At 42.2% G+C, this 252,298-nt stretch overlaps 4 protein-coding genes and 1 long non-coding RNA gene across 12 annotated transcripts; 4 read left to right on the plus strand and 1 right to left on the minus strand.

The window, feature by feature from the left end:
* Positions 1-7,327: 7,327 nt before the first annotated feature.
* Positions 7,328-10,340, plus strand: CKS2 (CDC28 protein kinase regulatory subunit 2). Its single transcript, XM_042822976.1, has 3 exons — positions 7,328-7,442; positions 8,712-8,839; positions 10,080-10,340. The coding sequence occupies exons 1-3, from the start codon at positions 7,384-7,386 to the stop codon at positions 10,130-10,132; spliced, it is 240 nt and encodes a 79-aa protein (XP_042678910.1). The 5' UTR covers positions 7,328-7,383; the 3' UTR covers positions 10,133-10,340.
* A 545-nt stretch (positions 10,341-10,885) lies between these two features.
* SECISBP2 (SECIS binding protein 2) lies at positions 10,886-39,770 on the plus strand. Of its 3 annotated transcripts, none has more exons than XM_042823116.1 (17): positions 10,900-10,961; positions 12,260-12,294; positions 14,454-14,646; positions 16,184-16,313; positions 16,762-16,979; positions 18,023-18,110; positions 20,539-20,684; positions 21,255-21,410; positions 24,887-24,988; positions 29,006-29,138; positions 31,686-31,855; positions 33,359-33,497; positions 33,930-34,059; positions 35,711-35,931; positions 36,022-36,176; positions 37,210-37,411; positions 38,084-39,770. In XM_042823116.1, the coding sequence occupies exons 1-17, from the start codon at positions 10,926-10,928 to the stop codon at positions 38,191-38,193; spliced, it is 2,364 nt and encodes a 787-aa protein (XP_042679050.1). In that variant the 5' UTR covers positions 10,900-10,925; the 3' UTR covers positions 38,194-39,770. The 3 variants fall into 3 exon arrangements, with proteins under 3 accessions (XP_042679053.1, XP_042679050.1, XP_042679051.1); XM_042823117.1 differs by having other exon boundaries at positions 33,359-33,431; XM_042823119.1 differs by lacking the exons at positions 12,260-12,294; positions 14,454-14,646 and having other exon boundaries at positions 10,886-10,961.
* Positions 39,771-49,938: 10,168 nt separating this feature from the next.
* On the minus strand, positions 49,939-137,989 carry SEMA4D (semaphorin 4D). 6 transcript variants are annotated; one of them, XM_042823110.1, is made up of 16 exons: positions 84,038-84,168; positions 82,908-82,971; positions 74,530-74,922; positions 72,483-72,628; positions 71,544-71,606; positions 67,027-67,125; positions 65,889-65,982; positions 65,053-65,166; positions 63,639-63,790; positions 61,720-61,895; positions 61,450-61,606; positions 60,514-60,736; positions 59,067-59,182; positions 55,561-55,733; positions 55,279-55,322; positions 49,939-54,194 (listed from the first exon to the last, which is right to left on the minus strand). In XM_042823110.1, the coding sequence occupies exons 3-16, from the start codon at positions 74,621-74,623 to the stop codon at positions 53,278-53,280; spliced, it is 2,568 nt and encodes an 855-aa protein (XP_042679044.1). In that variant the 5' UTR covers positions 74,624-74,922; positions 82,908-82,971; positions 84,038-84,168; the 3' UTR covers positions 49,939-53,277. The 6 variants fall into 6 exon arrangements, with proteins under 6 accessions (XP_042679044.1, XP_042679045.1, XP_042679048.1 ...); XM_042823111.1 differs by lacking the exons at positions 82,908-82,971; positions 84,038-84,168 and adding an exon at positions 137,949-137,989; XM_042823114.1 differs by lacking the exons at positions 82,908-82,971; positions 84,038-84,168 and adding an exon at positions 137,809-137,854.
* A 25,073-nt stretch (positions 137,990-163,062) lies between these two features.
* LOC122162641 lies at positions 163,063-175,911 on the plus strand. Its single transcript, XR_006169612.1, has 3 exons — positions 163,063-163,147; positions 170,327-170,484; positions 175,485-175,911. It is a non-coding gene; the product is annotated as an uncharacterized LOC122162641 (long non-coding RNA).
* A 4,421-nt stretch (positions 175,912-180,332) lies between these two features.
* GADD45G (growth arrest and DNA damage inducible gamma) lies at positions 180,333-181,868 on the plus strand. The gene is made up of 4 exons (XM_042822960.1): positions 180,333-180,513; positions 180,605-180,706; positions 180,788-181,001; positions 181,201-181,868. The coding sequence occupies exons 1-4, from the start codon at positions 180,461-180,463 to the stop codon at positions 181,309-181,311; spliced, it is 480 nt and encodes a 159-aa protein (XP_042678894.1). The 5' UTR covers positions 180,333-180,460; the 3' UTR covers positions 181,312-181,868.
* Positions 181,869-252,298: the final 70,430 nt, after the last annotated feature.

A 252,298-nucleotide genomic window follows, 5' to 3' on the forward strand; every position in this document is an offset into this window, starting at 1 on the left:
AGGGAAGGGAAGGGAAGGGAAGGGAAGGGAAGGGAAGGGAAGGGAAGGGAAGGGAGATGTGTCCAAAAACAGTGCAAAGACCACAATCTGAGGAGGAATGTTAATTTACTAACTCTGATCTCAGAATGCGAGATAAAACAATTGGAGTTGAGGCCAATAAATAAACACAATGAGAGTGTCCAAAACCAAGGTCTTACTCTGTACTGCAGTAGGACCACACATTCGCCACCATAAACAGAGATTTGTAATCTGCCAGGAGCTTCACCTTTCTTCCTCCCTATGCCAAGTCCTCTGGGGAATGCCACTCCTCTCCCCTCTAAGAACCAAATATGCAAAAAAGGCAGTCCACCGAACCAGAACATTAACTCTTTAACTCCTGTTGCTTTACATGATTTTGCGATGTGGAATACAGACAACAAAAGTCACAAAACCACAAGAAGGCATGAGGCCAAGCTCTTTTTAGCAGTGTGTGACAACAGGACAAGGGGAAATAGCCATAAACTGGAGCATAGGAAGTTCTGCACAAATCTACATAAGAATTTCTACACAGTAAGGGTGACAGAGCATTGGAACAGGTTGTCCAGGGGAGTCATGGAGTCTCCTTCTCTGGAGATACACAAGACCTGCCTGGGTGGCCTACCTGTGCAATCTGGTCTAGAAAGTCTGCTTAGGCAGGGGGATTGGATTAGATGATCTATCAAGGTGCCTTCTAGCACCTACAATTCAGTGATTCTGTGATTAGTTTTAAACATTTGAGCAATATTTACCTAAGGGGAGAAAAAAAATCTATCGGGCTCAAATTCAAAATCCTAGTCTATAATGCACCTGCATGTGAATCCTAGAAATTACAGACATCTGGAACAAAGAATCCATTGTTCACAGGCTCCTGTGATATAAGAACAAGGATCGGGCAAATATAATACAAACAAATTGAGGTGCCTGTGCTCACAAAGAAGCTTGTTCAGCCATGGAACTCCTTGCTACAAGATGCGATGGATGCAGGAAATTTACATAGGCCTGAACATGACTGTAAAACTGATGAAACAAAAAATGTTTCGGGGCTGTCATATCCTGGATCAGCAATCACTAAAATCTAAGAGTAATCTGGGAAGATATGATCATATACTACTCCAACCCTTACACTCTTCCCTAGGTATCCAATACAGAAAGCTGTAGAGACATGTTTGGATAAAATGGCTTTTTCTCAGATATAGCACTGACATTTTTAAATTTAAATAAAGCCGTTACTCTAATCATTCAATCACTGTCCCAAAAATAAGCAGTAACCAAAAAAAAAGTCTGAGCGATTCCACTGCAATTTTTTTCCCAGAGGTCTGCTTCAAGATACTGTCACGTTGCACAGCCTACACGAAAAAATCTTAGCAGGGCTCTGCCTCATCATCAACAGTATATTCTGGTACTTGATTCTCCAGACGTTATATGGTACCGTCCTAAATTTGCCGAATGAACATTAGTTGCTATGGAAATAATTATATCCTAATTTTAGCATTACTGATTTTGGTTAGTACAGGAATACTTGAGTGTGGCTCTTCAGATCGGAACTGTACTCCTATGATAAGGTTTAGGACACTCTTTACAGGAAAATTTATAGGGAGAAAATGTAAGAGAATTAAATCTCCATTTAATGACATAGATCTATGCTAGTCCAAAAAGATTAGCCTGACCTCTGTGCATGGGAAGATCATGGAGCATATTCTCCTAAAAGCTATGTTAAGGCACATACAAGACGAAGAGGTGATACAAGGCAGCCAGCTTCACCAAGGGCAGATCTTGCCTGACCAATCTGGTGGCCTTCTAGAATAGAGTGATGGACTGATGGACAAGGGAGAGGCAATAGATCTAATGTCATCTACCTTGACAACTGCAAAGGCTTTGAATGGACCCTTGCCACATCCTTCTCTCTAAACTGAAGAGGTATGGATTTCAAAGATGGACTGTTCAATGAATTAATAACCGGTTGATTGCTTGCAGCCACAGGTTGTGATGAATGGTTCTTTGTCTGGGTGGAGGCTGGTCACAACTTCCTCAGGGGTTGGTCGTGGGACTAGTGCTCTTCAACATCTTTATCAGTTACACAGACAATAGAATTGAGTGCACCCTCAGCAAGTTTGAAGATGACACCAAACTGAGCGCTGCAGTCAATACACTGGAGGGAAGGGAAGTCATACAGAGGGACAGGCTGGAGAAGTGGTCCCATGTAAACCTAATGAGATTCAGTAAGGTCAAGAGCAGGGTGCTGCACTTGGGCCTGGGCAACCCCAGGTATTCATACAAACTGCAGGAAGATCTCCTTGAGAGCAGCCATGTGAAGAAGGACTTGGGGGTCCTGGTGCACAACAAGCTGGACAGGAGTCACCAGTGTGCGCTTGCAGCCCAAAAGGCCAGCTGTGTTCTGGGCTGCATTAAAAGAGGAGTGGCCAGAAGGGAGAGGGAGGTGACTGTCCCCCTTTACTCTGCTCTTGTGAGGCCCTACCTGGAGTACTGCGTCCAGGCCTGGGGGCCCAAACACAGTAAAGATGTGGAATTCTTGGAATCCCCCTAACCCTAACCCTAACCCTGGTTGAGGTTCCAGACGAGGGCCACTAAGATGATCAGAAGGCTGGAGCACCTCTGCTATGAAGAAAAGTTGAGGGAATTGGGCTTGTTTAGCTTGGAGAAGCTCCAGGGAGACCTCACTGCGGCCTTTCAGTACTTGAAGGAAACATATAAACAGGAGGGGGGACGTGTTTACATGGGTTGATAGTGATAGAACAAGGGGGAATGGTTTTAAACTTAGACAGGAGAGATTCAGGTTAGATATTAGGAGGAAGTTTTTCATTTAGAGGATGGTGATGCACTGGAACAGGTTACCCAGAGAGATTGGGGTTGTAGATGACCAATCTCTGGAGGCATTCAAGGCCAGGCTGGACATGGCTCTGGGCAGTCTTGTCTACTGACTGGCAACCCTGCCCATTGCAGGGGGATTCAAACTAGGTGATGGTCCTTTTCAACCCAGGCTATTCTATGATTCTATGATCAGAACCTGAGAGATTGTGTATCTCTTATTCTCACCCTGCAGGTTGGACTTCTTTATGACTTGGAATTAATTCATTCAAGAATGTCTGCAAAAGACAGTTCTTGAATCAGTGCAGGTAATGGAAAGAGTATCTGTAATTTGCTCTGTTTCTAAATTCAGTTTAACCTTTCTCTGATGGCAATGCACTGTAATTCATGTAGATTATTTCCAAAACTTGTGCTAGCTTATTTAAAGATAAAGCTTATTTATCTATAAATAAGCTAGCACAACCACCAAAACACTGCATCCTTATTTAGGCTCTCCCAGAAATAGTTCACAATGCTATGTGAAATGAAGAACAAAAGATTAATAATTGGTTTTCTTCAATTAATTGAAGAGAAATTAATTAGCATACAAATAACTCAATGCTACTGAAAAGATATTTCAAATTGATTTTGGCAATAAATCTGATTTTAAGTATCTAAAATCCAATAAATTAATTCTGAAAATCAAGTCTGCAAAGACAAATATTGTTTATTTTAGACATGCAAACAATCTTATTTAGGTCTATAGGGCCAGTGTTTTGATGATTTCTAAAGCTGTGAAATACTAGGCAAATACGATGTGAAGCTACACGTACATCACAGTCAATGAAGAACAGAACCAAAGGAGACTGAATTGTGCAGATTCATGGTTTGTGAATGGCATGTGCACCAAAGGCTGGCGGATATTTACAACAGAGGTATGCACATGTTTTTTCTTCCCATGTAGATTCTTCGGTGTCCAGTACGGTTTGAGTTTACTATAATGCCTTTCTTCATCAGAATATTTCTGCTCTGTTACCACGAAATCTGTAATAATTTATTTATGACTACTTCTGTTATGTTTGAATGAAATTAACCAATAGGTTTGATCACGAATCAAATTCAACAGAAAGCATAATAGCTTGATCCTTGTTTTCAAATGGAACAGATTAAAAGTATAAACACACTGTTAATGGTTCATTATTATATATAATGAATGTGATATGCATGTGAATTATTCACAAATTATTAACTGCACATATGAGTATGACTCATGAAGAAGGGAAAAGGATTCCTTGGCTGTGTTCTTGTTCTACTTAGGAGAACACATTCAAGACAGTGTCTTGGAAGAACATGTTTAAAAACAGAACTGTAGTAAAAATTTATTAAACTCAATTTTTCAGATGTCTCATAGAACTCAACAGAACATGCTGCAGAAAGTTATAATAAGAAATTGTTCTGAAGACCACAGATGGGAAACTTTACAGCTTCTCCTTCAGCTATTAGTCACAGAATTTTTTTTATCCACAGTAACTTAGTTCCTGAATTCTGTATGTGCAATCGTAAGAACAACATTGTGACTGTTCGAATTTCTCATAGCCCATGCATTAAGCTTATTATATTTTTATGAAGTGCTTTTACAAATGATATCCCTAATTTAAGTTTTTCATTTTAGAAAGATGTCAACAGTGGAACTAAGCAAGTTAATTGTACAGCTGTGGTACACCAATCTATCCAGTCAAGCAAGGGAAAAGAAACAATGAAAGAAGGAGCTGAAATGGCATTCCAATACTAACAGAATATCTCCTAGACTTAGACTGCAACGAACAGCATGTTCATTATGTTATTTCTGCTGGTTGATTAAGAAATACAGTTCTTCAGTCCTGAGGAACAAGTGTATTCAAAATATTTTGAGGGATCTAAAGCAAAACTGAATGCTAACCTTCCCAAGAATTCGTTTAATCCTCTTTAAAATCATTGTTTGGTATAATTGTGTTTCGAATGAAAGAAAATGCTGCTTTAAAGAAACTCCAGGCTTTTACATCTGAGTACTCAGAGGAGGCTTATACGTAGGCTACCATTAAGGTCAATTTTCTCTCCAATTCAGTATACATGAGAAAAGTACACAGAGAAAACTTATTCAATGCAGCAGAATCCCTTTGTTGAAGTGTTTTTCCATTTCCATCATTAAATAATGCCATTCCTAACTAAGTATTCTGGGTACACTTGACTTCACTGTGAAAAAATAATCATTGTGCTGCCTGGAAACTAAGTTAAAAAACACATATATTTTATTCAATTTAGCCAAAACTTTAGGAAACTTACAGGCGATTTATTTAATTATTATACTTAATTATTCATTGGATTTTATATTTATGTTGAGTATCTTTGCTAACAAATGTATTTGACAACTAACAGCACCCATATAAATGTACTTGTTCCATTTTGCCTGTAAATGATCTGTGTAAATGTGCTCTCAGATTCAGTTCAGTTAAAGGAAAAATATTACTGTCAGATTATAACAAACATCAGCATGTACCATCCAAATCCTTGCTTAGGGTAATGTTGCCTGTTAGATAAACAAACTCAATTTAATGTTTATTCAGACTGTTTTAAACTTTAGATTCAAGGCTTCAGACTGCTTCCACTTTAAGGGTGCTCTGCTGCTGAAAAATAGCAGTCCCTATTGAAGCCATTGTCTCAGCATGACAGCCTTGCATAGCTTCAAATTTCAAATAGCAAAAAGCTTTTAGAACAGTTTCAGCAGAAGCATTACATGACCAGATTCAAAACATGCATTTCTGATAGACTGTGAAAGCAGAAAATTAATCTAGGTTTCTCTTGAGAAGCAATAGAGAGAACAGAAAAGATATTTCAAAGAAAAAAGCAGCCTTTTGGGACAACACAAAGCCTGTCTAATCTTCGAGGTCAACTGAACCCAGGAAATAACTCGAGTGGGAAAACACAGTATTCACTTTTTACATACTGAAAAAAACAACTCATCTCTCATTACCTTTCAGATTCTGGGAACTTGCTGCTAATATTTTACTATGAAAATATTTACTGTGTTAGTTTTCTGCGTAAGAAGGCTTGCAGATTGGTACATGAATGCATCTGCACCTGATGTTTGTTACTGCACTCTGGGCCTGAGCTGTGAGCACTGTCCTCAGGCCAAAGCAGAAGCAGCAAAGTGAAGAACATAAGGGTATCTCAGGAATTCCCAGTGCTGCAATAAAAACTCCCTGGAAATCAATTATTTTCCTGTACAAGTAACGTGCTGTACCACGTACAGGAACAATGACCTGGTAAGGCCAGTGAGCAGAGCATTTCACAATCAAAAACTGAGTACAAAGTTATGAACCCTAGGGGTCTGTATTGTGACAATTCCTCTTTAACATCTTTATCAATTATATTGATGATGGGATTGAGTGCAGCTGTGAAGTGCAGTCTGCTCTTGCAGCCCAGAAAGCCAGCTGCATCCTGGGCTGCATCAAAAAAAGGGTGGTCAGCAGGGTGAGGGAAGTAATTCTCCCTGTCTACATTGCCCTCATGAGGCCCAGGCACCCAGTACAAGAATGATGAACAGCTGTTGAAGGAAGTCCAGAGGAGGCTATGAAGTTGATAAGAGGACTGGTGCACCTTTGCTGTGAAGACAGGCTGAAGGAACTGGGCTTGTTTGGCCTGCAGAAGAGAAGGCTCTGGGAGAGGCCTCATTACAGCTTTCCAATATTTAATGGGAGATTTATAAAGAGAAGGGAGATCAACTTTTTACACGGGTTTATAGTCAAAGGAGACGAGGAAATGGTTTTAGGATACAAGGGAAAATTTAGATTACATGTCAGGGGTACATTTTTCAAAAGAGAGAGTGATGAGGTACTACCACAGGCTGCCCAGAGAAGCTGTGGATGCTCCGTCCCTGAGGGTGTTCAAGACCAAGCTGGATGGGGCTCTGGAAGCCTGATCTAGAGCGTGATCTAGTGGATGGTAACACTGCCTGTAGCAGGGGCTTGAACTAGGTTGTCCTTGAGGTCCCTTCCAACCCGCTGCTTGATTCCATGACGCAGGACACAGCACCTGCCAGATCCCGAATGCGCTACACATTTAACTTAAACTTGGAGGCGGTAGGAGGAGCCTCCACCCGTTGCCCGTCATAAGGAAGCCGCCCCCACACGCTAGGAAGTTTACCGGACGGCAGTCAACAAGACTGGCACGGGACTAGCAACCAACAACCGCCACAACCTCCCTACCCAACCCGCTCCAGAACGTACTGGAACCAGCCAACCACTTCACCGGCCAATCACTGCGCTGCTCCGGCGGCGCGCCCAGGCCCCGCCTTCCTCCTCTCCCGGCTGTCCGCACTTTTACTCTGCGTCTTCCAATGATTGGTGGGTCGGCGAGAGGGCGGGATATGAAAAGTGCCTGATGGTCGTCATTGGCGATGCCAGCAGACCAATAGGCAATAGAGCCGATAGATTCAAACGGAGCGGGCTCGAGCCTGGCAGTTACTCTTTAGGGGGTTCGTGAGTACATCATATCGCGCCTAGAGTTCTACTGCTTTTCGCCATGGCTCACAAGGATATCTACTACTCCGAAAAGTACTTTGACGAGCAATACGAGTACCGGTACGAAACAGCTTCGGAGCAGGGGCTCAGGGAAGAGGGAGGGAGTTCTGCTGGCTGCCCCGAGGCTGTTGCCCGGCGCTCCTGTTTTCTTCGAGAATAAAGCTCTGTCTGTGGTCTCTATGGAGGTAGATGGGCTGAAGGCTGGAGGTAGCGCCTCGCTCTCTCGCCCTAGGATTCCTTTCAGCTTTCGCCCGGACGGGGAACGCTGCTCTCGGCCTGTCTCTTTCCCGCGCAGGCAGGGTAGGCTCTCGCTGCCGCTCACCAGCTGAGTCCTCAGCGGAAACATTTCTTATGTCCGTTTCGAAGTGCAGTGCTGATAGATGCACTTTATGAAGTCCTTCAGACAGTACTCTACCTGCTGGTTTTCAAGGGTCTGCAATAGTACTAGTTGGTTCTGCGGTTCATTTACCAGTACTGTTTACAGTTTTCTAGATGTTCTTTTAAGCACTACTGCAAACTGCAAGAACTGTTTTTGCTACGTGGAGCCTGAGTAGCTGTCTCCTGCTAACTCTTAATAGTTATTTGGCCTCAGAAACGAGATGGAACACCTTTTTTATGGTAAAGGAACTTGCAAATGTGGAAAGAGGGTCTTAGGTTTCTTACCTCAGGTTCCTAAGTGGTATTAGTGTTTTAGTAGTGTTTTAGTATAAGTGGTATTAGTCTTTAAAAACTAGCACCATAATCTCTATAGAGAATATATTCACTACAAAATACAAACAAGAGTGACTTTCTCAATGCATTAGAAATGTGTGGGGTCACTGTTTAGTTTTTTTTAAAATTGTTTTTATCACAGACAATTGCTAGTAACACATCCTTAAGTACGAGTACCGTAATTAGAGCACGCAGGGGATTTAACCTCTTTTAGGATGTTTGCTGTCTCAATATACAATTGCACATTTAAAATTGAGTTTTGGAATTGATGTTCCATAATTGCTGGTATCCAAGAGCACCCTAGGATTCTTTCTGGAATGGCCAGGGTTGGAAGGGCCCTCAAGGATCATGAGTCTCCAACCCCCCTGCCATATACAGGGCCACCAACCTCCCCTTTTAATACTAGACCAGGCTGCTTGGGGCACCATCCGATCTGGCCTTGAACACCTCTAGGGCCTTCCACAACCTCTCTGGACAGCCTGTTCCAGTACCTCACCACTCTCATAGTAAAGAAGTTTCTAGGGAATGCTGGTAATCATAAATGGACTTGCTTAATATCTTTTAGCAGAGACCTGTGCAAGATATCTAGGGTATAATATGTTAATTACTAATCTACAGGCATGTAATGCTGCCAAGAGAACTCTTAAAACGAATGCCAAAAACTCATCTTCTGTCTGAAGAGGAATGGAGAAGCCTTGGAGTTCAGCAAAGTCTTGGATGGGTTCATTATATGATCCACAAACCAGGTAAATACAGATGAATAAGACTGATGGAAAAAAAGAGTCTAAAATATATTAAAAAAAAAAAAAAAAATTACTTAAAATATCCAAGACTGGTACTCAACTGAAGTATGAAGATGAGTAGTTGCTCCTGCTGTTGAATTTGCTTCTAATTGTTTTCATTGTTTTTGATTTCTTTTGTCAGCTCCTTGTTATTTAGGTTAGGTAGCAACATAAGCAACACCGGAGATTTTTTTTTTTTTTGTGTAAATTTCACCTCTGAGTCTTGGAACTGATTGGAAAATGCTAGTTTGGTTCTAGGTTCATGCTTTCTCTGTATACCAACAAATCAAAGTTGTAGAGTACTTCAGAAGGGACCTTAAAGAGCATCTTGTTCAAACTTGTTTGTACTCTGCCTCTGCAATAGGTTTTTTGTGACATCATATAAGTACGATGTTAGAATATCAGTGGCTGAGGAAAACTTTATATAGCAGCATATTTCTATGTAATGTACCTGGTACACCTGCTTAGTAGAAAAACCCAGCAGATACTCATGTAGACCATGTCCTGCACTAATGTTCTGAAAAATCCATGATATAGTTTTAGGTCTAGTAGTTGTCTACTAAATACAGCCTCTCAATTAAAAGATTACAAAGACCTTAAACCTCTCTAATCATTGTGTACTAAAATAGCCATACCTGGTACTTGTTAATTAGGCTGAATTAAAGCCAACCTCGTGAAATTCCAAATTTCCAAAAAAATGATGAAGAGACTAGTCTACCCTTTCAAAACTTCTCTTAACCTGGATACCTTTGATATTTTTGAATGGGATTTTTTTGGAAGGGTTTGCAGTTGAGTCAGGTCAGTACTAACTGAAGCTAGCTATATTAACTAAAATGGCTTTTGTTGATGTTTGATAGTATATACCTCACAAGGACAGCATCAGCAGTTTCTTATACTGTTATACTCATATACTGAGTAATTAAAATAATGCAATGAAGAGAGAGTGTTAATTCCCATATTTGCTGTACTTCCTTTATAAGTTTATTATACTGTCAACCTTTGGTATAAATTTTAAGTTACATGTTTGTGACCTCTAAGGTTACTGTAGAATTGGTCTGTAAATCCTACACTTGAGGACAATTGTGGGCTTGATTTATCCATTTCTTATTCAGTGGTATTGTTCAGGCCTCACTGAATTTGATGAAATGCTTCTCATCAAGGCTTAGAGAACAGACTGACACTTTGTTCAATTTTATTCCCACAGAGCCACACATTCTTCTCTTTAGAAGACCTCTTCCAAAAGATAATCAGAAATGAACTACTGTCTAAAAATATTCTCAATCTTCTGGAACTTTGTGTATGCATGTATATATGTTGGTAGTATTCAGTGAATACTTTTATGTACAAAACATACAACTGTACCTGTGCATGAGCTGTATTATTCACAGCAACAAAGCTCAGTCAAATACAATTTCTATTAGGCTGCTATTCTTTCAAAGAAAAGTGGAATTTAATTTTTAATGTCTCTTAGTCTGAAATGAGTTCTCTTTAATAAAGTTTACTATTGTATGCTTTGAGTCATTTTTTTTAATCTTGCATGTTTTTTTAATCCTGCATCACTTTTGCACTCGGCTTTTCTGCTAAAATGTTGCATGCTCAAAGGCAGTTCACCGCTAGGCATAAAGAAATAAACCCTGCTTGTTGTGCTCTATGAAATCTAAACCCCTATAGAGATCTAATTCACCAGACAAAGCAAATTACCTTATGGAGAAACTTTAACTAGGTGAATTACAGAACCGTAGAGGTATGGCAGGGGCTTCTGGAGGACCCACCCCCTGCTAAGGCAGGCTCCCTACAGTACGTTATGCATTAAAGTGCCCGGACGGTCTTGAATATTTCCACAGGAGACTCCACAACCTTTCCGGGGAGCTTGTTCCCGTGGTGATTCATCCGCAAAGTAATTCTTTCTCACGTTCAGGCGGAACCTCCTACTTCCCTGTTCGTGCCCGTTCGACCCCGTGCGCGCCGTTGGACGGACGTCATCGCGGCGCGCCGTAGGCCCGGGCGCGGCGTCGCGGGGCGAGCGGAGTGGCGGGACGAAGCTCTCGCCATGTTCGCGGAGAGGCGCCCTGGCCGAGGCAGCGAGGTGAGTGCGGCGCCAGCCCCGCGTGTCCCCGGCTTGTTGCGTGGAGTGGTCGCCCCGGTCCATGGCCCCGCACCCACCCGCTTGCGGGGATCTCACGCTCGGCGCGTCAGCAGGGATGACTGAGGGCCCGATGAGGCCTGGAGCCGGGAGGGGGACGAGGCGCGGCTCGCAGGTCGCCCGCCGCTCTGTGTTGGCCGCTGCGTGGTGGAAGTTCCCGGCGGGGCTGGGCCGGGCCGGGCCGAGCGCATAGGCGGTGCGCCTCGGGGGCCTGGAGACGCACTGTTGCCCGGCTGCTGTGTCCCTGCCGGAGGTACTCGCAGGGGACCGGGTGAGCCCCGCCTGCGGCCGCGGCTTGTGCCCGCGGTGTGCTGCGCTGCCGTCTGGGGGCCAACCCCAAATAACCGATCCCAGTTTCCTTCCCTGCGTACTTTCTGTATAGTTACACACCTGTGTGTTTGTTACATGCTTACTGTGTGGAATACACATTCCATTTCCCACTGCTGAAGTGGCAGCTCAGCGTGTAGTTGGGACTGTCAGTAGGTTCAGGAGTGGAGGAGTTTGCAGCTCTTCTTTAGTCTGTCACAGTTCCTTATGTGTTTGTGATGAAGTCAGTGCAGCAACCAGAAGGAGCAGCGAGCCTAGTATATATGCCTAAACGTTGGAACTACTGTTCAAGTGTTTTCAAGATTACTGTGTTATTTAGTTACTGAAATTGGCCTTGGCAAGTGAAAAGGACCTCAGTGTTCATACAGCATGCTGTTTAACCCAGAAATACACAAGTGGCTAATGACCTGTTGCATTTATTGCAATGAATAAAAGCCATGTGATGCTGTAATGGCAGCGAGTACACTGACCTTTATCTCAGTGCTGCTACATATGCATATGCAGTTTAAATTCAGTGGTACTTCAGAACAAATGGAAAATCTGCCATAGTGGATTTACACCGTTTAAAAAATGAGAATGCTTTATAATTAAGCATTTTTCCACACAGACTAATTTCAAATACAAGTGTACACAAAGCCTTTATTATTAATATGTACTTGCAGAGTCAGATGTTATGGCAGTGTTAGTCACACACTGTGAGTTTTAGATCACGTTGTTTGAATCTAGACTGAGAGTCTGTGTACTAGTGCTTACTGCATATTCTGTTACTCTGTGTAAATGACTTTTACAAGTATTACATGTTAGATGTGGATATTAAAGGAAATGGTTTTCCAGAGAAGCCATGTTTTGCTTAGGGTTCCTTGGTTTTGCTTCTTTCTTTTTGGTGAACTTTCCTTCTCGTGTTCTGCTGGAAGAGAGCAAACTTTTCTATGAAGGTTGTGCTCACAGGGTAAGTATATTTTTCACTTAGAATATTAATCTCAAAATGCATGTAGCCAAAAAACCTTTTGTTTCTCAGGGCATCGAGTTGTCAGCAGAGGTCAAACCATTTGTTCCAAAATATGCAGAGGTAACTGTGGCATGGTCAGAACCCTCAGCAGCATGTGTCTTTCCTAGGTACTTAACTACAGGCTACACATTTGCTCAGGAACCATCTTTGGATAAGTATGTATATTTTCTGAATCTTATTTCTTGGAGGATTTTAACATTCCAGTTTTGGACATTGATTACTCTCAGAAAGTCAAAGCTCTGATGTGTTAATATTCTGACCAAATACATTCTTGCCCTTGTCCTCAAGATTTAGATTTCTATATTTCTATTCTTCAGGTGTATATCAGTATCTCACCTCTTGTTTCCAAAGGCCCATATTGGACTATTAAAGCTCATGCATGGACTATTAAAGACAGCTTGATTGTAATGATTATTCTGGCCATTTTGTGCTTTCAAAAGAGCTGAATCTTGTTCTTGAGTGAAAGAATGGTTGTGTTATGACAAAGCTGAAACAAACAGAATCAAGTAAGAAGGAAGAGGGACAACAATCCTCCAGGAGTGTTTTTGCTACCATGAATGTATGAGATTACTCCTCAATCTCCTTTTCACAACCTCCATGTCCCAGGAAAGTAAGACTTAGAACATAAGAGGCTTCTTGAAGTATTTTTCTAATGAGGCCTGAAAAACAGGCTTTCATAATAGATTTATAATTGGATTGTTAAGCCCAAAGCAGCCTAGAAGAAAGCCCACATACTGGGATAGGAAATAATTGAATACTGTAATAATTTTTTTATGTGATTTAGCTCTCCAGTTGCTTCTCAGGTTAGTAGAACTCTGAACATTGAATTGACTTTGGAATTACTGCAAAATTACTGTTATGTCCTTAAAAAGTTCATTTAGAGCCCTAGAGAACGTATTCATTCTAGGCTTTCTTAGTATGTCAGCCATTTTATTTACAGGGATTACTTCAACCCATTTTTATGTGTAATATGTGTTCAGCAATGAGATGAGTATGGTCTCACATAAAGTATTTTTTAGCATTAGAAAGATCAGGGACAGAAGTAGTATTCTCATGAGCGTTTTGCCCTGTTGGCGCTGAGCTGTAGTTTCTATTGTGACTCAGATGTATTACTTTTTTTTGTAAACTGATTATAACAGTTGTTTTGACTACAATCTATCAGAATTGCAGAAGCATCTTGTTCTGGTGGGACATTTTTCACTTTTTTATTACAGACCTGAGGTTGAGATGTTGTCCATTTTGTGCTGAACAACTTTGGATGCAGCTTTCTTTTTCCCTCACTTTTCTTTACTATTTTTATGTCAACGCATAGGTTTTTACTTTTCTTTTCCTTGAATTCTTTCTCCATCCCATTGTGAGGAAGTGAATGAATAGCTGTGTGGTGCTGAGCTGTCTACCAGGTCTCCCTTATCAAATCTGGATCTCAGTGTACAGTTTCTGCAGAAAGTATGGAGTGAAATTGGAAGGAAACTTTGAAGTTCACAATTGAAGGAAAGGCATGCCACAGACATGTCACAGAAAACATGTTGTGCTTTCATCAGTATTAGGGTTAACTGCAGTCCATTTACTGGCTGTAACAATTTTGTATTGTATTTCACACATGCTTTATGTCCCCGTAAGATGCTCCTACTTTGTTGTTATGACATCTTAAGATGGGTTTCACTGTTCAGTGTCTGTGTTTTTATTAGTCAAATGCATAATGCATCTTATGTAGTTCTACTGTGCTTTTGGTTTGTTTCACAAGAAAAAGCCTAACAAAAATACATGTGAAGAAAGTTAGCAACCTTAAACAGAAATGAGGGCTATAACTCTCCAGTAGACTAGGTTTGCAACTTGAAGCACGTAACATCTGTATTTTTAAGTATTTGCTACAAACTGCATATTTTATCCGAAACAAAATACATTATTTTTTAAAGAACATATGGCAGTGAGTGAATAGTTGGTTGAAATAACATGAAATACTTTTCATTTGGAACATAGCTTTCTTGTTAAACAAATTCTTCAGCTAAGGAATGACATATTTATGTAGGCAATAACTATATGCTGAAGATTTGCCTGGGGATGACCTCTCAATCTCTTTCTCAATGTCCATCACATAGTGTTGTGGGAGATCCTGCATTAAATGAATACTCCAGCAGCTCTTGCTCACGTGATGTTGTCTCAAATACAAATCCAGTAGCTGCCTCACAGTGTCATTCAAATGGGTCAACATACTGTAATGATTCCAGAATAGTCAGTGAATCTGCAGAACAAAAGTATCCAATCAGACAAGAAAGTAAGAGTCTTTTAAAGGTGAGCGAACACACTTTTAAAAAAATTAAATTCTTACTTTAAAGTAGTCTGAATGCTTTGTTCATTTTTGAAGTGACTAATCACTCTTTGTGTAGGAATAATGAGCAGTGCTTAAAGAGGATGATGGTATTAATGGGGTATTAATGAGGCCAACTTCAGATTTCAAAAAAGTTAATCACATTCTACAGTTAGTACAGTTTTCCAAAAAATGTTTTTGGAACATAAGAGGAATGTGTTGTTTTTCCTCATAAAGCAACACTTGGGTGAAAAAAAACAAAACCATATTATGTTTGTGAACCATGCTTTCCTTCATTTGCTGCTGGAGTTTGGTGCTTTTTTTAGAGCGCAGTAGCAGCAGCCTCCACAAGCATAAATTATAGAGAATTGACGGCTGTGATCAGTTGTATGGCCATTAAGTGATCGGACCGCATTTATTGTTCAAACATTTCCAAAGCCTGCTGCAGAAAACAATCCAAATAAGAGCAGGAACATATTGGAGTGGAGAGGGAATAAAGGCTCACATTAGAAGTACCCTCAGTCAAAAGTGAAACCGATGTTCAACAAAAATCTTCAGTGGTTTTTAGAGGGGAGGCAGTTCTGTGGTCTAAGTAAACCCAGGCTGAGCTGAGTACTGTTTGATGGTCTTTTTGGCACTCAAAATTTACCTTTTGGGATCTTTAAGAGAGAACTAGAACTTTGTGGCTTTGCAATAATTTGGTCACATCTCCTGGGGCTTTAATAATACAGCTTTCCAGGCCATGGAGTATCCTCCCACTCCAGAAAATAGTGTTGCTCCTGGATGTACTTAGAATTTAATTCCAAATCCTCTGAACAGATTTAAGCCATGTGTCTAGTTTGATGCAGCATAATTTGCATGGATGCCTGTTGCTTGCCTGCCTCTCTGATTCTTCAGCCCAATTCTGCCAAAGAGTGTCAAGAATCATGAGGCTTCAGGACTTCTGTATAGTATAGGTGAATATTTGCTTTATTGGGAACACGTACATATAGCTTTTCTAATTACACTCTGTTTGCTGTGTATGTTTGCTGTGTTATTACAACAGTCTTGTTTTGATTGTAACTTAGCTTAGTAAAAAACTTGGAATGCTTTTAGAATTTTAGCTCTTTTCTAGAAGAAACTCAGTTGCAGAAAATAAGAACTGGACAATTTAAGTCCAGCTGGTTATAAACTATTGATAATGCTGTCAATAATAGGATCTTAAATGTGTAGTTGCATAGAAATGTGGAATAATCCCTCTTGAGTGTATGTAATATGTGACACAGGTAGCACATTTAACAAGGAAAATAAAACACAGTAACAGACCTCTAACTGACTTTTGTTTTTTTTATGGTTTTTATGTTTTTTTTATGGGTTTTTGGTTCTGGTTTTGTTGGTTATATGTGGTTGTGGTATAGAATTCATTATGTATCTTCAGACTCCAGATATGTAGTTAGTTGACTGTAGTGCATGGAATGCTTGAAGATTTTTACAAAGTTAAAATAAAATTAACTAAATATATGTATTAACAAATACTTGCAGCAGAGGAAAGCAAAAGACGATGAAAAGAAATCAGACAAGAAAAAGCAAGATGGACAGGATTCTTCTGTCAGAATTGTGAAACGGGCTGCATTACAGACCTCTGCAGACAGCAAAGATTGCATGAAGCCAGGTACTATTGCTATTATAATGTGTATAACTAATGTGCTATTTGGTTTGAAATACATAGCATATCCATAAAATAGTCTGTACTGTAACTTCCAGTTTGTGATTGTGTTGCTACATCTAGAATAGTTAAAAAACAGAGTATTTTTTACTGTGTGACTTTTTGACAATGGATGATAGCAGTAAATTGTTTGGTGGTTGCATAAGCAAAATTGAAACAAAAATATTCCTCAGAAAGTATCTGAATTTACATTTGGTTGTCAATTTGGTATTGTCTAAACACATTGGTTATAATCATTAGATTTTTTTGTTCTGTTTTTTTTCTTTCATGTCAGGTATTTATAGCAATAATTCTTGTGACAATTGCTGTGACTGTGTCACTGGTGTGCTTTAAGACTTGTACAGAAATGACTGCAAGCAAGTTTTATTTTTTGGACTGTATTTGTTTTATTCAGACAGGTTCAATAAAACTGCAAGCAAGAAGTCAACTCAAGCTCCAAAAATAGAGTCTTTTCCTGCATTTGAAAATACTATTTTAGATTTCCACAAGTTGCAGAGTTTGGGAAGCAGTGAGATGTTGAATGTGCATCATAAAAATGGACAAGCATGTTCAGCGGAAAGTAACATTATGTGCCTTAGTCAACCACAGATGTCTCCTTTGTTGAAGACAGAGGTTAGCCATGCTTTCATGTTGTAGAACTCATAAAAATTCTTTTCTTTTCAAAGCTCAAGAAACTATTTTTGCATTCAGCATGTTAATACCTGCTTAAGTAGCTTGCAAGCAGGAAGTTTCATAGCTACAGGTTTTATGCTTTTTCTTGTAGAGGGAGGCATTAATGCTTGTGCTCCCTTCTTTTTCTCATTATTACTTCATTCTCTGTGCTGCTTGGGAAAGCCAAGCTCTGTCACATTCAGTTTGGTACTGCTATGATCTAAACTTCTGGCTTGTATATACAGAGCACATGTGTTCCCTGAGGTTTCTTGACAGCTTGTTTTTTCTCTCACTTTTAAATAATAAGCATGCAGCTATTTAGAGAAAAGTTTTAATTTGTTTAAAAACATATACATGTATGTAATTGTTACTTTGTGCTAAAAGAGGAAAAATTAGAAAGTGAATTCTAGAAGGAGGAAAAATATTGTTAATATGTAAAGATTGCTTAACATTCTTGTAGATTTTCATATTCCTAATTTTGCAGTTGTTGTTAAATGCAGTACTGACAGATTTAGGTGTTTGTCACATACGCTGAATCAGAGTTTTCAACAGTGGTTAGAGGTAAATGATTTTGAAGGATACAAATAGCATAAGACTTCTGGTACCTTTAAGTGAAAAACTGCTTGTAGTGGCAAAAATGAATGTTGCTATGTCTTTTTTCCATTGCTAGCTTGAACTTAATGGGTGGATGTAGTTTTCAGTGTTAAAACCTTTTCTTGTTCATTCTTAGAGTTGTTGTTTGGATGCTTTTGTAAAATGTAAGTAAGCATCTTGCTTGGACAACAGCAGAGAGGCATTTGCTTATATTTTAAAATATAATAGGGACCAAATGATGTTTCCACTAAGAATAATAATAATAAAAAAAAAGTGGGCTACAAAATTCTCTATGCCTTTTTGTCCATGTGGGTTGAAAATTTTGTTATTTCTTCTTTTTAATGTTTAGCTTTCTTGAGGCAAGTGCTTTTTATTCATACCTCTGTGATACCTGACCCTCAATTTTACAGGAAGCCAATTCTGTGGAAAGCAAAGCCTCATCAAAAACTTTAAAAGAAACAGTAGCAAGCTTAATTCCCTCTTCATTTGATGGTAGAGGTAAGTACTGCTAACATAAATTGTTTCCTCATATTTGAACTGCTTGTATCTCATCAATTTGGAATAATAAAGTATTGTCAAGAGCTGCTGAACTCTCAAATATATATGAAATCGAAGAGCAAACTCACTACGAAGTAAGAAAAATAAGTTTGTATCTTTTCTTCCAAATGAGATTATATTCTTGCATATAGATTTTGGTACTAGATCAAAACTGCAGTTGTCCTCTTTCTTTTGTCTCGTTGATGCTGAAGGACTAATGTTTCTGTGGATGCCTCCTATGCTGTTTATTAGGAGAGGAAATAATACAAATTGATTCCTGGAAGTCTGTTGAGGTGTTTTTTCAACAATAAATCTGAGCAAATATGATCAGTCTTGATAAGCAATTTAAAAAAAAAATAGCTCTCAGTCTAGAGTCTAGTATGTACTTCTTTGTTCTTCCAAAATTGTGTAAGAATTTTGCATTCTTATTCCAGTAACTGTGAAGTTATCTGATAACGTTTTTTCCTCAAGTAGAGTCTTCAGTTTGTACCCGACTGTAGAGCAGACTAAGGTTTTGACAGAGCCTTTATTTGAGAAATAGGCGCTATAGGAAAAGATATCAAAGAGGAATTAACTCACCCCTCCCAGTAACAGCTGGAAAAAGGGGTGAGCTGAGGAATGCAGCCTTCCTCGTTCATACTCTTGCACCACCCGAGAAAGGCGGGAAAGGAAGGGGAACCTGTGCAGACTCAGACTGCACAAGCACTCCCGGAAGTGCTGCCGAGAAAGAAAGGGTGGTGAGCTCCCCCCTGCTCCAGACACTCACGTGCTTATGTATTGGTTCAGGCTGCGGCCCTGGAATCCCGTGACACCCATGTAGCTTCTTTCGATGGGTTAACCTCAGTTGTCAACCAGGCTGCTTTTACCTTCCTTAAGAGGACAGGGGGAAAAAATAAGGTGAAAATACTTGCGAATCAAAGTAAAGACAGAGAGATTATTTACTGCTTACCATCGTGGTAATTAAATAGCTGTCATTTTAGAATTAGTATATACTTTTTTATTCTGTGGCATATCTTATTTCTTTACCGTTGTGGGCAAAACAGACCCAATTCAGAGAAGATTTATTTATTGCTAATTAAAGTAGGATGGTCCAAAACACAAAACTAAAAGCATCTTCCTCAACCTCACCTTCTTCACACGCTTGGCCTCTCCCAAATTTTCTACCTTCTCCCCTCCTTGAGCAGCACAGTGAGATGTGGAATGGGAGCTGTGGTCTATTGATATCAATTTCAATTTGCCACATCTCCCTTGTTCCACTTTGTACTGGTTTAGTATGAAGTCTCGAGGAAGATGGTCCTTCAGGAGTTGCACCAGTGTGGGTCCTTGCCAGGCTGCAGTTCTTAAATAACTGCTCAAGCATGGGTTCTCTCTATAGGGTAGAGTCCTTCATGGACAGACTGATGTGGTATGTCCCACATGAGCTGCAGCTCCTGCCATTAGTAAGCTGAAGTGTGGGTTCCCCACAGGCTGTAACTTCCTTTAGGGCATGGCCACCCCATGTCCTGTGGGGTCTTCCATAGGCAGCAGAGGAATTTTACTACAGGCTGCAGGGAATGTCTACTCCAGCACTTGGAGCACCTCCACCTCTCCTTTTTCTCTGACCTGGTGTCTGCAGGGCTGTTTCTTTCACAGTTTTCTCACCCAGTCTATCACAGTTGCTGCGCAGCATTTTTATTTTTTTTTACCCTTTCTTAAAAACATTACCCTAGCTGGAACTAGCTGTGGAGCAGCCCCTGACTTCTCACAGAGACCATGTGTACAAACCCCCTACTACCAAAACCTTGCCACATAAACCCAATAAACTTCTTTGATCTCTCATTGGCAAGTTTTTTGTTTTTTGTTGAAGCTGTGTATTTTTTATGTGTTAGGAGTATTTACAGAATGGAATGAGTAATTCTTCCAGAATGCTGATTCCACCAAGTGCTGGTGGATGAAAGTGCTGTGCATTGAGGCACATGAGGAGACTTTTTAGCTTGTTTTTATGTATCTACAAGCTGGAAGGTTTTTAGAATGTAGATGATGTTGATATAACCTTGTATTCAAAAGCTATGTAAGTTACAGTAAAGGAATTTAGTATATAAATGCAATACAAGTTCATAATTCTAAAGAAAAATAGGTTAGAGAATAAGCATGGAATTATGTAGGTTATGTGACAGTATAATTTCAAATTATAGCGTGTGTATTAAATATATGCATATAACACTGGCCAGTAGGTGAAATAGAATATAATGTGTAATTAAGCAACTTAATTTAGTTTTTCCTCAGAAAAAAGTATAGCTTTGCTCTGCATTTGCGAATCCTTGATAAATCCTGTGTTGATCCTATGTCTTCTGAATATTTGAGAAATATTTTCTGACATCTTTGGATATCACTTGTTTTTCCACATCAGTATTTCCTGGAACATCTACAGATGGCTCTGCTCAGCCGCGTGTGTCCTGGGCCATGGTACTTTCACAGTCCCCAAAGAAAACTTTTTCATCACCAGCATCTGAATGTCTCCCCAGATACAAAGGGAGGCAGGACAGTCAAGCAAAGGTAATTGACAACTCTGCTCTTGAAACTAATTTCTGGTACTGCTCAGTGCTGTTTCTTGACGTGAAACAATGCTACTCTTTCTTAGACTCTGTACTACTTCTAATGTAACTTTTAATAAGTAATACAAAGTTACCCTGTCATTATTATAATTTTTCTTCTGTTGTGGCAAAAGAAAAAAGAACAACAATGTATCAAAAAGTCAATGTAATTCCTGCAACACGAACTTCCAAAATAGCTGATTTGAATACACTTAATTTAGGCAGGAGTTTGTTGAAATTTTCAATTTCTAAATCAGGCACAAAGCATGGAAATCTTGTCCTTCCTGGATGAATATTGCCTAGTGAAATCTCGTATTATATTCTGACAGTTGTCAGTTCACATGAAGAGATCTTGCAGTACCTCTGAATTTCTAAGAAATCTTGGATTTTCCTAGTTGCTTAATATCCTAGCGTGGATTGATGCATGCTGACTAGGTGCATTGTGTAAGTGTGATCACTTGCATTTTTGTTGGTAGGTGATAATAAAAGAAAGCAATTTCTAACGGTCATACCTCATGATTTTTGTCAACAGGCAGAAATAAAAAATTATGGTAGTGAAACTGAGCTTGAAGAAGGGTCAGAAAAGAAGAAGAAAAAGAAGAAAAAGAAAAAGAAGAACAAGTCACCTGCTGATGTAGGCAAGCCTTATAATGAATCTACTACAGTGCAGGAACCGCCGAGGATTGAGGTACAGCAGTGGGGTTTTTTTAGTGTGATGAGTATGTATTGGAAGACCATAAGTTTCTGTAAATTTAATATCACATGTTATTAGTAGAGGAAATTGGGTCAGGCCCATTTCAGTTAAGATTCCTGTTAGAAGTTAGAGGTAGGAAACAGTTCTGCCTTTTAATTTATTAAGGCTTGAATGAGTATATGAATTCCTGCAGGCGAGACTGTTAAATCTGTGTATTAACAAGTTCCAAAAAAGATTTACCAAGTGAAAAATACTCTGTAGTAATGGTTTTGTAAAGCAAAGTGCACAAAGAATGGGAAGTATACTGGATACCATAGGGTGCCAAAATTTTAAAGAATGTGGTACTGGTAATACAGTGGAAGGAAGGGATATCATTCACAGGGTCCTCAACAGACTTGAAAGGTGGGCTCAGGTGAATCTAACGAGGTTCAACAGAGCAAAGTGCAAGGTTTTGCTCTTGGGCCAAAGGAATCCAAGGCATTTATACAGGCTAGAAAGAGCAATCCTTGTGAGTAGCCTTGCAGAGAAGGACCTGGGGGTCATGATGGATGAAAAATTTAACATGAGCCAGCAGTGTGCTCTTGCAGCTCAAAAAGCAAATGGTATCCTGGGCTCTATGAGAAGAGGGGTGGACAGCAGGAACAGGGAGGTGATTGTGCCGTCTGCTCTGCTCTTGTGAGGCCCCATCTGGAATACTGTGTCCAGGACTGGAGCCCCACGTACAAGAAAGACAGAGTACCTAAAGTGGGCCTATAAACAGGAAGGGAATCAGCTCTTTGAAAGGGTAGATAACAGCAGGACAAGGGGAAGTGGTTTTAAGTTCAGGGAGGGAAGATCTAGGTTGGATATCAGGGGGAAATTCTTTACAGAGAGTGGAGAGGTGCTGGAACAGGCTGCCCAGGAAGGTTCTGGGTGTCCCATATCTAGAAGTATTCAAGGCCAGGTTGGATGGGGCCCTGGGCAGCCTGGTCTAGTATTAAATGTGGAGCTTGGTGGCTCTGCCCATGGCAGGGGGGTTGGAGATTCGTGATCCTTGGGATCCCTTCCAACACAGGCCATTCTGTGATTTTGTGATCTCAGTCTGGAAACAATTCTTATGAAATGTAGATGTCACTGTTTATATTCCTGATTATTTATTCAAATCTTTTTCATATTCATGTAGCTGTAATATACACATTAGTGTTTTGATGCTTTTGTGAATCAGTTTCAAAAATGCTTTAGGCTCTCCCACCTTACAGAATTGTTGTGTGATCTGTGGTTTAACTATGTTTCATTGTAACAGCAATATTGAGTAAGAGTATGAGAATGTGTTGATTTTTGTGTTTGATTTAGTGCACATTATATTCAGTCTGTGAAAGAATAGCAAAAAGAAGCCATTCCTGGCTGACTTCTGTTGTGTACATTTTAACTTGGAGTGTGTAATTCATTGTCCTGAAATGGGAATTCATTATTGAATTGTGGATAGAATCAAGATCTACAGGTTCTGTTCTGCAAGATATCAGGTCTGTGAGTGGCTTAGTATCTAAAGAGAAAGAATGGCAAGAATTGTAGAAGTTAGTAGAAATGTCATGTCTTATTGAAGACATAAATGAAAAAAATAAACATAGAATCATAGAACAGCATGTACGTTACGTTGAAATCTGTGATTTGGATGCAGCGTATGGGAGGGGAGTTGGGAACAGCTTTCAGAGCCTCCTGGTTTGATGGAAAAGCTCATCAATATGAAAAATGTGTGAGATGCTTATGATGCTCTTGAAACAGAAGAACATGAAAAGTCATAGATAACTTCTGTGGACTTTGAGATTTTAAGAATTGGGATTTTGTATTTGCAGCTGCTCACTGGATCAGTGTATTGGATTGCTAACTAGATTTATAGAAGTCACTAATTTTAAGAACCTGCTAATGAGTGAAAAGTAATGCATTTGCAGAAAAGAAATCCTGTACACAATGATTGGTTCTGAGCTAGGTATTGCTGAGGGAAGAAATGAGAAGCTCTTACTGATAAGCAGCTCTGCTCAGAGGCACTGGTCCAATATGCAAACAGTGTTAGGAATCATCAGAAAAAATATGAAATATAATTGAAAACATTACGACAATATACAAATCCAGGGCAGATCTGATCTAAATATAGTGTGGTTTCTACTTTCTTATGTGCCAGCTCTCCTTAAAAAAAAAACACATATTGAACTAAGAGAGATACAGGAAAGGCTCCAAAAATGATCAAAGGTAGAAATAGTTCCTGTGGGAGGCAAAAATGAATAAAGTAAGATTTCTCTGTCTGTAAAATAGATGTTTCAGAAGGAATTGGATGATAAAAAGGAAATTCTTGTGTTCTCATTATTTTGTTTGATGTCCTCTTGTTCCTATAGGTGCCAAGTTAAGAACAAATAGAAGGAGGTATTAAACCACACTGAGTGCTAGAATTTAACTATTCCCTTTACTACAGGATGTTGCAAATGACTGAAGTGTATGTGAATTCAAGAAGTGATTTGGACAAACTGAAATAACTATTTGCTCTAATGAGGGCTATTTAAATCCAAAGATACTACTTCTGATTGCAGAAATCCCTAAGATGGAAGAATATATTTGTGAAACCCCTTTCTTACAGTCTTCTTTTGACCTACTTACAAGCTTCTTTCAAAAATATTTTGTTTAGTTAGAAGTATCTGCTCAGACTGAACATGCTTGTTCATAGGTGTCCTAGCTCAGGCTGTTTAAATTGAATCTTCCAGGCTTCAGAAGAAAAGGTGGTATGCTTATTAGTATTGTAACTACTAGAAGCCTAACAAGGCCTCTTAGATAGAGAGGAGAATCAAATGGATGAAAACCAGGCTGGTGGATCAGAGTCATTCTGATTGAATTAGCAAGCTCTCCTGGACTTAAGGTGGTCAGCATAGAGAGAGCTCCAGCCTGTTAGTGTCTTAATTAATCTAGAATGTGGATAACATATTCTCTGCTAAGTAAAATACACTTGTAACTCAGCCAACATAACCCCTTCACTGATTTATCTGTTTATTCCCCTACTGGTAGTCAAGATTTATTACCCTTTTACCTGTTGTTTTGATTTTCAACACTAACATGTTTAAGGTAGAGTTGCAGAGCTGGAGACTGTACTGGAAAAAGAGGAGAGTTGTTTGCAAGGCAGTTAAATGATCTGAAAAACACTGCTTTAGGAGACATTTACTTCTGATTATTTGTATCAGCTGATAGCAATAACAAGCTACCATTAGAAGCCTTTCTTTCTAGGTTCGTCCTTTTAGCCTTGAATTAGTTACTACTGTTTAGGTGACTTAACTACTGTAGAATTGATTATAGTTTGTGGTCCAGCACTCAGCTTTTGAATTTTGTACATAGAAGCAAACTGTGATGAGTGATAAGCAGAAAGAAAATCATTTGAATGTTGGAAAAATCAGTTTTAGTAATATGAACATAATAGTTGTTACAAATGTAATGTCCTGTTTCTTGTTTAGGATGCTGAGGAGTTTCCTGATCTGGCAGCTGCTTCTGATCAGAGAAACAGATTAGGATCTCAGAAAACATCATTTACTTCTGCTGGCAGAAAGCAATCTGAAGTAAGTAATCTTATGAACGTAACCTGAATGTTAAGAAAATAAGCAAGAAAAGACCACTTGTAGTCTGAACCAAAGAGTTCAGACTCTTTGGTGTGTGAACTGCTGTAATAGAATCATGTAATGGCTTGGGTTTTAAGGGACCTTTAAGACCACTTAATTCCAAGCCCTCTTCCAAGCCACCCACTGGATCAGGTTGCCCAGGATGCCACCACGCTGGCCTTGAAAACCTCCAGGGATAAGGCATCCATAGCTTCATTGGGCAGATTGCTCCAGCAACTCACCACCATGTGAGTGTTATTCCTAACACCTAATCCCAATCTACTCTCTTAGTTTAATACTGTTCCCTATGTTTGATCACTATATACCCTTGTAAAATGTCTCTGTCTTAATTGTAAGTTTCCATTAAATTCTGGAAAGCCATAGTGAGGTCTCCCCAGAGCCTTCTCTTCTCCAGTCTGAACACATGCAGGTCCCTCAGCCTGTCTTCACAGTAGAGATGCCTCAGTCCTTTGAGCAACTTTGTACCCACTCCAAGAGCTCCACATCTTTCTTATGGTGGGATCCCAGACCTGGATGCAGTACTTCAGGTGACCTCAGGAGAGCAGAGCAGAGGGAGACAGTCACCTCCCTTTTCCTGCTGGCTACCCCTCTTTTGATGCAGCCCAGGATATAGTTGACCCTCCTGGGTGAAACTGCACACTGCTGGTTTGCACCAAACTTTTCCTCAACCAGTACTCCCAGGTCCTTCTCCAAAAGCTTCTCTCAAGGAGTTTTTGCAGCCTGTATTGATACCTGGAATTGCCCTGCCCCAAGTGCAACATCTTGGATCTCGTTAGGTTCACGAGGGCCCACTTCTCAAGCTTGTGCTGGTCCTTCTTTATGCCATCTTGTATGAACTGTACCATTCAGCTTGGTGTTGTCAGCAAACTTCCTGAGGGTGCACTCAGTTCCACTATCTGTGTCACTGATAAAGATGTAGAATAGCATAGAGGCCCCTGGGGGACACGACTCATGACTGGTCTCTAGCTCTGTGTACACAGCTGTACATAGAGCTGTTGAGCACAACCCTCTGGTTGAGAACATCCAAGCAATTCCTTACTCACGGAATCCATTCTTCAGATCCAGCTGTCTCATATCGAAGGCCTTGCAGTTGTCCCGATTATCATAGAATCATAGAATGGCTTGGGTTGAAAAGGGACCACAATGATCGTCTAGTTTCAATCCCCTGCTATCAGCAAGGTCACCAACCACCAGACCAGGCTGCCCAGAGCCACGTCCAGCCTGGCCTTGAATGCCTCCAGGGAGAGGGCATCCACAACCTCCTTGGGCAACCTGTTCCAGTGCCTCACCACCCTCTGTGAGAAAAACTTCCTCCTAATATCTAACCTAAACCGCACCATCTCAGTTTAAAACCATTCCTCCTTGTCCTATCGCTATCCACCCTTGTAAACAGTCTTTCCCCCTCCTGTTTGTACACTCCCTTCAAGTATTGGAAGGCCATAATGGGGTGTCCCCACAGCCGTAGGTGATATCAGTTGCTTTTCTTTTGTCCACTGATGCCGTCACTCAATCATTGAAAGCCACCAGATTGATCAGTAATGATCTTTCTGAGTAATCACCCTGTCATGGAGTTGTCTCTCGATCTGTCTGTGTCCATGACAGGGAGACAGCAGGCCCACTGGCCCAAAAAATGGAAGTGGGGGGGAAAGCAACAAAGAGGGAAAGGAGTAAATAAAAGAAAACCAGTGGCAACGATCTGAGGAAGAAAGCTAATTTGCTAACTCTAAGGGGAAATACATGTTGATTGGGATTGAAGCTAATAAACCAAACAAATGAATGTCCTTATGTAATGCTGAAGGTGAGACAGCTAGGGAGCACGCACAGCAGAGATGAGCAGTAAAAAGAAAAAGGGCAATCTTGTGACTTGCAAACAGTTTTATCTTTCCCTCTAAATGGAAAATGGAAATGGAACAGTGAAAGTCTTCTGGGAGTTATAGTTGACCTTCTCTTCTGAGAACCAGGTTCCCAGAAATACCGACTATCCACAGAACTGGAGCATTAACTCTTTAACTCCCAGTGCTCTACCTGATGTTATGATGTGGAATACCGATAACAAAAATCATAAAACATGACACACCTCCTTTTCTCACCTATGCCTTAACATTATTTCCAGGGATTACCTGACTTTTAATTGGGACATAGGTGTTCATGCTGTAATTGTAAGACAAGTTAAAGTGAGGTGAGGTAAATTCTGTTAATACAGGTTATTGTCCTACAGGTAATGTTGTAGTTTATTTTTGCATTTATAAAAGGACAGAGAAATTATAGTAAGGCTCTTATTCTGTAGCTTTTCCATTTGTGCATACAATTAAATTTCATGGGCATATTTGCTGTCGAACTCTAGAAAAGTTAAGAACCCAGGTCTGGCTTTGATTTAAAGTCCAGGCTGATTTTTTTTTTTCATTAATGAAATGAACTAAGGATTCATTTTGAAATTCATTGCATTTGAGAATGAATCTCAAACATAAATTACAGGGATGCTCATAATAAATAATGAAGGGAAATGTCAGGTTTCTGTTTCTTTGGAACTAGTTTTGCTGCTGGAAATTTTTGTCCTTAGTTTTATTTCACTGTGAGTACTAACAGTATTTAATAAAAAAAAAAAAAAAACAGAACACAGTTGTTTGATTTCTTGGAGGCAGTAAATTTCACTGAGAGTCAAAGCAAAACACAGTATGATTGCTGAAACCACATTTGCTGTGAAGGAAATGCTTTGCAGACTTGTGGCTTACATGAAAGAAACCTTCAAGGTTTTGTAAGCTTCAGTGGGATATCGCCTCTCAAAGCATACACAGACTGTAGAGATATTACCATAAAGTCGCTTATATTCCTCTGTAACAAATATTTGAAAAGAAGAATGCCTTTCTTTTTATAATTCCAAATCAGAAAATGAGGAAATAACGAGTCTATTGTAATATTGTGGCAGCAGATAATGAGGTAAATGACAGCATCCTCTTGTTTCAAAACATTCAATAGTAATTATTGCTAACTCCCTATTTGTGTTGCAGTTTTTAGTGAGAAATGCTAGCTTTTCACTTGTGCTTGTAAGCTTCGCTGTCCGGAGCTTTTCTTTTCCGTTTTACTTGGTCATGACGTAAATCTGATCCTCACTGATTGTCTTACATTGAGAACTTCTGGCAGAAGTGGTTCAGCCAGATTAAGACATAGAGATCTGCTTAGCTGGAGCAAAGAGATAAACACGAAAGTGAGGTCAGTCAGTGGGTTGTGACGTAGCTCTGATGCAGGTAAAGTTGTGGTCTCAGAAAGAGGAGATTGTAGTATTTAGTTGTATTATAACAGAGGATATGATTAAACTTCCAGAGTATGTACAGTGTCAGTGAGTTATTTCCTTAACATGTTCTGGAGTTACAATTTATTCTTTCCTAGTCTTTACTGAACTACATATTTGTAATCTTTTTGCATTTTGAATCATTACATGTAGTGCAGATATGGGACACCACTTTAAGCTTCTCTTCAAAGCAGACAGAGAGACTACTGCTTATGAGGAAATACTACTTAGGGAAAAGTTGGTGACTTTTCCTTTATCAACCAAAAGACGTTGAAGATAATGATGTATGTATATTGCAATCACATGCTCTATAGGAATCACACTTTTTTCACAGTACTTTCATAAAAACTTTAAATTCTGACTAACCTTTTTTCTTTTTCAGAGATAGGTGGTAGTTTGGCCAAAGTGGGATACTGACACAAGGCACCCGCTTTAATAAAGACTCAATTTTATATGCTTTATTCTAGTAGCTATTGAAAAGCAAAAATACATTATTTGAACTGTTTTTGACTTTTTCTCATTCACATTAAAGGTAATGTGTATCTGAAGATCAAAATAATTCAGTAAATTCAAGGTAAAAATGAGAAGAATTGTGAGTGAGGGAGCTAAGAATATATTTCTGCATTCTGAAATGAAAAGCATTCCTAATCTGTATTGTCTTTGTTCAGGAAACATCCAAGAGCAGTGGTAAGAAGAGTCAAATTCCTGTGCAGTTGGATTTAGGTGGCATGTTGGCAGTCTTGGAGCAGAAACAGCAAACAGAGAAGTCCAAACAATATTCTAAACCTGTGGTGTTTTCAGGTATTGGTTATAATTAAATTTACTTTCTTTGTCTTTCATCTTCAGTTACAAGTATTCAAACTTCTAAATGCCTCCTGATTCTGATATGCAGTGATTTGTGAAGCAGGAGCACAGTTCAAACACGCCAGAGTCACATTATGCTTTCTGCAGATCTTTGTTTTAAAAATAAAATAAAATCTGAATTGTTTGGAGGAAGACTTGGGGAAAGAAAAATCTTTAGAGCAATGAGTTGTGAAAGAATACCTGGTGTAACCATTAGAAGTTTTAAAAATTGAGTTTTGAGGAAAATAGTGATGTTTTTAAAGGTTTTTGCTTTGTCTTAGAATCTAAGTGTGTTGCTGTTGTGATACAAGAAAGTTCTTTGTGATAACAAATGCCATCTTAAATTCCATTGATGCTAGAAGGTCTCAGCTGTAACAAAAGCAAAAAAAATACTCCTTTGCAAATACAGGTGGGAATCAGTCAGCCCAAGTCAAGGGATGAGTTCTGTTGTTCCTGATAATTGTGAAGTAATTGCCATTTAAAAAGTGCTACATTTTGGCATTTTGGTAATAGAATTCATCAAACTTTGTTGATGTGTATACAGGAAACAAATAGTTCTGTGTATTTTCTGTTGAAGGTGTAAATTTGGTCTTGATTGTGTTAGTGCCTCATGTTTTTCAAAAAGAAATATGATGTTTGCTAGAGTTAATGATGATAAAATTTCTCACCTTATTTTGGCACTATGGAAGAAGAGCTAATCAGAGGAGCGTTAATCTCATAATGTTTAATATGATTTCTGTGAGTTTTTTAAAAAAGCTAAAAGTACCAAGCCTCATTGAGACTTCGCTGAAAGATTTGTAAGAGTTTTTTTATTCTGCTCTTGATTTTTTTCCTATCATTTGAGCCAGCCAATGCTGCAGAGATGCTAGCAACCAGTTTTGATTGTATATATTTATATAATGCAGGGACTGTAAAGTAGGTAATAAGGCATAAGTTTATGGATCACAAGACTTACTTTCTAATGTTCCAAATATCTGAATCTGCTGCACAAGATAAATTAATGTGTCATGTTGATATCTTGGAAGTATAAGGCAGATGTTACCTCACCTTTGTATTTTGTTTTATTATTACTCAGTGCTGTTAAATCAGCATACACCAGAATGGAACTTTATTTTATAATATGACATTGTGCTGAGCTCTGTAGCCAGACAAGAAGCACAGAGAGCAAGAAAGGCAAGGAATACAGCTGTGGAGGAAGTTTAGTATTTCATTCTGCTTGCTACTTCATTTAGAGAGTAGTATATAGATGGAAAAACATAGTAAAGTAGTAGCCATTTGAATTTAAAAGTTCAATTTTGGAAATGCACCTGTTATTCAAAATGGCAAACTGTTGAAGCCATCATGTTCAGTGATAATAAATGAAGAAATGAAGTACACAGTGAATGAAGTATTTGGTGCCTGCAGGATTTATACTTATATAATGCTACAAATCCAGCTTTAATTCTTGTCTTTGCCTGTGCTAGCACACAGCACTGCATTCTTGGCAGTGTTCTCAATTTGCCTTTGTTACACGGGACCCCAAAAAGAAAAGTTGCAATGTACAGTTTTATGAAATAAGCTGCTTATGTTAGTTATAGTATATGTGACATTGGAGGTTTAGTGTGTAAGTGCTTTGAATGGCTTAAGGCAAATTGCCAGAAACTTTGTGTAGTTTTTAGTGGAATGACGTTTTCTCAGGTACAGAGATGTCAAACAGATTCCACTGTTATTTATGTCATTCTGTTCGTTTACTTGGTAATGTAACCTAGTTTATATTACAGATCCTGGAAGTTTGACAGAGTGCTGTCACCATCATACAGCAATTTTTAGTGATGTAAGCTGCAAGTGGAGTCTTGTTGTTAGGTTGCGTTTTGACAGGTTCAGGTTCAGTCACTTAATCAGTCATTTAAAGCTCCTCTGCCCTGAGCCCTCAGAATAATGCAGGTATAGTAGGCATCCAAGGCCATCCTTGTTGAGCAAAAGAGACTTAGCAGTATTTTTACTTTGTTTATTACTTACTTGCAAATGAACTTCAACCAACATTAATTAGGAATGGTTGAATAGTTGGAGTGACTGCACCAGATTACTTACAGCAATTAAATCTAAAAACTTTAATCCTAGAACTCAGTATTCATATTAACACAATACAAAACGTGAGCATGGAGAAAGAAATGCCATTACAGTGAAACCTGGAGATTCCTGAAGGTTTATTGAGTTGGAATGGTTTAGTACTGAAGGTAGCATGGAGTGCAGTGATTTGCCAAATTCTGCTTTTGAGATACAGTTTGTGATTCCAATTGCATAATGGTAGTAGAGGAAATGTCATTAACTTTCTGGAAGTAAAGAAGAATCTTTATTGAAGAGTACTGTTTCATGACACAGGGTTGCCTGTACGCATTTTTAATAGCAACACAACACAAATGTAGTATATACAGTGACTGCAACAGGGCTAGTATATTCTTGCATTGGATTTTGGCTTAGCTATTTTGTTACAGGTGTCTGACACAGACTTCTTTTTTATCTCAGTTGCTGGTGCCATACCATTGCTTTCTAAAGAATCTGCTACAGCCACAAAAAATCATCGGTTAAACCAAGAAAAGATGCCTCATAACCCCTTGGATTCCAGCGCTCCTTTGGTGAAGAAAGGAAAGCAGAGAGAAGTCCCTAAAGCAAAGAGACCAACGCCTCTTAAAAAGGTGCTGATATTTTTACATTAAATAGTTACAGGCTAATAGTTACAGGCTAATGTGAATTTAGTATTACTCAGAGTTAGTTAAATCTTGTAGTACAGAGATCTACATCTCAGCTTCCACTTGCCTAAATTCAGTTCTAGCTTTCCTTGGTTTAAGAAGAAAAAGGGAAGGAGAAGTCTTGCCAAATGATGTATACAAATTCACATCAAAATGACTCAATAGCTGAAGAACTGCCTGTACAAAAGTGCGTGCAAATGATTGTTGCAGAAGGATATCCAAATAAACTTTGTTTGGTTTGGACAGGATATGCTTATTTGCAGGACTGAGGAGAATGGAACAAGCAGTTATTAATTAATGTGTCTGTACTCTTCCAAGCTGGGACTTCTGCTGACTCCAAAAGCTAGCGTTAGATCAGCCAGGGGGTTTTTCTTTTTCGCTTTGCCCATTCATATTTTTCATTGTCACACCTTCTATACTAAGTATTTTGATACTACTGATTTCATATCTAGCATTTTCCTTTCCTCATGTAGCACTCCATCACTAGTTTTTGCTTTGATCAGTAGTTATTCTGTTCTGCTTAGTTGAGTTTGATACTGTATAAAATGATAACAAACTCTTGGGGGATGACAGTAATTACTTTATGTCTTTGGCTGCTCTGTCTTCATTTATTTTCCAAACTAGGTCTGAGAAGACAGAGATCTACTCTGTCTCTGTAATGTTTGTGTTTCTCTGTAATGGTAGGAAACTTATTTTTATTCTTCATTCTTCCTTTCAAACACAAAAGGGTAAATTTATTTGGGCAATTAGCCTCCATTACAAACTTTGAGCATATGAGCTGAGCTAGTAGCCATGTGTACATTAAGTGCTTCTTAGCCAGCTAGAAAGGTAGAAAATGAGTTTTAAAAAGCATTTAGTTCTTTTACCTGCAGCAGCATATTTGAATCAAGCAGGTCTTACCTTCCTTCTTCTGTGTACCGTGCAGATGGTTATCTATTTATTGTTTTTAACTTCATCCTGCAAGTTCAGAAACAGCAGTGCAATACAGACTGACTTCGACTTTCTGACAGGAGAGCAAGTTGGCAAGGGTAGATTCGTAGTTAAGTGAACTACACTGCATGTGATACAACGTGGGCAGGGCAAAGGGAGGCAGAGAGCGTTTGTTGCTGAGCTGTATAGCTACAAATTGACAGTCTACAGAAGAAAGGTAGAGAGGAGGGCATTTCACTTGCTTAACTTTCTCTTTGCCAGCTAGACAGATCGTTAGAAATGCTTTTCTCCACCCAAACACTAGTAGTCCAGGAAAAAGAATTCTTTGCATATAGATTTAATATTTTTCCTACTCTATAATGGTGCTTTGAGGAACTACAGCATTTTTATGTAAATTAAAAAAATACATGTAAACTTTAAATGGTAGTACCAGTTTTATTTTTGAGTGGTCTGTACGTAAGTACCCGATAAGAGAAACTGCTTTGTGATACTGATTTTTAATTTATTTTTGTTTTTTAGATTATTTTGAAAGAACGAGAACTGCGAAAACAGCAACACCTGTTAGAACAGACAGCAGTACCAAAGGATGGAGGTAATTCCTGTGTGTCTGCAGAAAATGCTACTGAAGATGAAGCACTTCCACAGGATAGTCAAGCAGGTATTTTTCAGGACAGTCCTTTAATACAGTACATAGGTTGAGATCTGTGAGTGAGTACACTTGATACTTTAAAAAATAGTACTAAGTACTGCCAAACAAAAACTGTATTTTTGGAATTTTCAGTGTTCAGTATGGGTTTATCTAGAGTAAAGTATGCCTAAATTGTACTCTCTGTAACTGAGTAAGAGGTATTCAGATTATTGCTTCACACTTAAATGCTTAATGGATTTATATGGCATCATGAGACTGTCTTTCTGGCAATCAGTTTTAAAAAGAGGTACGAGAGAAAAAGAAAGCTAAACGACTTGTTTTCCTGTTACTACAGACTGCTGTGGTACTGAAACAACTTCAGGAGATAGAAAATTTACAAATCAGTCTCTTCACAGCACTTTTGTTTGTCTTTTTATTGAAATATCTTTATTTGCATGATAGTTGTTCCTGTAATGCAAGTTGTAGAAGGGCTTCTGGGGAGCACAGAGATCAAGGAATCTACAGAAAGCTCTATGACTTCAAAGCAGTCAACATCTAATCTTCCAAAAATCCATAGTAGAAGATTTAGAGAGTAAGTATGGATTGTACTGATGTTTGTTTTTTCTGCAATTCCACAAATATAGCATTTTTTAACAACGTATATTAAATGTGTTCTGTGCAGCACTATTTGGATTAATGATTCCACTTTTTTTTTTTCAGTTTTTCTGTAAGCTGGCACACAAATGAAGAAATGATATCCAGAGAAACATGTCTGTACATTGTTGTAATATTCACTTTAGAATACATGATCCTTGCAGGGAAAAAAAAAAGATGAGAAATTTTTGAGAGGCTAAGGAATGAAAAGGAGCTGCTGTTTAGTATGAGTGTTGCATTAATAAGAGTACCAGTTTAATACTCAACAACTTATTTCCAGTGTATAGTTTGGTTTTCTGCTACCAGCCAAATGGCAAACATGTGAAGTATGTGACTAGTGAGATGACGTTTTCATGCTGTGCAAGGCAAGAAGACTTGCTATTTATTTTGTGCAGACACTTCAGTTTTGTTTAAATAGATACGTGTATGCTTCCTTAGTAAAAAAGAAATAGTCCTCATTATGTGTGAAAAGGTCAGAAATCCAGTGTAGTAATTATGACTGGTTTTAACAATTGTGAACAAAGAGTTTAACTTCTGATTTTCCCTTAAGGGTACCATTGTCCCATTGTCCTTCTTTATAATTGTTGTTATTGTAAATATTAATCTTGATACCACTGTCATTTTATCTCTTGCCATGTATTAATTTAAGTTATTTGCTTGAAAAATTACTTAATTGATGTTTATGCGACAGTGTTTTACTGACTGCCCTGTTCGAATTTGCACAGGGGGCTGGTCTGTCCGCTAGGAAGTGTAGAACATTCAGCTAAAAATACTTGGTATCTTTAGATTAGATTTTCTGAGTTTTTCAGTATTCTAGTTGACTTTGAGATTTAGTGAAAAAACTGGGAACAGTAAATAAAAAAAAAAAACTCTTTGAAGTTAAGTAAAAGTTTGTATGTCTTCGAGAGCCAGGATAGATCCTGCGTTTTCTTCTTGTAATGGTATGTGAATTTACCACTTGGCATCTTCTTCTGGGTGTATAATTGAGATATCTCTAGTTTCTTTCCTTGATATCCTTCCTCAGTGAATGATTGTGTAAAAGATGGAGAAAAATTAATATGGAACCCTCATGTTTCCCAGGGAATACCAGAAGGATGGAGTACATCTGTTATCATCTTCTCCTTATGAAAACTAGAAGGTTGTGGTTTGATAGCTGTGATATGTGAAACAGGATGAAAGGCAAACAATGTGAATCTGGGAAGAGAAATGTATTTCAGATTTCCACCTTCATCATGAGTAGCAATATATTTAAAGAAGACTTTAAATATACTGTTTGTTGTACTGTCTGATTTAGATGTCAGAAAAAATGCTTCAATGGAAAAAAATACAAAAACATACTCATACAAATATATATATGGGTTTAGTGTGTTCATTTATATATACTGCATTATGTTTTAGTGTAGTTTGTTAATTGTGGAATTTAACAGTTTTCTAAATTTTTTCTGTAAGTTCTTAGTTACTGAAAAAAAATCCAAAGTAATTTTTTTTTGCTTTTATGTCACAAGTATGTGTGGACTGGGGGTAGAAAAAAGGCAAAGACGTATTTGTAATTTCAGAGTTGTTAATGTTTAATTTGTTCCTTCTTCCAGTTATTGCAGCCAAGTACTTAGTAAAGAAGTTGACAGTTGTGTGACAGATCTCTTGAAAGAATTGGTTCGGTTCCAAGATCGTTTGTATCAGAAAGACCCAGTAAAGGCGAAGATAAAACGCAGGCTTGTTATGGGCCTTAGAGAAGTTTTGAAACATCTGAGGCTGAAAAAACTGAAGTGTGTCATCATCTCTCCTAACTGCGAGAAGATTCAGTCAAAGGGTAAATAAGATACAAAAAAAACCAAAAAAAAACAAAAAAAAACAAAAAAACTTGTGTTTTTTTTTTTGTTAATTTTGTTGTCTGCTCCAGGTGGATTGGATGAGACTCTTCACAACATTATCGACTGTGCCTGTGAGCAGAATATACCATTTGTTTTTGCTCTTAATCGCAAGGCCCTGGGTCGCTGTGTGAACAAAGCAGTGCCTGTGAGTGTAGTGGGAATTTTTAGCTATGATGGAGCTCAGGTGAGTTAAAAAATAAACTTCAGGCTTTTGTTTTGCTTTACTTAGTTTTTAGCTTTAGGGGAAAAAAATAATTCTAATTTTGAGGTTTTATTTTGCTTTTGCACACTATACTCTTAATCCCAAATTAGAGATTTCTATGTGAAGTTAATTATGAATGTATGACCACTCAGCACTTTTTTTTTTAAAAAAAGTGATTTTGCTGTCTCTTCCTAACATCATTTCCACTTAGATCTCTTATCAAAATGCCTATTTCCAAAGATGTTATGTTTCTGTTAATGCTTGTTTTGTTTTTCATACTTCGATAACAAGTAATCTGGTGCCGAGCTGCAGCATTTAATCAAACAGTGGATGCTCTTAAACAATCTTCTTGCAGGTGGGGGAAAAGCTAAGGTCAAAAGTGAAGTCAACAGTATGGAGCCAGGTTCTTTTTGTGGTGCGCAGTGACAGAACCAAGGGGCAGTGGGCACAAACTAGAACACAGGAAGTTTCATATGAACATGAAGAAGAACTTCTCTACTGTAAGGGTGACAGAGCGCTGGAACAGGCTGTCCAGAGTTGTTACACAGCCTCCTTCTCTGGAGATATCAAGACCTACAGAGAAGGTTTCCTGCGCAGCCTACTATCGAGAACCTGCTTTAACAGTGGGTTGAACTAGATGATCTCCAGAGGTCTTTTCCAGCTCCTACAGTTCTGTGATTCTTTGAATATGGAGGGCAGTTTTAAACATCGCCTTGTTCTGATTAGCTGAATACATGTGTGAATGAATCACCAAGATAGATTTGCCATGAAAATGGATGTAATGTGGACAGCAGCTTTTTTAAGCTTGTGTGGACAAGCTTCGCTCGTTGTTTTTGAAAAAAATTCCATTCATGATTTTGCAGTAAAATATCCATACTATTTTACTAAAAAGACAGTTTATGTTTGAACTTTCTATATAAATATCCATATGTTTTGAATAAGGGATGTCCATTACAGATTTCCATAAAGATTTTAAAATTTTGTGTGATAAAAGTTTATACTAATATTTCCTTAGGATCATTTTCATAGAATGGTACAACTGACAACAGAGGCCAGGAAGGCCTACAAAGATATGGTAGCAGCTTTAGAGGAAGAAGCTGAAGGAAGACAAACAGAAACTGAACTCAGCATCATAACCACTGAATTTGAAAAAAGTTGCTTGTCAGAAACTGGTAAAACTTCTCCCAAGGACAATGATGAGGATATACCAAATTACAGTGAGTATTTATTGACTTATTTTTAATTCAAGTTTTCAGTCTGCTTTACCGTTTTCACTGAAACTAATGGCACCTGGCATGTTAACGGTTAGTAATGAGGAACTGTGCTTTTCTGTGGTCTTTTTTTTTCCCCCAGTTCTGTGAACCTGAGGTCTGGCTGAGAAAGACAAAATTGCTTTGATGTTAGGTGAAATGCACTGTTTTGTCCAAGGAGGCTTTTACAGAATGGCTTTTACCTTTACTATGTACATTTATTAGAAAATTGTGTGTTTCTTTCCTAAACTGCATGCTTTGTAGTTACAGTAGACTCAAATTCTGTAAAGGTTTTCCTTTTCTGCTAATGCATTCAGCTGATGATATTTATCACAAAACTCTAGGCAACCCTAAAATTTGACTGCTTTAGCCCTCTTCGTAGTTAAGTGTTACCTGAGCAGATGGCTGAACCAAGGACCTAAGGGCATTCTTTCACGCCTGAAGTCTTCTTTCATGGGGTCATCTGATGCTGAGTAGCGTATATGCCAATGTGCCAAATTATCTTCACATTTGCTTTGAGGATAAGGAATTTGAAAGTCAGTGGCTTTTCATTTGAAGTTTTTTCTACAGAGTTTTGCACTAACTTGGAATTTTTTCATTTTCTTTTTGTTTGTTTTGTTTTGTTTTAACGTCCTCAAGTTAAAATCTGGAAGAAAAACCTTGAAGAAGAATATAACCCCTATGCACTGGAACTGGAAAAGAGTGCAACTGCTGACATGGCGGTTTTGAATTCAGAAGAGCATCACTAAATGCAGATCATATTCTGCTAGGCTTTCAAGTTTTATTTTGTAATAGATCTACAAATATTTTATCTGAAATTAAATATCCAGGTGGGAGAGTGGCAAAAAAAAGAAAAGTTTAAGTCAGATAAGTAAGCTGTTCTGAATCTCCTTACAGAAAATGCACACTGGAGTATATAAGACACTGGCTCATTCTTCTAAGTTCTGTGTACTTGGCTGATTACTATAGTAGATGATAACAGCAAATAAGTTGTTTAAACCAAGAACAACCTGAACAAGTTTGGCATATTAGTAATGGTCTTATGAACTTAAATTTGTTAACAGTGCAATATACCAAAAGAAGTTTGGGGGAGAGATTCCATATGCTGGATGTTTGGAGCTTTGGGGATTTGTTTTCTATTTCTAGTTCTTGTTTAAAGAACTCAAGCTCTTTTTAAAAAAAAAAATTGTTGTTGTTTTTGTTCTGTTTTTCATAATCCTGCTCAGGTGAGCAGTTTGGCATAAGTGTCACTTTATACCCTTCAGCAGGAGGTGAATTCTGGGCAGGCAGCTAGTTGGAAACTAGTTCAGGAAAGCTGTAGTGTTGAAGATTACCAGTTAGTTCTTTCCCTGTGATAATTTTTTTTTTGCTCTCTGATACTACTGCAATCCGTTCACTACAGATCCTGCTTTTGAGCCGGAGGACATAAGATGGACCAGCTTGCTTTCCTGTCTGTGGCTTTCCATGCTGACATATTCCTCATTCCTTTGTTTCAGGGTTATGCCAGTATACATATATGCAAGAGTTTTTAAGTCAATATCAGTTTGTATCTAAGGTAGGGAAAATTTTTATCCAGTACATTAAGTAAATTTTGAAAACAAACTGTGCTCATAATGCTGTGGTTGAGCTCTTTCATGGGAATGTAAATATGAACACCTCTGTTTACAGCTTACAGATGTAAGAGGACAAGCCTAAGAAAGTCATTGGAGGAGGCACATAACTGATCCACTGTTCTGAAAAAGAGATACAGATACTGTGTGCTGCAGCCAGCCTCTCTGTCATGCATTTATAAATAGTGGAACACATACTTTGGAAAGTAGCTGCCTCACTGCTGTCAGATACAGAAGTCTTTAAACTATTCTTCGGTGACGTTGCACCTGCTTAAAAATAATTAAGATAAAAGAAAGAAAAATGATTTCAGATACTTCTGCTTAATGGATGCAGAAGGCCAAATCTCAGCACTGTAATAAAACTGAAATAAGTGGGTCCGCACATTTTCAAGCTGCAGTTGTCCACTAGAAATAAGTGAACACAAATGCAGTCTTGAAATTCACTCCCTTTGTAAGTGTTTGAAGCTACCATAGTTAACTCAATGTGGAAAAATAACTTGGGTGTTTTGTGAGTCATCTTTATTTTGAGCATTAGTCAAAAATTCTTCATTTGGTACAGAAGCTTTATAACCAAAAGGCATATGTTTGAACAAATGAACTTGCTTATACCAGAAAAGATTGTTCTTCAGAATACTAGGAACTGTGTTCAAGGGTAAATGCTTGAATGGAGAATGGAAGAGTGGAAGTGCCTTTGAAATAAAGTTATTCAAATCTTATTTATCAATCTCTAATTTACCTTCCAAGAGCCTCAAGAGCAAAATAATTAGTTTGCTTAATCAACTCAGAACAGAAGGCATAGATCATGTTACGTTGTTTGAGCTGCACAAGTCATCCTAGGACCACTAGTCATTCTTTGAAGTTCAGCTAAAATAAGCGCCAGAAAAATAGATGGCTCCAGCATGGGGAAGATGGCCTCTCATAGCACTGGCTACACACTGTGCTGGTTCTCTGATGAGCAAGGATATCATGTTCTACCTCAAACTTCAGCAGATTTCTCCTGAACATTAGTTGTAATGCCAGCACTAACATTTGCAAATACCTCTTTGAAAGCTGTGATATTAAGAGTGCCAGGCACTGATAAGTTACATATGTTCCTCGTTCCAGTTTGTTTATTCCTTTGTACATGAGAGGCTGCTTTTCTTGTTGCAACTTCCCTGAAGGATAAAAAGAACAAGTTGTCAACATATCGTTAAAATAAAGTGGGGTTAAAAGGTTACTTATACTGACTGTTACACATGCAGCAAGTACATGCGGTACCCAGCTATCAATTAATGCTTGCTGTAACAGTTGGAGAAAAACACTAAATCTAAGTAGGTGCTTGGGATTCTGTTTTGTTTTTGTTTTTAAATAAGGGTGGCTTTGATTAAACAATATCATTTACAAGCTCCAGTACTGTATTGCAGACCAAAATCAACACATTAATGTGAAAACATCTGCTCTATTTGGCAAGCAGACTCTTTGGGGTAGGATGAGGACTACTTACTTAGAATTTGATTAGTGCACTGTGGGAGCAAGCTGACATAAGTGTACATGACGGATGAGGCAGATCATACTGTTGAGAGGGTCAGACTGACAGCGCGTACAGGAGCTCTGATCACTTTGTTACATAAACCCATTCAGTTGCCAGTGGGTCACTGGCTATTGATAGCTGCAAGACTAGTCTGTCCTATAGAAAGGTCCATAGGAGAGATCAGTTTCAAAAATTCTTACCCATGTCTTCCTCCATTTTTGCATCATCTTGTCATGTTCACTGATAGCAGTTCTCCAAGTATCAAATTCTTCGGTCCATCCATTCTTACCAACACTATCTGAAAATTGTAAATTGGATGATTATGTAACTAAATAGTGATCAAATGAGCTGACATTAACTCAGCCACAGTGCTTTTACTGGTGATTGGGCTCAAAGGAAGGCAAGGCACCATTTTATCTTCTGTTCAGCTCTACCTTCTCTTAGGTTACATGGAAGTAAGTTCTGTTCAAATGATCTGGTCTCTTCCCCTCTGCAGCAAACTTTACAACCTCTAGTGCGAGCAGACTGTCACTCCAGAGGTTCTGGTTATCTGTCAGTCCAAGTTTAGGAAAAAAAAAATAAAAATAAAAATTAAAAAAAAAAAAAAAAAAAAAAAATCACCTACTCGCAGGCTTAAGCCATTTAGAAGCAGAGGAATGTTGCAGGTACATCATGCCAAGGATGAAGAAAAGAATATAATACAGCCAACTATCTAGTTTGTGATTTCTTCATTTTACAGTAGTGTTATGTAGTGAGTTGTTCTTTATTCCATACTTCAGAGCATAAGATGGACTGTTTTACCACATCTTGATGAATTTTTAGTCCAGTCTTGCCTACAAACATTTTTTCCTTGTAGTCCCCACCACTCTAGTGGTAGCAGCAGACACAGATGTAGTATCTGTCAAGATGGTCATGGTATAATGCTTTCAAAGCTTCCCTGCTTTGTACTGATAGCAGTTTCACTGAGATGCTCCTCATTCTGCTTTCCTTTTCAGCTGAAAAGGGCTATGCTAAGCTGTTCTTGACTTGATTCACATTTAGCACTAATCAGGTAAATATATATATTTTTTCTTTTCCATATTAAAAAAATAATCTTATGTACCTTTGTTGCTCCTGATGCTTTTTTTTTTTTTGTTTTTTTTTTTTTTTTTGAGATTAAGACTTTCTGCAGGTATGGGTAAGTTGCAAAACTTAGTTGTAAAAGGTACTCAAGTTGTCCTTATCAGTTCTGCTTGCGTGAAGATCTTACCCAAGTGCTCAGCTGAGCTGTCTGACCTCTGGCCCATAAGTGGCAAAACAAAAAAGTTGGAACTGCATCCACCTGACTACAGGCAACTCACAGATCACCCAATATTTAAATATCCCATATAGCAAGCGTATAGTATGAAATAAACAATTACCTCTGACCAGTTTTTGGATAGCTCAAGAAGGTATTAGTCACAATCCAGTAATAAGGAAGGAATAGCTTACCCCATTCTGAAGATAGGGCTCACAGGAAAACTGTCAGTAGAGGCAAACTGCGAGTAGAGATACTTCTCACTCAGCTTCAAGCCCTTAAATGAGGTTGGGGAGGAGGGTGGGCCCAGGGTTGCACAAGTGAATTGCTTGCACTTGTGCTTCCAGGAGTTGCCATGCCTTTTTATCAGGTGCTCAGCTGGTTCAGGCCCATGTACTGGGCATTTCTTTTTCTCACTTCCTTAGAAGCAAAGGTTTTTGTCACCCTGCATAGTTCTTGCAGAGTGGTATTTTGTATTCTCAGTACTCACATCCAATCCGTGTCCATTCGTTTAACAGTTTTTGTTTCATTACTAAGGCATATTTGCTGATTTGCAGGTTAGTTCCATGGGAGGGTGAGAAAGAAGCAATTTTCTGTGTCTGCAAAACCTTTGTTGGCAGAGCCAACAAAAAGAGCGTACAGTCAGAACCAGCCTACCTGTATCTTTCACTTTGATGAGCACTTCTGATGTTGTGTTCCCAATCTTTGAGATGAATGAACATTTATATTTTGTATTTCCTGATACTGAATCTTTCACCCAACTGAGGACATGCACTCTGCCATCAAACAGCCTGTGAGCCTGTTCAGTGATGCATGCCTTCATTTCCTGTCCATTCTTCTTCCAGACAAAATGGGAGTCATCTGGACCTGTAGAAATGTCAGTCAGCTTACTTGGGGAGAAAAATACAAGCTGAGTCTTTGAGGAAAAAAGCGAAAGCTTAGGACCTCAAGACTAGGCTCAAAGACATAAAAAGCTTGGTTTCAATGTTTCTTAAGTTTCTTCAGCTGAAATTCTAGACACCAAAAAGCTGGGATAAAAAAAAAAAAAAAAAAGTATCGTTGATAATTTAGGTTTAACCTGTAGTTGTAAATAAGTTCATATGCAAAAACAAGTTTTCTGTGCCTGTATTCTTACAGGGCCCACAACCGTGATAGACCAGACAATGGAATCAGTCTGTTGAAGAAGCAGGCCATGCTAACTAGTGCTGATGAAGCTCATGCCTGGTGAAAGGCTGAAGCATTCTGAGATACCTTCCAACATTTGAAATAGAGGCTAGGAGGGGAAAAAGTTCAAGAATTCAGTATGTCAAAGATGCCAGAAATAGTGAAAGGCAAAACTGAAAAAAGTGTGGGACCATTTGTCACAGCAGGCAATTAGACAAGACAGAATAGCTTGGATCAAGAACAAAGAGCAATCTAATCTTTTAGTTGTTGCTACTATTAATCTTAACATGTGAGGATAGAATTTGAATAAATCAGAATTATTGATAGTAGCACAGAACAGCTGTTAGTGGGAAGTTAGCAAGATTGGATGAAGCATAATATCTGTGTCCTTTCACTAAAGGGAAAGGCATCTGGGTCAAGGTAAGAACTTTGCAGCAATTCTTAAAGCACAGAATCATAGAATGATAGAATGGCCTGGGTTGAAAAGGACCTCAAGTATCATATAGTTTCAGCCCCCCCCGGCCATCAGCAGGGTCACCTACCACCAGACCAGGCTGCCCAGAGCCGCATCCAGCCTGGCCTTGAATGCCTCCAGGGATGGGGCATCCACAACCTCCTTGGGCAACCTGTTCCAGTGTGTCACCACCTTCTGTGTGAAAAACTTCCTTCTAATATCTAACCTAAACTTCCCTGTCTCAGTTTAAAACCACTTCCTCTTGTCCTATCATGATGAACCCATGTATAAACAGATGTTCCCCCTCCTGTTCCCTTCAAGTACTGAAAGGCCACAGTGAGGTCTCCCTGAGCCTTCTCGTCTCCAAGCTATACAAGCCCAGTTCCCTCAACTTATCTTCATAGAAGTGCTCCAGGCCTCTGATCTTAGTGGCCCTCCTCTGGACCTGTTCCAAGAATTCCATGCCTTGTGCTGGGGCCCCAGGCTTTGACGCAGTGCTCCAGATGGGGCCTCACAAGAGCAGAGTAAAGGGGGAGAGTCACTTCCCTCTCCCTGCTGGCCCCTCTTTTTTTAGTGCAGCCCAGAACACAGTTGGCCTTCTGGGCTGCAGATGCACACTGCTGGCTCATGTCCAGCTACTAATCCACCAGGAATTGAGAAACACGTCTTTCTCCCTTAGGGCTTGGGATACAGAACGGACTTAGAACTTACACTGAGAGAAGGTGTAAAAAGAAAGCTGGATAAAAGGAAAATAAAGGATTCTTTGAAATGGGTCTTGAGGGAACAGAACCTGCTACAGCAGTCAGATTTTGCTGGGTTTTTTTATTCCAAACTGATATGGAACTTTCTTCAGAAAAAAAAAAAGTGATTCTAGGCCTGCTAACTAGTTAGATTTCACATTCCCTGGTGTTGATTTTTTGTCTGCTTGCATGGCAGCCTTTACATCTATCTGTGTGCCTTCTCAGCATATGTTAGATTCAGATTTAAATCATTTGCTAATATCCAACAAATATGGAGAAAGAAATTTTTATTAAGTACAAGGATGAATAGCAGAGAATGTGATCTAACTGCAGTGTGGTGGATTTCATCCTGGAAGGAAGGAGGGGTGGAAAGAAGGCAGCACATTCTCCAAAGGAATGACGACAGCTCTGTCAGAGTTGGGGGCAGGAAATGAGCATAGAATGTTCTTTAAACAAAGTAAATCATGTTTTATAGATGGCTGTCCTAACCCTGTGATTAACTGAAGGTGGATTACATGTAACTAAAAGTATGGGAGACAGTAACAATGGACAAATTATTTCAGTACATTAATGAAGTTGGCGTTGGGACAAATGGGAAGAGCGGTGGGTAAAAGCAGTGAAATAATAAAAAAACAGGCTTTGGATTTATTCCTTGAAGAGTTGAGAGAACACTCGATGAGAACTGCAGACAGTTGCCATGGGTAAGTCTGTCCTTGGATGAGGGCTAGAGAAGAAACCTGTGGAAGTGTCAGAGGTCAGGCTGACTGGGAGGCACTAGGACTGACTCAAGCACAGTGCAGATCAGAAGGAGCTCACTGAAGCTTATCGGTTGTTGCTCAGTCATTGCAAACCACAAGCCAGGTGCTCAAGTACAGCCATGTGCTCATCTGTTTAATAGCAGTACTTCAAACCCCTATGACATGACAATAGAGCAGTTTGTTACCTACAACCATGAGCTTAAAAAACACTTCTTTAGGGCCAGGCAAGGAAATGGCAGGGCATACTCTAAAAGCACTTCAAGTGCTCCATGTCACTGCTGACACCAAAGGACCTACACTGTTTTCAGGTGCTAAAGGCAACACATATTCTGGAAACAGAACTGAATGCCCACTCAGAGACACATTTCTCCAAAAAAGTAAACAGTTTCCCAATACAAGGAGGGTTGTAGGCTGTGTTGGTTTAGGTCCCCCCCATGGGCTGCAGTGGTGTGGTTGCAGGCAGAGTTTGCTTTTGCTGCATTCAGCCTTGGTTCCTGGGGGCCATGCAGTATTTTCCCTACTTTGATTTCCATTTCAGAACTGAACAACAGAAAAACACAAAGAGTTACGCCTGCAAAAACATGAAGTCACATTTCTCAGATTCAGGTTTGCTACAACTCTGGATTAAGATAAATTCATGCTCAAAGATGCAGTAGTTACACATTTATCTTTTGAAGATAAATGACTGTGAGCATACATTCGCTATGATAAAACCAATGACATATAATCTTTAAAACAGGAGCTAAAAAAATGTATCTACTTACATTGCCATCCACCTTAAGAATGCTTGAAAGATTTAAGAAAATGCTCATGTTAAAACACAATATTCAAGCAGAGAATTAAACACCAAACCAGTTTGGATATGTAGACAGGTACATTTAGGCAACAATGAATGATACTTCACGTAGTTAATTTTGAAAACATTGCTTCATCATAGAAATTGCATTCATTACTCTTAACCTAATCCAGTCTTAACTTTTAGAAGGGAGACAGCTAACACTGTACAGCAGAACAAATATGCCCTTTCTCTGCCCAGCCCTCCATAATGCCCAGTGGTGGTGTGATCGTTTGCTCATTTCCCAGGTGGGTATCATCCTCTGTTGGTGCAGTGCCTCTGCCCCTTGAGGTTTGCAGGAGCATCCCATCAGCCATGTGTTAATCTTCTTCAGTTGCGTGCAGCATTAAACTGTGTACCAACCCCCCAACTTTATTCACTGAAGTGGGGTTTATGTTCCATTTTAGCTTAAAATCAAGCAGTATACCAGGAGGTGAGGAATGGAGTAATACAGCTGTAGATGCAGAGCAGCATGCCAGGGACCCCACTTGGTTGTCCCCAATATCACATCTGCTATATAGGCATCAAAACCTAACAGGCATACAGCTTTCCTTTTAGATACCAATGTAAGAGTGGGTGATTATGGATTACGAGTGGAGCTGATCACATAAATTGGGGAGTGGGAGGGAGCTGGGGCCAGGCCAGTCCTGCTGGCAGAGCTGAGCCCTGCAGAGCTGCCCTGTGGGTCTGGGACACAATGGGGCTGCTCAGAGCGGGTGGCCCAACAGCTGCTGCCAGCGAGGAGTACTCACACCTCTGTAACAGATGGAGAAACCTTTCCAGCTGGAGAGATCTGAGCCCAGTGCAGCAGAGCAGGTGCTGTCAGTGTGGCCCAAGGCTCCAGCAGTTGGTAACAGGTGCCTTCAGGGACTGCTTGGCGGGGCAGTAGGAGCTTGTCATGCACAGCTGTCATACAAGCATAGCATCACTACAGTGGCCATCTACAAACATGAGATGTCTTCCTCCAATGCTAGCTTGTTGATTCCTCAGAACTTTTCCAAACATCACTTGAACTTAAAAAAAAAAAAAAAAAAAAAAAAAAAAAGTGGAATCTGGATTTAGCATTCACTATCGAGCTGATCACCTGAACTTTCAGCATACCACAAGAAGCTCTTATTCAGAGCAAGGATTAAGTTTTACAAGACACTCAAGAGATGAAAGCACAGGAAAGGTAATTGTGTCCTGAAGCCCCAAACAGTTGCAGCCCGACAATGCATGAGCATTTCTGTTAGTGCTGCGAGCTGCGCAACACCCAGAGTGGTTAGTGGTGGAGCTGCAGGGGGAGGGTCACTGAGCTGTGATGGGGATCTCTGTAGCGTTCTGAAACCAGTGTGTTTGTTGGGCCTTCTGTCTTTGTACTTCAGTTAGCTGGGTAAGAAATTATGATCAATACATTACCATTCTAGAAAACAGTTAAAATAATATGACAACAATTGCCAACAAAGAATTTAACCTCAAACAGCTAACAGTTTGTTCTGAAACACAGCTCATGGTTTGTTAGCTGGCAATGGTGCAACAGTGCTGCTGATAGCCAGATCTGAGGCCAACACCAGTGTGTGCACAGCACAGGCACAGCTGCACTACTCAGGTGGAACATGACTGCCCTCCTATGGGCAGAACAGAGCTGCAGTATGGCTGTCCCTGCTCCCCAGCACTCCCAGCTGTGCTCTAAGTGGAACCAGAGCATGGCTGTGTGGTTGGAACCCACGTAACTGCATCTGGAGAGTAATTAAGTGAGATGAACTGGGGTCTGGCAACAAAGAATTGTTGCACCCTCAGCCTGAGTGTGCCTGTTTTCCCTGCCCACTCTGTCCACCATCTTAAAGCCATGACGTTATCTTGTAAAATAAAATGGAAAAAAATCAGAGAACAAAAATACCTCTGACAGTAGAATGCCTTTTCAGTCTCCTTTCTAGAGTATACAAACTACAACCTCTGCTCAGCGATCAGTGGACAGACCCAGTAGTGACAGAGAAAGGGGTGAGATGGGCACCCATTGCTGACAAGGGTTAAAACAAAGCAACAGCTGCAAATCAGCTCCCACCTCATCAGCCATTACACTTTCTGTTACATACAGCATTAGATATACAACAGAAGCTGTCACAGATTCTGCAGTACACTTTTTATCTGTGCTGCTGAAGTCTCACACGCATTACATGCAGGAGAGAGGTGTGCACAAAGGCCTGCACCAGTGCCATCTCCCACAGGTTCTCCTGTCCTGGGCTCTCACCCGTGTCAGCAGGGGCAGCCACTGTCCTCGGCCCTAAGAGATCTTCTAACGGAGAGCAGTTTATTCAGACAGCGCAGAAGCTTCTCACAGTGCAATTTCAGGTATTTGAGGAGTATCAACCTGCTGAATTTTCTGAGTGCTTTGCCAACATATGGTGCAGATGGTACAATCTGGCAGTGAATGCACCAGGGCACTCACAGAGCTGTTTCACTAGGACACACACAGGTGTCTCACAGTATATGACAGGCTACAACCTGAATGTGGTTTGAGATGTTTTAATCTTAAAGCATATCACAACAGCAAAAATTAGTGGCAGGCCACAACTATCCATTCTTACTAGAATGACTTCCTCATGAGGAAAAATATTTCAATTTCTCTTACATTCTAAGCATTTTGCCTAAAGTCAATAAGAAGAGATTCTCCAACTGCACCTTGTTGCTTATTGTGTTTCTTAGATTGGCCACAGGTTTCACACATAAAAGAAAACAGAAAACATTCTATGCAACATAAAATCTGCTGTTGATGCCAGAATTTAAAAACGTGGCATCCACATCATGGAACCTACTGCCACTAATTTCAGTTGGCTTGCAGATATCACTGAGGAGCCACTGGAGGGCTGAAATTCTTCCTGTTTTGAAACTAGAACTGCCAACAGCCAGGGAGGGAAGCGTGGCCTTAGAGGGCCTGTAGGAAGGGTGGGAGGGCGTGCCAAAGAATGCAGTAACAGGGCAAGGAGAACAGCTACACCTGAAAGAGGGTAGATAAATTACATGTTAGGGGGAAACTTTTCATTCAGAGTGGGGCCCTGGCACAGGCTGCCCGGAGAAGCTGTGCGTGCCCCATTCCTGAAGGTGCCCAGGTCAGATAGTGTCCTGAGCAGGCTGTGGCAGGGGGCTGGAACTGGGCAGGCTCTGGGTCCCTTTCAACCCCAACGCTGCAGGTATTCCTGTATGGGCACTGCAATCCACTGCAACAAGATTATATACTTTCAGGGTCTTTGACTTTTAGGTAGTATATGGTTGATTCTCTAATCTTAAGTTATTATAAAAGTTGTAATATTTTTAAGGCATTAACAGAACACTTAGAAGAGCAATCTTGACTTTTAAAGTTATCTCCTAGGTGCAGTTTAAATAACAAAGAATGTGATATGCTGCAGATCTGTCTGAAGGAAAGGTTTTAGTCTACTAAAATGGCTTCAGGTAATGAATATTCAGTCAGAGCAGGAATCACCGGAATAAACAGCATCATCCCACACCCGCACTTAACTCCATCAGACTCTGGCAACCACACATGCTTTATGCTGACACTGACCCTCAGTCAGACTGCCAGCAGCAGCACACCAGAGAAGCTGGTCTGTGAGACACAGAGCACTCAGCAAGGTGTTGGCACAGCAACCCATATGAAGGCAAAGACAAACCCAGCACTGATCAAAGTTAGGGCCACTGCTCCAGTGAAGCCTCACCACAAAATCTCAGAGTCCATTAGAGTGGAGCAGTGTAGGACAGCTTGTTTGCTTTAGGGGGCTGGCCTTCAGCCAGTGCCAGGCACTCGGCACAGCTTGGCACATGGCCACGTCTGGGCCCATTCTGCATATGTGCTGCAGGAGCACTCCTTGAGGTTGAGCTAGGTCTGTAGGTCTGTAGCAGTCTTCTCATTGCCCTCACTCCAGCTCTTCCCCTGCACAGCTTCCTGTGTAATTCCAAGTGTTGCTGGAGAGAAAAAACTTTCTATGAAGCTCTTGTGACACTGACTTGTGAGTGATGCACTTTCCCCCCATGAGGTGGGAAGCTCTCCTGCACCGCCTGTACACAGCACTGCTACAGTGCACAGCCGCAGTCTGTAGGTGTGCATCAGGCACCCACCTCAGTGTCACTGCAGAACGGTTCTTTAAAGAAGGACGCCAAGTTTGCAGAACTGTTATTTTCACATATGAGGGTTAGTTTTAATGAGACCAAAAAGCTACAGAACAGATAAGAAAAGCTTCTAACAGCTAAGGGGAGGAGTCAGGTTTCTGGACAGCATAGAGTGGACAGGATCTATCTTATCTATCTGCAAAAACAACAAAAACACAATGTTGCACACTGGTCATTTGCAAATGCACTCAAACTGTTGCTCAGCACACTCAGGATATGGTAGGATATGGGTTGTCTGTAACAAGTCCAAGGATATTCTGCATTGGACGATGGTGGTGCCTGTGTTAATGAAGCTTGAAACAGAACCAAACTAGGAACTACCCACACTCCACCACACCTGAATTCAGTGCAGCTGAGCACATCATCAGCTCACTGCTCCTCCCGTGCCCCAGACACTGCAGTGTTTGCCTGGTTACCAAATTGCTTGAATCTTTTGCAGTATTTACACCATTATTCTGTGATTTTTTTTCCATGGTGGACAGTAAAAGGTATCAGTGTCACCAGCAGCAGTGAAAAAATTATTCCTACCCACCTAGACCCCACAGCTAGTTTCTAGCCATGAAAATACAAATCATGTCTTTGGTAAGACCTGCTTTAATGAAGATAGCTGCATTTTGACCTGATTCCATGTAACATTTAACAATCACAGACATACCAGTAAAAAACAATCCTACTTCAAAATTAATCTCTAATTTTTAAAGGACAGAAATTACATTTTAAGACCTGTCTAGATGCATTAATTCTCACTTAACCAGGCAAATGCTGTCCAAACAAAAACTGAATGACAAATGTATAATTTCTACAGAAAAAAAATAGCTTTGACTTGCTCCCATCGATCACAGACAATATATTCCTCAGAGAATGGAATTACCATTACAGTACATACTTTATCATCTGAAATAAGTAATAAGGGATAACCGACCAGGTCCAAAATAAGAGCAAAATCCAAATCCAATGGTATTTTTTTTAATTGCATACATCTAACAATGAAGATATTTACCTACTACACATCCATATGCATGCAAGTGCATCATTCAGCATCCAAATGAGCCTATTGAAGTCAACTGACTTTGCATATTTAAACAGGCTGCTAAATGACAGAATTTTGCAGGAGAGTGTCTGCAGTGCCCAATTTGCAGCAAAAGCATGTTCACAATACATTCACAAATAGTCTTTTTCTTTCTTTTTTAAGCATCAGAAAAGAACATACACTGTACATGGCCACATATCCAAACCTTTAGTGAGGAAAATGCTAGTTCACGCAGGGGTCCTCCAACTTACCTGTGGCTTGGCAGAAGAGGTGGAACGATCCCCGAGCACTAACATGCTGTGCCTGGTCATTTAGGAAAGGCTGCAACAACATGACCTTTAGAGGGTTTGTGCTAGACCAAACATCAGGCTCGATACTGGTGGGTGAAGGAGGTGGACCACATCCCACACAAGACAAAAAGGAAGTACCAGTAGGAGGGAAAGGTATAGGAGATGAGGCTGTGTGACAGAAGAGGACAGAAAAGAAAGAAAAAAAAAATGGTACTAAGGAATAAAGTTACAAGAAATACATCACACATTGAAGAAATAATGCAAAATGACAAATGAATTTTAGAAGGGTTATAAAAGGAAATATCCCCAGAGGCCTACGACAAAACACTTTTCTCCTTCACTCACGTCTTTGTCCATCCGTCCTATCCCCCAGAGGATTACAACCCAAGTAAATAAAGCCGAGAAGAGAACCCGCTCCAAACTGGTGAGAGTTTTCTTTTTTTTCCCCTTAAAGGAAGCCACAAGGAACATCAGCATTTGCAGTATGTAAAGGATTGCCATTATGTCAACTTTCATAAAAGTCAAAGTGTAATACAATTCATTTTAATATTTATTCTGTTATATGTACATAATTAAAAATAGAAAAATAAAACCGAACTGAATCTTATAAAATATAAACTGTTCACACTAAGATGGTTGAAATTAGTTTGCATGAAAGTTCAACATAGAGAAGCAGCCTAGGTACACTGCTATTTACTGTTAAGATGCACTCCTAGAATATTTACAGAAAGATGCAGTGAGAGGGACAACTCTCTGTGGAACTGTACCACACTAAATGCTTTTAGAGACAAACAGTGCAGCTGTGAAGCAGGCTTAAAACAAATGCACATTTTCACTTTTGCAGACACGATTCAAATGAACAGTTCAAATTATTGATTGTTTGAGGAGCTCCAGTTTCAGTCTCCAGTTGCATAAGAGATTAGAAGGTGTCATCCAGAAAGGGTGACGCTGCAAAGATGTGTCACAGGAAAAGAAGTTACTTCTGAATCATAAAAAAGAAAAAAAAACATCCCCAAAGTTTTCTTATCAGGCTGTATCCTAACAGTCCATTCCAGTGAGTTGCAAGATGAGTTACTGCAGAGAATTTTCAATTCCTTTTTTGCTTTCACAGTGCAAAAAACCTCTCTCAGTGTCACCGCGAAGTGACAGCTGCTTGCCTGTACTGTTTCATTAAAAAAAAATAATCAAAAGAAAGTGGAAAAATCCAATGGTGTACAGAAAAAAAACAACAGGTGACTACGTCCAGCTTGGTTAAGGAAAATAAAATGTTTCTAAATCTATCATTTGTTCTTTTCCCTTCTTACTCCAGTCCACAAGTTTTATACCAATACTGTTATCTAAACTTCTAGAAAGCAGCGAGAAAAAAAGCCTTTAAACAAGATTATCCCTGAGAATCTTACACAAATCAAGCCAACTATATATCCCCATATTCTTTAAAAGCTAAGATACTTAAAAGTTAATTAACTTTAACCAACTAAAGAAATCTAGCGTGCCAAAACACAAAGCGTCAAATGAAAAATAATCACTAGAAGCAAAGAAAAAATGTCCCAATTTGGACAATAGTCTATAATTTACCAATCTGATAAACTAAACTTAATTTCCAATTTGGAATGCAAATTAAACTAGAACTTTTTTTAATGGCAGCTAAAAGATTTGCAGACTGAAGTACTTTTTAAAGCCAACTAAATTAGTTACTCTTATCCTAAGGAAGAAAATGGCCAAAAAGGAGTGGGCAGCTGTTCACCAGCATTAAGTACCCCATGTGTGGGTAAGAACCAGGAATAAACAAATGGGGATCTGAAACTGGCCATTTAAAGAAACCTGATAGAACAATACAAGATGGTATGGTCTGCAGACAAGAACACTGCTTCTGTATCTGGTGTGATGTGAATGTGAAGTGGCTTGCTGTGTAGCTGAAGCACATAAAGCTCGCCTATGGCTCAGTGGTCACAACCATGTTCTCGGCGCTCAAAAACAGCTGTAGTACCATAGTTAATTTCCAACACAGAACCAACGCTGTCCTTCAGTCTCCCTCCACGTCTGAGTCAGCATACTTGAGCTCACACTTCACATCAAAAGGTTTGTCCTTGGCCTCCCTGGGCATCTGTGCATCCCTGTCCTGCAGCTGTCCATTCCCACAGTCCGGCTCCGTCTCATAGCCGGTGTCATGCGCTGGCTTTGGCTGCTCCCCACTCTGGTGGCTGACGCTGCCTTGCTCCACCAGGGTTTCTTTCACGCTCTGTTCACAATCAGAAAAATCTGACTTTGTTTTTTTCTTGCCAAGCAACATGACTGAGCGAAATTTCAAGCACTGCCCTGGCAAATACCCTTTGTAACAATTGTAGGAAAGCAGGCACAAGAAGAGAATAAAAAAGAAGAGGAACAGGAACATCAACAGGAAGTTATCGTTTGACTTCAGAAACATTGTCTTTTCAGGGACTGTGTCAGGAAGTGAATTGAAAAGCTCTATGTTGGAGGTTGCACTTGTTAGGACAGGGCCAATGGGTTTTGTTATTATCCTCGCAGTTGTTACCGGTACAATCTGAGTGGTTGAGGTTTGAGCAGTAGAGCCCTCAGTTGATACAGCTGACACTTTTGGTACATCGCTATTACCTTCTATTGGTGCAGCTGCCACAACTGGGCTTGCTGTAGTATGCTGGACTTTCTTCAGTTCCAAAACATGCTTAGCCAACACCTGAGAGAATTTCTTATTCTTCACTTTTTCTTCTGACAGACACTGGTAAACACCACTGTCTCCTTCTGATAAATTGAAGATGAGCAGTGCCTTTTCCAGTAGACGGTATTTGGGACTCTCCACCCTCAGTACGTCATCCCTGAATTTCCAAACTACCTGTGCCAGATTGGACTTCTGAGAACACTTGAGCTCTGCTGTGCTCCCATGCTTGAATGTATGCTGTAGCGAATTCTCTCTTACTTTATCTGGAACACCAAAATAAACGTGCAAAGCATCAGCAATGATTCCTGTTTGATCTACTCTGTACAGTTTCATGAGACTGTACTAGTCATAACAGAAACGCAAAGACTGCAGTCTTAAGATTATCTCAAGACCAAGATAACATCATGCAGGTCTCTGTGAAATACTAAACTACAGGTGTGTACAGGACACCAAAACAGATTACAAGATCAGACACCTCAAAAAGCTCCAAAACAGCTTCCACTTCCAGAAAAGCAGGGGAGACTTAGTTGATCCAAATTGAGTGTGCCTCTAAGTCATCATTTGAAAAAAGATGCTCAACTTTGTATAACTTTCAAACCAAGTAGTATATTTTAAGTAACAACAAAATGTTGAAGAAATAATTTAATTTTAAGAAATTTAAGTATCAGTACTCCAACTCTCTTCTGAAAACATCAGTAACTATTGCATACCCACAATACAATATGATAAATGAGATATAGCTAACAGGTCAAACTCTCATGGTTGCTCTAGATAAGAAATGAAAGCAGAATAAATAATGTACTCTTTTCTGCAGTACAAATGTTCTCTAACACTAGTCTTCTTTAAGATTTCCATAATCTGATGGCAGCAACATACACGAGAAAGAAAGGACCTGCAGTTACTTGTCTTAAAATACACCAGAGGGTACTTCAGCTGCTCTCTATGATGTACTGAGCCTCCCTCCCCTCTCATAATAAAAGCAGCTTCTTCCAGCATCATTTCATCTGATCCAGCAAAAACAATTAAGCATTTAACCAAGACTCACAGTAGAATGTCAAATGTTATTTTATTAGAGACAGAGACCTCTGTACTAGAAGTTGTTATGGTAAATAGTACTTTCATTCATGAGGTGCTGTTGAGGTACCCCCATTCATTTCAGAACTTTGTGCACTGCACACTGAAATGTACACGAATACAAACATTTTAAGACAAGATGAAGGCTGTATGGATGCTCAAATACGAAAAAAAAAACAAGAGAACTTCATACACATTATAATATAAATGAAAATCTAGATACAAGTCTTCCTATTCCACCTGGATAAGTATTCTTCACAGAATGTAACTCACCAGAACAAGAAGATGCATCTCCACCTATGTTCTGAATCCAATTCCTGTGAAAGATAGTGCAATTATGACAGCTTCAAATGTGATTCCCATGTCAGTCCATCCTCTAATGTAAGATAAATTTTATCTCATCTAAATAGCACAAGCTGAAATTTTTTATGTAGGCAATTAAAGGATAGGAAGAAGCATGTGTTTGAAAACAATAAGTTAAAAAAAAAAATCTTGTTAAGATAAGGTAAGACAGACACAAAACCAATTGCAACTATAGTCAAAGGCTGCCATTACCTTTCAGTTTCACTTTCTTGAAAAATATCAACGCAAGAACCCTCAAGAGGTTTCCAAGCACAGTAAGGATCCCTTGCTAAAACGCAGTCAAAACAAGTGGTGTACATCTCACAGAATGCCACAGGAGATTGAACCACACCAGAATTTGAACCAGCGTAGAGGTATCTTCTGCTCTAAAAACAAAACCAAACCAAACAAACAAAAAAACCTCACATAAACAAGCCTACACAGTCAATCACATTTGTGAAGCAACTGAAAAATTATTAAAAGAGGTGCATACATACTTGTATGCTTGTAAAAAACATTTCTTAAACATTTAGCGACACTTGAAGTGAAAATAAGTAAAAAGAACAGAAAATTACAATCAATACACTTTATAAGAAAGGAAAGTAACTGCCTAACTGTGGCTCTTATATATCAGTTTTTTTCCATAAATATGAATTTACTGATAGACTTCATGGAAGGAAAGACAAGCACGTGCTAATGACAAAACTGCAGTGGTTACATCCATGCCTGAAATGGGAAGGTTTTCTATACTGCTCCTACATCTGTTAATCCAGGGCAACTCTTTGCCTACTAGTCAGGTCTCTGCAGCCCCAGTGTCAGCCTTGAATCTTGTAGTTGCTTACTGGCAGTTACTTCCTTGAATCCTCTGCAAGAAAGAACTGTGAATAGCATTCAAAGGAATGAATGTTGGCATAATGCTTAGCAAAAGGGGGATGTAAAGAGAACAACTGCCTTACCAACTGTTCCTGGGGATCTGCAAATAACTCTCACACTATGTACAACAGGAAAACATTCACACTTGTTCTGATCATCCTTGTCATAAAAGACTGAAAGAAATGAGTGAAATAGGCAAGTATCCAAGTTCAGGGAAACTGATGACTAAAGGTACACTGTGAATTTACTCACCACTGTACAAAGCCTTGGGAAATAGGTTTGCCCTGCAAAGAAACGCCATAAGCAATCTACTATCTAGTATCTCTAAGACAGTGCATACAAAGCCAGATAGCACGCTCCACCTTGGCAATGGATTTACTTCCTCCTGAGTTGAATACCAAACGTATCAGCACTCTACCACAGTTGTCATGGCAAAGAAGTCAGATTTAAGCAACAACTGGCTTTTTCTGAATTGAAGCTGCACAGATTTTCAGTATGTAGAAACAGCACTTGGGGGATGCCTTCTCAACTCTGGCAGGATGAACGCTGTCACAGAGCAATAACAAATCAGAGCAAAAACCATCCTAGTAAAGCAAGATTCGTCCTAAACATCATACTCACGGTAAAGATTTATTCTTCACATCAAGAACAACTTCAAGATACATGTACAAACAGAAACAGTAGGGCTGTATTTAGATTTGGAGGCTTATTGTTATGTTTTTATTTAACTATATGAAGAGGTATTAGTAAGTTCATGAGAACTTAAAAGAGGGTAGTCTCTTTTCTTTAATGCAATGAACACAAGAACATGCATTTTTGAGTAAATGAATGCTTCACTGTGGCTAACAGGATTCTCTAGAGGAAGATCAAGCACAAAGTACTTTAGATCCCTCATGTGTGAATTTCAAAGGAAAACCTAACAAGAGACAAAACTGAATCAAAAAAGAAATGTACGTTACTGGAAGATGGGAATTCCAAAAAGAACTAAACTTCAGAGACATACATTCAAATGCAGTCTTTCATACTAAAATCCAGCTTAACACTAGTCTATGCTGGAGTGTCCACATAAATAAATTTGCAACATCAAAACATGGAGGGCTTTCTAGGAAAAGCTTCCCCTGGTTCACTGCTGTCTGTCTGTCTGTCTTTCTAGTGTTCTGTTGGCTAACACCCAAGCCAACAGGGCAACACTGCATGAGGGTATCAGTGCCTTGATATGGTTCCCAGCTGGTACATTCAGGGAGTTCGTAAAACAAGTGGAGAGCTGAACAGATCGTTGCAAAAATCCAGACATCTTTCAGCCAGACAGGAGCTAGAGGATCAGCTCTGTTACTGACAGCAACCCTCCGAGCAAGGTGAAGGTATAAGAGAGTTCGAGGCCCACTGTCAAGAACAGGAAGTACTGCTCTCCTATTGTTAATCTGTTACTATGGTATGCCACTACACGTATCAAATTACAACTGTAAGAACAACTTGCTCTAGGTGACCCTGCTAGAGCAGGGGTTGGACAAGATGGACCTACAGATGCCTTTCAACCTTAACTATTCTTTAATTCTACACCCTGGCCAGTGTGATGAACAACACAGAAAAACAATAGATTCCACTGAAATCTATGGAAAAGGAAACTTTTAATCACATGACTTTGACTTGTCTGTCAACAGCACACTCTATTTTCACAATACTTCTTTCTTTTACACGGACTACTACATATGCAAGATGAGCTGAAAAGAATTCTGGGATAATGGTCTTTCTTCATGGAATTGATCATGTTGGAATAGCTGCTCTTAAGATATCTTGGCAATACTCCTAAATCCCTAACATCAGAGCATTTACTGATTGCTGGGTACTTACTGAATGTCACTGATAATGTAAGATTATCAGACACTTTTTTTCTTTCACAGAATTGTAGGGGTTGGAAGGGACCTCCAGAGATCATCGAGTCCAAACCCCATGTCAAAGCAGGTTCCCTACAGCAGGTTCTTTCCTTAAGAAAGAATTTCACCAGTTGAAGGGTTTTTCGCCAGAAATTTCACCAGTTGAAGGGTTTGATGCTACAAGCTATTATGGTAATACTTTTGTAGACATTCATGGATCTGCATGTCAGAGTAAACAGGGCCAGAAGACTAGTGTACGAAATACACAAAATGATTGTTCTCCAACTGTTGAAAAATCACTCCACAATTAAACCCAGTGAATGTTCAGTAATGCAAAACATCACTGTGTTTGGAGTCTGTAGCAAAGCTTATGTCGTCCAGCTGTGGCTGAAGCCCTATCTGGCTGGCATGACCTCACCAGTAATCCCTTTCAGAGCATTACAATAGCAGCAGCACCAACATGCTTAGTCTCCTAATAAATCTTCCAGACAAAACTAGCCTGATAACTTGGGAAAAGCAAAAATCAATTAAGTACAGAATCTTCAATTTGTTAGAAAAGGCTCTCTCCACTAATGTCTGTTTCAGAAAAATATTTTCACTTCTGTATTTATTTCCTGGGAATTTTTCCTGGCCTCAAGGGGTCAGGATTGTTGCACCACTCCTAACCTAAAAATCTGTACCTCTAAATACATTACAGCTTTTAGCTCCTGCACAACCGCAGTAATACTGCACACCTGCATTCCCATTCCACAACCACACATACTTTCCCCAGATCTAGACAACCTCAAAAGCTTGAGATCTATCAGCAGCAACAGAAATTATCAGGGAAAATACTGATACTACTACAGAAACTACAGCTGCAGATTTCCACAGTCTGCATTGCTTCATTATGATTATTTTACAAGATGGTAGATAAGTTTTTTATAGAACAAAAAAAAAAAAGATGAATACTGTGATGTTTGTAGCACCTACTTTTTTGGATGAAAGTATGAGTGTTTGAACTGGCTCAAAGTTTGGGAAAAGCTGTGTTTCTTCAATAATATGCATTCCATTTTCATAGCTGATAGCTTTGTGCAGGGCCCCTTGATCTGCAATAACATAGCAATGTATTTAAGTGAGATTCTTAAAATAAAAAGGCAGGCAAAAATGAACACTTGTTACAATTTGAATCATTTATCCAGCTGAGACTTCACATCAGCCTGTGCCAATGGTAAACATAATACCTGCCACTGCAAGGAGTTCTGGAAAAGGCCTTCTGAAATAAAGAATGGCTTTCAGGGATTATCTCATGTATGTTTAAGCAAAACACTACAGTTTCGCAGTTTGCAGAACAGCTTAGGTTGGAGGGTGACTTAAAGATAATCCAGTTCCAACCCTCTGCCATGGACAGGCTGGGAACCCACTAGATCATGCTGCTCCTGCACAGGGTGCCATCACACCTGACCTCAAATGCTTCCAGAGATGGGGTGTCAACAACTCCTCTGGGCAGCCTGTGCCAGTGCCTCACTGCCCTCTGAGTAAAATATTTCTGTGTAACATCTAACCTAAAATCTACCCTCTTGAGCTCAAAGCCTCACCCCGTCATCCTATCACTTTTAGATCTTGTGAAAAGTTGGTCCCCCTCCTGTTTGTAAGCTCCCTTTTAGAAGTGGACTATGAACTCTTTATAGAGCCTTCTCTTCTCCAAGCTAACCAAGCTCAACTTCCTCAACTTTTCTTCATAGGAGAGATGCTCCAGCCCTTTAAACATCCTCATGACCCTTCTCTGAACCTGCTGATATACTTCCACATTTTCCCTGTACTGGGGCTCCCATACTTGGGGTACTCTGGATAGGACATCAGGAGGGCACAGTAGAGGGAGACAATCATCCCCAACCTGCTGGCCACCCCTCTATTGATACAGCCCAGGATACTGTTGGCCTTCCAGGCTGCAAGAACACACTGCATGAGACTCCCAAGTCCTTCTCTGCAGGGATGCTTTCAATGAGTTCTCCCAGTCTGCGTACATCTGGGATTGCCTCGACCCAAGTGCAGTATTTTGCATTTTGCTTTGTTAAACCTCATTAGATTCTCATCTGTCCACTTTCCAAGCCTATTCAGGTCCCTGTGGATGGCATCCCTCCACTTCTATTGTGTCAACTGCATCAACCAGCTTGGTGTCATCAGCGAACTTGCTGAAGGATACACCGAATCCTACTGTCAATGTTGATAAAATAGTTTTTTTTCAATTCTCGTCCTTCAGCAGCTCCTCAAAGCAAGCAAGGTTATCCGTGTACTTACCGTGGTTCCCCATTTTTTCTATGAAAATACCACATACTGTAAAAATATTATAAATATGTAAATATTTTGAGTTTCTGTTAGAGCACACTACTGCCTTAAGAATAAGTACATTATTAAAAACAACGTAAGCAGAACTTACCTGTACTGATGAACATAACATCATACATTGTACCATTGAGTGCTCTGACTCTGTCTACTACAATCTGGGTGTATTTCACATCTCGCTTTACAAGGCGTGGTCTGTCTCCCACTGGAGTCACTGAATCATCCATTAGCGGATGGTCTTTAACAAACTGCAGCGTTTTGTCTGGTAAATTCAGTGAAGTCATGTAGTTCAGAGCTCTGGCTTCACTGTTTATACACTGTTATTTAAAAATACAAGAAAGAAATAACAGAGAGAAAAGCAAATTATGTCAAAGCAGCAGATAAATGCATTTTCTTCTGCATTATACTCATCCTGGAAGGTACTCAAGCTCCACAGCACCTTGGTTTCAGCAACATGCTGATCTAAGCAAATGGTTCATACTACATTTTTATTTGGACCCAAAATATATTACAAGAAAATACTCCATGGATTCCCATGTTTCTTAACTACCTTTAACTGTAATCCTACTCATCAGCTGCAGTAAGACAATTGCAAGAAACGTGAGTGTGGAAGAGACCCAGGAGCATTTTACAAGGATTTTAACTTGCATAGCAACACCTGCTGGACCTAGTAAGACAATGCAACAACTTTTCCAATTTTGTTCACTTGAACTAAAAAAATCTCTGAGCTCCCTAAGGCATACCATTATCTTTTTCACCACTAGAAATTTAGTAATGAAATAATGAAAAGATAAAAACTGCAATTAACTGTATGGTATGTTTAAAAAAACACTGATTCCCAGATTCAAACTTTGAAATAAAATCACCTGAAGTGTCTTTCAGGAAATCTTTACAATATAAAGCATCTATATCACTGCAATCTAATACTTCGCTTTAGTAGGACTGCTTTTATTGTATTTTTTCTGTTTGTTTGTTTGCTTTTCTAGTTTCTTTAGTCCTGTGAGTCATATTCAAATTTACAGAAACTTACTGCACCAGGTCGAGGGTTAGGAATCTCCCCATTGTACCGTACCCACTTGGTATGGGACTGTTCTACTGTAGCACTCTGCATATACTTTCCTTTTGAGAAAACTTCTTCTACAGTAGACAAATTGTAGGCACACACAGCTGACAGTCCCACATTATTCCTAAAAATACAGGAATAATTAAAAAAAAATAATCACAGGAATAATTACTTGATTTAGCAACTAGCTGAGATCAAAAGTACTCATCCAGGGAAACACTGTAATAGCACACTTACAGCTGTGGGGTAAAGACTCCATATATCACTGGTTCCTTCAAGGTTGGAGACTTCAGAATAAAAACATCATTGATAATATTGAAAATTAAATTCTTATCAGGAATGGTACATATCAATCTGGCCTTGAGAAAAGAAGTCCATTTTTTCTGCAAAGTCCTTAATCCTCCTTGGTCCCTCTTTTGGCATTGGAAAAAAAAGAAAAGTGTCTATGAAGATAATTAGGCAGCAGTTTTGCATTTAAGAATCACAGCTACAAAGCTACCAAACTATTTTTTTCTCAATTTTCTAGCTGTTTTCAAACTTTTGTAACTACTACACTTCTTTAGCATTTCATCTACAGCAGCATCAAAAACTGTTAATGTGCTCATATACAGAAAAGTAAGGAAGCCACAGAAATTTTTTATTTATTTAGTTATCGGAGTAAACAAAAATAATGCAGAATGGTTTCTGTCAGCATCTGGAAATCAGATAAGACATTGTTCTTCTAAAAGAACTTAGAATACTAAGTTCTTGTAAAAGAATTTCAAATACTTCAGCATTTGAAAAACAGAGCTGAGAATGTACCTTTATAAGACACAAATGCTTATTAGAACAATTAAAATAAACACGGAGGTATTATACACATCCTTTAACATAAATCAGTAACACCACATTTATTCTCCGACATCCAAACAGAAATGATTTATACTGTAATCTTGCAAGATGTATTTAATATGTCTGACATTAACAATTCCACTAGGAAAAAAATGCACAAATGGCCTAATACTGTGGGCAGTTACCACCTTCATGAAGAATCTGTAGTACTGAAAGATATTTTTACTAGACTAGAAATGTCTCAAAATATTTAGTTTGTGAGTTGCAGCTCTGTTATTTCTTTACAAAAGCAGGCATATTTGGACATTACTAATAATTTTTTTTTTCATTATCCAGTGCTTTTATGCAAAGAATTGAAGAAAAAAATGAACATTTAAGTATATCTAATAAAACTGAAGTAAAATTCCCTTTAGAACTGCAATTTGCCATTTATTCCTTTTACTAACAAGCAGCAGCAATATATCTCTCATGTTCTGTGATACTCCTGTTCTGAAGAGTGTACAAGTTGTTGGTGGGCAGAGGGCCATAATATTAAGTCCCATGTAAATCTGCCTCCAGCTGCTTGTTCAGTGGAAATTTCAAGGCCACTGACTCGTTACTGATATTTCGACTTCCACATTTAAATATAGAAGAGTAAAGTCAAAATAAAACATTTCAACTTAATCAAAACGAAATGGCTAGGTAAGTTTCCTGTTGGAGAAAAAGTACTGAGGAAATTGATAACATTCCAATGGAAAGGGTATTTTGTACTGGCACCAACACTACTTGATTAAACCAAAATAATAAAGGTTTAATTGCACTAATTGTGGCAGAATGGTGACTGTCTTGTTTGTGGCTCTGGCAGCTCCACAGAAGTCGCATCTGCTATTACTAGCTATGACTACAGAACAAAATGATTTTGCTTGCATGGAGCTGCCTGAGAACAACTTGAATCTTTGAGAAACTTCCTATCTGCTCAACAGCAACTCAGGCTTTTTTTCCTTTTTTTTTTTTTTTTTTCCCTCGGGGACTGTAATTAAGCTTTCAGTTTAAAATATAAAACAGAAACCAGAGTCCTTTTTTTGGTCATTACTGTTGTTCTCCCACACCCCCCAGGGGAGGACAGAACCGTCGTATGTACTGAAATTTCACCATTAATTAAATTAAGTCAAATATTAGTTTCCAAAGCAACAATGAGACTTTGCCAGTTATAAGAAACTGGTTAGAAGTGCTGTTTCAATGAGATGAAGTTAAACAATTTCCATTTAATTTACAATAAATGCCATTTTTTTCACTAAACCCAAAATCTACTGTAATTAGTAAAAGGCAATTGAACCATGTCTCACCTTGCATACTCTAGCTATTCTTGGAATCATAAGTTTTCCAACAAACTCATATTCCACAGACACCTCAGTGAAAAAAAAGTATATCTTGTCATCTTCTCCATCTGTGCTGTTTTGATCTGCTCTTACAACATCAGCAAAAACAAAATTTGGCTCTACAAATATGAAGAGAAGAATTTTACATTATAAACAACTCTTTTAACTTCATTCTCTTGAAGACTCTCTACAAATTTTCTTCTCCCAGACCTTACACTGTATTTAAATGTTCTTCAGTTACTGATCTGCCTACACTGTTGTTAAGCCCGTGATTAGCATTTCTAAAAAAGTACAATAGTGGAGGAAAAAAATCAGCTATTTAACATACCATACCTTAAAGATCTCTAATACCTCTTAGTCTGTTGTATCTCATTAGTCCTCTTGTTCACCTATATGCAAACATGGTTTTCTGATGATACCTGTCCTCCATTGCCCATCTCTCCACCCTGATGCAAACTTAATACAAAGCATATGGTATATTTCTGTTCATTCACATTCAAGGATAGAATTAGCTACAACTTACAAGCAATAATTTGCCAGGGTTGGTCAGCGACCAGCACCTGCAAATCTAGCAGCTGGCTGGACACATATGAAGACACAGTCCCACAGAAAAATTGTAATCAATCCAAAAATACTATCCACGCTCCCAAGCCCTATTGGTTTTCAACATGCATACTCTCATTGTTGTCATCCAGCCATGAAATTAGATATAAGATTTAGGTCAACTCCATCGTGTAAAACAACTTTATTTCAACTACTTGTACACAATATCAGCCACTTAGTATTTCTGCTGTTAACTGAAATACCAAAAACAACAATAATAACACGATGCACTACAAACTCAACATTCTCTCCTTTTTGGACACTGTGTTGTTTTTGCTGTTGTTGTTGTTGTTTTGATTTTTTTTGGTAATATGCTGACTTCATGATTTTAGTCTTTTTTGGGCCCAAAGTCACAAAATTCTGAGAGTGTGCAAAACTTGGCCAATTCTGAAAGTCAAGAACTGAGATTATCAGGAACCAAGAACATACTGGCTTTAAAATTTATATGTTGAGGACAAGGAATATTTTTCTTACTGCACCACATGTATGTTGTATCATAGCAAGGATGAACAAATGGATATAAAATAAAACACAGCGCTTGTCATTCAAAGTCTGTGCATCTCTAAGCTGTTTTCATTGTTAGTGATGATAAAAGTTCTGAAATTTTAAAGAGAAAAAAATTCTGCTAAGAGCACACACCAATATAACAAAAGTCACTCTCTTTGAGACAGTGAACAACAGCTCCTTACCTCAGAAAGGAAGCTCAAACTCTTTGTCTGAATTTGTGACACCGAAGAAGGAAAAAAAATTTGATCTGTGTGCTCTCACACCCACTTACCATTAAGCCAAGGTATTGCATATTCTGTTCTCAGAGGACTCTGATGAGAGTTCCTTGAAATAATAGGTTCACTTCCCAAGAAATTGTAAGAAGTCCCAGAATAAAGCTCCTCATCTTTAAAACAAAAACAAATATTTTAAACTTTCTTATGCACTGTATACCAAAAAACACGCATAAATATTTCAAGAGACTATGTTAGCTTAAACTTCTCACAAGAAAAGATAAACAAGAATTTCCTCTCAGTTGCCCCAGATGTGTCTTCTATGTCTGTATTTCTACTGACCATTCTCAGAGCTAACACTTTTACACTTCATTTATTATTTCTCTAACACAAGTACCTGGCAAAAGTCAGCACTGTTGGTACTGTAACATGGTACTTTAACACGTATCAAAATGTATCTAAGAAATGCCACAGAAGTTTTGGAACTAATTGTTTTTCTCTCTTTATGTGCCACCATGATTCAAATAAAATAAACAACATAGTGATTGAGCTCTTTTTCATTTCCTGTTTCACGTTACTCTGAACTTCCTTTCTATGATCTTGTGACACCACGATACAGCTATCAACTCTGGTTTTACCCATCAACATTTAGTCATCTAACCATGTGGTAATGCAGTTGCAATACATACCTCACTTCCCTGTTCCGTTTCACCATGCGTCTTAAGGAAAGCTAAAAATTCTACTTGTTATTTAAATGGCTGTAATTGGCCCTATAGAGGCAGTCAAAGCACAGTAAATATCTAGAAACTATCTTAATAGTGAAAAATCAGAGAACAGTAGTGAAGAAGACTGAATATTTATACATCATAACAAAGTATGCAAAGACTGAACTTACCAACCATAACAGATGTGTAACTTTGAGCAGGATCAAATGGGCATCTGCCTTTACCATCTTCATTCTTACCTTCAAGCTCAAACAAAATTAAATTCTGCAAAAAATTAAATTGAAAACCACAAGCCAACCATTTGTACTCTTTCTTTCAACCAACTGAATCATGTAAAGGTAAGTAAAAACCAACCAATAATAGACCAGTAACTTTCAGTGAAATGCCTGTTTTCCCAAGATTGTAAAAAGTTTTCAGAAAATATGATCAAGTATAACAAAGAGAAAGAGGCAACTGAGGGAAGTAGTATTAAAGAATAATAAGAAATAAATAAATAAAAATAACAAGACGTTAAATCCAAGCATAGAATGAGAAAGACAGGAAAGAGAGATCTGCCAAAAAAACACAAAATATGAAAGGTGGAGAAATTAGGTGATGAAAGCCAAGAACTTGCAATAATTGAATTAGCTTGCACAAAAATAGTCAGTTTTACAAATTAAGAAGGTTTTCTGACGTGAGCTTAGCAATTTTTGTGACTGTTAAATTTGTCCAGGGCTAATGGCAGACAAACTTACAGGCAGGGGAGACAAAAAAGAACAAAGTTGAACATAATTACAATGTCTCTGAATTTCAGAATCATTAAGAGACACAGTGAAAAGAACAGAAGAGTAAGCAATGAAAAAAGGGACGTTTGATTTTATGCTAAGACTTCATTCTAAAGCATTCAGAATTATGAAGCTATGGCATTGCCAGAAGCAGAGACAAGACAAGTAGAGACAAGACAAGTAGAGACAGGGATACTAGAAATTTCAGGAAGATTCAGTACAGGATGGAAGTCACAAAGAATGTCATTTCAGTTTCAGAAAGCACTTTTATGCTAATGTAAAATACACAAAGAACTACAAAAAGCAGTGAAAGAGTAAATCTAACTAAGCTGAATCGATAAGTCAGTATTCAGTGAAAAGGTGAAAAGTACGGTTTATTTCTGTACACTAATAATCACTGTGAGAGAGTATCATGAATATTTCATAAGCTATGACAAGCACAGAAATTGCAACACTATTTGGGAAAAGAAAGATTAGCTCATTGTTTAGATGAGCTGCTTTTTTGTTGAAGTTTTTCTGGGTCACAAAATCTACATATTCTTACCAGGTAATCGCAAGTTGGCTGAAATGCATTAGTACCACATACGTAAAGAAAAGTGTCGTTTAGCTGTTGCAGGACACGCACATAGTTACGGCACTCAGTCTGTAATAAAGGATGAGAAAAGGATAGGTCTGATAAACCACAGCTCCACATTACAACATAAAATAAATGAAGTTGTGCTGGCAATTCTTCTGTTGCTGCTGTTCATGAAACTCCATGACAATAAGGAGTTTGAACAAAACTTTGAAAAAAGGATGCCATAAGGTAAGCATGTTCAACCTGTGGGCTGCATGCAGCCCAGCACAGCTTGCTCTGCAGACTGCACCCTGCTGCCACACCTTCATGGCATCAGCTCTGCCCCACCAACTGGTCCAGCACAGGACACTTGCAGGGCACAGTGTAGCACTGAGAAATAATATACACCATGCTTAACTTGCAAAGAAATTGTGACAGTTTTTGAATATTACAATTTGAAAAGACATTATATCACAGAATCACAGAATCATCAAGGTTGAAAAAGACCTTCAAGGTCATCCAGTCCAACCATCCGCCTGTCACCAACAGTTCTCACTAAACCATATCCCTCAGCACAGAATCCAAACGTTCCTGGAACACCTCCAGGGTCAGTGACTCCACCACCTTCCTGGGCAGCCCATTCCAGTGCCTGACCACTCTTTCAGAAAAGCAGTATTTCCTAATGTCCAGCCTAAATCTCCCCTGGCGCGGTTTGAAGCCATTCCCTCCAGTCCTATCACCAGTTACACAAGAGAAGAGGCCGACCCCCAGCTCACTACAACCTCCCTTCAGGAAGTTATAGAGAGCAATGAGGTGTCCCCTGAGCCTCTTCTTCTCCAGCCTTAACAATCCCAGCTCCTTCAGCCGCTCCTCATAAGCCCTGCACTCCAGACCCCTCACCAGCTTTGTTGCCCTTCTCTGAACCCACTCCAGGGCCTCAATGTCTTTCTTGCAGTGAGGGGTCCAAAAGTGGACACAGTACTCGAGGTGCGGCCTCACCAGAGCTGAGTACAGGGGACAATCACTGCCCTGTTCCTGCTGGAATGCTGTTTCTGATGCAAGCCAGGATGCCATTGGCCTTCTTGGCCACCTGGGCACACTGCTGGCTCATGTTCAGCCGAGCATCAATCAATACTCCCAGGTCCATTTCCTCTACACTGTCTTCCAGTCACTCTGACCCAAGCCTGCAGCATTGCCTGGGGTTGTTGTGGCCAAAGTGCAAGACCCGGCATTTGGCCTTGTTGCACCTCATCCCATTGGCTTCAGCCCAGCTCTCCAGCCTGTCCAGATCCCTCTGCAGGGCCTCACTATCCCCAGGCAGATCCACACTTCCAGCCAACTTGGTGTCATCTGCAAACCTACTGAGGGTGCATTCAATGCCCGCATCCAGGTCGTCAATAAAGATATTGAAGAGGATAGGAACATGCAGAATACAGAAACAGTGCCAAATTCGATGCATATCAAAGAAGGCATCACCAAGACAAAACAGTGGAACTGAAAGAAAGTCTGTCACCTCAACCAAGTATTTTTTTAGAAAGTTAAAACTAAAACCAACTCTGCTATAAAAGCTACATAAGCAGTAGCAGAATCTGACTGCAAAAAAAATCAAAACCATTTCCTGATGGTGACTTTGTTAAGCAATGCATGGAAAGCATGGCAGATATAATGTGTCCTCATAAGAAAATGGATTTTAGAAAAATCAGTTTGCCTCACCAGACTGTAGCCAGGTGAACTGAAGAAACAGGAAAATATACTGGAAGAAATTTAGAGTAAAGTCGCCATTTCAAACTTTATGTTTTGGCAACAGATGTAAGTACTGATGCTTCAGATATTGCTCACCTTACCATATATATCAATATATATATATATAAATAACAAATATTAATGTCACTGAAAAAATGGCTTCTTTGGTGATATTAAAAGACACAGCTAAATCTCTTGACTTGTTTGAAGCAGTACAAAATATTAAAGCAAATTACTTAACTGAACGTATCTGATGTAGTTACTGATGGTATTCCAGGAATAGTTGGTGAAAAAAGAGGGACTTATAAAATTAATGGAAGACAATGCAATTACCACTGACAACACACATTTGATGAAACATGAGTGCATTGCACATCAAGAAAATTTATGTGAATAACTTTAAAAATTGATAATATCTTGCAAATCATCATCAAAGATGTGAATTTCGTGACATCCATGGGACTGAAACACCACTGATTCCAGGAGATCCTTAAAAGTTTGGATGCTGATTATGGACACCTTAATTTACTTTTGTGAAGGAAGGTGGCTAAGTCAGGGTAAGATGCTAAAAATACCTCCTGATTTGCAAAATAAAATCAAGTCCCTTATGGAATCAAAATTAAATTTGTGCCATAATACTAAGATGAAAAATGGCTCACAGGTATAGCATTTCTGGTAGATTTGTTCACTCATTTAACTGAGTTAAACATGTGTGTTCAAGGTGGAAAATCGAGTTATCTGTGCTATGTTTCAGACAGTAACAGTGTTTGAAATGAAACTTAAATTATGGCAAGCTCTAGTTACGGCAAATAATTTCATGCATTTTGATATACTGGCCACGCAGTCCTGTGATCAGTGAAAAATAGGCAGCCATGCCTTTTTTGTTTTAATTTCATCATATATGTTATATGCAGCCCACGACAATTCCCGTTTGCTCTCTGAGGCCCAGACAAGCCAAAAGATTGGATACCCATGCTGTAAGGATTCAAAACAACAAAACAAACACAGTAAACATGCACTCAGTGGAGGAAAAAGTAGTGTCATCAACACTGCTTAATCCTCTCTGCTACAAAGACTGATACCAACATTGTACTACAGTTCCATAAACTATTTAAACAAGCATAACCATTGTCCTTACTCTTCACTCTTATGAGACAAACCAGGTATTTCTCTGACTGTGTGGTGGATCAGGTATGGAAGAAAACTGGAGACAAACAGAACAAAACCAGTTTTCTGCCAGATTAGTTCCTTGAACAGGTATGTAAGTGGGTTTTTTTTGCTAGCACTGCATAGCGTAGTGATGATAGGTGGGGGAGAAGGCTGCCCATTTTAGTATAAGGAATAGCAGTGATTGTTTAATACTTTTAACACTTGAAACAACTGCACTTCGCAAAACATTATGGCTATAGCATAATCAGAGCTATTAGTAAATCCTGAGTACAATGGAGAAAAAGCATTGCTGGCAATAAGTCTAATACAGTAAAACTTGCTAATCTAGGGGCAGAAAAAAAATAGGAAGAACAGTCTGGAGGTCTGAGAGAGTTAAGAGCAAAGTGCCTACATACAGATTCTAACATCCTTTCCAGTCACCATCAATAATCTCTGAAAAGGATTGGTACATACCTAGACATGTCTGCAAAAGCATATGCAAGTGCATGAAAGATGAGTCACATCACATACATCCATCATGACTGCATGTGATTATTTCTAGCAACCTCAGTCAAACCTGGAGAATAAAGTAATCAGAATGCATCAAGAAGGGCCAAAGAGGAAGAGAAACCGGCCCTCAACTGCCCATCAGACCTCATATTAGGCAGGTGAATTGCCTTGATGACTCTCAGTTCAAGCAAATGCAGAGTTGGGTAAAGGCAGGGTAACCCACTTCACCCTAGATGAGTCCCTAGATGCACTTGGGATTTTATAATCAGTGTGCAACAAAGAAATTGGAGATGTGAGATGTAGAACACACTAATTGGGTAGTAGTACTAATTTTTGCACTTGCAGCCTTCTGAACCCTACACTTCAAAAACTATGGGGAAAGTCTGACCATCAATCTTGCCAAGTAAACCCCAGTCTGACATATTACTAAGCCAGTGTCACAACACAAGGAGAAAGGCACAACCACCTAAGGCAGATCATCACAAATAAACTACCTCTACAGAAAGGCAGTGTGAACAAGCTAGCATGTGCCAGCAGTCCTGGAGGGGTCTGTGGCTGCCAGAAATGCTGAGGGAGTCCGGAGACTGAGCTGTCTGCACTGCCAAGCACATAAGAGATTGGGAAGCTGTCTGAGCAGTCAGACCAGCAAGGAGTACACCTGCTCAGCATCATAAAGATGTATGCAGTTGGTGAAAAATGTGCTACTGGAAAAACACTGGCCCAGAAAATAAACCTTACGTCCTAGAGCAAAGCAGATAAAATTATCAGTCATTCTGGAAAACCAAATGCTAGTGAAGAATCACTGTATTAATAAAACATAACAGCTAGTATCTATTAGCTCAGTGAAAACAATATTGGTTTATTAATATAATGGAAAAAATGATAATACTAGGCACGCGAGAATGTGCTCAGTTTCAACAAGATTCAAATGGAGGAAATAATGAACTAAGAATTATAAACAAATGAACTGCAGTTTCCAAAGCTCAAGCTTATTAAATAATTTAGGTGAAGATTTTAATTTCAAATACTTAGAACCTTTCTTCTTTATCATCACTTCTCCTTAAAGAAAATGTCTTTCTCCAGATTCAATAGAAAAAACATACCTGTTCTGATTTGCCCTTGACTGCACATTTGGTCCTTTTATCTTCAGTGACTTTCCACTGCAACTAAGCGAAAAACAAGCAAAAAAAGTTGTATTCAGAACATTTTAAGGTAAATGCAGTATTTTCACACCTTGCATAATGCACAAAACAAGCAATTTTAATATCAGTGGCTGCAGTATTTATAAATCATTTTGTAAGTAGCTTTCAAAGGTTTAAAGCCATTATTTTCAGTAGAGGTGACACTTTCAAATGAGTGGGTCACCAGAGAGTGCAGAATCACTGCTAGCATCTTTTGCGTTCATTATGATCCTTCTCCTCCAATTATTCTCTATTAATATATTCATTAGAGAAATGCAAGTGTAATTGCTTTAGTTATTTCTTATTTAATATGCACTAGGAAAAAAACACTTAACAAAACTTACTGGACCAAGTTATACTTTATGTTAAAGAATAACTTTGACTGTTACATCCACTCAAAGCAGTAATGGAAAACCAAGCTTTATATACATGTAAAATTTCCTATCACCATCCCTAAGCATTTTGTTCAGATTAAAAATCAAAGATTATCTTTCAAAATATTCTGGTTGGGATTCCATGCTCTAAGCACCAGTCTGTGCTGTGGATGAGTAAGTAAAGAGCTTGAGAAGAACTTGGGGAAACATGATCACATTAGCAGACTTCTGCATGGGTCAATCCAGTCAGAGAAGAGTCAGTACATGCAAAGTACTTCTGTAGGTAAACTAATTCCAAATGAGCTGGATCATATCTTTTTATACCATCACATAAACGTGCAGACACAACTCAAAACATTGAACAGAAGCAGAAACTTAAGAGGCAAGATCCTCATCTCAAGCACGGTGCTATTGATAACAGGAAATGAAGTGAAACTTGGAAGTACGATTTTTATATGCATGATAATGTATTTAAATGCATACTCACCTCATGCTGTTTTTCAGCAATATTCATTGCATTTAATGCAAAGATGACTTCTCTGGCTCCTACGTATAGAACACCTCTGTCCTCACCTAACAGCAAGGTTGAATAGTTTGACACTCCAGGTTCATGAAAATGTGTTAGTTGGACCTCTGTTGAAATGCAAGGAAAATAGCAGACATGGAGAAACATGATCACTTAGAGTCAAGTTCATGGGTCATTATTCTAAACTATTCTAACAGCCTTTAAGTAACTTTGAAAGCAATAAAGCTTACTTTGGAGAACACAGTAACAGTTGATATATATCCTTGGAAGCTTGGTTCAGCATGATTTATGCTACCGTTGAAATCAATGGTCCCTACTTTCTAGTTCAATTTCAAATGCCTACGAATTTCCTCCTGCAATGATCCCTGTAACTCATGTCTTCCTTCATTTTCTGCAGTCATTAATTCTTCGTTTTCCTAACATCCATTTCACACCTCTCCTGCCAGTTCTTTCCTCACCTTCTCCTTTCCACATACCTACCTACTGTGGAAAATTAAATAATTCACCACGTGAATTTACCCTCCCCACACAAATCTAACCAACAATCCTGCACCAATAAAGAAGACATTTCAAGACATTACCCCAGCAGAAAGAAGATACAGTCTAAAAAGAAACTAAGTACACAGTGTAAACAAGCTGATTTTCAAATGGAAAATGGAATGGAGACTGGAAGTAATTGCACACAAGATAAACGAATGAGGGAGAATCAAAATAAAAAGGAAGAAAACAAAAGAAAGAGGGAGACAAGAGGGAAAGAGGCATGCAAACTGGAACAGAATGGCGTGGAGAAAGATGACAGAATTATTAATAAACAAGAAAAAAATATTCTGCATATGGAACTGTTATGGAAAAATTACTAAAATTTGGATGATAGACTTTGTAAAAGAGACTACTAGAAGTCTAATTTAGTTTCATTTTTAAGAGACAGACAGAAAACATACAACTACTCCCAGTTCTAACACAAAAAATTGCACCTTTTCATCTGTAGAACTTGGGAAACACTTATTTTAAATTAGATTCACAAGCATGCATTTTAAAATGTTTCACTTTGCAGGAAAATATTTTCTAAATGGATGAGTTGGTTCACACAATTCTAGATGTTAATTCCTCCAATGAACTAAAATTCCACTTCTATTCAAAGCTTCTCATACTTCAATGCAATAATAAATATAATAATAATAAAGTATATCCTACAGCCATCTCATAAATCAGCTATCTACGTTCTTAACCTCCATGCGTCTTTCCCTGTGGTGTGACTCTTCAGCATCTAACATTTTTACTTAAGGCTGCTTCCTCACAGTACCCACATATTTGTTTGGTTACAGCATTCCAGGGTTGCTAATCATAAGCAATAGTAAAAGCACAAGTTAAAAAATCTTTTAAATGCCAAAATATCCTGATACTTGAAAGTGCAGGAAAAAGAGAAAAGTTCAACAACAGCAAGCAACTACTTTACAGCCTGTACTCTACAGCTCTCTTCAGACCCAGGCTGAACAATTACATCATAAGCCTACAGGAATATCTGATCCTTCATCGCTTCATCTGCCACCTCCTGCTAACTGTATTGGGAGGTTACAACTACTTGCCGCAACTTCCAAGTACAGCAAAAGAAGGTTCTGAGAAAAAGGCTACAAAGGTTCTACTCATCACAGAACACTGCCAGAAGAGGACCAAATGTTTAATTCTGTTCAGGCCTAAAGTCAAAATAACTTACTGAAAACAAAATAGCTGCTGAGTTTTCTTCTTGGAGCAAGATTCAGCTGCAAGATCCTCCAACTGAGAAATTTGAATCTGAAAATCCTCTTTTAAAAAGTGACATTTTCATAACTGTTTGGAGGATATGCAATCAGTCAACTCAGAGCCCAAGTGACTTTTGAATTTTCTGGTCCAAAGCACTACAGACAGGCTGAGCAGGACTACAAACTGACCAAACTTCCTGTAGGCAGGCTGGAAGAACATACACATGTTGCAATGCCCCACATTACACTAATGAAGTTTCTCTTCTTACCTCTGTGTTCCCAAGTGATTCTTGGTACAGGACCAAATGCCACTGCCAATTCCAGCAAAACAACCCAAGCTGAATAAAAAGCAAGCAGAGTCATCTTCAGTTCCCTTGCTCCTTGAGATTCCCTGGATAGCTGCAGCAGGTAGCGTTTCTTTAGCAAAAGAAATGCAAATTCCACGTAGTATCAGAAACCAGGTATTTCAGATTTTGAGAGCAGTGTAAAAGGATTGTTCCAGCCTGTCTTGTAAGTATTTACTTTCAGCAGATCACTTCTTCAAGGGGACACACACTTTCCAGGATGCTAAATACAGACTACCCACACTCTCCACAGGCTGCAGAGCTGCTGAGAAGCGCTACCGAACGCATTCTTCAGTTTCATTGAAGAAATAAATGATGCTGTGGAGAGAGGAGGGGAGCAAGAAGTAGAACAGAAAACAAACAGGATTGCCAAAAATAGCATAATGCATGCACTTATCTTGCAGTACTTCTACAACTGCCTACACTGCTTAATTTGGATTAAGAGTGCATCTATTGGTGAAAATAAAACACCCCACACATTACACGACAAAAAGGTAGTCAACGTAAGCAGTCGCTTCAATCTAGAGTCTGTGGTATGAATATTTTGAGCTGTCACTTATGTTTGATGCTCAAAATTTGACTTCAATGTACATATTTTCTTATTTTAAATAGTGAGTAAAAGAAAAATCACCTTCTATGATAAATACACAAATAAAGACAAAAAGAAACCAGTAGGACTAATTTCAGAAAGCAAACAACATAAGAAGTGCAGCTTAATGCTAAATGCTATTTATATAAACCTGCCTCATCTCCCATTATTGGGATCTTATGAGCAGAAATGACATTTTTAGCAGTGTCTTTTTATGCACTCAGGAATGGAGTAGAAAGGAATTTAGCTAACAAAAAGCTAAAAAAATAACAAACAACAAACAACAACAAAAAAAAAACAAAAAGCATACAAAAATAAAGGAAGAAAATGCTTAAATATTCGAAGTGTTCAGTAGTCATAGGGAAGTCAGTCTGTCTCCAAGCAGTTGTTCTCAGGCCCAGAAGAGCTCTGTCCTCAGTTATCATTCAATTTCCAAAGACATCTTCACACAAGCCTTCAATTCTCCACTTTTCTGTGATCACTCCTTGGTAAAGGGTCTTGCAAGTATTTACCTTCAGTAGACTGGTGAGAGGGGGATGCATTTATCACCCACTAAATTAATGTGTTTTGGTAACTGTTTGGAGTTCTCCACGGGGCTGTACATTTTAGGGGTAGGAGTGCACAAAATGCAAGCTGCACTTTGCAGCAGGGTACTGAGCATTTCAAAACCCTAAGTGCCGTTTAAACAGGGCAGTACCCGAAGATGCCAGACATAAAAGCTATGAAAAGCTGCAGTGAGAATATCTCTAGGGAGAGAGGGTGGTATCTAGTGCCAACGTCCCTCCACAAGATAAACAAGCATAGGCTAAGAACCTCTGGAAACTGCAGAAAGGATTCACTGTGAACTAGAAATAACATGATGGAGTAGAAGACATCAGAAGCTTTTACATCTGTTTTACTGAATGATTACAGATAAAGTTAAAAAATAACTTTGTTCTTCCTACAAATCTTTTGCCTAACCAGAAAAAAAATTAAAAATACAACTTGCTCAAGCAAAGCATTGTATTTTATTATCATCATTATTTAATTCTCAGTTTGGGTCAGATTTAACTATGGTAATGGAAAATACAAAAAAATCGTTTCTCGAGTCACTGTAATTTCAATTAACCTTACTAGGCTTTTTTGTATTGTACCTTTCCTGTTTACATACAGTCAAGCAACTTTGTGCTTTGCTATCCAAAACATTAAGAGCACCCATGCATCAGAATTACAGAAATACCATGCACATTGTGATGCAGACAGTCTTACAGGTAAGTATTTAAAGAAGAAACAGTAATTAAATGATTACTTTCAAGGCAGCCTACTAATCTTATTTTAATGGAAAGGTCAGGGGAAAAACAGCAGTTAGAAGAAACAATTCCACAGCATTATTTCAATACTATACTTTCTTTTCAAGCCACAATGAAAAGTCTCAAAGCAATAATCATTTCCCTTAAACATTTTTTCCCCCCCAAACAGTTGGAACAAAATAGTTCAGCACCAATCCCAATAACAAATGTCAAGTAATGTTTCCAGAGCAGTCTTCTGAATTCCTGTAAATTTTTGGGGCTTAGGAAATCTTCATTATAAACAATCCTGAGTCTTCCCAAAGCCACGGTTATACTTCTAGCCTAGGTCACCTACCTACAGAAAAGCAAAATGGCAATAAAACACATAATATTACCTTCTGAAGAAGACAAAATACCTGGCTGAGTTAGTGCTTACCCTGCTGTGAGCCAGGGAATTCCTCAAAGCAGAAATATGTCCTTTCATGTATAAGTTTGCAAGACACAGCCTTTTCATATTATTAAGTTTGACTGAGAGGAAATTATTTGTTGACCTTAGGTAAAGTTTTGCATATTAAAAAAGGGGTGTGACAGACCACAGTGAACGCTTAGTGCCAAATCACGCAAGATGTTCCTACTCTTGTTAGTTTAAATAATGACTAAAATGCACTCAGGACCCCGTCCTTTAATTTAGCTTTCAATTTAATTACTCCTCCTCTTATCCTTCTTCCCTGCGCTGAAAATTAAAATAACTCCTTAATTCACATCTACTAGGAAGTCACTCACGATCTATTAGAAACTGTTTTTATGTAACATAGGGGTAGAAGGAGCAAAAAAAAGACCATACAATGGCCTGATTTCCAAAGTAGCACACCTCCATCGTGTTCACTTTCTCTCATTAGACTTGAGTGTTTTGTATTTTTGGAAAGTTTGCCTCATAATGCTTTAGGCTTTGTAACAAAATATGAGCTGCAAATCTTGAAAACAAGAACAGTTACAAATGCAAAATTTATAATGCAAAAATAAACTTGAAAAGCTTACTTAAATAATTAAACTAATTAAAGTGACTGCAAGTCTACTTTTCAGTTTTCAGTAAAATTGCTGAAAATTTTCTGAGATAAATTTAAATGACTTAATTTCACTTAAACATTGTGCTTGTTTTTAAATCAACTTCTGATTAAGTGGAGTAAAATAATATGTACACCATGTGCATGAGTTTTCCATATTTGTACTGGTGACTGAAAACAAGGCAACTGCAGTAAAAGTAAAATTAACAGAGCTCCTCTCAGTTTGGCAGAGCACAACTACAAACAGAGAGCCGTGAACCTTCCTGTTAACACACATAATTAGTGCAAAGGCAGAGAAAAGGAAAGAGATAAGCTCCTGCTCTCCCAAAGGATAGAAAAATTTAAGAGTAAGGACCTGCTAGCAGGGAACAAACAATGTGAAATACTAACATAAATTAGGAAACCAGAGAGTTGCTATTTTGACTGTTTCTGAGTCAGAAAAACATCTGCCTCACCTCAGTGGGCATCAAATGAATACTTGATAGATTTATTGGAAATAAAGTGTTCTGGTCCACCTTCTGGAAAAAAAAACAAACAAACAAACAAAAAACACATCACAGAACAGGTTCTGCAATGGGAGAATTTGAGAAACCATTATCAGGACGAAGACTGCTGTCTTTTCCATCCTCCACAGAGAACACAAAAGCAAAGTACACCACAGAGTTGTATGTGGAAAATATTGTCATCTGTTACAGATGCTAATTTCAGTAACTCTTATCACTATTGCATTAGTTGATTAACAAAGTAATAAAATGCAATACCAAACAATAAGAAGTCAGTGCATTCTCCCTGAACAACACTGCAAAGCCTCACTCAAATATGCAACCAGTACCTGGGATACCTGCACAACTCACGTGAATTTTGGAATTTCCAAGACAGGAAATGCACAATTTGGTAACCCTGATTTTGAATTTTTTTTTTCTTTTTCTTTTAATAAGTACTTAGTTACATTGTGCAATGCCTAAATTCTGCTCAGTATTACTCAAAGTGCTAGATGGACCTTTAATTTTCTTGACAATGCCACAGACTGTATGGCAATGGGCAGAGACACTTAACAACACCAGCAGGACAGTTGGGAGCTCATGATAGTTAGCCACACCATACCTACCCTGCCTGCAAAATGGGCACAGGCACCCTGGTCTCATCCTGGCAGTCTACTCACAGCTGTGCACACACACCAAGTGCCCAACAGCATTTTACCCTAACTTTGTACAGCCCTGCACTCTCACTCAGGCCATCTTTTCTTGCCATGCCACATTCTGTGCTTGAGCTCCCACCATCGCCTCCCAAGCGGGGTTTTCAGACCCTAATAAAGGATGAAAACAGCAATGTTGTAAGTTTGCATCTAGTTATAGTAACATAGGTGATGCAAGCCTTTGGTGAGACTGCAAGACAAATGACCACCTAACTCTAGCAAGGAGGAAGACCTTCTCACATTTACAGTTCTCTACCTCTCATCAAATTACTTCAACATCTCCTGCTGCCCAGGCAAGGCAAAGGAGGAGTGGGCTTCCCCTTAAGCAACTGGCTGGCAACCAGGCATCCTCACCCAACCAGAGCAAAACACGCACAACTGTCCTTGACAACTTATCCCACTATTGTTAAGATAGATAAATACAGAAATTTAATTATGCATTAGTAAAAGCTATATGTTACTATGAGAAGACATATATGAAATTCAATACAGGGAGACAAGCAAATTTACAAGCAATCTGCTTCTTCTGGCAAAAACCAGGGGTTAAACAAATCATCTGTCATGAGGGCATAAATTCTAAGTTCTCCCAAAATAATTTTCTTCAAAGGCTTCAAAAAGCCTTAACAGAATACAGATCTCCTTCAATATTTACTGATGCCCACTTGATAACAATTTTTCAGGCTCCATACAAGAAAAAACAAACCACAGAACTATCACTGTGAGAATTCACTAAAACCTGATTTTTTTTTCAATTTGCTTAGCTATTTATTCCAAAAATAGAATGAAAAGTGAGCACTCTTGCATATTAAGCGATCAAAGAGACAGAAACATACAATAAGAGACAGAAACATACAATTTACTTTTGTCAACTGAGTTTTATTTACATAGTTCATTTATTTTAGACTGGTAAGGACAGGCTAGAAATATCCTTTGCTTTAGTTCTCATCCTTTCACAACCTCAAGCACAGTGCCATTTTTAAACTGCGTAACAGAAAACTTCATTTCTACACTTTTCTTTTTTTTCTTTATTGTACAATATCTATAAACACACTTTTTGCTGAGGTGACTAAAAATCTCAAATAATCCAGAGTCCCTTTATGAGTAATATAAATGTAGAGAAACTTAATTATTTACTTTTCAAACTCTATTTTTAAAAATACCTTATAGATACTAGGTTCTAACACTTAAGATAAAGCTTTTAAGATAATTTGAAGCAGTCTGTACCTGCACCACAAAGCCTGTTGGACATGCTAGCTCTAAAAAAGAAAAAGAAATCCAAGGAAATTGAAATTTCCAGTTTTATATCCTGACTAAAATGTTAAGACTTTCCGAGAGCTTAGTCACAGGGCTACAGTCCTCCTGGCATTCATAGTGAGACAACTCCCATGACTAAAGTGATGCCATGAAGGGATAAAGACTCTCTAGGAAGGACGGGTTGGTAAAGGAAGGTGCTTTTTATATGACAGCACAGCTGCAGAGCATGAAGCTCTGCCTAGGGATGAATTAGGAACTGATTGTAAGCTTATGGGTGAGCACAGGTAAAGGTCACACAGTGTCTGACCAGAAAGAACAAGCGGGTGAGGCCTTCTACAGACAGATGGGAACAACCTCACTATTGGAGGCACCGGTCCTCAAGGAGGACTTCAACCTCCTAGTATTTACTGAAGGGAACATAGCAAGATACAGGCAATTCAAGAAGTTCACCACCAATAAGAGGCTTGTTGGAAATGTCAGGATCAAAGGTAGCCTTGGCTGCAATGATTATGACATAGTGGAGTTCAGGATCCTGAGAGCAGGGAGGAGACAAGCTGTTGATGTATAGGCAACAGACCTGCTAAAGAGTCTGTCTGTTTTTGTAGCTCCCCGTTAGATACTGAAAGGCCGCTATCAGGTCACCTTGGAATCTTCTCTTCTCCTGGCTGAACAGCCCCAGCCCTCTCAACCTGCCATCATATGAGAGGTCTTCTATTCTGTGGATGTACTCCAACAGGTCTGCGTCTCTTCTGTACTGAGGACTTCACAGTGCTCCACATGAGACTCACCAGTGTGAAGCAGAGGGGCAGGATCACCTTCCTTGACCTGCTGTCCAATAATTCTTTTGATGCAGTCCATGATACAGTGGACTTAAGCTTTCTTGGGGGGGAAGGAGAGGGGAAGGACCTCCTGGACTTCCCTTTTCTGGTTGAAAGCCCTTCTTGTTCTTTTTGGCATCTTTGCCAAGTTCAGTTCAAACTGGGCCTTGGCTTTTTTGACCCCATCCCTACAGAGCATAGCAACTTCCTTATACTCTTCCCATAGTACCTGCCCATTTCCACTGCCCGTGCATTTTCTTCTTGTTCTTCAGTTTGACCAGCATGTCCTGGTTCAGCCATGCCAGTCTCTTCCCTTCCCTTTCTGACTTGCTACACACCTGAGGATGGAGATCTCTTATGCCCTAAGGAAAGCCTGCTTAAGCATTTGCCAGCTCTGCTTCACACCTTAGTTTCCTAGGCTGTTTAGCTGACTAACTCCCTGAAGAACTAGAGTTTAGCTTTCCTAAAGTTCAGCTTCTTAATTTTCTCTTCGCCTGTCTCATATCCCTCCAAAGCATGACCTCAACCATAGCACAGTCAAGAGAAGTGATCCTTCCCCACTCCTGTACAACGCCAGGGCAAGAAGCAATGGGTACAAACTGAAACACAAGAGGTTCCCTCTGAATATCAGAAAACACATTTTTACTGTGCAGTGGCACAGGTTGCCCAGAGGCTGTAGAGTCTCCTCCTTGGAGATCTTCAAAAGCTACCTGGACATGGTCCTGAAAAACTACTTTTGGTGGTCCTGCTTGAGCATGGACATTAGACCAAGTTGGACTCAGAAATCTCTTTCAATTCAATAATTCTGTGAAGTCTAGTAGAATATTCTCCTTATTCTGCATGATAAATACACAGTTAAGATGTATTCAGGAAACTAATTGTTGAGTTTAAAGCAGGGAATATTTACAACCTTTAGTGGAATACCTGGGTCCTTTTTTTTAAAACCTACATTCCTGATCTTTTCTTAACTACTATGCCAAGCAAAACAAAACAGGAAAAAACAAAAAGAAAGACACAAGAAGACAAAAGGCAAGGATTACTAGAAGACAAACTAAAATGTTGGGAAAAAAAAAAAAAAGAAACCAAAGACTACAAAAGACAAATAAGAGATAATAAGTCTTATTTTCCAGATAACTCTAACTATACTGTCATTAGATCCCAACTCCAAAGATAACATTGAAGAGTAAATGGGTTTGCTTCTTCTTACTTTATCTTCTTTTAAGAACAAGAAAACTCACTCTGGCCTTGGACAACTCAAACTCTGAGACAGCAGAGGCTGAGGGCATTGTTAGAGGCTATGTAAAAGAAAACTAAACAGAAATTATTAGTGTAAAACAGCATGGACAATCAACAAGACCCATCTACAGCTGCAATGCCAGCAACTTTTGCTAACCTGGAGCTATCCCAAATCCAGAATTCAAAATGTGCCCAAGGAAAATACGTGTATAAAACACTTTTCTGCTTCATTGAGTTCTGCTAGACATCGAACCTACGTTGTGACAGTGTCAATGCTACAGCAGAAACTGTTCAACCGCCTAAGAAATAAGGCTGCTGAAACTTCAAGTTCATCTTCCCATACCATATTCTCACACTATCAGATATTGGTGAGCTTCCTCATAATTTCTTCTTAGACTTATGGGTCTGAGTCAATCAATCAAAACTATTTAAAGATGTTAATGGCAACCAATGGTACTATCAAAGGCACCTGAATGTCTTTACCAGCTATTCTTGCTGTTCTTTTTTTTAATAAAAACTATACAGGATGTCCAGCAGTGCTTTCAAAGATTCAGTTGTCTCTGAAAGCAAGGCCACTATCCTTCTGACACATAATCTGCAATCCTGAACAGGACCTTTCGATAACTAACACACAAGTTAGGATATATTTTGTTCTTAAGTGAAAAATGTCCCTTTTCCAGTGAATTTCTTGAAAAAACATTTCAATCTCAAATGGAACAGAATCATCAATCAAGCTTATTATAAAATAATTCATGTTTGCTACACAAAAGAAGAAACTAGCCTTCCTGCTTATGAGTACCTCATGAGTTTAAGATACGTAACAGTCACTAAGAATCATATTGCAATAGCAGGGAGGGGATAACCCGCCTATTACCATACCTGGTACTTCTTGGAAACTCCTGCTCAACCCTGGAACTATGAAGTCATCCTAAACCCTTCTCTTCTGCAAGAGGTAATATACAGAATTTGACATTAATACCACATAAACCCAAAGTGCCATTTTTGCTATGAGAATTATAATAAAACCTCCCCCAGAATTTTGCTTTCATTTCCCAGATTCTCTGTAAGAGACTGTTTCTGACAGAGACCAGAACTGATATATCTGTATCCAATGAGCCAAGATACTGATACTGCACTTAATACAAAAAACAATAAAACAACTACTACGCTGGCTTGACAAAAAGCACATGCACCAGCCCTTTTCCAATTCAGCTTGTTCTCAAGTCTCTCCCAAGTCTACCTGGACAAAATTGTTCAGCATTTGTTTGTGGTAGCAATTACTGATTCCAGTAAGCACCTGGGACCAGTCTCTTACACTGTGACTGAATGCATAAATAATGTTCTAAAAATTCAGACTCCAGCAGTTAGAAAAACAATTAGCTTTATCAAATCCACATACAGCAATTTCAATACTCTCCTGCATTACCAAACTACTCTTAACACAAGCTCAGAGCAAGACTATCTGGATACTTTTAATAAAAAGTAGTGTATTCACACTTGTAGGGTTAGTGTCCTTAAGTACTATTCACCACAGTTCCCATTTTGAATTTGAACACTAAAAATGTTCTTGTCTATTTAATTGGAAAGGGAGCACAATTGGAAACAATTGCTGCTGTACATCTGAAAGCTCAATTCTGGATCCAGAGGATTGTATTTCAAGGCAGACAATACAAAATGCTCAAAAAGAAATAGACCAGACACAAAATTACAAGAAACTGAGATAAATATTACAGGTCTAAAAGGAATGGTGGAACCTATACAATGTATCCTCAAAACTACAATGTCTGCCCTGTTCGTCAACAGAGCAACAGCATGTACTTGAGAGTACATTTTGTGATGTCCAGTATGTTAGCAAATATCAAATAGCTACATCAAACCACCTACTTTTGCTAGAGAAAAATGTCTTCTTTCAGCAATTCAAAATCTTTTTGGTTACAGAAAGGGAAAGCTCTGATTCTTTCACTACAATATTTTTTGGACAAGACACCCCATGGAAATCTGTTCCCTACCTTTGCCATTACCCAGTAGATATTTTTCAATTTTCTAGAAGCAAATAAGCGACTTTTCTGTTGTTGTAAATGCAACCGCTTACCTTTCATTCTGCTTGAGAAAAAAGAACAGCAACAGTGAATCATTCTGGAAACTATGAAGGCCTTCATAAGCTAGCTTACATCTAATCATCACTCTGGCTGTACATGAATGAAGCTGAAATTTGTAATAATGGCCACTTGCCACAGAGATTATGGTTAACTTTGATTTTCAGATGCCAGAGTGCTTCCTAACATTTTATTGCTTCGAGTGCAAACAAACATACTCATTTCAGCTGTAGCTACATTAAAGGGGAAAGAAAATTTTCTTTTGCTCTCCTTAGAGATAACGTCTAATATTATGTGGCTTTTGCAAACGCTAATTATAATGTAGGACTCACATTTAAGTAAATAGTTATAAGTAGACATCAAATTGTTCCAATAAACCTTTGCACCAAATCAGATGATCAGTAGACTTCAGCAGTTCTTATAATGGTTCATCAGTGAACAACCAGCTCCAGGTTTCTAAGCTGAGAGCAGCGACCACGGAGGAGCTGAAAGCCATACAGAGGATGTGGAAAGACCCCAGGCCAGGAAGCTCCCAGATCTCCATGGACGTGGGAGAGGTGGTAAGAAGCTGCAAGGACGTGAAGGCTGCCATGTCTCAGCTCCAAAACTCAGACCTTCATGAACTCTTTATTCCTTCTCAGGGCTTTCCCTCTTGAGACAGAAGGAAGATAGAAGGAAATGCCTGCAACTATTTATCTAGTGGGGGTCTGGGATTTTTTTATTGTTGTTGTTTTTTAAATACAGAAGCACGCAGATTCAGGGTCTAGTGTGAGGGCAGCTAAATGCAATGTCTGCAGTACAAGTCGATTTGATCCCTCAGGTATCTGCTGGCTGCCAGTTTGGACACCTGTTGTCATGCAACAAAATAAGTAACTAGTCACAGACTGTCAAAAACCATGTCATAATTACACATTTTAATTCAACCAGTACTTGAATATAAAATTAATATTCATGTAAATAATTTAAGTTTTAAGGCACTCTGCAGGTCTTACCACTTATGACTCCAAGCTGAGCGGTGCGGTAGACATTGGAAGAAAGGGAAGCCATCCAGAGGGACCTGGACAGACTGGAGAAGTGGGCCCATAAAAACCTAATGAGTTTCAGTAAGGTCAAGTGCAGGGTGCTACACTTAGGTTGGGGCAATCCCAGGTGTTTACACAAACTGGAGGAAGATCTCCTTGAGAGCCTCACAGAGAAGGATTTGGGAGTCCTGATAGACAGAGGCTGGACATGAGCCAGCAGCGTGCACCTGCAGACCAGAAGGCCAACTGTGTTCTGGGCTGCACTAAAAAAAGAGTGGCCAGCAGGGAGAGGGAGGTGATTGTCACTTCTACTCGGCTCTTGTGAGGCCCCATCTGGAGTACTGCATCCAGGCCTGGAGCCACCAGAACAGGAAGAATGTGGAGCTCTTGAAGCAAGCCCAGAGGAGGGCCAATAAGATGATCAGAGGGCTGGAGCGCCTCTCCTATGAGTGGAGGTTGAGGGAACTAGGCTTGTTTAGCTTGGAGAACACTCCGAGAAGACCTCATTGTGGCCTTCCAGTACTTGAAGGGAACATATAAACAGGAAGGGGAATGGCTGTTTATGAAAGTGGATTGCGTTTGGACAACGGGGAATGGTTTTAAACTCAGATGTGGGAGGTTTTGGTTAGATATTAGGAGCAAGTTTTTCACCCAGAGGGTGGTGACACACTGGAACAGGTTGCCCAAGGAGGCTGTGGATGCCCCATCCCTGGAGGCATTCAAGGCCAGGTTGGATGTGGCTCTGGGCAGCCTGGTCTGGTGGTAGGTGACCCTGCTGATAGCAGGGGGGTTGAAACTCGATGATCATTGTGGTGCTTTTCAACCCAGGTCATTCTGTGATTCTACGATTTGACCCAGATCTCTTGTATGATCCATTAGAACAGGTACTGGAAGAGCTCCCTAGCAACCTCAAACACTGTCACGTTTTAAGAGTGACAATCATATTCTAGTGTAAATTTGAGGAAAAGATTTGATTGCTTTAGTAACCATTACTTAAGTTTGGGAGAAAGATACACGGACAACAAAAAAAAAAAAAAATACACCATGAAATTTTTTTCAAATTCATGTTTTGACAACTGTAACTAAATTCTCCAAGATTAAAGAAAACACCTACTGGATTATAAATGAAAGACAGCCTGGAATATATTAAATAGAATAACATGAAAGTCACTTTAAGCAAAATTCACATAAAAGAGCTTCAATCTTTCATATATCTATGCATGTATACATATACATATGTACACACATTCACACGTACATGTTTATTTCTTTGAGGATCTGTTAAACTCCAAAACACACTAACCTGTCATAACGTACTTCTGACTGTCACAGAAACCTGCCGACAAAAAAATAACCTGTACTATTTCCTTCTGTGTACCAGCTACCATCCAAATCAGAAGCATTTATTTAATCCTTTATTTGGCCTTACTCTTTAATGTTGTATGCAGGTAGCTGAGAAAAAGAAGAAAGGAAACAGAAGAAAACTAGCTCATGAGCAAACTGTAAGCACACAGAAAACTCACTGGAAGACCATGGAGGCAAATGTCAACTTCGGGAATGTTTGCATTATTACAACATCATTTACTCATCTTACCAAAATTGTTTTTAGATCAAGACCTTGAAGATTGTGAGTTAGCATTTGGTTTTCATATCTCAAGTCAGCCAGAACCTACTTGTGCTCTAGGAGTCTAAGAAAACTATTTTTAATGGTTGTACAGAAACCACAGGTTAAGCAGACAAGTAGCTACGAATAATTACATCCACACACACTGTTCACATACAGCATGCTAAAAATGTTCTTGTGGCTACTTTGTGTGACTTTAGAGTTTTAAAATAAAATAATTACATGAAAAGATAAGTCAGATAATAAAATTTAAAAACTGTACCTATTGTTTCAGTAATTGGGTATTTGACACATCAAAGCTCCTCTTATGTCTCAATCATTTTAATTTAGCTGAAGCTAGACTGTAACAATCAACTTTCAGTTCTCCTCACCATCCTAACCTTGAGTCTCACAAGCACGGTCAACTTCCCCGGAGTTACAATCTTAAGCAAATATAACTCAGGACTATTTTAGTAAAATTTTAATCAAGAGCATACTGGTGGTTCTTAATCAGATTCCAGGGCACCAGAATTACAACTCTGTAATACAGAAAGTCACAGAGCACTAGAGAAAGGAAAAGAGGAAGCACAATTGCATATAGATAATAGCAGATTATGAGCATTTAGACCGAACTGTAGGCCCTCGCTTTATGGTGATGTAAAATTTATGTGTAGTCACAAGAAGGTAGATTTGTTTACCAGAACAGCATTAGAATATTTTAAATGGTCAATAAACTATGTATTCTTTGCAGAGGAAAGATCACTGGAAGCGTATCAATCATGCTTGCAAAAAGATCAGAGTTTAAAAAACAAAATAAAAAACAAAAAACAAAGAAGCTACAACCTCTGTTTCATGGATGCCTTATGTGGAAGTGCTTCAGTATTAGAGAAGTGCATGTCACTAGATTCTATCCACTATAATAAAAAAGCTAAAATCAACATGCTTTAATTCAACACATAATTTTAATAGCTTAGATCATATATTCTGTCTCCTTTCAAATTAACCACTCTAACCACTCTCTAGCTCTAACGACTGCTTATAAGCTATAGTCTAAATATATTCAAGAGCATTACCTGAATACTGAGACCACAAAACACACAAGTGCTACTTTCACAACATTTTTCACTGAGCAGTTTTCAACACTCCACATTTTTTCTCTCCCTTCCCTTGAGAAATGCATGGATTCTTAAAAAAAAAAAAAAAAAAAAAAAAAAAAAAAAAAAAAAAGGCAATAAGAAGATAAGTCCTAAAGGCATAAAGAACAGAAGCTTTTAAAACAATTCAACAAGTTTTGTGAATTACTTGAGATAGCTGCCAAAGCCTGAATTTTTCTGGTTTTCAGAGTCAAACACCAAAGCCATCTTGTCAGGAGAGAGCAAGTTTTCAAGCATTCAAGTGTCATCCGTCCACCTGCCCATTCACAATACCACCTGATAATGAACAGTCCGAGCCTAGTACACACTGCCAAGCATACACTGCTCATGGAAAGCAGCAGCGACAAGGCAAATTGCAAAAGACAACTCTTAAACCACAGATCTTCCAAATTACTATTTTCTGTTTCTCCGTTTTGTTGTTGTTTTCTCTGAAATAAACTGGCAGCAGATGGAGAAGTAGGAGAAGAAGGAAAAAGTTTCAAATCAGTGCACAAGATAAAAACATCTCTTTAACATCCAGAGCAAAATATTGTTCAGCTTCCTCAAGAGAAGCCTTGGTAAGTTACCTATAGTTCCTGAGTAAAGGTGTCAATGCTTAAAAAACAGCAACATTCATTCCAGGGAGCCAGAAGCCACTTCCTAGGTTGTGCAAGCTAAAGCGTGGCTTCCCCAAGGGCACTGAGCAAGACTGCTGAAGCAGGGAATGTGATCCAAGTTATTCTCAAAACAAAAGAGAAATAACAAAAACAAAGCTTAATTTTTTTTGGCTGTATGAAATTCAGAATTTTAACCTTGCAGTAGGGTTCAGCTATTAAAAAACCTATTAAAATCCACAGGTGGAATTTACCCCCTTTTTGTAAAAACAAACTAAAACCATTCATGTTCAAACAAAACCCTAAGAGATATCAAAAAAGGATTTCCTCAAGCTTTACAAGTTACGTAAGAACATCTCCAAGTTAGGAAAAATAGATAAAATCTGTTGTGCTTCTGAACATCCGTATCTTACTGATCATGCAGTACTACTCCCTTATCACACATGCCTTTAGAAATATCTTCTCACATGTCCAACTGCATAATCATTTACATAACAAGACTGGTTAGAGTGATACCTGTGTAAAAAACATGCTCTCTTAAGAGCAAGACAACCACAATGAACTGCAGGAGACTGAGACATTCTCAAACCCTTCTGAATTGTACTCCCAGTTTCATTTGAGACAAAGAGCTGTGACACCCAGCTGACAAACATGCCTGCAGTAACAACCTGAGCTCTCACTTGCAAATGCAGAAGGCAGTGTCCCTCCCATGTCTCACTTGCCATTCCACTCAGCTGCCCTGCTGCCCACTACACACACTAGCTTTACGTCTGACATGACTCATGCTGGCTGAACTGGAAAAACTGTGCCATTTTTCCTTCATCAGCAAAGCCCACTTTTGAAGTGCTAAAAATTTTCTTGACTGAAAGAAATATGCTCTTTATTTGCACAGAGCTGCTTGAAATGTCACCAACTGCTGTCATATTCCTTCCCAGGCACCCAGATGAAGCCAATGCTGAAGAATTTGTTGAGCAGCAATTCAGCTAGCAGTGGCTAGCAGTGAGCAGCAATGAAATGGGAAAAAGCAGCCCTGACTTTGTGAAAGCTGGTACAGATGCAGCGACTTCTCTTACTGCAGCTACTCCATGAGGTTACAGAGCATCAATCACATCTGCTCCTACACTTAGAATTCTTGTGTTCGCACTACAAACACCAAGGTAATTCTGAGCATTTGAGCATTTGAGATACTCAATTCTGTAAATTGAGTATCACTCTGTACCACTATTACGTCTTCCTGCACATTCAAAAACATGAGTGCAGGTCTTTTATTATAAATGCCTCAGATCTTACATCAAATTATGTGCAAGTATGTCAGTAACAGGATTAATAGAGGCTTTGCTTGCAGAACATTCTCATGAGCATTACTGGGATTTTAACTCCTGCCAAGCCTAAAATTAAGCTTTTTCTTATGCTAAGTGAAATACAGCAGAGAGACTCATTATTATACTCGAAGATTAACATGTATGAATCTTGTTTTCATCATCATTAAGGACGTTATGAAAATACATGATGTGACAGTCACACACTCTGCAGGTTCTGCCTCTAAGTTTGTTGAAGCAACAATTACTGCATATTTCCAGACAACAAAGCTTGATGTTTCAAATATTACAGAAAAGCAGAACTATAAAATTACATGAAAGCACCAATTGGGAAAAAGATAAAATTTATGTGCTTCTTTATAGAGTTAGGGCTCAATATAAAACATAAAGCAAGAGCTCAGCTAAGCTGACCTCAAAATGCAACAGCAGCTATCCACAGACCAGCACCACAAACCTCTCAGCTCTCACAATTCAAATGTCACAGTGAAACATTAGGATACACTCATTCATATGCAAAAAACAATCATAGAGAGATTCTTCAGAAAACATGACAGCAATGAGCATTTTTAATTGTGAGATGGATTCTGCAGAGGTGGCCAAGCTGCGAACTGTTCCTCTTTATTCCTTCATAATAAAGTTCCATATGCAGTAATTTAACACCGATGTGCAGCTCAGCATTGCCAAATCACTCACTAACTTCCTCTCCTCAGCAGGAGTAGAAAACACAATATTAACAAAAAGCTTGCAGGTTGAGATAAGGACAGGGAAATAGCACACCAGTCATGCCACAGGCAAAAGAGACATGGCATAAAAGAATTAAATATAATTTACAGCCTATTGAAAACAGATGAGAGCAGTGAGAACTAAAAGCAACCTAAAAGCACTTACCCCTTCACCCACCTCCTTTTATCTCCTCCATCTGAGCATGGCAGGGAAATGGAGAATAGATGCTGCGGCCAGCCCACAACACTTCGCCTCTGCTGCTCTTTCATGGTCACTCTCTGCCCTTGCTATGCTATGGGTTCCTCTGTGGCTGCAGAGAGATCTACTTTGCACAGTGGCCACAAACTGCAGGGGAACAACCTGCTCCTCCACGGCCCTCTCCTGGGCTGCATGGAGTTCTGTGTCTGGAGCTCATCCTGCCCTCCTCCTGCTCTGACCTGGGTGCCTGTAGGGCCATTTCTCTCCCACTTCTCATTCCTCTTTCCCAGTTGTGGTTGTGCAGCAGTTTTCCCTCTCTTACATCTGCTCTCCCAGAGAACACCCAGTGCCTGTCATGGCTCAGTTCTGGCAGAGGTGGGTCCCTTTGGAGCAGTTGGAGTTGGCTCTGCTCTGACACTGACGGTTTTGCACAAAGAGGCCCCCCCAGCTTCACAAACCTTGCCATATTAACCCACTACAGTATCATACCATCAAAAGATATAGAAAGAATAAAGAGAAGATACTGAAGACAGTTTGGTCCACTTCCTGGCTGCATCTCAAGACAGCCAACGAACTCAAGAATGTACTGCCATCACCTTCATTTCAATTGTCACTCTGCACCTCAGCATATCCTTCCCTTCTGAATTGCATCTCATAAAACAAAAAACAAACCTTATTTCCCCTATATCCTGCAAAATATATGGTTTGTTTCTGTAAAAACTGTTATTCCATTTTAACTCAAATCAATTAAACGTAAGTTCAAAGTTCTCTGTGGATATATTCATTTTCTGCACACCAAGTGTTATGTAGGTGATCTCCTGAAGTAGTTCAATCAGATTTTTTTGTTTGTTTTAAAGTAATGGTTTAAGGTAATGGATTTCACATAGCAAACAAAATAACGACTCTTACTAAGCATTTAGTTTCCTTCTGGTTCTCCCTGAACACTTCCCCCAATTTATATTAATTGGGATGACTAGATAGAAAGTACTTTAAAAATGTGTATCGTCAAATCAAAACACTGTCTAATATTAAACTGTTAAACTCAGCTAATGTTACGAGCTAATTTCATGTATTTACAGGGAACTTTTTTTTATTTATAGGAGAACTTTTCACAGACACTCTTCTTTCCAGCAAAGCACTTAGTTAGACTCAAAAGAAATTTTTTCAGAAATTCAAAAACACTAAGTTTCCAAGAGAACATACACGTTTACACTTAGAATAGTCAACTACCAATCAGCCTGCTTTTCTTAAGTAGCTTTTGCAGATCTCTTAGAAGTCTTCCATAGTACCTAAGGGTAAACAGACTACAAGCTGAATATCATCAGCATTGCAGCTTAACAATATTTTACTAGCTGCTTTGCTACTGCTATTCTGCAGTGAAAGACCAAATTACATTTTTCATTATTATTGTTGCTATGAAAACCAGCCTCCTGTTGGGAGTGTTTGTCATTGGTCCTCACTTATTAAGATAGATTTTAAATAGCAAGCCTATTAAAGGCTGCAGACATATTTATGATATGTAAAAACACTTAGCATCTTTAACGTAAGATTCATTTTCAGTTTCCCCGCAATGATCTGAGAAGTCCATGGCAACATCAGCAGACACTGCGTGTCTCAATACAAAACACAATCAGCTCCTTACTGACCCCAAAATTACTGAGCTTTTATATTCAAACAACTTCTCTATCCTTCATATTTGAGACAGTAATCAAGCACTTTATTGTTAGCTCCTTTGAACAAGGAAACTTAAAAATACCTGAGCGAGTTAAGTTTCATAAATCTAATCTGCTTTGAAAGATTGGTAGGACATTCCAGTGTTAAGTGACAGCCAACAGTTATACAGTCTTACAACAACCGGCTCGTACCTCAAGACGCTGTCACACTATGGGTCATTTTGGATTATGTGAAGTGACAACACTTTTTCAGCAGGAAAATAGCCCCTGCTCTTGTATCTTTTCATTAGCATGAAACGAGGAATTCAAACATTAACTTTTGGAAACACTGCCTGAAATTAGCTTTCTGCAAGACCTTGACAAGAGTTAAGCTAAAAGGTTTTTTTGTATTAGTGCTGAAACATACCTGAGATGTTTCATCTGCTGACATACACCTACATTCACTACAATACTTCTGATACTCAAGGAACCACTACCTCTCCCCCATTCTCAGGATACGAGAAGAGGCTTCACTCTACCTTCAACCGGATATTTTGCCGGATTTCTTACAGGAGACCTTCTTATCTGACACCGGTGAGGCATCACAGGACACTTCCATGAGAAAGTCAGAGCTTTCCTGAGAAAAGCATGTCTTCCTACATGCTGTCAGGTCAGACCTTGGCCAAGATAAGCTGACTGGAACTGCTGACTAACAATTTCTCAATCCACTCTGTGGGTGACTAGTATTTCCATTCCAGGCCCAGGACCCCTCAGCAGCATTTATTTCCTGCCTAAATTCTTAGGTATATTTCCAGTTCTCACAGGCATACGTTATTAGTATTAACCTCCCCTGACACACGTCAGTGCAGTGATCGACTCCTTGCCCAAGAAAGACTGCAAAAGCACAGGTTCATCCCCGAAGGACACAGTAACTACGAAAGCAGGAGAAAGTGAGAACATGTCTATGCTGCTCAGCAGAGAGCTCCACCAGTTTTGTGATACACTTAGCTTCTAGTAAGAGCTAGGCTCAGGAAGCCAAGAGAAGTTTTATGGTGGGCTTCAACCAATGTGAAGCAAGGGCAAGAAGTCCCACCACCTGCTCAACCTTACACCACCAAAAGAAGAACATATGGCCAGATGAGCAGGTTTCAATGCACAACAGGGCCTCAATCTACTACCTGGAGTGCTTGGCAGGGAACAATTTATTTTTGGGTAACAACGAGAAGGATTCTCAGCATTGCAGTTACTAACTGAGCCACAGGACCTATTCTGGGATAGCCCCTGCCATTGACAGGCAAAGATTTACAGTTTCAAAAAAATAAGCACTGTCACCATCTGCCCTTCTAAGGCCCTACTGTGTTCAGGTCTAGAACCCCCAGCACAAGAGGGACATTCCAAGCTGTTGAATGGCCACAAAGCTGGGCCTGCAAAGACAGGCTGAGAGAGCTAGGGTTATTTGGTCTGGAGAAGAAAAGGCTCTGGGGAAACCTCACTTGTCTTTGAGTACTTAGAAACTGGAGGGTGACTAACTTTTTACAAGGTGATAGTGACAGGACAAGAGGGTACAGTTCAAAAATAAAAGGGGGGAGACTAAGGTTAGCTGTTAGGAAGAAATTTGTTACTCAGAGGGTGATAAGGTACTTGCACAGGCTGCTCGGAGAAGCTGTGAATGCCTCATCCCTAAGAGGCGTTCAAGGCCGGTAGGGCTCAGCCTGATCTGAGTGGGTGGCAGCCCTGCCCATTGCAGGGAGTTGGAACTAGGTGATCTTTAAGGCCCCTTCCAAATCAAGCCATTCCATGATTCTAGGATCACTTGGACCATCCTCCCTGCTTAGGCCCAAGGCACTACAAAAGCTACCGCTGCCCATGTTCTCGGTATGAAAGCAAAAAAAAAAAAAACAAATCAAAACAACAACAACAAAAAACAAAAACAAAACAACAACAACAAAAAAAACACCTGCTGTACCCTAACCTTTGCCCTCAGTAGCTTTGAAATTTAGACAAACTAGTTTACAAGATCTTTAAACGATTCATTAAAGTACACAAAGGAAACATTTCAAAGCGTAACTACAGCAACATGAAACAGATGGCTACAATACAAATCCCATTTCTGGATTTCTGGGACTGGAAGGCCGTCAGAGCCACAGTGGACCATAGGGCTGTTTCTGCTATCACAGGCAAATTTAAATGGAAAACACTAAATGAACATGAGTACAGAACATCAATTTATTTGAAGTCCATTTCAATAACGTAAATTGTTTGTAGTCCAAAAGATTAAATTCTGTTACATTAATAAAAGTGATATGTCACCTACAGAAAAGCCACTCTGAAGATTACATCCACAGCACTGCCAAAATCTACCTGGGAACAAGGCAAACTAGCAGGCCTGGAACTAGGGGGGATCAGCCAACCTTGCACATAAGACCATAGTCAAGCTTGTGTTCAGGCAGGGAGACCTGCAGCACAGGCCCAGACACTCAACCCATACAATGGATGTTGATTTTCAAGCAGGACTTGAGGAGGACAGTGTAAAACTACTCAAATTTTCTGCCTGAGTGGTAAACAGCTCTTTGCTGATGAGCAGGATTTGTGCTCCAAACCAGAATCCAGCATCAGAGCCAGGCAAAAAGCTCACATCAGGCTACATGGCAGCAGTGTGCAGCAGACAGGCATCATACGGCTGCTAAGGAATCCCATCTCATTCACAGAGAGCTACTTCAGGGAACAAACTTTCAGTCCAGGTACCCTACAGTTCCATCATAAAGATCTCAACTGAGGGAAGATGCAGCATGACAGGAGGCAGAGAAAGGGAGGACAGGACAAAGAGTACTAAGCTCTGGTCCCTGATTTCAGTATAATTTGAAGGCACAATTCAAGCCTGCATCCCCAAGAGTTAGCCTTCCTCCTGCATGTCGTTTTTTTTTTTGGCAGCTCAGAGCAGTGCAAAACTGCTTCTATTTATGAGATGTAGAGCTGATAGCAGACTCTGAGCTGCAGGAACAAACTCAAGAATGATGGTCTGATTTTCTTTGCTGCAGGTTAGGAAAGCTCTGGAAGCAATGCAAGCAGTACCTCTGGCTGAGGATTACTTTTACTCAGGTCTCAGTGAGCATTTAATCTCTTTCGTGTGAAAGCAAGGCACTAATACAGTTCAGGGTTCAAGGAAGCTGACAATTTACTCAATTAATACAGCAAAACATCACCAACAGCAAAAGATGTTTTCACGTGCTGACTATTGCTTGGTCCAAATTGATGCTGAGTGAAAATGAGAAGTGTCCTGTCTGTGGTTCTTCTGAAAGCAGTTTCTTTTTTTCTTGTTTATAATGGTTCTCTTGCTAGAAAAAAGGTAAACACAAAAATGTGAAAGTGAAGTTTTTCTATGGGCCTAAACGTCCTAAAATCATGGACTGCAAAGCTGTGATCATTTCTGCATTCACGTGAAAAATCCAGAGTCAGAATAAGCTGAGTGATTTTATTTAATCATAACCACATTAAGCTGTTCATCTCTGTAGCAGAATGTCCCAGACTTCATAGCAAACATCTCTCTATGTGAACAAATAAAAACATTTGCTCACATAAGCTGGTTAAATGTCATTCTCCCCAGATGTCCGGATGGCTTAGCAGTCTTTGTTGTGAGATGTTTGCAAAACGTAAAAAAAAAAATAACAGACACTAATATATGACGAAATGCCTATCCAGCAGATGTGCAATGCCTGGAATTCAACAAGACCATTTTTGGTAACAGATACTGATAACATTCATTTGTGTATCACAACTGTAATTATGCAGCATTCAGTTCTTGTTGAAAGAAACAGTAAAAACAGTGTACAATTTGTTCTGTAATGGGAGTTGCTAATTAAGGTCCTCTCTCTTCCCCACACAACACTGTTGCACTGATCAGCAACAAAGAAGGGCAGCACAGTAACAAGCTCTATTAAATTCTGCCAATCCTGAGCATGCTGGAAAATACCTGAAGAAGCAGGTAGAGGAGGGAAAGTGTTGCACTTAAAGCCTTGTCACTGACCTCAGGTTTGACAGAAATGTACCAAAAAAACTCTCACAAGTTTATCTTACGTATAGAGGCAGGTATTAGTTAACTAGGATCAGAATTCTACTTAAGTGAGTCCACTTAACCTAATCCTATAAAAAACACTAGTACTATTCTTCCTAATTCCATGTTCTGGACAACATATGTAAAGGATAACATTTTACAAGTATGTATTATAGGTGTATAAAACTCATTGGAAGTTGCAGAGAATAGCAAGAGCAAGGAAAAGCTCAGAGCAGGGACAATATCATGCCAGTAACTCAAACAAGGTCATTTTCTTCTCTCATAATGAAATATACTGATTGCAATTAAGCACAAATCTTCCTGCAGCAGAAGTTGTTCATGTGTGGTTCAGACAGCTTCTGCAACGTATATATAAACTGCAAGTTTACCTTTAAAAGGCAACTTGAGGGAAAAAAATAAAGGATTTCCTATAGTATACAAATATCGAATCACAGAATCATAGAATCACAAGGTTGGAAACAACCTATAAGATCATCTAGTCCAACTGTCTCCTCATCACCATTGCCACCACAAGCACTAAACCATATCATGCAGCACGTCATGCAGACGCCTCTTGAACACTGTCAGGGACGGCGACTCCACCACCTCCCTGGGCAGCCATTCCGGTGGCATTCCAGTGGCCTGACCACTCTCTGAGAGTAGTTCTTCCTTATATATAATCTAAACCTCCTCAGGTACAACTTGCAGCCATTACCCCATGTCCGGCTAGTTGTCTGGGAGAAGAGGCCAAATCCGTCTTCACCACAACCTCCCTTCAGGAAGTTGTACAGTGCAGTGAGGTCTCCCCTGAGCCTCCTCTTCTCCAGACTGAACAATCCCAGCTCCTTCAGCCGCTCCTTATAAGACTTGTGCTCCAAACTCCTCACCAGTTTCGCTGCCCTTCTCTGGACACGTTCCAGGACCTCAATGTCTTTCCTGTAGTGAGGGGCCCAAAACTGAACACAATACTCGAGGTGCAGCCTCACCAGTGCTGAGTACAGGGGATGATCACCTCCCTGCTCCTGCTGGCCACACTATTTCTAATGCAGGCCAGATTGTCGTTGACCCTCTTGGCCACCTGGGCACACTGTCGGCTCATGTTCAGCTGAGCATCAACCAACACCCCCAGGTCCCTTTCCTCTTCACACTCATCCAGCCACTCTGCCCCAAGCCTACAGTGCTGCATGGGGTTGTTGTGGCCCAAGTGCAGGACCTGGCACTTGGCCTTGTTGAACCTCATCCCATTCACCTCAGCCCAGCGGTCCAGCCTGCCTAAATCCCTCTGAAGGGCCTCCCTACCCTCAGGCAGATCAACACCACCTCCCAACTTGGTGTCATCTGCACACTTACTCAGTTTGTACGCTTGATTCCCTCATCTAGGTCATCAATAAAGATATTAAACAAGATGGGCCCCAGTACCGACCCCTGGGGGACACCACTTGAAATGGCTCACCAGCTGGACTTCACTCCATTCACCACGACCCGCTGGGCACGGCCCTCTAGCCAGTTCCTTACCCAAAGAAGTGTATACCTGTCCAGACCACGGGCAACCAGTTTATCCAGAAGAAGCCTGTGAGAGACCATGTCAAAGGCTTTGCAAAGTCTAGGCAGACTACATCAACAGCCTTTCCCTCATCTACCAGTCTGGTCATCCAGTCGTAGAAGGAGATGGGGTTGGTCAAGCACAACCTGCCTTTCATGAACCTGTGCTGGCTGGGCCTGATCCCTTGGACACCATGCACATGCTGTGCAATCTCATCCAAGATGATTTTCTCCATAACTTTCCCTGGTACCCCTGGTGAGGCTAACAGGCCTATAGTTCCCCGGATCCTCCTTACAGCCCTTCTTGAAGATGGGAGTCACATCAGCAAGCCTCCAATGCTCTGGGTCCTTTCCAGTTAACCAGGAGTGCTGATAGATGGCCGAGAGCAGCTAAGCAATCACCTCCCCCCAACTCCCTCAGCACCCGAGGGTGCAGCCCATCTGGTCCCATGGACTTGTGACAGTCCAGACGGAGGAGAAGCTCTCTGACTGTCTCCACCAGAATCACTGGGGGCATATTCTGAGCAGCGTCCCAGACTTCCAGATCGGCGCATAAAAAGCCCAGGGGATAACTGATCTAGCTATTAAAGGCAGATGTAAAGAAGGCATTGAGAACCTCGGCCCTCTCCTTGTCCTCAGTGGCCACATTCCCTGCTGCATCAAGCATAGGATCAGAATTATCTTTGGCTCTTCCTTTGCCATTGATTTACTTATAAAAGGATTTTTTATTGTCTTTTACTGCAGAGGCCAACTTGAGTTCAAGTCGGGCTTTCGCCTTCCTAACTTTCACTTCCTTGTAATCTCCCCAAGTAGCCTGTGCCTTCTTCCAGAGGACACAGACTCTCTTTTTCTCCCTGAGTCTCAACAGTAATTCCCAGCTCATCCACACCAGTCGTCTTCCCCACAGCTCGCCTTACAGGACTCAGGAAAGCCTCTTTTTGTGCCTTCCATCTTGAAATGTGCCATTTCCATCTTGAGGAGCGTCCAGGCTTTTTGGGCCCCTTTACCCTTGAGAATCAACTCCCAAGGGACCCATGCTACAAGCACCCTGAAGAGATCAAAGTCCGCCCTCTGGAAGTAAGAAGGTAGTTTTGCTGATCACTCTTTTGACATCTCCAAGAATGGAGAATTCTACAATTCTGTGGTTGCTCTGCCCAAGACGGTCTCCACCCTTAACTTCTCCAGCCAGTCCTTCTCTGATGGTGAAGACCAGGTCTAGCAGGCACCACTCCTGGTAGGCTCTCCTACCAATTGCATAAGGAAGCTATCTTCCACGCAGTCTAGATACCTCCTGGACTGCTTCCTCTGCGCTATATTATAATTCCAACATATATCAGGGAAGTTGAAGACTCCCATTAGAACAAGTACTGGCAATCGTGTGACTTCTGCGAGCTGCTCATAGAATGCCTCATCCAACTCTTCATCTTGATTAGGCGGTCTATAACAGACCCCCTCCAAGATGTCACCCCTACAGGCCTTCCCCCGATCCTTACCCATAGACACTACACTCTATCATTCCCAACCCCAAGCTCTTCAACCTCGAAACAGTCTTTAATATAAAGAGCCACACCACCACCCTTCTTTCCTCGTCTATCCCTTCTGAAGAGCTTGTAGCCATCTATCACAGCACTCCAGTCATGGGAGTGGTCCCACCATGTTTCGGAAACAGCAACAAGGTCATAATTAGCCTGACTCACAATCGCTTCCAATTCTTCCTGCTTGTTGCTCATGCTGCGTGCATTGGTATAGACACATTTCAGATGAGTCATCTGCCTCACCCCCAGCTCAAGCATCATTCCTCTAGGCTCATCTCTTGAGAGGCCTGTTTCGTCCCCTTCTCCCTTCATAGCTAATTTAAAGCTCTTTCAATAAGCCCCACTAGTTCTTAAGCTAGTATTCGTTGCCCCCTTCAAGATAGATGGGTTCCATGGAGACAACAGGCCAGGGGCTGAATAAACTTCCCCATGATCAAAGAACCCAAAGTTTCTGGCTTGACACCAGCCTCCAAGCCAATTATTCACTGCTTGTGCTTTCCGATCCCGCTCAGAGTCCCTCACTGTCCCTGAAGGTATAGAGCAAAAGATCACTTGAGCTCAGATCCTTGAACTAAATGCCCTAACCCCCTGAAATCTTTTTTCATCGTGTATAGGCTTGTCTGAGCAATTTCATCACTGCCCATCTGAACTACGAGTAGCGGAAAGTAGTCAGATGACCTAACCAGCTTTGGGAGTTGCCTGATTATGTCCCTGACCCAAGCCCCAGGAAGGCAGCATACTTCCCGATGAGCCAGGTCTGCATATGGGGCCCTCCGTTCTTCTGAGAAGGGAATCACCCACCACGACCACCCTTCTTTCTTTACTGTCAGAGGCAGTCTCAAGGCGTGGGGGTGACCGCCTCACCCTAGGCTCTCTCCTAAGCAGTTTCCTGGGTTTTTTTCCCAGAGCCCTTCCCTCAGGTAAGCGAGTGAGTCGCTCCACCAGCCAATCTCCTGCTCACACTCCCTGATGGCCCTAAGTCTCTATGATGGTCTCTAGAGGTCCTGATGGCCTCTAAGCACCTCACCCTTGAGCTCCACCACCAGGCTGAGCAGCTTGTCCACCTGCTCACACCTCGCACAGGTGAAGTCCCTGCCACTCTCCCCGGGTAGAAGTAGGCTCAGGCACTCCCTGCAGCCAGAGGCCTGAATAGCAACATTTCTCAGTAAACTTTCCATCTGGGTTGCCATGGTCTTCTTAGAATAAGCCCGCTGTCTAGTGGAGACCATGTTTCAGCCTGTGTTCTCAGAGACTGCCAAGGAAAGTCGGTATATATATTTTTTTCTGTAAGTGCTCATGTAGAAATTCCTACACAGCCTTTACAGAGAAATATTTGCTTTAAGCAGTAAAACTGATCCAAAACCACTGCTACAAATAAAGGCTTCCCCTACCGATGGTGATCTCACAACAGCTGCATCTCATTGTCATGGATTACCTGCTGAAGGTCTCTTAGACTATCTTGCCAAAACTAGTCTGGCAGCTTGATTAATATTCAAATTCTCCCCACAATACAGCATTTTTCATTAGAGAAACCTCAACAGAGGAGTCCAGGCTCCCCATCAGCAGACCCCATCAATTTCCTTCTGAAATTAACTGCTACCTTAATTTGTAATATTAATGCATTTCACAGGTGAAGGAATGAACATGCAATCATCAATACCAATAAACTCCAATAACCCACAAAACACTGAACCTCTGAGTAACCAGAGCACTTTAAATGTTTCTGCTAGACATCTCTCTATTTATAAAGAAGGAAACATACATTTGAGACATCTCTTTCCTCCACAAGTTATTTATAAACAGAACTAGTTAGAGATGCATTTTTTGTTAGTACTTATCAAAAAAGAAGAAAACTACCAAGATTTTGTTGCAAACAGGACAGGACTATGTGATGATTTTTGGGATCAAGAAGCAAAACAAAACAAAACAAACAAACAAACCCACCAAAAACAACAACAAAAGAAACTAGCAGAGGTTTCCCCAACCAAGACTTAGAATATGAGCAGAAAACATGACGACGCAATATTCAATTTTTTGTCGTAATGTTTGTCTACCAGCTTATGGAACAGAAACTTCAATTTCACCTCATTTTTTGAAGGCACTTGGACTGATTGCTTTACATAAAATAGTTCTACAAATAGTATTACTACCTGCCACACACTTTGAATAGCAACATAAAAATAGTTGCTCTAGCCAGTTTTCTTCCAAAAGGAAGCAACTGCTCTCCTCGCTCCTAAAGAGAATTTAATGAAGCCATCTGCTCATGGCTGAGCATATTCTAAAAACATCCTGCATTTTTTATATTACCTTTCACAGTTCAAAGCCTGGCCAGTATCTCAAGGCTACAACCTTTGCAAAAAGCAAAGCAAAAAGCAGAAACACTACTAAAAGTGCTTTTTTTTGTTTATGTATACACTAAAGTACTTCAATATCCGCACATATACTGTGTATCACTGACAACTCTGGCAATATTTATGATTTTAAGAAGATAAAATAATAAATTGCAACATACATATAAAATTGAATCTTGCAATGCTTGTTTCTGTTGTGATGCAGTATGTTACTTAGTAACCAAATACGTCAAATCAAGGAGGCTATTTAAACTGGTCAACAATTTAAATACCTCTATGCTAAGATCTAGTATATGCTTAACCAAGAAATGAAGAATATTTACTCCTTTTTCCCAAAAACCTCTTTCCAGTCCAACTGTAAAGCACTGAAAGCCCAATGATACAGATGTAAAATAACTGCTGTATGGGCCCCTAGGAAAAGGCACTTGTATGACTGAGTTGCCCCTTTCAGATGTTAGAGTATCTCCTGTCTTTCATAGATATACACGACAGGAGTGCCGAAGAGCTGCACACAGACAATCTCAGCACATCTCCTGCATTAAGTTACTGTCTTACAGGGAGATAAGATATATAACACACATCAATACCTCCACACTTACAAGTATATTTTTCCAATTTCTGGTCTGTGAGCAGTCATCTGGCAGCAGACTTAAAAGATGACTTTTCAGTGTGATAGACCATTGCGAAGGATTAAACTCTACTGCAGCCAGCAGTATAACAAACACAAGCCTACATTTCCAACTCAAAAATACACCCGTTACATACAATCAAAGCTTTTTTAAACTGTATTTCCAAGAGTCCAAAATTAACATTTCTGCAGGTAATCTGGGCACAGAAAGTACATCCACCATAATGCCAAACACAATGTAGCCTTCAATTTTGCCTGATGTTTCTAGATGATATTTCTAAACAACCAGTTATTGTGTACAAGTTAGAAAAAAAAGTACGACAAGGAGGAATGGTTTTAAATTAAGACAGTGGAAGTTTCAGTTAGATATTAGGAGGAAGGTTTTTACACAGAGGTGATGCACTGGAACAGGCTGCCTAAGGACGCTGTGGAAGCCCCATTCCTGGAGGCATTCGAGGCGAGGCTCTGGGCAGCCTGGTCTAGTGGTTGGTGACCCTGCACATAGCAGGGGGGTTGAAAGTCCACGATCTTTGAGGTCTGTCCTTTTAAACCCAGGCCATTCTATGATTCTTTGATAATCATTAAAAAAAAAAAAAATCAAGAAAATTTTAAGTGGCATAATGGGGTGAATAAACAGAATTGTATTTGTAACGGTCTAAAGATACCAACCAGTAAGAGACTGAATATACATCATGCAGTATTTTAGGTTTCACAGTTTCTATCTTAATATGTTTAAGAGCCAGAGGACAGAAAACAGAAGTATCCCCATTATGAATGGTTTTAATCAGAACATTTCCAAAGGTTTACTTTCTCAGTTGGTATTGTATCTAACATATTAGACTACCTATTCAAAATTTCAGTAATAACCTGGAGGTTGGGATAGTCAGAGCAGTAGCAGATGACAGAGAAAGTCAAAATTAAACTGCTATACATACAACATACAACATACAACATACATACAACGTAATTCCATAATGAAAGGTGAGTATGAATATCTACTTTGCTCTTGCAGCACTAAATGATAAAAACCCAGTTCTGTGATCACACTTCAGAATATTTGTGTCAAATAGCTGTTCACAAACCTCCTCAAGTATTAAAAAAAAAAAACTGAAACATGATCACAATTTACATTTTTTCTCCCAGAATTCTCAATAATAAAAGCCAGTCCTTGTCTTGTACTTGTTAAAAACAAAAAAAACCAGTGAATTCCAAATCTAGTCTTTTCACATTCACAGAGGAATGAAAGCAAGGCTGTCATTTTTTTATTTTATAGTAGTGAGAAGCAGAAGTAGAGATGGTACTGCAGAGACTACGACATCATTTTTTATCCAGTGCCTGCCTGCATTGTCCAAAAGCAGCCATAGCTAACTTGTATGAAATAGAATCTGACTGATATAACTCAACAATTAGGCCAAGGTTACCAGAGGGACTCAATCAACCCAGAATTCAAATCCCACGTGAAGCCAGTTCTCCAGTTGCAAATGGTATGGTTTTCTCATTCTGCACATGCTAAATCATTAAAACAAGAGATTAATGAAAACCAAAGCAGAAAGCACAAGCATGTTGCTACAGGCATTGAAGACACGCAGCACTTTCTATTTGGAGAAGCAAAACTACTCTGTAATTCAGAGGGAAATGGTGCAGGCAGGGTGTTCATGACATGCAAGGATTTAAAACAGACAAATACACCTTTCCTCCTTGGTACCTGCACAATGAACTATGCCCTGACTGCAATAACCAGCATGCTGCAGCCTGGCCTACTGTGGAGGCAAATGCAGCACTGATCCTGATGCTAATTTCCTGGACTAGAGCTGGCCAGGCATTTGTTACGTGCCCCGCCCCATTTCCATGAAGCTGTATGTTATTCTTCCTGGTTTCAGGCCTGAAAACCTGCAGCCAAAACCACATCCAATCATTGCATGATACAGAAGCAAGAGATTTGCCATCAAAAGTGGCAGAGCAGGCTGTGAAAAGGCTGGTGGCCCTCTAGTGAACTGAAAGTTCAGAGGCACCTTCTCCCAAAACGTTCTGCTCACATTATCCCCTTCACTGCAGTACCACGCAAACTTTGGCCAGACAAAGCTGATTTCCTCTGCTAGTGCGGCAAAAAGAACCACAGCTGCCTCTTTACTCTTCCCTTTGATAACCAAAGGTCTCAGCTAAAAGCGGAACAGCAGGAACCTGTTGTTGAATCTTCTGCTGCTTGCTTTAGCAACTCTTGGACCTGAGGAGATTGGCAGTTAATTTTTCTGGGATATAAGAGCAAAAACACATGTATTTTCCAGGCTACTGATAGAATCACATCTCTGCAGGCAAATTTCTACCCCTGTTGGCTGCTGTTCGATGAGCATTATCAGGAATTAATTCATGAACTAACAAGCAACTGCTTGAACCTCAAGCAGAAGGGAAAGCCCCAAAGCTTTCTTGTTTCACTGTGGAAGACAGGAGAGGGAAGAGAATTTGAACATGTATTAGTAGAACATTAATGAAGATGCAGAGACTTGCCAACAGCAGACATGATCTCCTCTGCACCAGCACAGCTCAGGGCAGAATATCGTTGTTCACAGGACTATGGGGAAGAACAATCAGACTAGCAAAGAAACTCTTGGAAGACTCTGAACAACTACTGAGTTTGCAGCACCTGAAAGGACACTCCCCTAGCAGAAAGCTCTCCACTCATACGCCAGTGGAAGAGATGCAAAAAGCTGTGTGTGCATACCTGTCTTACCCTGTTCTGAGAGATAAACAAAAATACTAAATTTAAGAGTTTATGTTGGTTCAAAAATCTATTCAGCTGAAACTGAGCCATTTGGTTTTCTGGACAGAAACGGAGGTTGAGATATTCTCTGTTGGACTGACATGCACATGTAGCTCTTGTACAGCCAAATAAGCTTTAATATTAACAATGAAACAAGTAAGAACTCATTTAACAGGCAGATTTTCAAGAAGAATATTCTCCATCTCTTTAACTGTGCAACATTCATTTGAATGCTGGAAGACAGAGCAGATAAATCCCTGAACCACAAGTTCAGCAACTACAACTTCTGCCACAGGTTGGTTTCACTACCTGGAAATCGCAAAAAAACATTGTTTGCATATTTTAGCTTACCTGCCCCATGCTGGAGTCTGAGAATGTATCATAAATTATTGCTTACGAACCCCAAACATTTGGTGCGGCAGAAATGCACAGTGCATGTTGCACAAAGTGCACAGCCCCCAGCTCCATGCAGCTTCAGGCAGCAGCACCACTAGCCTGCAACACCAACACCAGCTCTGGTCTCTGAGGAAACACACTGGAACAAACTCTAACCAAACAATGCCACCTGATTTTTTCTCCAAGTTAAAATGACATCCTCATCAGATGATGCAGAAACAGTGAAACCAGAAATTAAAGCCCACCCTCTTTAAATGAATGAGCAGTGACTGATTGACTACAACATGAGGCACAGATGCAAGTGCCTGAAGCAGGCAGAAACTGTTGCTTTCTATCAAAGCTACGTCCAGAAAACTTTACAGATGCCAGAAGGAAGTTAACATACAATTGCAAATTTCACACATGGGCATCTCATTATTGTTAACCCTTGCTTTTCATGCCTTGCATTTCTTAGTAGTGCAAATGTATTATTTTATTTTAGAAGTCTACCTCACTATAAATACACACTATCAGAAGTTCCCAGAGATAAAACATTACAGTTGCTAAATGAACTTAGATGTGAGTAGTATCTGAAGAAGAAGAACTAGTAGGTCTGTGATTAAAACTTGGTCTACATGGATTATGTCCATGCACTTCCCCATCAGAAGTTTCGGATGGTAAGTCTGTTACTCCAAAAAGGGGCTTCATAATAGCTAAATCAAAACTCGCAGCTATAGCTTCAGCCTGAACTGTCTATCGGCAGATTCCTGAGGCTGTGGCTTAGATGTCAGTCTGAAAGATCCTCAAGATGACTAAATCTCCACGCAAGTCAATGTACTGCAGAGCAAAGGGCCTGCTAGCACAGCTCATATGTGCTGCAGTAACAGACTGTTCATTAATTAAAGCTGATGCTTTAATTAAAAGCTTCATTACCCATCAGGCAACAACAGCACATTCAGGAACTATCACATAATAGAACCACTGTTAGTCTTTTCTTTACGTATTCAGCTGCAGAACAAAAGGTAGTGGTTGTACAATCAACAAGAAGTTGAATTTCTGCAGGTAACATTTCTTCTCAAGAACAAACTCAGCAACATGAAGACCTTGCACTGAAAGTGAAAACTTTTCAACACAAAACAAGGAAAACAAAAACCTACAGTTGTCACAGTTGTTTATGGAACAGCATCCTTCCATAAACACTGCCAGCCATTCTGACTTCATATCATTTACTCATTATCATTAGTTAGAAAGACAGCACAAAATGTCTCCAAAGGAAAGACAGTTTATTCTCCACCACTCTTTCCAAGTTCTCACATTTAGTGCTCACTTGTAAGTTTTCAAACCTACAAACAAAATAAGACAAGTGGACATCTGAATGTGACAGCTACGAGACAAAAATCTCAATAAATGAGACTCTTTCCAAAACATTTGTGGTAAGACAGAGTTATCATTCAGTAAAAAATATAAGAACAACATGCTGCAGAGCATTTAACAGAACCAGAAGCCTTGCATAAAGTAGCATAAAGAGGATTCTGAACTTGTGGAATTGGCCATGAATTTCTACAACATATTTAAAAACAAAAGCCCAATCATATTGATTGTTTCTAAATAAGATATTTCATTAACCGCGTTAACTACAAATAGGAATTACAGTTAGCATAACATGAGGTCTAATTCAAAAGAACAAAATAAATGTTTTCACCATAGAATCACAGAATGACTTAGGTTGGTAGAGACACTAAAGGTCATCTAGTTCCAACTCCCTGCCATGGACAGCACTGCCAAACACCAGACCAGACTGCCCAGGATCCCATCCCACCTTGCCTTGAATGCCTCCAGAGATGGGACGTCAACAATTCTGGGTAGCCTATGCCAGTGCCTCGTTGCCCTCTGAATAAAAAAATTCTTCCTAACTTCTAACCTGAATCTTCTCTCTTTTAGTTTAAAGTCATTCCCCCCTGTCCTGTCACTTTCAGACCATGTAAAAAATTGGTCTTCCTTCTGCCTGTAAGCTACCCTCAAGTACTGAAAGATCATAATGAGCTCTTTCTGGAGCCTTCTCTTCTCCAGCTATAAAAGCCCAACTCCCTCAATCTTTCTTCATAAGAGAGATGCAGAGATGCTCCAGCCTTCTGATCATCTTCATGTCCCTTCTCTGTACCCACTCCAACATCCTTCCTGCACAGGGCCCCAGGCCTGGATGTAAAAGTCCAGATGCGTCCTCATGAGGGCAGAGTAGAAGACAATCATCTTCTTTGCCCTGCTAGCCACCCCTCTTTATGATGCAGCCCAGGATGCTGACCTTCCAGGCTGCAAGCACACACTGCTGACTCATATCCAGCTTTTTGTCCATCAGATCCCCAAGTCCTTCTCTGCTGGGTTCCTCTCAGTGAGTTCTTCTCCCAGTCTGCAAATACATCTGGGATTGCCTCGACCCAAGTGCAGCATCTTGCACTTGGCGCTGTTAAACTTCAGAAGATTCTCATGTACCCTCTTTTCAAGTGTATGGATGCATACACTTGATGCATGGCATCCCTACCTTCTGTTGTGTCAAGTGCATCACTCAGCTTGGTGCAATCAGCAAACTTGCTGAGGGTACTCTTGGTCACACTGCCTATGTTGTTGATAAAGATGTTGAAGAGCATCAGTCTCAAGACAGATTCCTGGGGGACACCATACGTGACTGGCCTCCACTAGGACGTAAGAGTCACTGACAACAATCCTTGGCTACACTGATTATTTACAACAATCCAACCAATTGTTTATCCACCAAACAGTTCAGCCTTCAAATCCATACCTCATCCCCATTTTCTGGAAAAGAGCAAGGCAGATGAAAAACGACGTCCAAAGGCACAGAGACAAAAAAATAAGGAACCCTTGAACAAAAAGTAGTAATAGGGTAAGAAGGTAATGGCAGTGATTTGTTTTATCACAACCTGTTAGTGTCAGGTTACATACTCAGCCCACGTGATTTAAGAATTCATGTAGGGATAAAATGTTTTTCAATTAGCAATATGAATATGCACTGGCTCATGTGAAGTGCCTGTAAGTGTTAATCTCAAGAAAATGACATATGGTGTCTTTAAACAACAGCTGAAAATTCACTGCTTCTTATGGCTTTATGTTAAGAATGATTGCCTTAGTGCTATCTTCAGAATAAATAAATAAACAAACAAAAATAAATAAAAGCATAGACATAAGCTGTAACACTCCCTGCCTTCAAATTACGATACAGACAAAATAACGTACGAAGCTGAAATGCTGAGTTAGGTAACACACCAGCTATGAACAAGAGAGGTGTAAGCCCTTGTAAACAATGAAAAGAAACCACAAAGAACAATGCGTATGCTAAACACTTGCATGAGGGAAAATATGGAAAATATGAAATAAATATGCAGTTACAAAGCCAGAAGTTGTCACTGAAACTTGGTTTGCCTTCCACAAATCAGAAATGCACACCATCACCAATTTGCCATGGCTCAGACACTACAAAAAACAGTAACAACAACAAATTTTCTTTTGGGTCCTACACAGTGGCTTTTAAATCTGTTTCATAAGGCATTAAGAAAATGGTTCTCCAGGACCTCATCTTCTTGATGCAATCCAGTTCAGAGCCAGAAGTTCTGAATCTGGAGTCCTCAAGACACATTACTCTTGTTTTGTAACACCAGGAATGCAGCTGAGGATCTCTCTTCATTTCCTTACCTCTTCTAAAGAACAACAAACAACAAACCAACCTCAGCTGTTATCTCAGTGCACTAAAGTCTTTTATTAGTGATGCAAGTTCAGCCAGATCAGCTCAGAAAGTGTGCTGTTAGGGTGGGAAGCAAAAATTATGTTTTAGAGCACTTCTGCATCCCTTTTTTTGATCCAAGATACACCACTTTATGAGAGTAAAGAAGCTGAGAGTAAAGAAACAGTTATTTTGCCAATGTACATCCATAGGATAAGATACTGAGAGTAACAAAAGATTTCTGCAGGGACACAACCTTGACCATTCAATTCACCTCTCTTCCACTCTAATCCCATTTCCATTTTCTTAAGCAAGTTTTAGCAACTATAAGATAGGAAAAAGAGTAAAATTTAATAGAAGACTGTTTAAGTGAGCTTAGTTAATCAAAGAAATATAATGGTGTGAGTCACTGTTTGGAAGAAACAGGTAGCAGTTTGATATCTCTCAGATTACACAGAAGAAAACCTTACTGACATCATAAAAAGGGCACATATTTCGCAGAAGCTGTTCCATCTCTCCAAGGCTGTAGGGAATCAAAGAGGTCTGTTTCTTCCCTTTCCCTTTTGCACCACGCTGAATTTTTACCTGGACAAACACACCTGGCAAACCACCTATTTCTCCATTTTGCCCAAACTGCACCAAGTTCGCAGGTGGCAGGGCCATCTGTGCTGCTATTGAAAAGAAGCTACCAGTGAGTAAAGGAGGCAGAGGCAAGCATGCATGGGAGCAAAAAACAAAGCAGCACATGTGACAGAAAATACATTAAAAACAAAACAAAACAAAACCACAGAATAACCAAAATCTAAAAATCACAGCAGAAGCCATTACTGCACTGGCGCAGAAAGGAGCTCAGGCACTATGACACTTTTCTCAATCACCAGCCAAGGACAGGGGTGCAGAAATCCACGTGCTTCCTGATGATAGGTCACGGCAGGTTTATAAATACCCTTCAACTTCAGCAGTCCCAAACAAAAGAAAGCATTTCAGAGAGAGCAGGTACACCTGGCAGAGCCTCTTCCCAAGAGCAAGTGCTAGGCACAGTGCTGCGCCAACAGGAAAAACACTGATGGATATGCATCCATCTACAACCACAAGCACCCTCAAGGACATGAGGACCAGAAAGGTTCATACCCTGTCTCTTGCTCTGGGCTTCCACAATGTGATGGCCAGAATCCCTGCTAATCAGGCAGGACAAACGTGTCAGGAGAAGCGCAGAATACAGGACTTTCAGGTGGAAGGAACCAAGACCAATCAGCAAGTCCAATTGGCAGACAGCTTCAGGGCTGACCCACAGTTAAACCACATAATCATGTAAGAGCATTATCCAAATGCCCTCTTTCAGACTTGGCTGAAGAAATGAAGGTGACACATGAGTCTAGTGGTTATAATTTACCATTAAGAATTATTCAAGGCACAGTACCAGACAGTTTTATTATTTCATAAAGTGCTTTGTTTAATGTTAAACCATACAACTGATTCATTGGAACCTTGAAAGGTACCTTACCCATGCTAAACACATTAGCTGATCAAATAGTTCGACAGAAAGGTCAGCTCTCTTTTCCTGAGGCTGTCCACATTCACATCTCCCAGTTTTTGCCACCTAAAATCTTATCAACAAACACTTCTACTTTAAACTAGAATCCAAAAGCAAAACAAAACAAAACAAAACAACAAAAATAAAACAGAAAATTTACCTGTTCCAAGTTCTTGTGTACAAAAAACTCAGATGATCTGCACTCCTCTTCACACTAAGCAACACCGTGGAAAAGGAGGTGGTCCACTTACCAAACAAAAGGAAATGCATCAAGGTCTGAGACTCATTTGCATAAACTCTTTTGTGACAGTGTTCCAGTTCCTGCAGAACCTGGATAGGAAGCTCTCAATATTCTTTTTCGACAGGAAGGAGCCATAGCTCATTCTTGCTCTTCAAAATTCAAAAATACCAAGTTTAAACTCTGAAGGAAATAAATACTTTCATTTTTCACTGTTAGAAAAAAAGAAAAACAAACCAAAAACACACACACACAAAAACACCAAAAAAATCCCCACCACTTTTGTGGAGAAATTCGTGTCAGATAAGTCCTCACAAGTTTCAACATCTCCCATTACTAAAAGTGATTCCACAGATTAACATGTTATTTGAAATGAAACCAGACAGGAGAATACAAACCTGGCAAACTACAGATTTTAAGTGCTAGGTAAACACAGACTACTTGATTAAGTACAGCTGATTCTCCAGACACTCTCTAAGAAGCAAATTCAAGACTCATCATCTTTGTAGCTTCCTTTCCTTCATGAAAATGATTAAAGAGAAGTTGCATACTGTTCTGTCCCCATGATGCAAATTTTGATAGGTTTCTGCGTACCTAAAAATAAAAACCTCGAATCAAACAGCTATGGCTTCCAAACATTTTTCTTAGATTTTTTTTCCACCAATCAAAAAAAAAATGGTGTTAGATAAGACACATTTATGTAGTATATTATTCTGTGAAATGCCTATCAATCCACAGTGGTTACCCATTTTCAAATTTAAACAGTAATTTTTGCTTTTTGCCTACTTACCTAATCAGTATTGCGGTACTCAGTCAACTGGGCCAACAAACATTGTGACAACTGTCACATAATGGTTACCTGAAGCCAGATAATTCTGTAAGAAAACACTGCCTACATTCTGCAAATCCTTACTGAATAACTATTGCCAACCAAAATTGGCAACTTGTGAAACATATTTAAAATACACACTGGAAGTATTGTATTAAATCTTGAGAAAACTACTTAAGCAGCAGAATGTGCATTATGAAAAAGCACCATTCACCAATAATATCAGAAAGAAAATAATCCCCAATTTGTTAGCAGCAAAGCAGTTAATCAAAGTGAGCTAGTCAACATTGGAAAACATACTCAAAAACCCACTGCCTCTACAGTGTATTACCCCAACTTTGCTCACCTTATAGACAACCCTCCTTTTATGAGGAAGATCTATTTTTAAAACAAGACAGTCTGCAGAGCAAAATGACACCTACTGAGAGTATAGCGGGGAAAAAAAAACAGTGGAAATGTGGGCATGAACAACAGATTGTCAACTCAACATTAAAATTGGAGAGTAAACAAAACACACACAGTAAAGGTCTAAGAAAATGTCAACAGAAAAACATTATAGTGCCAGATGCTGTTACTAAACTGGGCTGGAGAAGTGGAAGCTGAGGAGCAGAGGAAAACACTGAGCTGAGAAGTAAAGACGGCAGCATCAAAAGGAGTAGATCATGTAAAAAGTCATCTGTAATTCCATCCTAAAACTTGGAGGGAGAGAAAAGTTAACTTGACAGCCTGCTGTCACAGAGATTATATCTGCCAACTTCAGGAAGAAGCATAGAATTAAAATAACCTTCTTCGTTTGGTGCCAAGGAACACGACCTGCAGTCAGTCAGTCCTGCAATAGGTAAATAGCTTAAAGAAAGCCCGTAGCTATGAAATATTTTTACTGAAAGAAACTGTCACTTCAGTCAAGCCAGATTCAATCCTAATTTGTTGATGCCCATTTTTGCACCACGGCTCATGGCAGCACCAATTCCACTGCAGTTTCACAGGCCCTTCACTCCCCACCAAAACCTGCAAAGCAGCTCTGCCCCCACAGTGTAAGTGGTGTAAGTCACTTGTAGGATGCACAGCCAGTGAACTGTGCTAAGGTGTCTCAGCACCTGACCTCCACATGGCTGATCTACCTCTGGGAAGGCTGCATGGAGCAGGGAGAAGGTTGAGGAAGAGCAGAAGCAACTCAGGCTGACTCTTTGGAGATGGAAAGCATGGCATACTGATGGCAGGGAGCAGCAGGCTCTCCAGACATTATAAATGCCACTTTAACCATTTTAAACCACCACCACTGCCACTGTTGGCTTAGATTGAAGAGTACCAGCAACAAAAATTGCATATTTATACATGTATTCACAATAAAACATAGTTCACTGCAGCTTTCATGCTGTACTGAAACAACAACAACACATACAATCATGATGGAGAAAAAGGCAACTATTTCCACTGAGGACAGAGAAGATGAAGACGCAGGCTAGCACTGTTTTGGGAACAACCAGGCTGTCCTGCCAACAGTACTCAAGCTCATGCTTTACTTGCCTCAAGCTGCACCTCGATGTGGTTTAGGAAGAAGGAGAGCACGGACACTGGTATGAACCCAACAACATGGAAAGGTCACACACCCAAGCTATCATATCACTTTTTATTTTGCTACCCTGGCAGCGCCACTGTGCCAAGCCAATGCTAACTGCACACATTCAAGGTCCTCCTCAGGAAGGCCCATCACTTTTGTGCCCCAAGAGCCACCAAACACAAAGACCAATCAGTGCAGAGGTTCCCAGTAATATGGCAGTCACTTAATCCTATCCTGAGAGATTTCTGTCTGTCCCAGCAGAGAGGCAAAGACTACAGACTGGCCTCAGATCAGCCTTTTTGCCTTTGGCACAGTGCTGATACACATCATCAGTATCTAAGTACCAAGGTAAAAACCAACAGTGCCTCTTCTGCGTTTTCATGGATGTTTAACTAGCATGCACTAACTATTATCCCATGGCAAAGGCACATCCTTTGCTGTAGCTGAAGCATATGAATAGTACTGGTAGCCAAGAAACCATCTCCATCCTTAAGTAATGTTTGTAAACAAAATGAGCCTCTTCTTCACAGACTGTCTAGGTTCACACTACTAATATTAACACAAAACTAAGACAGCATTAAATGCATGCTTCAGGAACATGCCTCAGCACAACATATAAGTTGATGAGAAGGAACACGAAACATTTTTTTCAAAAATGTACCAAGTCTCTGTGAGAAGCTGTACCTCTATCTGAGCTTAAAATTAGGTCTCTCTCACAAACATGTGCACAGGATTATAGATTTTTTTTCCTAAAATCAAGTTTCACGTTTGTGGAACAGATCCAAAGAGCTGGTTTCTATGCATTCCTGAGGGAGAAAGGGCTATAGAAAAGCCTTTTTTTCTGCATGTATTTCCCAGGAGGCCTAACTAACGCAAAAAGAAATGTATCAGGCTTCTACAGTGGGGGAAGGGCAGGAGAGGATTAACATGTTTTATTTGCAGAGTGTGTGCAAGTAGGGGGGAATGAGTGCTTCAATACTAGCAATTAAATGTATTTCTGCTGTAAACCTTACAGTAAGACAGCTAAAAGGTCCTTTTCAATATAAAATCCTACTTGAGTAAATGTCAAGGAAAATTGTGATGAACTTGATCAAAAAAGCTGCTGTGACCCTGAGGAACACTTTAGATAATATACATACATCTCTTGAGAGTCACCAATAACAGCACATCAGCATCTTGAAGTTAAGAGTATAAACACAGAAGTGCACACTCACATTACAAGTCATCATCACCCGCAAAGCTTCACACACAAATACTAGCAGTGTTTTCCTCCTCCTAAATTGATTTTATACATGCTTCTCTGCTAGGCTTTTCAAGAATTTGCCAAGGTCAACCCTGGGCTCAGAAACTTTTCAAACTGAAATCAACTCAAAAAAAAAGCTAAAATAAAAAATAAAAAATCAACCAATGGGGAACAGAGCAACAGATGTTATTCCAGTTTGAGTGTGAATCACTCTTGGGGACCAGTCATAAGTGGTGTTCCCCAGGGGCTCGTGCTGGGGCCTGTCCTCTTCAATATCTTTATTGATGACCTGGATGAAGGTACTCAGAAAGTTTGTAGATGACACAAAGTTGAGAGAAAGCATCAATCTGCCTCAGGGTAGCAAGGCTGTGCATAGAGGGTTTGAGACAGGCTGGATCACTCAGCTGAAGCCAGTGAGGTTCAACAAGATCAAGTGCCAGGTCCTGCACTTTGGTCATAACAACTCCAGGCAATGCTTCAGGCTTGAGGCAGAGCGGCTGGAAGACCATGTACAGGAAAACAGACCTCAGGGTGTTGGTTGATGATTAGCTGAACATGAACTGACAGTGTACCCAGGTGACCAAAAAGGCCAGTGGCATCCTGGCTTGTATCAGAAATAGTATTGCCAGCAGGAGCAGGGAAGCGATTGTACCTCTGTACTCAGCACAGGAGAGGCCTCATCTCTAACACTGTGCTCAGTTTCAGACACCTTGCTACAAGAAAGACATCAAGGCCATGAAGTATGAGAAGGGCAACTAAGCTGATAAAGGGTCTGGAGCACAAGTCTTACGAGGAGCAGCTGAGGGAACTCGGATTATTCAGCCTGGAGAAGAGGAGGCTCAGACGAGACCTTATGACCCTCTATAACTACCGGAAGGGAGACTGCAGTGAGCTGAGGATTGGCCTCTTCTCTCATATAACCAGTGGTAGGACTAAAGAGAATGGCCTCAAATTGCACCAGGCAAGATACCTGAACATTAAGGTATACTACTTTTCTGAAAGAGTGATCAGGAGCTGGAATGGGCTTGCCCACAGAAGTGGTGTAGTCACTGACCCTGGAGATCAGTCTAAATGTTCAAAGAACATTTAGACGTTGTGTTGAGGGACATGGTTTAGTGAGAACTGTTGGTGATAAATAAACGGTTGGACTGGATGATCTTGGAGGTCTTTTCCAACCTTGGCAATTCTATGATTCAAAAAAATTCTGATGCACAAATCACAAAATACTCCAGACTGATTTTCAAAGTAACATGCTCCCTGCAAACTTTTCCAGATTATTAGCTCTTCATTTTTTATTGTTTTAATGTTAACTCAGCAATGTACTTTTTCTACCCTGAATTTCCCTACATTGAAATAAAAGCACTTCTACTAGGAACTCCTTTTCACATATCAGTTCCTACCACTAAAATAAACCCAATGGAAGAAAAAAAAAATTAAAACACTGTTGCTCCAGAATTAACACTGCTGCTACTGGGTACTTCACCACCCACAGGCAGTGCACTGCGCAGTTTTTTGCCCCATCTGATCTCTCTGGGGACCTAATCCTGTCTCCAGCCATCACATCCTGTGTCTCTAGCTCCAGCTGCTCATCAAAGCACCACTGCTGTTCAGAAAGTGGGTCCCACCTCCACAACTCCTGGAGCTTTGCTCGTGGGGTTTCGCTGTTGTTTTTGCTTTTTCAGCTTTCCTCTTCCCTTACTCTATTAGAGCAATAGCAGTTACAGCAAATGGTCACAGGATGAGTTTGCCAAATGTATGAGCAGCCTTCATTTTTACCAGAAGGAGAAGCAGCAGATCATGTGGCTGCAGCCCATAGATTAGTACACACTTAATAACATACAAATGAACAAGTTTTCAAGTTTTGCTGCTCTTGCAGGTTCAGAAACTTCATCTTTTACTTAAACAGTGTTTTCATTTTTAATATAGTATGCAAGTAATATATAGCTGTTTTTATACAGAGTAAAAACAAGTTCATTCACAGTTATTTGGCATTAATATTAGTTACAGTTTAAAGAACCTAGGTTATTTAACAAGTTCTGTCAATAATATCATCCATCCTTCTCCCCATACCCACTTGCAGAAAACTGAAAGAAGCCAAATTAGTTATTAAGTTAAAATCAAATAATAATGTTGCTTGTTCTGGGACTATTTTTAGGTAATGTGCTACTTAGCATTGTATTTAAGACATTTAATAACAGGAACAAAAGCAACCAAGATTTACTGGTAATTTTCCTCAGCCATTTATTCTTTTCTATAATCTCATTTTACAATATTTTAAGAATTCCAGCTTTGCAACATTATACCTGGAACAATAACCTTACAAATGATAGAAATTTGTACACCTTTCTAACTCAGAGATCAACATTTTCAACAGTAAACTATCTGCTAAGGAACTGAAAAAGCACTGAAAAAAATACTAGAGTCTTAGGAACAAACTATTATATCCTAGAAGATAATTTCTACAGTACAAGGCCATATTCAATAGCATAGTTTTTTATTTAATAAAATGGCTAGGAAGTAAAAATCAAACAACAAAACATTGGAAATACTTGTACAGGCTCTCAAGGTGCAGAGTAATTAATCCCATGAACTATGATGATGCGGAAGATTTGCCATCATTAGAAAAAAAAAAGATGGAAGAGAGATTTATTTTCTGGATAAGAAAAGCGAGACTAGCGTATGAACACCTGGGCTTGGTATCAGAATTTCACCTAGTAGTTTCAGATTTTGATATTACTTAAGAGCTAAGGTAACAAGTTGCTTTCTTTCCACAGACTAACGTAACAGTACAGGTTGGCAGGGTGCCCTAGGTCCATCTGGCCCAATCTTCCTCCAGCAGAGACACCCAGGGGCCCAGGCAGATTCTGGAGATTTCCAAGACAAGAGATTTCACAGCCTCTCCGAGTTACCTGTGGCACGGCTTTTTCAATCACATGGTTAAAAAAGTAATTGTTGATATTCAGTTGTACCTCTAAGGCAATACTGGGTTATATTTTTGTCAATTTACCTTTTTGACTGAGACAATCACAAATGCAACTTGTCTTGGGCAAGTGAGGGGAGCACTGAGGAGTAGGCAGAATACCAGTTGATGTGGCTGTGGGACAGTATAAGCCAACTGTTTTCCAAAATGTTTGTCTGGTTTTAATCAAGCTGCTACCTTTAACACTTCAGCTGACAAGATCTACAACTGTTGGCTTTAGATACAATATCCAGAAGCAATGAAAACTGACTGCAGCAGTAGCATGCAAGTCACTTAAGTGTAACACCACATGAGGGCAGTTACTCACTCAACTGCCCCCTTCTAAGTGCTACTATCTTTTTTCTTTTCTTTCTTCTTGCATGCATCTCTGTGAGAGACAGCAAAGATCACGTCTTTTGGCTATATTGAATGTATTTCTCTATTTTTAAACAAAGGTTTAATCATTACAGCAGCTGTTTTGTTTTTTTCTTCATTATTACTCTACCCAGTGCATCACCAAGATGGAAGCTGCATCCTGTATCAGTACATCTATGCATGCTTCGAAAACATAATATCTACTCAGAACAGAAAAAGACTCCATTCAGTCACCTGTTTGAAAATCATTTTGAGAAAACCTGGTTTTTGCTGTTTAGTTACATACACAGCTTGGAAAAATTCCATCTAAATTTCAAAAATGTCTCCTTCATAAAGCCATATTCCTTTGCGTCTGCTCTTACTTGCCACTTCAATAAAAATTTTCCATATTAAGTACTTTTAAATTATGCTATGTAGCATAATTAAAAGTGTTCTCTTTGTATATTTTTGCATATTTAACTAGGAGACATTTCAAGCTAATGCAAAGGAAATGTCTTAGTACACATTTATTTCATACATTATGCTTACCTTGCATTACATCATTTACTTCTCAATTTCCAGATAACCTCTAGCACACTGCAGGTGTTATTTATAAACAGCAATTATAACACAATATGAATTACAACATAAGTACACTGAAAGAACATCAACAGAAGGTAATGTAGAGGGAACTCCTCAAACTGCACTCAATAATTAAAAGCCTTCATAAGAAATCCCACATGAACTAAAAAAAAAAAAGAAAAAAAAAAAAATCTCACGGCAGGCCAGGAAGGCTATAAAATTAAATTAATGGGAAAGTAAACTTCAGCCTCAAGATACTGTGTGTTCTGCATGCAAACCAGACCTCAAAAAACTTTCTCTTGAGATATGAGAACAAAATCTGAAGCTGTCTGGGATAGTCTGGAGCAAAAAGAGAGCAGCAGTGGGTGGCATTTTGCCTGCAGACGCAACATGATTTGAGGAACTCATCATTGCTGGTACAACACATCACTGTCCAAATTATCATTCAGTACAGCATTTGCACTATTACTGCAGGTTGAGGGGCTACTGAACTCCGTGTTAAAAGAACAGAATGGTGAAAGTATGGCTAACAGGACCCACCCTCTGTGGAAATGGCTCACAAACCTGGAAGCCAGTAGCATGTGCTGGCACAGCGTAAGGATTTCTTCTTTCATTTTCAGGTTTCCCCTTGACAGCATTTCTCTCCTCAAGACTGAAAATCTGCAACCCAGTGGCTGGTATAGACACACTACTGATATGTACTTGAAGGTACCACCCAGCAGCATAGCAAATCTCAAGCCTCTTTAGTTGGCAAAATCCCTGCAGGAAATAATGCATTCATGCCACAACAGCCAAACAGTTGGATTGGTCTGTATCCAGATAACTAGCCTCCCTTCTTTCCTACTTCACAGAATATCTTGTCTGCTTCTATCACCCACAAATCTAATGCAGGAACAGAAGATCCTGTAATAAAAGCCATATGATCCTGTGCTAACAACTATAGCTTCCCAAATCAAAGAAACAGGTATAACTTGAAGAACTTCAAAAAGAAATAACATGCGTCCTTGGTATAACATCTGAACTTCAAGCAAACATGGCCCTTCAGAATCCTGTCCCTCCACCACATTTTGAGACAAGAAAACTTGTATTTACCTGATAATTACTATAATTAATATATACTATAAATACTATAACGTGTATCAGTATATATATGTTATGTACAATATTATTACTAAAGTAAAATAATTACTGATAAATAACATTTTAGAAAGGTACAGATTTTTAATTGCCTGGTGCCTTTAAAGTTTAAAGCAATACTTAGCACAAAAGGAGAGCACTTAAGAGGTATGAAGGTTACACATTTGTTTTATGTTGGTCATTCAGGCAAATCTAAGCAACAACTTGAGAATTCTGAAAATTTTCCTCTAGCTGAAGCATCAAAATGTAGGCTCAGGTAGACCACACAGCTTACTTACGTGATCAAAAACACTTTCATCTGCTCAAGTCCCAGGATCTTTAGAAATAGATCTCATTTTGCACTCAGTCACACTGCAGCCTTCCCAGAGCCATGAACTCTCCCTTGCCTGCTGCTCCATGCAGCTCAGGAAGGTAACACAGCAGGCCAATACCATCAGCATGTGTTAGCTGGGAAGATCATGATGCAGAGGTCATACCCCTCAGTGCTGCCCCACCAATGAGGAACCTAATTCTAAACATGTGTGGTGCTTTTAAAAACGATAGGTTTTTAAAAACGGTAGGTTTCACAGCAGCTCTTCTGGGTTTTATTTCATGCTGAGCATTGCCTCAGATCACTCTGAATCACCAAATTGTGAAGTTTTACTGCACTATGTGAAATAGCTAGACTATCAACCCGAGCCACAAAGCATCAGATCTTAGAGATTTCCCTCTTCTATTTACCCATTTCCCCCTTCCATTCGCTCTCTCGAAACAGATGTCAGCTCCTTCATTAACTACATTCCATTAACAAGAAAAGCAGGCAGCCGGCTGATACAAACAGCAGCAGTGCACTCCTTTGGCTTTAGGCATGAAGACCACTGCCATGCTGCAGGCACCCCACTGCTCCTCACCACTCCTCTCTCTGCAGCCTGCTCCCCTGATGCCCAGATAGCCCCTACAGCCACCAGTATGGGGATCTGGGAGAGCACAGGCTGGGTGGCCCAACAGCCCACGGCTGGCAGTGGACCGGGGTCAGCAGAGACTCCTATCAGCATCCAGAACGAAGCAGAAAGGAAAGCTAATTACAAGATGAAGCTTCATCTTGTAATACATGAGCAAGGGGAGAATGCTTTGTACTCAGTGTATTAATGACTCCTAGAAAGGGTGCACTGTTCAAGGAGCAAGGCCTCCACACCCTGGTAGAGTACAAGGAGGCAGCAGAAAGACACCAAAACAAGCGTAAGTAGGACTGTTCTTCCAGCTGCTGCAGCCCCACAAGTGGCCCCACATCACAGCCACCCCTTCTGACCCATCCACAGCCGGGCCAGGCCTCAGCCCTGCAGCCCACAGCATCTCCTAGAGAACCCTCCTCTCCACATGGCCTCATCTGCTGCCCACTCACTCACCTCCTGCAGAAACCTTCTTGACTGATTTCAACAAACAAACAAGCTAATAAAGCACTTAGACCCTGACCACAATAATGAAATAGTCCAAAATATATATATATACACACACACATGTATGTATCTGATTATACAAGGCAATCTTCTCAAAATGTTTAAAAATTCCCCACTCCTTTTTGTTTTGTCTTCTGTTCCCTATTAAGAAAAAGAATTGACATCTATAAAACATAACAGCAACCTCTCACTATTTAATACATTTGTGTTCCTATCCAAAACAGAGCTTTCAAAAACACTGATTATTCTGATGTCTTCTAAAAGGCAGATTTGTTCCTTGTTTGCTAACGCTGCAAAACAAAATGCAAAATACATCCTATCGATTACAGATCTGGAGGGAGTGAGTTGCTTGTTTAATCAAGTGAGCTTTGCTGATGCTGATAAGCAAGGTACACTTAAAAATAAGCACAAATGGAAACGCATTTACTAGTTATGCAACAGATACGCTGTCTTAGCAAAAACTAAAAGCATTAGCATGATTTAATAGCAATAACGTGAAAAACTAGTAGTACATTCTAGAGCACAACCACAACTGAAGACTTTTTTACCTTCCATTTGTTCTTATAATATCAGCATGACTATTTGAAAAACATACTGATATTCAGCTGCTAGTTATTTATATAAACACAGACTGTTCTGTATATGCCAATATCAATCACTTCAAAGTCTGATGTCTTTGAAACACATCTCAAGATACGAACTAAAATGTTGCTCATTAGCAGCGTACACAAAGCAGCAACCTGTACAGCCACAATTTACACAATGCAAGTATCAAAGACTTAGGCATTATTTTTTTATTGTTGCTGTTATTTTTTCTTATCCTAACTATATGTCAATAGAAAGCATAAAATATCTGTACACAACACACCAACAAAAAGGAAGTTTCCCAGGCAGTCCCATGATAGCAGCACTGAGGCGTTTCTGTTCACAGAGACTACACCTCAACATGCACAAGTATTCTGAAGCCACAGACAGGTGTTGAATTCAGGCTCCGACAGAAATTAAGACAACTTTTTAGAGAGAAGAGATCTCTCTGTGAAGCACATAGAAACATAAGAACTTTTACAATTAATCTCCATACAGAGAAAGTGACTCACAGTTGGATTAAAAAACTCAATCTGCTGAGTAATTCAAACAGCTTCATTGTTAGCTGTGATGGAATTAAATCAGTCAATCAACAATGACAAAACTGTATAAGCCTCTCAGATTTGGATCCTGTACCACTAAACTTTACAAAACTGAAGCAATTATTTTCTGCTGCTGTTAATTATTCCTTCTTGTAACAATTTAGTCGATAAAGAGACCTTTATCCTTTAAATAAGCTTTCAACTTCTGCTGAATAACCAAAAATTAATTTCTTACCTTCAACCCAAGCTGCATGGCTGTTCTCACAGCTCTGTCACAAAGATAGTAGGAAATGGTTGCTTTGAGCCGTAGGCAATGGCTCGGATTTTGTCATCAACTAATGAGACTGTCACAAAAATAATGACCACACATCAACAGCCTACTGGATATCAGTCCATTCGCTGCTTGAAACTAGGTTTTGGATCAATAGTGAAACAAACCAACCAGCCAAACTAAAAACCCCACAATACTGCCCAAAGAAGAGCAGCAAGAATTAAAAGCATCAGTGTTGGTCTCACTAACCAGTCAGCAGGACACATATTAGCAATAAACAATCTTTTAAGCATATGTTAAAAGACAGACTATGAAACAGAACATTTAGCTGCACGCAGAGTCAGCCACCAGCCTTGAATGCTTCACCATGCCAATGTTAGAAAATGTTAGAAAACAAGAGATCCCAAGACACAGAAAAATCAAAATAAACGCTCGGTGTTCCATAAGCTCCCCCTCTCTCCAGGCTCTCCCCCCTTCTCCCCCAGGGTTTTGGTTCTTGGTTAACATCTCTCTGGCTGGAAATAATTGCCTGCCTCCAAAAAGCATCTGGGACAGCGTTCACCCCTTAATCAGCAGAAAGACTTCTAAGCAACACAAGGCACTGCCACCTCCTCCCCAGAGTAATAGCACTGTCTCCGCAAGGCAGTACTTGCGCCATCCAGAATTAAAGTGAATTCAGATGTGTTGCTCTGCCCTAATGAGAACCGTTTCCCTGCACAGCCCCCCTCCACAGGCCCACTTCACACCACTATACCAGCCGCCTATCAGGATGTTTCTTATCAATACAGATACTTGCCAAGGGTCAATTAGTCCAGCTGGCATGCTGATCAAGGGAAAATCCATCTGTAGAGATAAACTAGGCTTGTGGTATACCTCAGTACATACATGCCATCATTAATCAACTGTGTTATCTCTAACTTTTTTTTTTTTAATCACAGTGTAGCATGGTAACACACCATAGCATGCATTACTATTTGCAAGTCCTCATGCCCTGGCAGAGGCAGGATTCCAATAAAGCTACCCTAGATTTACAAATCATGGATGAATTTACAACAGAGGACATTTAAGCAGCTCTCTGCAGAAACAACTTAGAAAATAAAATTAGGTATCTACTTCTCAGTAAATTCGGGGGAGATAGAGAAAAACCAGTGCTTGTAGGATTTATCAGTACACTTGCTGCAGATATGCCAAGAAATAGACTGTATGAATCCAAGTAGCACCAGTCTCAGCAGCTGCTGTAGCTTCATTCTAGGATGTAATGTCAGCATCTAAAAAACTGCACAGCCATGTTCCTTCAAAATGGCCACTCTTTTTTCTGCATCACAGTTGGAAGATAAAATCTGAACATGATGTTCAACATCCTCACTCGAAAAGAGGCACCAAAATCATCTTTTTCTGGCAAGACATGACATGCTTAAACCCCATAATTGTTCCCTTTCATCCATGACTAATAAATTCTCATCGCTTGGTTTGTGAGACTGAGAGGAGGCCTCATGGCGGCTGCAGCTTCTCACAGGGAGGGAGGGGCAGCACTGAGCTCTGCTCTCTGTGACAATGACAGGGGGAACAGCACAGAGCATCATCAGGGAGGATCAGATTGAGGGTTAGGGAAAAGGTTCTTCACCAGAGAGTGGTGGGCATGTGACAATGAGAGTGGGCACAGCCCCAAGTGTTAGAGCTCAAGGAGCATCTTGACAGCACTCTCAGACATAGGGTTTGAATTTTGGTGATCCTGTGTGGAGCCAGAAGTTGGACTCAATGATCCTTCAGGGTCCCTTCAAGCTCAGGATATTCTGCAACAGCCAGTTTTCTGTCCTTCGCATCAGTAACCTTCTTAACAAACTAACAGCCAGAGCCCCTTTTCTACTTCATGCCTTTCACATCCATGTTTGCAGCAAGATTTAGAGGAAAGACATAACAGCTGACGACATGATGTAGCCAGACCAGACAGCTCACCTTTAACCTGCTACAGCTCCACTGCTGCTCCTCCTGTGGGGCTTACCTGCTTCTTGGTTCAAAACTTGCCACAAACTTCCTCCAGAAGGGACTGTCTTTCCCATGTGTTTTGATCTATAATCACTGCATGGCCCTTAAATGCTAACAGAGCACAACAGCTGTTCTGTTGCAGTAAAACAATCAATCATGACTGAATCTGATGGCTTCGGATACGTACAGGAAATTGAAATCATTAGTTAAGGAAATGACAAACCATCCTTTCCCAGGCTTCAGAACCCTCCTCTGCACAAAAGGAACTACTTAGTGGTCATATTACTGTTAGATCAATGGAATGGAAATTTCACGTTGTGTAGAACCTCATTGATGGCCTCTCAGAGACTGCAGCAAACCTCAGCTTGCTATCACATGAAAATTTTAACAGCTGATGTTTCTGTCAAGTGGAGAAGATTAAACTACTGTTAGTCCAACCCATGTTAAAGACACACAGAAACCTTTAAGACTCTTCAAAAAACATCTGAAAAACAACTGAGAGCGCACCTGGGTATTGAAAGTAATGAGTTTTGAAAAGAGAAGGAGACATCCTTGCTCTGGGAGATCAGAAATAAAAAGTTTGATATTCTTTAAGCGATGACACCAAACAGAGGAAAACCCAGTAGAAGGATGTTGCTGCCAAGCCCAGACCCACAGCTGCTATGTGGCCACACTGTGTCTCTCACTGTCTGCACGCACCCTGCTGCTGGGTCAGTGTGACAAGCCTGGACAGTGTATGCCAATATGGGTGGCTACCTGCTGTACACAATTTTCAAGCAGCAAATGAATATGTATATTTTTCTTGGACAGTGCAGCATTAAGAATGCAAAGCAAAGGCAATCACTACATGCAATTCTGCTTTGTTCAAGGCATTAGAAATACTACGTATACAATCCAATTTACATGTCCTAGTCTCTGAAAATTAACTGAAGTACCTCCTTTGCTTACACATGTAAATTTCCAAACAGTTTGCTACCAAATTTGGATTAAAACAATTTCAAAGCAGTTTAGTATTAAAGTTTAAGGCCTAAATTCTAAGCCCTGTTGGAAATAATTATCTTTATAAGTAGTAGGTCCCCTTTTTATCAACAGCTTTGAAAAAGAGGAAGTGAAACATAAAGAATTAAAAATAAATTGTATTTTAGCTACCACTTTTTTTTCTTTAATTGAGCAGAAGTAATCATCTGGCTTTGTTACAATTTTGGCCTTCACATTCTTATACTTGAAACAATCCAGGAAAGAATAAAGCTGTTTGTTCCAATACATGCATTACCCACCTGACATATTTTGATTCACAGCAGTACCAATAGTTCCACTGATGCATTTTCAAAAATTGACTGTTAGAAAGAAATGCAGCAGCTCAAAACTCGCTATTTTTTCTTTGTGAATGTTGACACATAGGCAATGATGCCTATTAATATCAATCTCATAGCAATAAAACATCATTGTTTCTCACTTCTAAGGAGAATTCTAATGTACGCCAGTGTTAAAAAGAGAGGCCTGTGAAATGCTGATGAGTTTACTGTCAGTATCTGATTAATTTTAAATCCACCTAAAGGTATACCCCTGCAAAGAAAGGAAACTTCATAGGTGTTACTGTTTAAACAATTAACATAATCATAATGCCTGGATAACTAAATACAACATTTGAGTATCAATACCACATTTGCAATTCTGAACAAGTCTGCCTCGAGTGTACGTATTTGTTCCTGCTGTGCTCCAAGGATCTGCATGCTTCTATCACCAAGATTTTCCAAACATCATAGTTCACACAAATTCAGAGATGCAGCAGCACCTTTCTAACTTCATGTGCATTTTCAGATCATGAAAAATTCAAGGGGATCAAGTTGTGCACATATAATATGGAACAAACTCAACACGTTTCAATATGCTTAATTGTTGGACAACTCAGTTCTCCATTTCTATAACTTTCCGTCTGGCTTTGAGGAAATGTCAAATAAACAATATTACTAGGAGTCTACTTTTCACTGTTCTCACTGCAATGAAACAATTTACAGACGCAAACACTTTCAAAGCTACAAAGTTCCTACACACTCAAGATGGAGCTTTCAAATCTTATGAAATTGGATTTCAAGAGCCTAAAATACCAATTAAAAGCTGTGAATGTTACAGAAGCAAACTAACAAACCAGTTTATTAAACATAGCTGAACACCGGGAAAAAGCATCACAGTATGCACATTTTCTTGATTGCTACTGTTAGAAGTACAGTCAGGCACAAAAATATGTTTAATAATTAGCATTTCTTTCCTCAAGCTCTTGGTTTTTGTTGATTAAACACTACAACAAAATTACCTCAGAAAGAACGTCTGTGATTCCAGCTTTTACTGAAAGCATTCTTTAATCACAACACAAACGACTGCCCTCTTCAGAGGTGTAACTGGATACAGTCGTGGAGTGTTTTATTCAGGTGGAAAGGTAACTCGATCTAATGCTTGCTTGAGCCTTAAATTCAATTGTTTAACTAGTTAAAAATAATAGTTGTCAAAACAGCACCTCAGAAACTGAGAAAAAGCTCAGCAAAAGAAATCTAGAGATTTCATATTCAGATGGGTTTTATTTTGTCAGTAACTAAATTCTGGGACCCATTTTCCAGCCAACTTACACTAAAGCCTTCCTCCTTGTATAACAGAGATTCCACTTGGCTGGTCCCAGGGATCCTATCAGACAGCACTTCCCTGGAGTACTGATCATGTGAAGCTCCAACCAGGCTTTCCCTGCCCCACCTACACAGCAGCCAAGTCTTTGGCCAGTGACCAAGACCCGTGATTCCTAAGAAAAGCACTGGATGTGAACCTCAGAGAACAGGAGCTTCGCTCTGTTGCATCTTGCCTTCCCCACCATAAGCAGAGTGATCCCATGCAGGAACTCATGTGGTGCACAGCTGGAACACCAAACCTATAGTTACGTCACTGCTGAACAAGCTGTCACCTCATCATATCTCACTACTACAAATCTTACTCATCAGCAGCACTTTAAGGCTTGTCCACCCAGTACATTTTAAGCCAAACATCTATAAAGACCCTGAACCAGAGACACTTATACATGAGGGAGCAACTCCTTAATGCCACTCTGGATGAGGTTTTGTGCATCTCAGTCTGGAGATGTCCTGCCTGTGGCAGGCAGTTGGATTAGGTAATCTGTACAGTCCATTCCTACCCAAGCTACTATGTGGCTTTGTCATTCTATAATTTAGCTCTGTCCAGCCTGCAACCAAGACACTCACCATATCAATACAACAAGACACTCAGAAAATCTGGAAGTACTCAAGCACTGTAAACCTAGTCCCCTTCAGCAGAGCCCTTTGTCAGATTCTGGAGGATGCCCAGCAGTGTCATTCAGCACAGGTCTTCAACCCACCCCCTCCTCCACACATCAGCCACAGTCATGCTCCTCTCCATACCACCAGCACTTTTCCTGAGGGGAAACAGTATAAGGATTAAGCAGGAACTTTTACAAGAAGCCATGTGAGCTGCAGAATGCTGTAAAATGCTGATAATGGTGTAAGATGATGTGTAAAACTGCAAATGAATAGTGACTGTAAAGGTAGGAAGGAAAAAAACAGAATAAGAAAGTAAGACAAGGCTGCCCAAGGAGGTGGCTGTTACCATCACTGGAGCTGTTGAACTAAGGGGACATGGTTCAGTAGGGAAGTATTAGTGATAGGTGAACACTTGGACTAGACGATCTCTAATCTTGGTGATTCTATGATTCCACTAATGAAAAAAAAAAAAAAAAAAAAAAAATCACTGTGAAGCACAGCATCATCATCTAAGTCTGTGCAACAAAAAAACAGAGCCGAGTCCTCTTAGGACTAGAAACAACCATACTCTCACAGTCCTACTAAATGAGCAGCTCAGTTATAAAATATGCACTAGATCACAACACATATTTTCCTATACTGTAAAAGGAAGCATAAGAAATGCAACATAACATACGGTACCAAACTGTCAACACTAGTAGGTACACATTTCAACACACAGGAACCCTTTGACTGTTTCCTGAGACAGAGCTGCACAGGTTTCGTTCCCTGGATACTCAGAAAGACAACTGACTAACTCTAAATCCATCCTCTGATTCACTAGAGTGGTGGGAAGCGTCATAACTGTCAAAGATCAGTCTAATGTATGGTCTTGACATCACAGAATCGCTCAGATTGAAAAAGACCTTAAAGATCATCAAGTCCAACCACAGCCTAACCATACTACCTTAACAACCCTCTAGATCATGTCCCTGAACACCACATCCAAATGGTTTTTAAACACATCCAGGGATGGTGACTCAACCACCTCTCTGGGGAACCTATTCCAGTGCCTAACAACCTTTCAGAAAAGAAGTTTTTCCTGATACCAACCTAAACCTTCCCTGGTGCAACTTGAGGCCATTTCCCCTCCCCTGTCACCTGTCACCAGTGAGAAGAGACCAACCCTGCTCTCGCTGCAATCACCTTTTAGGCATTTGAAGAGAGCAGTAAGGTCTCCCCTCCCTCAGCCTCCTCTTCCCCAGACTAAACAGCCCCAGTTCCTTCAGACACTCCTCACAGGGCATATTCTCCAAGCCCTTCAGCATCCCTGTTACCTTTCTTTGGACCTGCTCCAGCACCTCCCTGTCCTTTCTGTACTGAGGCGCCCAAAACTGAACACAATACTCAAGGTGGGGCCTCACCAGTGCCGAGTATAAGGGCAGAATTACTTCCCTAGTCCTGCTGACTACAGCATTCCTGACACAAGCCAGGATGCCACTGGCCTTCCTGGCCACCTGGGCACCCTGCTGGCTCATGTTAAGCCCACTGTCCATCAGTACACCAAGGTCCATTTCCATCAGACAGCTTTCCAGCCATTCCTCCCCAAGCCTGAAGGGTTGCCTGGGATTGTTGTGACCAAAATGCAGGACCCAACTCTTGGCCTATTGAAACTCATGCAGTTTACCTTGGCCCATCGATCCAGTCTATCCAGGTCCCTCTGCAGTGCCTTTCTTCCCTCAGGCACATCAACATTCCCTCCCAACTTGGTGTCGTCTGCAAACTTACTGAGGGTGCACTCAATCCCTTTGTCAAGATCATTAGTAAGGATGTTAAATAGAAGCAGCCCCAGTACCAAGCCCCAGGGGACACCACTCGTGACCGGCCGCCAACTGGATTTAACTCCATTGACCACAAATCTTTGGGGAGAGCCATCCAGCCAGTATTTCACCCAGAGGAGTGTATGCCCAGCATGCTTTGTGTATGCTGCTGTCTTTCAAAAGCAGATTTAGACCCCAAAACATATGCCCAAGGCAACATATTATCAAAAATCATCTTTTTCTAATTACATAGCACAGACAGAGGTACTTCCTCATATCAGAACTCTTATGTAGTCTCTATTAACTTTCCATAGTAACCAACCAGGTTTTTCAATAACAAAAGCCTTCTTGAGGAATTTTAGGAGCTGGTTCTAGGGGCAAAGAACAGCACTAATGCTTCTCCATGGTCCCAAGAGAAGCAGCACAGCCTTAGAAATCTGGAAAAAAACAGTTATCTGCAGCTGTTAAATTCTGTTTTGGCACCTCTATTCATCCCCATCCATTTAGTCTATCCATCAGCAACTACCAGGCTTACCAGTGTCTATAAAACTGCCTGCTAAAAGTAAAGAGGTGGTGTGACACGGGAGAAAAATTCAGCAGAGTTCTAGCAGAATAGCTCACTAGGTCTGTGATGTTCAGTCACTGCGCCAGTCACCACCTTTATCTTCCTGTATCATCACTATGGACTAGTTCGAAGCAAAACCAAATGTCAGTGGCCCAAAGCAAAGGCACAGAAGAAATAAGAGCTTTTCTTCATCCCTCTTCAGAGCTCCCATTTGGCTAGTCCTGAAATCAAGGCACAGTTTTCAATAGCATTACTCTGGAATCCGCTCACATATTCAGTATTTCCTCCATCTTCCCAGGAATGCATGAAAAACAGAGGCAGGTGAGAGAGGCAGGAAAGATTAAAAAGAAAACAGAAAAATATAACAGAAATCATTCCAGCTGCCAGAAACCTCCAGAAAGCACGATGTGCTGCACACGACCCCTACACGTGAGAACACCTGACCTAGATGAAGAGTATTGCTGCCCCAGCATGGCTGTGGAGCACAAAGAATCTGAAGAACATGTAAGTGGGGCAAGGAGGGAGGTGCACCAGGCGTTCAAATGCTCTTCTGCACAACGCATATGCTGTTATCCAGCCTCTGTTCTGGCAATCACAGCTAGCTCTCCCCTCTAACAAGGCTTTTGTGCATCACTGCAATCCCTGTACAACTTCAGAGACTGTAATTTATGATCTATTTCATGTTCCTTCCCATTAGAACTCAGTTTATTCAACACAAAAATAGTGGTTTTCCTCAAACCTTTACCAGAGACACAAACCTCCTTGCATAAGGGACTTCAAGTACAATTTTGGTGCAAAATACAATGTAAATAAACAGTAACTAAATTGGTGGATTGGTGATGTCAGCCCAGCTATGATCAAAGTCAGACTGTTATCTTCAGAACATGATGCTTGCTGCAAAATGTCATCTCAAGGCCCATCAAATGGGGAAGGGGCAGCTGCACTCCATATAAAACTTTCACACTCCAAGGAATGTAAATAAGGGATATCGTTAAAACAAAAGTTTTAACAATAGTTACTTAAGAGCTCTACATTTGTAATGTTTAAAAGGTTCTACCTTTCTGCATCTTTAATCAAAGGTTATAAATAAATGACAGCTGTCACCATGGATACGCGATGTCCAGGCTCTCTCTGCAGGAACCTCAAAGCCTCATCACCACTGAGAGCTACACGATGTGGGGTCACGTTAACACCTCTGACTCCCAGAGCCCATTTGTTGTGCAGAAATTAGTGCAGCTGACTAGCTTCACCTCCTGCCAGCAAACATTAACTGCTACTGCTGACCCAGCGTCCTCCTGCATTCACCCCTTCCCCAAGGTGCCCTGACCCACCCCCCGCACCACTGCTTCTCAACAGCACGCAGATCCCCAGTGCACACAACACTCATCGCAAACCCCAGCCTATCAGACACCTCACCTGGACAAAAGCTTTGTTCCATAACGTACTAAAAAACTGTTGCTAACACTACTGAAGTACAACACATTTCCATCCTATTCTTAATAATGAAGGCATAGCTATGAAGGAAAACAAAGGCAAACATGCAGTGACAGGAACAGAACTCATATAAAAGCCAAAAAGTAAATTAAAGAACAGAAGACAGGCTCTGAATAATGGTTACTGTTTTCCCCTGGCAATTGTCAGTACTAAAGCAGGAAAGAAAAGTTCTTTAAAATCTTTAGGGAGGGAGGAGAAGAGAAAAAGAAATCAACCATTTGAAAATATTTACATATCGATATCTCCATACCGCAGGCAAACACTAATTCAAGCTTTAAATATAGGTATTTAATTCACATACTGTGTATTATATGAGTCAGAGATTTATTTCATACAAACTCACCAATTAAACGATGAATTCCTCAGACACATTAAATATGTGAGAATCAAAATACACTGTTACTTCTTTTGAGTGTTTGAAAAAATATATTTATTTCAGTAGCATTAACTCCTGGTTGAATACCTAGTCAAATATCTTAAACAGCTAATATGCTGTAAATGTACATATGGATAGGGCTTTCTTCAGTATTGTTTAATTCTTTTGGGAGATAGAATTGCACAGAGGAAATCTCTTACGCCTGTCTTACATATTTATCACAGAATCCCTCATAACGAATTCCTGTGCAAAGGAAGTGAAATGAAAAGGCTCTTATGTGCCTCACTTACCTAGCAGATAATCAGGATGACCTTTCAAAGCAGTTTATCAATTCCAATGACACTTAAAGTAAAACTGCAATCAGATTCAACTGAAGAGTGAATTTATCTCAGCTGAGGTAAGCACCTGGACTTGCAGTAGCAGATTTTTAACAACTCTAATAATTTCAAAAAGAGAAAGATAAGCATTCTCTATCACCAAAATAAGACCAGATTTAAACAGGAAAAATAATATAATTCACACTCCTGATCAAAGAACAGATACTTTTCAGTGACTAATTTTTTTTTTCTAAACCACTTTTATCAGTGGCGTTAATTTTCTTTACACTCGCAGCTGTGATGGACAATTCATTTTCTGACAGATGGATCCTTCAAGTAGAGTAGGTCTGAAGAACAAATAAGGAGGGTGATCTGTGTGTGCATACATTCACATACTTAACAAACCCTTCATAATCACACCACTGCTGACTCAAAACCAGAATGCATAATATTTTGCCTCAGTCATTTCATGCCTTTTTTGATTAAAAAACAAACAAACAAAAAAACCCAACAAACAAGTGTGTGAGAGAAGGGATCTTTACCAGCACAGCATCACTCCAGCAATTTCCACATCCACAATGGCACACCAGAGCATCTCTGATCCACCATCTCAGCATTGTTACTGCAGTGCTTCAGGAAAGACAGGATGTCTACAGCTGCACAGATCCTGTGCAGGGTGGGAACCACCCACAGCTAACTCCTGCCTGCAGCAGCCCCTCCATCGTTAGATGCACTGCAGACACTCCTTGCTGCACCCAAATTAAACACAGACTTAGACAGAAATGGCTCTCACCACCCACAATACAACGCCTGGCAACAATTACAGAGGTTACTAAGGAAATCCAAGCTGGGGCTTACAGAGAAGCACAGTAAATGCCATATTCGATTAAACTGGAAAAAGGCTCAATGTCCAAAAGCATGCCTGCACTCCCATCCCTCTTCCAGCCATATCACCTGCACATAGAGAAGAACTTCTCCTGCCACAATCCCTACCCTCCTGGCATCTAAGTGAGCAGGCCCAAGGGGAACCCAGAAAACTCATCTGGCCTCATCATGTGCTCTGCTCATCTGAACAATTGGAGCTTTGTTCTCGCATGTGATCCAATAAGTAGTTTCTGAATTGCACACAGACACCTACAGATAAGGTAAGGATATGGAAGGGTATCTTAAAAATGCAGTACTGACACGTGTTCTCATCATTCCAGATTAAGTAATCAGAGGTCCCAAAAACTGAGCAGTGTTATATCCACATGCACTCCTGGCACAGAAGGTTTGTTCTTCCTGTGACTATGGGTTACAACACCATGCTGGACAGAAACAAGTCCCCAAACTCCTGAGCCCTCATATAGATCTCCAACAGGATAAAACAGTTCTAAGCTCTGCAAGAAACAGCCAGCTCCTCCTGAAGTGCTTTCAGCTTGGGGGCTTTGCTACTACAAACCTACGCACACCTAAGCACAGCCTGTGGACTTGGTTCAAGGCAAAGTCATGGGATGCTTCTTTACAAAAAGAAGTGTGTATGGCTCCATTCCCCTCCAAATCTATTAAATCTGAACGGAGAGAACTCAAGCATAAACCCAAGACCTTTCATGTCTCTAAGTCTGCTGCCTACACCCCATATTGTTCTTCCAGTAACAGCCAACTGTAATACACTATCTCTTCCAGTGCAAATGAGAACAAAGACGTGCTAAAAAAAAAAAAAAAAAAAAAGTTACTCTCCGTTTTTCAGCATGTTCCTTTGTATAGACAATGACAAAGTTCATAGGGTATTATATGTTTATGAAATAAATAAATAAATCAAGCACAACTAAGCGTGTATGTATATATATATATAAATAAAGTAATCTTATTGAAGCAAGAATTAATGCCTGCTTTATATCAAGGGAAGGAGGAAAGACTCAAAAAAAGCGCAGCTAAAGCCTGCCCCTGAAAACTACTCCCAAACAAAGCGGGAACTGTAATCACTTTTCATGTTCTCATCACACCCTGATAACCACACAGTGGGCAGTGACACAGGGACAGGAAGGTTTCTTCTCACCTTGCAGCACCACAGCAGCCCCAGCATGGAACCTGGGGCTTGCCAAGGCACTGCTTTCCTGCTCCCAGTCTGCCAACCCCAAATATTTCCCAGTCACCTCCCTGAACGTGCTCCACCAATAAGGGATCTGCTAGGTAAGCACAGTGGCGTGTAGGGGCACACCGATGGCGAGCCATCACCTTCCTTCCCTCCAACCCACACCACGCTACAGGACTGAGAGCCAAACACAGACCACCCATCCTCGCTGAGAGGCCACACTGGTTCTACAACACAACGTTCAATCCTCTTTGGCCTCCCTCATATACAGGCTAATACTAATTTTTTAAGAGGATCAATGCAGAAAATGCCTACTGGATAATGAGTTCAGTGTTGCACATGAACAGAGGGAAAGGAACCGTGGAAGAGGAGGTAGACAGCAAGATGCAAGATTCTGCATCACTAACAAAACTTGAGAACTCAATACATGAGCCACAATTATCTTCATTTATTGTCCTCAGAACAGTTTCTTGCATCCTCACAGCTACAGTTCAAGTTTCCGTTAATTTGCCACCTGTTTTGCTTCTCTGTATGTAGTGTAAGTACATAAGTACTGCTGTTTCATGCTTTAACACACTTACTGTAACCACAGCACTGCCAACACCCTTTACTTCTCTCACCATCCCCTCATTAAAAACAAACAAACAAACAAACAAACAAAAAACTAACAGGATCAAAGCAACTTCCTACTTATGTATTCATGCCATTTCCATAAGTCTGGTCCTGCTCCCAGCTCTGCCTGCTGCACTTCGCAGGGCAGGAGAACCCTCTGCATGGAAGCCACAGCAGTATCCCTGGGCCTCACAAAGCTCTGTGCATGTTGATGCCAACAGGTAGTTCTTCATCTACCCATCCCTGAGCACCGGACCTAGTGAGACCAGCAGGACTTTCCCATGCTTCTTAGTGAACATCCACTGTCTGCCTTGACACACTTGATCATCATCAAAGAAACAGACAGGGAGAAAGCCGAGAGGCAGAACTCCAGAGAGAGAACAACCAGATACAGCAGCCAGAGGTGCCATCAGCTCCACACATACCTCCAGATACCCAAATGGACAGCCACATTCCCTTTCAGTTAACTAAGGGCAACGCATAGCATCAGGCACAACAAAGAGCAGCTACAAAGCATGCAACAACACTGCATCAAGAAGGATCTCAACTCTGTAACTGCCAGCAAAGGAACTTGCATGTATATACTAAAATAAAATAAGACTCATCCGTGAACACTGATGGGAAATGTTTTATTTTCTTAAAATTTCAAAAACCATCTTCCAGCATCAGTGACATGAGCTCCTATTTTTCCTGAAGACAATTAAAAACTCAGTGAAAACACCTGAAGAGTACAAAAATAATACAAAACGTGGGAGCTTTCCTGTCATAGTTACTGCCTGTGAAGATCCCAGCTCTGGAAGATACCCTCAGAAGCAGAGCAAAGCACCACCATTTACCCTTGCAAAATAGATGTCAGAAGGAAAAACTGAATCCAAGGATAGCAGTCCAGGTCAGAAATTAACTTTTGCGCATCTGAGATAGAACTGCTCCAACTGCAACTCCACATGGAACAGCCAAGCAACCTGGTTGTGAAGCCATGAGGCTGCAGACTTCCCCACAGTTCCTTTTATACCCACAGAGGGCCACGCGGAGCCACCACACCATACCTCAGCTGCCCAGGAGGCAGCCATTAGAAAGCAGAAGGCACCGTATTTCCCCTTCATCCTCATGGGACCCATATCATAGAATTACAGAATATCCTGAGTTGGAAGGGACCCATAAGGATCATCAAGTCCAACTTCAGAGAGGACTGGCCATGAAAAATAGAAAGTCCTGTTGTCTGGAAGTGTAAAGCCACAATATTTGGTGTCACACGGTTGCAGCCATGCAGTCCTACTGACAGAAGGTTTAAGGCAGTCCTACTGACAGAAGGTTTAAGACAGTAGCTGCTTACTCTGTGGGAGGAAAGAGTACTGAATCATAACACCAGCAGAGAAGGCAGCATAGCACAGCCTTTCATGGCCATTTCCAAGCACACCTCTACCTACACTGTCCAGAACAGCTATGAGACAGTTTGCCAGCCCTGAAACAAACCCATTCTCAATAAACACTGATCTCAAATGCTTAATTCACTGTGGAAGGAGCAGTCACAGCCATCACCAGCTACAATGGCTTCTGTTTCTTTTTCGAGAAAAAAAAAACAAAAAAAAAACTAGAGCAGCCTGATTTCAATGGGGCTGAGGGCACAGTGCATTCACCAGCCCCTCTGCAGCACCCTGAGCACTGCAAGGTGTGCAGAATGATAGCTTTCCCGGAGCAGTCCACTGGAGACAGGCCTTACCTGCATGTGTACAACCAGCTCCCTCCTCACAGCCAGCGTACATACAGAAACCTGCTTCCTCACTGCTCAACCCCGTTAGCAGAACAGGGCCAACTGCACAACACCTGGACTGTCTAAAAAAATGCCCCTGAATATGATGGACCTGACCGCTGCACTGATATCCAGAGCCCACCAGAAATGATGGGGTACAAGAGCTCAGAGATGGCCGCTGAGCTAAAAGCATCTGGCAGAAACAAAAACAACTTGTAATGCGGGAACCTCTTTCTGCCTCAGACCAGAAGCACATATAGGAAAAGCCTTCCAAGCCACAGAACAGTTACCAAGCTCCTGTTCTCCCGGCAGCTGCCACAGAGAAGAAACAAGGGCATCACAGGGCCTGCTCCATCTCTCACACTCAGAACTCTGTGCTCTAGGTCTTCACACACTCATAAACATGTCCTGCCCAAAAGCCCATAGCCCTACAGCTCCACTTAAAACCTGCAGGGACGAGTAGTGATATACAGACAGGAAGTCCCGACGTCATTGTACCCATCACACCCATGCACACTCAGCACCTCGATTCAAACCTGATTTGAACCCTCCTGACAGCTGAGAAATAGAGCAACACGTAAGAGCCGTTCACATACACACGGCCGGTTCCCACGGCCAGCACCACGCGTAATAAAGAGCGAGCTGCTGAGCCGCAGGACCCTCCGCCAGGCCAGCACGCGGCAGGGGTGGGCGGGGGAGCCCCGCAGGCCGGCCGCGCCTCGATCCCCGTGCTCCTCAGCGCCGCTGCAGCAGCAGGTGCAGTGCCTATCCGCAGGCCCACAAGCAGGGCACACGGCCACGGCCCATGACCGCTCCCAACCTTCCCAGCTCCACGCCTGCACGCGTACAGTCGTGCTCCGGGAACGCTCCGCAGGTACCGTGGCGTCGCGATCCCGCCCGCCCGCCAGGCCGAGACACCCACCTTGGAGGCGCAGGGCCGCGGGGAGAGGAGAAGCGAACCGCGGCGCAGCCCGGCGGCGGCGCGGTCGCTTTGCTCCGGCCCCTGCCTGCGACACTGCCTCCGCCTCCCCGGCCCGTCCCTCAGCCCGACCGCGCACCTACCTGCGGCGGAAAGGTACCTCACCCGGCCCCCGCCCTCCTTGGCGCCTCCTACTAGGAGCCCTCCTCCCGCTCCGGGTGGGGAAGGGGCGGGACGGGGATGAGCGGTGGAGAATGGGGGAGGAGAAGGGGGAGGGAGAGGAGGAGGAGGAGAAGGGGGAGGGCCCTGCGCCGCGTGGAATGAAGTTGGGGTCGCCTTTCGCTATGGCGGGTGGAGCTGTAGCTTCCCCTGCTGTATGTGTTTGAGAAACACCATCAGAACGGTGTTACTCAGGAAATGAAGTCTCTTAAAAGCACAAGGCTGCTTTGGTAATTTACGAGAAAGAAAGTTTTCATGCACGGCAAGACCTGGCCGTTGAGATATTTCGAGGCTGTTAACAGCGCCATGATCATTGCATGCCTTACACAGCAAAAGCCACTTCCTCTCACTGTCTCATTGCCTTTCCCAGGTGGTGGTTTTACTTGGGCCCTGGGCTGTCGTCACACCAACACCCAGCACAACCACATTGAATGGTGGCCTAGTGAAGCCAAGAAAACAACAAAGTAACTCCAGTGAGTTATGTCAAGCAGATATTCCTTTTATTACGGTGCTGGGTTCATGGTGATCACTCCACCAGCATACACACTGAGGGAAGCAGTGACTACATATTTAAAGGTCTAACATATACATACATATTCATTACACTCCATGGACATGGGCAGAAATTTCAAGAAATAACTAACTTCTATGGTGGTCATGGGATGAAGGATGAAGTCATTTTCACTGTAAATTTCCAACTGTTAAAAGGCATGAAGGTAGCCCAAACTAGCTCCCACTGATGTTATGTTGAGCAGAAGCATCTGCCATCTTATCTTCAACAACAGGACATCTATTCTACTTTCTTGCCTTCACTTGACAGTAAGCTCCACAGCCTCCTCTGCATTCTGTTCTTGAACTTACTTTCTTTCCTGAACTTTATACAAGCCTCCATCCTTCAGTTTATATCTGCTCAAGTTATGCAAAAGGCTGTTCTCAAAATATAGAAGAGCTGTTCACGTGATTCAGTTCCCTCCTTTTCAATATCCAGGCCTTTTGCCTGCAGTACTCCACTGTCCATTCTTGAAGTATTTAACTATTTCCACCTGGTGGTTCATCAGTGTCTCTTTCAGATGGCATAATTGTCTAGGCCTTTCCAACAGCACCAGAGAGAGTACTGTACAAGTATGCAAGTTAACACTACAAAGATAATTAGTATTACCATGCTACAAACAGTTGCTTTAGCCAAGTAAATTTAGTGACCCAGCTAGTGAGTTTATTCCATGTGTCTGTAAACCCAAATAAAGTATCATTCTGGTCCACCTGATGTAATAGGCTGCTCTTTTCTTGCTTGTATATCCATTTCTACCTCTTTTTCTTAATTGATATAGGCATAACAATGAGAATTAATTAGTGCACGTACAACTCCTTTAGCTGCTAATAGGTTTAGGGCTTGTTGGTTCTGTACCACTGTCTTGCTTAGGGACTAAACTTCTACTTGCAGATTTTCTAGGGCTTTTACAGTTGCATTCTTTCTTTGTTCCATGGTGGCCAAAATATTGACAACCACCTTCTCCAATTCACTAACCTTGAGAGAGGGAATATACCACCTCACAATACTTTGGAAAGCTGTTGGACTTTCAATTAACGGATTTCGCTTCTCTTCCAGTGGATCACCTGGAAAATTTTTGACATATACCCAATCCCCTGGATTAATATAATGGATTGGCTGATCCAGTCCCCTGGCTTGAGTCCGAGGCCTGACTCTTATTCATAGGGTTATCTGTTGTTTAAGTAGGTGGTTCATCTTCTGTGCCTGACTGCTTGCTTAGGACCTATTAGGGATATGTAGTTGCCAATTGATTCTCAGGAGCTTCCTAATGTGTTGTTATACCTGTTTACAAAAATGAGTACCCTTATCCTTTGGTATCATGTCAGGCACCCCAAGCCTAGGCATTATTTTGTTCAATAATGTCTGTGAAACCTCCCTTGCCTTATCTGTTTTCTGAGGAAAGGCTTCTTTCCAACCTTAAGAAGTGTCTGTCAGCATCAGTAAGTACCAATAACCCCCTTTTCTAGAAAATTCTGATCTATTTACCATTGTTGCCCTTTCTCAATTGATTCCCTTTCTCAATAGATCCCACTTGCACCCACTTCCTGGTACTAGGATTGTACAATTGCTTTGTTCAAATACTTACAAAGAGTGTCTGTCTCTCCAGTATGTTGCACTGTGTTCCCTTAGAATCAATTGCCATAAGATACTAAGGGGCACAACAGTGCATCCATCTGAGTATGCACCCATCTGTCAGCTTGCTCTCTTCCATTCTAGAACACTGATTGGATTCCTGTTCTCTCTAGAATACTTCACAGGTTCTGACACAGGAAGCAGAAATCTGAAGCTTAACGTCTGGAATTAAAGTCAGTTCACTGATTTCTTTCCCTTCAGCTGACTGTTTTGCCACCCAACCCACCATCTTGTTTCCAATTTCTTGTATAGTGTTACCTTTCTGATGTCTTTTACAGTGTATAATGGCCATGCTCTTCGGTAGATTTACATAGTAAGAATTTGTTTTCCTTGTGTGTCAGCAATCTTCATTCTTTCCGGATAGTACTATGACTGTGTACCACCCCAAATGCAAACTTAAAATCTGTCTATTTCTTTAAGACTTTTGTCAAGGTGATTATTTCAGCCTTTTGGGTGAAAGCCCCCACAGATAATGGTTTTGCTTTGATTACTTTGTCAGTAGTAGCTACTGCATAACTTGCCTTACAGTTTCTTTGTCTCACAGAACTGCTTCTGTCAATGAATCCAGGAATCCTCAGCATTGCCAACGGTTCCTCCTTTAGGTGTGGCCAACTGCCATAGACAGTCTCCAAGCAGTCACACACTGCTGGCTCAAAGGCAGCTTTGTGTCAATGTTCTGGGCATTTGGCAAATTGCTTCCTTCCATTCTGTTCCAAGTTCTCTTTGGTCAATTGGGCTTTCTGTTGAGAACCTTGATAAGCATTCAAACCAAGAAAATTCAGCACACTCGCAGTCCGTTCTACACAGTCCTCTTTTGTTACTGTGGCATCCATGTACTGCAGTAAATTTCTGCTTTGGGATGGAGGAACCCAAAACTTGGGCTCACAAGCTGACTGGTTTTCAAAAACTGTTGGGCTGTTCTTACAACCCTGGATAACACTGTCCAGCTTAACTGAGTCTTTTCTCCCCATATTGGGGTTTTCCTACTCAAAGGAGACTTTCTTTGGCAAAACCAGGCAGAAAAAGCCATTCTTCAAATCCAGAATGGTAAACCCCACCTACTCATTCCTTAACTTGGTTAATGAAGTATATGGATTTGCCACCACTAGGTGTATATCTTCAACAATTCTACTAACTGCCCTCAAATCATGTACCAAATTATAACTCTTGCCATGCAGTTTTCTACTGGCAAGATTGGGTGTTGTATTTGGGTTCACATTCAATCAATAATCCAAATTCTAAAAAGTTATTATTTCTTTTATCCTTCTGGTATCTAGTATCCTCAAAGGGCATTGCTTTACCTTGATTGGGCTGGCTCCTGTTTTTAACTTAACTTCTATTGGTGCTGAGAAACTTGGTAGCCATTAAATCCAAGAAAATTCAGCACACTTGCAATCCATTCTGCACAGTCCTCTTTTGGCTCTGCCAGGCATCCCTGATGTCCAAATTCTCCTCTGTAGGTGGAGAACTTACAGCAGTGAAACCTTCCTGGTGTAGGTAATGCTAAGAAACTTCTTAGGGACATAGCTATGACATGATATTCTAAGGGAAGAAACAATGTTTCTTTATTTCTTTTGCATGGTAGAATTCCAGGCAGTTCTTGGAATAGATGAGGAAAATCGCAGGAGTTTGCCAGGCATTCTCAGGGAACTTATAGTTTGTATGACCTGCCCAAAGCCCAGAGCAGCATCTAGGAGCTGGAGTGAAGTCCAGCAGCCAGGCAGAAAGCCCATTGCTTTTGCTTTGCATACCTAGGCTAGATCTCACCACCTTTACAAATCATACTATTCATTGAATAGCATCGTTTTCAGTCTCCAGTCTCAGTAAAACTAAGTAAAAAATAGTGTTTTGATACTTCTGCCAGATCTAAGGGTTGGAGAGAAAACAAGGATTGGTGTCTGGACTTTGTGCAAATAGGAGTATCTCAGTGGGATTCAGGGTCTCCCTTCAAGTCAGCTGCAATACCTGCCGCATTAAGACATTGAAAATGCAGTAACAGTAGCAGTTAGAAGCACAAAGCAAGTAACAAAAATGGCACCACTGAAAATTCCTGTCAGTTCCTGTTACAAGTAACATCTTTCACAGTTTTTGAAAACGAATGACCCTCAGACGGGCTGTTTTCAGTCTGGGAAGTTTTCCAGAGCTCTGTAACATTGGTCTGGTTTGTACGTGAACTGGTAGAGTACGGCTAAAGTCATTTATCCTCACAGTTACTATAACTGGATTTGTTTTGCTAAAAATGATATCATTCTTCAAATAATACATACTGCTGCAATGGGATCATGTAATGAGTAACTATTGAGGAATGTCCACAGCAACTTTATAATCGGCATTCCAAATGAATGATACTTGAAACATGATACATGATACATGAAACATGCTTCTTAAAGACTCCATTATAAGCATAATAATCTTCAAAAGAACATATAATATATGCAATGAAATAGTAATATGTAATGAGTGCCTCAATCACAGTATACCCAATTCTGAAATCACATTCAGGGGCATATGCACAGAGGTGTTCAAAACCTAGGTAAACTGTACCAAAGCTGTGCTGGGAAATACGTATATATATATCTATATATATATACATATACATATATATATATATAAAGGAAAAGTTAAAGAAAGCTTTAGCAACAGACTACTCTTTAAGTCCTTAATTAACCTCAGAAAGAAACAAGTTGCAGAGCAGGAGAAGAGCAAGGTATGAAGGCAGACCGGAGCTGTCCAGGAAGCTGGGTCTGAAGCTGGGACTGAGAAATTCAAGAGTGTGTGAGTGAACAGATGATAGGTATTTAGTCAGGACAGGGAAGTTTGAAGACTAAGATATAATGCACTGAATAGGTCAGCAGCAGAATAAAGGGTGAGAGGATAAAAGAATAAATAATTGAGTTGAGAGAATGTGAGTATGTTAACAGTTCTAAACGATGTTCAGCTAGACTGTTTTATAGCTAGATAGCTATGATTTTGTGACTTTTCAGATGATTTTTCATTGGTATCTATCATTGCTGGGGAAAAATAACATGCATTCCTAAAAAGAAAAATATACAAAAAAGTTTTTACTAATAGTCTTGGAAAAATAGATTGATGAAAGTATTGATTTTAAATGTGTTTTATAGTAATGACAATAGAAACAATTTTGGAAATCCTATACAGAAGAAATAGCCATACCAAAGGCACTCAGAAGCACACAAACACTGTCTAGTACATTCATGCTGCTTAATACTAACACTATCAAACTAACGGTAATACAGGAGTAAAATTATTTGCAGAATAGGAAAATGTCTTTGTCGTAGCAAGGAGGACAATACACAAGAACTTGAAGTGATTTATGCACGATTATAGAGTAAGTCAGTAAAGATCCATAGATAGATAAAACCTTGAACTTCTACATCTCTATCTTCCCCATCAGGCAGAGAAAATGCACTACCACTCAGTTTTGCAATTACAGAGGCAGTGGAACTAAATTGTAATGGTCAAGGGGCATTATCTCCTGACACTGTGGATTGTTTTTTTTTTGTTTGTTTGTTTGTTTGTGGGCGTGGTTTTGTTTTTTGTTTTTTGTTTCTTTCCTAAAAACTTCCTGTGTCATTATGGATAAACACAGCAATTATGTAGACTATACACTCCAAGGTTTAAAAACTGTCTCTGTATTTACCATGTGTCTTCTTCTATGTCTAAGACAGAAGGAGAGGAGGGAAAAGTATGTGCTGTACAGGCATCTGCATTAGACTGTGTGCTGCAGAGGAAGTGTGTGATTGGACTGCATGGCTGAGGAAGGTGTCTTTGTCCTCTTTTCATGAGTATAGTGGCCAAGAGTACAGACCACAGAGAATAATTTCTTTTTTCATCTCTTTACTTCCTAATCGGCAAGAATCAAATCTCTTTACTTCCTAATCTGGTGAAACTACACTGCCAGTGTCTAGCCAAAGGGTAGTCTCCATGAAGTCTGGCTGCAAAAGCCTGCAAAGTTTGCTGAAGGGATGGGGAATAGACTGGTTTTAGCAAAAGGCTGCAAAGATTATAGGAATTCCCCTCGCTCTGATTCTGTGTAGAAGTTCCTAATTTACGAGAAGCACTGACTAGCAAGATGTATTACCAACATGCTTTGCTCACAGACAAAACAGCAACAGCTAAAACAAATAACAGTTTTCATGTATCAGTGTTCACACTTTGAACCTTTAATTCTTACTTAAGCAGCTAGTTCAGCCAAGTTACAATTAGGGGTACAAAAGGAAGATTCTCACCTTAAGTGGTGAGTGTGACATTGAAAGAAGCAGGATCAACATGAGTGCTCAGTGGGGATGATAAATGGATGATAAAAGGCACTTTATCTTCTATACATAGTGGGAAAAGTGCATGGGCTAGTGGAGGGAGGCATGATGTGTTTATTAATGAGAAAAAAAATATAGAAGGTGTTAGCAGTGCCTATTAAACTATGGATGTGGCTCAACTGTGCTAGTCATGAAGAAGTATGATGCTGGAGAAATAACAGACTCCATTTTTAGCACACAAAGAGCAAATATAAGGCATGACAGCAGTGCATCAAGGTAGATTTTACACTAAGTTTTCAGTATTCTTGCATAAGACAATTTTTATTGCCTGCATTATTAATAATATTTTATTATTTGCTTATATTTTTCACAATCACTTCTATAAATTAGTAACTTCATATCACAGTTCACAGAAAGAAATTAAGAAATGGAATTATCAGGGATTTGCCTGGTGGCTAACTAGAATGTAGAAATTTCTACCACAGGCCTGTTATCTCTACTGCGTGGTGAGCAAAGTGTTTGCCAAAACCTGCAAAATGGAAGTCAGCAATGCGTACAATACAGTCAGCAATACACCATGAGCGAAATGTGAAAGCAAACTCCTATTCTCTCTTTCCACATCCTCTTCATTTTTTCTGTGTTGGCATCCCCTATGCTTCTCACTCCAAGAGAATGCAAAAACCTGATGTCATTTGCTGCCTAATCTAAGATGCTCTAATAACCACACCTTTGCTATACTTATTCTTCACTGATGATATTACAGGGATGTTTATTTCCCAATTTACAGTAAGGTTTTGCTTTCCACCAGTTGCTCCTATTAGATTTCTGTTACTTCACATAGAGAATAATGGTGAAAGATCCAGTTGCCTCACTATTATAAATTAAATAAGAGGACACAGAGTTCAGGAATGAGTGGGACTTTCTAAGATGGTATGTGTAATTTGCAGCTAACAAAAAAATCTTGGGAACACAGCTCTGTTCCAGAAAAAGAAAAATGGAAAATAAATAAAGAAAGAAAATGAAAGAAAATAAAAGATAGAGTAGAAGGGATCAAAAATAGTCTTTGACAAGAGACTTATAAAGCCATAAAAGAATCGCGTTAGGATGCAGAAGATAGGAATGTTTTTTAGCTTTTCTTTGCCTCACATAAAATCTAAGTGAGTAAAATTGCAGAATGTCGAATTTTTTATCTGTCCTATTCCTGCAAAGGAAATAAGCACAAAGGATTTCGGTTACTGCATTTCATGTGCACTGCGCAATCTGGCCAGTGCAAAAAAAAGTGCATCTAAGGTGTCTAAAACATCCTTCCTTAGAAGGAGAAGAGTTATCGAAAGTCTTATTGTCAAACAAGTTTGGAATTTTTTTATGTGATCGTGGAAATATGCCAGTGGTCAACATCAAAACTGTCAGCTGTCACCCACTCTGTCAGCTGGCACTGATTTTCACCCCTCACTCCCCATTCCCTCAGTGGTACATACAAGCTGATACCAGCCACACAGCTGTATCTCTCGTCCTGCTGTCGCCAGTAAGCTGCACCTTTTGGCAAGTTTGCCAGAATGGAAGCCTCAAGAATGCTCCTGGTTTGGATTGTGCTCTGATGCTGATAGAATTACCTGCATCTGTCTCAATGATCACCCAAGAGTGGTAGTGTCATAATGTTTACTCTTTTTTTTTTTTTTTCTTTTTCTTTTTGGCTATTGCTTTAAATTTCTAATTATTTTAAGCTAACAGAAAAAAAGCTGAGAAAAATGTCAACAAATTAATACTAAGGACATTATAAGATGATAATTGCCTCTGTTTTGGATTTAGGAGTGAAAGTAAGTGGAGGAAAAAAAAATCTAGTAGAAAGAAAGCATATCTACTAACAGAAAGCCATGGGGAAAAAAAAAAAAAAAAAAAAAAGAGGAAGACCATAAAGTCTCAGATAAAAATTTAGAAAATTACAATGACTCAGCTAGGCCTGTTATTTATATGTTTCTCATATATAAAATACACTTTTGCACTGATGAAAGGTAAAGAAAATTCTTTAACTAAGAGGAATTATAAAATAGCTCTCTGACTTTCTAGGGTTTTAAAGCTCTTTTTCAAGACCTGCTGTCTCTGATTATCATATATTTTCAGTGTCAGGACAGGCCTGGATTTTCCACTTCTGCTATTCACTGCATGAAATGCCTAGAGGCAGACATTTTAAAGGAGCACTGCGGAAGTATGTTGTTACTGTGTATTCAGCCTTTCTTCACTGTCAAGATTCCTTTATTGGAAGAAGACACATGATCCTACCTCGTAGGATAAGAAAATAGCATTTATTATTGCTCTCTCACCCAGTTTTCCTGGGATTTTGCACCTGAACAAATAACTTAATCAAAGTCTGAATGGATTTCAGGGATCACATCTATTCCGGGCAGCTACTGTTGCACTACTCTCCGACCTGCCTGCTTTCTTATTGGTATGAAGACTGGCTGCTTGTATGAAGGCAAATACAGCCCTAACTCCCCATCTGATGGTACCCTACATGAGCAGAGTCCAGCCTGGTTTGCTCCTCTGATGCCAGGCATCCAAGGCTGGTCGCTTGGACATACTTGTAGACGTCTGATGGTCTGCTGCAGTTAGATAGTATGGCACAACTGAAGCAGCCAACAGCATACAGAGGGCAGATCATGATTTTCACTGAGGCAAAGAGCAAACAAGCCACAGTAGACATCATCAGGTGCCAGGTATCTTTTCGAGAAAAATTTTCACAAATGTCAAGTCAGCAATCTCCCAAAGCAGAAGCAACAGACTTGGATTGCCCTTTTTTGTAGTTCCTTACCAGTGATGGAATCCAAGGGGACAGCATGGAGGTGCAACAGCGAATGCTCAGGTTGGGTATCAGGAAAAGATTCTTCACAGGTTGAACAGGCTCCCCAGGGCAGTGATCGTGGCACTGAGCTTCAGGAAGCATGTGGGCAGTGCTCTCAGTCATGTGATCTGATTTTTTGGTGGTCGTGTGTGGAACCAAGGGTTGGATTCAGTGATTCTTATGGGTCCATTCCAATTTGGGATGTTTTATTATTTCATGATTCTAAAGTACCTCAGGAAAAGGATCCTGATGATAATACAGTGATAAGGATGAGAAGCAACATTATCTCTAACTTGGACTGGTGACAAAATTCTCACTGGTACCATGTTTTTGTTCATGTGATATGGTTACTGAACAGGTGAGAATAACTGGATAACCAACAGCTGTCTCAGAGGATTTTAACCCCTGTAATACCAGTTGGAAGGCATTATCTTTCCATGCATCCTTTTTGAGTCTTGGGCTGTTAATTTGTTTTCAATGAAACAGAGAAGGTGAGCAATAGCAACATTTTGCTGATAATAGTATTTGCCAATCTCACTGACATGGACCTTCCTCTCTGTAGTCTTTGCATGCCAGCTTAGCCAGCCGTTTTGGCAATATGGTCTCAACTACCTCCAGCTCTCTTAGCACTGACCATGTCTGCATTTAGCAAGTTGGTGCAGGACCACATGCCCTTGCTGCGTCAGCTGGGCAGACCTGTGCAGGGATGCGTGCTGTCCACATCCTCTCAGGCAAAAGCTATGGGTGCAAAGGACAGCCCTTCCCTTTGGAGAGACCTCTTCTCACAGAATCATATAATCATAGAATCCTTAGATTTGGAAGGGATTTCTGAATGCCATCTAGTCCAAGTGCCCTGCAATGAACAAGGGCACCGCAGCTAGATCAATTACCCAGGCCTTATCCATCCTTGCCTTAAAAGTTTCTGGGGACCACATCACTGGGCAATCTTTTCCAGTGCCTCACCACTCTCACTGTAAAATATTTTTTCCTTACCTCTAATCTAAATCTACCCTCATTGAGTTTGGAACCATTTCCCCTTGTTCTATCAGCACACACCTACTAAAAGTCTGTCCCCTTCTCTTCTGTAGCTCCCTGTTAGATACTGAAAGGCTGCATCAGACCACCATGGAACATTCTCTTCTCCAGGCTGAAGAGCCCCAGCCTGCCCTTGTAAGAGAGGTGTTCTATTCTGTGGATCATTTCTGTGGCCCTTTTCTGTATCTGCATCTCTCCACATACTCCCCGTGAGGCCTCACCAGCTCAGAGTAGAGGGCCAGGATCACCTTCCTGTACCTTCTGGCCACACTTCTTTTGATGTAGCCCAGGATACAGTTGGCTTTCTGGGCTGTGACGGCACACTGCTGGCTCATGCCCAGATTCCCATCTACCACTATCCTCAGGACTTTTATGGCAGGGCTGCTCTCAGTCCTTTCACCCCCAGTGTATATTGGTAAAGGAGATTGCCTTGGCCCAGGTGCAAGATCATGCATTTGAATTTGTTGAACCTCATGAGGTTCACCTGGGTCCACTGCTGAAGCCTGTCTAGGTTTTTAGAGTACCAGTTAGTGACAAATTTGAACTTTGAGCTAGTGAGTATTCACTGACTTTAAAGCAGCAATAAAAAATAGTAAATACATTGCTGTCTAATACTAATACTAATACTAATGTATGGAGTAGTAGACTGGCAGGAGAACCAAAACAGGCTGTCCACATCTTCTGTGCTTGACAGCCCTTGCACAACTTGATGTCCTCAGTGCCTCCACCTTCCTCCTGTCTTCAGACATTCATTTGACCTTTATGGGGCTGGATTTTTGAAATGAATGAATGCAGTGCAGGTACTTGGTCAATAAGCACATTTGTTATGCCTGTTTCATTATCTGAATGGAAGTCTGATGTCCTCTCTGGCTCACGATACACCAAAATGTATCCACCAGCCAGAACTAATTCACAGTATGAATTAATTAATGAGAAGTAGAAGTGAGAGTAGGAGAAAAATGATGTGACTTTTCACCCTTTATTGTATAATGCTCCTCCCTGTTCTCAGGGAGGAGCTCAAAAGACGTTGCAGGAACTGTGATTTGCATAGCTTGGTCTTGTTTGTACATGTTGTTAAACCACTCTTCATGCTGGTTCAGTTACACCCAGTACAGATACCTAGAATAAATGCAGGGTTTTATGAGGCAGTTTAGGAAGTGCAGAGCCATGTGTACTGGGGCTTGTGCCGTAGATAACAGAACAGCTCAGACCACAGTAAGTTGCTCATTCCCCTCCTTCTGTTCATAAATTTTGAGGATTAAGGAAGATTGATCATTCAGTCTCACCCTTTGTGTCACAGAAGTCAGAGAATTTCAGCCAGGGATTGCTGCAGATGATAAGCAGAATGGGTTTTCCTGGAGCACAGAGCAGGTAATCTTATTTGAAGGCAGAATTAAGATGGCAGGATGCAGCTCTGTTCTCTGGTTCTGAAATGAACCGTGTTTTATGGTGTGGGAAGCTTGCCCAGCCGGTATTCGGAGTTCATATAATTGCTTCTCACACTGCTGCTTTGAAGAAGAGAATGTTAGGTTTTCATGATTATCTGTTCAGCACAGTTCACAGACATGAAAGTTGCATACAAATGTATGCGCATGGATATACATACCCACCATGCAAGACTGATGACTTGCTTTCAAAGTGCCAGAAAGCTCAAGAAATGCTGTCCTGGTGCAAATGTAGCCTAATAAACAAAACAGGATTGCACAGAGTAAAATAATTCAGCACAGAGCTCAAGGGAGATGACAGTTTGGTTGTTGGTTTTTCTCCCACTTTGCCCTGGAACCTGCAAGTCTAAAAATGAAATATGTGTGGGATATGTCCTGCATGCACGGTGGTTCTGCAAGAGGTGGTCTGACAGTAGTGCTGTCTGAGAGCTGACTGGCCCACCTGCAGGCTCTCAGCAGCATGGGGGATCTGTTTAATCTGGGGGCACCAGCTAATGACCAACAGGTAACTTTCTCATGGTATGTCAGAAAATTGCAACAGCACTCACTGCGTGACAGAGAGATCCATCCCCCACAGAGCTGCAGGACCACAGGCTTTCATGCTCTTATGCTGGTGGTAGCAATAAACTCAGGCACCTTAGTCCCCTCCATGTAGTTAAATTACTTGTTACAGTTTGGTTCACACTGGTCAATGTCCTCAGCCTCCATGTGAAGAATAATTTTCCTGAAAGCAACTGCGCTCAGAACTCAGCAATTACCATTTCTTGCCTCCTGCTGGTTGTTGTAGCAAGAAAAGCCCTTATTTCCTTTCTTTTTTCATTAAATAAGACAAAATGTCAATGCCTTAATGGTATTAGAAAGAAAGAAAAAAGTGTTTGTCTCCACCTTCACTGACAAAATTACCAGTCAGGCTTGAGAGAGCAGAGAAAAAAGGAAAGGGCACAGATAACTCTTTGGGCATGAAGCTGTAATTAGCGCTTGATGATTCACTGAGCCTGGGCGCAAACACATCTTCACTCGTGTAAATGCTATCACACTCTATGGCTGCTTCTTTTTCAGCCATGCTGGCTGTCTGCTGGCACACAAACATGGCAAGTTTCTGTCCAGGGAGCTTCTAGGCCCTCAGATACTCAGGGGTGAGGCCACTAAGGATTTGGTAACAGTCCCTGCACATGGCATCTCTGTTCCTATCTGTGTCCCCTGTCATCAGCTGTTTGTGCCTGGTCCTTCTTGTGCAACACGCTTTCCTTGGCAGTGTCTGGTACTTACAGGTTTCATTTACCCCTTCATTGGGCTGTTTGAAGGAGCAAACCTGGAGCAGTCTCAGCCCCAGGAGCAGGCAGCAGCATGGCCACCAAGAACTCCATGTCATGAAACTGCAGCCTGAGCAATTGTGCTTCTGTCTAAAATGACAGAAGTCATTTTAAATGATGAAATGAAACCTCCTAATTTCATTTTAGTGCAAGGAAGACAGACCACATGAAAAAGATCAAGGGCTGTGATGATTAATGAGTTAATTAGTGAAGTTTGAAGCACCCAGCATCTTCCTGGCTCCTGAGCACAGAGCAGGGAGTGAGGAGGCCAGGAAGTGACAATGAGCATGACAGCTGTACCCTGCCAGGCTGCAGAGCTTAAACAGCCTCCTGGGAGACTCAGGCCTTCTCTTGGCAGGACTGTGCTTCTCTAGCAGCCTTCCTTCTTCATCTGCCCACAGCCTTCCTCTCTATGCATTTCTGGGAGCTTTATACTGCTCTGCAAGACTGGGTGGTTCCTTATCAAGTTGATCTCCCATCTTTCAGATGTTGTTCATCAGTAATGCACAAAAGTTTCCCATGCACTACAGCCCTGTGGCACTAGGTGTGACGCCACTCTCTGTTCCCTGCCAGTGTGTATGTCTACTGCCACGCTGCAGAAACATGTCCATTTACCAAGGGAGATGCAGACTGAACTCAAAATTCAGTATTGCTGACACACGCATTGCTCCTCTGGTAGCTTGCTGGCATGAGCCAGCATGGTGATAAATCAGGGGAAGTGATGCATGATTAGTTTTTTGCAAAACACAGTTATGTTGCAGTACTGTTTATTATTTATGCAGCACCATTCAGTGGTAAGAATGACTTATCTGCACACAAAGTATTTTGTTTAGTTTAATTGTACTCAGCATGCATATATGTGCAATTATTGCTTGAACCACAGTCAGCATTACAGAAATCTGTTCATTGCTAACTTGCTATGACGGAGGCTGAAATACTTCTCTACAGGTTTATGAATTCCCTGATATTTCTTGATGAAAGAGGGATAAAGTTCTTACTTAAAATAAGCATGGCTTTATCTTTGTCTTCTTTACAAAACGTCAAGCTCTCATCCTAATCATATCCTGCACACATCAAGTAGCTCCGAGCCCCAGTTCCCTCTGGATTAAGTGCACAACTTGCTGGTAAAATGGTAAGCAGCCAAAAGTACTTCAACCCTTCCAGAGAAGGCCTATATCTGTGTTCCTTGTGAATGAGTATTATTATCCCCAAGTAAATAATTGTACTTCTATTTTGTTACATGTTTAATGAGTCTAATGTCAATTTCAGAGGAGGATTTATTTTTTATATGAAACTTAGCTTGTTAAAAAAAGGAGGTACTGATTCAAAAAATGCTGAACTTGGATTTGCCATGTTTTACAGAGAAAGGCTGTGGCAGAAACAATCTTTTCTTATAATTTAAAAAGTACACATTTTGGTTTTGGGAGTTTTCTTTTTGGAAGAACAATGCAGAAGCTTTGAACTTCCTCAGAGATGAGGTGTCAGATTGGTGAAGTGCCCTCTCATTTGTGAAATTTGTTTCCTTCTTAGATAAAATGAGAAGAAAACATCTCCAAGATAGTTGTACACTACAGCATGCCATGATGAGTATGACTACTATAGAAAGGTGTTTGTAGTCTGTGAAGAATCATAGGAAGATTTCCTTATTTCCTCCAAAAACTTAATCTCTGTAAAATCAGGCCTTGGGATCAAATGTAATTTGTGACATTTCCTGTCACAAAGATTATCAAAATAGCTTTTTTTTCAGTAGAATCATGGAATCACAAGGTTGGAAAGGGGGATCTGCAAGATCATCTAGTCCAATTGTCCTCCCATTAACATTGCTACCTCAAGCTACTAAACCATATCTTGTAGCTCCTCAACCAGACCCTCTTGAACACTGCCAGGGATGGCAACTCCACCACCTCCCTGGGCAGCCCATTCTGGAATGCTTGACCACTCTCTGAGAGAAAGTTTTTCCTTATGTCTAATCTAAATCTCCTCTGACACAACCTGTGGCCATTTCCTCGGGTCCTGTTTGTTGCCTGGAAGAAGAGGCCAAATCCCTCCTCATCACAGCCTCCCTTCAGGAAGTTGTAGAGTGCAATGAGGTCTCCTCTGAGCCTCCTCTTCTCCAGACTGAACAATCCCAGCTCCCTCAGCCGCTCCTCATAAGACTTGTGCTCCAGACCCCTCACCAGTTTCGTTGCCCTTCTCTGGACACACTCCAGGGCCTCAGTGTCTTTCCTGTAGTGAGGGGCCCAAAACTGAACACAATACTCGAGGTGCAGCCTTACCAGTGCTGAGCACAGGGGGATGATTACCTCCCTGCTTCTGCTGGCCACTTATTTCTAATGCAGGCCAGAGTGCCATTGGCCCTCTTGGCCACCTGGGCACACTGTTGTCTCCTGTTGCATCAACCAACACCCCCAGGTCCCTTTCCTCCTTGCAGTTCACAGCCATTCTGCCCCAAGCCTGTAGTGCTGCATGGAGTTATTGTAGCCAAAGTGCAGGACCTGGCACTTGGTCTTGTTGAACCAGCTCTCTGACTGTCTCCACCTGAATCACCGGGGGTGTATTCCACGTAGCATGCCAGACTTCCAGATCAGAGCATAAAGTGCCCAGCGGATAACTGATCTGCCTATTAAAGGTAGATGTAAAGAAGGCATTGAGGACCTCAGCCTTTTCCTCATCCTCAGTGGTTGCATTCCCTGCTGCATCAAGTAAAGGATGGAAATTCTCCTTGGTTCTTCTCTTACCGTTGATGTATTTGTAGAAGGATTTCTTATTCTCTTTTACTTCAGTGGCCAATCTGAGTTCAAGTTGGGCTTTTGCCTTTCTAACTTTCTCCCTGCATACTTTAGCATCTTCCTTGTAATCTCCCCAAGTAACCTGTCCCTTCTTCCAGAGGTCATAGACTCTCTTTTTCTTCCAGAGTTCCCAGTTCATCCACACCAGTCTTCTTCCCCTATGGCTTGCCTTATGGCACTCAGGAACAGCCTCGTCTTGTACCTTTAAGATTACCACCTTAAGGAGCATTCAGGCTTCCTGGATCCCTTTGCCCTTCAGGAGTGACTCTCAAGGGACCCCTGCAACAGATGTCCTGAACTGGTCAAAGTCCACCCTCTGGAAATTCAAGATAGCAGTTTTGGTAGTCATCCTTCTGACATCTCCCAGAATAAAGAATTCTACAATTTCATGATCGCTCTGCCCAAGACAGTCCCCAGCCTTCACATTTCCCACCAGCCCTTCTCTGATAGTGAAGAGCAGGTCTAGCAGGGCACCATCCCTTGTAGACTATTGTATCAGCTGTATAAGGAAGCTATCTTCCATGCACTTAGAAAACTCTTGGACTGCTTCCTCTCTGCTGTGTTATATTTCCAGCATATATCAGGGAAGTTGAAGTCTCCCATGAGAATGAGTGCTGGTGATCACGCAACTTCTATGAGCTGCTCATAGAATTCCTTATCCTTCTCTTCATCTTGATTAGGCAGTCTATAACAGATCCCCACCAAGATGTCACCCCTACAGGCCTTCTCCCTGATCCTTATCCATAGACACTCAACTTTATCATTCCCAACCCCAGGCTCTTCAACATCAAAAAACTCTTTAATATAAAGAGCCACACTACCACCCTTCCTTCCTTGTCTATCTTTTCTGAAGAGCTTGTAGCCACCTGTCATAGCACTCCAGTCATGGGAGTGGTCCCACCATGTTTCAGTAAAAGCAACTAGGTGATAGTCTGGTGCACAATCGCTTCCAGCTTCTCCTGCTTGTTGCCCATGCTGCGTGCATTGATGTGGATGCACTTCAGATGAGTCATCTGCCTCACCCCCAGCTCAAGCATCATTCCTCTAGGCTCATCTCTTGAGAGGCCTGTTTTGTCCCCTTCCCCCTTCATAGCTAGTTTAAAGCTCTTCCGATAAGCCCTGCTAGCTCCTGCGCTAGGATTCGTTGCCTCCTTTGAGATAGGTGGGTTCCATCCATGGACAACAGACCAGGGGCCGAGTAAACTGCCCAATGATCAAAAAAACCAAAGTTCCTGCCTCGACACCAGCTTCTGGATCAATTAATCATCACGTGTGCTTTCCAAGCCCGCTCTGTGTCCCTCACTGCTCTTGAAGGTATAGAACAAATGATCATTTGCACTCCCGCTCCTTGAACTAAATGCCCTAAATGCCTGAAATCTCTTTTCATAGTTCACAGGCTTCTCTGAGCAGTTCCATCACTGCACACCTGAACTATGAATAATGGGAAGTAATCAGCAGACCAAATCAGCTTTAGGAGTTTTCTTTTTATGTCCCTGATCCGGGCTCCAGGAAGGCAGCACACTTCGTGATGATTTGGGTAGGGTCTGCAAATGGGGCCCTCCATTCCTCTGAGAAGGGAATCACCCACCACAACCACCTTACTTTCTTTCCTGACAGAGGTAGTCTCAAGGCGTTTGGGTGACCGCCTCTCCTTAGGTCAGATCCCTCCCTCTTAGGCAGATCCTCCATCACCTCCCCACTCATCTCCCCTTCAATATCCAGAATCTCAAACCTATTGCTTAATGGGACCTGGGGAAGCAGGGTAGGCAGGCAGGGGTGTTCCCGTGACACTGAGTCAGGACTCTCCTCCAATCCTCCTAATTCCGTCAGGTCTGTTCAGTTGTGACAAGGCAGGAGGTCCGCTACCTTCCTGTGGGTATCTCTTTGGCACCCTTCCCTCTGGCACACCAGTGAGTCACTCCACCAATCAATCTCACCCTCACACTCCCCGATGGTCCTTAGTCTCTCCACCTCCTCCTTGAGCTCCACCACCAGGCTGAACAATTCATCCACCTGCTCACACGTCATGCAGGTGGAATCCCTGCCATCCTCCCCAAGCAGCAGCAGGCTCAGGCACCCGCTGTAGCCCAAGATCTGAACAACTGCGTTTCTGGGCAGGCCCTCTGTCTGGGTCACCACAGTCCATGGTCTGATGGAGACCATGCTTAAATCTGTGGTCTCAGAGACTGCTGAAAGCCAGACTACTGAGCAAAGAGGGACAACACTTACACCCTTCCACTTGACCCACCTCCCACACCCACAGCTGCAGCAGCACCACATGGGCAGTGTGAGCTGTGCTTACTCACTGAACCTCCCTTTTCTCAGTGGGCAGTGACAGCAGTTACTCAGCTGGTGTGCTTTTCTCCCCAAGGATGTTTAAAGCTTATCACCAGATGCCAAGGTCAAGGGCGAGTGGTGACATGTTCGTAGGGCATTTAATCTGCACGGCTAATGTGCCAGCTTCACACCTGCTTGTTCAGCAGCCTACCCACAAGCTGCCAGTCTTCCAGCACAAGTGCAGTGCTGTTGCTGGTTTCAAAAAAAGCCTTAGGAAGAGCTCTTTTGTTGGCCTTTTTCACTCCAGATCCCTAGCCCAGTGCAGTTTTACCTGCTCTGTGTCTAGCCTCCGAAGTAAAAAAAAAAAAGCACCTTTTTTAAAAATTTGCTCTTTCTGAATATTGGCACATCTGGCTGTGGTATTGGCTGCTTCCTAGGCAGGTAATGGGGCACACAGATGTTCTAAATGATGGTGGAGGGACAGCCACCTGCCTCACTTTGTCAGATCTGCTGGTTTTTGGAGTGATCATGTAAAATCTGTATCTCATCTTCAGTGAGAGTTTTAGACTAGGCAATGTTATTGTGAGGGACCAGATGGCCAAGACAAATCTGACTATGACTTGTACTTGGTGTCCAGCAGCAAGAAATAACTGGAATGACTTGTAGTCATGGTGACATCCTCCTCACTCTGGGTGCCCTGTGTCCTTGCCTGAGTGATGTGGGCTGATGGCTGTGCACCTTTGCTGTGGGGCCTGGGCACATGTGGGGTCCAAAGGGAGGCATAGAAAGGGTCGGCTAGGGTGGAACTGACCAGACAGGCTGTACTGTGCTGCTGCACAGCTGCCCCACTGCCTGCTTCTGCTGTGCTGCCAAGCAGGCTGCACTGGCTGAGCAACGTGAACTTTGCTTGTTCCCTTTTTGGAGGTAATTAACTGAAATGCCTTCCTAGCTGTAGAAATGCTTTACTGTTGAGCTGAGGAGGAGGGATGGGGAAGAACTGTATTAGAAAAAATAGCAACTTAATGTTAATTAAATGCTTTGTCTAAAATTAACTGAAATGTAAAATGGGAACTAACACTATCAGATGTGAATCCCCGCCTAACTGAGTTTAGTTACACTTAAAAACAGTGTGGTTACACTTAAAACAGCAGGTTGTGGGGATGCTAGTCACACCTAGCTAACGTTTGTTTTTCTTATAGCAGGAGCCACTATGAAAAAAAGCAAATGCTGTCAACATGCAGGAGAAACCAAATACGGCTTACATCCACAAGCTCTGTGTTCCCTTACAAAAATTTCAGAATTGGATTCTCCTTCTCACAGCAAGTCTCTACTGGCCTGTGTGTGTTTTAGCCTTGTGCAGGCTGACAGCTTTTTGATCTCAGAGGCTCTGTTTCCAAGCTGGCCTTTGAGTTCCATGGAGCAGAGTCATAAAAATGTGTCATGAGCAAAGAGGAATTTGAACTGCTGAGTGCAGCTATGGGCAAAACACAAAGCACACAAAACCCAGAAAAATCCAGGGAGATTTCCTATGATGAATTGCACAAACCAAACACCCTCTAGCTAGGGAAGTATCCACTGTGCTGATGAGTAACAAACCACAAACATCACAGCAAAGATACTATACTAACTTTTGCTAATCATTACAAACTGGAGTATAATTCCTGGGAAACACACCTACTGTTTAGAGACAAACAGAATGCTGGAGTGGAGTACAAAATATCTCCTCATGTTACCAGAATCTGCCTGGACAAGATGCCGATCTAGGTGGGGGAAGAGAGGACCTGGCCCCATTCCACCCTGGTCCTCAGTTGGTCCCCATCCCTATGTACTGTTTATTTCCCCAATGTATACTTCCTATCTGATTTATCACATCTTTCCTTTTTAGTTCTTTCTGGATGTTAGTCCTACCATCCTCTCAGGGGTATGTTTTATTTCTGCCTCCAAGTCTTTTTTTTTTTTTTTTTTTTTTTTTCCCATTCTTATACAAATTCAGTAGATTGAACAATATATGTTCACAGAGCTCTAGCTACAGTAGGAAAGCATGTGAATGCTAGGTATGGGTCAAGTGACCACCAAATAATTTTATAAGTTACTTGAGCTAGAACACCTGTTCTTTTTTTTTTTTTTTTTTTTTTTTTCTTTTTTCCTTTATTTTTTCTATAGTGGGTAATAAATTTAACTGAGAACAAAATGTACCTCAGGCTGCTTTCCCTTATTAAAAGTCAGTATTTTTCACCCACTCTTCTCCCTTAGCTTTTCTGTAGACAGATGCAGACCTCTTTGCTTAAATCAAGGCTTGTCATTCACTGGCACATCAAAAGAGCAGCCCTGATCATGTCACTTTCATTATTTTGTCTTTTTTTCTGTGATCTCCACTGCATCCATGCTGCAAAAGAATGTCACTTTATTACTTCTCTTCCTTTCCTCCTGCTCTTTGTGGAATCCGAGCTAGTAATCAGAATAATAATAATTTACCTCCAAGGGAATGTGAATGCAAGCCAAGTTCCTCTAGGAGGCAGAGAAATCAGTTTGGTATTGTTTACTTATCCCCTGTGGATTCACCAGATGGCATCAAACAGGATTATTTGGAGTCCCCGCTTAAGACTTAAGCAGCAGAACTGATGGTGAAACCTCAACAGGAACAGTTCAGATTTTTTTGTTTGTTTGTTTGAGGATGTGGCCTGTCTTTTATATTGATTCTAAAACAGGCAAGGAAACAAAACATACTGTTGCACACCTGGTGTGTGTGTTGAGCAAACCATTCTGAATACTGCCATTTGTAAGCAATTTTGCTTGCTCTCCTAAAAGCTGCTCCTCTGCTGAGGATGCTCTCCTTGGTCTGGGGTGAAGGTCCTGAGCAGGTCAGCAGAGGGGAGGTGATGATAAATGAGACATTGCAGCTGTTCTCTTCAAAGCCAACTCTGTGTGAACTCAGTAAATAGAGGATTTAGGTTTCTGTTCTTTAAATATACCAAACATAAATTATTCACTCAAAATACATTTGTCAAGGAACAGTTGGGCAATATGCATAAACATGGTGCTACCCTGGCTCATATGAGTGGCCAAAGGGATGAGAGGCTTGGCACCATCACTGTGGTGCTGCATAACCATGGCAATGGTGCATATCTGCCTTTCTGGAAGCTGCTAATTATAGTGACAAGAGTGCCCATTGCCATCACACTCCCCACTCTGCCACCAAGGGCCAGCTCCAAGAGAGCACACATCAGTTTCCAGAATGGCCCAGACAGGACCAACTGCCTGGTGGCAGCAGCCGTGTCCTGCGCTGTCATCCTATGGCTGATGGCAACATGCCATGTCAGCAAACTGTGGGATCCAGAGCTGAGGATGCCTGTGGGATGTACAGATCTTGCAGATCTCTGATCGGTGCCTTCTCTCATTGCTGAGGAAGGAAAAAGCAAGTTTTTTGCTGAATCACAGAAGGCCTTTGTGGCAGCAGGAATGGAGTGCTGCAAAGCCCCATTCATCTCCCTGGGTACTTCCCAGTGCCTCCTGGGAGTGCCATGAAATGCCACATTCAGGCACTTCCTTCCCCCGCTTCCATATATCCACTTTTCACAGGAAAAGCTGCCTGTAGTGCAGTGCAGCTGGGAATGCCTTCTCACACCTCTTCCCCTATGTAAATGTGCTTCCCAGCAGGAAAATCTGGAGAGGCAGGTAGCACAGGTATGTCCTGCTCCTCAGAAATTCCCTGCTGCTTCTTTTTCAGCAGCCTTCCAAGATTTTTTAGTATTATGTAAGAAATGTGAAGTGATCATCTCTTCCTTCCTTCCTTCCTTCCTTCCTTCCTTCCATCCTTCCTTCCTTCCTTCCTTCCTTCCTTCCTTCCTTCCTTCCTTCCTTCCTTCCTTCCTTGCTTTCTATGATGATCTTGCAGCTGATCTCAATTTGATTTATCCAGATCCTTGGCTGAGGTTCCATTTTTTTACCCCATCTTTTACTCTTGTTACCCATAATGATGTCCCACTGGCACATTAGACAAATGGAGAGAAGAGCACTGGCCAGCTAATTTGTTCAATTACATTCTCATAACTGAGGAATTGCGTGAAAATTAAAAAAGGTACACCATAATGCATTTATTACTGTCCATTAAATCATCTTTCCACCAAAACTAAATGGTTAGCAGTATATCTGCTATTCTACTGGTTTGGTGTGGGTATAGGTATCAGATCTGCTGTCAGGAAGACTGTTATTGTCAGGGTTCACAATGCATTTAACATGCTGTACCAGCTTTAATTGTATGTACAATATTATACTGCCACTTCCATGTCATCAGCAGAAATTGAGTCAGCAAATATTTTGGGAAAGACAGCTTTATATGACCACTGTCTTAGGGGAATATTTGATTATGTATGCTTCTCAAAGATTTCATATCCATTGATGGAAGCACTGCCAGGCATCAGAGGTGTCCTGTATCTCATTATTGCAGGAACCCTATGGCCTTTCCCATAATAAGACATGTTGTTATACACTTACTTCATTTATGTCTAAAATCCTGAGACTTTTTGTTTGATATCAGCTGTGACAACCTTTATTTATAACTTCTAAAAAGCATAACTGATGTATTTGTATATCTAGAATTGTGGTAAACCTTGACAACAGTCAATAATCTGTTTGTCAGCAAAAATGTTAATATCCAAGCCTGAAATCAGGTGAAAACCTACTCATCAGTTCAGGTTGGTGGTTTCAAGATTGTCTTAATTACTTCAGATCCAATCTGAAAAATCTCTGAGGATTTTCATCTTATAATCACTGAAAAGCAAGTCCTCAGGACTGTGCAATAGTGGGCCTGAGAAAAAGAACAATTTCAAGTGCTGGATGCCAAATCCATCACTACACTGGCTCCTTAGGAGCTGAACCTGCTTGCACCATGCACTGGTTTGGCTCCAAAGCAGCAAAGGTGGAAAGCTTGTCAAAGCAAAAGTATTCCAACATGCCATGTGAGAGAGACCAAAGTGCAAGTTGAAACACATTGTTCTGGCTGCCAGAAGCCCTGCATGATTATTTGAGAGGCTGTTGTGCAGTCTCTCCAAACAGGTCTCTTTCATTTTACTTACTAAATATGGCAAGTCCCATTACTATCTACTCACTGCTGCATGAAATGCAAGGCATGTTTGTGAAATCTGATTTCTCCTCTCCTCCTTGCCTCCTGACAACATCCATTTCATATTCTGAAGCAATCATAGGTAGCTAATCCTGCATTATTTGTAATGCAGGACATTCACCTCTGTGGCTGCAGTACCACTTCCAGCTGGTTCACAGTACGTATTAACAGACAGTGCTGTGGGGCTCTGTGGTATCCCCACAGTCTGTGCAGCACAGAAGGACACAATCCAGCTTCAGATCCATAGGCAGGCTGCTGCTGTTCTCCAGATGCACATAGCTCAGACACTTCTGTTTTCTTACAGGTGTTTTTTCCCCTCTGCCTCGATTTTGGATACTGCAGTCTTGACTTGACTTGACTTGACTTGACTGGGATGAAAAGCAGTTATCTGTACCAAAAGTCATTTGGCATTAATATCCAAATATTTGGCACTAATATCCAAGAAGAGAGAGGGGGGACATAGCCTGCAGTAAGGAAACTGTATGTCTCACACCCTGGTTTTCTGCTTCACGCCTTATACGGTAGATGGAAACAATCTCTGAAACAAGATCTGGAACTCAGGTTTTCAGTCTACTAGGTTTTACTCCTCAAATTCATCTGCATAGGATCAGGTGCTTGCATAGCACTCAGCAGAACCCAGCAGAGGATGTCCCCACAACTCTGCGGCACAACTCTGCTGGGGTCCAGGGCTCTGCAGCATTGCCACAGAGGGTAGATGTGTCCTGTTCAGACTGTTCAAATCCAATGTGTGTTATAAAGTTTGACGTGTAATTCTTAGTAGTCTGCTAAGTTTCCTCCTAAGCATGAACTGATAATTTTGAATTTACGTCAAAGTATTAAAGGGAAAACTTGCCCTCAGAGCTATCTGCACCTATCCTTAAGTATCTGTACTCTGTCCTTCCTAAATGTCTCAAGCATGTGAAGAGAACTTTTGTTTCCCCTGTTATTTCATTTCTGGTGTTATTCAGCAAAGTGTATGTTTCCTCAGTCCATGTTTTCGGAGCAAGGAGGCCTGTTTCTGCCCAGGACACTGACAGCTTTCTGCCTGCAGGGCTGGTTATGATTGCTAGCTCCACCCTGGCACTGTAGGGATAAGTAGCACTGCAGTGCTCCAGTGCTCGCTGAGCACCAGAATGGCATCAGTGCAGACACAGTGACTCCAGAAGCAGTATGGCACCCATCTCTCAACCGCCCCAGGCTTCAGGCTGTTCTGCCACACTGTTTTGGAAATGGACCTAAGCAGGCCCAAAATGAGAGTAACTAACAGTAAAACTTCCCTGTCTTCTGCAAGTAAATTTCCTAAAATGATAGGCAGATGCTACTGGAAAATCCGTGAGTATCTAGGGGGGGAGGAAGGGTAAGGGGGGGTGAGAGTGGTTATTTAGAATCTCTCTGATAGATTACCTGAATGTAAAAGCATTGATCTCATGGATCTTAACACTGAGACAAAAACAAACATTAATTAGTGATTTCCTCTGCTGTTCACTGATCCGTGTGGGAACGTGACTGGAATGTGTCAGGCCTGCTCAGCAGGCAGGTAGCCAGGACGGCTGATGGCAAGACCCATTGCCACCTGTACCCCATGGCCTGGCTGTGTGGGGCTTGCCCTGCACCAAGCAGTGCTGCCACAGAACAGGGCTCACTCTTGGAGGCTGCTGAGATGCAGGAAGGAAGATCACTACCCAAATTTAGGGGTAACAGTATTGGTGTGCTGCTGTCTTTCACTCTGAATCATGCTTCCTGTCTTCAGGCCGTTCTGTCCCAGCTGACTGAGGAAGTGGCTCAACTGCAGCAAGGAGGAATCAGTATTCACCAAATACTTTGGCGCAGGGACTGCTGCAGAGGTAGGCTCAGGGGATCTTATCAGTGTCTATAAATAGCAACAGCCAAAAACTGGAACACAGGTGGTTCCCTCTGAACACCAGGAAGCACTTCTGTGCTGTATGGCTGACAGAGTACTGACATACGTTGCTCAGAGAGGCTGCAGGGTTCCTGTCTTGGAGGTCTTCAGAAGCCACCTGGATGCATTCCTTGACACCCTGCTTTGAGTGTCCCACATGGACCAAGAGATCCCTGCCAACTTTCATGCACCCTTTGACTCCGTGGTTCTGTGACCACATTTCCCTCTACATGCAGCAGTTGGTGCAATGCTACACATCCCTTAACCAGCTCCTAGGATGACAGCAAGGTAACCAGGAGAAATCCCAGCCCCAGAGCATAGTCCATGAGGGTCTCTGCTTGCAGATTTGTGGTAATGGCAGAAACAGAGCTCTTCTTATTGTTGCATACAAAGATTGGCTAAGAAGGCTTGCAGCAAGGGAGGGATGTGCAGGAAAAAGTGCAGGAAAAGGTGAAACAAGCCAGTCTGTAGCCGCAGGACTTCAGGTGGCAGACTGCACGGGTCACTTGTTGCCCAGGACAACTATGCAGGGACCAGGGATATGAAATTGCTGCTTCCTGAAAAAGAAACATCAGGATTTGACTGATGACTGAGATATACAGTACAACAATTACTTTCTATTCTGTTAGTGAGTGACTAAGGAGGATATTAAGTACAGATATTAAACTCAAACATTTGAAAATGTGGGATTGGATACCTTCCAGGAATTGTCCGAGGAGCTCACTTATCCATTAATGCTGACACAATGGAAAAAAAATATAAAAGGAACAGTAAAGAAATTGAAAAGATTTGGAAGAAAGCCAATATTTTTAAAAAGCTAATGGGGTGACTGGGGCACTCAAGGCCTGTAAACTTGTCATCCATCATGGAGAGAGAATGGAGTGGCTGGTGCATGTTTTAATTGTCAAGGAGCAAAAGGCCTCAGCCTCCATGACACCCGTTAAAAAGCAGTGATAACCAGCACTACTCAGAATGGCTGCAGCTGAAAGAATGAAGAACTAGGTGCCTGGGGACTGCAAAGAGCAGCTATGTGCTGGCAGCTGTTGTCTACAGCAAGTGTTTTGCAGAGAGTCTCAAGATCTAGGGGGACAGGTCAGTGGGGTCTTCCCATGCCATGCTCTGCCAGAGCACTGTGCGTGCATACCACGTGTGATACTTGTGTGCACTTACTGCTCACTCTCACACATGAAGCAGAAAACTAGCACTGCCTCCTGCTGCTCTGTATGTAAGGCTGCATATCATGCTTTTTTACCACTATTTCTCTGCTAGTATGTGATGTTAGTTGGGAGATGGTGTGAATTGGCTAAAAATGTTATAAATTGGGTTAGGAGAGTAATTTGCTTATTCTCATGTTATTCCTGTAGTAGATTCAAGAGCAACAAAAAAACTAAAAATCAAAGCTGAGCAATCCTGCCTCTTAGTCCTCAAAGTATGGCTGAGACTGTTAGTGGCTTTCTTTGTATTTGCCTTTTGTTGTGCCATGAAGGCATGAAGACTCACTTCAAGGAGCAGCACTGAGTTTGGGTTCCAGGTGGGTTGGTTACACCTGCCTTCTGGGAAGCTCTCTCTGTCATGACTCTTTGTCATGAGCATGTTTTCCCTATCTCAGTCTGTCCAAGCTGCTACAAAGTGGTTTAGTCAAGTTCTTGCAAATTATTTTCAGTTTTAGTATATGTCCTTGGATTGTCCGCAATTCTAGTTTAACAAAATCATTCAAACTCATTACAAGAAGATGAGCTGAAATGTTCCATGAAGGCTCTTAAATCTGAGAGACACTGTGAAGTGGCACTGGGGACCAGACTCCCAGCCACAGGTTGCCTAAAATAAACTCCAACATCATCTCATGCATTCCCCATAATGGCTTCGAGACTCCCAGGCAGGGAGAGCCAGCCTGTGTGTGGGCAGCCTCTATCTTCTGTGCTGCAAGCACTGGTTAGACATGTGGCTGGGGAATTTGTCTGTCAGCACCGGGCCCTGCTGCACACCCCCAGGGACCTGACACAGACACAGCTCTGGCACAGTAGCCAGCTGCAGCCCAGTGCTCCAGCACCTCCCCAGTACTGCCTGCAACCACAGCAAAGCAGATCCCTCCTGCAATGCAGCACCAACAGGGCCTTGTCAAGGTCACATGGATCATCAAGAGTTCCCTGTCTTCTTGCTAGATCCTGTTCCCTTTGCTCTAAAAATGCAGGACAAAAGCACTAAAGCTTTATGCATGGCAGCACATCTGAACTCAAGAATTAATTTGATTTCTCACAACCTTCTGCAGGTTCTTTTATGGAATAATGGTGTGAAAATTCCAGCATTATAACTGAGTTATTTTCCGGCCATATACCAGCAGAGTTCCCTAGGACCTGCACACTGCCAGTGTGGGCTCCAGCCCAAGTTGTATGCTCAGTAAATCATAGATTCATAGAATGCTTATAGTTGGATGAGACCTTTAAAGGTCGTCTAGTCCAACTGCCCTGCAGTGAATAGGGACATCCGCAGCTCGATCAGTTTGCTAAGGGCCTATGCAGCCTGGACTTGAAACTCTCCAGGGACAGGACATTTACCACCTCTTTGGGCAACCCATTCCACTGCCTCACCACACCCACTGTAAAAGATTTTTTCCTTATATTCAAGCTAAATCTCCCTTCTTCTAGTTTGAAATCACTTTTCCTTGTCGTATCACCACAGACCCTGCTAATGACTCTGCCCTCTCTTTCCTTTTGATATGGAAAGACGCTCAGGTCTATCCAGAACCTTCTCCAGACTGAACAACCTCAGCTCTCTTAGCCTGTCCTTTCAGGAGAGGTGTTCCATAACTCGCATCATTTTTGTGGCCCTGCTCTGGATGTGCTCCAACAGGTCCATGTCTCTCCTATAGTGAAGACTCCACATCTGGATGCTATATTCCAGGTGAGGCCTCTCCAGTGCAGAACAGAGGGGCAGGATCACCTCCCTTGTCTTGATGGCCATGCTTTGTTTGATGCAGCCCAGGATACAGTTAGTTTTCTGAGTTGCAAGGGCACATTATGATTTATGTCCTGCTTGCCATCCACCAGTACCCCTAAGTCCTCTTTGACAGGGCTGTGCTCCACCCACACCTCCCTCAGCTTGTACTGGTAGTGGGGATTGCTTCAGCCCGGGTACAAGATGTTGCATTTGGCTTTGTTGAACCTCATGAGATTCTCCTGGGCTCACTGCTCAAGCCTGTCTAGCTCTCTCTGGATGACATTCTGTCCCTCCAGTGTGTTGGCCACACCCCACAACTTGGTGTCTGGACCCAGGCTGCCTTTTGTCACACAGACTGGGCTTTGGCTGGGAAGGGATGGCATCAAGTCTGCAAAAAGAAAGCCTAAAATACCTTGTTTTACACCTGGTGAACTCTGAGTGAGAAAACAGAGCATGAATATTCACATCAAACTTTTTTTTTTTCAGTCATGCCTCAGACTTCATTCTTGACTTACTGAGTGCTGATGTAACACGAAGTTAGCTAGATCAATCTGTGTTCATAACAGGGGCAGCAGGCCTGCAGGCCCACTGACCCTAAAAGGGAAAGGGAAAGGGGGAGGGCAGGAAGATGGGAGGTGGGAGCTGGGCCCGGGGACAGAATAGTAGCAACAATCTGAGGAGGAAAGTTGATTTTACTAAATATCATATTGGAATGCAAGGTAACACAATATAATACAATATTATTGGAATTGAGGCTAATAAATCAAATAAAATGAGAGAGAAAGTATCTGAAACTAAAGGGCTTTGAATTGAAGGCGAAATGGCTGGGGAGCACACCCACACACTGCCATGCAGTGAGAGAGAGCACGAGTCTCTTGACTTGTGGGTCTTATCTTCCCCTCTGAATGCAAAGTAATTGGGGTAAGTGAGAACCAGGTATCAGAAAATTGTCAATCCATGGAATTGGAGTATTAACTCTTTAATTCCCCACATTTTACATGATGTTATGACATGGAATACCAATAACAAAAATCATAAAACCATGACAAGTCTTTGTCTTGCACATACTATTTTAGTGGCACATTGCCCAGCTGTTCATGCCTTTGAGAGCACAGGCATCCAGGCGGTGCATTTGCAGGGGAAACTAGAAAGAGATTTGTTCTGTTTCACCATGGAGTGGTGGGGAGCATGGTGACCCCTGGAAGAGGCTGTGAGTCTGTGTACAGGGAGAGCTGTAGTCAGAGCAGAGTGGTAGAGCAGAGACCCAGGGGAGCGAGCAGGCTGTGGGGGGTAACTATAACATAGTGCAGAATGGGCCTCTCTCTGTCTTCCACTTCAAACACTGAAGATGTTGTTCACTGGTTTATCATAATCATCTAACTGTTGTGTAAAATTACAAATATGTATTCTGCTTTTTTTTATAGCATAATTGTAGCCAGAATTTGGGCTTGCAAAGGAATGAAAACATAGGATGCCCCAGACATTTTGCAAGCAGAAATGCAATGATTACATCAAGTTGTAGAGATTTGAGACTATTTGACTGGAGATAGATGCTATTAACCTCTTACGTCTGCTACAAGTGTGTTAGGAAATTGGCAAGACAGTGCAAATCATACTCCAAATCTGTATTACAGAATTAGGCTGATCCCCTTGCAATGGTACTTTCAAGGTGCTTTCATATACATAACAACCTATAAGCAGAAAATGTTGCAGGAATATCCTGAATAGTAAAACATAATATTCCTCATTACAATACATACAGTATTTCAGGTACTAGAATGCTAGATGCATTTAAACCTAGGTTATGACAGTAGGATACTGTGTAGAGTGATGTTGCTTGATGCCTCATTTACTGCCATAGCAGTAAATTGCTCTTTCCTCCCAAGTCACACTTCCTGTATACTTTCTCATTTCAGAAGTAATACTACTTGCAGGTAGCTGTAAAGGTGGTATTGGTAGGTGGTATTGGTGTCAGTACAGGCATTGCTCTCCCTGAAGGCCAAGGGCATTATAGGCGAAATGCAGAATTTTCTTCACTGTTTCCTCCTGTTACTCTAAAATATTGTTGCTAGGCTAAGATCCCACCCTTCTGAGCACAGCTGTTACATCAGTAAGGATCAATTCCCATTTAATTTCCTAAAGGGATGACAAAAGGAGTACTGAAAACTACTCGAGTGTACTTGGTGAAGTAGTGCTCACTCTTACAGTAACAAGAGACATATTGACCCATCTGGTCAGACTGTATGGATGCTCACAGGTGGATTTCCAAAGGTTTTCAAAGACCAGAGAAGAAGCTGAGCTTAGAAGCTCTGCAAGAGCATAATCCATGGCTGACACCTCGTGAGCAGTCTCTGTCTTGGAGTTATTGATTAACAGACACAGTAATCCCTGCAGGCTTTTAATTATTGCCCAGATACTACATGTCAAAAACCAGAAATGTGATCCTGCTGTTCTGGCAGCACAGCCCTGCTGTGAGGATGTATCACCAGGACATGTGTCACAGTTATCTCTAGATCTAGTCCATGACAGAGAGATAGGCCCACCTGGCCAAAAAGGAAAGTGGAAAGGAGGAAAGGGAACAAAAAAGGAAAGGAAAAAAAAAGAACAAGCAAACAGTGACAACAATCTAAGGAGGAAAATTAATTTACTAATTATAATAACAGAAATACATGGTAATTGGAATTGAAACTAATAAATCAAATAAATCAAAAAGTTTTTGAAAACCAAAGGGACCTCTAGAGATCATCGAGTCCAACCCCCCTGCCAAAGCAGGTTCCCTACGGCAGGTAGCACAGGTAGGCATCCAGGCAGGTCTTGAACATCTCCAGAGAAGGAGACTCCACCACCTCCCTGGGCAGCCTGTTCCAGTGCTCCGTCACCCTCACCGTAAAGAAGTTCTTGCGCACATTTGTGCAGAACTTCCTATGCTGCAGCTTATGTCCGTCTCCCCTTGTCCTGTCTCCACAAAAGTGAAGTTGATAATATAGTTATTTGAAGACAAATGTGAGGGCATGCAGCCAATGTAACACATTCAGGCTCCGGTGTTTAGTGGTCCCTTCTGCTGGAAAGATTTGACAAATGCTGTTATTCCTGCCAGAAAGCACATTCATTTTGCTGAAACTTGACTAAAGGCTGAGAGAGCTGGAACTGCTCAGCCTGGAGAAGGGAAAGTGGTTCTGTGAAAAGACACAAGAAAAGTCACTGTTTCTGTTTCTATGCAATGACCTTGTCTAGATTTAATGTGTGGAGATTCAGAACTGGTCTCAAGGTTTAAGTCCTTTTTCCATTACCAACAGTGTAACAGAGTAAAAAACAAGAAGCCCTTCTTGTTTCTAAAGAAACATTTCTTCTAACATACAAACAAAAATACCCCAATCTCATGTCTTCCTGAAAAGTGAATTATTTTTAATGTGAGATCATAACATCATTACATAGAGACAGTTTTAGGACATACTTTTTCAATTTTTCACAGGAAAACTAGATTTCAAGGAATGACTGCTTCTTTTTATGTGAGCTGGACTTAGTAAAAGCCCTCTAAGCTAGACAGCCAACATCACATTATAACCTTGCTACTACATAAAAATAAAATATAAAAAGAAAGAAAAAGAATCCTAATTGACTCTCTTGCTTTAACTTTCTTCTTCATGAATATGATTCGTATTATCACCACACCTGAAAACATCAGTCAAAAGCAGGGCATCAGCATCCAGCGGAATATCTGGTTTTATTGTAGGAGACCACCCCTGACAAACCAACTAGATAGAGCCAAGAAATTTTGAGATATATACTGTTATTGCAAACTCTTCAAACTCAAGTGATTTAAACAATAGATATACCAGGAATCAGGTCCACAAAAAAAAAAAAAAAAAGTTGTTTAATTTGTTTAGGGAATGTGAGGTTGCTTACTGTTGCTATTTTGTTTTTTAATATCAATCTTAACAAAGTTAAGTGTAGTTAAGTATAAGTTAAGTAAGTTAAGTGTTAAGTAAGTGTAGTTAGGTAAGTTAAGTGTAACTTTAAAAAGTTGAAATGTATTTGCTGATATATATTCTTTCAAGCTGTGAGAGTCAGAAAGCTTTAATTAAAGAAATGCTTCCCTTTGATAGTATGAATCAGAAGACTGAAGGTATTGAACATGACAGAAAACTTGCAGAGATTCAGCCACTCTGTTAATCCTGTTTTACAGATGTGGAACCAGACAAGGCTTGGTCAGATTCACCATTCTGCCCAGGGTTACATATTATCTTGGACAGACCTACACGCCTCTGACTCCAGGTCATCAGACAAATCCTCTTCTGCAGAACTGAGAAGATCAAATTGTATAATCACAAGTCATAACAGAAGGTTAGTTGGCTGACACCATCCCCTGGTTTGCCAGCACATATCAAGCTAAACATACAATTTCTGGACTTCTCTCTTTCAATGATTTTTTTTTTTCAGGGGAAATTCTTGCAGCTGCTTTCCTGTTTTGATCACCACACTTTGCAATTGTTATGCAGAGATAGAAAATCTCTGTTACAAATTCAGTCTCATTATTGTTATTTAAATATTGGTACCAATGCCCCAGGATAACCAGTCTTGAGTGGGCCACAGCCCCAAACCCATGTATCCTGAACACTGCATGAGAGCACAGTCACCACAGCTTGTAAAAGAGATGTGTGTTTTCCTCCTGGTGTATCCACACAGATTGGAGTCAGGGGGGATTATGTTTATAAAAATATTGTACCATTCTTCAATTTTGACACGTTCGGCTAGGACCATGAGTGAAGAATTTTGGAAGAAGTGTGGGGCCCGTGAATCACAGAGTCACAGACTGGCCCGGGTTTGAAGGGACCTCAAGGATCATGAATCTACAACTCCCCTACCACAGGCAGGGCCACCATCTCCACATTTAATACTAGACCAGGCTGCCTGGGGCCCCATCCAACCTGGTCTTGAACACCTCCAGGGACAGGGCATCCACAAGCTCTCTGGGCAGCTTGTTCCAGCACCTCACCACTCTCTCTCTGTAAAGAACTTCCCCCTGAACATCCAACCTAAATCTTTCCTCCCTCAGCTTATAACCATTTCCCCTCATCCTGCTGTTATCTACACTTTCAAAGAGTTGATTTCCCTCCTGTCTGTAGGCTCCCTTTAGGTACTGAAAGGCTGCAATGAGGTCACCCCACAGCCTTCTTTTCTGCAGGCTGAACAAACCCAGCTCCATCAGCCTGTCTTCATAGGGGAGGTGCTCCAGCCCCCTGATCATCTTTGTGGCTCTCCTCTGGACCCTCTCCAACATCTCTCTGTCTTTCTTGTACTGGGGGCTCCAAGCTTGTACACAGTTCTCCAGATGGGGCCTCACAAGAGCAGAGTAGAGAGGGACAATCACCTCCCTGTCCCTGCTGGCCACCCCTCTTCTGATGGAGCCCAGGATACCATTTGCTTTTCAAGCTGCAAGAGCACACTGCTGGCTCATGTTCAGTTTTTCATTCATCAGGACCCCTAGGACCTTCTCTGCAGAGCTACTCTCAAGAACCACGCCTTCCAGCCTGTATAAATGCCTTGGATTCCTCCAGCCCAAGTGCAAAACCTTGCACTTTTCTATGTTGAACCTCAATAAGTTCACCCAGGCCCACCTTTTCAGCCTGTCGAGGGCCCTCTGAATGGCATCCCTTCCCACTGTGTCAGCCACACCACTCAGCTTGGTGTTGTCAGCAAACTTACTGAGAGTGCATTCAATTCCATTGGTGACGTCATTGATAAAGGCACCAGTCCCAAGACAGACCCCTGGGGGATGCTGCTCGTTATCAGTCTCCACCTGGACATAGAACCTTCTGTCTGCGGCCTTTCAACTTTTATCCTTCGAGTGATCTGCACATCAAATCTACATCCCTACAATTTGGAGATAAGAATGTGGTGGGGGACCGTGTCAAAGGCCTTGCTCAAATCCAGGTAAATGACATCGGTCTCCTTCCCTTTCTCCACCAATGCTGTCACTCCATCACAGAAGGCCACCGTATTGGTTAAGCATGGCCTTCCCCTGGTGAAGCTGCGCTGGCTGTCTCAGATCATACGCTCATTCCTCATGTGATCAAGTATGTCGTCCAGCAGGATCTGCTCCATGGTCTTCCCAAGCACAGAGGTGAGACTCACCAGCCTGTAGTTCCCGGGGTCTTCCTTGCTCCCTTTCTTGTAAATGGGAGTGATGTGACCCTTTCTCCAGTCATCTGGGACCTCACCTGACAAGCACTACTTTTCAAATATGATGGAGAGTGGCTCAGCAACCACCTCAGCCAGCTCCTTCAGAGCCCTGGGATGCACAGCATCCAGCCCCATAGACTTGTACACATTCAGTCTCATGAGGTGGTCTTGGAACTTGCTCTGCCCTTACAGTGGAGGGGGATTTACCGCCCTGGTCCCACCTAGAGGTTTAGGGATGCAGGGCTCAGGGACGTGAGAAATATTAGAATCCTGGCTGCCAGTGAAGACCAAGGCAAAGAACTCATTCAGTACCTCAGCCTTCTCTTCGTCCGTTGAAGCCAGTTCTCCTTTTACATTTACCAAAGGAGGTACACTTGTTTTGACCTGTCTCTTCTGGCCAGTGTACCTGTAGAATGTATTCCTATTGCTTTTCACATCACTCACCAAGTTCAGTTCCACCTGCACCTTGGCTTTCCTGATCCCACTTCTGCAAGTCCGAACTGCATCCCTGTGTTCTTCCCAGGTGACAAACCCTTGTTTGCAGAGCTTTCTTTGCCCTCAGCATGCCCAGCAGGTCCTTGCTGAGCCATGCCGGTTTCCTACCTCCTCTGCCCGCTTTCTTATTCAGAGGGATGGAGAGCTCTTGTGCTCTCAGAAGGCATCCTTGAAGAGTAGCCAGCTCTCCTCAACATCTTTGTCTCTAAGGACAGCATCCCAGGGAATCTTGGCCAACAATTCCTTGAACTGCTGAAGTTCACTCTTCCAAAGTTCAGGGTCCTGATCCCACACTTTGCCAGGCCCGCATAACTTGAGATCATGAACTCGACCAGGGATTGGTCATTACAGCCCAGGCTGCCTCCTACCTTAACGCCTTTAATTATCTCTTCCACATTGGTGAGCAGCAGATCCAACAATGCTTCACCTCTCATTGGTTTGTCCATTACTAGAACCATAAATTTATTCTCATTGGATTCCAGGAGCCTCCTGAACCTGAAAAAACAAACAAACAAACAAACAAAAACCTCCTGAACTCCTGAAAAAAAAAAAAAAAAAAATCTGAACTATTTTGCTTTAAGTAACTGGTATGAGAAAGCCACCCTAAATAATAGGGTGTATTTTTTTTTCTCTCATAAACATGTTTTCCAGCAGCAGGTTGTTCTTCATTTCTTTTAATGTTCGTCCAGTAAATTGCTAAACAAGAGATTAGATCAGTCTGTTTATGCTATCATTTCTTCCCCTAAATATAGAGGATGAAATCAGTGTTCAAAATAATTAAGGAAAGCCCACTTTAGTGTCCTTATCTTGTTCTCAGAAATTTTGGAGGCACAGAAAACCTTGCTAATCACTGCCTCCCTTGTCATTGTTAGACAAATTACAGCACCAAAGCTGTACGGTGGGAAATGAGATACCAAACTAAAATGAATTATCCACCATGGAGTCATGACGAGAAGAGTCAGTGCTCAGTAAACTTATCCAGGAGTTTGAAGTACCATTGCCTTCCCAGCTAAAGATTTGAGTTATGGCTTTGGGTAAACAGCTACAAAAAGACTTCAAGGACAGAGATACGCTGGATATAAGATGAAAAAATTACTAATCCTGCAGCCTCCCTGTCTGCACACTCACATTTTACTGGAGATGGTCCCAAAAATGTTCTTTTGTCTGCATTAGTGTTTAGAACAATATCAGATCTTTTGTGCTGCTTTCCTGTAGCTAAGCCACATCTGCCCTTTGAAGCCAAGTCCACGTGAATAGCCATGCTCCACAGCCTCCTGTGCATTGTACCTGTACCAAGCTGCCTGGGAATGTCTCCTGTTGAAAATACATGCTATGCAGGAAAGGGTAGTCTATATCCTCTCTCTCTCTCTCTCTTTCTTTGTCAATATAAGTATACAGTGGACAGTTTCACTCTCCACCAAAGTCCAAAATATCTTGGGCTTGAGCAGATCCAGAAACTCCAGCATATTCTGGTCAACACATCCTTCACTTTAAGCTGTTTATTACAAACACTGTACATGAGCCTCAGAGTGTGTCACAAACTGGACATTGTTCAGGACTGGTGGAGCTCATGCTGTCAGTGTTGGATTTTTAATCATTAGTAAGATCATTTACCAGTGTTACTGTGCTGCCCCTCTGCCATATTTAAGGTCATTCACAAACGATGTACAGTTAGAGAGATTTCAGGTACCTGCATTTTCTGGAAATAGAGATCAGAACACATGCTTAACAGGAAGGCTACCTCCTCCTGCTTACTCAACAATGTGCCTCAGCATAGAATTCAAATGTTCCTTGAACATCTCCAAGGTAGGTGACTCCGCCACCTCCCTGGGCAGCCTCCCTGCTACATCTGTCTGTGGCTCCCTGCAGCTGCCAAACACCTCATTTGGACGGAATTTCATTATTTTTATGTTTGGTCCAAAGCTCCACATGGAGTGATGGGACAATAGAGCCACAGGAGAAAATGACAAGAAACCGATAGGAACAAGAAAAGGCTAAAATGAAAAAAGCAACAGATCAGCAATGAAAACTTGGCCAGCTGGCATACAAACGTTTCAGTGAAATTCATTAAAACTATCCCAGTGCATGCCAAGATTTACTGAGCTCTTCACTAGTAAACAGTGATAGCCAAGAGCAACAGTCCTAGTCTAGTAATGTCAAAATCAATTGCTGCTATCCCATTTAGCATTATACTGCACCTAATGTTGGGTTATACATAGGCACATTTATTAATTGTCACTATTCTTTTTTGTAAACCTATCCATCAAAGAGTGCAATTTTAGGGGGAGGATATTCGGGGTGCACTTCTCACTCTGGCCATTGTGCAGCAGCTCTTTAGAGGAAAAAAAAAAAAAAAAAAGACTTGTTTTGGGTGAGTTGAAGGGGAAAGAGAAGAAAACCTAATCACTTTCTAGATTTAAGCTAATTCCTGTGTTACAGTTGCAAAGATGGGATGAAGCAAATTTTCTGCTTTGTTAAGGCTCCTAATCAGAGAAAAGCCAGAGCTGCAGTGAGTACTTGTGATCTTGGTGAGTACTTGTGATCAGTAAAGATTTTTGCTTTTCTGACATTTCTGTTTGTGAGAGGAAGCATCAATTAAGCCCTTCCCCATCAGACACTTGTCTAATTTGTTTACATATATGACAGATTCACTGTATTTTTTGAAGGCTGGAAGATACAGGAGAAATCAGAGTGACACACCTAAGATCTGAGTTCATCATTCAAGCTTTCCTTCTCGGTTTGTCTGTCTGCTGCACCCATGACAGAGGACACAAAGGAACTAATGAAGGAGACGACTGTTTTGCCCAGTCAGGCACAATAGAATTTCACTATGGAAGTTTCATTAGACAGTTACAGGCTGAGACCTAAAACTGCATAGTGGATGTAGGGGTTACACATCTGCCTTCTGCGTGGAACACATTTCATGCCGTTGAATTAGCAATGAAATAAATGTCAGCATCTGAGCTGAAGAAAGCCTATTCTCTCTTTATTGTATCATACAGACAGCTGCTCAGAGAACTCCTTCAGCAATTGTTTTTGGCTTTCATTGTCATCCTTAAGAAAGTTCAGCATAAAACACAATAAAAATCAGATTATTTAATATGGTACTGTTCAAGTTACATTCAGCTGTTCAGAAATTCCTTTTGGCATTGCATGGAGCAATTGATAGTGTGAAAGCTGATGTCATCTCCGTGGTCTCTAATGGCAGTCCCTAATGGGGAGCCAGCAATGCTGTGTTGTTCAGTAGCTTTGCACTGCTGAAAGAGAGGGGCCCCATGCAGCAAATTAAGAGCAGAAGAAATATGTTAAGGAGCTAGGGGAAGTGCAGACGGAAAACAGCTATACCACAAGAAATTCCTGAGTTTATTTGCAACTGAGGCTTGCTTGAGACTTAGTGGTGGAGACCAGAGGGATTTTTGATGCTCTGTCTTCTGGCTTAGATTATTAGTAAGTGCTATTTTTAGTATCACTTATTACATAAGTATCTGTCTGAAGCCACCCTCAGAGCAAGGTTTCTAGGCATTTCTGGACGAAGGTATGTGTTCAGGGATAGTAAACCTGTCACTTTCTGGCAGGCAAGCATGCATGAACATACATGCACTATCTGTCCAATTCGGCTTTAAAATGTAGGTTTTCTGAGCTGGATGTTATACAACCGTGGTGCACATGAGCTGTGAATGTGTCTCAGATTTCCAGTCACACAGCAACCAGCCAGAGCTGCTGTGAATGCACAATAAGGTTTCAGTTGTTAGACCTACAGACACACGGTAATCCCAGGAGAGGGTCCTGCAAAATTTGGCCTGAGAAAACTGTGATTGGGAAGAAAGAAGGCACAGAAAGACAGGCTAAAAAAAAAGAAGATGTCATGCCTAGCAGTGGTTCAAAGAAGCTCCTGCTGGTAGTAGAGCTGCAGCAGCCTGTCCCCCCATGCTTTCAGCCATCCCCGTAGCTACTCCATGCCTTCCTGCTCCCCGTGGGTGTTGATTACAGAGACTTTGGCACAGGAGGGCAGCCTTCCCCAGACATATAAACTTTGCATACTCACCACTGTCTGAATACAGAATGTGTAATACAAGACTGAGTTTTTGCATTTTTGTCGCTTTGAAGAAGCACACTATAGTCAGTTCTCAGCGTAGTACTGAGATTTGAAGATAAAGATGAAAAGGAAAGCCTTTTCTGTCTGTAGTTCCATTAGTGACTTCCGATGGTCAGAAATAGGAATGAGATGTATGGTCTTGTTTAGAATACACAACTCAAATATGCGATGCTGTTTCAGACAGTGTATGTGACTATCTTTGATTGAAGCATCCCATGGTCAGATAAGTGCAGTATAAGAATGTGAGCAACACATAAAGAAACCATTTGTGAAGGTGAAAAAGTGCTTGAACCTGTTAATGAAGGTAAACCTGAAGGGGAGAATAACCCCTGCTTTGGAGTGGGAAGTAAGTGAAGGAGCCTTTCAGAGCCAGTTCCAAGGACAGCCAGTGTGCCCTGACCCTAGACAGCATGGTGTAGTGAGCAGCAATGTCTGTTTGTGCCAGAAGGTAGGGGCAGCTCCCTGTCTGCAGCAAACCTCGGCAGGATGTGCAGAGAGGCCCCAGCATACTGCTAGGCACAGCATTTCTCTCCTTCGCTTGGCCTCTGCTGAGCTCAGCACTTCTTCACAGAGGGTTCTTGCTGATCCAAGTCTGCATTTTCAGAATTAGCTTCTTCAACATCCCACCTATATAAGAGGAAATAGACAACTAAAACTAGCCATATTCCATAAAACCTCTAAAGCAAGGTTCTTTTCATAGAACAAGGAAGAAACTTTCATCTATTATTAGAAAGATGCTTCAATGTCATTAAAACAGCATTTCTGGTTTCTTGCTTTATTTCAAGAATAGCATATGTAAGAGAAATACAGGTTCACACTTGTGGTGTGAACTCAGCAACACCAGCAAAAAAACTCTCCTGACTACAAGCAGACACTTGATGCAGCATGCCATTGTCTATAGAAAAAAATGCCAACAACCAAAATTAATGCAAAGGCCACTTTTGTCCTTTTTTCTTTTTAGCCCAAAGACTGAAAAGACATCCAAATTGAGGGCTCTGTACTGAGCTGCAGTACAGCCTATAATAATTGGGTCTGTGCAGCCAATGGAGTGGTGCCCATCCTACAGCACTTCAGCTATATTTGTAGAAATGCTCCATTTTTTAACAGAACACTTAACTTAGTTGAATGATACTTCTATTTTCACAGCAGCGTTTTCAGCCAAGACTTGTAACATGAAGTTTTATTGCTATTTTTTAGAAAAGAAGATGCTACAAAAGCCTTACTCCACTCCTTTCTCATTAAGCTGAATGCCTGCAAACCGCGTCTGTTTTGTTTTGGAAGCTGAAATGCCACCGAGCACAGTGTCAGCAGAGGGAGCCGTCTGCTTGGCTCCCAAGGCCCGCGGATTGACAGGGAAATTTGGTTTTCTGGTTTGTGAAATGCAGTACCTGGAGAAAAAGGCTTGCAGGGCGAGGACAGCAAGGCTGAACAGGGGAAGAGCAGTTTGTTACCAGGTATTCAGGAGTGCGACCTATATGCAGTTCTGTCTTTTTCTTGCTGCAGTGCAGCTTTTTCTTGCTGCACTCTTTGCCATTGTTGTAACTGAATAGATACCTCTTTCCCCGTTACTCTGCTCCTGACTTACAAGGTTCGGGAGCTGTTTTAAGGGCTTTCTTCAAGCAGAAAATATTTTTTTTTTTTTTTTTTCTCTAGGCTTTCACGAAAAGCACTCGTGGCATGAGAACAGGCACGGCGTCCAGGTGTGGGCCCGGCCGTTTGTTGCAGCCCTAATATTTCCGATGTCCAGCAGAGGTCAGGGTCTTTCTATGGATACGACACCACCCCGGGCTGAGCGGTGCTCGGCCGTGTGCTGACTGGCAGGTAACGCAAGGCTGTAGGGTTGCCCTCCGTGCTGGGAAGTGGGCATGCTACTGCAGTGGCAGGCCAATTTAATGGCAAAATGTGCTTCTTCGTGCCTGAGTAGTGGTGCTGCTGTGTGGTGGACCCACCACCCTCATACAGGATGGCCTGAAGCAGTCAGCAGCAGAGCTACCCAGGACCTGGTGCCGTCAGTTCTGCAACAGACACACAGAACAGGTCCTGCAGAACTGTATCTGTGGCACTGAGTCTGTTAGAGATTGTGGCTGCAGTGTACTGGGCTGGTGGGCAGAAATGGGAGTTTGCATGTAAAAGGTTTGTGGCTGCACACTTGAGCTGCTCTAAAAGTAATGCCTCCTATTTTACTATGTCAGCCCATGAAATCAGAAGTGGAAGGTATGGCAGCAGAGGTTGAACCTTCCCACCAACATTCCACTGTATTTTGTTGCTATGTGACAGAAGAGAGGCAGTCTGACAGAATAGTGCCTGACATGAAAGTGTGCATGAAGCAAAGCTGTATCACTGAATTCCTCCAAGCAGAAAAAATGGTACCCTCTGACATTCATAGATGCTTGCTGAACATTTACAGAGACTGAACAGTGGATATGGGCACAGTAAGACAACAGATGGTGTGTTTCAGCAGTGGTGACAGTGACAGGTGGGTCATCTATCATAAAATCATAGAATGGTTTGAGCTGGAAGGGACCACATAAGCCATCCAGTTCCAATCCCATGGGCAGGTTGTCTGATCAGGCTGCCCGGGGCCCCAGCCAGCTTGGCCTGGGACACCTTCAAGGATGGAGCATCCAAACCTTCTCTGTCCACTGGTGTGGATGTTTCTGAACATGAGATGCAGGCTTTTGTTCACTGCTGGTTAAAATGCAGAGCTATGTATACAGAGTGGTGACTATTGAAAAGATGTGTTTTGAAGCTGAGAATTTGCTCCACCAAATGGTGCTACGGCACTCTTTGTTGTGGTTTCTATGGAAATAAACAGGAGGCATTATTTTCGGATCGACTTATGTACCCAGATAAATAGATTAAGGTGATGCCCACTGGTCACTATAGCAGCAGCTCAAGTCAGTCCATTTTAGGGAGTGCAGCAGGTCATAGTGCTGGCTTTCAAGCTGAGAATGCCTTTGAGCATTCATATAGTCATAATGGTTGGAAAAGACCTCTGAGATCACCAAGTCCGACCGCCAACCCACCCCCACCACGTGCACTAACCCACGTCCCTCAATGCCAGTCACACGATTAGTGAACACCGCCAGGGATGGTGAGTCCCCCACCTCCCTGCGCAGCCTCGCCACTCCTTCCAAGACGGAACTGTCTGTCTCTAATACCCCGCCATCCCCAAGGCAGCAGCTCCACGCCATGCAGCCCTTATGGGACCCCTCTCGGCACACTCCCACCCCGCGCCCGTTTCCCCGCCCCTCCGCCCGCCGTCGCCCCCTCCCTCCACCACCACGTGGCCTGCCGGCACGAGCCGCCCACCCCCCCGCCTCCCGCCCCGCAGCGCCCGGCGCGCGTCGATTAGCATGACAAAGGACCCTCCCCCCGCTTCCCGCCGGCCAATGGAGGTGCACCGGCCGCCGCCAGCTGCCAGCGCCGCAGCTCCACGGCCTTAAATAGAGCAGGCGTCGGGAGAGCTGTGGTAGAGTGGGGGGATTGAGGTGTCGGGAAGAGCTGGGGGCGGTCGGTGATAACGTTGCTTTACGGTACGCTGCTATGACTCTGGAAGAAACGCAAGAACAGGAGCTGGCGCCTGCGGGCGAAGACTGGTAGGTGCCGGCGGCGGGTGGCTGGGAGGTGGTGTGGCCGTTGTCCGGGCGCTGGTGCCGTGCTGATCGGATCGCTCTCTCCTGCTTGCAGGATGCAGGGCGCCGGCGAGGCCCTCCACGAGCTGCTGGTATCGGCGCAGCGCCGCGGCTGCCTCACCGCCGGCGTCTACGAGTCGGCCAAGCTTATGAACGTGTGAGTAGGGGGGAAGGCAGCGGGAGTGGGGTGAGGGGCAAGTCAGACCTGCCGGGGCCTAATGGCTCTCGCCACCCGCAGAGACCCAGATAACGTGGCGTTCTGCGTGTTGGCGGCCGATGAGGAGGACGAGGGGGACATCGCCCTGCAGATCCACTTCACCCTCATCCAGGCCTTCTGCTGCGAGAACGACATCGACATCGTGCGTGTGAGTGACCTACCCAAGCTGGCTGCTGCCGTGGGATCCAGCGAGGAGTCTGGCGAGCCCAGAGACCTGCACTGCATCCTCATCATGGTGCGTGGCTGGGACTGGGAGGGATGGAGCTCCATGAGTGGGCAGTGCTTCTGTAACAAGGGTTTTTCTTCTACCCACTATGGTGACAGCTCAGCTCCCTGCTCTCTATGCCTGAAAATGCTTTGCTTTCTAGGCTAATGCTTCTGTGAAATAATACTGTGACTTCATGCACTCATGGTGTGCAATGCTTTTCTGGCAGAACCCAAATGAAGATGCCTGGAAAGACCCAGCTCTAGAGAAGCTGAACTCCTTCTGCGAAGAAAGCCGGAAGATCAATGAGTGGGTGCCAACTATTGCCTTACCTGAGTGACCATGACCTGACATAATGGGGAGGCTGAAACCTTTGTTGCATTCTCAACGTGGTGTTCACTAAAGTGTGCAACGAGCTGCTGATTCCTTGGATTAGCCTGGTCAAGGGACTGGATTACAGTCACTCAGACTGGCATGCTGTGGGCTCTTACAGAGGAGAAAGGAAAAGAATAGCTCACCTCACCAGTGAGCTTCAGTAGACTGCAGCTGTGTGGAAGATAACATACTATGGAACTGAAACAAGTATTGCAAGTTTCCTGGTCAAGTGGAGCAGTTTCAGAAGGCAGAGAAAGTTAGGGGAAGTGGCCCAAAAGTTCACAGGGTTAAATAGAGTATTGTGACTAGAAACTGTTGACACTGTCTGCAAAATATGAAGAGAAGCAAACTTCAGTAATTTGTGGACTTTTAGAGACTGATTACCAGGGCAGATACAGCAATTCTTAAAGCAGACAGACTTCAACAGGCCTTTAAGCCATGCTTCTGGTTTAATAATGCAATAGTTTTTATTGAAATATTTGCTGCTATGGAAGCTTTCATAATAAATTTTTTGACATTTAAGTTCTAGGGGTGTCTAGCTTACTGCGTGGGGAAGCATGTCACTACACTACCACTGATGCTTTGCTCGGATACTGTAGTCAAAGGTATACTCAACAATAATAGGGGTGTTGCTCACATACTTTCTCCCTGGGTCTAGCTTAATCATAGATGTGCTTTCTGAGTTGATAATTTTTCACTCTCTGGAACAGCTGCTTATTGCAACAACTTGCAGGACTAAAGAGCTACATGCTTAATGAGCTCATTATTGTAATAAGTTGTCTTTATGGTCTGCTAAGGGATCACAGTCTATGCTAGACGCATGGATTCTGGGATCACAGGTCTCCAGTAAATAGCATCATTACTTGTTAAATACGAGTTACTCATTTGAAGTTACAGAGTTCCTACTTGACAGAAGCAGCTTAAATGTGATGGTGGCCTGAAGACCTCCTTAGATGTCAAATACATTCAGTGCTTACTTTGATTGAAATGACATAGTTAGACCAAAAACTAGCTCATAGTGAATAAACATCATATCTGCCACAAACTGCTTTCTGATTTCCATATGTTTTGACAATGGAAGCTGTCATTCCAGAGCATGATTTTGTGAGGATATTTTGCATGATAATACCAAATAGGGTCCAAAACAATTTAAGGATGGGTATGGCCTTTTTCAGAAATGCTGTCATGAAAAATTAGTGTGGTGGACTCGTTTTGTGCTATGTGAAAAGACATCATCCCATTTCTGTGTACAGTCTATAGTTGTGCTTCAGTGTTCTGCGTAATGGTATGTACTGGTATACATACACTGCATACTGGCCCTGTCTCCAGAGGAAGCAAAAGCTGAACTGTTCATTTCCTCTTTGGGTTCTAAACATGTTCAGTTATTGGAACTATATTTCCCCTGGCCTGGCTGGCAGTGATTACAGTACCACTTGCTGAAAAGTGGTCATTTCTGAGTGGTGTCTGTGAACAGTGAGGTTTCTGGGAAGTTGTTTGCTTTTATTTTCACCATTTCTGACATGTTCAAGTCTAGCATTTGTAGAATATGATTCATTTTATGTGAGGTATTTAGTGCTGCTTGGCATTTGTCACTGTGTCATGAGGGACTGCATGACAACATCAAAACCAGAAGTTAGGCTGCACCAAAATCTGTGAGGGACTCTGGCCTTGGCATTTTTGTGCTTTGTTTGGGACCTAGCCAGTTCCAGAGCAAAGAGCAGATGAAGGCAAACTATCCTGAAATCAACTCCTACTTAAAGGATAGGCAGTCCATGAAAGTCTCAAGCAGTTTAAATAAAAGCCCTAGCAGTTCAGGTTAAAGAAAGTTCTCCAGCACATGTAACGAAGTGTAGCAGAGAAGAGTGTGCCTGTTTTGCTCTGTCATGTAGGTACACAGTTGTACTGAGTAGGAAGTTTAGCCTCCGGTTTTTATGGAAGAAACACGCTGCACAACAAGCAATGAAACTGACGAAGCAACACTTGTGAGATGCTGCCCCTTGTGCTTTAGAGAATGAGGGGGTGACATTGCCCCTACCATTGTGCTTTGCAGTTATGAACTGTGTCTCCTGAGACATATACAACTTCTCCCATAACATTTCCTAAAATCTCTCCTGGCTCAGTGCAGAGCTTAGCACAAATACTATTAAGTTTTCAGGTTAGCCTGGAAGTGTCATTAATATGGTATTATACAACCAAAGGCACCTGCAGCTGGAAGTTATACGCTGCTGCAAATATTCAGCACATGGTATCTGGTAAAAGTGGGCTTCATCTTTCTCTGCTCTGTTGTATAACGGTGCAGAGAGCAGAGAAACAGTTGCAGCAGGTTTGGGATGAGTCACTAGGTGCCCCTCCTGTGCAGGGGACAGAAACATTAGGTGCTGGGAGCACTTTGCTTGCACCTCTTGCCCAAAAGATGAGAGTGGCTGGGACAAAGGCACTGAGGGCCTGCAGGTCTGGCAGCCTTGCCACAGGGCTTTAATAAGGGCTGGCTCACCCAGACAGGTGTCATGGGCTGATGCCACATGTCTCTGAGGTTAATCGTTGTTACTAATAGAGGGAGTGCAGAAGTGGCATTACAGGATGACAGAGCTTTCGGCTCTTCTTTGGGAACCCTGCGTTTGGTCAAGCTGCTCATCCTTGTGCCACCACTTCATCACCGCTGCAGTCATACACATTTGTCTTAGACAGTCAGTGCTTCTGGAATACAGTTTCTTTTGCATAGTGATAAGTAAAGTTTTATTTAAAATTTCTTGGGTGATGGGTTTATGTTTCTTTGTCTGGGTGTCTATTTCACCATTAGTTAGCACTAACTGGCAGGAATTCTCCCTCATATCCTTTCTGTTTCCTTCTCTTAACTTCTGTTTTTCTTCCTGCTGTCACCACTCTACTTTTCTCTCTTCTGGTGATAGACAGTGATCTTCTCACTAGGTGCCAATTCTTTTCCTGTGGGCTGTACTGAGTTAGTTGCCTTATTACTTCATTGTACAGCACACAACAGTAAACAACCCCTTCTCTTTGTTGCTGAGTAGAAAATACAAAGTTGCAGCTAGTAAAAACTACATTAGAAAGAGGCAGGCAAACCTGCAAAGAGTGTTTGCTAAGATCTGTGCAGATGCTAGAAAAAAAGCATTTAGGCACAAGATGTTCAGGGAAGGAGAGGCTCTGTCACAGCCCTAGAGCTCTGCAGGCTGGTCAAGTTTCTATCAGAAGCGGGGAGGGGGATGGGGGCTCTTTGCTTTGCATATGTTCTGCAAAGAGCTGGTCTGTGTAAATCCCTTAACAGGAGAACATGCCATGGCCCCACTGTTAGACATGTAAGAAAGAGTGATTTGTGTCAGGAGATCCTTACCCCAGTTTGCAGATCCCCTGTCCTTGGGAGGAAAGAGCACTACATGTCCAGGCCACCCTGTGTCGAGCACACAAAATATTTCACTTGTGAAAGCAAACACCTTTGCATTTATGGCCAAGAGAGATGCATGGAGGAGAAAGTATGAATATTACAGTCCTTGTGGGACATATGTGGCAGCCAACTTTCCTTATGACTGTACATCCATAAGATCAAAATTCACTGTAAAGCAGCAGTGGCAAAAGCTGCATTTGGTGGAGATAGGTAGCGAGGCAGATAGTGTACCTGGACAGGTCCTTCCTTCTACAGGGTTTCATGAAAACAGCTTTTGATTCCTGCTCATTTCCAATCCATTCAATCACAGTTCTGTGGTGCTTTACTGCACCTGAAGGTAGAAGCAGCAGAAACATTGTCACGTCAGTCCAAGGCAGCCACCACACAGAACAAAGCCATACACTGTGCACTGTTGATGAGGTACACACTTGGCTGGCCTTGCTGTGCCTTCACCTGTATTGCTAATAACTTACTGCATTGTGTTGTTCATGGCAAATGGCAGAGTATTAATAATAATAACAAGCCCATGCAGGCCAGATCCAGGAGGGCCCTGCAGAGAAGGCGCTGGAGATCGTGCTGCTCCAGAGGTTCTGACTTCACCCCTCAGGCCTCAGCTGGTTGAGGGCATTTTGCAAAAGCTGGTTGCCTCCCTTTCAAACCTCTGTTTCTCCTCACTGCTGCCTCTGCAGTGCCGCAGGTCCAGGCCAAGCATTATGGGGTTCCTGTGGTCCAGCTGGCTCATCTTGCCTGGGCCAACTACTTGCCAGTGGAACACAGCACATGGGCAGATTCCCAAGACTTGCCTGCAGCCCTATGAAAAGGAGATGGGGGAAAAATTAAGAAGCTGCAATTCTTGCCACAATCTGGAAATAAACATTTCCTTCTTTGGTGAGTGCAGAAGAAAGCAGCCACCTGATGCAGCTCTGCAGAAAAATATTGCATAGCCATATTGTTTACCAAAAGGAAAATTTTATATAGCTGCAATTGAAGTTACCAAATACACTTATAGGTGACCAGAAAGCTTCTCAGAGCCACACATGTCAGCTAGTGAGGCTGCTACTAGAAACTAAGGTTTCTTTGTTTTTTAGCAGCTGATGATTTCCTCTCCTCAGGCAATTATGCAGCCTAATTGCCTGTAATAATCATCCCTGTTAAAAATGTGCTGTAGGCAGCCTTCTTTGTTTTTGAAGTGTCTTCCTACCAACTTCTTGCTTCCAGAAATGGGCTCCATGAGTTTAGAAAACACAAGTAACACTGAGGAATCCAGCATTTGATTATTTGAATCCATTTGTTTATGCTGTTCTTGGTGCATAAGTGCATATTTTAAAAAAATACTAAAAAAAAAAAAGAAAAAAGATATGTTATTTTTGAAGTGTGACCTGTCCTTAAAAGATTCATTTCTCTCTTACTATTCAGAGCTGGATTTGGTGTATTTTAGTTTTCAGTTTTATAACAACCTTCTGTGATTATTTTTTCTCTGAGATACTGATTAGATGTACTTACACTAGACCATGCTGTGCTGCACTACAGCAATATTGAAAAATAATCTGGAAAAGTAAAAAAAAAAATAATCACTGAGTATACTGTACACTGGCAGGATTAATTAGGTAGCGTTACACAACATCCCCAATAATGACTTTTGTGATTTCGTTTAGGCATTATCTATGTTTTCATTCTAGTTCATTGTTGTAGCAGTGCATAATCATTATGTAATATGTTTTATAACATTCACACATGAAAACAGTCAGGAACATCCCTTAACTTTTTGATTAAGTTCAGCAAAATACATGCAAACAATACAGGACCAGAACAAAGGTCCATTAAGCCTAATATCCTGATTTTTTCAGTAACCATGATAAGGTACATAGAGAATTGTTTCATTATCCCTAGGCACCTAAAGATTCTTCCTGCAGGCGACAATCTGAAGAAACTTGCAGCCCTGGGATTTTATGTGCCTAGCACTCTCTCTCTAATATGTATTTTCAAGGCAAGGTGCAGCGCTTAGAAGCCAAATGCTTAAAATTCAGGTGTTATCGGTTGTGACACTGCAATGCATAGGCATATCAAAAGCATGTGAAGGTAACTGAAGAAAGAGTGGACCCCAGAATTATATGGAAAGAGAATTTGCAACAGCTTATTTGTAAAATGTATACAGATATTAGAGAAGGATATTATTCAGCTCTTTACACACTCTGGAAGTAGTTTTCAGCATGCAGGTCAGAAAGAGATAATTTGTGGTGTAAGTGAACAGGATGAGCCCTTTGTGAGCAGCTGCATGCTGTCACCAGATTGTGACTATGCTCAAAGAAGAGCTCCAGATTCCTCACTATCTGGAAATTCAAACAAAAAGTAAGAGATGCTGCATCTTGAGTGGTCAACATTTCTTTCTACTCCTGGGAAAGGATTTCCCTGTTCTGTCCCTTTTTGTCTAACATGGTGATATGCCAATCCAGACACTTCCAGGTAATCTCATCAGCTGGAGGGTTGCACTAATTTACAGTAACTCAGGGATGCAACCTTTAAACTGCCTAAAAGCCACACTGACATATTAGGAACTAGGCTGGCCCTCAGTCTGCTTTGTCCAGTGAGCTATCATCTTGAGATAGCTGTCTCCAGACAATCATAGAATCACAGAATCACAGAATCGCAAGGTTGGAAACGACCTGCAAGATCATCTAGTCCAACCACCTTCCCATTCCTATTAGTACCACAAGCACTAAACCATATCTCGTAGCTCCTCATCCAGGCACCTCTTGAACACTACCAGGGACGGCGACTCCACCACCTCCCTGGGCAGCCATTCCAATGCCTGACCACCCTTTGAGAGAAAAAGTTTCTCCTAATGTCCAACCTAAACCTCCTCTGGTATAACTTCTGGCCGTTTCCTCAGGTCCTACTATTTGCCTGGGAGAAGAGGCCAGACCCTTTTGCACCACAACCTCCCTTCAGGAAGTTGTAGAGTGCAATGAGGTCTCCCCTGAGCCTCCTCTTCTCCAGGCTGAACAATCCCAGCTCCCTCAGTCGCTCCTTATAAGACTTGTGCTCCAGACCCCTCACCAGTTTCGTTGCCCTTCTCTGGACATGTTCCAGGGCCTCAGTGTCTTTCTTGTAGTGAGGGGCCCAAAACTGAACACAGTACTCGAGGTGTGGCCTCACCAGTGCTGAGTACAGGGGATGATCACCTCCCTGCTCCTGCTGGCCACACTATTTCTAATGCAGGCCAGGATGCCGTTGGCCCTCTTGGCCACCTGGGCACACTGTCGGCTCATGTTCAGCCGAGCATCAACCAACACCCCCAGGTCCCTTTCCTCTTCACACTCATCCAACCACTCATCCCCAAGTCTGTAGCGCTGCATGGGGTTGTTGTGGCCAAAGTGCAGGACCCGACACTTGGCATTGTTGAACCTCATCCCATTCACCTCGGCCCAGTGACCCAGCTTATCTAGATCCCTCTGCAGGGTCTCCCTGCCCTCAGGCAGATCGACACCACCTCCCAGCTTGGTGTCACCTGCAAACTTACTCAGGGTACACTCAACCCCTTCATCTAAGTCATCAATGAAGATTAAACAGGATGGGCCCCAGTACCGACCCCTGGGGGACACCACTTGTAACAGGTCTCCAGCTAGACTTCACTCCATTGACCATCACCCATTGAGCGCGGCCCTCCAGCCAGTTCCTTATCCAACAGAGGGTAAAATTGTCCAAGCCCCAGGGAGCCAGTTTGCACAGAAGGGTACTGTGAGAGACCATGTCAAAGGCTTTGCTGAAGTCTAGGTAGACTACATCAACAGCCTTTCCCTCATCTACCAATCTGGTCACCTAGTTGTAGAAAGAGATGAGGTTGGTCAAACACGACCTGCCTTTCATAAACCCATGTTGGCTGGGCCTGATCCTGTGGATGTCACACACAAGCCATGAGATCTCTCCCAGGAGGATTTGTTCCATGATCTTCCCTGGCACTGATGTCAGGCTGACAGTCCTATAGTTTCCCGGATCCTCCTTACGGCCCTTCTTGTAGATGGGAGTCACATCAGCGAGCCTCCAATCCTCTGCAACATCTCCAGTCAACCAGGAGCACTGGTAGATAGCCGAGAGTGGCTTAGCAATCACCACCACCAACTCCTTCAGCACCCTAGGATGAAGCCCATCCAGTCCCATGGACTTGTGACTGTCCAGATGGAGGAGGAGCTGCCTAACGGCCTCCACCTCAATCTCCGGGGGGACATTCTGTGTATCAGCCCAGATATCCAGATCAGGGCACGAAGTGCCCTGAAGATAACTGGTCTGACTATTAAAGGCAGATGTAAAGATGGTGTTGAAGACCTCAGCCTTCTCCTTGTCTTCCATGGTCACATTCCCAGCTGCATCAATTAAAGGATAGAGATTATCCTTGGTTCTTCTCTTGCCATTGATATATTTGTAAAAGGATTTCTTATTCTCCTTTACTGCAGTGGCCAATCTAAGTTCAAGATGGGCTTTCGCTTTCCGGACTTCCTCCCTGCATACCTTAGCAACTTCCTTGTAATCTCCCCTAGTAGCCTGTCCCTTCTTCCGGAGGACATAGTCTCTCTTTTTCTTCCTGAGTCTTGACAGTAATTCCTGGCTCATCCACACCGGTCTTCTCCCCCTACAGCTCGCCTTACGGTATTCAGGGACAGCCTGTTTTTGCGCCTTTAAAATTTCCATCTTGAGGAGCGTCCAGGCTTCCTGGACCCCTTTACCCTTAAGGACTCCCAAGGGATCCGTGCTACTAGCATCCTGAACAGGTCAAAGTCCGCCCTCTTGAAGTTCAAGATAGCAGTTTTGGTAGTCACCCTTCTGACATCTCCAAGAATAGAGAACTCTACAAGGACAAAGACCTCCAACAGTGACAGGACAGAGGTCAGAAAAGGCCTTAAAGGCAGTGACTGTGACTTGTTTCCTGAATTTTGGATTGAATCTGTGTAGCTGAGGAAATATATAGGAAGGCAGCCATTTCTTTGTGCCTGAAGCCAAAACTGAGTTACCTACAGCAAAGTGCCATCTCCATTGGTTCCCAAGAGGTGCTGCTGTCTGCATGTTTGGCTAATAGAGTTCTATTTTATACAAGTGATGTGCTGACAAGGAAGAAGGGAGATCTATGTACTCAAGAGTCCTGCACTGAGGGCCAAACAGCCAGTGGAGTCATGCCACATAAAGCTGGCTGAAACGGAAGAGTTTTTCCTCTCATGCAAGTCATGCAAGAGAAGCAAGGCTATTTTGGGCCCTATCACTTTACACATATGTGAACATTAGCCATATTAGTCATCTCTACGTTCCTTACAGAGAGATTTGGATGAAAATGCACAAGAGTTACACTATATAGGTTCTTTTTATGAGAAATTTAAGCCTCTTGCAGTCACACGTTCTCCCAAAAAGGAGCAGTCTTGCACTTTCTGCAGAGAAATTTAATCACTTGACCATTGCTTTTCAACTTTGCTTTTCAGAGCAAATTTGGCTGTTGAAACTACTGACTTCTACAGTCCCTAGGAAAATCATAAACTGAGCCCTGATTAGCAGAACCTTCTTTCTGCACGTGATGCTGCCAGTTATAAGGAACGTGCAGTGATGCTGGAGAAATACTGAATTTTGCAAAGGCTGAGAAGATCTGAGGTCTCTGTTTATGGATATGTTTACATAATGGGATATAGTTACATAGCAAAAACATAAAGGAAAACCAGACATTGAAAGCCAATTTACAAATTCTCTCCTTTATGTAATTTGCAGAGAAAGTGCATTTCTGCTTTTAAAGGATTGATGCTGTGCTGAGCTGCAATAAGAAGCTGTAAACATTGGGCCACACTATCTTGATTAGCTCTGTCCATTTCAATAGAATTAGATGAGAGCTAAATATGGCATCTTGTGGCTGCCTCTCATGGCACAGATGCCTAGGAGTCCTGTGGGATTTATTCCACCCCCGATTTTCCCTGCTGTTTGAGGGGCAATGAGAATGGCGATCTCCAGACTTCTTTATAGACATCATACCCATGCAGCCTTTGCCACCAAGGGACTCAGTATCTACCCTGCACCAAACACCTTTTTGCAGGTTATGCATGTAATGTAGTCAAGATGCATCACTATTTGATGAGTAGGAGCAGAATAAAGTGCACACGATGCTACTTTATGGTATAGCTGTCTTCATTTCTGCCTACCTGCTTCTCCTTCTGGAAGCTGCTTCTGTTTATATTTGCTGTGTATTTTTAGCTAGAGACAACATCTTGCTCTTAATGTTGAAATATTAGATTCCCCTATGGAAACATTACACCCAGCTCACTTAACAAAACAAAACAAAAACAACACCAAAGCAACAAAATGAACAAGGAAAACAAACCCCCTTCTTAGCATTCACTGGTTTTCCTATGCAACAGAAAACAGGGAAGCGAGCTTACAATACTGCAATACAAATTTCTTTGCAGGCAGACAGATGCTGCTGTGTCACCATCTCTGACTGCCTTATCTGAATAAGGAAAGCACTGGTCTTAAAGTTTTTGAGCTTGCATGGCACCTGCGCAGGGCACTGCATTCCTGCACAGTTGCCTCAACCATTTCCTCTCTTTCTTCTCTGATAGGATGATTTGCCAACAAGTGCATCTATCCTGTAAGCACATGGTTGTCACTCCAGCTATTCACACTCACCCGCAAGAGGAGTCAAACAGGCTAGAAGAGACACAGCATTTTTTGCTGTGGCAGTAAGGCAGCCAAAATTAAGAAGAGAGATAAAACTGAATCATAGCCATTGTGCATGCAATTGCAATTCACAATTTTCTTCAAAGAGTTTGCATGCTTTTTAATAGATATGACCCTGCAAGATTCCCTACTACTAAAACAATTGTTGAGTTTGGGAAATTACAAAGGAATTGCTTTATTTTTACAAAAGGGAAGTCAAGGCAGATTTTTAGTGGAAATTCTGTGCTTTGCTTCTGGGCTTTTCATAGCTGTCAGCACAGCAAAGATTTTTTTCTGTTATTTATCATAGGCCTCTTATTAGACATGCTCCTTGTGTCGTTTTCTTAGCTGTTCTTGCCTTGCAGTCATGCCAGCTCTTTCACTCCTTGAAGATCTGCATGCTGTTTGTACACATAGGTTGCTTACACAATGTTGATCACTTTGACATTGGCCAATGTATTTGTACAGATAGAATGTCTTACAGTGCAGACGTATTCCTCTAAGTTTCGCATTCTAGGGCCCGGATTGGACTTGTTTCATCTTTTCATATCTGGATACATGCTTTTGTTAGACTACATGTTTGCCTATGTTGAACTTTCAGGAGGAGCTATAGCTTGAGAAGTTTGGCCATTTCACTTGCAAAATTAGAGGAAAAATGCATTTTTAGACTTTCTAGAGTCATCCATCAGCAAAACTTGGCTCTACTCTGAAGCTGACCTTTCTGAATGGGCAACAGAGAAGAGTAGGTTTCAGATATCTTCTGGCCTCTCTGGAAACCTTTGTCATGCAACCAGCTTTCCACCATAACTTCTCTGGATTCTCCAGAGCAGGAAATTGAGGGGTTTTCCTGGCTGGCATGCCTCTGTTTGCCAGCATGACAGCAACAGGATGCAGAAGCAGTTAACAGGGCAGGCACCCACCTGCTTGGCTCCTTGGACAGCCCTAAGGCAAGTGGGGAGCCTCTCTCTGCTGAGAAAAACCTGGAAATTAGGGAAACAGTGAGTGATTTCCACCCCATGTATTGAATAACTGCTCACTGTATCCTTCCTGGGCATCTGTTGCTGGTAGTTACTGTGAGAAAGGGAAGCAGGCTGTGCTATGAGGTATGAAGGATAGCCATAATTATTTCCATGTGCATAGTCCCAGTGCCATTCCCATTCCTATGTACAACAACTGATCTGGGGGCTTAGTGAAGGGAAATGTCTACAGAAATGCAGAATGTATGTTTTTAAATTCTCTTCAGTGAAGATTGTTCAGATATCTCCCAAAAGCCCAAATAAGAACAATTGCAGTTCAGTTGTTTTCCCATACCTGTGTTTTAGGGTAAGATGAATCTTGGCATCATGCTCACTAATAAGTAATTTGAGTGACATAATTAAACAAATAGTTTCATTGAGATTGTATGGAGAAAGTCTTCCATCCTACCAAAGATAGATAACTACAAATGCTACGTGAATATGTGATGGCTTTATGTATACATGGCTCTTTGGGCACTGGATGTTCTTTGTGCATTCAGGACCAAGTATAGATTTCTGACAGTATGACTGAGAACATCAGACTCCCAAGTATTCCTTTTTTATCTTTTCAGGCAGTTATGTACAATTATGAAAAAGATGGAAAATGATGGAAAAGATGTCAAATGTAGTAATATTATGCTTAATGTGCATGGAAGGGCATGGAAGCAACTGATTAGCATAGTAGAAATAAACTTTGCCTGTGCTTTTTGCCTTTGCAAGACTGTTCCTCTTAAGAAAAATGTACAGTAACACAAATTAGGTGAATTAGGTGAACCTGATTCCCAAAGGCAAAGGCAAAAGTATTCACCTCTGTAGAAGAGGCACATTTTAGAAATAGTGGTCCTCTTATGTATCCAAGACAGATTTAATCAGTAAGGACAAAATCAATTTAGGACCAATAATAGCACACTTGTGATTGGATGACAATGAGTTCAGGTTGTTCAGATGATGGATAGCACAAAGACTGCCATCTCTCTTGTTGCTTTGGCACTTCTCACTGATGTTGCAGATGCTTCTGGTGCAGACTTGACCCGCACGTCTTTTTCAGCACAAGCTCTGGGTTCTCAGAATAAAAGCAGCTTGAGGGATGACAAGGGCAGTATGCAGAGTGTGTCTGCCAGTTTGTGCTGCTTGGCTGTGAGGTGAGCCTCCTCTGTGAGGGTCTTTTTTACTTTTCTCTTAAAAACGGGGCAGAGTGGAGGATTTTACACAGTTGATTATTATTATTTGTCCCTCACCCAGAATTTGGCCCTTGTTGAATTTACCAGCTATTTACAGAGGGATAGTTTACGCATACAGAAAAAGGACTTTGTTCTCCAAAGAATAAAGGAACTGGAAAGAAGGCAACATCTTGGCAAGACTTAGTTAAATGTAGATAGTTTTAATTACAACACTGTGTTTTCCTAGGAATATTTCTCTATCTTTTTCCCATGAAAGACTGGATATAGTGTGTTCCTCTGGTGCATCGGAAGACAACTGTTGTGAGTGGCACTTGTACCTAGCTTGCTCAAATAGAATGGATGCTGCAATAGCTCCTGCATGCAGGCTTGGATTTTTAAGCACTCCCAATAGATTCCTCGATCACTACAATCTTTTCTTTAGAAATGGAGTTTTGCAGGCTGGAAACACTGGCCATAATCTTCAAAGTCAAGGAGACCTTTTTTTTTACAAAACTGGTTGCATCGTGGGTGCTGCTTCCAGGTCAAGGTCTGGAGTTCACAGTACTTTTCTGTCTCTGGGTTTGAAACCTTCCATCAGCTAAGTTGGAGACAGGATTGCAGAGCAAAAGTGTCCTTGCAGAGCTTGATATCCTTCAGTAGCTATACTCTGTGAAGCAGGGAGTCAAATTAAGACTTTGACCTTAAAGAAGGGAGTGGTGGGTTTGCAGATATTTTAAGGATAGGCCTTGTATTGTCACAAGATTTTTTTGAAGGGTTTACTTCACATTAGAGAGAAACCCAAATTTAGTTCCAAAACACTCATCCCTAACATTGCAGTCCTATAGCATTTACAGTATTTCTTAAGTATTTCACAGCACAAATAAATTGAAATCATGAGGGAACATCTAAAGAGAAGAAAATTGCTAACAAATCAGAGCCTATAAAGCTAACTTAAATGTGTATCCAAAGGGTTGTGCTGAAAGGCAGCCCTGTCTGTGGTGTTTTCTACAGTTTCAACAGCATGTTCTGCAGGGACTTCAATGTATCATCTGATCGCCAACGAAAACCATTTCTGCTCTTACGATGCCTCAAAGGCAGTGAACAATGTGCTTCTAAAAGGAGAAATTCCTAAAAGATTTTCAGTGTCTGAATGGGAGTTACAGAAGAGGACAGACTGTTTAGCAGGGTCTGGGGCAGTAGAACAGGGGGAAATGCCTTCAAGTTCAGGGTAGATTCAGGTTAGATATAAGGAAAAAAATCTTTTACAGTGAGGGTGGTGAGGCATTGGAACAGGTTACTCAGTGTTGTGGTTGATGCCCTGTCCTTGGAGAGTCTCAAGGCAAGACTGGATGAGGCCCTGGGCAACTTGATCTATCCGTGGGTGTCCCTGCTCATTGCAGGGGAGTTGGACTAGATGGCTCTCAGAGGTCCCTTCCAACTCTAAAGTTTCTATGATTCTATGATTCTGTGGATCATCTGTTTGTTAGCAACAGTGAGATTTAGCATCAGATATGTAACGTTTCAGTATTATCCAGAACAAAAATGTATCTGGAAGAAACACATTCCATTATTTCCGTAAGGGCAAGAAAAGACCACTAATAAGGACCTACTGACATCAGAAAGCTAAATCTATGTACAAGATGACCTGTTTCACAGGTGTAATATTTGTCTAGCAACTATTTTTCAGGATTACCTAGAAAATATTTTTCAGAAACAGGAACGTAAGGAGGCCCCAAATTTTCAGCTCTTCCCTTATGTATAGATGGATGTGCTTCAATATCAGATGTTTACTGTGGTAAGAGTCTGTTTCCACTGCAAAGCTTTTGCTTTGCCTGTTGTTAAGTCCAAAAAAATGTGTAATGGCTCAAGCACTGTGTTGTTGCTACCAATATGTTGGTTGCAGTCTAAATGTAGGGCTAGAAGGCCAATAACTAGGTAAGTCTTACCCAGTTAAGGAAGACAGTTAATCTTCTAGTCATCTCCTTGCCATCTAACAAGGTGATTTTTTAACCTTTTAGAATGTTACAAATTCTCTCTCCAAAGACATGTAAAGCAGACTGGACCAGGTTCTGAGCAACCTGGTCTAGCTGTGGATGTCCCTGTTCACTGCAGGGGAGTTGGACTAGATGATCCTTAAGGATCCCTTCCAACTCTAAGGATTTTATGATTCTACAATTTTAATTCTGTGTGTAGTGAAAAATCTTCAAAGAATATGAATTCAATTTCTAAAATTAAAAACAAATATTTTCTAAAAATTTTTTACTAGTGAAAATTGTATTAATCAGAAAACCACTAACAGTGAAAACTCTGTGAGTATGCCAGAATTGGATCAAAAAATATTCACTTGGAAAAAAATCATCAACAAATATCTATGAAAGTTCTGTAAGAAGTATTTCTTGTAACTTAGGAAAGTAATTCCATTATGTGAAAACTTCTCTATCCTTTGCCTTCAAACGCTTCGGGGCAGGTCCACAGTTCCTGCGCACTGTAGAGATGTCTGAAGCCAATGGAAGAAGTGCAGCTGGTCTGACTTTCACTGGCTTTTCTCCCAGCCCTGGCTGCTGGATGTTGGGGTAGGGGCAGTCATGGAGCCTATGGAGTGGCTTTCACGCAGGAGGGTAGCAATGCCAATCAGGGCCAGCCAGCAAATACCCCAGCAAAAGCCAATGTAAAATCTCCCATTTGGGGTGAAATAGTTCTGTGCAACAGCAAGAGCTGGGACTGCCCAGATGAAGCAGCAGCTCTGCAGTAAAGGTGGCAAGGATCCTAGCCAGCAGGCAAAATGTGCCTGGGTCCGTTCAGTTGAGAGGGCAGCCAGCATCTCTGGGATAGGAGTTTTCTCCCTCCCAGCACTGCAGGGGCTGCACCTGGAACCCTGTGAGACACTGGCCTACTAGAGTAAAGCCAGGCAGCGAGTGACCACTTCATCTGCTACTGTTGTTGTCAGCTCCCTAATGGCAGCTGGGGGGAAGGAGCCAAGCTCCCAGGAGGAATTCATACGTTGAAAGGACCCAGGTCTGGTGTAAGGTGTGTGTTAGCGAGCCCTGTTTTAGCAGCAGGGAGGGCTGGATGGCTTTTAGCCACCTTTACCAGCCTAAATGATTCCATTATTGTTTAGGTTATAAATCAGGAAAAACTTCTTTTCAGAAAGGGTTGTTAAGCACTGGAATAGGCTCCCCACAGAGGTGGTTGAGTCACCATCTCTGAATGTGTTTAAAAACCACCTGGATGTGATGCTCAGGGATATGATTTAGCAGACAGTTGTTAGAGTTAGGGTAGTATGGTTAAGTTGTGGTTGGACTTGGTGATCTTCAAGGTTTTTTCCAACCTGAGCAATTCTATGATTCTATGATTCCATGATTCTGTGGTTATTCCTACAGGTGCTATCAGGCTGTGCTTATCCCTAGGCCTTGGTCTTTGTAGGAGACTAAGCTGTCTGTTTGCCACTTACAAAAGACAGAGGAAAAAAACTTCCTTATGTCCCTTCCTTCAGTCCTTGTCTCATGGGGCTGTCACAAGTTAATCCACCCCTCCATGTCTGGGTTCCCAGATGGCTTGTGAAGACTGACTTAAGGCCAGACACACAGACCTATAACCCATGCAATAATTATGTTAGGTTGAACCTAATGCTAGAAATAGCTAGCCAAGTATTTGAAAATTCTGTCAGGCAGACAGAAGGATGCACTTCTGTCCATCATACAGTACATGCTGCTCTCCTCCTTCTGCAAACAAGAGGGTGCATTTCACAAGGGCTCTGCAGGGCCTCCTTTGCAGTGAGCCCTCCTACCTCTGGTACTGTGTACCTGCTGGGAGTGGAGGTGTGTGAAAGCTGCTAAAAGCAACTGGAAAGTTAAAGCCATTTGTGCCCCAATTAAAAGCATTTCATAGGAAATACATATTCATTAGGAATGGATTGTTCAGTTCTTTTTCCTCTCTTTCTCACCATTGTTCCCTTTTACTGGCTCCTGCCAATGCTTGTCCTGCTCCAGGACCTATTTCACTTGGCAGAGCTCCGGTGCAGTCAACACAAAACTTCCTGGCTCTACCTTTCTTTCTCTTTCCACTCTCACACAAAACAGAAAGTTATTCTTTACTTCTAAATGCTTATGGTTTTCACTGATGCTATCCATTGCAGACAGTGCACTGATGCACAGTGTCTTATACAGAAAGGAACTTCCCAGCATGAGTTCAAGAAGCTCCTGTGAATGTTGCCTTTTATAGAAAAACTCTTTATAGAAATTGACTTCTTGAACCATGGTGGTCTCTTGTGGTCATCTTCCCTTTTTTGATGAGAAATCTAAGACTGAGTGTACTAATGTGCATTTATCTCTAGGACACTGGTGATAAATGAACTGAGTATTTTCTTTTTTCAGGCTCAAGATACACCCCAGCTGAGACAAAACTTGTTAAATAAGAAAAAGTGATCTGTGTGAATCAAATCACAGGTGTAAGAATTGTCTGTAAGAATCCTGATACAGATCATCAGAATATACGCAGTTCTCAAATGTTAGTCTGACTTACAGATGTCTTGCCTTGTACCTACCCTAAACTGATGATTCCCGTGCTGTTCTTTGTAGCTGTGTTTTTCTTCTTTAAAAATTACTGATCATGCAGCTGCAGAACAACAACAACAACAATAAAAAAAAAAAAATCCATTCAAGACAATTATTTTCTATAATAGTTAGTAGATGTAAGCAATCCATGAACCAATGAATGGCTAAATATTGGTCACATTAACACTTTAGCAATTGCTTCTGAATTACTAAGATGCAGCAAAGAGGTGAGTCAAATTCATGAACTGGGTATACTGCTAAATTCTCAACATACATTACTGTGAGTAAGACGCAATCTGCCCACCTCTGTGAAGAATATAATTACAGAGCAGAACAAAGCAGCAAAATCACTGATTCTGTGTTTTTCTTCTGTGACAGGTTACTATAAAAATACTTCTGCATGTCTAGGATTTGTTAGCTGTTTGGTTTCGGTCTACTATAGGAATTCAAGCTGCATTCTCTCATGAATCCTTCCTTATTTCCAAACTTACTCCCATTCCTTATTATAAAAAATTCTTCTAGGTTTCTAGGACTTGCTCTGGAATTTGGATTTCCATTCTTCCAGCTCTATTGAGCATCATTTGTCTCTCTCACAGTTCATAAGCCTAGGAAAGAGAATGACATATGCAGAAGTACAAAGGCACAGCACTTATATGTTGGCAGGGAAATGGGAAAATCTGTATTGGCTGGGATGTGAGAAAACAGATGTGTGCTCCTCTGCCCCTTACACACCTCAAGCCTGTGAAACAGCATGTGTGGTTTTGTGATGCTGAGGCTGTGAGGCTTGCCAGAAAGGAAAGAAGTGAGATCTACCCTTTTCAGATGGCCAGCTAAATCCTACTCCCAATTTGCATTCTGTTGAAGTACTTAAAAAAAAAAAAAAAAAAAAAAATGTTTGGTGATTGTTGCAGCAGTTGCACGGATATAACTCTGATCACCTGTGAGGAGGCAGAGGCAAGTCCAAGGACAGGATTTCTGGTTTGACTCTGGACTGGCTTTTCTGCAGCAGGTGAGTGGGGACCTGTTCTCGGGCTAGAGGTGAAGAACTGTGGGCTGTGGAATGCAGAGCGGGGAGGAGGCTGCCCCTGCTTCCTGCCTCCTGCTGACACTGCCTGTGGAACAAGAAGGAACATGTTCACTAAGGGCGCATAGAGCTGCTCCAGCAGCCCAGGTTGCCCACCACAGAGTTAGGAATAAAAGAGCTGGATATAAGTGGCCACCTGTACAGCACACTGCACAAACAGAGCCTGTAATTACTTAACTGACACACATCCCCAGAGCAGGACATAAACACGTAACAGGGCAATTGGGGTCGTGTCTCAGTTTTCCCGTCCCTCAGCCAGGAATCTGGTGGCAGTTTCACCTGCAGCGTACATCTCAAGTGCTCATGAAGCCAGTCATCAGGCTGGCTGCTGGGGACGAGTGGCAAGCTGCAGCAAGCCTTGTGGAGTGCAGCCAGCTTCTCCTTTCGGTGTTGTTATTTTAGCCCAGGCTGCTTGTACTCAGGAACTTTCCTATTATACATATGCCTGAGATGTGATGAACAAATGTTTCAGCAGCAAAGCACATAACTAGGCTTACACTGATCAGAAGATGTTTGAGTCAGAGTTAGGCAGTAAATATTTTCCAGCTATTTCCTGCTTAAATTAGAAATATCAGGGTACAGACTTCCCTCTCCTCCTTATCAAATCTTCTTTTGCAAAAGTAACTACATCTCATATCAGACTGTTTCATCTAGCTCTGTGGTTTCCTTGGCCTTGGCTGTAAACAGTATCTCCCAGAGCTTGTATATCAAAAATTTATGTTACAAAAGCATTCATCAGAGCCCAGAGTGTAACCTTGTATTTCCAAGAGTGCCTAGGTTTCAGGGAGATCGCTTTATTTTGCAGACAGAAAGCAACAGTTTAAAAAACAAACACATAAATTAAAAATAAAAACAAAAACCAACACACAAACAAAACCAACAAGAAATGCAAAAAACAAAAAACAAAAAAAAAACAACCAAACAAACAAAAAAACCCTTCCTTTGAAGTCCATTTGGTGAGATGGGTAACCATGTGTGGGCTGCAGCCAGACTGGTGGTGGCTGTGAAATATTGCTCCACATGGCAGCAATGCAAGCAGTTTCTGTACATAGCCTGCAGCTGCCCTGGAAACTGCACCAGCACAGAGCCGGTGCAGCCCCACTGGGAGAACCACACTGGAGATCCACTGGGAGATGCCCCATACCACCACCTCTCACACCAGAACTCCTGAGCCAGAAAGCTTGCTTGGGCCAGCCCTGTAGGTTCCCAGGTCTACTTGTTTCTAATAATAATCCTACATCAGGTTTTGGAATGTATCTGCAGAAGTTTTGTGTCAAGTGAGGCTGTGAACTAGGACAAAAAAAAAATAGGAACAGAGCCCTCTTTGCAGAAGAGTGCCCTGTGTACCTGCTAGGCTGAAACCATCCCAATGGGCCTCTTCCTGTCCTCCTACCCCTTTCCCATGCTAGTCAGTACATCCCTGTTGCCCATACGTGGGCACTGAGCAGACACTGAGACTTGGCTTTAGAGTAATGCCTGGCTTTCTCCAACCCTGCTTTCCTAGCACAAGTAAAGGTAGGTTTTCAGCTTTGCAGAAGAGACTGGATGGTACTACTAAGGTAACTTGGGGATGAGCACAAACATACTGCTTGATACCCTATTTACTTTCTTTAGAGTCTATTTGCACTGTGAGTAGCTCTATCAATTTAAGTAAACTCTCATTCACGTTCTTATTTAAGGACATAAAACTATTAAAAAGGGGGAACAAAGATGGTGAAGGATCTGGAAAGCAAGATGAGTGAGGAGCAGGTGAGATTCCTGTGTTTGTTCAGCCCAAGGAGGTGAGTGAAGGCATCATGGCAGCCAGCAGCTCCTCACAGGCAGTAGAGAGGCAGCACTGAGCTCTACTTTCAGGTGACAGTGACAGAACCCGAGTGAATGGCTTGCAATAGTGTCAGGTGAGGGACAGGGAGGTGTTAGGGAAGGGTTCTTCACCAGAGGGTAATGGGCATAGAGGACATAACCCTGGTCATTGACTGACACTTCCTCAACAGATGATGCTGAAGCCTGTACACAATTCTTTCTTCTGGTATCTTACTGAGGATTTATCATCCAGCTTGGAAATGTGCCCAATGACATCATAGTTACCTCCTCTTCCAGACATGTGCCTAGGATGTATGAGTGAGGAATCTTGCCCTTTCCCAAGCCTGCCAATAGGCCAGAGCCTTCAAGGTCCATTTCAGTGGCCTATGAAGACACTGGGACAGGACCCTGCCTACCACCAGTTAGGAATGGGTCATTCGCTCAGGATACATCTCCTGCATTTTGTCTATAACTGTAGCAGGGAGTGGAGGAGGCTCCAGCAATGTGCCCATCAGTACCTACATTGGGTTTTATGGTTGGACCCTTTGCAAAGGCTCAGCAGGTAATCTCAGAGGTGATCTTTTAATGTCAGGTTCAGATAACAGCAAAGACAAAAAATGGTGGGAACTTGGAATAAGAATAACTGGATTTTATTTTTATGAGCACAAGTAAGTGGGATATTTCATAAGTCAATATGGTACACACATTACTGCTCAGCATTTTGCTTTGCAGATGCTTCATTCCCTAAATTTGAGATTTTGTGCTTGTTGGGAAAGTGAGCATCCCAACTTTGCATATCAAATAGAAATATGCATATGAAATGAATAACAAGCTTCAAGAGAACAAAATGGCATCTCAGTAAATACTCAGCAAGATTTCTTAAAGCAGTTATTTGTGATGCTTGTTTCTGCCTATTGGAGACGAACAGTTTTCTAGAAAGAAGATGGTCTGGACATCTGATTTCACCTGATTCATTCTGATTTTTTGATTTTTGATCAATCTGCCATAAAAATGCAGGACTAACCTAAAGTGAAATGACCTCTAGCAGAAGTCATGTTTCCAGCAGAAAAGAAAACCTGGGTGAAGAGAAAAAAAAAAAATAATCTGATCCCATACAAATCTATCATGGTTGATTGGGGAATTTCTAATTGAGAGCACATTAATAGAAATCAGGCATAGTTCACAAAAGCAGTGTGGGCTGGCAGCTCTTGTGTCCCCAGTGAATACTCAGTATATTACGATGTGTGGTCTTCAGGAAGCTTGTTCCATCAAATCCCAGTTTCTCCAGCATTTAATTCTTACAGCCAAGTTCTGTTTTCTAAACAAAACTTTATTTACTAAGGTACACAGTGTTTCAGGATTGCAACACAGTACTGGTTACAAATCAATCCCCCTATGTAACGGGTATTTTTTGTTACTCATTTGATCCAGTGATTATTAGAAGAATTTAGAAGGATACTGCATTGAAAGATTGATATTATTGCAACAAATTGCTGGCAGAAAATGCAGATCAACAGATCAGACATTGAAGATAGTCTAGACACTGAGGACAGTGTTGAGTGAAGACTGAATAAAAGTTTCATTAAATGAGCTCAATCAGTATAGCACACTGTCTATCGGCAACTAAATGCACTGCACCCAGAGCAGAGCACCCGGGCTGGTCTGCAGCAGAAGTGCATTTTCTTCTGGCTTTGCTGCTGTTTAGCTCTGGCAGTATGATGAGCATCACTGGCTTTACTGTGTTCTCACGCACGGAGAAGTACTTGCAGGATTAGAACTTTAAACCTCAGTCACAGTACAACACATGACTACATGCAGTAGACTCACAAACCTCAGTAACTCCTGTTGCACCATTACTCAAAGTAAGAAAATCTAAATGTGTGTATACTTGTCTGTAAGCTATCTGTAAGGCCTTTTTTTAATAACTACTTGAGGTGAGGGATATGTCCTACACTATATTTAATAAAAAGAGGCCTTTATAGTGCTGGACTGTTTTTCAGAGTGCAAAGCAGTGTATTCTGGTTTTGACTGGGTAATATTTACTATTGCTTTATATCATGAGAGCTGGCATACAATAGATAAGTTGCTCTGAAAGTAATGCCTCCTATTTATTCCCATGGAAACTAAAGCAGCTACAATGATCATAAACACTCCACTTGATAGAGCAAATTCTCACCTACAAAATACTGTTTTTCAACATAGTCAACACCATTACCTACGCATTTCCACCAGTGAAGAACAAGAGCTTGCATGCCGTGCTTGTTACTGTGAAGCTATATCAAAAGCTTGTGCTTCATGTTGCTGTTGCCACTGTTGACCATCACCACCACCTCACTGTGCCCACACTTGCTGCTTGGGCTCTATAAATATGCAGTAAATATTGGTGAATGTCAGTGGAAGATATTTTTTACATGTGGAGTGTGTAGCAGTGACACACCTTTGGCTTCATATACACTTCCATGGCAGATACCATTTTGTCAGACTGCTCCTCTGCTGCTATATGTCACATAGCAACAAAATGAAACAGAATATTGGTGGGAAGGTTCCACCTCTACTGCCATACCACCAACATCTGTCTCTGACCTTACGGGTCAACATAATACAGTAGGAGGCATTACGTTCAGAGCAGCCCTTGTATAATATTTTCCTCTGTATATAACTTCTTTTGAAGTTCTGAATGCAGATCTGGCTAATATATTCACAGAATCACAGAATCACAAGGTTGGAAACGACCTGCAAGATCATCTAGTCCAACCACCTTCCCATTCCTATTAGTACCACAAGCACTAAACCATATCTCGTAGCTCCTCATCCAGGCACCTCTTGAACACTACCAGGGACGGCGACTCCACCACCTCCCTGGGCAGCCATTCCAGTGCCTGACCACCCTTTGAGAGAAAAAGTTTCTCCTAATGTCCAACCTAAACCTCCTCTGGTATAACTTCTGGCCGTTTCCTCAGGTCCTACTATTTGCCTGGGAGAAGAGGTCAGACCCTTTTGCACCACAACCTCCCTTCAGGAAGTTGTAGAGTGCAATGAGGTCTCCCCTGAGCCTCCTCTTCTCCAGGCTGAACAATCCCAGCTCCCTCAGTCGCTCCTTATAAGACTTGTGCTCCAGACCCCTCACCAGTTTCGTTGCCCTTCTCTGGACATGTTCCAGGGCCTCAGTGTCTTTCTTGTAGTGAGGGGCCCAAAACTGAACACAGTACTCGAGGTGTGGCCTCACCAGTGCTGAGTACAGGGGATGATCACCTCCCTGCTCCTGCTGGCCACACTATTTCTAATGCAGGCCAGGATGCCGTTGGCCCTCTTGGCCACCTGGGCACACTGTCGGTTCATGTTCAGCCGAGCATCAACCAACACCCCCAGGTCCCTTTCCTCTTCACACTCATCCAACCATTCATCCCCAAGCCTGTGACGCTGCATGGGGTTGTTGTGGCCAAAGTGCAGAACCTGACACTTGGCCTTGTTGAACCTCATCCCATTCACCTCAGCCCAGAGATCCAGTTTATCTAGATCCCTCTGCAGGGTCTCCCTGCCCTCAGGCAGATCGACACCACCTCCCAACTTGCAAACTTACTCAGGGTACACTCAATCCCTTCATCTAAGTCATCAATCACAGAATCACAGAATCACAGAATCACCCGGGTTGGAAGGGACCTCAAGGATCATGTAGTTCCAACCCCCCTGCCTAGCAGGGCCACCAAACACACACATTCAGATCAGGACACACACATTCAGATCAGGGATCAGGACACACACATTCAGATCAGATCAATGAAGATATTAAACAGGATGGGCCCCAGTACCAACCCCTGGGGGACACCACTTGTAACAGATCTCCAGCTAGACTTCACTCCATTGACCACCACCCATTGAGCACGGCCCTCCAGCCAGTTCCTTATCCAACAGAGGGTAAAATTGTCCAAGCCACAGGCAGCCAGTTTCCGCAGAATGACTTTAATTCCTTAAATGACTTAAGCTCACTGGTTATACAAATGCCCATTCCAGCTGAGTAGCCCACACAAGTGGCTCCATGAGATGAGATAAAAGAGGCAGGCAAAATGCTCCCTTGCTTGCATGAGTGGTGTGGATGTCACTGGGAGCCATTCCCCAGCCTCTGCCACAAGCTGGTATACCAGCATCTCAGTTCAGGGTTTCTGGTCTCTGCAGTGCTATAAGTGGTGGTTTTCCATGCTGGCTTTCCTGCAAGGTCAGTTTATGGCCAACAAAGCTTTCAGGGTGGTTAAATCTGAGATGCTAGCAGTACAGAGCACACCCCACTTGATAAAGCTTACTATTATAAAAGGGGATTTCCCCAGATCTCTTTCATTGAGAAGGAAACCGAAGTATGTGGAGCTAGTTCTCTATTATCAGCTAACATATGTGAGATGACTTAAAAATAGCCTGGCAGCAGCTATAATTTTGTCCTGTAGTCCCCATGAAGCCTGAAATGAAGAGGCTTCAGCCTACAGTGTTTACAACCATTGAGACTAAGTAAATTTATTAGCTTTGTTTCTCTTTTTTCTTCTTTACACTATGCTACTTATTGTTTTCATGATTTTATATTCTGGAGTGGAGAGCAATACAAGCTGCTAATTTCTAAAAAAAGCATCTTTCCAATTTTTCTATTGTATTATCTAGTTTCACCTGAGATTTCTAGCATCGATGATTGAAAAAAAAAAAATTAAAAAATAATTAAACAAGTCTTTGTCAGTTGTTTTAAATCCCCCAAGTTGTCAAGTATGAAGTAATGATGACCACTTATGTGTATAAGCAGTGTTCATGTGTTATGCATATGATATGCTGTGCAAGTACTGCACAATGTTTATTTAAAAGTAGATAAAGCAGGCACAAACTATTTCAGCTTTTTTTAATTTGAGCGGTATCCTTACATTACTTCTTTCACTACCTTTGCTGCTTTAGTCCATGGATCCCAAACTGTGCAGTTTGCTGCCAACATAGTGACCATTATTTTGTGAACAGTGTGCAGTTTTCACGTGAGGGGTAGGTTTCAAAATTCTTCCTCCTACCTGTGGTTTTACTATGAGAATTGATGCTAGTGAACAACCTACTCAGCAGCTGGGTAATAAAGTATGCAGCTAGATAAGATGGGTGTGTTCTCACTAGCCTGCACATCATATTCTGATGTTGGCAGTGGCAATTCTTCAACATGTACTGGTAATAGTATTAATTACACTAAATTATACTAAAGGCAAAGCAGGCCCTTTCTTTCCCCAGCGTGCATTTTGTCTTGGAGCAAATAGCTCCATCTCTGGAGACATGCTTTTTCAAGTAGCCTAGTGCATGTTGCAGATGCTGCCACCACACACAGGAATGCATGTGGAGCTGTGAGATGGAAACTGTGTGCTATGTGAATCAGGTCACACGTCTGTTATGGAGCCTGGTAAGTGAAGGAATCTACCAGCAGCTAATGCTTTTCAGGTAAAACACTGACCATGGCAAGAAACTGCCCCTGTCCCCCAGCCCAGTATCAGGCTTTCATGGCTTAGCAGTATACTCCTATCATACATACATGAGTGCTGTAGCTACATGGGGAGGAACATTAGCAAATTGCTTTGCAGTGTGTGGGACCAAGGCTGCTTTTTCCATCGTGTAACCATTCCTATAATCTCCAAAACTATTACCTGACTCTGAAGGCAACAGACCATTTGTTATGTGTACAACTTGTCCTTTGCTAAGTCTGGTAAAGAACAATGTGCCCACTTTTGCTAGGAGGATTTTTCTCTTGAGCCATTTTTTTATTGTTGCCCAGGAACAGACCATTGTTGTAACTTGCATTTTGTACTCTTAAGGAAAGTTTTTTCAAGTGACATAAAAGCAAGCCTGTCCATGTGATCTCTGGGCTAAATCAAGCCTACTAAAGAGGCAAAACAACATTTCCCATGTAAATAAATACCTTTTTACAGGTCATGAAAATCCTATGGTTAGCAAAATTAGGTGGGTGACTCTTCTCACCACCAAACAAATATTATAGTACTTCTGCTGCCACTGCCTCACTGACTGTCTCACACTGCAGCCACTGCTGGGTGCTGGACTTATCCTGTGGTGGGCAAATCTGGGGCTTGCTGGAAGGTAAGAGTGTTCCTGATGACTAATTTGCTTTGAATGAGACTAACTGGCAGCCTGTGGAGCATGACAATGGAGCACTGGCTGCCAGCCTGCACAGGAACATCGCTGTTCCCGCACATCCTTGTGGCTATGGCAAGCTTGGGTGCTCTGCTTCCTACCACCTAGTAGGGGTTGTCTGCACATGAGAGAGGCACACACCACTACTTCAGTGCAGGCATGAAGTATGGACAGCAGAAAATGAAGAGAGAGCTGTTTTGGGTGGGGGAGGCAGCTGGACACTAGAATCACACACACCTTAGAAAATGAAGGTAGAGGTGCCATAAGCCAAAGATCGTCAGAGAAGAAAGAGGAACAGGAAAAGGACTGTTATGTATTCATTGCATGGCATGATCATCATTCCACATTGGAATGGAGAAGGTGAAAATAATACCTAGTAAACTACACAATAAAGGGATTCAGACAATTTTTTAACCATCAGTAGTCATATTAGTTTACAGTGCAAGCAGCCAGCATAAAAAGTGGATGTAGTTTCAGTGAACACAGCTAATCCAAGCAAGAAAAGAACAGCATTGACTCAAATGCAGTGACCATGCATATTCACAGGATTATTTCCCATTGTCATGAGAGTGAAGCTAAGAGCAGCATCAACACTCCAGCATGATCCCAGGGGAGAACACTTCCTCCTGTTTCCGCAGCATAAAAATCTCGAGCTTTGCAGTGCTGGCCTAAAGAGAAGTGTGTAATGCACTGTTGGCTTCTTCTTGTCCTCAGATCCCTGCACATTTGAGGTAGTTGGCTGAGGTGTGCTGGGCAGAGCACACCTTTCCTGCATCCAATGGCCTCATCCAATCTGCATAGCAGTTTTCACACTTCTCCTTGTCCCTGGGTGAGCCACAAGACAGCTGGTCACTCCAGAGCAACTGTGTACAAGTAGAAATGCCCTGACTCAGCACTGACTGGTAGTGCTAGTTTTCAATCTTGCTTTTATTGACACAGAGAAGAAACAATTTTACAGGGGTTAAGGTTGTTACACTATCTATGAGAACAGAGCCAGTTCATACCGCCTTATAGCTTCCTTTCTTTTTGGCCTGTATGTCTTTATCATAGTTTACAGAGAGGGGAAAAGACTGATGCAGAGAAGGGATTATCACACCAGACTGACTTGGCAGGATTAGTAAAGAAAAGATGAGGCATGACTGTTTGGCTGGCTGAGGGGGTCTTTCCTGTGCAGTGTTCAGAAAAACACCTTGGGTGCTTTCTCCTCCTGCTTTTCTGCCTTGGGCACAGGCAGCACTTCAGACTGATCTTGCAGTCAGCCCTTTGAGAAAGGTTATGCTCTTTATTTACTTTTCCCTATCAGCGAAGTGTAATGGACAGAGCTTACCTTCTTTAAAACCTTTTTTTTTTTTTTTTTCTTTTTTCTTTTTTTCCCCCCACTAACTTCCTGCTTTTCCAGTGTTGCATTCTGCACTGCTTCTGGCAGAACATTTTGTTACTGCTACAGCAGATTGAATGAAAGTTCCCAGACATTGTTTGCCAATTTGCAGGGTGCCTGCAGCACTTGTGCAGGACTCTAAGAAATTGTATTACACTTCTGGGAGGCCTCAGCTGATTTGGGAAAGATTGAGGGAGAGGTATGGAGGTGGAAATAGCGGCAAAGCTAAGTCAAGATGCAATCCTGATAACTGGAGGACATTGCTCTTTCCAAGAACAGCTTCTGATTCCTTGGTACAAAGTGCTTATAAATAAACTACCAACAGCAAAAGTGCATGCAGGCAGAAAACAACCTAACAGCTCCCACTGATTGATGACTAGGATGGCATTTCTTTACAAAATTTGGCTGTGCTTTTTCTCCTCTAAGGCTGCACAGCCCTGTTTACGTACAATCTGTCCCATGCTATTGCTTTCTCTCTAGTGAAAAAGAAGTTTGGGGCAGCTGAGGGGAATGATGGAATACTGTGAAAACTGCATAATTTGCATTGTTGTTTGTCCCTTTACCTGAGATCCCTAAATCTTTTCTCTTAGCAGGAGCCCGAGGAAGATGGAGTTTATTTTGTAACACAGTCTCTGCGAAACAACTCTGTAGTTACGGCATAGACTGGCCACAGAGGCTCTCCAGCTTGGAGTGCTATGTCAGTAGGGCCCTGGTTATTCACTTTCCAATAATTGTTTTCAGTGCTGAATTATCTAGCTCAAAATGAACTGCTAGAGCCAGAATTTAGTATATAAAAAACAATTTCTGAGTATTTGTTTTCTGCTTTAAATTCTTCACAGTTTAGCACCCTGTCATTTGCAGTAAGTGCTGAATCTATTGTTACGTGACCAGCATGTGCCATGGAGCTGCTTGTAATGGGAATTTTGCAGGTAATCCCTTCATAGCTGCCATAAAACATTGCTGCAGTTTTGCAGTATTAGCTACAAAGCTGCACTCATGGAAAGGCTCAGTTAACTCCTTCTTAGACTGCATCTGTTTGCATGTGGTCCTTGTGCCCATCCAAGGCTGATTGACCATATCCAAACCGTGGCTCACCTGGGCCTGGGATGAGCTGCTGCAAACAAAGGCTTGGAGGGAAGCAGAAGCAGTTTCAAGGAACTCTAACCAGGTAAAAGTCTTTTAATGCTGAGTACACTTACACGCATATTTACCTGTTATAATATAAAACAAAAACAACCAGGTATAAGTTGTAATGTGATACTCAATTTAACCAATATTAAATAGGTTAAATCTATCAAATTTGGATAGAGAGTAGACCAGCTTCTCAGACCCCTGCTGTGATCAGTATTTCTCCTGCAAAAAATACATTTCACAAGGAATCATCATTAGTTGCATTGTGATGTTCATTAGTGTGTAGGTGCACATGTTGATATTGCATGCATACGCATGTTTAAAGCATAAGATTATTTAAAGGTTGCCTGCAGATGCTTGCTCAAATTGCAAAAGTGTGCATGCAGGTGCCGCTTTCAAATGTGCATGTGGAAACCTTTCTAAAAAGGTACAAAGTTTGAAAACATGCGGATGTACATCTGCTATGTGCAAATTGCAACAGGAGTATGGGCAGATTCTGTTCTCAGTTATGCTTTTTCCTCCTTGATCCATGGGTTGAGGTCCTACAGAAAATTCTAAGTAGAAAGCCTTTAGAAAATTTGATTCCTGCAAACTGTCTAGATTTGTAGGATCTCCTTTTCCTGGAAATGGATAGGCTACTCATCCTGGGAACTAGTGGATTGAGAGTACATACGACTTTTACTCCTGGAAGATGACTGCAGTACTTATGTCACAGGGTAACAATATACATACAGATATCCATTCCTTTTGTCTGTTTTAAGGGAATGAAAAACAAGAACAAATCAATACTGCCTTAGATGAGCTTTTGCATGGAAATGTTGTATTTCTGGGCCAATTATTTTCTGCCCTAATTACTGCAGGCAGAAATTAAGTGGAACTTCATCTCCCCTGCAAAGAGCCACATGAAGAACCAATTACAGGACTGATGCTTGTATTGATATTGTTGTTCCATTATCAACCATGGTGGGTCAAGGCAACCTTTTTAACAACGCATTTTAAAGCCTTGCGCAATGGCTAATCTTCTAAACTGCAGTGACCCAGGACTACATTTTCAGAATTGAATGCAAAGTTCTGTAAACAAGAGCACATGTGAGAGGTATGCCTTCATTTGCAGCCTCTGTTCCAAAGATACAACTGCAAATGATTTATATACACAAATAATTAAGACTGCCAACAGGCATTTGCCTGCACAAACACTTCATTTACACACATGGTCATGCTACTCGAGTGGGTGGTTTTCTACAAGGTGGATGAAACTTGACATCAGCTTTCTCAGGCTGATCTCAGGCTGAGGTGTTTTGTAAGGTATTCTGTGTGTGTGTGTGCACAAACACATGTGCATGCAGCCCTTGACCTCATTCAAAGTTTTCAAAGTGGAATTTCATAGCTGTGATATACGGCTCCTTTCATATCCAGCCAGCACTTCTGCCCTTTGCTCTTCACAGCAGTGAAGCACAGTGCACTACTACACAACTGTGGCATGGCACCGCTGGCAGCCAGCACCTCTGGGGGAAATATCAGTCCAAAGTTTGCCCTGCAGAAGAGCAGCAAAACCTTGCAGCCAATGTTGACACCACAGCCATGTGCTTTGACTTTGTCCTGCCTCTTTTGTTTGCTAGCATTTGGGAATCTGCTGCAGGGTCAGAGGGCAAAGTTGCTGTCATCTACACTGTGCACTTGTCTCAGCTGAAGGACAACAATCCCCATGCTGGGAACACAGCATGAGAGCTGGGTGGGTTTTTTTTTCAACTGTTCTGAACATTCTGCAAGTTTCCATTGGCAAATGAAGTGTTTGACTTTTGGGCCTTCCAATCACACTATTCAGAGAATTAATGCTGACATCAGGTGATAAGATGGGGGAACATGGGTACAAGGCTGCTAACTGGGCAGCTTATGGAGCCTGCAGCTCCTGGTGGTGGTCTGACTTACTGGGTTACTGTGAGCAGCAGCAAACATTTTGGTTTCACAGCAGAAAGGTGAGAAGATCTTCAGGGATCCATATAAAAAGCACTCAGACTCAACACAGTGGGCTATTGCACAGTAGGATATTCTCCTGTTGAAGAAGTGTGACCATTTCTGATTCTCCATTTGCTAAACTACTCAGATTTCAGGAGGAGATTTGACTACCATTGGCAGCTTTGTTGCAGAAACTTCTCATTTTGTTCAAAAACTTGCAGACACTGTGTCTAGTGTGTCAGCCAGTTGCAAAGACAGTCTTTTTACTGCTTTTACATTTTTTTCCTCTTGATCCTCTCACATGCTCAGCATACAGTAACGTGTCACAATCTTCTCAAAAATCAAATGGATCCAATTTTCTCAGTGATTCTTTACTCATTACATCTTCCATCCTCCTTATCATTTTGATGGTTCTTTGCAGGAGGAGATGTAAGGTAGCATGTACCATCAGAGATTAAACAACTGTGCACATACCTATCTCAACAATTTCTCAGAAGCTGACATGACCTTCAACCCTCTCCACACAACCGGGACAGTCTTTTCTATCAAGAAGCCACAAACATCATGCGATTCCATGGTGCTTAAGGGGGCCTCATTAGATTTTTTGATGTTAACTGTGGGTTTCCTTTTAAGTTCATCATCTTTGGAATTGAAGACCCATATATGTCTCTGAACAGAACTCTGCTGATCTTGGTGGAGGGAAAACCACTTGCTTTGCTGTACTTTCACACACTGTATTCAGTGCTGGAATTAATTCTGGCTGTGTTCAGAGGTACTTAATATTTTTTTAGCCATAGGATTTTTTTATTTTTTTATTTTTTTTTTAATCTGAGGATTAGCTAATAATGAGATTGGATTGATAACAAGAAAGGTTTTTTTGTCTTTCCTTGGAAGAGCTACCATGACTGTCAACAATTTCATGTGCAACCAGGTCTCTAAGCTCCCACAAATTCATGTTGAGGATTAGGTCTCTCCATTTTCTGCTTCCTTAAATAAAGAATAATTTTGTTTCTAGGTGGAAGGTTAGATACAGCCATCCCTGTGCTTGTACAAATGCATTTGACTCAGATACATGTGATACACAATAAAGACAAGAATGAAAAAATCAGGTAAGATAAAAGAAAATCAGACGCAAGCACTATAATGCAGAGAGGGAAAACCCATCTAAAGAAGGCCTGAACAGTGCTTTTTACAATGAGACCTTTTCCTGCATGCTTCACTGTAGCTGTCACCTTTAATAGCCCTGCTGCCCCCAAAGAGAGTGTTGTGGAAAGCGTGTAGCCACAGTGTGCCCGCTGATGGTCTGCACACAATGATCTGATCAAAGGGTGCTGGCTCCTTCTCCTTCTTTCCACCTCTATGTCTAAAAATACACTCCACGGTTTCCTAAAATTATTTTTTGCATGAAAGCGAAGGCTGTTTGATAAGTGGTTACATTCATGACCATGAACTGGAGGGAACACAGACCATGAAACAAGGGGAAGTTGGCCTGTGCAAGGCAGGGTGCCTGCTCTGTATGTCTTCAGTTGCTTGGGACTACGCCAAGCTGCTCATACAGAAGCTTTCTTTCAGGTCGTTCCTCTTCCAAAGCGTATTGCACAAAGGTGTAGTAAATGAGTTTGACAAATCCAACCATAACATTACACCTGCTTTAAACTATTTCAAATTCTGTTGGGATGTTCACCAGCACCTTCTGGGTGATCATTCCTGGAACGTCTAGGGAACTACTTTCCCAAATCCTGGCAGGTTTCTCCATCCAGCTGCCCAGGGCCACGTGTGGGGAGAGGGAATGGTGCGTACCTCTCCTAGCAGCTGTCAGCACGTTGGCCAGAAGCCTGGATTGCCAGAACTGTTTCCAAGAGTCGGAATAATAGCAAAACTTGGAGGGTAAAATGGCTTTTTTTAGCTAAATTAGTACAGTAAAAAAGAAATTGAAGAAAAATGGTCTGTGGCGCCGAGGTGCTTTCCAAGGACTGTGATCGGGCTAGACCGTGCCCAGCGGCCCTCCTGTCGAGGGAGTGACGGGACTCCACCTGCGGGCCGGGATTCTACGCTTGCGTAGCGCTGCAGCGCTGCCCCACGACTCGGCTGCGCTTCTGCGCGGTGAGGGATTTCCTTACGCTAAAAGCCCACCGCGGCACAGAGGCCACTCCCTTCCCCCGCTGCCCTCCCGGCCCGTGTCCCCTCAGCCCAGGCCGCCGTGTCCCCGCCGAACGCGGGTGGCCCGACCGCGACCCGCCAGCTGCCCGCCCACTCTGCCCGGCAACCCGGCCACTCCATCTGCTGCTCCCCAGCGCGCCGCGCCGGCTCCGGCACAAGCCAACTTTCTCCTATTCAACCCGCTCTCCCCTTTCAGCATCCGATTGTTCTTCCCTAATGGCCTTACAAAAGCCCTGCCTGTTGCCTTTGCAGCCGCAGTGAGGCCAGCCGGGGAAAGTCTTAATCTCTTCTTCAAATTAAAGGGACTCCTCTGAATTAATAATGCTGCCAGGAATGCGCTGGCTGATACAAGAGGATGTATACCACTCTTCAGCCCTCGGCAGCTGTGATTAGCTGGGGCTTGAAGTGTCCTGTCACAATATTTCATTCTGCTCCCCCGCCACCCCTCCCTGCGCAGGGTTGCCACATGGCCTCTCTTGTGTGCTGCCTTTTCAAGCCTCCTGCCAATCACGACGCAAAGATGCCTCAGATAGGGTGACAGATGGAACTGGGGTAGTTCGAGTTGAGGCTGGGGCCTGGGGGCACTGGCTGACAGTCCCATGGCACGGATGGCCATGGGAGGACAGAAGTAGGTCAGAAAGAGGATCCCAGACTCGTGGGGGCACATGCCTGGGTCTGCACCCCCTGCTTGAGATGCCAGAGCTGCCACTGGGCACGCCTCGCTGCACTCCCCAGCCTGAAAGGCTAGCTGTGGGACAGGAATGGGCTTTGTGCAATGAAGAGAACCCCTGGCAGCATACAGTTCTGCAGCTGGGTTCTTTGCAGGGGCACGCTTCAGATCTGGTGGGCCCAGCACATTTGCAGCCAGGTAGGAGAAACACTGGTTTCAGAATGGTAAGGCACAGGGTCCTGTTGGCAATGAGGATGAAGGCATTTCCAGCCTGGCAGGCAGCTTCCATCCATAGAATTTTTCTTTTCTGTAGCAGGAACTACAAATGTATAAAGGGAATAGCTATGTTTATGTCAGTAATGTTCCCCTGTTTTCACCCTATGGTAATTCAGCTGGCCACTGTATTTCCTGCTGGAAAGTCCCTTGCAAATGCCAACATGAGGGCAAAAAGAGCACTGCAAAATTTATTTCCTTTAATCTTGATGTGTATTGAGAAGGAGTACCAGCAGGAAAAGGAAAACTTTAAGCTAGGCAATTTCAAAATCTGTGTCAGAGAACATCTGTAAAAGCAGTGCTGATGTCCCCTCTAGTGATGGTGGCATCATGACTGGCACCAGCACTGTGCAGGTCTCATGCTGGCTCTGTCACAAAAAACAGGCCCTGTTCCAGCCTGCCCATCACTCTTCAGCACATCCGCCAAGGGCCTGCTGCCCTCTCTGTCCCAAGCTCTCCTTTGCTGATCATGTGTGGTATATTTTCCTTAGTGAACGCTGCGAGGGGCGGATTCCTTGGCTGTCCTGCTTTGTGTGTTTGCCCAACTATCTGGTAGTAGAGAAGACCAGGCCTCCCACATGGGTCTCTGAGATGTCCCCTGAATTTCCTGGATGCCTGGAGTACCTCCTTGGCAGAAGGAATAAAAAGTCTCCTGAAGGTAGCATCTCTTAACACTTCTGATTTCTGTTCCTCCTCCGTGAACCCCACAGAGCTTTAAACCACAAACATGGGACTACAGCTCTATTTTGTAAATAAGGAAAATGAAATCATGGCAGACCAAATGCTATGGGAAGTGCCTGGGCACCTGTTTCCTAAACCCTTATGATTCTTAAATTTGTATACAGTTTCTTTGTATTTAGTGCCAAATATTGTTATTTCAAAACACCTGCTTTTGACTGCATGTTACTTCCTGACTGTGCCTTTGGTGGCTTTGCACTGGGGTAAGCCAGAACAGTGTCTGTATGTGTCTAACTGAAAGCAAAATACATAATCCCTTTGTGATCTCTCTGAGTGCTTGCAGGAAAACTGACTGCATCCAAATGATAGGTGCTGACACATTCGCTCAGAGAAAGTTACCATGTTCTGAAGAGTCTGGGATTTCTCATGACTGCAGGGTCATTAGGATCCCCGAGGTGTCTGTATGTGTGCAGGTCTCTCTGCTGCTGCACCTCTGTCAGTTAAGCCCACTGCTTTCTGCAGATTTGCTCATCTTGAAAGCACAGAAATGCTGCGATGTCAATTCTGTTGACACTCCAGCCACGTGGCCTCTGCCTGGCATGCAAATACACGGATCAGCTCTGCCTCCTGGCCAGGTGCTGCCGCTCGCAGCCTGAGTTCTGCAGTGGCTGGCAGGTGCTGAGCATGGGGCAGGTGTGCCATGTGCCATATGGCCTGCTCAGTGTAATGTTTCTGTTAAGTACTTAAAATTACAGGCCGGATGAGATAAAGCAAGTAAAAACACATGTATGCAGCAAACCAGGATATACACACAAATAATGCAGAAGTTGTTGCTTATCACAAAAAATGACTTGACGCAGTTGCCCACTTGACTGGAGAAGGTTGTGGTAGTGGCAGGGTTGGGAGGGAGATTTGTTTGTTCCATTGCCTAGAGAGGAAACTATGCAATGGGCTCCTGCAGGAGCAACAGATGAGTCTGTCACTTTCTAAATGCTTAGTGTTTGGAAACGGCTGCATGTGAAAATCAAATTCCCATTTTATGATTAGCCAGAAGGCTGGAGAAACAAATACTGCACACTGCGAAAGTCTGCATGGGAAAAGGAAATGAAACAGTTTTAAATGTATGAGGTTTTTGCACATCCTCACCACAAGATGTGAGTTTGCAAAGTGAATTTTCTTAAGAAACTCCTCTGCATCCCAGCAGATGCTAACATAGAGCAAAGAGATGAGGTTTGCTCAAAGCTGCGTGCACCATGTATAAGTGAAGAGGCATGCGTATTTACATGACCAATTGGAGTAGTACTAAACACAGCGAGCAAACTCACCTGAGGCAATGCACTGGAAAATGTCTGTGATGTTCAATTTATCATTTGTGTGCATGCTTACCATTGTTACAAGTGCTAATTTGTCATGTAAATGTGCATATGTTTGCATAGATACAATTGTCTTTCATTTTTCTGGCCCTGAATGACCACCTTTTTCTTCTTAATGATGTGAAAAGATTGCACATTAATGTTGCTGCGGATTGTTTCGACAATGAAGGAACAAGGCAGTGATCTGAGGCGCCCTGCCTTCCGACCTGTGAGTTCTCTTCCTCAGTCAGCCGAAACCCAGACTGCTGTGTGTGGGGCAGTGGTGGGGGAAGCAGGGTGGGCATTTCAGAGCACTTGCTATCAACTATTGTCAGAAGTACATGGATGTGGATTCTAATTCTCTTCACCCTATGCTGCTCCCTCCTCAACGGGTACATACAGGCTGCAGGCCCCAGCGGACAGCTGTGCATTGTGTGTATTGCTAACAGCTGCCTTTTCCATGTGGGAAATTAAAAGATTAGGGAGCTGTGGGCACGTGCTGGCTTCTGCAGATGGAAACAATGCTTGATTTAGGATGGAACTTGTCTGCTGCGGCCGACAAAGGAGGAAGGCTGGAGCGAGGCAGGGGTCAGGGGAACTCTTGCTCAGGGGGAGACAAAGGCAGGGAGGAAGAAGAGGAGGAGAAGTGAAAAGCGGCTGCAGCGCGCTCTGAAAAGGCCTCCGCGGTCCTGCAACAGCTGCTCCCGCACAAGAAATTTGAGACGGTCCTTTCACAAACACAACGGCTGTCAGAAGAATAGGGAGGCCACACTTCGCCAGAATGAGTCGTTTGCAATTGAAAAGGGGGACTGAGAGCTGCCAGTGCTTTTAAAGGTCTGCATCTACAGCACTACAAAATGATTAGTCAAAGTACATCGTGCAACAGGAGGAAAGTGTGCCACAGACCATGTGTACCACAGGGGGAAGTAAATCCTTGCGCTGCTGTTAAAAGTTGGTGCAACAGCCATTCTCTGCAGTAGGGATCACAGAAGAAAGCATCCACGTACATATGCATACGCGCATACAGTTATCATGGCGTGTTGCTAGGCTGCCAAGCAGTGTTGGTACAGTGGGAGCTGTTTGTTTGAAATAACGATGAGTTGCACCTGCTCAAGAAATGGCAAGTTTGCTCTTGTCAGAAGTCAGGGATCCATGAAAAGTGTGGTCATGATCCTCCTTCTTCTGCAGTTACTGCCCAGATACTGTGGTAAAATTCCCACTAGGGAGGGCTGCTTGTGGGTGTCTTGGTGCAGCCATCCTGGGAGAAGTATCCCAAGGGACTGGATACGTTCATATAGGAAAGGCATCCTCTTCTTCCCATGTCAGGTTCTAGACATTTAATGTTAGCAGTTCACACCAATTAATGATGAAGAGCTATGAGCCTTTCCATAAGATCTCAGCTACTCAGTACAAATTGGCAGGTGCACATACAGTGAGGGTGGTTTACCACCAGGTTCCTCTTTCGTGCTACTTTTGAGTACGATGGTGCCTGACTGTCACTTTTAAATCTTCTAGTAAATACCTGCCAATGTTCAGAAGACAGTGGTGCATGGTGCAATACTTTTTTAGAATAGATCTTTGCAATGTCATTAAAGCTTTTTGCAACAGAGCTAGCAGGTTTGCACAATTTAATGTCAGAACTACATCATCTGACTTTGATAAGGATTATGTAATTGTCAAGGAGTGATCTAACTGAAATAGATGAAGTAGTATCGGAGATAGAGGAATTTCAGGAATGTAGGCCAAAAAGAGAAAGCATTAATATTAATCATTTATTAATAGTTTGTAATTTGAAGATGACTTTGAAATTGACAAGAACAGTAGGAAAAATACCAGAATAGAGCTGGTTGACAATAGCCCTTTAATTACTAACACAGCCTCAAACAACAGCAGTGATTTGACTGAAGAAATTTATGGTGTATGGAGTACAAAAGGGTGGCTGATCTGGGGCAGGATCCTGGCTTGTGGCCCACCTTGATGGGCTGGTTGCTGGTAGGTGGGTTGTGTCATGCTCAGGGGAAGCTTTAGGATCCTTGGAGACTCCTCCCTACCTTTGTCTGCCTTCTTTAGGATGGAGGTGGGGTGAGATAGAGGTGTATGTGGCCTGGGTTTTGCTAGTTGGATCACACTCACCTAAAATACTCTTATTGTGGTGAGTGTTGGGTTATCACTAGTGTGATGTAGTGTGGCATCTGCCAAGTCTTTGCAGTCATCATTTGGAACAGGATTCCAGACTTGGCTAGAATAAATGGAAAATATGGGCAAGAAAATACATACAGAAAATTCTGTGTATCACCTTGAAAAATCCAGGTAGCCAGTTGAAAAATGTCTTTTTTTTTTTTTTTCCCATGGGATTACTGGCATTTATTTTTTTTTAATTAAGTAAAACCGTTAGTTTTATTTAACTAATTATTCTATTAATGTCATTAACCATGATTATTTAAAATATTAACTTTATTTTCGTTTATTTAAATTTTTAATAAAACTGTTAGCTTTATTTACAGCATACATTTACACCACTGTATTTGCATTGTAGATTTTTTTTCCTTTTTTCTCTGACAAGATTTTGTGAACTCAATTTAAAAATACACATTTGTTTTCACTCAATTTATGAGTTTCTTTTCTAAATGATTTTGAACTCATGTGAATTTAAAAAATTGGATTTATACTAACACATAAGAGGAATTATATTCTACCTATAGCATTTTGCTGTCCTTCCCAGTACAAAAAGACAGGAATTTGGGGTGATAAAAACATATGGGAGAGTGGCTGCGAAACAGAATACGGAGAATTGAGAATATATGCTAAAGATTAAAAAGTGATGCACTGGGAAGCACTGGTAATATAAGGACTAGTATTTTGATCTTGTTTGGACTAGAGACACAAGAATGCCTGTTGATTGTTATGTAGAACAGGCTTCACTTTGGCAGAACAGAAAACTACAGCTGGTGTGGCACCATGGCTACTGGAGGAAACAATTCAATGCAAAACAGGTGTAAAACGATAAACTGGGTCGTAGTCACTCAGCAATACAACTTGAATCACTCTTGGGCGTACAATCCAGGTGTCAAATTAATCTTCGATAGTTTGCCAAAATCACAAGTTTACCGGATTGTTCTTACAGGGAACAAAATAGTATAATTTAGTTTCAAATGTAAAGAAAAAAAAAAAAAAAAGTTTGAGAAATTTTAGTAGCTTGATACATTGCAAGGTTAACATAATAAAATACTGAGTTTACATGCAGTGTGGGAGTCCTTTCAAGCCAGCGCTGGATGAGCTGTGCTGTGCTCTCCCTGGTGTCTGCAGGCTCACACTGGCTCGTGTAGCAGACTGCTCCAAGTTCAGACTTAAAGCCCTGAAGCTGTGACTAGTTTCCTTCAAAGCACTCAGTGGAGTGAAAAGGCACGCACAGACCCTGCGAGCTGCACCTGCACTGGAGAAAGGAAATGCATACTGTGCCTTATGAAAATGATCTGATTTACCAATGAATGTAAAAAAATGTGGCTGACCTAACAGCCTGTTCTCATCTGAAGTGGAGCTGTTGCCTGGCACTTTGTCCCTACCACAACAGCTACATTTGGTAGCAGGGAAAAAAAAAAAAAAAAAAATTTCAAAACAGCATGAAGAATAACAAGTGTTTCTGGCATTTATGAGGTTTCTCTCTCACTGTTCAGGGAATAAAAAGTGGTAGCACTACTGTTTCTAAACAAGGAGAGTAAGTGGCAATATCAGCTTGTAAAGCAACACTCTTCACTTCTCACTTACTGGATGACACAGTATCATTCAAGCTGAAGATCTGAAACTATTCCCTTTGTACACTGTGGTAGGGCAGGAAACACAAGCTCAAAGTGAAGACTTCTGGAAAAATTTGCTTTTGAAACTGGAAGTGAGTGACTGCTATATGCTTCAGAGCTGTTATTGTTAGCAGGTCAAGGTGGACCCTTGATACCAAAAGCCTGTATTTAGCAGAGAGAGAAAATGAGAAGTGAAAAATGGAGATTAATTTATTAGTGCTCTGGAATTAATGACTGCTTTTTGAAGTAATAAAACTAACCAAAATGCGAGATTTCAAGCTTGGGACTATGGCCATACTGTGCAGCTAGGTTTTGCTGCTTGTAGCCAGAAAAGTCTTACTTCTTTTTGAAATATGGTAGCCTAAGGTCTCTCTGTATCCCTTCCTTGGTTTGCTCCCAGGACTGCCTGTCATCTTGTGATGATCTGAAACAGATCATCTGTTCTGATGCCTTCAAATGTACTGCTGTGTCTGAAACTTAGCTTTTATTTTTCCACCTACAGATATATTCAAATGTGTATTAACTTCAGATTTTAGAAATCTGAGCTGAAAGCTGCAATTGCCATAAAATTTTTCCTCCTTATGCTAGTACATGAAAAAGGCAGGGAAGGCTTTGTTTAATGTGAAATTAATTGTTCAGGGGACTGGGTTTACTTATTACTAGATGGCATTGTTGCGCTATATTACAAAAAGCCAAAGTCCTAGTAATTAAGATCAGGCACTTCTTTACAATGTGCCGCAGAGACAACAGCAATTCATCAGTGACATTTGCAAATTGTGGCACTGTGAGCTCCTTGCACAAAAGGCACAGCTGTCTGCAGATAACATCAGTTCAGCAGCGACAGTGTCCCATTTGTTCTCTCAATGTCACTCGCTGTCTTATTTGGGGAGCAGGGGGTGGATATCAGCTAGCCCCATCTGCTCAACTTCTAAGGCTGGTCTTTGGGGAGGTGCAGCTCACTAGGCTGAGCAGTGAGGCACTTGTTAGTGGCAGAAATCCTTTGTGGGGATGATCCCAGAGGTAAGAAGAAAAGCAAAATTATGGCTATCAAGAAGGTCTGTGGGGAAAAAAATTTGCACTAACATGCACAGTTCTTTCAGAGGTATCCTACTGATTCACATTTTTCATACTTGCAAATGTTTATAGTCAGTGTTTTCTAAGCTTTAAACATGATATTCCCCAGCTGTGTCTTCTGTGGTATTGAAAAGCTCTTAATGACTGGTTCTCCCTGGCTTTTATGTCTCAGTAAGTGTCACGTAGTGTGACAGTTGTGCATCGTTATGCAGCCCTTCCCCAGGAACTATGTGAGCAGTTATGCTGGCCACATCTGCACAGACAGTTACATTCCTTTTTCTCTCCAGTTTGAGGATTACATGGGAAGTCAGAAAGGAGTACTGTGGCAGGAATGCAGGCTGGAATGTGTGCAATGTTGGCAGAGAAAACTGTCCTGTTCTCCAGCTGGACTTGTGCATGTTTGGGATGGCATGCTGTGCAGCAGGGGCCATCCTCATGATAAGCAAGCAGGAAGTGACCCAAACGGTCCCTGTAGAACAGAGCTCCAGTTTCACTGCTGAGCTAGCTGGCTGCTGTGTTGCCCAGTATAGGCAACAAAAGAGCGTGCAGGAGGGCAGACAGAAAGGAAGGCTTTTTATCTGAAGTGTAATTATGGATGCATGGCCACATGCAATGAACGGCACCAGCCTGGGGTCCATCCTGTGGCAGGAGGGAACAGATGGAGAGTGGGGATCTTGGGGACAGCCATGCACGTTCCCCTGCTCTGAGACTGCAGGGTTCTGGGAAGCCACACATTACTTGACATAAAATGCTACAGTGAATGTTAACATTGGTAGGATTTGCTTCCAGTGTCAGGAGCCAGACCAGGGTCTGAGGTCAGTGTAGGCAACTGTGGATGTCTAAAGGGAGCAGGGGCACATGGCAAGTTGGCAGGGCTTATACCCAGTGCTGCTCTGCAGGCAGTGGCAGGTGCTGAGGACTACATGGGATGGTGTCCTGTGCTCTGAACATGCTGCACCCATAATCCTTTCTCGGTATCCCTGGAGAAACGCTGGTGATACAGTTTCAGTAAAAACCAGGTAACTGAGTGGTATAGGTGCAATAAACACTATTACCTGTGCAGTATCTGCTTGAACTTGCACTACCTGTCTCTGCTCAGTCATGGTGTACAGGAACTGTTGAGTCATGGCCTAAACCACTGATTTATCACCTGGGGAAAGGACTGAGTCAGCCCTGGAGCACAGGTGAAGGCAACTCACCTGTGTGACTGGAAGGGGTTGAGTTTGGCTCCACTTCTCTTAGACCCCATTTAAGGGCTGACCGCCAGTCTGGAAAGATCTCTGGTTTGAAATCTCTTCCTTGTGGAGATTTTCCCTGTGAGCCTAGATCCTTAGAGGCAGGTGAGCATTCCTTTCCTTTGTCATTTAACTCTTGTACTGCCTTTCCACCATGCTAGTCTTTCGAACCCTTACACATATATAGGAAAAAACTGAGAGGAAACATACACTGAATGGCAAAGAGTCCATGGAAACCAAATGCCAATTATATCACGTATATTGCTGTGCACGAAGGTGAAAGGATATTCTGGGTTTAGTAGTACTGGGCTTATGAATAAGTTTCCACCCCCCAAAAAACCACCCAAATCTAGTTACTATGTGGCCATACTAAAAAGCCTATATTTGAAATCAAGATCTGAAGAACTACATTTTTACTTCTGCACCATACATATAGGTTATGTAGGAGTAATTTCTGGCACTGGAGAAAAAAAAACAGGTGTATCTATTCCCAAATATAGCAAATATATGTTGTTTGAGGACACTGGCAGCCATTCTCCAGCTATGTTTTTGGCATGCTTTCCTCAAGGAACAACAAATGCTCAACTACTGTATGTTTTCAACAAGAAGAGGTAGCTGCTATGAACAGCTCCACACACGGGTATTTCTGAGCTCTGGAGACAATCTACATGAGGTAAACCTATCCTCCAAGCAAGGTTTTCAAGCAGCAAATAGTGCATTGTCTGGCTGGTACTAATGAGTGCAGAATTGGTTTCTTGGTGGTTACTGTGGTGTCAGACCACCCATCATGGGTCAAGGCAGAGACTGGGGAAACCTCTGACGATGTATGTGGCTCATGAGGTGAACTTTAGTACACTGCAGTTTTATCAGTGGGGGGAGGAATTCCTAAACTGCAATGGGAAACCTCCAGCCCACAAAGCCAATTCTGGAGATAGTGAAAGCAAAAGTAGTTGAAGAGAGCTCTAGAAACTCAAGGCTGATAGAAGGGTGCATGTCCATGATAAGCCCTGTGAGTTAGATGCTTATTGTTTTGTAGAAGATAGTTACAATTATTTAATACTTGAATCCAAATAGTGGAAAGCATAGTATTTCAGCTTGAAGAGTAGCACTGAAGTGTGTGACTGTCTACATGTATTCATTTAGACCTGTTGTGTCTTTTTTAATGTCATAATGAATTAAGTCACACTATAGTTCCTTGTAAAAACATACAGTTTTTCAGTAAAGCCCTATATCCCATTCAATATGTTTACTGACAGCAAAAACAGTTTTACCTGGGGTCCCTATATCACAGCCTGCTGGTATAGTGCTCAGTGGAACTGATCAGAAAAAACTGATCTGAGAGTCTTTGGTCACAGAATTCTGGCTCTCAATCAATCTGCTGCTTTTCTTCAGGTGTGCCTACCAGAACCTACTACAAGTTGGTGTGACCAAGATTTGTCTTTACATTTACATATAAAGTTGCGTGTGAGATCTTCCCTGGGCTGTACTGCTAGTGTTCAGATAAAGGAATTTTAGCTAAGAGAAGGTGGGGAAAAAAGGCATCTTATAGCTGTGCTAAAGAAAACTATAGTCTGCAACTTTCAAATGTCAACCTAGCAGGCTGGGAAACACCGGTCAGCCAGTTTCCATTCCTCTCTTCTGATGAAGAGAAGTTGGCATGGCACACATGCGGGTAAGTGCCATGTGCAGCACTGGAAATTCCCAATTTCTGTCTTGAATTGAATCTTGGGTGGGCATGAGGGCTTCCCATGGGAAGGGACAATTCTCTGCCAGAGTGCTGCTAGCGGGGGGCTTACCCAGGATTTTATCACTTTGATTTTTGTGAGTGCATTTGCACATGTTCAGAGTCTGGTATTTTAACCCCCAGGCTCAAGGGAAATAGAGGGAAATATCATCTATATCTTTGTAAGCACACCGGGAGTTAAAGAGTTAATGCTCCAGTTCCAGGTACCTGTCCCAGAAGAGAAGAACTACATACTACATTCCCCAGAGGATTGTTTGCTGTTCTGTTATCACTTCCACTCGGGGAGAAGATAAAAAGTCTTCAGAGGTCATTTCCCCTTTCCTTTTGATCTCGGCATCCTGTGAGCCCCCTAGATCGTCTTGCCTCAGCATTAAGAGTAATGCCTTCAGCTTTTGGACACTCTCATTTTATTTTATTTGTTAGCTTCAATTCTATCATTGTATATTGTATTATAGTGTGTTATCTTGCATTTCAATATTTTATTTAGTAAATTAGTTTGTTTCTCCTCGGATTGTTTGCAGCTGTTTTGTTTTTTTGGCACATCTCTCTACACTTTTTCCCTTTTTCCCGGGACACAGATCCATGAATCCCTCTGCCCCCCTAGTCATCGAACTAGGACAAATCAGCCTATAAACCATTAACAAGAGCTTAGCAGCAGATTAGCCTCATCTGCCATGTTGCCTCTCTGGTTCTGGTTCAGCAGAGATCTGGGAATACCCTTTTCAGACAGTGTGTTTGGCTGCTATGCAGAATGCTTGAGCCTGCTTCTGGATTTGACTCAAAGGAAGCATAAGGCAATGAGGCCAGTGCACCTGCTGGAGTGCCCTGGGGCTGAGCTCCAGGTTTCCATCCAGAAATCAGAAAGTAGGAGGAAGGAAGAATAATACAGGCTGTCAGGAGGGTGAGTAGTCTGAATATGTGTTGGAGCTATGGGAGAACAGGCAGTGATGGTGAGGAGATGAGGCTGAATGTGTGCACTTTGTTAAGTGTCTGGGGAATATATGTTAAGTGTCTGGGGAATATAAAGTCTTATCTGAATATAATTATATAAATGTTTTATGCCTTTCAACAGTGTGAGAAATGTTGTAGCATGATGGAATACTTAGCTGACAAATTCAGCTAAGTTCAGCGTTAGCAAGATTTTGCTCTTCAAGTGTGAATCAGTGTGTGCATCTGATGTAGATTGGTTTCTTTAGCAATAGGGACCAGTGCATTAGTTTAAGAACCGATTAGTTTAGCAAAAGGAATCTCTAGGTGACTGTTCTAAAACTTTCTTTTTCAGCTTTAGTGAATCACAGAATGGCCTGGGTTGAAAAAGACCACAATGATCATCTAGACTCAATCCCCTGCTGTGTGCATACCACCAGACCAGGCTGCCCAGAGCCACATCCAGCCTAGCCTTGAATGCCTCCAGGGATGGGGCATCCACAGCCTCCTTGGGCAACCTGTTCCAGTGTGTCACCACCCTCTGTGTGAAAAAACTTCCTCTTAATAGCTAACCTAAACTTTCCCTGTCTCAGTTTAAAACTATTTCCCCTTGTTCTATCGCTATCCACCCTGGTAAACAGCCATTCCCCCTCCTGTTTATAAGCTCCCTTCAAGCATTGGAAGGCCACAATGAGGTCTCCCTGGAGCCTTCTCTTCTCCAAACTAGACAAGCCTACTTCCCTCAACCTTTCTTCATAGGAGAGTGGCTCCAGCCCTCTGATCATCTTAGTGGCCTCCTCTGGGCCTGCTCCAAGAGCAGTACTCCAGATAGGACCTCAGAAGAGCTGAGTAGAGGAGGACAATCACCTCAATTTTCCTGCTTGCCACTGCTTTTTTCAATGCAGCCTGGAACATAGTTGGCCTTCTGGGCTGCAAGCATACGCTGTTCACTCATGTTCAGTATCTTGTCCACCAACTTTTCCACAAGGCTGCTCTCAAGGAGATCTTCCCCCAGTTCACATAAAGCTTGGGATTCCCTGACTCAAGTGCAGTATCGTGCACTTGGCCTTGTTGTACCTTCTTAGGTTCTCATGGATCCACTTCTTCAAGCTGTCCAGGTCCCTCTGGATGGCTTCCCTTCCCTCCAATGTATTGACTGTAGCACTCAGCTTCATGTTGTCTTCATTGAGTGCACGCTCTGCTGAGGGTACACTCAATGCCGTTGTCTGTGTCATCGCTGAAGATGTTGAAGAGCCCTGGTCCAACCTCTGAGGGACACCACTTGAGACTGGCCTCCACCCAGACATAGAACCATTAATCACAACCCTTTGGCTGTATTCAGTCAACCACTGAGCAGTCCGTCTTTCAAATCCAGATCTCTTCAATTTAGGGAGAAGGATATGTCAAAGGCTTTACAGAAGTCCAGGAAGATGACATCTGTTGCCCCTCCCCTATCCACCAATGCTGTTACTCTATTGTAGAAGGTCACCAGATTGGTCAAGCAAGATCTCCATCGGTGAAGCCATGTTGGCTCTCTTGGATTATCTCTTCATCTTGTATGTGCCTTAACATGGTAACGAGGAGGATCTGCTCCATGATGTTTCCAGGCACAGAGGTGAGGCTCACCAGCCTGTAGTTCCAGGGTTTTCCTTTCCCCCCTTCTTAAAAATAGGAGTGTTTCCCTTTTTTCCAGTCACCGGGGTGTTCACCATATAGTCACGATATTTCAAATATGACAACCACATCAGCAACCTCTCTCAGAACCCCAGGATGCACATCATCTGTCCCAATGGACTTATATACATTCAATTGTGTGAGGAGGTCTTGGACTTCTTCCACCATTACTTTCCTCTTTCCTCTTCAGATGGTTGCTGCTATTTTGTTTTTAGGGCCATCTCCCTGTCCTTCCTGTTTTTTCCCGTTGCCCTTTTCCTCAGGTGTGGGTTCATGTGTCCCCCCACCCTATTAGTCACAGCATGGGGCTGAATTGGCCCATAAACCATTGGCATGTTCAGCTTGTCTACCAAGTCCTCCATCACTGGCAGGAGGAAAGTTAATTTACTAAATGAGTTAGCAGAATGCAAAATAAAACAATACAGTACAATATAATTAGAATTGAAAATAATAAATAAAATGAGAGATAGTCCAAAAACTGAAGCTCTTACTCTAATGAGAAGGTGAGACTGCTAGGGAGCATGCACACTGCCTACAGAAATGGTAAAGGGGGCATCTCATGACACATGAACAGTCTTACCTTTCCCTCTGAAAGGAAAACTCAGTCTACTGAGATATGTAGTTCTTCTATTCTGAGGACCAGGTACCTGGAAATATCGACAATCCATGGAACTGGTGCATTAACTCTTTAATTTCCAGTGCAAAACATGATGTTATGATGTGGAATACTGATAACAAAAAATCATAAAATCATGACAACTAGGGTTGGAAATGACACGTGACATTTATGAGGATGCATGGTACATCTTACAGCGCCATATAACTCCAGTCAGCGAACATCTTGGCCATATCTGTTTCCTCTGAAGGAGCACTTTGTGAAGCAGTCTCTTGATCGTGAGTGAACTGGAGCAGACATGAGCAGGCTGCAGCCACAAAGCTCCCACCTTCCCAGCTCACCTGGGTTGTGTGGAGGAGAAAGAGTCAAAGACCCAGTGTGTACCTCAGCTCAGTGCTAAAACCAGTCAATGTGTGGTGGGGAATCCTGTTCTTATCAATTGCCTTGAGGCCAGCAATGCTGGTCCCACAAATTGCTCTGCTTTCTCCCACCTGCTGTTGAGTGGGTGGGGGTGGAGGAGTCTGAATCCTCCACAGGGCAGTGACAGTATGGAGGGGAATACACGCATGTACCAAACTGCTTTTGCAGTGTTATGCAATGTTTTGCAATGTTTTGCAATGTTACCTCTGATCTGACCCTGCAAATGACTGTTTTGTGCCTTCCTCAGCCAGCTCTCCTGCTGAGACTCCAATCATCTCTTTGGCAAACTGAACTTTCAGCTTCTTCTGTAAAGCAGCCCCTGCTGTCTGCCTGACAAAATACCATAGGCATCTCAGGATTTCTCATAACACACCAGAGGGAGAAGCTGATCCTTCTGTGGAAAAAAACAGCGTGGTTCCTCTGGTTAGCATGGGCTTTGACCATTTGATGTGAGCTGGAAATCTTCCTTGGCATGTTCTTCCCAGATAGCCTGCTTCTCATTCATACCAAGAATTGCTTTTGAACTGCTTTGCAGCCCTGGAAACTACTGGAATGATCCACCAAGAAGAGGTTTAGCTGTGCTGGGTCTTGCTGTATCGTGAGGTGCAAGGGTGCAAGGCATGCTGCCTGTGTAGCAGCTCTTCCTGTAGCATCTCTTCTGAGGAAAAAGGACTGAAATTTCCACATGTATAAACTTTACCATTGTGTAAGTGCTAGTTTCCCACAAAAATGGGAACACATGAACTGTGTGATGAACTCTGATGTGATCACAGCGACCATGTTTGCCACAATCATGAGGTGGCGGAGTTTAGGATCTCATGTGGCCAGAAAAGAAAACCAAGCAGAATCACAACCCTGGACTTCAGAAGGGAAAACTTTGGCCTTTTCAGGCAATTACTAGGGGAAATTCTGTGGTACAGGGTACTTGAAGGGGCCCAAGATGGTTGTTTAACATTCAAGGACTGCTCCTTCCAAGCTCAAAATCCCAACAGGTAGGAAGTTGAGAAAGGGAGCCAGGAGACCTGTGTGGCTAAACAGAGAACTGCTGGGCAAGCTCAAGTGGAAGAGGAGAGTTTACAGATTATGGAAGGAGGGGCTGGTACTTGGGAGGAATATGACTGTTGTCAGAGGACGTAGGGAGGCAACCATGAAAGCTAAGTTCTCCTTAGAATTAAACCTTGCTAAAGGTGTCAAGGACAACAAAAATGCTTCTTCAAATACACTGCAGATAAAACTAATGCTAGAGGCAATGTACTTCCACTGACGAATGAGTTAGATGCCTTGGTGATAGAAGACACAGAGAAGGCAGAGTTACAGCTGGAGGCTGTCCTGGTGATCTCTGTACCACTGAGGCCCCAGAGGAAGCCAGGATAAAGGAGGATTTTGCCTCAGTTGGTGAGGACTGGATTATGGACCAGTTAAACAACATGGACATCCATAAATCCATTTTTGGGATGAGTTATGGGATTCACTCGTGCTGAGGAGCTGGCAGAAGTAATGGTTTTATGATTTTTTGGTTATCAGTATTCCTCATTATAGCATCATGTAATGCACTGGAAGTTAAAGTCTTAATGCTCCAGTTATGCGTACCTATCCCAGCAGAGAAGAACTACATTCCCCAGAAGACTGTTCACTGTGTTGTTATCATTTCTGCTCAGGGAGAACAGATATAAGGCCTTGATAGGTCATCTGACTGCCCTCTTTTTGATCATCAGGTTCTCTCGCTGCTGCTAATCCCAACCACACGCACCACCTCATCACCAGCATACAGCATCTACTGTATCTACAGCTTTCAGATACTCTCTCTCATTATATTTGATTTACTAGCTTCAATTCTAATTATACTGTATTATAGTGTGTTATCTTGCATTCCAATACTACATTTAGTAAATTCGTTTGTTTCTCCTCCAATCGTTGCCACTGTTTTTAATTATTTTAGGGTCCCTTGTTTCCCTTTTCCGGAGGTGCAGATTTTGTGAAATCCCTCCGCCCTGCTAGTCACAGAGCCAGGCCGAACCAGCCCATAAACTGTTAACAGATTCACTCATGGGTGCTGAGGGAGCTGGCAGAAGTCATTGCTAGACTGCCCTCCATCATCTTTGGTAAGCTGTGGGGAATGGGAAAGCTGAGGAAAGCAAATGTCATCTCAGTCTTTAGAAAGGGCAAGAAAGAGGACCCTGGTAACTATAGACTGGTCAGCCCTAAAAAAGTGATGCCACTCATCACCAGTCTCCACTTGGACACTGAGCTGTTTACTGGAACTCGCTAAGTGTGACCAGCCACCCAATTCCTTATCCAGGATGTGGTGCAACAGTCAAATCCATTTTTCCCCATTTTGACAGCCAGAATATTGTGTGGGAGTTTCTACTGCAAACTGATAGTATCTTCCATTGCTGCAGTGAAAATAATGGAAAAAGCCTTTTGATTGGGCACTTCTATTAAAAAATCTGGAAAATAAACTGCTAAGAAAGTATATATTTCTGGTAGTTTTAGGAATGAGTCAAGCATCTTCAGAGAAAGACTGCTTCCCCATGTTGCATTTCTTTGTCACTGACTTCAAAAATTAACGTGGAAAGCGTCTGCATTTCTTGTTTTGCAACCTAGCTTCCTTTTGAACAATGGCTGTTATCTTCTGCAGAAAGCGCACTGTTCTTGTCTTCATTTTAATTTCAGCGTGACCCATAAATTGGTTAAGACCAAAAACATGTTATTTCCAGCCTTCCAGTAACTTTTAAACCACAGCTAATTTTTCAGATGTAAGAAAGAGCTAAAGAACTTCTATAGACTTATTTAGTTTAAGTTTTTCCATACTGAAATATTTTTGCCACTCCTGATCACATGAAAGTGGAAAAGCTGAATCAGAAGATACTTTTATTCTGTCCATCTGAATGTGCGTATGTGCATGTGTTTGTTTGAGTAGCATCTGCTTCCCCTCATGAACAAGGCTTTGACTGGGAGTATAGTCTAAGATGCTCAGCTGGAAGGTGCAAAGAAATTCTGCTGATCTATGGGAGCCAGATAACAGGGAACATGCATTAACATCAAAGCTGAGCTATGCAAGCCAGAGGTGCCTAGGAATTTGCAACAAAGTCTATACTGCTCCCTTTTGGCTTGAAGCTTACAGAAGGTGACACAAGGTGAGCAATAGCTTATTTGAGCTGACCTATACATTTGAGCGTCTACGTGGAGATCTCACAACAAGATTAGAGCAGCTGCACACCAGAAGTCTGCAGAGAAGTCAGTTCTGCAGTCCGACACCTGAACTAGATCCAGTGTGCTTGATCAAGTACTTGCCTTTATCTTAAAGGATTTTCATGCATTTAGAAACCCAACTTTTTTGCTCTCCTTAAATTAAAAACTAGTTTTGTGAACTAAAATGACTCTCAGTGAATCCAATAGATCTGCTGGAAAGTGTCAAAACAAAGAAATAAAGACTGCCTATAGCCAAGGTACAGAATCCTTTTTCACAGAATCACAGAATCCTTAGGGTTGGAATAGACCTCTAAGTTCAGCAAGTCCAACCCCAGACCCTCCCCAGCATACCCACTAGCCAAGTCCATCAGAGCCAGCTCTACGTGTCTCTTGAACACCTCCAGGGCTTGTGACTCCACAACCTTCCTGGGCAGCCTGTTTCAAGGCACACATTTCTCTGGTAAGACTAGGCTTATGAAAGAGAAGCAGAGAGACATGATCAAATTTTTGAGTTGAAGGTCCGATTGCAACATTCCACTTGAAAATCTGCAGTTATGTCAACTGAAAATGGAGCTGCAAACAGAAACGGATGATTTTTTCCAGAATTCAAAGAAAAATGATGGTTCATTTCTCTTTGAACAAAAATTCAAAACGCTGATGAATCAAGCTCTTCCTACCTACTATGGGAGAAGTGCTTTGAAATTTATTTTCTATACTCTCTTCTCTGACTGAAAGATCTGTCCAATGAATTTTCCATCTTCTAACATTTTTAAAAGCATGGATCATTAACATATAAAATGCACAGCTTCCGTAATCTGTTGAGAACTAAGGACAGAAAACTAAACTAAGGACAGTTTCAAAAAGTTACTTTTTTTGTCCAAGAGAATGCAGCCGTGTGGGAAAAGACATCTACTTTATTCTAGCCAGCACAATCCCTACGTTAGAAGCTTGGGATAGATCTATATAAGTCCTAGTTCCTCTAGGTGTGCCATGAAAATCAATGTTAACTTGGAGAAATCATCTGAACGTTTTTGTGCATTTTGAAACTTGACCAAAAAAATCCCTAACTACAAAACAAAGAGGATGGGATCAGTCTCTAGACCTCACCAACATTTTATAGACAAATTCAACAAATGAGAGAAGGCAAAAAGAACAACTGAGCCTGAAAGGTGCTCTTGCCTCATCATAAATGAAACATCAGCCCAGAAGTAAACTTGACAATCAATGATTTTGTAACTCAAGAAGCACAGAGCACAAGCAAAAATTGTCATTCAGATTCTCTGAGACCTGGGCTCTGCCCTGTTGGTAATCTCATTTCAGAGTGGCTTTGACTCACTGGTATTTCTTCCTACAGCACAAAAGACCTCATTTACCAACCTCTTAGAGCTTAATAATCTCCTCTTAATAATCTCCTATTAATAAAAATCCACGTGTATGTCTTTATTTTTACTCATGTAGTAATCAGATTTATGGAAGCAACACTCACACCTGTATGTCTCATCAACCAAGGTTTTTTCTAGATATCTGGTAGACACCATCAGTTTTTACACAGTACTTCTTTGCTATTTTGAGCAAACCTCAGACTTGATTTTTTTAGAGCATTCCCTGAACTAGCAGTATTTGAGAACCCAGCTGCAAAACTGCAGGCATGTTTCACCCTTCTTGACAGATGAAACTAGCGTTGATTGATACCACTTTGTTTATCAGCAACGCTGCACTTGCAGCTGTAGCTTCAGCCTGGCCATGGTCAGGCAAAGAGTACTCTTGTTACTGAGCAAGACATGCACACCTCTGTAGAAGAAGTGCACATTTCTCTGGTCATGATCTCCAAGCTTTCTTGCTTGCCTCTTTTAATATCTTCAGTTGCTGCAGAGGACCACTGGCCAGGCACTCAGAGTTTGTCCAGCTTCAGGACAACATGTAAATATGTTTTAGTTCATATTTGTTTCCCACTGCTGTGACCTCATTTACTAAGTGCTAGGAAGGCAGTGTGCAAGACCAGAAATGCAGATGGGATGGAATATAATCATCGCAAAACATAGCCCATGCCAGAAATAAGAGTCAAAATCCATGGAATCATTCTGTAGTTTGTACTGAAAGCTAAATGTCCATATCTTGTATCAACGATTTCAGCAATTGTAGACAACAACACAGGAGTTTCCTTTTGCACTTCTTGCCTTTTCTCCTGGCTCGGATTGTTCCAGCCAGAGCTCAACACCTTGACTTCGGTTTTCCATATTGCTGCCTGAAGGCCATGACAGATTTGAAATGGGCTGCGTTTGAAGTGAATCAGTGGGCAAAAGGGAAAATAGTCTTTGCATGTGGGAATGGGAATGGGCAACAAAGACTACTACCAGAGTCTTTACTCAGGGTGGAGAACGTACTCGTATCTATCCATACGTTTCTGGAAGAGCAGTAGATTACTTCTTGCACTGCAGGCTAGCAGGGCTTATTTTCTGGAAATGGTTTCTCTTGTTTCTTCAGGGTTTTTGTTTTTTGTTTTTGATTTTTTAAGTAGGACAGCAGCTTGTCTACAGAGGTGTGGGCCAAGTTTTTGTGTCTCCTGTTACAGCAAATGAAGGATTAATGCTGGCCCTAAATGCTGACTTAAGCAAGAAGTTTAAAATGCCGTGTAGTCAATGACAGGGGATGAAGGTGATCTGAAGGGCAGAGAACAAAAATATTAAACAGAGCAAATTAGAGAGTAGCCTGCTGGTCATTTATTTTCTAGAAAGAAACAGTAAGAACTCAAGCAGAAACAGGCTTCATAGGGAAGCAGAGCACAGAAATCCTGTGCTGTGAGAAGGAAGATCGCTGGGTCTAGCAAACAAAGCCTGACACACAGGTGAGGTGAAGTGAGGTCTGAGATGCAGTATGGCGGCTTCCAACAATCGTGTGTGTTCTCAACACAGCCAGGGCAGTGAAACTGCTATTTAAATTGAAGGACAGTGCTCCACAATTGCCAAAACAGGATAAGCTACCGCTAATTAAACTTGGAAAATGAGGAGTAATGGCCTGAAAGATGAACGTAGGAAGTTCTGTACTAACATGTGGAAGACCTTCTGTATGGTAAGGGTGATGGCGCACTGGAACAGGTTGCCCTGAGATGTTGTGGAGTCTCCTTCTACGGAGACACCCAAGGCTTGGCAGGATGCTGACCTAAGTGACCTATTGTAGAGTATCTGTTGTAGCAGGGGGGCTGGACTCGATGATCTGTTGAGGTCCATTCCAACCCCTGTGATTCTGCGAAGAGTTTAGCCTGCCAAGAGATGCAGACCTGAGACTAGCTACAGAAGAATAGTGCAGTGAGGAAGAGTACAGAAGAAGGGAACTATTTCTCTTCTGATAAAGAAATAGTTGACATAAAGCTTGATATAAAGCAATAAAATGCAGCTGTCTTCAGAACTCGAGAAAGAACTTGCTGGTTCTGACCAGTGCTGCCATCTCTGTGTTTTTAATGTTTTCCTGATTATTTAAACACATTAAATAAACATCAAAGATTTAAGTAAATATGAGCATGTTGTTTTACTGCTGCAAATATGTGCACTTTGTAAAACGCAATGGAGCAGAACAAAGAAGCCACAGGTTTCCAGTAATGAAAAGGATGATCTTCAGATCCTGCTGATGTAACTAGGCCAGTTTTCTCTGAGGAAAACCAGTCCTAAGGAACCTGGCCAATTGCCCAGCAGCTGTCAGGTAAACTTCTGAAGAAGATATTTACTTTCACACCACATCAAGTATTCCACCCCAATCGTATCTCTCCGTATTTTAATTTTCCATTATTTTTCCTTGATTTTCCAATAAAATGTAAAGAGAAGTAATCCGTTATACAACTTGGTGGAAACTCACAATAACTAAAAATGCAGCAAAGTGGGTAAACAGTGTCTACTTTGTTGGCTTTGAGTTTGACTACAAGCAGTTGAATGGAACAGCTATTTAACACAGGCCTGTACATAAAGGTATAACCAAAAAGTGACATGCATCATCTAAATTACACAATCAAAATTTCTTAGTAGAGCCATCACTATTTAAAATATTTTCTTGTGAGATAGTGTCTTTGTGTGACAGGACTTCACTTCTTGTGGCTGCAGGATTTACATGTCAGCAAGCTCCAACTTGGTGGATAAAAAATGGTTTGGACTCTCAGGACATACAGAACCCTGCAATAGCATCCTTGTTCACAAAAACAAAACAAAACAAAACAAAAAGCCAACAAATAGTAGTCATCTAGTTTTCAAGCAGACCATCTGAAAATACTAAAAACTGTCCCAGCCCAGGCAAACTAGAATCCAAAGAACCAGAGTTTGTGTATGTTCTGCAAAGTTATCAGATCTTCAATTAAAACCTTTCATTATTCTCTTCTGCTCGTTTTGTGGCTCTATAAGGCTTCTTATGGATATCAGTATTAACAGTTCAGTTTAACTTGATTTCTATGTCTGTATGAGGTAGGGTGAAGACAAGTATCAAAGCCTACTTAATTGCATTGTGGAAGTCCTGCCCAGGTGGCAGCAAGAAAAGGCCAAATCTCTAAAAGACCACATTTCCCAGATGGGCATTGTTTAGAGATTATAAAACAAAAGAAAAAGAAAAAAAAAAAATCTGATGGAGTGTGGGGAAACTGGAATGCGGTGTTCCTAATTATTTGGCAGTGTATTGTCAGCTAATCAGAAATAAGGGCACGGAACTGTATCTCCTGCGTGAAACTTGTAATTTACATCTTCGCAATTCAGAAATGCATGCCTTGGAGCTCACAAGCCTGTAAGCAAAACAGATGCTGAGCTGACAGTGAGTCTTAGTCTTCCTCCTCTGCTCTGCTGCGGCCACCTCTGGCCTCACAGCTGAAACACGAAAGCCAGGGCAGTCTGGCCCCTCTCAGGCCCACTTCCAAAGCTTTCTGGGTAAGCAGGTGCACACATCCCTTCCGCTGAGGAATTCGGTCTATGCTATCTCAACCAGGGGCCCGGAACATCCCCGCCCGGGCGGGGCAGTGGGCCCCAATGTGACAATTGTGACACAATTGTGACCCGCCCCTGTGACACCCAGGTATAGCTGGCACGGACACTGCAGCCCCTCAGTGTCCGGCAGGACAGCGAGGTGACAGGGCAGGAGTGTGTGGGTCTGGCGAGGAGCCCCCGAGAGCAGCCCACGTCATTTCCCTCTACCCTTGGCAGCCCCACGGCTGCCCCCTCCCCACCCTCAGTCCTCATCCCACGGGATGGAGAGGAAACCTCCTAGACATCCCAAGGTGGCCTGGGCAGAGAGTGAGGCTCCCCAGAATAGGAGAGCTCCACTGGAGTCCTACCAGGTGACTGAGGTGCAGCCACTGCGTGCTGGTGAGTGAGGGTCCTCAGTGGGGTGGGCAGGGCTGGGGCAGCGAGTGCCCCCTGCTCGACACCAGGGCCCCTTGTCCTGACAGGCACTGTGCCTGACAGGGCAGACTGCGCCAGGGGAGCGGGCCCAGGGCTGGAGAGAGCAGAGTTCCTTCCTCTGCTTGTGCCTGCCTTTGGCCCCTCTACAGCGCTGCTCACTCTCTTGCTTGGTTAGATGCTGACTGGCTGCCTGTGTATGAAGTGGAAAAGGAGGCTGTTGATTGCATCGAAGCCTATGTCATCAGCAAGGAAAAGGTACTAGCAGCCGTCTCCATCTTGGCTGTGCCTGCATCTGCAGATGGTCTCTCTGGCTCTGCCTTCAGGCTGCAGGAAGGCTGCTGCTCTGCAGGCCTCCCACACTGCTCCACACCCTGCAACACTCCATCCCCCTGGCCATGGCTCTCCCCACTCACACTCCTTGGTCTCTTGTGTGCCTGCCAGGATCTGATGCGGAAGATAGAGTTCCTGAACTGTATTTGCTCACTGTGCAGCACTGCTGGAAAGAAGGGCTTGACAGAGGGCCTGGATGTCTTCTGCTTCCTAAACGATCTGCCACAGAACATCGAGGTGAGGGCATATGGCACCTGGGTACCTGCACTCCTGAGGAGGACAGGGTACGGGAAGAGGGAGGCAGGGAAATTGTGCACAGACACCGATGTGCCCTGATGGGACTCCAGGCATTGCTGATACCTCAGCAGTGGAGGTGGACAACAGCATCTGTGTGCCAGTGTTGGTCAAGGAGCACTGGGGCTACTCAGGCCCTACCAGAGTTTGCTGGTACTGGGTGCTAGTGGCTACCAGGTGCCATCTCGGTTGTGCTTTGCAGGTTATACTGAAAGAGGAGCCCAAGGAGCAGCTGAGCACAGCACTGACATACCACTGCATGAATGCTATTGCTGCCTTGAGGTACCTGTCCAGACCCTGGTTTTTCCAGCACATCCACAGGGCACAATCTTGGTGGCCCTGATGCAGCTCCCCATGGGGTCTTGGTCTTGCCCCAAAGCTGGTGGCATCAGGACTATTCTCTGACCCAGGCCAGCCTTGTGGAGGAGAAGGTGCCTCCTGGCAGGGCTCCCCATCCATCCCAGGGAGCCCTGCCCAGGGGAGGACCTGTTCCACCCCTGCCTCAGCACCGAGGCACTGCTCCTCACATCAAGGTCTCTCTATTTGCAGTAAAGTGAGCGCAATTTCAGAGGACGAAATACTACGTCTCTTAAATGTGTCCTGCAATGTCATCTTCTACCTTCCTCCAATGAGGTTCGTGAAGATTTGCCTCTACAACCAGGTACGTACCAGGCGCAACTACTGAACCTCAGGCCTCTGGGCTGCTCCCTGGATTCTTGGCGTCCAGAGTTTAAGAAAGATCCTTGCGGTGGAGGCTCTCAGCCTCGCTGCCCCTCACCCCTTCCCTTTCATGCCCTGGGCCTAGCAACGCCCTGTGCTTGCAGCCTGGTCTGCGCACAGCAGCTTTACAGCCCCAGGTTTCCCTGTGTGTGGATGTGTGGGTGTCCTTCCTTGGCAGCCAGAGGAGTTCACAGCAGTCTCCCGGTGGTGAGAGCAACCTCTGAAAGACTTTGACAACCCGCTGTACTCTTTACAGACCCTGAATGCTATGGACAACATGCTGCAGATCGTGCTAGACAGCCATCCCACCACCACTGTCAATAATCGGCTGCAGAGTATCTTTAAGGTGTGTCTATTGTAGAGCTCTGCCCCCAGAGGTCCCTTTAGTAGAATTTGAGCCCTCTCCTTGGAAATGGCACTGGCAGCAGCTGGAGCTGGCAAGGAACCCCAGCAGCAATAGCCCCATGATGGGCATGGCTTGAGCTCAGGGGAAGCCTGCATGGATGCTGTGGTTCCAGCCAGGAACTCGGCAGACTTGCTTCTGCGGGAGTGGGCATCAGCAGCTCCCAGACTAACCAGCAGCTCCTCTCCTCACAGTTGCTGCTGTCCTTCACCTACTCTGGGATCAAAATTGTGCGTGAGAGAGCCATGGAGCAGATCTGGAAGCTTTGTGGTTTCATGGCCAGCACTTGCAGGCAGCAGGTAAGAAGACATGAACATTCCAGCCTGCTCCCTCTTCTTCTTTTTGCATCCCAGAGCTGACTCTACGGCTCAGGGGTACCTGAGAGACAAGCTTGGGCATGGGTGGGAGCCCTCAGCATGTTTCTGCCCTGAAGCAAGTGTCGTCTTTTGCCATTTTCCTCTGGTCTTCCCCCTCCAGACCGTGTTCTCACACTCAGTTTGACTTGTCTTCCCTCCCTTTTTTCCTTCCTACCACAGCTGCTTAGCAAATTCCTCAGTGCTCCTCAGACTACAGGCATCGTCCTCAGGACCCTTGAAAAGACCATAGCTGACTGCAGCTTTGAGGACAAGGAGTATGCAAGGATTATACTGGATTTGGTTTTGAAAGACCCTTGCACCTGGCTGATAGAAGTAAGCACTCAGATGCTCTTGGGCATCTGTAGCCATTTTATGCCAGCACAGAGCACTGGGAAGAGCAGTAATCTCAGAGGCAGCGGGGCATGGCTGCAGGACAGTGGCAGCAGTATTTTCCTTCTGTCTTCCCAACAGGTGCCAGAGATTCTGATGTTCATCCGCAGAAAGCTGAAAAGCAGCAGCACATCAGCTTGGGCGATCTTCCTGTCAGTGGTTGACGTGCTGGCATGCCAGTTTCCCACAGAAGTGTTAACAAGCATGTTTGCCTATCTACCACGCAGTGACAGGTATCAGCCCTGACAGCCCCATATGTTTGTTCCACAAGAAGGGCTAGAGACGCTCCTGCTGCCAGAGCCAAGGAAAGCTGCAGGACACCCCCGAGGAGCAGGCCTTCCATGCCACTGTGCTTTCCAGCGCCGGTGGGCTGCTCAGGGCTGCAGCAGCTCATGCCCATCAGGGCAGACCAGAGCCTCCCGTCAGGCTCCTGCCCTGCTCCTTGGGGAAGGCCACCTCAGCCCCTCCTGCTTGCCCAGGCCGGGCCCCAGGCCTCCCCAAGCACACGGGGTGGCAGGGCCAGGGCTGCAGTACAGCCTGGGGCCTGCCGGGGCTGCCTGAGCCACAGCACTGGGGCTGAGGCTGCCCTGCTGACACAGCATTGCTCTTTCTTTGCAGCACTACCCGGGAGATCTGGAAGATGGTGCTTGCCCTGCCAGAATCTTCAGAAAAAATATTGGATGAACTATGCAATTTTCTCCAGGACAAAGAGCAATCCAGAATCACCACAATGGGGCTGAGCTTCCTTCATCTGACTGTGAGTTACTGGACAAGGCACTGTGCTGTCCTTCAGGGCTCTCTTTTCCCAGCTCCATGCCTTCCCCCCTGCCTTCCTCCGCAAACTGGAAACTTGGGGCACAGCAAGGGCAGAGTTGGCGCTGTGGCTTGGACTAGGAAGAGGCACGGCCTCTGCACAGGCTGAGGAGGCTGCAGGGCCAGGGAGTGAAAACTCCCATTCCACACCCATCTGGTGCCATTTTTGTGTCAGCTTCTCAAAGGTCAATTGCTCTTCAAAGGCATGAGAGCAAGAGGCTGTGCTGGTCCGAGGGTGGGAAGACCAAGCCACAGCTTGGTTGTTCTTGGTGGTGTGAGGCCTCTGTGTTGGGGCCCAGCCTGGCCGCTGTACAAAGCATCTTCTGCCAAGGCTTACTTTCAGACCCTTCAGGGCACCCTTTTCTACCATCACTAGGCACTCTCTCCAGGTGCCACAACAGAAATGCGGAAGCCTAACAGGCAGCGTACGCCTCGAAGGCATTGCTGAGGGCCAGCCCTGTCTCACCTGTGCTGTGGTGCCTGGGAAGCTCTGCTTTGACCTGGTGGGGTGGCTGGGGGAGCACTCTGAGGCACAGGCACCCCATGCTGGAAGCCTGTTGCACTGCTTTGCATGACTGTACAGCACCTTTGTGCAGAATGTGACTCCTAAGCATCTACTTTTGCATCAGCTGTGACAACAATACGCTCTTCCCTTCACTGCTATTTGGGACCTGAAGCTGTTTTAAATCAGCAAAGAGCAATGGGAAGGGCAGCAATAGCAGTGGTTGGGGGTCAAGCGGCTGCAGTGACAGCAGCATTCTCCCTGTGATCTTGCAACAGGTGCCAGAGACTCTGGGGTCCATCCAGAGAAGCTTGGAAAGGAACTGCGAATCACTTCAAAAGACACTGTTCTCACTGCTTGACATTCTGACCATCCAGTTTCCCAGAGAGGTCCTGAGGAGTGTTTTGATCGACCTTCCCCAGTGTGACAGGTACCAGCCCAGACAGCCCCACACATTTGTTCCATGAGAAGAGTAGGGCTCAGAGACACTCCTGCTGCCAGGAAAGTTGCAATACACCCCTAGGGAGCAGCCCCTCCGTGCCACTGTGCTTTCCAGTGCTGGTGGGCTGCTCAGGGCTGCAGCAGCCAGTATTGACCATGGCAACCCAGGGCCTCCCATCAGGCTCCTGCCCTGCCCCTCGGGGAAGGCTATCTCAGCCTGGGGCCAGGCCGGGCCCCCAGGCCTTCCAAGCACACAGGGTGGCAGAGCCCAGATTGCAGAACAGTCTGCGGCCTGCCGGGCCTGCCTGAGCCACAGCACGATGGCTGAGACAGCCCTGCTGACACAGCATTGCTCTTTCTTTGCAGCACTACCCTGGACATTTTGAACAGCGTGCTTCCCATGATGGAAACTTCAGAGAGGATCTTGGATGAACTGAGCAGTGTTCTCCAGGACCAACAGTTGTGTGAGATATTTAACATCACCACAGCGGAGTTGGACCTCCTTTGCTTGACTGTGAGTTACTGGACAAGGCATCAGTGCTCTCCTTTGGGGCTTTCCTTGCCCAGCTCCCTGCCTCCCCCAGCCTTCCTCCCCAGACTGGAAACCTGAGACAGGGCTGTCACAGAGTCAAGAGCCATGTCTGGGGCTGGGGAGAACCAGTGCCTCCATGCAGGCTGAGCAGATTTTAGTGCCTGTGGCCACCCATGGCTGGTGCCTCTTTTGTGCCAGCTCCTGCTGGTCAGGCGCTCCTCAAAGGCTTCTGAAGGCCAGAGGGCAGGTGGAGCAAGCCAGAAGGTCATCCTGCATAGTGCTAGGCCAGGGGCACAGAGGGATGATGGGTCCTTCCAAAGGTGCCGCTGCCCCAGGCCAGGCTGTGTCTCCCCAGTGCCTAGCCCTGCACTGCAGGAGGAGCCGGGAGCTGCAGAGTGGAGGGAGTCCTGCTGCCTCTGCCTAGTTCTCACTGCTGCCTTTGTTTCAGATGATGGACCCTACTGAGAAGATCCTGAAAGAGCTGTGTAAGCCAGCACTCCTCCAGAGTCTTCTGAAGGTTGAAAGCTTGCCACTGCTCTTGCTGGTGCTCAGAGGCCTGGTCCTGCTGTCCAAGAGACCTGAGACGGTGAGCAGGACCTAGTCAAATGAAGCCCTCCTGTGGGCAGCCTGGTGCTGGGGCGGTGGGCAACATTGTGCCTTGGCCATGCCTGAGGCTCAGGAGTTGGGGTGATGGCCATGGTGGGGCCTGGTGATTGCCTGGGCAGATTTCCAGGAGCTTTCCAGATGGGTTATCTGGGGGCCTGTTGGAAAAGGGGGTAAGCTGAGCAGGGGGCATGGTGTCCTTCCTCACCTACCCTTCTTCTCCTACCTTCTCCGTCACTATAAGTGCGTGCCTGCCCAGAATCTGTGGCTGCCATTCCTCTGGCAGCTGCCAACAAAGCGTGTGGCTGGTGCTCTGTAATCAGAGCTTTTAGGCCAGGGTGGCCGCTGTCCTCTTGATGAAAAGGAAATTGTGTGTTTTGTACAGGCAAGAGAAATACGGGCCGTGCTTCCAGACATCATGGAGACCCTGCGGTTTGCCAAAACGCCCATTACTCTGAAGGTGCTGAGTATCTTCACAAATGTAATGCGCCATCTGGGGAAGAGGCATGCCAATCCCATTGCTCTGGAGCTGGCTGAGAAGATTCTGCCTCTTTTTAATCATGTAAGTCTGCTGTGGGAGGCTGAGCTCCGTGGGTGGGTGCTTGACCGGGGGGCCTTCTCCTTTCTTTGCTTCTCCGGCTCTTGAGAATGAGATGTCTTCTGGGCTCTGCGGCCCAGCAGGCCTTGTCCCTGGCAGTGCAGCTTGGTTGTTCTTGGTGATGTGAAGCCCCTGTGCTGGGTCCCAACCTGACCGCCGTGCCAAGCATCTTCTGTGCCAAGGTTTATTTTCAGAACCTCCAAATCTTCCTCTTCTACCAGCACCAGGCACTCTCTCCAGGTGCCATAGCAGGAAGTTGGAAGCTGAGTGGACAGCGAGTGCCCCGAAGGCATTGCCGAGGGCCAGCCCTGTCTCCTGCTTGTCCTGGTGCTTGAAGTGCTCTGCTTTGAACTGGTGGGGTGGCTGGGGGAGTACTTTGAGGCACAGGCACCCCATGCTGGAGACCTATTGCACTGCTTTGCATGACTGTACAGCGCCTTTGTGCAGAATGTGACTCCAAAGCATCTCCCTTCACATCAGCCACGCCTACACTCATGCTCACCACCATGGGCAGTGGTAGTGTGTTGCTAAGGTCCGCCTGTTCTTCTCCCTCAGGTGTCAAGTGAAGTGCAAGAAGGCTCCATCCACCTCTTCGAAGATTTGATGGACACTGCGCTGTGGTATAAGAAAGGAAACATGAAGAAGATTGTGTGCAGGGCCCTGCTCCCTCTGCTATTTCAGATGAGAGACAAGACCCCGAGCATAGCACAGGTACGAATTATAGACCTGACCACCATACAGGCAAGGGTGTGCCGACACCTCAGCGGTGGCAGCAATGGTCTGGGAATTGAGAGTGAGGTCAGCAAGAACTCAAACGCTGGGAAGTGTGTCTGTGGTGCCATCTCCCTGCATCTGTTGTTCTCTAGGCATCTAGGAAAGCCCTCGTGGCTTGTGCAAAATTCCTGAAATGGAAGGAGCTCAAGCACCAGGCCCAGGAGGAGAACATAGAGGGGATCAGGATGTGTTTGGTAAGGACAATCACACAGGCCACACCTTTTTGCTGGGGGAAAGAGGATGCTGGCAGGAGGGGTTACACCAGCAGCTGGGGAGGCTCTGCAAGCCCCACGCTTTTCTGCTCTTCTCCAGCTGCACCAGGACAAGACGAGAGTGGAAGGATACCTGCGTCAGAGTCTGCCATACCTGGAGGATTCTCAGGACTCCCTGCGATGCGAGGCTGTCACATTCATCTGTAAGCCCAACCCCTGGGTCCTTCTTTGGGCACTGCCCTGGCAGCAAGGCACAGCCCTGCAGCCCCTAGATACATCCTGCCCATACCAGTAGCCAGTAGCCCTGATGGGTACCTTGCTCAGGTCCCCCCTTGGGCACCATCCCTTCCTGCAGCACAGGAGGGGAAGCAGCTGGGCTGGCTGGGCTGCAGTCTGTGCTCTGGGGAGCATGTTGGGGAGTGGGGGGTCTGACGGGAGCTCTTTCTGTAGGGCTGGCTGTGCAGCAATCTGAGAAACAAAGTGAGGAAATGCTGAATGAAATCTGCAGTGGTGAGTGAGGGCAGTGCTGCGTGTGTTGGGGCTGAGGGCAGGGGGGCAGAGCCTGGGCAGCGTGCAGTTATGCCTTGCCCTGCTGCAAGGAAATGTTGCAGGGGCAAGGGAGCATTCCTGGGGCAGATGGGGCACTCCAGAGCAGTGGCTTCCAGCTGATCCCTCAGTCTCAGGTGCTCCTCTGGGCCTGGAAGAACAATGAGTGGAGCTGGTTGGGTCAGGAGGGGATGCTGGTGGTGCCCTGCAGGTCGGTGGGTTTCATCTCTGCTCTGTTTCCTTCTGTTGCAGCCCTTCAGGCTTTGGAAAATGATGTCTGTCTGGCAGTCCATTCCCTGGCAGCCAGGACAATACAGATGCTGAGACATCAAAGGCAGCATGTGGCATCAGCACAGAGCAGGCTCGCAGCACTTTGCTGCTGGCCCTGCATGGCCATCTGAAATGTAATTCTTGTACACGCAAGACAGACCCCTTTAACAATGGAAGGAAGCCAGGAGCACGGACATCGTGAAACAAAGAACAGGAACCTAGCTGGTTAGGACTGGGTCTGTAGTTAGTGATTGACTAAGGTGAAAAGTACACCAGAAAGCCTTTACAAGAAGACTTGGAGAAGACTTCTGCCTATGACCACCAGAGAGCAGCACGCATGCACGCAGAGGCGGAGCGTATCCTAATGATTTCCCCGGCCTAACTGGAACACTATGATGAGATCTTGGAATGGTTTAAGCAAGCTCAACTCACCTGTTGTGTCATCTTATCTATATATATTTTGTATGGTAAATAAGCAACCAACAAGTGTTTTGTTGTGCGAGTTAGAGTCATCATCCTCGCACCCAGCACCATAATAAACATACCAACTTTATAACCTTACATGCCTCATGGAGTTTGATTCTGTATGTCACATCTGTCGTTACAAAGAGAACTCTAATTAAAACTCGGATTGCAAAGCTGTTCCCTCGGTGCCCTCCTGTGTTGAGCTTGCGTGCAAAGTTTCTGTAGTGGTGGGCTGCAGGAGTGCATCCTCAGCATTGCAGTCTATTTTCTAAAAGGAAACGTGAACAAACTCTCTCAGTGTTAATCAGCATTTATTTAGTCTGTACACTGAAGAAATTGCATCCAGGTTTTCGGTGGTGATTGGCTGTGTATTTAGTAAGAGGTGCAATGATTCTAAATGGGAAATTCAGAAATTCCCAGTTGTAATCAGGTGGAACACCCTTCAGACTGGGATCCTCAAGCAGATTGCAGTTCAAGCTTTCTTAATCATTCGTTGTTACTATCAGTGCAGACGCATCTTTTAATTCCTGCTGGAATGAACATTCTATAATAACGTGCTGGGACAGTGCAAGTCTTGACGCTGAAACTGTAGTTTATTGAGCCAGAACTTTTTAGTTGTGTGTACTTTTCATCTGTTGAGCTTCACTGTCGTCTATTTAAAATCTCCAGTCCTTACAGGCACCAATGGATAAGACTCACCTGTTCTGTAGAAGTCTGATTGAACCCCATCCTGATTTTTATTTTTTTTTAATCCAAGCACCTCAGATGCTAGTATACATTTATTCATTCATGTGGTCAGTCTGCTTCAGAAGCAATATAGATAGCATAAAGGCTGAAGAAGATACTGTATTATTCAAGACTTAAATAGTATTGATAAACTGAAAATTGTGAAACACTATGATGATTGCAGGATTTCCAGGAGAAATTTCAAGTTATTATCTGAATGCTAAATACCAACGCTGTTCACTTATCACTGGGTTGAATGTTTGGAATTTTAAGTTGATATTATGGTTCCTTAATTCTGTTCTTTAATATGAAAACGTTAAAATTGCTTGTAAGCACTTTTTAGTTAGAATGTCAGCTACTGAACTGATGAAGTGGTATAAGACAGCCAATCGCCTCTGATTTTCTTTCTGAAAATTCACATGCATTCTGCAGTGTTTTAAGTCCTGTTGCTATCGTTTCACCCACATACACACTTGTATGTTTGTTGTACTAAAATGGGTTAGCTGTATAAAATTAGGATGCATATTCACACAGTAGGTTTTGGAGGCTTCAGGCTGTGGAGCATCCTTTCTGTCCAATGCTCTCCTCATGACTGATCGTGACTCCAATCTTGCAAATCTGTTGACTTGCACTGTGACTCTGCTTCCTTAGAACTTGGCTTTACCTCCTTTTTTCCCTATCAAAGAAAGGGAAATGAGGTCTGTCCTCCACGGTCTCCACCTTCAAACTGCATTAACAAAGTAAGCAGTGCCTTCTGGGAAATGCACTCAAATGTTTGAATGTAGCTTTACAGTCTCTACAGAGAAGCAGAATACATTAATCCTTATGTGGTGTTCTAAGTCAATTTTGGAGGAGTCCGATATTTTCTGTTACCTCTTGTGGGGTGTTAAGTGCTAGCTAAAATATGTGTCCATCATTAAAACAACTAACAAAGGCTTCAGAATGCTTGATTTTATTTGAATTTATGAGCATTATTCTTAAAAAAAGAAAAAGATATCTTCTTTAAATAGATAACAAATAATTAATAATTAATAATTAATACTAATTAGTTAGATAAGATTAGATAGAAAGAACACTTCTGCTGCCACCAAAACCACCACCTAACTAGGACTGCATCTTTTTCTTCCTATTAGCAATCTTAGTCTGTAGCATTCAATGCTGTGTTGCCTTCCCACTTGTGGAAGTTGATTGTGGCAGTGGGCTGCCACTGATTGAGGGCTGACTGGGCATCAGCCAGCAGCTGGTGCGCAGTCGCATTGCCATCACTTGTTTTGTACTCTCTTGTGTCCCTATTATTTCTTTATCATTTTTCTCTCCTATTAAGCTGTTTTTGTCTCAACTCACAAGTTTTAGCTTTTTCCAATTCTCTTATCCCATACCACTGTGGGGATTTCCTCTCTGCCTGCAACCCTCATGTCCCTTTTCCTGCCCAGCAAAACTTTCTGGTATACCAGGGAAGTAAAGGTCACAGCTTTCAGCCTGTGAACCCATGACATGTGGCTGAAGTTGGATGGGTTCAGTAAATTAAGGCAGTAAAGCATTTTGATTTGTGAATGACCAAAATAGCTGAAGGAGCTCTTCCATGGCTGCAAATTGCTTTCTTCAGCCTGATGTTGCTATGACAAGGAGCCAACTCTGCCACTGGATTCTACAGATACATCAGGAGGCTCTATACTGCGTGATGTGTCATGTTGTTCACTGTACTCCCTGGAAGACCCCTGTGAGGTATACATGTGCAACCATAAGAATGACAGGGAAAACCCTACTCCTGTGTACTTCATTATAAGGGCAGGTCACTTCAACTGATCCCCGTTACACAAAGCCTTTGTCTAGTGCTCTAAATTTGATGGACATCATTGGACTAAATGACTGAAGACTTCGGAGCAAGGCCAGGTTCATTAAAATTGCAGAGTCTTCTACTGCACGGTGAGCATCTCAGTTACTCAGACTTACATGATCAAGAATGCTGTACCTTTTACTGTTCCATAGATCAAACTTCCCTCTAATCATTGTCAGTGAATTGCAGTAATGGCTGTGTTCTATGCATCTATCCAAGCTCTTCTTTTCCTGAAGTGTAAATTCATAAGAAGATATGTGCTGAAAGTAGAGAAGTCAGTGGAGAAAAATGAGACGTCAGCTTCTTGTATATATTATTTAATATTAGCCACCAGTTGCTGCCATTTGTTTTACAAGTGATGCTTTTAACAACTCTATGACATAAAAGGGAAAACTGTCTCAGGACTTTGTGATACGAGATCCCGCAAGCAGCGGGAGAATTTTTATTTCCCTTTCTCTCTGTGAGTGAGGTGAATTCCTTCACTCCTTCTAGCTGTCTGAATCCTCTGGAGCTTCTCATTTCACTTCAAAGGACGCCTGATAAGAAAGCCATTTTAATGCACAGCCTTAAAATACGTATTACTACATTGTTACCTTAGAAACTTTTCTTTTTATTTCTTTTGATAGCTATTGTTCTTTAATACAGCATCTCAAGTAATGCCATCTGAATCTTTGGGAAATAGAGGTAATTTCAGATTCTGTTATCTAATTTTACAAATCTTATAATACACGAACATTTGTTCAAACTTCTGAAACTATAGTGCCTCTGTTTCTGCAGGAAGCATTCATTATTGGCTGCTGTGTTTCCCAGAGCCAAACAGTGTGATTTTCCCACTGATCCTAAGGGAAACTGTCTGAATTTTCCATCTCGTGGAAAATGTAATCTCATGTACAAATATATTGTTTAGATTTATTTATTTTTTTTTAGTTTTCATACTGCCTGCAGACTGTGGTCCCATTCTGAGAGCATATGTTGGATAACAATAATACAGAAATATCTGTGTGACCTCTATGACTTTCCTGATTGATCCTGATTCTGAATAACCAAACAGAATAACTGGAAGAGAATAAAGACAAACTGATTTATGACATTTCAAATTATATCCTCTATGCATGGCACACATCCTTGTAGGACACATTTTGTCTTGCTTTATGTCACGGACTGGTATCTATGATAGCAGACAAGTGTTATTTGACTTTTTTTACTACAGATAACTCCTATAAATCTAGATAATACCATGCCTTTTATATGGAAATCATTAAAAAGCCATTAAAAAGTGACATGTCTAAGTAATACTGGACACTGTGGCTGAGTCAAATCTGAAATATTTTCACTCTCAAGTCCGCTCTGTCACTCCTTTGCAATCATTGTCTATTACCAGTTTCCTTGTACAGAATACTGTGCCACTGCTATCTTTTCTACACATCTGTTACGCTGCATGTCTGAGTCTCAGAGCTCAGTTTATTTATTACTGCGCACACTTGTAGGTAGGAACATCCATTGCTGTGTCTGACTCTGATCATATTTTAAGCAAATAAAAAGGGATGCAGTAGGTTTGGGAGAGCATATGGCTAATTATTTCTTCCAAACACTCCTTATATTTTCTCATAGAGTCACTCTTCACTTACAGAGGGAACATAAGGACTCTTGTCACTGTATTTTTTGTTATCTGTGGCAATCATCACTTCTGTATTTTATTTTTCATCCAATACGTTTATTTCAATTGTGCATGAATTCCCTTTAGGCCTTATTGAATCAGAGAAGTTAATTTCTACACATCTACAGAGGAATAAACTCAGAGGTTGTGAGATCTTCGGGTGTCCCCAACATAAAAGCATCAACACTGTCTTTTTGCAGACTAACTAAATGCTGATTAACACTGAGAGAGTTTGTTCACATTTCCTTTTAGAAACTAGACTGCAGTGCACGAACATGTGTCTGTTTGGGTGTACGAGGACAACATGCTATGAGCCTTTTAGGACCGCCCAAGCAGACCAGATGAGTAGGTTGCACAGCTGAAGGGGCAGCAGGGTGCAGAGACTTCACTTTGTCGTCTGAAATCTTATGGACTGAACCCCAATCTGCCCTTCTTCATGAAGGCAAGGAGGCCAAGAGAAGGTGGACTGGCCCGGTTCTGGTGCAAACTGGGGCTGCAGTGTGACCATGGCTATGTATGCAAAGCTGTGCCCACACAGAGTGGCAGCAGGGTTTGCTTGTCAGGAAATTGCCAAGGGACCTGAGCAAAGGGAGTTATTTATCACTGTCTGCTCCAATAAGCCTTGGAAGAACAGGATGTCTGTCGCATTCTGGAACCCACGCTGATGATGCAGTCGCTGTGTCAGAGCAGCTGGCAGAGTCACAGGGGAACTGTAAGGTCGTTGGGCCAGGGAGCGAAAACAAGGCCAGCACTGCTCAGCCAGTCCAGGGCAAAGGAGAGCAAAGGGTGAGCAGAGGAGAGGGGAGGAAAGAGAGCAAAGAAGGAAAGGCCAGAAAACTGGGAAGGGAAGCAGGGGTGGCTGTGAGGCAACAGGCTGTGCGTCCTTCTCTCTTGTCTTTGAGGGCCCGAGAGCCAGAGGAGAAAATGCCCAGACCATGCTGTGTCTGCTGCTTGGCTGGAGACATGCTCCGTCATCCTCAAGGGCACAGATAAAGAGATATCTAATGAAAGTAAGTCCAGGCAGCACTTACTTGTGGGCAGCAGCTGCTAGCAACTGTTTCTCTGCTGCCATAGCAATGGCAGACCAGTTTACAATGTTTGCATTTCTCTGTGTCACCCAGCCACTGATGGCTTGAAGGCCAGAGAAGAAGGATAGAAAAATCTGCAGCCCTGTGCCAGATGAGGCCAAGGTGAGTGGGATGTTATTTCAGTGGCATAATGGGCTCTGAGGAAGGGACAGGATGGGAATTGCCATGGGTGGGGAAACACATCTGGTTTTCATTCTCTCTTTGACTTTGAGGGGCTGAGGCATACAGGAGAAGCTGTCCAGTTGGTGGACCTTTCCCGTCCTCTGCTGTACAGCTGGAGAGATGTCCCACTTCTGCAAGGACATCAGGACAATAATATGTAACCAAAATCAGTCTAGGCTGGCTGTACTTGTTGGCATCAGCTGCTGGCATCTTCCTTGGTGATGCCATGGGCATGCCACAGCAGGTATAATGTTGACAGATGCCATTGTCACACAGGCACTGGTGACTTGAAGGTCATAGAGAGAGGATAGGAAGAGCTGCAGCCCTGTGCCAGATGAGGCCAAGGTGAGTGGGATATTGTTTCAGTTGCTGGTGCCGGCAGGAAGGATGGTGAGGAAGGGAAAGGCTGGGGTTTGGCAAGGGTGGGGAAACACATCATGTTTTCATTCTCTCTTTGCCTTTGAGGGCCAGAGGCATACAGTAGAAGCTGTCCAGTTGGTGGACCTTTCCTGTCCTCTGCTGTTCAGCTAGAGAGATGTCCCACCATCTGCAAGGACATCAGGAGAAAGATATGTAACCAAAATCAGTCCAGGCTGTTTGTACATGCAGACTTCAGCTAATGCATCTGCCTTGGTGATGCCATGGGCTTGGCACTGCAGTTACAATGTTGACAGTTGAAATTGTCACAGAGGCACTGGTGAATTGAAGGTCATAGAGAGAGGACTGCAAGAGCTGCAGCCCTGTGTCAGATGAGGCCAATGTGAGTGGGATTTTCTTTCAGTAGCTGCTGCTTAGAATAAGGACTTAGAGGAAGGGAAAGGCTACGGTTTGCCATTGGGCAGGGAAACACATCATGTTTTCATTCTCTCTTTGCCTTTGAGGGGCTGAGGCATACAGGAGAAGCTGTCCAGTTGTTGGACCTTTCCTGTCCTCTGCTGTTCAGCTGGAGAGATGTCCCACCTTCTCCGAGGACATCAGGACGAATATATGTAACCAAAATCAATCCAGGCTGGCTGAACTTGTGGGCATTATCTGCTGGCCTCTCCCTTGGTGATGCCATGTGCATGGTACAGCACAGCAGGTACAATCTTGACAGTTGCCATTGTCACACAGGCCCTGGTGACTTGAAGGTCATGGAGGATTAGCAAGAGCTGCAGCCGTGTGCCAGATGAGGGCAAGGTGAGTGGGATGTTGTTTCAGTTGCTGGTGCTGGCAAGAAGTATGGTGAGGAAGGGACAAGATGGGAATTGCCATAGGCAGGGAAACACGTCTGATTTTCATTCTCTCTTTGCCTTTAAGTGTGAGGCTTCCAGGAGAAGCTGTCCAGTTGTTGGACCTCTCCTGTCCTCTGCTGTTCAGCTGCAGAAATGTGCCACCTTCTCCGGGGACATCAGGACCAAGATACGTAACCAAAATCAGTCCAGGCTGGCTGTATTTGTGGGCATCAGCTGCTGGCCTCTTCCTTGGTGATGCCATGTGCATGGTACAGCACAGCAGGTACAATGCTGACAGTTGACATTGTCAGACAAGCAATGGTGACTTGAAGGTCATAGAGAGAGGACTGCAAGAGCTGCAGCCCTGTGTCAGATGAGGCCAAGGTGAGTGGGATTTTGTTTCAATTGCTACTGCTTGCAGTATTGTGTTTGAGGAAGGGAATGGGTGGGGTTTGCCATTGGGCAGGGAAACACATCATGTTTTCATTCTCTCTTTGCCTTTGAGGGGCTGAGGCATACAGGAGAA

Source organism: Centrocercus urophasianus, unplaced genomic scaffold, assembly GCF_019232065.1.
Source record: "Centrocercus urophasianus isolate 14NV4802_14NV808 unplaced genomic scaffold, USGS_Curo_1.0 seq_21, whole genome shotgun sequence".
NCBI classification, from domain to species: Eukaryota; Metazoa; Chordata; class Aves; order Galliformes; family Phasianidae; genus Centrocercus; species Centrocercus urophasianus.

What these genes read in the sequence shown, in the direction of transcription:
- CKS2 (XM_042822976.1), top strand. Translation starts at nt 7,384, where the DNA reads ATGGCTCACAAGGATATCTACTACTCCGAAAAGTACTTTGACGAGCAA. An exon ending in GACGAGCAATACGAGTACCG is followed by an intron (nt 7,443 to 8,711) that starts GTACGAAACAGC and finishes ACTAATCTACAG; the next exon opens with GCATGTAATGCTGCCAAGAG. An exon ending in TTATATGATCCACAAACCAG is followed by an intron (nt 8,840 to 10,079) that starts GTAAATACAGAT and finishes TTATTCCCACAG; the next exon opens with AGCCACACATTCTTCTCTTT.
- SECISBP2 (XM_042823116.1), top strand. Translation starts at nt 10,926, where the DNA reads ATGTTCGCGGAGAGGCGCCCTGGCCGAGGCAGCGAG. An exon ending in GCCCTGGCCGAGGCAGCGAG is followed by an intron (nt 10,962 to 12,259) that starts GTGAGTGCGGCG and finishes TTCTGCTGGAAG; the next exon opens with AGAGCAAACTTTTCTATGAA. An exon ending in TAAACCTGTGGTGTTTTCAG is followed by an intron (nt 29,139 to 31,685) that starts GTATTGGTTATA and finishes TTTTTATCTCAG; the next exon opens with TTGCTGGTGCCATACCATTG.
- SEMA4D (XM_042823111.1), bottom strand. Translation starts at nt 74,623, where the DNA reads ATGACTCTGCTTGCTTTTTATTCAGCTTGGGTTGTTTTGCTGGAATTG. An exon ending in GGAGTCTTTACCCCACAGCT is followed by an intron (nt 61,607 to 61,719) that starts GTAAGTGTGCTA and finishes CTGTATTTTTAG; the next exon opens with GAATAATGTGGGACTGTCAG. An exon ending in CAAGAAAGTGAAACTGAAAG is followed by an intron (nt 55,323 to 55,560) that starts GTAATGGCAGCC and finishes TATCTTTCACAG; the next exon opens with GAATTGGATTCAGAACATAG.
- GADD45G (XM_042822960.1), top strand. Translation starts at nt 180,461, where the DNA reads ATGACTCTGGAAGAAACGCAAGAACAGGAGCTGGCGCCTGCGGGCGAA. An exon ending in GCGCCTGCGGGCGAAGACTG is followed by an intron (nt 180,514 to 180,604) that starts GTAGGTGCCGGC and finishes TCCTGCTTGCAG; the next exon opens with GATGCAGGGCGCCGGCGAGG. An exon ending in TGCACTGCATCCTCATCATG is followed by an intron (nt 181,002 to 181,200) that starts GTGCGTGGCTGG and finishes CTTTTCTGGCAG; the next exon opens with AACCCAAATGAAGATGCCTG.